At 44.0% G+C, this 280,372-nt stretch overlaps 20 protein-coding genes, 1 long non-coding RNA gene and 1 pseudogene across 35 annotated transcripts in view; 11 read left to right on the top strand and 11 right to left on the bottom strand.

Annotated features, from left to right (window-relative positions):
• Positions 1 to 39,224: 39,224 nt before the first annotated feature.
• On the top strand, positions 39,225 to 50,279 carry aldh1l1 (aldehyde dehydrogenase 1 family, member L1). The gene is made up of 23 exons (XM_076024752.1): positions 39,225 to 39,356; positions 40,439 to 40,582; positions 41,180 to 41,414; positions 41,508 to 41,673; positions 42,170 to 42,271; positions 42,403 to 42,492; positions 42,618 to 42,755; positions 45,896 to 46,021; positions 46,099 to 46,190; positions 46,315 to 46,462; positions 46,559 to 46,678; positions 46,889 to 47,016; positions 47,138 to 47,288; positions 47,381 to 47,451; positions 47,539 to 47,644; positions 48,007 to 48,094; positions 48,186 to 48,279; positions 48,372 to 48,471; positions 48,548 to 48,646; positions 48,869 to 49,034; positions 49,133 to 49,238; positions 49,335 to 49,534; positions 49,750 to 50,279. The coding sequence occupies exons 2-23, from the start codon at positions 40,456 to 40,458 to the stop codon at positions 49,803 to 49,805; spliced, it is 2,709 nt and encodes a 902-aa protein (XP_075880867.1). The 5' UTR covers positions 39,225 to 39,356; positions 40,439 to 40,455; the 3' UTR covers positions 49,806 to 50,279.
• LOC142887071 (uncharacterized) lies at positions 43,617 to 45,361 on the bottom strand. Its single transcript, XM_076024382.1, has 2 exons — positions 44,962 to 45,361; positions 43,617 to 44,443 (listed from the first exon to the last, which is right to left on the bottom strand). The coding sequence occupies exons 1-2, from the start codon at positions 45,158 to 45,160 to the stop codon at positions 43,617 to 43,619; spliced, it is 1,026 nt and encodes a 341-aa protein (XP_075880497.1). The 5' UTR covers positions 45,161 to 45,361.
• Positions 50,280 to 50,633: 354 nt separating the features above from the next.
• Positions 50,634 to 53,509, top strand: fam217bb (family with sequence similarity 217 member Bb). The gene is made up of 4 exons (XM_076024383.1): positions 50,634 to 50,929; positions 51,209 to 51,293; positions 51,600 to 51,667; positions 51,764 to 53,509. Exons 1-4 carry the CDS (start codon positions 50,808 to 50,810, stop codon positions 53,064 to 53,066), a joined length of 1,578 nt encoding a protein of 525 aa, XP_075880498.1. The 5' UTR covers positions 50,634 to 50,807; the 3' UTR covers positions 53,067 to 53,509.
• Positions 53,510 to 54,127: 618 nt separating this feature from the next.
• On the top strand, positions 54,128 to 56,055 carry pdrg1 (p53 and DNA-damage regulated 1). 2 transcript variants are annotated; one of them, XM_076024712.1, is made up of 5 exons: positions 54,128 to 54,262; positions 54,813 to 54,888; positions 55,048 to 55,122; positions 55,277 to 55,357; positions 55,513 to 56,050. In XM_076024712.1, exons 1-5 carry the CDS (start codon positions 54,179 to 54,181, stop codon positions 55,590 to 55,592), a joined length of 396 nt encoding a protein of 131 aa, XP_075880827.1. In that variant the 5' UTR covers positions 54,128 to 54,178; the 3' UTR covers positions 55,593 to 56,050. The 2 variants fall into 2 exon arrangements, with proteins under 2 accessions (XP_075880827.1, XP_075880828.1); XM_076024713.1 differs by lacking the exon at positions 55,048 to 55,122 and having other exon boundaries at positions 55,513 to 56,055.
• A 1,063-nt stretch (positions 56,056 to 57,118) lies between these two features.
• Positions 57,119 to 93,660, top strand: phactr3b (phosphatase and actin regulator 3b). 3 transcript variants are annotated; one of them, XM_076024709.1, is made up of 13 exons: positions 57,119 to 57,388; positions 69,955 to 70,113; positions 70,221 to 70,295; positions 70,445 to 70,604; positions 71,730 to 71,950; positions 72,046 to 72,253; positions 74,393 to 74,583; positions 75,610 to 75,763; positions 89,547 to 89,602; positions 91,070 to 91,131; positions 91,284 to 91,424; positions 91,963 to 92,039; positions 93,040 to 93,660. In XM_076024709.1, exons 1-13 carry the CDS (start codon positions 57,280 to 57,282, stop codon positions 93,053 to 93,055), a joined length of 1,629 nt encoding a protein of 542 aa, XP_075880824.1. In that variant the 5' UTR covers positions 57,119 to 57,279; the 3' UTR covers positions 93,056 to 93,660. The 3 variants fall into 3 exon arrangements, with proteins under 3 accessions (XP_075880824.1, XP_075880825.1, XP_075880826.1); XM_076024710.1 differs by having other exon boundaries at positions 57,121 to 57,388; positions 70,445 to 70,585; positions 71,717 to 71,950; XM_076024711.1 differs by lacking the exon at positions 57,119 to 57,388 and adding an exon at positions 65,980 to 66,216.
• A 3,285-nt stretch (positions 93,661 to 96,945) lies between these two features.
• Positions 96,946 to 99,248, bottom strand: LOC142887226 (protein phosphatase 1 regulatory subunit 3D-like). Its single transcript, XM_076024707.1, has 3 exons — positions 99,131 to 99,248; positions 98,275 to 98,504; positions 96,946 to 98,136 (listed from the first exon to the last, which is right to left on the bottom strand). The coding sequence occupies exons 2-3, from the start codon at positions 98,475 to 98,477 to the stop codon at positions 97,236 to 97,238; spliced, it is 1,104 nt and encodes a 367-aa protein (XP_075880822.1). The 5' UTR covers positions 98,478 to 98,504; positions 99,131 to 99,248; the 3' UTR covers positions 96,946 to 97,235.
• Positions 99,249 to 100,791: 1,543 nt separating this feature from the next.
• On the top strand, positions 100,792 to 110,288 carry LOC142887225 (solute carrier family 41 member 3-like). The gene is made up of 10 exons (XM_076024706.1): positions 100,792 to 101,709; positions 102,356 to 102,463; positions 102,759 to 102,830; positions 103,766 to 103,910; positions 103,998 to 104,144; positions 104,323 to 104,467; positions 104,568 to 104,647; positions 107,875 to 108,009; positions 108,400 to 108,548; positions 108,620 to 110,288. Exons 1-10 carry the CDS (start codon positions 101,515 to 101,517, stop codon positions 108,797 to 108,799), a joined length of 1,356 nt encoding a protein of 451 aa, XP_075880821.1. The 5' UTR covers positions 100,792 to 101,514; the 3' UTR covers positions 108,800 to 110,288.
• A 526-nt stretch (positions 110,289 to 110,814) lies between these two features.
• LOC142887227 (carbohydrate sulfotransferase 11-like) lies at positions 110,815 to 125,311 on the bottom strand. Its single transcript, XM_076024708.1, has 3 exons — positions 124,739 to 125,311; positions 116,929 to 117,008; positions 110,815 to 112,426 (listed from the first exon to the last, which is right to left on the bottom strand). The coding sequence occupies exons 1-3, from the start codon at positions 124,833 to 124,835 to the stop codon at positions 111,578 to 111,580; spliced, it is 1,026 nt and encodes a 341-aa protein (XP_075880823.1). The 5' UTR covers positions 124,836 to 125,311; the 3' UTR covers positions 110,815 to 111,577.
• A 4,532-nt stretch (positions 125,312 to 129,843) lies between these two features.
• Positions 129,844 to 138,749, bottom strand: txnrd3 (thioredoxin reductase 3). 2 transcript variants are annotated; one of them, XM_076024703.1, is made up of 16 exons: positions 138,403 to 138,749; positions 137,760 to 137,820; positions 136,669 to 136,778; positions 135,914 to 136,021; positions 135,676 to 135,748; positions 135,413 to 135,595; positions 135,179 to 135,321; positions 134,687 to 134,802; positions 134,252 to 134,477; positions 134,058 to 134,150; positions 133,508 to 133,584; positions 132,633 to 132,789; positions 131,910 to 132,017; positions 131,609 to 131,704; positions 131,385 to 131,519; positions 129,844 to 130,915 (listed from the first exon to the last, which is right to left on the bottom strand). In XM_076024703.1, exons 1-16 carry the CDS (start codon positions 138,517 to 138,519, stop codon positions 130,853 to 130,855), a joined length of 1,866 nt encoding a protein of 621 aa, XP_075880818.1. In that variant the 5' UTR covers positions 138,520 to 138,749; the 3' UTR covers positions 129,844 to 130,852. The 2 variants fall into 2 exon arrangements, with proteins under 2 accessions (XP_075880818.1, XP_075880819.1); XM_076024704.1 differs by having other exon boundaries at positions 135,476 to 135,595; positions 138,403 to 138,748.
• Positions 138,750 to 141,315: 2,566 nt separating this feature from the next.
• On the top strand, positions 141,316 to 149,721 carry bin2b (bridging integrator 2b). Of its 2 annotated transcripts, none has more exons than XM_076024702.1 (12): positions 141,316 to 141,595; positions 143,088 to 143,168; positions 144,121 to 144,175; positions 144,566 to 144,660; positions 146,427 to 146,522; positions 146,655 to 146,762; positions 146,854 to 146,939; positions 147,522 to 147,597; positions 147,702 to 147,784; positions 147,871 to 148,582; positions 148,979 to 149,071; positions 149,364 to 149,721. In XM_076024702.1, the coding sequence occupies exons 1-12, from the start codon at positions 141,503 to 141,505 to the stop codon at positions 149,472 to 149,474; spliced, it is 1,689 nt and encodes a 562-aa protein (XP_075880817.1). In that variant the 5' UTR covers positions 141,316 to 141,502; the 3' UTR covers positions 149,475 to 149,721. The 2 variants fall into 2 exon arrangements, with proteins under 2 accessions (XP_075880817.1, XP_075880816.1); XM_076024701.1 differs by having other exon boundaries at positions 149,361 to 149,721.
• Positions 149,722 to 150,026: 305 nt separating this feature from the next.
• LOC142887221 (bile acid-CoA:amino acid N-acyltransferase-like) lies at positions 150,027 to 153,722 on the bottom strand. The gene is made up of 11 exons (XM_076024700.1): positions 153,576 to 153,722; positions 153,185 to 153,400; positions 152,815 to 152,914; positions 152,179 to 152,369; positions 151,919 to 152,094; positions 151,676 to 151,792; positions 151,395 to 151,480; positions 151,040 to 151,133; positions 150,622 to 150,702; positions 150,410 to 150,545; positions 150,027 to 150,293 (listed from the first exon to the last, which is right to left on the bottom strand). The coding sequence occupies exons 1-11, from the start codon at positions 153,628 to 153,630 to the stop codon at positions 150,193 to 150,195; spliced, it is 1,353 nt and encodes a 450-aa protein (XP_075880815.1). The 5' UTR covers positions 153,631 to 153,722; the 3' UTR covers positions 150,027 to 150,192.
• A 1,321-nt stretch (positions 153,723 to 155,043) lies between these two features.
• On the top strand, positions 155,044 to 157,914 carry sys1 (SYS1 golgi trafficking protein). The gene is made up of 4 exons (XM_076024698.1): positions 155,044 to 155,197; positions 155,959 to 156,221; positions 156,335 to 156,402; positions 156,801 to 157,914. The coding sequence occupies exons 2-4, from the start codon at positions 156,060 to 156,062 to the stop codon at positions 157,039 to 157,041; spliced, it is 471 nt and encodes a 156-aa protein (XP_075880813.1). The 5' UTR covers positions 155,044 to 155,197; positions 155,959 to 156,059; the 3' UTR covers positions 157,042 to 157,914.
• Positions 157,915 to 159,341: 1,427 nt separating this feature from the next.
• LOC142887220 (neuritin-like) lies at positions 159,342 to 164,093 on the bottom strand. The gene is made up of 3 exons (XM_076024699.1): positions 163,725 to 164,093; positions 162,787 to 162,940; positions 159,342 to 162,193 (listed from the first exon to the last, which is right to left on the bottom strand). The coding sequence occupies exons 1-3, from the start codon at positions 163,774 to 163,776 to the stop codon at positions 161,959 to 161,961; spliced, it is 441 nt and encodes a 146-aa protein (XP_075880814.1). The 5' UTR covers positions 163,777 to 164,093; the 3' UTR covers positions 159,342 to 161,958.
• A 664-nt stretch (positions 164,094 to 164,757) lies between these two features.
• Positions 164,758 to 169,584, bottom strand: LOC142887218 (translocon-associated protein subunit alpha-like). Its single transcript, XM_076024697.1, has 9 exons — positions 169,426 to 169,584; positions 168,285 to 168,403; positions 168,105 to 168,201; positions 167,887 to 168,014; positions 166,757 to 166,891; positions 166,555 to 166,631; positions 165,911 to 165,989; positions 165,642 to 165,735; positions 164,758 to 165,533 (listed from the first exon to the last, which is right to left on the bottom strand). The coding sequence occupies exons 1-9, from the start codon at positions 169,493 to 169,495 to the stop codon at positions 165,469 to 165,471; spliced, it is 864 nt and encodes a 287-aa protein (XP_075880812.1). The 5' UTR covers positions 169,496 to 169,584; the 3' UTR covers positions 164,758 to 165,468.
• A 7,516-nt stretch (positions 169,585 to 177,100) lies between these two features.
• On the bottom strand, positions 177,101 to 178,634 carry LOC142887053 (ammonium transporter Rh type B-A pseudogene; annotated as a pseudogene).
• A 990-nt stretch (positions 178,635 to 179,624) lies between these two features.
• Positions 179,625 to 185,521, top strand: arfgap1 (ADP-ribosylation factor GTPase activating protein 1). Its single transcript, XM_076024696.1, has 14 exons — positions 179,625 to 179,841; positions 180,410 to 180,479; positions 180,630 to 180,739; positions 180,886 to 181,057; positions 181,216 to 181,316; positions 181,396 to 181,482; positions 181,584 to 181,698; positions 181,798 to 181,854; positions 181,932 to 181,964; positions 182,195 to 182,224; positions 182,801 to 182,857; positions 183,826 to 183,885; positions 184,318 to 184,373; positions 184,746 to 185,521. The coding sequence occupies exons 2-14, from the start codon at positions 180,420 to 180,422 to the stop codon at positions 185,086 to 185,088; spliced, it is 1,281 nt and encodes a 426-aa protein (XP_075880811.1). The 5' UTR covers positions 179,625 to 179,841; positions 180,410 to 180,419; the 3' UTR covers positions 185,089 to 185,521.
• Positions 185,522 to 188,426: 2,905 nt separating this feature from the next.
• Positions 188,427 to 208,536, top strand: elmo2 (engulfment and cell motility 2). Of its 6 annotated transcripts, none has more exons than XM_076024691.1 (23): positions 188,427 to 188,566; positions 191,922 to 191,991; positions 192,219 to 192,316; positions 192,571 to 192,611; positions 193,193 to 193,265; positions 193,354 to 193,404; positions 194,490 to 194,659; positions 194,755 to 194,854; positions 194,991 to 195,142; positions 195,718 to 195,796; positions 197,045 to 197,080; positions 197,533 to 197,583; positions 198,510 to 198,632; positions 199,763 to 199,882; positions 199,977 to 200,081; positions 200,169 to 200,277; positions 200,403 to 200,539; positions 202,102 to 202,265; positions 202,412 to 202,524; positions 202,624 to 202,731; positions 202,861 to 202,943; positions 204,715 to 204,792; positions 205,464 to 208,536. In XM_076024691.1, the coding sequence occupies exons 3-23, from the start codon at positions 192,239 to 192,241 to the stop codon at positions 205,662 to 205,664; spliced, it is 2,172 nt and encodes a 723-aa protein (XP_075880806.1). In that variant the 5' UTR covers positions 188,427 to 188,566; positions 191,922 to 191,991; positions 192,219 to 192,238; the 3' UTR covers positions 205,665 to 208,536. The 6 variants fall into 6 exon arrangements, with proteins under 6 accessions (XP_075880806.1, XP_075880805.1, XP_075880804.1 ...); XM_076024692.1 differs by lacking the exon at positions 188,427 to 188,566 and adding an exon at positions 188,661 to 189,151; XM_076024690.1 differs by lacking the exon at positions 191,922 to 191,991 and having other exon boundaries at positions 188,440 to 188,566; positions 194,991 to 195,136.
• On the bottom strand, positions 200,359 to 202,238 carry LOC142887216 (uncharacterized). Its single transcript, XR_012926508.1, has 3 exons — positions 202,099 to 202,238; positions 201,337 to 201,429; positions 200,359 to 200,499 (listed from the first exon to the last, which is right to left on the bottom strand). It is a non-coding gene; the product is annotated as an uncharacterized LOC142887216 (long non-coding RNA).
• A 779-nt stretch (positions 208,537 to 209,315) lies between the features above and the next one.
• LOC142887213 (leucine-rich repeat neuronal protein 2-like) lies at positions 209,316 to 216,655 on the bottom strand. Its single transcript, XM_076024688.1, has 2 exons — positions 216,313 to 216,655; positions 209,316 to 212,328 (listed from the first exon to the last, which is right to left on the bottom strand). Exon 2 carries the CDS (start codon positions 211,989 to 211,991, stop codon positions 209,643 to 209,645), a length of 2,349 nt encoding a protein of 782 aa, XP_075880803.1. The 5' UTR covers positions 211,992 to 212,328; positions 216,313 to 216,655; the 3' UTR covers positions 209,316 to 209,642.
• Positions 216,656 to 240,096: 23,441 nt separating this feature from the next.
• Positions 240,097 to 257,406, top strand: cdk18 (cyclin dependent kinase 18). Its single transcript, XM_076024687.1, has 14 exons — positions 240,097 to 240,216; positions 240,771 to 240,902; positions 241,864 to 241,920; positions 243,220 to 243,334; positions 244,342 to 244,436; positions 244,515 to 244,577; positions 245,814 to 245,937; positions 248,806 to 248,926; positions 251,124 to 251,221; positions 251,574 to 251,679; positions 253,418 to 253,460; positions 253,568 to 253,658; positions 254,768 to 254,845; positions 256,117 to 257,406. The coding sequence occupies exons 1-14, from the start codon at positions 240,211 to 240,213 to the stop codon at positions 256,149 to 256,151; spliced, it is 1,164 nt and encodes a 387-aa protein (XP_075880802.1). The 5' UTR covers positions 240,097 to 240,210; the 3' UTR covers positions 256,152 to 257,406.
• Positions 257,407 to 263,888: 6,482 nt separating this feature from the next.
• Positions 263,889 to 278,223, top strand: LOC142887210 (major facilitator superfamily domain-containing protein 4A-like). 4 transcript variants are annotated; one of them, XM_076024683.1, is made up of 10 exons: positions 263,889 to 264,308; positions 266,651 to 266,849; positions 269,974 to 270,228; positions 271,771 to 271,900; positions 272,169 to 272,249; positions 272,436 to 272,609; positions 274,348 to 274,495; positions 274,855 to 274,925; positions 275,195 to 275,309; positions 277,473 to 278,223. In XM_076024683.1, exons 1-10 carry the CDS (start codon positions 264,076 to 264,078, stop codon positions 277,606 to 277,608), a joined length of 1,542 nt encoding a protein of 513 aa, XP_075880798.1. In that variant the 5' UTR covers positions 263,889 to 264,075; the 3' UTR covers positions 277,609 to 278,223. The 4 variants fall into 4 exon arrangements, with proteins under 4 accessions (XP_075880798.1, XP_075880799.1, XP_075880800.1 ...); XM_076024684.1 differs by having other exon boundaries at positions 263,890 to 264,308; positions 271,771 to 271,891; XM_076024685.1 differs by having other exon boundaries at positions 263,891 to 264,308; positions 272,169 to 272,284.
• A 1,544-nt stretch (positions 278,224 to 279,767) lies between these two features.
• elk4 (ETS transcription factor ELK4) overlaps positions 279,768 to 280,372 on the bottom strand; it is a 16,667-nt gene continuing 16,062 nt past the window's right edge. For both annotated transcript variants that reach the window (XM_076024680.1, XM_076024681.1), the window contains exon 6: positions 279,768 to 280,372. This exon is cut by the window's right edge and continues 2,776 nt beyond it. The gene's annotated coding sequence lies outside the window, so the exon portion shown is untranslated.

Raw genomic sequence — 280,372 nt, 5'->3', positions numbered from 1 at the left:
ATCATTGGCTAGGTGAGACAGAAAGAAAAACTACCCAATCATCCAAGAGGAGTGTTTGGCTTGATTTTCATAGTTCAGTTTTATATGTTCAGATCTATATTTTTATTCTGGATTTGGTGCAGCAGCTTTGTAAAATAAACAGTCCCCAAAGGATAAAGTGTATGAAGAGCATATTCAGACCTGAGTTTCGATCATCCTGTGAATACTTTTGAGGCTTTTTTTTAAAGGTGAAGTTTACACGGGACCTTTAAAACCAAGAGATCACAGCTCCAAGTTATTTTGAAAACACAATGCAATATATTTCAAAACCTCTGTTTTCTTTTTTGGTCTAGGCACATCTGAAAAAAAAAAAAAAAAAAAAAGGGAAGCATGCCATCAGGAAAAGGGAAGCTGTGAATCCAACCACCACTTCAAAGATACACAGGGGAGTGATTGGTGGAACAACACAGCGGGAAGAGCAGCAGCAGAAGAAGAGCTGAGCTTCAAAGGCTGAACAGGTTTGTCCTCTAACGGAGCGCACGTTTCCCAAAGGATACACCTTTTACATTGTGACAGGCATGCAAAGGCTCTGAACGTGGTGGCTCCTCACGTGCACAATTTCACTCTTTTTTCCTCTTTTGAGTTCAACACAAAAGCGGCACAATTTCACACCAATCGCGCTTTTCTCCCCGCACGTGTCCGACGTCACGTCTCATTGTGGATCTGCAGTGAGCTTGTTTCTGCAGGCACAATTACGGCCCGAGCGTGTTCTATGCGTAACGGCCCTGCGAGATTGCCGCTTGTGTTCTCGCTTTGCCACGGGCCCCGACGACGACGGCGGCGGTGCCAATTTTACAACTCAGTGAAGGGGAAACAGCCATCAAGGAAGCATCGTGTGCGAGGTGGCGCCGAAATTCACACCAATTTCGCTTTCTACAGGTTTAGTTAAATATTTCTACTGGCCGGAGTGCAAGATCCTCTCTGCGGCTCTTCTCTGCGGTCCTGCTGCGCTCGCGGCTCGACGCTATGGGGACATGTCACGTCCGGGAGAAAACGCGGCAGCCGTCTTGGTGACAGCTCGCACTACATTTGACGCGATCCTCGATCCAGGTCATTAATTTTACAGCAGCCGCCTCGCAGTCGGGACTGCACATTCCCACACATCTGATGCAGCGTTTCGATCTCCTCTTCTCATGCAGAACACTCAGCTTCGGCTTTGTGCAGCCGCGGAATTCTAATAGCTCGTCCTTCACACAGACACCAAAGGACTGTGTGTGTGTGTGTGTGTGTGTGTGTGTGTGTGTGTGTGTGTGTGTGTGTGTGTTTAAAATGCTCTACTTATACAGTGTTCTCTGAGCTTTATGAATTCTGATTTCCCCTGATTTAAATGTGTCCTGGATCTGCTATCGTGGAATTTTCTGGCAGGACAAACACCCCGTGGAACTGAGCGGGGAAAAATTGAGTTGAGAATGTCGCCAATAACAGTGGATTAAACCGAGCACAACGGTCTTTGTCATATACTTATTCCTTTCGCAGCATTTCATTTTTATTTTTTATTGACCTGCTTCACTTTAAGGCAAGTTTTCCGTTGGCAGGGGCCAGTTTTTGTTGGGAGGTTGAGACTCTGTGGTTCCAGCTCAGCCGCTGGATTGATGTCTTGGCCGGAGGGCGGAAAACAAATAAGCCCATTTTGAAAATTGTTGAATTACTGCCGTACCTTCAGGCCATGAGTGTTTCTCCTAAAGTCCCGTTTCGTTACGATGTTTGGTCTTTCTGGAGGTTTAAGGAAAGTTCACGCCGACTCTGCACACCTTAAAAATGACCTCCCTTCTCTGTCAACCCTTAGAGATGGTTGTATTATTGGGAAAATCCCTGAAGACCAGCCCGTCTAGCACCAGCAGACATGATTCAACACTCAAAATAACTTAAATTCCCATTTCTTCAGCAAACTTTTAAACTTCAGCAAGTTGTCTTCACCACGTCTACATGCTGAAATCCCTGCCAAGTTGAATCCCGTAAATCCTCTGCCGGTCGCTGCCATGTGATTGGCTAATTAGCAATTTGTGTTAACAGGAAATTTGACCTTTAAGTGAAACTAAACCCCCCCCTGAATCGTGCAATTCTGCTGTCTCGTCAAGGGGGAGACGATGGTGGGTTTGTTTCTACGTGTACAAATTTGAGATTTGATTTAGCTTTGCAGGATCTGGAGTCGCCACACTGCGCTGCGTTGCACTGCATTGAATTGCCTTGCGACTCCAAGCAGTTAATGCGGTTCCTATCATGTTGTCTCTGTGTTCCTTCTCTCACTGTGTTTCTGTGAGGACTTGGCAGCTCCATCAGGCAATCATCAGGAAATCCTCCTCTGAGGCCAGAGCAGAGCATCTGTGGGCCATTACCACCACAGACGTGTGTGTGTGTGTGTGTGTGTGTGTGTGTGTGTGTGTGTGTGTGTGTACGTGCGCGCATGCTCACGCGCATGCTCACGCGCATGCTCGCGCACAAGCTTCTCCTGATTACCTGCACTGGCAGGTTTAAAGATAAAGTATCAGCCTTTCTTTCCTCAGCACCATGCATAAAATGCCCTCACCCCCACCCCCCCCCACCCCCCCCCCACCCCTGCGCCCTCCTTCAGATCAGAGGAACATGTTTCACGGACATTAAACTGCCCCTTAATGCACCCTCCGACACAAACATCAAACTGGTGATATCATCGATCCAACAGTCCAGTCAGCATTTTGCAGTATTTCTCGAACTCTGACCCGTGTCTCTGGTTGTGAGTCGTGTAGGCTGCACGATCCTCAGCTAACACCACAGGTCTGGAGAATTTGCTGGATTTTAATTTCTCCTCTCACCCCCCAAAGCAAAAATGTCACTAAGCTGCTCTTCAACAGAAGTCCACAGGTTTTTTTTTCACTCATCAGGTTCTTCAACATCTACTGAGACGTTGAGTAAAATGAAGCGGCACCGAGGGCAGCGAACAGCAGAATTCCTTTCTGCAGTTTTATAGCTTGCTTTTTTCCTCTCTCAACTCTGGGTTCATGAGAAGCTGACAGCAACTCCTAATGGCCAAACATTAAATTGTAAGCAGATGCTCGCAGGATGTGACATCCAACACCGCTTGTGCGTTTGTTGTCCACTGGCTGGTTAAAGAACGTTCTTACACTTCAAAAGACCTGCTGTCAGTGGTGGGCGGAGTCGAAACCGACGCACAGCGCAGTGGCTGTGTGTACGATAAGGCGGCACAATTTCTGATCCTTCAAACAAAGGACCAAACCTTCAGGGCCTCTGATCTCATTTGGAAAAGATTGTAATTCCTTCAGCTCTGGCTTCATCTTGCAGCTGAACACCTGCAAGCATGCAAGAGCTGGAGAGGAGCTCGCATAAATCTGGGGACGGTGCCTGAAAGACACGTCGAACGCTCAAAGAGAGGACCAACATATGAACGCTGCCCAGACCGAACTTCAATCTATTCCACTGCAGCTGCAGCTGCCCAACAAAGGAGGGAGAGCCTGAAGTGCACGGCAGCTCTAGTATCTATATATCTATAAATCTACACTACCTTCTCATGCAATTTTCTTTTATCTTTACAACTTTTTACACTGCAGATAGACACTGAAGACATCAAATATATGAGCCAGATATATGTAATTATGCAGCAAAGAAAAACATGTTAAATAACTCTAAATATGTTTTTTATGAAAAGCTGCTATTTTGAAGAATTTAAATGTAAAACGTGTTTGAGTTGTTTTACACATTTATTGTTTCCTACATCATTCCATGTGTGTTCATATGTAGCTTTGATGCCTTCAGTGAGAAACTGCACTGTCAATAGTCATGAAAATATAGTATAATATAGAATAGTCAGGTATTTGTAGCAATTGTCCTGTGTTGCTGGGAATGTTTTCCAATCACAGCCATCAGAATGCCTTGATGTTCACGCTGCTCGACATTTTCACTGCTGTATGACCCCTGCAACCAAGCCTTGCTGCTGCCTCGCTTCCATCATTCTGACCACAGGATCCAACACACGCTCTGGCTTTCACACCTGTGACAGTTTGTCCTGGACGGCTTTAAGGAGAGTTGATTGGGCGGATCAGATCGTGCACAGCTGCGTATTAGCAGCTGCACTGTCGTGCAGTCAGGCCCGATGTGATTGCAATTGGATCAAAACAAACAACATTGGAGGCCGCAAGTCTTGTCCCTCACTCCCAAAGCCACTTTCCCAAAGCCAGCCTGCTCCCACGCAGACTTGTGGCTTCAAGCCCTCCGTCCATTTACTGAGAAATTTGCTCGGACTCTGGTTCTGCGTCTCGGTTCTCCTCGGAGGCTACCAGTGGAGGCCATATTCTCCAGCTGAAACCACACAGGAAGCAGAGATTTCAACATTAAACCGCTGGAAATAGCAGCCTTATTAGAAGGCTGGGACTGCGGGTCAGCGGGCCTTCTTTCCTTGCATTGTGCGCTGCTGCCAGGCTGTGGATTTTTCTTTCTACTGTTATTATTATTATTGACAGATGCTCCAGTCTCAGAGGTCTGAAAATTCCAAAACGTTATTATTTTTATGATGCTCTGCAGACAGACATTAACATGCACATTTATAGGCATACATTACTTGCAGCTGTTCTGCTGCTGCACATTTTCTGTCTACGACTTGACTCTTTTATGTCATAGGTATATAGGCAGAGCATTTTTATGTAATGCAATTAGAATATATGACATTTACTGAATGCGTGCGTGAGAGAGCCTTGAGAATAATCTACTCTTGAAAGTTATAGCAAATAGTTTTTGCAAATATTGTGGCAGTCCATTATTCCCACTGGCTGTTGCTGTCTTTGCCTCAGAGGAGGAGAATTTTAACCACCCTCTTCACTTGCTTGGTTTGGTGTCGTCTCATCGCTGGTCAGCCAAAGGCAGCAGGGTTAATTACCCTCACAGTGTTGTAATAGTGATACAAAGTAAAGACAGTTTGAGCGTCAGGACCATTGCATAATATTATGGTGGCTGAATTTACCGTGGAGAAGAATTTTGACATGCAGCGTCAGCTGTAAGAGCCCCAGTGAGTGTGTGTGTGTGTGTGTGGGTTGGTGGGGTGGGGGTGGGGGGGGGGGTGGAGGAGTAAGAAAGGGAGTGAGGGTGTGTATGCATGACTAACAGGCTCCTGATATCCCTGCAGAGGTCAGCTTCCTGCAGAATCCATCATGATCTCGAGTTCATTCATTTGACATTAAATTTCACCTTCAGATATTGGTGATTAGAACCAAACAAGAAAATAAAGTTTTTACACGTTTTAAAATAAGGCAGTGAAACTGTTGTACCTCATTAACTAAACTGTTAGTTTCTCACCGCCCCACGTGCACAATATAAAAACTTTCTGCAGTGACCTTGCCCCTCCACTAAACGTGGTGGAGAATAGTAAGTACATGTGGGAAGTCAGCGATTGTTTCTGAAAGCCTTGAAATCTCATCAAGTGTAGGAACACAGTGTCACATTTTTTCAGCATCATGTGCTGTTGCGAGATCATCATGCAAAAAAATTATATTTCTTTTTCTATTGGCAGTTTTTCCTGACTCAAACCAACAAAATATTCCAACTGCTGTGTGTGTGTGTGTGTGTGTGTGTGTGTGTGTGTGTGTGTGTGTGTGTGTGTGTGTGTGCACGCACACTTGTGTGTGATAGTGTGCGAAAGTGGCTCCCAACACATGTTTTTGATGGGGCTAGTGAGCTCTGTGTTCCTAAAAACAGACCAGTTTATCTTTATTACTTTTGAAAGGACACAACTAAATGATGATAAAGATATCCATATGAGGAATGTGCATTATTAGCAATTCGGAATTTTCTCTTATGAGAACATAGTTCATACATGTAAATAAAATCTAAAAATAAATGTAATACATAAAACGGGAAAAGTGCTCCATTTAAATTGCATCTTTGTGAACTATCTTGGTACTGTGAGGTATGAGAATGGGCAGAATGGTTGGCAGGAACCAGGAACTCAAATAACCACTGGTTACAATCAAGCTGTGCAGAGAAGCACCTCTTCTTTCCCTTTCCAACAATATCTCATCCGCCAGGATTGTGCATTGTTGAATGCACAAGTGAAAAGTGGATCACTTCACCGGAGAAAGTGTCAAGTTCCCCTTCCACAGAAAAACAGCTTTGGTTATTCCCCTGATGGCATCTCTTCTTTTTATTATTCCTTTTAAATTTCTTGGGGGAGGATTAGATGAGTCAACGGTGTCAGTAATAAGGAACAAACGAGTCATACTTTTGCTCATGTTTCATTCACTGAAAAAGAGAATCATAGTCCGGGAAGGAAATTAGTATACATCCGAGTTATGTCAGGTTCAGCGCAAACAGTGAAGTGACAGAAGATGACGGTCAGGCAAACCAAACCCTTTTTTCTTCCTTTTTTTTAATGTTAACGTTAAAGTTCAAACAAATCTTTTAATATCTGAATACAAGTGCCAAATGACCCGGAGAAGTTCATCAAGACGCAGAAAAACTTCATGCTCCTTCATTTCCAAGTTTTGTGTTTCTCCTCCTTTTTTTGACGAGCGAGCTTGTAGTTACATATCCGATACCTGTGGGATCGAATCAGCGGCTTCGTCCATGACGCGCAAAAGTTTTTCTTCCCTGCCTGAAGTGAGAATACCTTTCACTTGTTGGACAACTGCGAGCACAAGTACGTCGACCGAACTGAAGTGCTGTTACTTGATCTGTGGAGACATGCAGGGCAGCGGCTTTGTTTTCTTGTCCTCTCTCTTGAACTCTTGAATACTGATGCTTTGGATTCATGCCAGGTGAACTTTTCACTGGCGCTGCAGTTCCTCTCGTATTATAGGTATACAATCTCAACGTTTGTGGAGGTGAGTACAGAACAACCCACCTTGAGCTGCAGCTGGATCTCGCAGCTGTTCCTTGCAAAGCTTGTTCTTTTTAGGCATTAACAATGGCCTCTTTCCTTGATGGATATATTGAATAAATTCTCAAAGATTTTGAAAATATTTTTTTTTGTTCTGTGTGGTTGCAGAAGTTCTCATTACATAGAACCTGAAGATCGTGTTGTTTTTTTTTAATTCTTCCGATTCATTTAAGCCACCTTTGTAAAAACCCACCACTCCATTATGGGCTTTCTGAATCCATCAAATCATTCAAGTGGTTGTATAAACGGCCTGATCCAACAGCGTTTTATCTGTTATCTGATTCTGAGAAATCAATTGAACACATATGCTCAAAGTCTCTTGTATTTGACTGCATGTATACAGTTGGACATGCGCAAGCAAAGTGCTGTAAAATTCCAACGAAGACAAGAAGTAAAACCAGATGGTGTTTCCGTAGGGGGATAAAATGCTCAAGAAAATCCAAAATGAATTTTAGGGTTTGAGAACTGAAATGAGTGAAGCGGATTTGCGACAGGAAGTTTGACTTTTACATCATTTCCTCGGACAGAGATGTGATTGATGCAAACAGAAATGGTTGTTGCAGTTATGTGATTGTTCACAACTGTCTGAAGATCGGCGTTGATGAAAAAACACGGACGTTGCAACATGGATCCTCCACGACGAACCCCATGCCGCTGACCCGCTCATGGCCGTTGACACTAGCCCGGCGGTCAATATTTGCACCTGTTCCAGAAGGTCTCCTCAGGACCCCTGATCTGCCTGTCCATCGATAAACAGGCCAAAAACAAACAGGGTAGGACAGCTGATGACGACAGCAGAGATAATAGCGCCCGGTCAACGAGTCACTGATAAATAAAGTTAGATACATATACATTAAATACCCACTGAACTTTGAAAAATTTGATCAACAAACTTTATTTTAATTTTCTAAAAAAAAAAAAAGATGTGATCACATTTTATTGGATTTGCTGAATTTTGTGGAACAATCAACCACAGTTTAGTTTTGTTTTTTAATCTTTACCATCATGAGCACAAAGCATCTCTTTTTTCATATATATATATATATGTATATAAATATATATATATATAATTGTCCATGTAAACCGAAATTCCTGAATACAAGAAACGGAGTCGCGGGATGAGAATGTTCTGCCAGACTGATTCCATTCTTGCGCTGTGCCTCCTCGGCACATTTCTTTATCTCACCTCCTCCTCAAGCACATGCTCAGTGATGGCCACATTCTGGCTTCCCTGCTGCTCACACCCAGCTGGGCGGGTTCCAGAATCCCTCGCAGTCCTTCCACACAAGGTCGGGATTAATCAGCTCTGTGCAGCCCACACTCCCTGGGCTTTTACTTTGATACGCAGCAATTAGAAAGGACGATAGAGCGGGAAGGAGACCGAGGGGACGGCGTCTCCAAGAGCACTTTTGACACTGGGCCACAACAATATGGAAATATCACAGTATAGTAAAACCTCTATATAAGAAAGAAAGTCGAGGTTGGACAGTTATTAGGGAAAATGGTGAATGGGGAAGAAGTGCAGTGGATGACTGAGCACCAAACAATAAAATGTACACAAACAGTGCTGTAGGTTTAATTATGCACAGCCTGATGCTGATGTCCATGATGTCATTCTCACGCTAGCTGATGAATCAAGGCACCCGGTTTTTAAGGTTGAGGGTTGGATCACCCAATGATTCCATTGACCCAAGGGTGGCACCTCTCTCTTGGGGGAGCGGTCAAAGGCGGAGGACAAATTTCACCTCCTTCTGGATGTGATAATCAGTGGGACTTCAACCTTTGACTTTAACTTAAAGCATAAGTGCATGTTTTCTGAATCGGAATAGAAGTGGATCCTGACTTTGCCGCTTCATGGGCCTCTTGACATCCTGACGTGCTGGCGTTTTGTCGACTCAGGCTGTTTCTGAATGGCAAGTACGTCAGTGCTTGTGCCTGCAGCTCATCTGGTCTGAAGAGAACCTCCTGCGTGTTGCTGACACGCTGTTTGTGACAAAACAGCAGCTTTTTCCAACGAGGCAAAACGGAGAAATCCAAATTTCACACTCATTGACGTGGGCGATGATGCAGAGTTTAACCGCTAATTTGCAATCATTTAGCACGATGCCAAAACATGTGTTGAAGTTTGTCCCATTTGGGTCTGAGTCATGCGTGCTAACACGTGGGATTCTGGATAAATGATACACAGATGCCAGAAGTGCATGACGGCATTTCCATCAGCATCAAATGCGGCGCCTCCGAGAACAAAGTGATGGACCACAGCAATTGGAGGAGATCTGCTCGGTTGAGTTCCACATGTTGCCTGTAGTCAGATTTTGTGTTTTAAACACTCGGTCACAGTCACCAGGCAGAACGTAAACTACACAGAGAGACACAGTCCATGCTGCACACAACCAAATTGCATTTGGACTGAGTCCATTTTTACATACATGTAAGTCAGATGTGCTCCCACACACGCTTTTTGTTGCACTTGTGCTGCGGCACCTTGCTCAAGGGCACCTAGGCTGTGTCTTGAAGGTGGACAGGCACCTCAATGTCCATGCTTGGTGCTTTTTGCCTCAGATGGGACTTGAACTGGCGACCTTCTGGTTCCCAAGCAATCCCCTACCTACTGAGCCACTTGACTTTACAGCCAATAATCTGCCTCCATTTAACCCTCTGATCCTCTGCATTGTCTTCTTTCACCCCATCCCTAAATGTTGGTGGATCTCTTCAGTCTTCCTCTGGACCTTCTGCCTGCAGATTCCAACCCCAGCATCCTTCTGCTGATGAGAAGAAGAAGATAGGATGTGACCATATGGATGGTTTATATAGAGGTGAAACTTGGCAAATTGTTCTAGCTGTATAATTACATAAAAAATGCTCAAGAATGATTTAATTGCAGCAGCTGCTGGTGAGAAGCCTTTGTTTTCTTACTGTCCTCTCCTTCAGAGTAAAGTGCCACATTTGGGCAACAAGTTTCTCCTCCAACCTGCTACACAGGCCCAATTACAGCGACACTTGTGCAAATGTTTTTCCTACATATCCTGCTACATGCAGGCCGCAGCTTCATAAGAAAGTTTTTTTTTTTTTTTAAATGTATCTACCGCCGTTAAATACGGAGGCATAACTGTCATGTTGCATTGAAATTTATCATGCATTACCGTAGGAATGTTTTGCGGCTTGCGGGGACGTCAGTGTGGAATCCAAACCAAATGCAGGAAATAAACAGGAACGTGTCACCTGATAGCTGCGGATGATATGTACCTTTGAGCCAAGACAACAGCTGCTCTGTCCAGGGACGACGTCTAGGACACACGGCAATCAGGAAGCGTGCATGTATGTATAGTAAGTAGGTATATATGGGTACAGCGCAGGCTCTGATGGAGTCCTCGATAAACACATTACATAATATTCCATCAGCAGGCCCTTGTTTCAGCCCCAGCCGTCGTAAATACGCTCCAAAACATGTCAACAGGCGGGCGAGGTGACCACCGGGAGCGGAAAACACTCTGCTTTCCGTCCAGATCCTGTGTTTGCACTGTCAAACAGGTTTGTTAATTTGATCTCAACCGGCCCAGCGAGGTTCTAAAAACACTGCCATTCAGTCATAAATAGTCAATAAGCACGATGAACGCCTCCAAGCGCCGAAGTAGAAGGAAAGTGGATACTGATGAATACTGAGATTTTGATTGGACCTGGACGACTGAGAACCTTCACAGCAATCAGCAGGTTTGAGTTATGTTAAGGCCAGTGGAAAAGCTTCGACTGAACTCTTCTACACCTTCTTCAGCTGTTTGTCACACACCCCAACAGCTCCTACCTGTGAGCGTGTGGCCATCGAAAGGACGTTGTTCTAACTGCATGCTGGTCTATAAATAAGCACCTTGCCTTGACTTGCTCGTACTCTCTTTCACGCACACACACTTACACACACACACACTACCCTATAGTGCTTGCGGTGGCTCCAGCTGTGACTCGCCGTGGACTCAGATTCACTGTTCACAGTTTCACTGCAGTGCGTCCAAGGCTCTCGCCAGCTATCATAGTCGTGTAAGTGGAGAAATCCTCTGAAGAAGAACCATTTCTGTCAGGTGAAGCGATAAAAGCACGAAGTGCAACCTGCCACTGCCCCTCACACTCTGTTTTAATAATGTTTCCTCTAGTGAAGCGTCTCCTGCTCTCCGCAGTGCTTGTTAGCGTGAAACCAAGTTGACTTCGAGCGTGACCTTGCTTTATTTCCCAGAGTGCACCATTTTTCCTCTAACCTATTTACGGTGCCACTCAATTTCCAGAGCTTCCTACACACGGAAGCATTTTCCGCTCCTTAACCTGAACTGGGACTTCAACAAAGGCGTTTTTTGCACACGACAATGTTAACGATTGACGACAACAAGCTGGAGTAAAGAGCTGGTTAAACTTTGGGCTCTGATGATCAAATTTTTATGAAGTTGTCAGTGCTCTGCCTTCCTCCCACACTCCAGAGAGATGTACATCAGGTGCGGGTTTGACCGTCCAGGCTCTTAACTTTGCCTTCACCGCATGGCGGATTGGCTCCACCCACCCACTGCAAACCCGAGGGCAGCAGTTGTTGGCAACAACACGCACTTTGCATGGTGGTGAGATGATCCTTGATCTGCTCTAACAATAGCTCACACCTACAATATCATTCAGACGCAGCCCCTGAGGCCAGCCCATGTAACATTTGACAAAGCATTTGACTGATGTTCCACTACAAGAGGGGAAACTGCTCACCTGCACCTGTGTGACAGTGTTTCTGGCCTGTGTGTATCACAGCAACAGCTGACTGCGACTTTCATTTCTCAAGGTTTTTCCAACTGCTGTATGAGTTGTGTTGTGAGCTCCACTGGTTGAGGTGCAAATGCGTCTGATTAGTCACTCTGACCACAGCAGTTATAGTTTTATGATTCACTTCCTGACATTTGTTGGCAGCGTACTGCGGGTGTGCCGAAACAAAAGCCGCCCCATGACCTCCACAACAAGTAAAAACACCCGTCCACCGATTCCAAATATTGTCAATCTGATAAGACCTTTGTTTTGCTCTGATCTCCCAAGATATGACAAAGTGCACAGAGCCGAGGCAACAACTAGTTCAAAACTGCTCTTGCGAGGCGTCACCGTTGATGGCTGACTCACTAGGGCCCTTTATGCTTCAGGTACAATGCATCTGTTAAGAAGTAAAAGTGGCTCCGAAACTGTACTTGTATTTTTTTGAGTGCAAACCAACAGGCTGCCAAATTCCCAGGGCCAGTGGACCAGGAGCTGCTGGCACGGGGCTTGTTGTGACAGGCTCGCCGTTTGAAGGATGAACAGTGACCCAGTGAGTGGGAGCAAAGCCGGCGTCACACAAAGGACCTTTATTTCCTGGGAAGCCCTCTCTCCTCCCCTGATCGAGGTAGCGGTGTGGTCCACCACGCACCGCGAGCGAGAGCCCCATTCTGTCTTATCATTGCGGCAGAGGCGGCCTTAATGAGTTCTCAGGGGAGGTGTAGTGTTTTTATTAATGTGAAGGCATGTCAGGCTGTAGAGTTATGCTCCATCAGCAGAGGTTGGCCCCCGCCGTGGTGTGGTGGGCACCTTCTTCCCACCTCTGAAGTAAATGGGGCAGAAGGATATCACATGAAGTGAGCTGCGTTCAGGAAAATGTGGGGAAATTAACCTTCCGATGTTGTGGCCCGTTTGAGATAAACTTGTGGATGAACGCCGCCGTAGCAGCAGAAGCCACTGAAACTCGAGGAGCTGCTGTTCGAGAACCGGGAGCTGTCAAGCTAGAAAATCGCGAGGCGAACATCCTCATTTACTGGCAAGCAGCCCAACGCTGCTGAGACGCTTGAGCTGAACTGCTCCCTGGAAGAATAACTGCAGTTGTTTTACAGTTTAAAGGGATCTTTGCTTGTCAGTAGGAGCCACAGAAGACTTATTAAAGCCTATATATATATATACATATATGAATATTAGTCAGCAATGATACCATATACACACATAAATATATATTTTTTTTTTTTCAGACATTACAAGATTAATATAAGTTACCTTTGGCCTCTACAATTGCAATAGGTGCTCAAAGTGGAGGCCATTGGCTTTAAAACATTTATGTGTATGGTGAACTGCTTGGGTAACCTTGGCCTCTTGGCAACACATTGTAGTCGGTTTCCTGTGATACACAACATCCTTCAAAACTTCAAAAGATGTATTGAAGTACTTATTTCTCCCATCCGATTTCTGTGTATTTTTCCCATCACTGCCATACATCCAACAAGTACTACAAATTATTTCTATGTGACGTGCACTCAAAATACCAATTCTCTTTCTCAATTACTCTTACTCTAAATGACTCTATTTCTCTAGATAACTTACCTTAAATCAGCAGATTCCCAACGCAAACATTGGTAGAATTATAGCAATCGCATGTTAAAAGCCAGGTGTCTATGGCTCTAAATTAAAGAGGGGGACTAAATGAATGTCTCCCATCTGCCACAGCTCACACCTCTGGGATGGATGTTGCTGATGCAGCTTTCTCAACGGTGCCTTGTGTGTCAGAGGAACGTGTGAACTGCTGTCAGCTGACGTTTCCAAACCCCCCGATCACACATGGGTTGTTCCCAGCGTCGCCCTGTTTGCCCGTGCCGTTAAGGACACATCTTGTGGAAGGAGCAAGCAAGGTCACCAGGGAGATTATGGCGCACACTGAAAATAGGTAAAGCACCAGAGGATAAAATATATGAGGGTTCCTCATAGATTTTTTTATTGTTGTTAGTTTTGATCTGAGCTCGCAGGGTCATGCCATCACGAGTAGGGAGAGATCACAGCGCCCCCTGTGCTTGCAGTCCCCCTGCTCCTTGTTTACTTGTTAATGAACATGAATCCCCTCCTCTCCAGAACCAGGTTATAGTTCCTTTTGTTTGGGGGGAAAAAAAAAGAAGAAGGGAAGGGGGGGTGGAATCCGTTTCAGTGTTTCGGCTTTAAACAGTGCTGCACCCGGCCAATGTTATGAAAGAGATAATGAGATGTCCTGATAATGGAAACAAAGTACTCACTGGTGGGGACTCTAATTTTGCCTAATTGTCTTGTGTTTTCCTGCATCAGGGCCACGTTGTCATGTGTCCTATTTAATCAGCAAGCTGGCAAAAGACACCGCGCTCAGCCACGGATCGCGGTTCTGTTTCCGATGCTATAATCCGTCTTCGAGGTGTTCGGACGCGGTGGCGAAAGTAAAGTCGTCTTGCAGGTCGCGTCGAGAGAGGAGTGTGGTGTTGGCGGGTGGCGGAGGGGGTGGGCTGTTACACTGGGCAGCCGAGGTCACGCCAACCGCTGCTACTGTGAAAGTCTCCTGCTCTCCACACCCAGTCATGCTTGGTTTGGTCAAAACAGAGCCCCAAATGGAAACCAGACACACACACACACACACACACACACACACACACACACACACACAAAGAAATCTGGGCCATGTTGATGATGGTGGATGGAACTTTGAGAGCACCCTCAGTAGAAGCAGATGAAAATGTTGATGCTTTGTTTTTATCCAGACTATTGACTATTTTGAGTTTAAGGGGTCGTTCGATCTATCTGTCTATTTATCTATCTATCTGTCTGTCTGTCTGTCTGTCTGTCTGTCTGTCTATGGAACTATGATTGTTGAAGATAACTCCACTCATTTTCTGACTCCACTACTCCGATCGATCCAACACTCATTTGCAATGATTCAGACATACGAATCTGAGTGATCCACTTCCAGACAGGAGTATTTGAGGTGAACCGCCTCAGTTTGCCTTGTGCCACATTAGCAACACAAACAATTACTTGTGAATTAATGCACTCTGTGTGCTTGTGTGTGTGCACACGCGCGCACGTGTTATCGCTCTCACACCAGCCCGTAAACACTTTCATCTCCTTCATCGAATGACAAACCAAAGGTTAGCCCTTTTTTTGCGCAGCGCTAGTGTCACACCCCCTGTTAATGTGTTTTACGGAGGGCACAGAGCGCCGTCGAGTATTGCGTTACGCCGTGGCACCGCTGTTTTTAGAGCTCGGGTCCTTGTTAAAATGTGTCTTGGCCCAAGTTGCCTGAGTCGGATCTGTTTGTGGCAGAGGGTAGCCAAGACCCCGGAGGCGCTGCCCGCAGTCACGTTCAATTTGCTCTGGAACAGACGGACAAAGAGCGTCCCAAACTAGAGTCCAGGACCGGAACGGATTACTGGAAAACAAGGCCTGTTCCAAATAGAGAACATTCACACTTTGTTCTGAGCGGGCCTATTTTCTGCATTGATATTCATGAAAAGAATTTACCTGTACACATATACATTTATATGTATGTATATATCACGTATACATCAACATAAAGATGCAGAAGATTCCTGCTTGCATGGTTTTGACCTCAAGCTGTTCACTGTCAAGGAAACACACAAAACAATACTTACTGAGACTTGTAAATTCTGAGCATCACATTGACGCCACCTGCACTGCAGCGCAGATATAAAAGTATTTTTTAAAGACTATTGCCTGCGCTCATACCCACGCACAAATACTATGGGTAGACACTGCTGTAAAGGTTGACCTTCAGGAGTTGGTTATATTATATTTTTCCCTCCATTCTGATTATACATTAACCACTTTTTAATTATTATTTTTTTTGACCAAACAACAGCACTGTATGAGTCAGTGATGCCTGGAATTTCTGTGATATTTGGGAACAATATTCTCATATTTTCAAGCTGATGTGTTTTTTTTGTGCAATTCTGCAAACTTAAACAAAGATTTTTTTTGACACCTGATACAGTTTTCACCTGTCGCAGACCCTTGAGAACCTCACAGGCTGTTTAGAGACATACAGATTGTGTGTGTGTGTGTGTGTGTGTGTGTGTGTGTGTGTGTGTGTGTGTGTGTGTTTATATATAAAAAAAAAAGTGGCAAAAAATGATGTAGAGTTCAAGTTCCTGTCAGCTCATGATCAGAGGGTGAAGATGAGGTCACCTCCTCTTCGAGCTCTCAGCCTGTCAGATGTGTTGCTGTCCTGTTGAGTCTTTGTCTATGTGTGTGCAATGTTCCCGATGTGGCAGCTATGCCAGTCACATGGAAGCGTGTTGGGGTACGTCTGAACACGGCCAAGGTGAAATTCCTGCCCGCACGGGGCTGTGAACCCAGACAGCTGGTCGGCCGGTCACACGCCGTAGAGAAGAAAGCAATGATTTACATTCACAAACAAACACGGTTGCTCATTTACATAACAACAAAGCCGGAGCTGGGGGAGAACTGGGGACACCGTGGAACTCAAGGACAGAATACTTCCCGTACACAGATATGAAAAGTACACGTTTCCCCTTCAGCTTCTTCAACTATGTTTCCTGCAGAATAAAAAGAAAGAACCAGCAGAGTTTTTTGCCTCTCTGTATATTTTTGTCTCTATTTTTCATTCTGGCCTCTCATGGGAGCATTATTTCAGTATTATTGATCTAAAAGAAAAAAACTCATTCACACACAATATATTTAGCCCTCTGTTTACAGCCTGTGACAAAACTGTGGATTTTAGCTGGGTTTTAATTCCCATCCAATGTGACCAAACTTTACAAATGTTGACAGGCGGCTGTATGAAATGCAAGGAGAAGTGTTGGACTTCCTGATCCCGGGGTGCCACCCGGCTTCCCGCCGTGTCCTCTCTCTCTCTCTGCAGGCTGCCAGGGGGGATTTTCTGATCCAAACCGTGGTGAGCTCCTCTGTCCCTACTAGCTGCTTTAAATAGCTTAACTCTCAGTTGGATCGCACAAAGAGGTTCTGCTCCGGACGTCCCTGCTTGTCAAAGCAACCGATCCACGTTAGTGGAACCAGTGTCAACAGCCGAGGGTCCGTCTTACTACAGTGTTCAATTTGTTTCCATCTCTGAAACTGAATTTGAAATTACAAGTGTTTTGTTTCATTGGTTTCCATCACCTAGCTACTGACATGGTTTCATCCTTAGAATCCCTTGATCCTGTGGATCCCATCTCCACGACAGCGCAAAACAGCAATGACATCAGCCTAAAAACAACAACAGAACTACTGGCAGAACACTAAACACTCATCAGGAACAGATCAGCACATGTTAGTTTCCTCCCTTTCCAAAGAAAAAGAAATTCCCCGACCCCGAACAATGCCGTATTGACAGAAATGGCTTTTGGGTGTTGGAGGAGTCACGATGTTAAGCAGAAGCAGCTTTTTTTTGTGTGGGACTTTGTTCTCTTCTCACTTGAAGTGAATTGGTCACATGACCCCGCACGTCACGTCCGATGATGTGTAAATGCGAAAAAAGTGTTTCCATGACACTTTTGCAATATACCTCTATAGTGATACATTTGAAAAACCCCTCATGAAAGCGTCAAAACCTTTTAGCGATATTTGAGAGGCTGTTTTTTGAAGTTTAGGCGTTTCCATCACCAGCTTTTATTGCGATATTTAGGTTTTGCTCAATTCTAGTGGTAATGGAAACGCAGCTACGGAATACTGATCACCTCATCCCCGAAATACAACACAGCCTGAACTTGCTGCTCGCTGCTTCTCCAACACGTTGCTATCTAAATGGTAATGGTAGCTGTACAGGAAGCTGCTTGGTAACATCTCTGGCCGTGTGTCGGTCAGTGATCATTTGACATTACCAGTCTGTGTGTGCGCGAGAGACAGAGAGAGAGAGAGAGAGAGAGAGACAGAGAGAGACAGAGACAGAGAGAGAGACAGGCACTCCACAGCCTGTAGCGAGCGCTTTGATAGAAGAGAACATCAGCTCACAAAATAAAGCGTCATGTTTATTATGCAGAGTGATTCTGTTGAGGAAAAGACGGCGGGACGCTTCTTGTGCTTCTCAAAACACGCTGCACCTGCTACGTTTTTCTTCACGGGAGAGCTCATCTGAACAGCTAAGTCAAGACGGATCTTTTTTTCTCTCTTTTCGGCATATCAGAGGGCCAGTCAGCCAGATGGTGCTAAGTGTTAAGCGTGCACATTTGGCTCTAAATGATCGCCGATCAGATCCTCTCTCCAATAACCTCCATATGAAACAGTTTGCTGTGTTTGTTGTTTCTACTGAACAAGCCGACAGTTTCTCTCATAAATGATTTTCAAGGTTTAATGAGCGCATGACCCACACACACACACACACACACACACACACACACACACACACACACACACACACACACACTGGCAGCGGCAGGGTGACATTGGCAGATCGGTGTATGAAGTCTCTCTGACACACACTAACGCCATGTGTGTCTCCTCATTGTGGGTGACTTTAACATTCCAAGGCCTGAAAATATGTTGCAGCTCGTATAAAAGACCAGAATAGAGCGCGTAGGTAGGCACAATGTCGGTCCCGCTCCAAATGTTTTTGTGCATGAGGCCCGTCACTGTTGTCGTACCATCCACTGTTCACTGACACCCACACTCTCGCTCACACACAGACTCGCACACACAAGGACATTTGGAGAACACAACAACTTCACCGTGTGTGTGTGTGTGTGTGTGTGTGTGTGTATGAGCATGCGCAAGAGACAGACAGACAGACAGAGAGACAAAGTGTGTGTGTGTGTGTGTTTTACATGGGTGTCTCTGTGTGCATATTTATGTGTTTATATGCAGAGGAAGTATGTAATCAGTGTCTTCTTTTCTCCAAGAGGCTCTCTCTTCTCTCTCTCTCTCTCTCTCTCTCTCTCTCTCTCTCTCTCTCTCTCTCTCTCTCTCTCTCTCTCTCGCTCTCACACACACACACACACACACACACACAATTTAAACGTTTAATGGTACCGGTAGGTGCGGTTCTTTCTTTTTTAAGTGAGTGACATTTCTGCTGGGAAAGAGGTTCCCCTTGGCTTTAGAGTGTGCAATAATGGGGCTGTCATTATGTAACAGAATTTGTGTGTATGCATTTGTGTGTGTGTGTGTGTGTGTGTGTGTGTGTGTGTGTGTGTGTGTGTGTGTGTGTGTGTGTGTTTGTGTGTGTATGGTGTAGGGGGATGGGTTGAGTGAGTGGCTCCAGGGGGGAGACAGGGGGGGAGAAACAAGCAGGGGTTTCTTCTCCACAGTGCGTGAAGGAATGTCTATAAATCCACTTCTCATTTCAATTTGAGTGCAGGCCTGTTAACACACTGTAAAAAAGAAAAGAAAAAAGGCCCCGCGCTCTGATGTCTTATCCTCATATTTACGCCCAGGGCTTTGTATTTACATTTCAATGTCTATTAAAACAGGTCCACCCAGTTGAAGCGCTGACTGTGTGGTGAGACATAAAAGCCGCTCTGCGCTTTAAAGCGTGTCGGGGCGACTTCACGCTGTTTCACGCTTGTCCTCGATGAATTTCATTAATGATCTGTCACAACTAAAGTAAAGCCACCTTTTGCCTCCTGTATTTGGATTTGCATTAAAAAAAAATAATAAAAAAAAAGGAACAACTGAATCACACAGATGTTGAACTCTGACATCCTTCGTTTGCACTGCTGTTTCAAAGCATGACTGTTGGATTGTGACATAGACACTGTCGTCAAACTAAAAGCTACACAGAGCGACCGTGTGTTGAAGGTCAAGGCCACTTGTTCATTAAATATAGTGCATATCATGTGCGTCATCAAGCTTCTTCTAAATGTGAAACTGCTTTATTGTAATTATCCATAATGTCCAAGACATAGCCAGATGAGATACAAAACAAGATCCACTTGCAAAATTTATCAGGAATTGTATGCAATCAAATATTAATACAGGCTTTCTTTGAATCGATGCAGTGTTGATATGCAAGTGAATGCAGTATTAATCATCCCCATTGTTTCCTGCACCACTTGCCCCTTCACTTACTTACACACAGTAACAAGAATAATATTCCCGCCGGCGTTCTTTGCCAACAAAGGGAAGGAAAGGACGAGGTTATCACCAGTGAAGACGGTGATAAACTTTCCCGACAAAATGGGGGATTCACACATTTTGCAAGAAAACAAAGGACACTCAAATGTAACCGCAGGAAAGAAACACGCTTAACTTTATATCTTTACACGAGCTTGTTGACCTTTGCAGCGAGTGATATTTTGGTTTTACCACGTCAACATGCAGCGTCAGAACTGGCAGCAGAAGTTCATGTATCATTAAAGCGTAAACAGAACCTGGTGTGTTTCTACTCTCCTCCCTTCCATTTACATACACGCCTGCTCCTCTGCACAATGTCAAGGCCTTTATGAGAAACGTTTAGCCAGATATTTAATAGCGCTGCGTGCGCAACAGGCAACAAGAGCGGCTTTTCAGTTGGTGTAGTTTGTTTGAGCTACACTCATGAACAGATCCATCAGTTGAAGTAGCCGAGTGTCTGAAAGTCAGCGCGGCAACGTGTCATTACACTTGTTGCATTTTAGCTCCTAAAATGGCCTTATTATTTTTCCAAACCAGTTTTTTTTTTTTTTTCAACTGAAACACGGTACCATGCATTTACATGTTGCAAATCCTGCTTTAAAACGTAAATGTGTAACTATATTTCTTAGTGTGGATCACTATAAAAGAAAATAAATAGAATAAAAATCAATCCTAAAATATTTCCGTCATGTGGTTGAAGCAGACAAACTACCATATACTTGTCAGGTGGTGGCAGTATGAGGAGCAAACCTTGGAGAAGAAGTAGAGATTCCAAAGCAGAACCCAAAGTCAGTCAAAGTCACTCTACCAGTGCACAACTTGGCCATTTGGAAGCAGTGTGAAGGTTAGTGAGTTTGATGTTATAATTTTTTTCTATTAGGATGAGATCAATGAGAACTTTTGTCCCCTCAACAGTCAACACGGGTGTGTTGTTGTCGCTAACAGCTGCTCTGATAAACTATGGCACTACTGTAAACGGCTGCCACACAAGTTCAGGAATGACTGCATCACATCAAACACTCAACAAACTGTTTTCCCATCTCTTAAATCCAATCACATGAAACTCAATTTTGGTATTTTCATCACCGTCCAGTGCCACACTCCAAGAGGCAACAAAATCAGGGAGACGGGATCCAAACCTATGGGAATGGTTGCAATTTTCTGTTTCGTATTTTAGTTTATTTTATTATTTGAGGCTATAAAGTGTCCTGCTTGGCAGCTGCGGCCCGATCGTCACACCAAGCAGTTGAATGAAGGAACTTTTGTTGATAGATTTTTGATTCAAATCTTATGCTTCAGACATTGTGTTGCTGGAGATTAATTCAAGATGCAGAAAGTGTTTCATGTGTTTAGCGGTACCAAATGAAGGACTCCAGCTTTGAGCAAAGCAGCGGTTTGGCTTCCTGTGATGTTCTACAGCGAATAAAACTAACTTTTTTTCTCTTTTTTTTATGTTGCCCAGTGCAGAGATTTGTGTGACATGAGGAAGTCTGAGGGAGCTGTGGTGAGAAGACACCGAGGAGCCATCTCCATAACTGCTCTCAGACATGTGATTGGGTTCAGAGTTCAGTAAGTTCAGCGAAACCTCCTGTACAGCCTGTCTAATGTAGCACAGCAACGCTGCACGCACACACACACATATATGCTCCGAGTTCCATTCAAAAGCCCACTTTCAGTAATGACGGTGCAAAACGTGGTCCCTACATGCCAAACATATCAAATGGCAGAAGGCATGATTGATGGCCTGCTGTTAGGAGCTGTCGGCCCCAGTTAGACGCTGACTTTCTTCAGCCAGGAAGGAGCAGAAGGTCCAGAACAGGAGAAAACGTGTGAGAGACAAACAATAGATGTGAAGGCAGAGGCGGCCGTAACGCTCACCAGCTGTGGCCATATGATGAACCTGTTTGTCTCTTTCAGCTTAAAACTAAAGTCGAGCAAGTGGGCTGCAAACACCAGGCTAATTTTGATGTTTTCTGGACAACTCTGTTGTTTTTTTTTTACACAGTTATTGTTATTAGACTGCACTATGGGATAAAATATAGTTTTAAAAAAAATGAAAAAATATTAATATACAGTATGTACCACTGTCCCGTCAGGTCAGTGCAACTTTGATGTGTTCTTGTGTAATGTGTTTTCCCATGGAACTCGGTAGGAGTTCCTCATTACGCTATTCCATTTTCCAGCATGAAAACTGCTAAGATCAGGAATACAGAGTGAAAGGATTTCACAACGGGAGATAAAATGGGACAAATGAATTTTTCTTTTTCACTCTCGTGAATGTGAAAGAACACATAAATATGCCAGGCACAGCAGGGCGTCCAACAGCTACACCTCCTCATTCCAAAACAGAACAACCTGTATTACTGTTTATTCCCCCAGTGAGCTCATGATGACGGACTCTGTGAACCCAGGTGTGTGTGAATGTGTGCGTGCGTGTGTCTTCAGCAGAGAGGATGACACAAAACAAGACCAAAACAATGCAGGATAGTGTTTAACTTGGAAATACAAGCACTCTCCACACCCCTGGACATCCTCAGCGGCCGGCCCCGCTGCAGCAGCGCCAGGGTGTTTGTTTTCACTGGCAAACAGTGCGAGTGCTGCGGCCGCTTTCACTCTTTCTGCAGTGTCGGGCATATCAGATGTGAAGAGGAAGGCCGTGAGATGGCGGCATCGGATATAGTGTGTTATATTATCTGGAGAGCGAAAGTGGTCCCTTTATAGTTTTGACTTCAGATAACCTGAACACAGAGAGAATAAGACTAAATGTCAAGTGTTATGTTGAGTCCCAGAGCTCATGCAGGATGCAGGGATTGAAAATGGGTGAATGGATGGAGGAATGGATTCTTTAGCGTTGGTGTGAAGGGCTGCAATGTTGGCAATTTTTGTTGTTGTTCCCCCCCCCACCCCCCTCCCCTTTGGCTGAAGTCATGTATCTGTATATATCTGTATACCTTTGAGAATGGCTCCTTTACATGTTAAGGTCCTGTTTAGAAAGCGTACATTTATTCATCAAATAAGACAGCTGTGCTATTCTCACGTGGGAATGGTTGCAATTTTCTTTTTCGTAATTTAACGGTGAGTTCTTAAGAATGTAAAAACTTACCATTTCATTAGATAAAACAGAAGCAAAACGTATGTCTCGTAATTTTGCAGGAACTGTGTATAAAGAACAAGCAGAAAGCTCAAACTCAACACACACCTGCACTTCATAAAGTAACTTTAATGGGTGCAAATGAATTCAGCATCAGTGTGACTTGGACTCTTCGGCGCAGCGTCAAACCCCAGCGCTCAGCCGCACTCGGCCTTTCTGCAGGCGTAAACAATGAGCTCCGGGTGCTTCATGACAAAAGCTAACTGTACTTGCGTGTCCTCCGATCTGTAGAAAAACATTCCTCTCATAGCTCCAAGCCCTCAATGACACACAGAAACGCTCCTGTCAGCTTTATTTCTGGGCGGGGAAATAAAAACTCACTTCTCTCACGTCTCACTTTTCACCTTCCTGGTGCATACATTATATAAGAGTCACTCTTTTTAGGGACTGAACCCAAGGGATTTCTGTTTTTTTCATTTGGTGGTATGGGCAATATAATTCATTATTGCTACATTACTAAACAGCTGTGTTTTTCGCCCCCTTATTAAGAACTTACCAACACTGCCCAGTGCTCATAAATACCCCGGACAATCTAATGAGTATTTATTTATCCCTGGCAGGAACCTGCACTCAAATTATGACACTCATGCTCTTTTATGGTCTCTGTGTGCTAAGAAAATTCCTTGGCTTTTCTTTTTACATTTCTGATAGACCTACTTTAACTTTAAGAGCCTGAAAATCTGCGACGATGGTCCGAAAACCGCAGAAACACTGTTGGTTTTGGGCATTGCGTCTTGAGAACAAAGTGCACAAAAAAGTAGGGGGAAGGAAAAGTGATTAAGAACGAGCTTCACTGAAGCGTATTGTGTAATGTGACAGGAGAAGATTTATCATCCTAATACACCCACGATCACTTTGTCATACTAGCCCTGGCCTTTCACATGACAGACTGAGCTCTCCAGTCAAAACACACCACTCTCAAACACATTGCGTAATACTCTGGGCTGAGCGCTGCGGCAAGGAGAATGATTATCTGACATTAACACCAGAAGTTTGGATGCCTGACATGAAAGTCGACTCTATCGCTCGTTTCTCCCAGCCAGTTAGAACCCGAGAGTTTAAAACTCAATCCCTACGTGACCGTAACCCTCAAAACTGGGAGCCTTGATTACCGCTGGCAGAAGTTCCACCAGTGTTTTGGAGTGAAAAAAACAATGAATAAAAGTGTAAGTGGGCCCACGCTGGATTCATCTGCTCAAGTGAACACCGCAGTCGTAGAGAAGGTCGCAGGAGCGCAACAGAAAAACAAGGGCACAGCGTTGTGGCAATAACAAGTTATGTAACACACAGTAAAAAAAAAAAAAAAAAAGAAAGGAAGGAAGAAAAAAAGGTGCAGGCTGAAGGAGGTGGAAGCGGGGTCTGAGGGTGAGGCGGGGGAGGGAGGGGAGTCTGTCTGCTGCCTCGACACGGGAACAAGGTGGTAGGTAGGAGTCGCCAGAGAGGGGCTACTGGTAGTTAAAGGCGGGGTCAAAGGTCGAGCCCACCAACGATCTGCACGGTCATCAGTCACACATTGAGATTTGAGAAGGTGTGAAACTCCAGAGTGCTCTATTCACTCTGGAAGTTCTCTAAGGAACTGCACGGCAGGAACTTTGTTATTGTGAAAGTTACTGATATGAAGAATTTGGGGGGGGGGGGGGGGCAGAGCCTTTGTCTCCCTCCTCTGGCAGTGAGCGCTCCTGCACAGACACGCTGACACGCTTTGTGAGTGAAACTCACACTGCTGTCTCCTCTGTGCCCCGGAAACGGGGAATAATGCTCTCTAAATCCTTTGGATTGTTTGCATGCATCCATCTGAGGAGGAGTTGATAGGAAGCATTTGGAGAAGAGAACGCAGGAGTTCATTTTCCTCTCAAGTGGATGCTAAATTCAGTTGCAAAAGTTGCATCTTAATTTTCTTTAGGTAACAGAGTGTTGTAGCTGTACTGTGTATTGCTTGAGCCGTCTTCTAATTGATTTATCGCCATCTAGTGGCTTGGGGGTGCTTTAAGTGTTTACTGTGTCGACAGGATCAATGTATTTTGTTTAATTATGTACTTGTAGATGTAGAGCGGACTACATCGGCTTGGCCAACAGTTTGTTGATATCTGCAATTTCGCATAGGTCCAATAAACCCTGATTATTAAAGGCTTTGTCTCTTTGTTTTTTGTTTATCTGTGCATCCCAGAGCAGAACGTCTCTCAGTGTCCTGTGTTGATTTTTTTTTTTGTTTTTTGTTTTATTGTCCTTGATGCATTCTTTGGTTTCTCTCTTGTGGCCCTCGCGGCGTCAATTTCAGCCACAGCGGGAAGTTGTTTACAGGAAATACAGAGCTGTTCTAAAAAGATCCCTCTGTGTACTGCAGGCCTCCAGCAAACTGCAGGTGAATAGTTAGAGAATGATACATACAGTGGTGGAGTGAGCAGCGTTTGTTTTTGTCATCATGATTATTGGACTAACTTTGACCCGGAGGAAAAGCATGACTCATGGTCTATGGTTTTTCTCCTTCATATCAGCCAGATGTCTCATTAGGGGGGAAGGCCAAGTGTGCCAATTGTGTTACTGGTTTTTCTTTTACATCTGGAAAGTTGAACCGTGGCAACAACTGCTAGAAGCTTCAGCAAAGGTTGATAAACCAGCCTCTGATGAATTAAATGAGCATTATTGTTTTTGCAGAGACACACTGCAATGCAAACTGAGACAAAGCCAAGAAGCAGGTTCTTTAGATTTGTGGGAGTAGATATTTATCTTTGTAATAAATGTATCTGCATGTTCAGTCACAGTTTTGCTTTCTATTTTTTTTTTTTATATTAATTATATATTAATTATATATATTTTTTTAAATGTATTATTAGTCACAGGAACAAAGTGATTTTCTACTCTTTAATCGTCTGTGTTGCAGAATAGTTTTCTGAATTCATAGAGTTCTTGAATAAATAATGTTTGATTTCTATGGATGAGAAAATGAAATGAAAAAGCTTTTTTATGCCAATTAAAACTGAGCTTTTGTTCACCAAAACATGCGAAGGTAAAGTTTGAAAAAACATGTCAGAACTGGTTGTTTTTCTTCGTGGTGTGTGTTGTTTCACCTATCAGCCTGTTAGTTATTAATGTTTAACTGTCAAACGTCACGGTGGCTCTGCGCCCAATTTCTGTTTTGTGTTTTAGTTGCGGCACTCTTCAACCTGGGGTCAAAGATTGAACCTGGACGGCGACCTGATTCAGTCGTATCGACATCCTGACACAATTACTTTGAACTAAAACCGAATTTGAAGAGCGACGAGTGAAGACTGTGACTGCGGGAGAAATATTCTGTCAACACAGCGTCGTTAAAAGGAAGATCTTTGTTTTTGAAGGTTCTCAGTCGTCCTAGTCACCGTACTCTTGAAAGTTAAGTCAACTAGACTGTTTTTTTTGATAACTTGAAAACGATCAGCTCAAGAACAACACCTCTAGTGGTGATTAAATATGCGGGACTCTATCCATTTCTCTCAGAATTGAAGAAGCCTTTGATTGAGAGGTGAATCGTTAGTTACGAAAGTTACGAAAATCTGTCCAGTTACCTTAACTTCACTTTCAAGTCCACACTAAAAAAACTGCATCCCAATTTCGTTGTGTGCACTGTCATACAATGACAATAAAGGCTACTACTACTATATATGCCAGGTCTGCAAGTGTCACTGTAACGCTACTACAGAAAGACACCAAAAGCAGAGAAGAAGACATAGAGTGTGTGGATAAAACTTTACTAAATCTTTTCCGACCTAAACTAAACCGTCATAGAAACAGAAGGATGCTGCTTGGAGACGTGATCAAAAATTAGAATATTCACGCTCCCGAAATGCTGGTTCTGTGTGTCCTGAACTGAAGTCCAGTGCTGCATCAACTTTTGAATAAACGCAGCACTGTTGGCCCAATAAATTCCGACGTAACTGTATACTCCTCGCCGAGGCTCTGTGCAGCGGCAGTAAATCCTGGAGGTGTAAAGCCTCCGTTTCCCAGGTTGCCGTGTGCTGCGTCTTTAAATGTCCCCGCTGATTAATCAATCTCGGAGAAGAAAGAAAGGGGCTCTTTTCCCCCTCAAGTTCACTCCAGGACTCGGCCCATCATGGTAATGATGTTTGTGTTTTTCTCCGGAGGCCCCGCTCTGACTCCCCGGAGGAAGCCGCAGGTCAAAAGAAGCAGGGAGAGGCGGCAGTAAAAGGGGAGCATGATGACAGTCCCTTGATCGCGCTCGGCTGTAAATGGGAAACAAATTGCACGGACGCCTGGGCCCAGTGGGGAAACGCCACATATCGCCGGAAAAGTGTCGGTTTACTGCCTCGTAAGTGGGGCTGCGGTATGCGACTGATTTAAGGGAGCGATTACATTTGTGTTTGTGTGATGTTGTTCAGCATGTGTGTGAATGTGAATGTGAATGTGCTCGTGCGTGTGGGAAAAAAAAAACGGTTGGAACACAATGTCTCCTCGGCAGCAACACAGAACATGTTTCAAAAGGAAACGGCGAACAGCGGCGGTTTTGTTTTCCCAACAGTGAGGTTTTGCTAAACTACTTATTTGTAAAGCACAATTAAAAGCAGTCCTGTGAGACTTTTTTTTATTTGTTTTCCATTAGACGCCGGCGGGCAGACAGACGAGTTCCAGTTTCGAGAGCGTAAAGTCAAAGTCGGTGGGGTGAAAACAAAGTGTTTCCTCTGCTGCTGCTGCTGCTGCTGCTGCTGCTGCTCTGAGAAGGAACGGCTCCTGATGGAGGGGTAAGAATGTTTTGTGTTGCACCGCGGCGTCTAAATGTGACACTCCTCAAACCTCACGCCGCAAACGACCTTTGCCTATTTCGAAAAAAGCCAGACACAATTTTCATTCTTGCCGAAATTATTTTGTGTAACTTGGCCGCGCGAGTGTAAACATGCAGGTTTTCTGTGCAGATCTTTTCAGCGGAGAGAGGTAGCAGTGGGTTCTCTGGAATGTTTATGTCCGTTCCTGTGCTTTCAGAATGTTTCTTATTCTTTGCAAGGCTTTGTGCTAAACTGTCAGAACCTTTTTTTAAGGTCGCTCAAAACTCGCTGAAAAGGCATTGGCTGCTGTTTTTTCAACTTTCAGTTTTGAGGATCGTCGTCGTCGTCGTCGTCAGGGGGGATGTGAGTTACAGTTATTTTGGTTGGGCAGAAGAAAAAATACTTGCTAACATCTGGAAAATGGCAGCTAAAAATTTTAAAAAATCGAATCAACTTTTTTCCTGCAGCCAAACAGCATCGCGTTCATGGACAGATACCACATAACCACAGCTTTAAATGTTAGCGTGTCGCTTCAACCCCGTGTTTAGTGGAGCAGCATCCATTCCTAATTAATACTTAGATCAATAAAAAAAAAGGAAATTACAAGGCGTCTGGGACAACACGACTGGTTGGAAGTGGACCCAGATCACAGAATTTAGCCGCAAACATTTCTATCAAATCATCATCGTGTGATTGATGAGGTAAAGCAGCCCAGTTCAGAGCAGAAGGAGAAAAAAAAACCAAACTAATTCCTGCTCTCTGTCAATCTGTAAAAGGCTGACTGTAAAATATGACAAAACATGACACACACATACACACACACACACACACACACACACACACACACGCTGAAATTAGTTTGCCAGCGGACTTGGATTCTCTTACATAATGTCTGGACTCTGATGGATTATAATAAGTAACGTATAAAGAGATTTTTATCAATAAGTGGAAACTCCTGCAAACTGACAAAGTGAAAGCTGGAGGAAAAAACCTGACAACAAATAAATTAAACATTGATCCGATCATATTTTGTGAGGAGGTTAGTCATTTAACTCTTGGCAGGGCCGCTGCAGTTTGTCGGTTAACGGAGCAGCAGAGAGCTCAGAAGAACACGCCAGACTTCTGACTCCAGCAAAACTTCTGCTTAGTTTAAATTCCACATTGCTTGCAACTGAAACGATGGCGAGCCGCAGGATTTTCCCTGCTCCAGGCATTTTGTTGGAGGAGTTGCACGATACAATAAAGCTATTCTCCAGATTAATGAAGTGCAACTTTCATCCTGAAACAGCTGCACTGCCGGACAAAGTCCATGCTCTAGAGTTCACGCCAAAGCCTGGAGCAGGAAGATAAATACTGTAGCTCAAATCTCAGTCCAAAGAGCCAAAATGCAGTTTTGATCCAATGTTAAGGTTGACTCCAAAAACGCACTCAGTGAACATCACATATAACCCCAAAGATCTCGGTCAAGCTTTTATACGATATATATATTTATATATACGCATAAACATTTTTCTTACATTTCACTCAAAGTTTTTGTGAGTAATGTGTGTTAGCGCATCCGACACCAGACATTTTAGCAAACGTTTCTTTCTTTTATCTGAGAAACATTGATTCATACACGTTTTTTCTCTTTTTTTCCACTCAGACAATCCTCGGCAGGAACATTTGCCATAAATCTCAGTAACATCTCATGCGCTCCTGGTCTGGGATGGATTGTCAAAGACTCACCCCATATTTCACCGTCTCGACACGCAGTGTTCTGTTTAATACCAACATGAAAACTGCGGGCCGTCTCCTGTCGAGGTAACCCGGTGTCAGAGCCTCGTCACATGAAGCTCAGTGGGCAGTGAGATCCTTCAAAATGTCGACCCGCCGCCACTCGGCCCCCGTCGCGCTCCATTTGGCTTTCTTACCAAAACACGGGATTGACTTCGCTATCTTTATCACAGCTGTGGAAATATGCTGGGTTTCCACCCCCCCCCCCCCCACCCCACCCATTTGACAGTTTGTGTAAAGAGCAGAGACGACGTATATAACAGTCCCATGGTCAACCGACTGAGATGAGCACCAGTTTTCCAAATAATGCGGCGTACGCCTACATATAGACGAGGCTGTGGCATTCTCCGCCGTGTCTCCGTACAGTCAACATATAGATCAAGCTGGTTTTCCCTTTTTTTTTTGCTGTGTACACTGTTTGTTTGAGCCTTGAGCCGCTGATGCTCGACCCAGCAGGGCCGTACCCTCCGTCCCAGACTGGACGCTCTGTCCCAGCAGAGAACCGCTCGCCTGTTCCCTTCCCTCCAGTCTAGAAGCAGCGTTTTTCTGGGGGGGTGCGAAATGCTTCACAAACTGCATCTGTAGCCGGTTTATGTGCTTCCGACGCCGTATGAGAGACAGAGAGCGGCCGGCCGGCCGGCGGTGGTGCGGTGGAACAGGGTCCGTTCTGTTCCAGCACTATGGGAGAGTGTTTCCCCTCCGTTTATGCCTCGCCATGGAAACATTATGTGTGATGTCACGTCAGGAGGTGAAAGGCCTGGTTCTACTGCCTGATTGGCAGGTCTGACACGGGGTTTCTGGACCCGGAGAGACGTGGACAGTAAACAGGCAACTTTGGCAGCTGCGCATTTGCAGTCACTTGATCTTGATGATGCACAAAGTGAAGGATGGAAGGGCAGCATGTGAGGGGCAGCCGCGGCCGAGACTGAGGAGAGTCTGTGCTGCACAACTTCACTGGAGGATCGTGCACACATGAATTGAGAGTGTCTGTTGTTCACCGTAGGAGGCCAGTTAATCAGATCAGCCTCCTTCAAAGCGCTGCAGCCTAGAGGCGACTGCAGACCTGGACTCAGTGGCTGTTATTCGATCATCACTGAATCAGTCGTCAGATCGTCATCGTTGCCACTGAGACATTTAACCTGGAACCCATGATGATTTGTGGCTGTGCTATTTAGAGACTCTGACTTGCACAGTTTTGTCATTTTTGAATTGGTCTTTGACGTTAGTCATAACTTTGTTGACCGGAACATACGGGGAAAAAATGTGCAAAAAGAAATTTTACATAGTAATAGTACAAAAAAATAAATAAATACAACATATCAACACATATCTCTAATCAGAAGCATGTGACTAGTAAAAGTCATATTGTTGCTCAGTCGCTGACGTGCAGCAGTACAGCACAGCAAAGAAACAAACTCTTTGCAGTGTCACAATGTAAAGAGGCTTTTGTAATGTTGCATTATTTATTAAATCATTTATTACCATACATTATTTGAGTTGTTGCGTAAACAAACCCCAGGAGGCCAGTTTGTCAAAGTGGTTGCTGCACGCCAGGCACCATACGACTACAGACTGCTGTCTTCCAGCCAAGTGTGAGGAGAGATTATTTTTTTGTTGCAATTTTCTTTTCGTTCTGTTCCCTGCTTCTTTTTTTTATTTCAGTGAATAACAACAACAACAACAACGAGCTTGGTTTTTGGATCCATTAAAAAGAACACAATAGCTCAGCATAATGGGAACTTGTTGCAATATAACTGGTTTGAGACTCGTATATATCTGTGGAATGTATTTGTATGTTTGTCTGTCAGTGCGTGTGAGTGTGTGTAGCACTCTGGTGGAAACAAGACAACACAACTGGACTAAAAGGGTCCATCCGTGTACAGTCTGCTGCAAAGACAGAGCAGAATTAAGTGCAAGCACATGTGAAATGCATACACGCTGGGGTAACGCACGCACGCACACACACACACACACACACACACACACACACGGGCTTTTACTTATGTAACATTTACATCATCGCGAAGAAGACCTCTGTGAAGTCTCTGTGATCAAGCGAAGGCTTTTTGGATCCTGCTGAACTTCTTCTCCCAGGCCAGAATCAAATTTGGAATTTCATTGTTCTGCACTGCAGAACACTGAGTGATTGCAGGCCTGAGCAAAAACAGCGCGGGCCCCTCGGAGTGTCTCAGCCAGAGGGTCCGAGCAACATCTGAACACTTGCCATCTCAAACAAGAGCGTTTCCAAAAGCCACGGGAACACACGGGTTGTTGTTTTACAACACTGGACGCTTAAAGGCAGCAGATATGCAGCACTAACTTACTGTATACACACAGCTCTGGCGTGTGCATGAGGATATGTTGCCTGGTTAATCTTCTCTGAGATCTACAGATATAATTCCGAGTCACTGATTCCCCTCTGTGACTGGTCACTGTGCGGTGTGACAACCAAAGGAGTGACTGTATATTTTATAAGCAGACATTTGAATTCTCGGCAGGGACGTGGCTGCACACGTTTATCTTTTATTCAAAAATCACACATTCACATTATGCAGTCAGCTATAAAATAAAAGTCTCTCCTGGGCATCTCTGCGCGGCATGAGATTACTTTTCTTAGCACTCTGACTGGATCATATAGTGTTATGGGCACTCCAGAGGCCTCAGCGTTATTGGAAAGATTTCAGCATCTTTGCCGTCTTACAATGAGATTTGAAAGTTTTGGAGCTTTAGAAAAAAAGAGCATCATTGTCATAATTATTAGAAAAAGGAGCAGTGAGAAACTAGCTAAATAGGCCAAAATAACAAGCAAGAAAAATCTGCATAACTTACCAAGTGATGAAAGGAAAAGAAATTAACCCAAAACACAAAAAAAAAAACTGACCACCCGACCCACAACTGGAGGACAAAGGAATTGAAAAAGAACATTGTGTAAACAAGATGTGAACAGGAAACATGGGGGGAACTTTATCAAAGTCACTCTGGAGACATCAGCGATAATGAATCTCCTCTACAAGTGAGCGATGGCTGCACTACGAGTGACTGTCCTCACCTTCAGCTGAGTGGAAGGCCGGCCAGACTGTGAAGGCACCCGGATGAAGGTTGATTACATGGTGAGAGATGAGGGAAGTGGGCTGCCGATAAGTGTTGACGTGGCAGTTTGGCGCGATTTTAGGCCCGAGGAGACTTTGAGACTTTGAGTTAACGGCAACAAAAAAAGGCTATTTAGCGTTAACAGCGAACAGAAATCAGTCATCACTCTCGTTCCGTCAAGCGCCTCACGCACCCACTAGAATTTTTGGCCTCGGCCAGAAGAGAGCTGGATGTGTGTTTTCATTGCCTTTAATGACGCTTCTAACTTAGATCGGCTCTCTCCAACACAGCCTCAAATTCCTCCTCGCATTTTTCAAAATTCTGCCACGGGCCATAAATCACTTGGCCGCCGCCGCCTGTGTGCAGCCGCATTTAAAAGAGATTTACAGGCTTTGTGCCGTACGTGAGACAGCGAGTGACGCGCCGCTCTCTGCTCTGTTGTCTTACATCACCGCTTAAATGGCGAACAGGAATCCGAGGCGCCGGGAGTGGCTTGGCGTGTTCTACCAACCACATGATGCCACATACCTTCACCACATGGCCGCCTGCGCTGCGGTGCCATAAATTGAGCAGCACACTTTCATCCGACCAGCAGAGCCAAATTGACAACAAATGTTGTTGCTCTGCTCGTCCTTTGCCTCCTCCGAGTTTTCCGGCAAAGTGCTTCCAGAATCAAAAAAAGAAAGTATTCAAATTGTTCAGTGTGCTCAACGGGACAGTACGCAATTTTCAACGTTGTTAAATGTTAACTAATAAATTGGTACGTCACGCTCTTGTTATGCTACTTCTGCTGGGTTATACCCGCTACCGCCTAGTTTCACGTGCTCCTGGTTTTCCATTCTGATTGAAATAATTTGTGGAGTTTCCATTTGGTTTCCATTCGATTCTGATTGAGGCGTTTATACGTAGAATTTTAATTTGGTTTGGGCTTGCAACCTGATTCTAATTGGAATATTAGGCTCCATGTAAACGCAGCTCCTGTCTGTTAATGTTGAGCCCTTTTTCTCCTTTTGTTCACAAAACTAACGTACTGGCCGCACGTGCATTTGAGTGCACATAAATCTCCGCCTCCTCCTGCCCATTGTAATAGTTGCAGTTACCTCCTCCATTACTAGTGAGATGCAAGCCCCCCTGTGGCGGTCAAACATCCTGTAACTTTTAAAAACACACGCAAATAGCATGAAATGCGGTACGTGAACGAACTGGATGTGCTAACGTTAGCGAAAATTAGGCTGGATGTAAGCCTAAAGCCGGATGGTCGTCTACTGTTACTAGAACTCTGTTCCCAGGTTGCATGTTTCCAAGGGGACTATGTAAAATATGCAAGTGGTTTTAATTTGTTTTTTATGTTAGCCGACTATGGAGAAATAAAACCAAACACAAAGTCTTTAGGGATTTAGGGATTCTGGATTCAGGGTTATTTCCCTAAATGAGTTTATTTATGTGCATAAATGGCATTACTTAAAAAGTGAGTCTTGTTTAGGCTCATGTAATATCGTCTTTCTTTAATTCTCTCAATGAACCATAACCACAAATAAAGCATGTTCTGTACTTGACCACTCTTCAAACCACATGCTTCATCGTGGGGGACCCATTTTTAGACGTCGGACAGGATTCATGGCACATTGGGTCTCCAATCAACACACGCTAAGAATGTGGTGGAGCCCCGGGTGAGCAGCAGAAAACATCCCCGGCTAAATGTGACGCGTGGAAAGTCAAGTCTCGGTTTCACGACCTCCACCGAGCAAACAAACATCCAGCACACATCACAGCTCCGCTCCTTTCACACAAGTTCCCAGTCCCAAAACTGCGGCACACTGCTGTCCACAGACGGTACAACAGCAGCAGAACCGCGGTGCTCAACTATTTCAGGTTGGGTAAACTCGCAGCTTGCAACCATTCATCACTCGATACGCTGTTTTCTCACCGCACGTCGACGCCGACAGAGGTTGCTCACTGATTTTGCCGAGAATGAAAGAGAATTAAAAGTTAATAGACCTTGTTTGGTTTAGGTACTGGAATGACAAAAATATGCCTGATATGTACTGATTCAACCAGCGATTTAAAAGAATGTTCCACTATGACAAGATAAACGTGTTAAATCGTTTTGTTGCAAGGCAGACGGAAACATGTGCAGGACTTCATCTTGGAGAGATTCTTGTCATTCTTCTCGAGAAGCTCCACTCTGACTCCTTATGGCATCACCAACAATCAGCATCTTGCTTGAGGAAAGAGGCGTGTAGCTACGACTCACTTTCAGTAGAACTGCTTCAAACGTGTAAACACTGAAACAGTTTAAACGCTGCTGTGTAGAGTGCAAATCAGGAATCAAAGGTTCTGGACTGACTTTGGCAAAACTTCAGCTGAACGTCACTGGACACACGTCAGGTGTAGCCTGTCGCACCAGTAAGAAGCCTCCTTGCTTAACTGGTACAGAGGAATCGGATTGACCCCCACCTGAATGCGACGCTCAAAGTCTATGTTTACCTTTTTGATAGATTTCCCCTTTGCCAACATTCGCTATGGTGAATTAAATATACAGAGTATTACCAGTCTAATTTGTTTCTTGGCGCTCGTTTTAAGTTGCTGGGTTACATTAAATTAAAGGTGTGAAAATATTTTATATTTTATATTATAATAATTCTGTGAAAAATGAAAGTGAGTAATTTTATGGCCTCAATAATTGCAAGTATAAAATATCAAGAATATGAATGATTCTTCCTCATTCTTTTCAGTATAACTTTGATGTACCAAAGTAAAAAACTTCCTTAATATCTCTTTGAGCCTCAGCACACTCCATTTCTTATATTTAGCCTTGTGTTGCATCACGTTTCCTGTCTAACGGCTGCCTGCCCCGCAGCAATGTGAAGACGTTCTGCACGCAGGGGCTGCAAACTCCAGCGCACCGTCCTCCTCACATTCAGGGACGGGTGGTTTTCTTTGGCTCAACCCTGCAGCAGTAAGTGAATTTTGTCTGGCACGGCTCTGCTCTGCTCCCTTAAGAGGCAGAGGCCAAGGGAAGATGTTCCTGATTTATCCTGCACTCTTAAATACTTACAGCACACTGTTGCTCCCGGGAGTTTGGCTAACCTTGTACTCGCTGAGCATCTCTGCGCTACAACTTTGGAACCACTGTGGCTTTTCACCGTCGATTGCAATGGAGAAAAGCTTTACCCTCAGTGCAGAGACTTGCATGAACATATATTATGAAGTCACAACCACCTGCTTGGACCCCGACAGTAGTGCTGAGCGATCAATCCAAAAAAAAGGGAAATCTTAAAATTGATTTTCCTCTTGAATGCTTTCGGGCTGTGTGCCAAAAAAAGTTTTGCACTTTATTCTTTCATCGTTGTTCAAGATGATGTAAATGTTGTCACTTTGCTAAACCCAAGGAGGATTTACAGTATCTTTCAGTTGCACTTCATTCCCAAAAGGGAAATTTGTTTGCTATTTTCTTTAAAAAAAAAAAAAAAAAAAAAAGTAAATAAATAAATAAATAAAGATAAAATATTTTAAATAATTTATTCCATTGTCTTTCGTAGTTTTACCAAAAAAATCGAAATAGAAATAGAAAATACGATTTTCAGTTGAAACTTTGGCCTGCCTGTGCAGTACCAGGAGTCAAGCGGCCTCACCATGTTCGCCAGCCACTGGGAATTCAAACTCCTTCCTGTTGCTTCAGCTTGAAGTTGAAGGTGAAAACTCTGGAGAGTCTGCCGAGGTTCTCCGCTGCTGTTTGATTGGTCACCAGACCGACAGAGCCGCTGAGGGAACCGAGTTCTCGCAGCCTTGTTGTCCCAGTAAAAGCCAGGTTTTCAGGAGACTGGGGGGCTGCTCTTTGTCTTCCCCTCGGTTCTCCGCCTGGATGAGGAGGGATTACGTAAGATGTCGGTTGGCCTCAAGCCCTGCCAGCATCCAAGGTTCTTTTTTTTTATTAGCTGGGTCTATTTGTTATTCTAATGCCGTGCGGCACTGCCAACCCTGCCATCCCAACAATCGGTGCCAACAAGGAGCTCCAAGTGGAGAATGCTGGCACATGGACAGCACACACACACATACACACGTTATAGGTGACTTTTACAAGCTGGCAGGACTTCCATCAAGCTGCTGGGCAAAGATGAAAACGACTTAGTTAGGTAGAGTTTCCCCTCCGAGGGCTTGTTGTCACAGACAGATTAGTGACTCAAGTCAAGGGTGCCGCTGAAGTGTCGGCATGTGTGTGTGTGTGTGTGTGTGTGTGTGTGTGTGTGTGTGTGTGTGTGTGTGTGTGTGTGTGTGGTGGTCCGACGGGGTGGGCAGGTGCTTCAGTTTATTCCAGGAAAGCTGATTGAGTACGTGGTGTGCGCGCTGTGTATTTATAGCCAGTGAATCTCCGACGGTATAGAGCCAGAGTTTGGTGTGAAAATACACCCAAGATGCCTGGATACACAACGACCGGCCCCAATGGAGAACTCTCAGCCAATGGGAGCGCGAGAGCACACACACACACACACACGAACACACACACTGAGACAAAGTTAAAATTACAATCTGCATGATGGATATGCGGAGCTCCTGGCCGCAGCAGAGTACAGAACACCTCCTTCTCTCGCTCTGCCAACACCCTGTATACACAACAAACAAATTAAAATAAATGTGCTCAACTATAAACAGGCAGATCTGGCCAAGCAAAATTTGACTGTACGCGTTTAGGATGAGAAACCACCAGTTAGTACAGCAGGATGTTCTAAATATTTGTGGATTTTCTTCAATGTAGCCATATATTTGCTGTGGGGGGGACGACGCTGGTGGTGACATTTAACCCAGTTCCACTACCTAGAAATGTAAAATTAATAGTCTATCCATACTACTGTGTTCCTATAATGTGTTGTGGTGCAAGCTAACCTCTCTCATTTATTTACATAAGTAATGAATACAAATATCCATCCATCCATCCATCTTCTATACCCACTTATTCCTATTCAGGGTCACGGGGGTCTGCTGGAGCCTATCCCAGCTGTCTTAGGGCGAAGGCAGCGAATATTGAATACAAATATTGATTCTTAAATCACCCTGTTTAAGCAGCGCTGGCGCCTCCATAATGCGGCGCATAACAGTATTATTTATAGATAACTGAGTAAACCTTCCAGCCTAATAGGCCTGTGCTGCAGCTATCAGGTATCATTTTTAAAGTTGATTGGATTAACGGTCTTTAATTATTACATATTTGATGTGTCTGGTGGGTGCTGGCCTGCCGCCAAACTTGAAGCAACTGCCATAAACTACTAAATAAATTTCATCTGCTGTTAAGAATTATTAACAGTTTTTTAATACAAAACTCAATAAGCTCCACCCAAATTGTAAGAGTAATGCTGGAAGTATTCTCGATCTCGATTCCGGGGGCTTGTATCAGGATGGCTCTTTATTGTAGAGTGCTGCCCTCTTATGTTTAACTAAAGGAAGCACAAGGGTAAACTCAGAAATTTCCTAATCTCTGCTACTCTGAATCTGGAAGTGTAAATCAGCTCACACTGGCGTGTACCATGAAAGTATTGAAACCAATATTCAAGATACCTTCTGTACTTTTACTATTACTAGCAGTGTTGTTGTATCTGCGCTGTAGGTCAAGTTCTTGTTTGTTTGTTTATTTGTCGGGTTAGGAATCAGATCTTATCCTTTTAATACTTCAATCAATTACTGCAGACAGACAGTTTAAAATAAATACAGGCCAAGTTTCTTGCAACAAGTTTTTGTACTTTGTCCACAATGATGAAAAGTCCAGTCAAGTCTGATTGTCTATTAAGAGAGAAGGGCTGATAGTAAGACACACACACACACACACACATATATATATATATATATATATATATATATATATATATATATATATATATATATATATATATATATATATATATATATATATACATATATATATATATACATATATATATATATATATATATATATATATATATATATATATATATATATATATATATATATATATATATATATATATATATATATATATATATATATATATATACATATATATATGTATACATATACTTATAATGCAACCTCTGAGGTGACACAATACATTGGCTATATGTGAAAAATAAAGAAATTAATGTAAAGTGACACCGAGGTTGAAATTAATATTTCTTCCACTGAAGGCCTGGATGCTGTTTTTCTGTCTTCCGCTCCTCGGACCTTTCTGACTCCTCTTTATGTGAGCAAAAACACCAACACTCTTATCAGCTCTCGCAAATTTTTTTTTTTTTTTTTACTACACAGTGAATGATTACCCGCTGGAAATGTTTTGTGTTTTGCAGCAGATCATAACACTGATTCCTGGAGAGAAGTAATTGTGCATGACTGCTCCACTGGAGTTCAGGATTCAATATCTGAACATGGACTTTAAGCACAGTTATTCATTTATTTTATTGTTAATATTGTCCTTGATTGAGCAGCTTGCTTGAGGAATTGATGGACATTGTCACATCGACAAGGCTGTACACTTAATTCAAATACATCAGACTTCCTGTATCGTGTAATAAAAACAGTCTGTGTATTTCCCACCGACACAGTTCCCTCTGAGAGAACACTTTAAATAATAAGATAAGATTCTAGAAACCCCGTTCACATGCAGTCACCCCTCTTGTGTCCGTTCATTGGCAGCAGAAGCTCCGCCCCCTTACCGCCCGGCCAACCAGTCGTCTCGATTCTGATGTTACGTAATTGGGCGGCGTGCGTGTGTGACTGAGAGGTGGAAATTAAAAGCAACGGTTCCCCGACTGTATCTCTCTTTCCAGACAAGGTGAAGGGCTGCGGGTCTGCAGGCGGGGTAAGAGCTCTGCCAACTATAATAATAAGTCATAGACGTGCTTTTCACTGTCGTTTTGATTGATTTGTTTGTACGGTGCACTTTTGACAGCAGTGCGTTGGTTTGCAGCTGCAGCGGGAGTTTCTCGGTGTTTTGCGCCCGCACGACGCAAAGTTATCAGTAAAGTTACTCTGACGTTTTTAACTAAATCCTCCCGAAAGATCTGCATTTGTTTCCTTCGCTATTAAAGTTTCGACGTGAAATTTGTCCGAAATACGTCACTAAGGTGGACTGTCAGATCCCCTCACCGCTTTCTACTTTTTGATTGGCCGTCACCAAGACCGTAAGATAGCTCGAACGATTTGATTGGCGGAGACGTCACAGAAACCCGCCCCTCGTGCGCCCGGGGTCAAGAAACTGTCACTGTCAAGCAACAAGTTCTGATTCACGCAGAGAACGAGTGGCTGAGTACCGCCTGACATGAAGGGCAACATGTTTTATGACTGGTTTTCAGATAGTATATCAGACGGGTAGTACTGTATATGATATTTTCGTAATTACATGTTAATTATTATTACTGGTATTGTTGTTGTTGTTGTTATTATAATATATAATAGAAAGTGTGGTACAAGTATAATCTACAATAGAGGCATGAACTGCACAAACCACTTCAGACTGGTACACAACAGCACACAAAGTGAATGTTAAGCCATACACCCTATTTACACACTACTGTATGCTAAACTTGCTCTTTGGACCTACGCTTACGTAAATTAGTGACCAATGGCCCGTGAGCCTTTTCACAAGAAACATGCAGGACTTAATCTTTAGAAATACCTAGACGCACACATGCACACAGGAATACATTTGTGTCTGGGTCGATCTTGCCTGAGTGCAAGTTCACAGTCTATCGTCTTCTTTCGCCTAATGAAGGCTCAGCAAATATTTGCAGTTTCAGTTGCGTTATAGTGTCAAGAATTAAATAATCAGAATCAGCCTTATTATGACAGATGCAATTGTATAACCCCTAGAACTTGAACTTGTTGTGCAAAACAAACTGTTTGACCCCTGTTACTGATGCCGGTCTGCTGCTCCCTCTGCAGAACAGTGAGTCGTGAAGATGAAGATTGCAGTGATTGGTCAGAGTCTTTTTGGTCAGGAGGTGTACAAGGAGCTGAGGAAGGATGGCCACACCATCGTCGGAGTCTTCACCATCCCAGACAAGGATGGCAAAGCAGACCCACTGGGTGAGAACCTTATCTGAACCTCTTCTGACCTTTGACTCCCCAATTTTAGTGATTGTTTCCCCCGTGCAACATGTTTCCTGGAATTTGGACTCCTCTTTGATTGATTTGGAACAATCTTTTTTTTTTTTTTTTTTTTTAAACATTGCAAAGTCATCCCTGTTGGATTGAAGCCTGTAGCACCATTACCTGTCAGCTGTTCTCTTTATATCAAAGAATAATCAGTATTAAAACGTGATTCCAATTGCAATTCCAATTTAATTCGTGTTCCAACTGCCATATATCATACAATATATTATGTACTCATTATTCAATGACAGTGGCATGAAAAAGTACAGGACTTACTTCCAGCTTGGTCCCAGATGTTCTGAAATTCAACTGACATGTACAATATTGAGACATGTGAAAAAGACCCACAACTCAGTCATATATTATTATCACTTATTGTTGCTACCCAAAACTCAAGTGAGTCCATTTGTGCACCCTCTATACAGCAAAAATCCCTATTACCATGGAATTACATTTGTGAACATTTTCGAACGGCAAATCATTTTTTTTGGCATTGTGACGTTTTAAAAAAAGCCACTGTGTGTCTTTAAGCCACCGAGGCGGAGAAGGACGGCATTCCCGTCTTCAAGTTCCCCCGCTGGCGCGTCAAGGGCCAGGCCATCCCAGAGGTGGTGGCTCAGTACGCCGCCACGGGCGCCGAACTCAACGTCCTGCCCTTCTGCTCCCAGTTCATCCCCATGGAGGTGATCGACCACCCGAAGCACGGCTCCATCATCTACCACCCCTCCCTGCTGCCTCGCCACAGGGGAGCCTCTGCCATCAACTGGTGGGTGCAGAACACGACGCCAGAGAAATACAAACCCAGAAGAGGCGGATGTCGGTAGTTTTTTTTTTTTTACCTGCTGTCATTGATACGCAGGACCCTGATCCATGGCGACAAAAAGGGCGGGTTCACAGTGTTCTGGGCTGACGACGGGCTGGACACTGGGCCAATCCTGCTGCAGAGGGAATGCGATGTGGAACCCAATGACACTGTCAACACCATCTACAAGAGGTTCCTCTTCCCAGAGGGAGTCAAAGGCACTGTAAGTTTGACTCTATTTGTGTGTTTAGAGATTATGTGGGTTTGGAAATGTAGAAAAAAATGCACTAGCCAATCAGGGTGCAAAAATCTGCATAAGCATACAAGCTCACAAGCAGCAGCAGCAGCAGCAGCAGTGCCTTTGCTCTTGCGTTTCAAAGTTCAACTTCAACCTGCCTTTGTGCTGCTTCCGAGGTTACTACAGGTCACCTGGCAGCCACAGCGGTTTAGTGTTGGTGTTACATAAAGTGCTCATCCCGTTTAATTGTGGAAAATGTCAGATTTATGTGAGATTTATGTTTTTATTGTGTAATCGGAATGGTTGAGCAGGAAGAGTTTGTTTGATGGAGACTAACTAGCTCAGTGCAGTGTGCAAAGTTCACGAGGGAATCATGTCAGTATTTTAAATGCGTTGACGCCTGCTTTCTTTTTTTTCTTTCTTTTTTTTTTTGCACTTATGGACATTCATCGATTCATTCATTGAACTTTGTTGGTTTCAGGTCGACGCTGTGAGACTGATTGCAGAGGGCAAGGCCCCCAGAATCACACAAACAGAGGATGGCGCCACTTATGAGTGCATTCAGAAAAAAGACAATTCAAAGGTAGTGTGCGGATCATCTTCCAAACACAAACACAAGTAGTTTAGATGATCAGAGATTGGGTTAAGACTAGATGCCCAGACACGCCAAAGCTGTTCCATCAGATTCTGATCACAGACTAAACTCGCCCACAGATTGACTGGAACCAGCCTGCAGAAGCGATACACAACTGGATCAGAGGAAATGACAAAGTGCCGGGCGCCTGGGCAGAAGTGGATGGAAAGGTGACAGACTGCTTTGAATCCTGCACTTTAAAACGCACAATCACATTAGAGTCCATATTTATTGAAGAGTTACTCTAGTTGTATAAAAAGCGGTGCCTTGGCCAACATGCAGTTTCGTCCAACAGAAAGCGACCTTCTATGGCTCCAGCATGGTGGACAACGGCGCCGCAGCTAAAGGTCAGCCGCTGGAGATCCCCGGAGCCAGCCGAGCCGGGATCGTCACCAAGAATGGCCTGGTGCTGTTTGGCAACGATGGAAAGACGGTAAATTGAGTGGGGCTGGCAACACTTTTATATGACTTGTCTCCCTCTGTCGGCTCTAAGTGGTACTGCACCTACAAACTCCGCCGTTCTGACGGTTTTCCCTGCGCTGCTGCACGACACACATATGAAGCAATCAGCACAAAATAGGCGCGCTCTTTATTTTCCACACATTTTCACATCCGAATGCAAACTGTCAGTACATAATGTAGATTTTCATATTGATAAGGTTAACAATAAGATGACAGAAATGGGAAAAGAAAACGCTGACATGGAAAACACAGTTATGTATATTCAAACATCGACGTCTGTAACGTAGGCGTCACCTGGAAACCACGTGACTAAACTATATTATCATATATAATGCACTGCACCTCTCATATGCTGATTAGTGACCTCCAACAAATGTGTTGTTTTGTTTTTTTTTAAAACAACCAAAGCAATATTTTCTGCAGTGACATCACTGCAAGTGCACTGAACCCATACGGGGAACACTACAAGCAGCCGCTACGTCACGCTACCCGTGCACCAGTGTAGTGCCACGCCCATCGCGAAGCAGCGCACGTCTCCACCAACGTCACAATCTGAGCAACAATAAAAACCTTTTCACAGTATCAAAGAAATCAAACCACTTCCATCAACCAGTGTTACAAACTAATACTGCCAACTTCTGACTGTTCTACTCACTTAATTGCATGGCTGTTTATGCACCAACTGGGGGATTGAGGGGAGTAGTAAAGTAGCTAAACGCTCAAATCAACACTGCAGTTCAGGGATCTGTCTGCAACCTTTGGTTCACGTCCTGCATTGTTTTTGTATTATTATTATTTTTTTGCATCACCCCAGGATGCTCGTTCTCCGCCTCTAGGTAGGACTTTGCCCCGTGGACGTTTTGACACCGTGAACCTTCCTCATGTGTCGCTTCATCAGCAGCCTCTCAGTGAACAGCTCAGCGCAGTCCTGGCACTTGTAGGGCCTCTCCTCCTTGTGTTTAGCCAACACGTGTTTCCTCAGCGTGGAACCCCGGTTGAAAGACCTGTCGCACATGTGACAGCCGAAGGGCTTCTCGCCCGTGTGGGTCCTTATGTGCTCCGTCATGTGCCCCTTCAGTTTGAAACACTTGCCGCAGAAGTCGCAGCTGTAGGGCCTCTCGCCCGTGTGCACCCGCATGTGGTTCTGTAGGTTGCTCTGGCAGGGGATCTGCTTGCCGCATATGTGACAGTCAAAGTTGCCCCGGTCCTGCGACGACTTGCTCTCGTGCGTCTTCAGGTGCCACGTCAGCACGGTCTTCTTGGTGAAGATCAGGTTGCATATGTGGCACCGGTAGAGGGTGGTCCTCATCATCTCCTCGGCCTGCTGCGGGTCCTCCTCTGGCGTCTGCTCCGGCTCTCGGCCCTCCTCCTCCTCCTCCTCGGCTGCTCTGCAGTCCTCCAGCTGCTGCACCGTTTTGATGAGCTCCTTGGTCAAGGCGTCGCCGTCGTCGTCGCTGTCCTCTGCCGCAGGTTCCTGCTCACCCCCGTTGATCCAAACCTCCTCCCTCTGCTGATCCTGCTCATCCTGCTCGTTCTGCTCGTTCTGCTCGTCTTTTACCTCGGAGGGCCCTTGTTCGGTGTGACAGTTGACTGGGCTCCAGACCTGATCTTGATCTGGAGTCTCTTCCTCAGGTGGAGGTATAGTTGGCTGTTTGGCATCTGGGAAAATAAGAAATCAAAATGCATTTTTCACACATCACAAGGAGCTGATTTCCAGAACTGTATGGAATATATTAATATTTCAAACTAAAGTGCATTTTTTTTTAAATTTTATTTAATTTTATTGGCTGGCTGTCCATACATAGTACAATGCCTTTTTTTTTTCTTTTTTTTTTAACAGTCCCAATTTTAGGAGGCTTATAGTACAAGTTAGAAGATACTTTAAGAGAGAGACGGATTGGATTAAGTTGTATGAAAATAGCATCAAAAAACAATACTTTAGTTCTTATTATGGATTTCTACAAGAAGCATCAAGCAGAGCAGAGACCAATTTCCTGTCGCTCGAAAGCAGAAAAAAAAAATGTTAGCTAACGTGAGAGCCAACAGAACGGAATTCTGCCGGAGCACCTTTCACCGCTTCAGTGACGCCGCGGTAGCATTTTGTGATGCTTGATGGTTAAACGTAATTTAACTCGTGCGACGGAAGCCACGGTGCGATGCTGACCAGCCAAGCGTACCTGCCCTGTGCAACCTAATCTCGGGTTTGTACACCAGGTCGAGCAGCCGCTGGAGCCGCTGGTTCTCTAGCTTGGTTCGGTAGACCTCCTCCTGGTAGTCCGTCACCGCCTTCTCGACGAACCCGAAGATGTCCACGGCCGCTGCAGTCAGTCTCTCCGTCAGAAAGGCGTTGAACGACTCGAGCGTAGCGTTTGCCATCCTGAAAGCCGACCGTCGGCGCTCCGTTCCCCGCACTGTCAGTGAGGTACGCGCGGTGGCATCCGTCTGTCGGCTGCGCTGTGCCACGGTCTGTCAGCGGTCCGTGCCCGATCCGGTCTCCAAATACGTTCTGCACATGCGCGAAAGGGGTCCTTTTGCTGAAAGTGGGATTTCAGAAAATGCGCCTGGATAAATAAGTAAAACAAACTCTTTTTTTGGGGGGGGGGGTCTATATCGGTTATTGCTATTGTAACGTAACCTTTTTTTTTTTTTTTGCTGCACAGTTTTACATGAAGGAAAAAATAGACTTTGGTGTAATATTCTGTGATAAAGTTTTGTTTTCTTTAATGTTTTTTCTGGCTAGTTGGATGATGCATCCATAAATAATCTTATACTTCATATTACTATTTTATATTTACAGTAGCATGTTCATTTTGGAACACATATGTAAAGCACAAAACACAAACAATAATGCAATGACTTTCAATATATTCTACATTTAATCTCAGAAGTCTATATAAGTATTTCTAGAATAATACAATACAATGCATTAGCCTGCAGGGGAACCTCCTATAAAACAATACAGCATTTTTTTCAACACTGTTGAAAAACTTTTTTTCTACCACTAACTCATACCAGCTACATCAACTGAATTAAAAAGTTGGGCAAGTTTATATAATTTTTAATTTCATTTTTAAGCCCCAGGCTGAGCCATTAAACAATCCTGTCCTACAGTTGTTGGTGAAGAATCTCCAGTTTGAAGATGGGAAGATGATTGCTGCTGCACAGTACTTCAGTGCAGGAAGTAGTGCAGCTGTGGAGCTCACAGAGGAGGAAAAAACCTTCGCTGAACAGATGAGGGTAGGTCTCCTTCTGACGGCAGGAAAAAATAAATAGCTAATCAAGTTTCCTCAGCTGAAGACATTGTTTCTCCACAGGCAGTCTGGCAGAGCATTCTGACTAATGTGGCTAAGATTGAAGACTCCACCGACTTCTTTAAATCTGGTGCTGCTTCCATGGATGTTGTCAGGTATTGAGAACATGAAACCATATAATCTGTGAATCTTGCCTTAGCACTTGCCTCCACAACTAATCAGATAATTTCCTTTGACTCCTGTTTCGCTCTGATTTCCTGCCTTTCTTCCTGTCTCTAGGCTTGTGGAGGAGGCCAAGCTCAGGGCCAGTCACTGCCAGCTGCAGAATGAGGATGTCTACATGAACACCACTTTCCAGGATTTCATCCAGATGTGCGTCAGGAAGCTTCGAGGGGAGGACGGTGAAGAAGAACTGGTCGTTGACTATGTGAGCGCCCCCTGCTTTTATTAGATTCACAGAACTTTTTGGTTTTTGGTTTCCAGTTCGGCTTTGTTGTAAACTGTTGTCTTGTGAATTGCTCAGGTGGAGAAGAGCATCAACAACATGACCATTAAGATGCCCCATCAACTGTTCATTGATGGGGAGTTTGTCGACGCCGAGGGTGGGAAGACCTACAAGACCATCAACCCCAACGACGGCACGGTAAGCAACCAGCAGTCAAGCAGCTAAAATAGCTTTTCTTGTGGGTGCTCATTTATTAATTATAAAATTTGATATAAGGTGAGACAGGACTTAATTAAGAGTGAAATACTTTGCCATTAATTTTCTGTCCCCGCTCATCCTGCCCATCTCTCTTGCCTGGTGACTGTGTGGCTGTCTGTTCTGACTGATATGGTTCTGTGCATCCTGCAGGCTATCTGCGATGTGTCTCTGGCCCAAATCAGTGACGTGGACAGGGCAGTGGCTGCTGCTAAGGAGGCCTTCGAGGAGGGAGAATGGGGCAAGATGAATCCCAGAGACAGAGGCAGACTCATTTACAAGTCAGTGTCTTTTCAACTAAGCTGAACTTTGATAGCTCAGCCGCAACTTTTAGCTTGGAAAATAAATGTTCAGGTCATTAACGTAATGACAATAGCGTCTATACTGCTTCACTACCTGCAGGCTGGCCGACCTGATGGAGGAGCACCAGGAGGAGCTAGCCACCATCGAATCCATCGATTCAGGAGCCGTGTACACTCTGGCCCTGAAGACTCACGTGGGCATGTCCATTCAGACCTTCCGCTACTTCGCTGGCTGGTGTGACAAGATTCAGGTAGACACGACCTGGAATCCAGTGTCAGTCATGATGTCAGATAAATATAAATATAAAGAATGTGGGTTGAATATATGAATATCTCTCTGCAGGGCAGCACCATCCCCATCAACCAGGCCAGACCCAATCGTAACCTCACTTTCACTAAGAAGGAACCTATTGGGTGAGAGAGAACTACTATTAGAACTACAATGTGATTAAGTCTAGGGTGAAGAAACGCAGCCTGATTAATCTGTGTATTATTTATTAGTGTTTGTGCCATTGTGATTCCCTGGAACTACCCTCTGATGATGTTGGCCTGGAAGACGGCAGCCTGCCTGACAGCCGGAAACACAGTTGTCCTCAAACCCGCTCAGGTCTTTGAAATTATACAATGTTTTTTTTATGCCAAGATTTGATTACTTCCAATCACGGCCAAGCACCAGAGTAAATCTCCTCTTTAGGTTGCAGCAGATGGAAGTAGTTTTGTTATTGTTTACTCTTAGAGGGAACCTGTGTCTTAGGTGTGAATGAACTAAGAAACTCAGGTTGCACACAGAGTCATTGGAATTTATTGTGTGGTTTTGATAAATGTTAGAAATCTCATCTGGTGTCCTTGTGCCAACTGAACCGGCAGGTCACACAATTTCTACTCTAGTGGTCATAAAAATGTATTTTACGTTGCAATAGACCAACTCTGTGTTCTAGCTGGCTAAAAAGATCTTGTGTGTGTTTCCAGGTGACTCCACTGACGGCACTGAAGTTTGCTGAGTTAGCTGCGAGAGCGGGGCTTCCCAAAGGAGTCATCAACATTCTGCCTGGATCAGGTAGAAATGAGTTCAAGTGACAACTTCCCACAGCGTGAATAATGACTCTATGAGATTTAAAAAATTTTATATCATCATATTCTCCCTCCAGGTGCTCTGGTGGGACAGCGTCTGTCCGACCACCCAGATGTACGTAAACTGGGCTTCACAGGCTCCACTGAAATTGGAAAACACATCATGAAGAGGTGAGACTCCACCTGAAAGGAAGTCCGTTTAAACAAAACACCACGTCGCTGTTTGTCATTTTCATTCAGCGTTTCTCTCCCTGCTTCTGAAGCTGTGCTGTGAGCAACGTGAAGAAGGTTTCTCTGGAGCTTGGTGGAAAGTCTCCCCTCATCATCTTCGCTGACTGCGACATGGACAAGGCCGTGCGCATGGTGAGTTCCCGCCGCTCGGCTCGCCGTGCTCGAGGTGAAGTGGAGGCTAAACCGCCGCGCTGCCTGTGTGTTTCAGGGCATGAGCTCCGTGTTCTTCAACAAAGGAGAGAACTGCATCGCAGCCGGCAGACTGTTTTTGGAGGAGACCGTCCATGACCAGTTTGTGAAGAAAGTGGTACGTCGTTTTGTTTTCCCATCAGCCCAGCTCTTCATTTCATTTAAGCAGAAAAATAATCACAGCAATTATTTTGGAAACTATTGGAGGTGAATTTATATCTCGTGGGGTTGTGGTATTTTAACATCAAGCGATTAAATACAACTAAACAATAATGATAAAGTGAAATCATCAAGAAAATATTATCTCATCCATCTTTCGCCCTGCTGCTTCCTCTCTCAGATTGAAGAGGTGAAGAAAATGAAGATTGGTGATCCACTGGACCGCTCCACAGACCATGGCCCTCAGAACCACAAGGCCCACCTGGACAAACTGGTGGAGTACTGCGAGGCCGGCGTCAAGGAGGGAGCCACTCTGATCTGTGGGGGCAAACAGGTGCAGCGACCAGGTGAGACAACGGGAACAAATTATCTGTGCTGCTGAACTGTGCCTGCATGTCGCAAACACAGAGGTGACTCCCTCTTCCTTACTTTGTTCACCCTCCAGGCTTCTTCTTTGAGCCCACCGTGTTCACCAACGTGCTCGACCACATGTTCATCGCTAAGGAGGAGTCCTTCGGCCCCATCATGATCATTTCCAAGTTCAAGAGCGGGTAATGTGCAGGATGCACTGCTCAAGCAGAAAATTCTCAAAACTTCTCTTTCTCCCTCATGACCTTTTGAACCAATTCCTGCAATTCCTTCCTCAGGGAGGTGGACGATGTCCTGAGGAGGGCCAATGCCACAGAGTACGGCCTGGCGTCTGGCGTTTTCACCCGGGACATCAGCAAGGCTCTGTACGTCAGCGAGAGGCTCAACGCCGGCACCGTGTTCGTCAACACCTACAACAAGACGGACGTGGCTTCGCCGTTCGGAGGTTTCAAACAGTCGGGCTTTGGCAAAGACCTGGGTAAGAGAGCTGGTGCAGCTCTCAGCAGCAACATTGTTCAATCAGACATCCTCAGTCTTTGTCTCACATGCTGCAGGAAAAAAATGAATATTAGTTTGGTCTAATATGTATTTCTAACACAAAAACAAGTACAGTCAACGAAGAGAAAATGTAATTGAGCTGCAAATTTTTTGGTCAGTGTTCAGTTGCACTGACTCTGTGTCCACTCCCAACAGGACAAGAGGCTCTCAATGAATACCTGAAGACAAAGGCAGTGACCATCGAGTACTGAGGCAGCTAGCAGAGGAAGAGACGCTGTGGGTGCTGGAGCCGAGACATCCTGACAAACATAGTTTCTCACTTTAACGCCAAACTGCTGATTGTTCAACTGTAATTGCATTAACGTTCTAATCCATGAGTAACATGTAAAAATACGTCTTTCAGCTCATGTCTGAGCCATGTTGTCGTAGGCACTGCCCCCAAACTATGCAAAAATCAAGCGTGTGTGTTTGCAATCGATTGGAATCACACTGACCAATCATGGGGTTGATTTTATTTGAAATGGCATTCATTTTGTAATGTGGCTTACATTAGGTCAGAAATGTAACTTTTATTCTTTTCAGTGTTCACCCCACTGCTGCTGACCTGTTGTGTGCGTGTCTTTGATTTACTGCCTGCTGGTGTATGGTGAAGCTATTGAGCTGCTGGTATTTTCAGTAAAAAAGCACTGATGGGTTCTGTTATCAGTGAGACTGATGAGACGCAACTTGTCTGGCTATTGAGTTTATTCGCTTGTACTTGCACACAAAGTAAACATTTATGAGTAGACAGACCACTTCAAAGAAGGGATGAGTCAACATCATTCAACGGTCATGTGCAACTTTTGAAAACATGATAGAATTTAGTATTTATCACACTTTATTGAATATTTAAGCTGATTAACAAACAAAAAGTAACATGCAGTTTGTTACAATTTAACACCTCTACACAATAGAAGTTTTTTGAATTTTTAATATTCAATGTCACCAGTTTTAAAGAAACTATTCCAATATTTTGTGCGGCAGAACGTTGCAGCGGTACGGCTCAACACTGCCCTCTGCTGGGCAACATATTTTAGCCAAACCGTCCATCGCATTGGGGAGGTGTTTTTCGCGTATTTTTCTCTGGGCAACAGTGAGCGCGCTCCGACACTCCCCCACCCCCTGTTCACTCGTTATGATCCCACCACCGTGTTTCTCGTGAGCATCCCCCCAACTATTCGCCCAATTTGATTGGTGGCTCCTGCGCGGCGGGGATGGGCACCATCCTGCAGGAGCGGGTGCCACTGCCGCCACAATGCTTGGAAGGACTCTCCATCAGGGGGCGGGAATGGAAGAAGAGGGCGTCGTGGATCAACAGCAGGCCGAGTGCGACCAGGTAAGGTGCTCGGTGCTAAGGTGGACGCGGAGGACGCCTCTGTCGTCTCCGTCCTCGTCTCTTGTCCCCGACATTTATTCATATGTTATTGTATTACATTTATGCTTCTTGTTTAGAGACATCCGAGTGCTAACCGCCTTGTTTCTGCATGTGGATCGTGTATTCTGATTGCGGCAAAATTCGCGTTTAATATTTTATCTCTCTCTCTCTCTCTCTCTCTCTCTCTCTCTCTCTCTCTCTCCCTCTCTCTCTCTCTCTCTCTCTCCCTCTCTCTCTAAGCAATAAGATGGGTAGGCGGCAGTCGCAGCGGAAGCCAGCGCAGCCACAGTGTGCGCTTCCGAGACAAGACAATAAAAATGAGAAGGTAGGACACCGGCGAGATGATTGGTTAAAGGCAGGAAATAAAGTAAGAGTTGCATAAACTGATGAAAAACTAATCATTTTTCTTTTATTAAAAAAAATAAAATAAATACAGATTCTGGTTAATGCCACTTTAATATGTTTAGATTTGATTTTATTTATTTATTTTTAGCAGAAATGATTATGCTAAAAATGTAAGCATGTATTTCACATATTTTTATTTTTACTCCTAATTTTATCATGCAAAACAAATAAGGTGGAAGGTTTACAGAATGTCTGCAGAGTTAACAGCAACTCTCTCTGCTTGCAGAAGCAGCAGCAAAGACGGAAACATAGCCACAGCACTCCCCCGGTGAAACGGAACACTTCCCAACACAGGTCAGGTGCAACACCCTTTCCTCAAATCTCATCTCATTCACAGCCAAACAGGTGACCAAATGATCTTGTTCCCCTTATATTCCCCTTATATTCCAGATCTCATGAAGCTTCAGAGTCCCATAGGAAGTCTCCTGCTAAAGACAGGAAGGAGGCAGAGGTGGATCAGCACTGCCGCCACAGAGAACACAAGCCATCAGGCTCCCAAGGGGGGAGACACACACCGAACTTTCCCTGCTATCGTTCAAGGAATACAAGTCCAGTCCAGCTAAAGGGACTGTCGCTAAAACAAGATTCAGGAGGTCTGAGCATCCACAGAGAAAGCGACACCGACAGCGACTCTGACTCATCAGAGGCTGAGCACTCGGTCCCAACGCGGGTTCCCCCGCAGCTGGAGCTGAGACCTGAAGTCATTGAGGATGAAAACTGCTCTCCTCCAAAGCAGAGAGGACGCAACCACGGTGACTACGCCTTCCCAGACTTCCTTCCTCCTCCCTTTAACTCCTGGAATCTCAGTCAGCTGGCCGCCTTTTACAATGTGGAGGGCCGGAGCTCCCCCCGGCCAAGGCCCGTCGGCCTTCTGGAAAGGTACCTGGACAGACTGCTGCAGCTGGAGTGGCACCAGATCCAGACCTCACAGGAGGAGGGAGGAAAACCCGCCGCGTGGGACGTCACATCCAGTTGCCACAAGCCAGCTGCTGCCACCACATCACGCCTCAGCTCTCCCAAGTGCATCCTGCAGTGCCAGCGTGCCTTTCCCCTCACCTTCCTGTCCTCTCTGGCCAGCCACTCTGCCCTGCTATCTGGCTGCGCGTGCACCCTGTGCCGCCTCCGCTACTCCGCCTGCAGCAGGTCCTGCTGCCGCTCGGCCTACAGCTACAACCATCACTTCAGATTGAGCCCCACGCTGGAGCACAGGGTTACTGTGCCACTGCCCAAAAGAAGCTGCAGCGAAAGCCGGGCGTACTCATCAGACCAGAGGGCTCAGAGGTTCAGCAGCCCAGTGAGGACCAACAACCACCTGAGGAGGATGCAGGCCTCAGGCAACATCCGCAGCCAAGTTCAAGGTGCTAGCACCAAGCTTCAAACCACTGCCAGAGATCCGAGTGTCGGGGCCTGTGGGGAGCAGTCGGGGGAGAAACGGGGTGCAGAGGAGTTCAGGAAGAGGAGCGGCTCAGAGCAGAGGAGAGGTAGAGCAGAAAGACAGCGGGGCGGATCAGAGATAAGAAGAGGAGCTTCTGAGTACAGGAGAGGTGGGGCTGAGGGTAGGAGAGCAGCGCAACTCAAGGAACGGGAGATAAAACCGGACGCTGTCGCTGCAATAATGGACAACTTGCCCGGATCCAAAAATTCCTTCCGCATCAGAACAAACAGAGAAAAACAAGTTGAATTTGTTACGTAACTGCCGCTTAAGTGCTGCAAGTGGAGTGTGTTTATACTGCAGCCTCGCTCAGCACATTCAGTCAAGGATAATGAATGCACACCTTCATACCTCTCTTCACAGTTTTGGCTGGTTGGCTGAAAATATAGCAGGATTGTAGAAAAAAATATTTTTTTCTACTAGACATTCATTATGATGAAAATTACTTTAATTAAGTATGACTTTGGTAAGAAATAGTTGTTGAAAGTAGCTGAATGTGTCAAATTGATCAATTAAGTTATGAATGTTTAGATGCAATATTGGTTGAACATTACTTTATGTTTTTTTTTCCTTAGGAGAAATGAGTTCAACAATATGCTGCCAGCACAATACATTGTGTGTACATTTGTGCGCTGGTTTTTAAAATGTTTTGTTACTGCATGTGTTTCGCAACAACATGACTGTATAATAAAAATTACTGCCATTTTTCAAATACTATTTGTAAGTGTCATTTTTCCAGTCTGTTTAAAAAAATAAAAAATAAATATGCATATGTTAATATATCGATGTATTATGTTCTCATTCTGAATGTTTTTGTATATTTGTGATGAAAATAGTTTTAAGCATAATTTAATAACCTTCATAAAGTGAGGAGGAAGTGATGACGCCTGTGTACTGGCACTGTGTACTGCAGTGGTTCTCAAACTTTCTCTGTCACGCCCCACCTTGGAGGAAGAAAATTTTAGAAGCCCCAAATTTGACGTGGCTGTGTCTTTTGGGATCCGGATGAACCTGCAAGTGGTCCCATGTCTCTAGGACAAAGTTGACTTTTGACCCCATAGACTTGCATGGCATTAGGGTTAGCGATAAGGCTGGAATTAGGGTTAGGGTTAGGGTTACTGCTGGAATTAGGGTTACGGTTTCGGGGTTCTTCATGGGCTAGAAGCCCCAAATTTGACGTGGCTGTGTCTTGAGGGATCCCGATGAACCTACAAGTGGCCCCATGTCTCTAGCACAAAGTTGACTTTTAACCCCATAGACTTGCATGGCATTAGGCCTGGGAGACGCTTCTCGCTACCCTATGTACTACCGGCCCTTTATTTTGTGGAGTCACTGTTTGTGGTCGGACGTATTTTTGTAGGGACACGGCCAACATGGACGACGAATCCAAGCAAGTTCTGGCATATTTGACAGAAATCGAGGAGGCTGCGGAGGATGTTCTCAGCACCAAACAGCAGGTTCTTAATGTATCATTTATGCGTTTCATTACCGCAAAGGTGAAGTTAGAGGCCGTCAGAAAAAGCGACGGAAGTAAACGGGGCACATTAGCCGGGAAGCTAACAGCTTGCAGTTGACTTGCTTGTTTTGGCCGTTTGTTTGTTCGTGTTTGACTCTTGTTAAAGTAAGTTTACAAAAAAAAATGAAGTAATGCTTCGAAAGTTGGCATTGGTTAATGGTCTCTTAAAGCTGTGACTTGTAATATTGCTTTGAAGAGAGACTTCAGATTAACGTTGCGTTGTGTTATCACACTGAATAACAATTAGGACATTTACCATTTATGACACAGAAACTAGTAAAAAGCATGCCATTTCTTTTTTGTCCACCGTAATAATACTTTCTTATTCAAAGTTACTAAGGCGCTGGTCTGTTTTTTTAAGATGAAAAAAATGACGTGCTTATATAATGCAGAAGAACAGACTCTGTTTTGTCAAGAATACTTTTTAAGTTAAGAACACTTCAATTCAAAGGTTCCGTTTTATTCTTAGCATGTTCTTTTTAATATTTTAGATCGTTGACCTGGACACAAAGAGAAACAGAAACAGAGAAGCACTCAACGCCCTAAGGAATCAAATGTCTGATTCAGGTGAGACTCCTCTTGATATACATGGTGTGATCTACAGGTATTCCTACATAGTTATTGGTGAGATAAGTGTAAGATTTCTCATTTGTAAAATGTATGGCTGACATGCAGATTTTTGTTCTTCACAAGCTTAGCCATGCTCTTTATTTCTGTCTTTTACAGAGAAAGTTAAGGTTTGTTTTGGAAACATATTCATCAAATTTCCAAAATCAAAAACAAAAGAGATGATTCAAAAAGGTAACACACACACACACACACACACACACACACACACACACACACACACACACACACACACATGCTTTTTATAATTAGCGACCCATTAATGTATTTCCATTAGACAATCTAGATGCCTTTTACTTGACATCATTAATTTCTAATTCCTCTGTAGACCAAGAGCAGCTGGATAAAGAGATAAACAACCTACGGAAAGAGCTCAAAGACAAAGTCGGTCATCTTAATAATCTGCAAGGTACGTATTTTTTTCTTATCAACATTTTCTGAATTGTTTGGGTCATGGCTCATGTCTCAAGGCCACAGCATGAAACAAAATTAAGAGATTTAATTTTTACTGATGCTCAAGTCATATTACTATGGTTAAATTTCACTCTTCTCCTTTGTTTGCAGGCAAACCTGACCTGAGAGGATACAGCCTTACTCCTCTGTCCTCAGACGAAGTCACTGCAATAAACAGTATTTTGAAATGATGACAACAAATCTGTCAAGTGTTAAATATTTGTTAGGCTATGAGGTTGACAAAAGGGCCGTGTCAAATGTTTACACCTGCTTTTCTGAGTGTGGGCTTCCCAGACATTGATCAAGGACAGTGACACATTTGCACAGAGAGCTGTGGTAAATTAACAATACAGTCATGTGGGAGCTCATGATTGCTAATTTTTTCCTGGTTGTCATCTAATAAGTGATTTCCACATGGGACTCTTGAAGGCAATTTATGTGGCCACTGCTCAGCAGGCCTGGACAGGATGGATGCGTGTTTTACAGATGACCACATGGTGGCAGTACAGTGTAAATTGCAGCATGGGGAGTCAGTTTTCCACAGAAGACACTGATGTGGAGATAGTATGTTCAACACAAACTGTGTTTTGTCCTCATGAACATAAAATAGAACAAGAAATAAAAGCGCTTAATAAATTCAATATTTTCATTCATTCATTCATTCATTCATTCATTCATCTTCTTTACCCGCTTATTCCTTTTCAGGGACACGGGGGTCTGCTGGAGCCTATCCCAGCTGTCTTAGGGCGAAGGCAGGGTGACACCCTGGACAAGTCGCCAGTTCATTGCAGGGCCACATAGAGACAAACAACCATTCACACTCACATGCACACCAACGGACAATTTAGAGTCTTCAATTGACCTCACATGCATGTTTTTGGAGTGTGGGAGGAAGCCGGAGAACCCGGAGAGAACCCATGCAGACACAGAGAGAACATGCAAACTCCACACAGAAAGGTCCCAGGCCCAGGCCCCGGAATGGAACCCACAACCTTCTTGCTGTGAGGCGGCAGCGCTAACCACTGCGCCTTTAATATATTTTGACGTGGCTGTGTCTTTTGGGATCCGGATGAACCTGCAAGTGGTCCAATGTCTCTAGGACATGTTAAATTAAGATGCACAATTGTCGTTAATTAATGTACTTGATAACCTGTAAATATGTAATACATAGCTAAACGCTAAATATCGGTGTACTATATGTTTTTGATAAGGTGTTCATTCTTACGGACGGTTGTGGCTTAAAGTGATGTAGCCAACTTAAATTATTGCTTTCTCTTGCGTTTAGGTTTCAGGGGGAAATATACATAAATATATGTATAAATACACTGTTGTTATACTAATTATTTTTCTCTAGATTGTAAAAAAATAAATAAACATAAATATATATATTTTTTTTTAAAGATCCTGGTGAATCTCACGCTGCCTTAACGGCCGTAGGAGACATTGCATTGTACCGCCAAATCCATATTCTGTGTGCTGCAGCCAAGATGCTGAGTAAAGTATACACACACTGAGGTCAATGGTAGACGCGCAGGGAAGACAGGTTGTTTCTGATTTCCGAACGAAATGGTCGCATATCGGGGAAAACAGCGGTCATATTCTGTTAGGGAGTTTTCCGAGCGGCAAGCGAAGGCGTCATCATGATGCTGCGCGCGTAACGGATTTCCCCGCCGCCGCCACCGCCGCTCCGTATCGGGGAGCAGGAGGTGCAGCTGCAGCCGTCCAGCCATATCAGGTCCGCTCCTCCACTTGATGCTGACCTTGGCTTGACAGCGGTGACGCCCCTCGCTCTTGAAATTGGGCTTCTTTCCCCCCTCTCCCCCCTTTTTTTGGGTCGCCCCACCTCCACCTCCACGCTCCCCCTTTCCTCTCGTTACCATGGCGTCATCGGACGGCCTGGATGAGGACTGCGTTCTTCAGCGGGGGAGATCTCAGAGTGACCCGAGCAGCATCGCCGAGGTGCGCCTGGGCGAAGCGCACCGAGCAGGTAAAGGGGGAAGAGGGTTTGGATCGCTGCACGCATGTTGGATGCCTGTCACCTGATCAACGGTGCGTGTTGGAAGGGGGACGGGGATGGATTCATGGATGGATGGATGAATGGATGGTGGGAGATGTTAGGGGTGCACCAAACCTCGGCTGTGTTTGTAAACGTGCGTCATTTTACTTCTACTTATCGCCCTCTTGAAGCCCCACCGACTGCTGCACTCAGCTGTGGGCCTCCAACACCACACACACATGCACACACAAGCTGCCTCCAATAAAGCCAAACACCATGACATAGACTGTCAGTACATTTTAGGGTCACGTCAACTGGTGTCCGTTTGACCACTGATGCCACATTTCGGCTGCAACATTTCCTGCATTGTGCTCTGCTGGAGCTCTCATCCCTGATGTCCTCAGGCTCCCATGGTTTCTGGTGGCGGTGTTGGTGGTACATCACATCCTGCCGCCCACTCACTCCCCACATTTGTCTGTGGATCCCATCAAAACGTGACTGACATCTGCAAACTGCCATCTCCCCCCCCCCCCCCCACCTCCTTTGTTGTTAATAATTTACAGCCGAAACCATCAGCACCACGGAGATCCAGGGGTCTCGCTGTCGGTATGATGAGGCAGAATGCACGTCCTGCCATTTACACATGGGCCGCGGTGTGTCGAGCCTAAGCTGACGGGGGAGCGTGCTACTTGTGTATTGGGCTGTTTCCATGGCGATCCCAAACGGCAGAAGGCAAACGCTCAGCCCCCCGACTGCGAGCCAACATGATGTTTGTCGGGGCTGGACGGGTGCCCGAGTGTAGCTCTGAAGCTACCAAGCAACAGCCCCAGCAGCGGAATACGCCGTCTCTGAAATAGCCTGTTTTTGGATGAAATGGATTGAAATGAAGCTCATTTGCTCCTCCCCGGCTCCCCCTTGATGTTTTGCCAGCTGTCGTCACCCATGTTCTCTGGATGCAACTGGTTCCACCGACAGAGCGGCAGAGGCAGAGCTTAAAGGCAGTGGCTGGAACTGTACGTCTATGCAAATAAGAGGTGCAGTGATTGAATCATAGATGTGGGGGTTGAGGAATGATACATGAGACAGGATTTTATTTATTCATTATGGATTTTCTGCTTTGTGTCTGCACATATCTTGTACTTACATACCAACCGTAACACGTCCGAAAATGTGGGGCCCGCCGGCCTTTTGCAGAACAACACAGAGGAGGAAAGTTCGGCTCTGAGCGGCCGATGCAGCTGTATCCACGCTGGAAGTGGAATCTTCTCTTCTTGTCTTGTGCGGTTACATAACAGTGTATGAAAGTTAGGGTGCGAACACAAAGGCCTCTCCTGTTCAAACCATTCACTGCCTTCCGGAGCGCTCGCAGCTTCTACGCCGGACCTGCCTCAGGGCCGAGGCTGATTTCATTTCAACGCTGTCTTTTCCTGTGCAGTGCCAGGCGAGCGGGGCTCAGCCGCTGCAGCAAACCCCCCACCACCACCACCCCCAACCCCCAACACTCCATCCCCCTCGGCTTGGCGCTAACCCTTTCGTAGACCTGGCACCCCCCTCTGCAGCTTTGATCCCAACACTTGGAGAACATTCGCCCCCATTAGCTCGGGTGGATGGGGGAATAGAGGGATGGCAACCCAGAGCCGGGCGCAGGCCCAGTGAATCAGCTGGACTCAAACATACCGATGACCCACTCCTTTGATTGGGCTGCTGGGAGAGAAGGAAAAGCAAAAGCGATCACACAGACTGACTCCCTCGCGCCGCTCGTTTGCGTTGCCATAAAAAGCTCAGAGGGAAGCGAAGGCTCTGATTTAACCCGAATACATGCATCCGCATCAATTACTGCACGGCTGCCTGATTGGCAGCGGCGTGCAGGAGGCAGCGAGAGGTAGCCGAGACGGAACAAAAAAGACCCCTGATCACAGTCTCTTCATCCAGATCCTTGTGTGTGTGTGCGTGTTTGTGTGTGTAGTTTTATTTGGAGCTGGTGAAAAGCAGCCACCTTTTTCCGAGCGTGGTTACATCACCATTTGTGTTAGAAATGATGCAGAACATCAAGTGCAGCCAAAACATCTTGTAGCCCAAAGGTGGAACATTTGGCATTTCACACGAAAGATTTTTGGGGTATATTTGAAAGAAAACACAGCATGAATCTTTTCCTGCAAAGGCAACCTTGCACGTTTCATTTCCATTCCCACACATTTCTGCGCAAATCTAAAAAAAACTAAAAACTATTATAAATATTACTAAAGCCAAATGTGTCTTTTCTTTAATTTTTTTTTTTTATCATGCATTCACTACATCTATCAGCCTTTGTGATACATTTGGCATAGCAGTCTGTCTAGGTAGGGCACTGGAATTACTGAGACAACTAGTCAGTGAATTTGCTCACATCTGAGACCAGCGTCTTCTTCTTCTTTTCCTTTGGGCTGTTCCCTCCGGGGGCTTCGCCACAGCCAATCATCTGCCTCCATCTAACCCTCTAATCCTCTGCATCCTCTTCTCTCACACTAACCGACCCCATCTCCTTTTTTTCCCGCTACGTCCATAAGTCTCCACCAGCCTGGCGGTTTCGACCTCAAGCCTCATGTCTACCAATACACTCACTCTCCCTCGTCTGGATGCGTTCAAACCCTCTTAGTCTGGCTTCGCTGGTCTTATCTCCAACACATCTGACATGCGCTGTCCCCTCTGATGTCCTTGTTAACTCATTCCATCTGCCCGCAATGTATTGTGATTCGATTCAGAGAGTACGAAAAAGATCTCAATCTGGATGCATGTTTGTTTTTTGACCTCAGATCAGTGTTGGGCCTCGGCGTCTGCGCTTGTCCTCTCTAATAAACACAAAGTGGAGGACAAGAGGGGAAAACATGCTAAAAGGCATATCTGACACCTGTGCACCAAGCGGAGGTCTGTACAGGGAGGGTGGAGGGGAGCGAGGAGTAGTTGACAGTGAGTCGGTTGTGCGGGCGCGCCACCAGGGGGCTCTGCAGATGGCAGATGGATGGGTGTAGCACAAACGAGGGAACGAGGGTGAGCTGTCACAATGGCCAGGATTCACTGCAGTCACCTGACCTGTCACACAGGCACAGTGATGAATGGTTTGTGCAAGGTCGTGCCGCATACGAAGGAGCAGGTACGGACCCAGAGTGGCTGGAGGATTACGCAGCACATACACAGCGAGCCGGAGGCGTCGAATGTGCATTTGGATTCATATGGCAAATCAGTCCTTCAGACTGCGAGACAGCGGCGAGCGCACGAGGAGTCTTTGAATCCTGTGAACAGTCAATCAGGGAGGGTTAAAACGTCTCCGCACGCAACGGAGCAAACTTTGCCTACCTGACGGCCCTCTCGGGATATTTTTAGAGACAATCCAGCTCCTCAGACTCTTCTCTCTTCTTTTCATGTCTCATTTCACAAGTGGGACGTCCAAGCTGAGGGGTGTAGACTTTCGGGGGGGCGGTTGGGGGGGGTGCAGAGGGAGGGCCTGGGATGAATAATGTGGAGCATTACAAAAGTGCTGTGAGTCTAATCCAGCACTTGAACTGAAAACGACAACGTTGCTGAGCCGGCGATGAGATTGTTCCGTCAGGGAGTTTCACCCCCCGAGTCCTTGTTTGCCTTCCAGTCGGGGCACAGGAGGCACGGTGGCTTATTCAAAAAAAAAAAGAAAAAAGAAAAGCGCCTAGTTTTTTTGTGCCAACTCATCTCTCATGCCATTATGCACTCAGCAGAGATGTCCCTGAGTCCCACTGACTGCAGAGCCTCGGGGAGCAGCGCAGAGTGCGGGACAAAGCATGACATCACCCTCCACCAATGTAATGAGAGGACATAAATGCCACTGTGTAGGGGACTGTCACTCTGCACACACAGGTTCCAGCTGGAATTCAAAAGAACAGTGCGGGCTAAGCAAGCCTTCAAATTTGTCTGCCACAACCCCAGAGGAATTTTTTTTTTTTGCAGAGTAGAGATTTCAAGAAAATGTTATTTTCATGGGTTTTGCTTTTTATGGAGTAAATGATCTGTTCTCAGTTTAGCAAACCTGACTTTCGTACAACACATTTTTTAAGTCTCTTGACTCGTGGAATGTGAGGAAGCAGTAGAGGCAACAGCAAGGCAGACAGGGAAAAAAACAGTTATTTTCTGACACCTCCACACCATCCTTAAGAAAGGTGTGAATCTTCCAGACTTAATGCAGATGAAGTGTACATACTTTGTTGCTGGAGCTTTTGGTTTCGCTCTGATGCAGAGATAATAGAACATGTAATCGAAGTATAATCATTGTAGCAACTAAGGGGATGGGTTGGATGTATAGAAAAGATACAAAGGTGTCACGTTATGCAAATTCAGTCAATAATTTGACGGATTCCTCAGAAACAAGATGCACAGTCCCAGAAAACTCTGAAAAACAACGGTTTGTGAAGTCACATCGGTCTCTGTGACATCACAGCACGTTAGGGACAACATCCCAAGTGAATTTGTGTGTTTCTGTGTCTACAGTTTTAGAGTGATGACTCAGGACAGGGATAAGAAAATGGTTGTATTATTGGACATTTCGGATGCCCCCAGAATTAGAACCAGCTCCACATGCTCCTCAATTAGCATGAGACATCTTGAGATGTGCAGACACAACTGGAAATGTGGAATAATAGCAACCCCCTGTGCACACACCCCGCGCACCCCCCACCTACACACAAACATGCACATGTTGTATCCCCTCCCCCATCATCTAAACATGGATCTCACACAAGCGTACAGTAGGGCATACATTTGAATGGGGACTGTTTTGCTGCATGCTCTGCGTATTAAATAGCGACCTTACTGCTCATTGGCCTTTTTTTGTGTTTCATTTGATTTCTACTATAGCACTACTATAGGACTGTTTTTCCCTAAGGGCTTTGGAATGGGCCTTGTTTGTCTGTATTTTTTTATTTATTTTTTGTCCTTAAGGGCTTTGGTGTGTGCTGGAGCGGCATCGCGCCTGTGCGTGCGCGCCGTGTGTGAGAGGTGCATATGCCATTCAGCGCTCTACCTTAAGGAATACAGCCAGCCACGGCGCTACAGATCTGCCCAGCGACGAGGCTCGGCCTTCCCGAGTGGGTGGGTGGGTTGGCTGGCTGAGTGGGGAGGGGGCTACTTGACTTAAGCTGTCAGCCATTTACACATAATGTATCTTTTATGAACGCTTCGTGTGCTGACCTAATTCCTTTCAGCACCGGGTAAAAAAGCCATACTGTGCACACTCGAGAGCAGAGAGCGCACGCCACCGCTTCCAGCTGATCCTTCTGTCGTCCCTGTCTCACAACGCAACAAGGGACATATGGGGGTGCATTCTAACATGACCACTAGGATGCCTTTGGAGGGCATAGCAGATGATACCCTTCAACCATTTGCCCTAACCCTCCCAAATCTACACTGCATCCCACGGAGGCGTGAGAAGCAGCCCTGCGAGAGCCTTATCGCAGGGAAAAAATAGAAAAAAAAAGATGATGTAGCTCTGCTCTCCCCGGCAGATGTAATTAAAGCGGCCGCTTAATCCCACAGTCGGGAATGGAGGGGCTGATCACTTCGACAGACTTGAGTCTGTCAGTGGTGGGAAAGAAGGAAGCAAGGAGAGGAGGGGCGGAAAATCCAGCTGCTGCAAGAATCTGTCTGCCGAGTTTCAAGGCCCTGAATGTTAAAAAAGTAAAGTTAGAGTGTTTGGTGTTCTCGCGTTAGCCTCATTTAACCTGACGGTGCGGCTGCAGGAAGAAAGGGAGGCAGCGAAGTATCACTCTATTGTCAAAATCCATCCTAATATTCAGAATTATGTTATTTTATCAACTTACTTGTATAGGTCTGTATCTCTCTCTCTCTCTCTCTCTCTCTCTCTCTCTCTCTACATTTTAGCGCTGTACAAATAAAAGTTGATCAATTGATTGATTTTGGACTTACAGGTAGAAATAAGATTTCCCACTCGCTTTATGCAAAACATCTGCTAACCAACTTGAACTGAAGCTTCATGGCGCCTCCAAAATCTCACTTTGCTTCATTTCAAGTGGAGAGTGGCAGAGGAAAGATAAAAACCAACTGCCTCTGTGGCTGCTTTGCACTTTAAAAAAAAAGCCCTGTTGACCGTTTTTCGGTTTATCTATTGGTATTGACTTCGGCCAAGATGACAAAACCTCTGAATCGTCATCCGTTTCCTGCTTGTCCTTGGCACTTGTGCTGCACAGTCCCACCTGAGAGAGGCCCGGCCCAACCTTGAAAGCTCCCCTTCTGTGGAAGCCCACAGACTGTTTGGTCTGCAGCTCACGTACTCTCGCACAGTTGAGGGATTTTTTTTTTGGAGGGGGTGTGTGTCGCTGTGACGCTGCACGGGCTCACAGGCTGTGGCTGGTGCCTGATGAATGATTCAGCAGATTCAAAGCGGGGCAGGGCAGCGCTGGGTGCAGCAGCAACAGCAGCAGCTGAAAATGTTTGTCTGTGAACCACTGCTGTGGAGTATCGTCCCATTTAATTGCCATGCAGGAAATGAAACAGACCTGATACGTGTCAGGGAAGATTTCAGATAGCCGCGACGCAACCAGCTGCACTTGTGCTGATAAAGCTCCAGCCGTTCTTGCCTGCTGCTTTGTCACGTTTAAGATTTCTGTTCCGGCTGTTAATATCTGTCCGTCATTGGCCAGTCGCAGAAGCACGGAGGCTCGGCGAGAATCGCGGAGGAGAGGGACTTTGAAGTTTTCAGTGAAGTTTAAAGCGCTTTGCTGGGAGTAGTTTTGTTTTATTGCTACTCCAGTCTCACTCCTGTCTCCTCGTGTACTGGCACCCCAGTGCAGGACGACTCAAAAGTATGAGGGCGTCGTATTGAATATCTACTTGTGAGAATTTTTGTGCTTCTTAATCGCCGAAACAGAACAGAGTTTGACTTTGTTAAACCTTAGCAGTAAGAACAAATTTTGAATTTCATTCTACATATTTTTTTCCCTGTTATTTCTACATATTGGAACCTAGCAGGTTCAATCATTTGTTTAAGACCTTGTTTTGAATGACTGCTACTGGTTTTGCTGCCATGCTTCCTGTTATTTGGCATTTTATTATTGTTATTATTAGTGTAGATGGATTGCTGTTACTGGAACTGTCAGAGAGCTCCAGTGTCTTGGAATTACAAGTGGAGGCGGGCATGAACAGCCTAATTATAAAATGTGAACTTGGCAATAATAGAACAAGTGTAGGAGTAACGAATAAATGTGTTGTGTCTCAGTTCAGAGTCGTGTCCCAAAATACAGGGCAGGAGGTAGAACCCATTTGTATTGCTGTTAGTCCTGCAGAGATCCACCCTCGCATCAGGGTTTCTTCCAGCCGGCAAACGTGGGGTCACGAGACAATTCTCTTATTAACCGATTGCACTTGATGCGCACGCCATCGAGCCCCCAGTTTGGCAATCTTAATATTGAATGAGCCGCACGCCGACTGAACAGCCTTCACTCTGTTTACTTTCTGTGCTCACAGTTCAGTCGTCCCTGAGGAGAGATTCAGTCATTCAGCTCATCTCCGGTGCAGCTCAGCCCCATCCTGCTGTTAATGTAAGAGCGGCCCTTCAAAAAACAGAATCGATCCGAAACCTCAAAGGTTTTGTTTACAAGAGATGTTGTCTGAATAATTTATAATGGGTCTCCTGTGGGGATGCAGTGTGCACACCTAGCACAAAATTCAGACCTTCTATGATGGCATTTATTTCTTTGAAACATGCTTTAAACATACCGCCCCATGGAGTTCACTGTCGTAAACAGGCAGAGGAAGCTCCAGTGTTCGCCAGTTTGATAAACATAAAAATAAAAACAGTGTATATGTTGCAGATTTGGGGATATAATGGATGCCTGGGGGGGAAGAAACAATAGTTTGCATATTTTATCTTTTTATGATTATTATTTTATTATACAAAAAAAATGCGAAAGGTAACACAGGCAGGTGTCAGAGATTAAAAAGTAATTTATTAAACAATTCACTCATCAATCAGTGAATTGTGTTGAAAAAGTTATAGAGAATACTTCTAAGAATTATGTTTATAGTCTTTATGTAAAAAAAAAAAAAAAAAATGTTTTTAAAATGACAAAAGTTTTCTTTTTTCCCCCCTCAGCTTCAGTTGTAGCAGGACTGTCTCCCTTGTTTTTCCAAATGTAACTGATCTATCAGCTATACATTCAGCAGTCGTCAGTGTCGTCAGGTTCCCCGAGCCACATTTCACACAATCTGACTTCCATTTTTCTTCATTTAAAAATATAAATATTAAAAATGTCTTTTAGGAATTAAAATTGGGACATTTAATAGTTTGTCAGGACTCTTACGCTGGCACAGTTGCCTCCGCTCTGTCCAATCTGAATTAAACTACAGCAATGTACCCTTTATTTACTGTACAGCACATGACATATCACTGTATTTAAAATACATTCGGTGTAGGGTTGTGCTAGGCAGTGTAGTGTAGTGTAGTGTCTTGTTGTGTCGTGTATCGTAGTGTTGTGCTGGGTGCCGCGTGCCACTACTACGCTCGGTTCTTGGCCCTCCTCCTCCCGGTCAGAGGGGCGGGGTCCGCATGGCGCCTCATCACCAGTGTCGGCACGCCGGAGACTGTCACTCCTCACCGCGCTCTCTGGCGTAAAGCAGAACCGGTTTGGAGGGGGGAAAGGGGAAAGGGGAAAAGCAGTGTTCGGTGGTACTTGGATGAGCTGTGTGGCTTTCGGAGAATATTGACTTCCATTTGCCCCCTGAAAGCCCCGGCGTGTTGTCGTCTGTTGTCGCTGGCGCCGCGCTGGAGGAGGAGCGGAGGTGTGTGTGTCCTATGATATGTGAGTATTAGCTCCTCTTTAGCTCTTTAGCTGCGCGTTAATCTGATTTATGGTGCGACATTAACAGCTTCGCTGATGCGACGTGTCTGCGGCTCGCGTACGTGCGGTGTCTGGCGCTCTGACCCAGGGTCACTTCCGCCTTTTAAAATGTCAACATTTCTCACTACCCCATTTCATTTCATTTCATTTCTTTTTTTTTTTTTAAATTGAACGGCTACTTTTCCCGGAGACGAAATTGAACCCGTGGCGTCAGATCAGTGCTGTGTACTGTTTTGGTGTTTGGTGTCCGTAGACTTGAAATATCACTTTGTTAAAGACACTGAGAATTAAAAGAGAAAAGAGAGAGAGAAAAGTGTACATTATGAGTTGATTTTTTTTTTTTTTTTTTTTTTTTTTTTACACATGATATCACGAAACGTAATATTTGGTGTATTTTACTTTCTTTTTTTTCATTTTAAGTTAAGTTTTGTATTAAATGCAAACATTTTATTCACATCTCTGATTTCATGTTTTCACAATAACTTGTGCTGTTCTTCAGAGATCGACAACAACAAAAAATATGTTGAGTTGGGTGGCTCATGCCATGTAATATTCCTGAAAGGAATATCCTTGCTTTTCCCTTGCAATATAAATTTAGATTTTATTGGACAAACCTGCTGGAGCAATATGGTGGATAACAAACTATATGATGTGTGCACAGTGATGATGCTGAGTGTTTTGCATCCTCTTCTGACTCCTTGATGTTTTTTTCTCTCTTGCTTTTGCAGCCTAACAAACTGGTGCAAACCACTTTTTTTTCTTAGCCCTCATTCAGAAAGACGCCTTAATGCTCCCTCCTCTGCATGTGAATGAATAACTAAACCTGAAATAAATATTTCAACGCAACTTCCAAATTAAAAATACAGCGGCGCTCTTGTAGGTCTGCATTATGCATCGCGGTGATGCTCCCGCCACGTGATTGGCTGCTGCTGTCGGCCTCGCCGTGTGGCAACAGCCTTCCCTCGTCCGCCCAGCAACTCCCTGTTCCTCACGCCGTGGTGATTCTCTGCCTCCGAGGGCCTTTTCTGCAGCATCCTGCGTCGTAGCCATGGCAACGGCAGCCTGACCCTGGGTGTGTGTGCGTGTGCGCGTGCCAGTGCGTATTTGTGTGTGTGTGCAGCTGCAGCTATAACACGCTTGACCTGAATTCCTCGCCGCATCCGAGGCATAGCGGGCAGGCGCACATGACTTGGGCGGCTGACCTGCTTCTCGGTCAAGAAGCTTCGGCTTGTCAATACGATGCTGTCACTCTCTCTCACACACACACACACACACACACGCATCAGTCAGCTCACATCTGATTGGCCGTGTGTGATGAGCTGCACCTTAATTTCTCACTACGCTCCCTCCTGTGCATCAGCGCCGAAGGGGGAATATTGGTTTAATTGCGTGTTTGAATGAACACAGATGAAAACGGTTGAATAGACTGTCTTGGTTTTTTTTCTCCAGTGAATATGGCTTCAGCTTCGGCAGTGCAACACTTCTCATGAATATTTTGGAGGTTGAGACTTGGTGGTGGCAGATGAGGGGGAAAAATGGGATATGAAAATGTGTCTTATTTATGACAGACGGGCCACTTTGACCTCTTTGCAAGAAAACGAGAAGCGTGACTGAGCTGTGCTTCCATCACTCAGTCAGACAAACGCTATTGAAAAATGCAAATGTTTGCATATTGTGGACTGTTAATCGCTTGCATGATTGATAATTAAGGTTATGCAGCTGAAAGCTGAGGGAGAAATCCTCCAGATTATCAGAGATTACAATTGATTTATAAACCCTTTAAAAGCCCCTTAGTATATGAATTTTGTTCAGACAATACATGTACATTTCATCCTGGCTTTTACAGTTTTTGCAGGCCAACACAGTTAAAAAAACAAGTGTAAAGGTTCAGTAAACAGCATGCTCAGCCATTTGTTGTTGTTTGATGTTTTGCTGGATGTTCCAATTGTTTTGGAATTGGACAAAAACAAGGGGATCTCAGAGGGTGGAGCCACCGCCTGGTTGCAGGTGTTGGTGCGAACCTAGGTGTGAGATTGCTGGCTTTTATGGCCTTACAAAGGGTAGATTATCATCAACTGCATGCCTTGGCTAAAAAGTGGTGAAACACTAATTTCAGCGTCCAGCAACAGACTGGAGATGCGTATTGTTGTTGTAAAACATTGGTTGAGAAATTTTGCAATTCTTGGAGGGGAAAAAAATCATATGGAGGTCTGTGGTGAAGTTTTTTGTGCTGCACTTGCATGAATTTATCCCTACTGATTGAATTTTTTTTTGCGTGGTATAGAAGTTTTCTCCCATGCGACCTAAGCAGAATGCAAGCGGTTGCGTTTCTGCATTTCCGGAGCTATGGATTAGCAGATGTTGCGGATGAAAAAAGGTTCCAGTGTTCACAGAGCGACCCCTGTTAGGCCTGCAGCTCAGTGGGCTCCCTGAGGGGTCGGCTTGTTGTCGGATGCAGTAGGAGTTCCTATTTCTGTCCTTTCTCCAAGGATCCTTCCACTCTCGCTGTGTCTCGCTTTACTTGGTTCTCTTGATGCTCCTATTTGTGCCTCGATGGGATTGGCTGCAGAATCAGAGCACCAGAAATCAAATGTCAATTTTCAGAATATCCATGAATCTTTAGAAACATTTAAGTAAATCACACGACAGATAATTTTTTTAATTGGCTTTTTTTATATTAGTCTCCAGTGTAGCAAGCTGCAGTGATTAATTGCAAAAAGCTGCAAAAACACTTGTGTTTACCTTCCCGCTGTAGCTGATGCTTTGTTGATTCGCCCACGCGTCTGGAAGGAGACGAAAGCAAGGCGGTCGCAGGGGTCAGAGCAAACACCTGGTTGTGTGTGCGTGTGTTGTCATTAACCTTACAGTGGCCTTTGTGACATCGCACTGACCTTGTTCCCAGAACTGCATGTTGTAGTGCGCCTTCTCTGAAGAGTGGAGAGCAAGCAAAAGAAGTAAACACTGGATTTCCCCCATTTCTGCAGCCTTAACTGACAGGATAGAGACTCGTAGTGTTCAAATTATACAGGAACATTTGCATGTGATAGTCTAATACAAAAAAAAACATTGTACTGCTGGTTGTGATGAAGGCTGATTTTAAAAGTGAGCATTTAAATTGACAGCTACTATGACTTGTTGGACTGTATAAACCAAATTATTTAGTGCAGAGAGATACAAACTTATACTCCAGCAACAAAAAGGCGCCTCAGTTGGTCTGGCTGTTGGTCTTAAAGTGCTGGAAATTGCGGAAAGCTCTAAATATTTTGGTAATGCGCACTATGCGTGTAGCGTCACTGTAATGTCAACATGCTCTGCAGCCTGCAGATGTTTGCGCTGACTTGAGAAGAAAAGACGATTCCAGAGCCCATTTCATTTATTCCCCTGCACATCTTTTTAAAAAGTGCCCTATTGTCCGTGCGTTCATGGCCAGGAAGGTCTGTCTGCCCCGAAACCATGTGAGTCACACACAAACAATGCAATTCTCTGTGTTGGCCCCAGTTTCGAGGCTTGACTCAGTGAAGGCATTTTGCAGCAAGTGACCCACATTTGTTTCCCTGACGTGGGGATGCGGCGCGAAAAACATTCGGCCGTCCCTGCCAGGGGGCGTTGAAGTCCCAGTCACTGATGCTGCTCCGGAAGGATTTAGCTGCTCTAAAAAAAAAAGAAAAAAATGTTGTTTTGTTTTTGTGTGCGTCGTAGATGCGATGGAGCAGCAAAGGGCGCTGCACCCTGGCTGTTTGGTCTCAGGGGTTCGCACTCCTCCCGTCCGGCGCAACAGCAAGCTGGCCAGCCTGGGACGCATCTTCAAGCCCTGGAAGTGGAGGAAAAAGAAGAACGAGAAGCTGAAGCCGCCCGCCAGTGAGTGCCACTCCTGCGTGTTTTTGCGAACGCACCCGGGTCCCGACCGCGGCGCATGTGTCCACTCTGAGTATAGTCCTGTTGATGAACGCTTGTGTGTCTTTCAGCGGGGGAGAAGAAGGCAGCTGCTCGGCAGAAGAGAGATGACCTCATCCGGAGGAGCCCCGGGGAGACGGAGACAGGTGCAAAATGAGACACACACACACAGAATAACACACAATCACACACAAACACACACGCACTCACAATCCTGGCCAATCCCAGCTCATCCCCTTTCGCCCCGCTGTGCGGACTCATCACTGTCCTCTTCACACTTGTGCGCCGCGTGCAGAGTCAGACGTGGCCTGCGGGGGCAACGGAGACGACCCAGACACCCCCAATCAGTCTGACGCCGAGGACCGAGAGGAGGAGCCGGCGCCACCGCTGGCCAGCACCAGCGAGGGCGTGGGCGCCGACCTGGAGGCCTCCACAGGTAGAGTAGCAGCAGCACCGTCCTCTCACACTAGGCAGACACTGACAGAGGGATGAATCCAAGGTGACACGGTGCTGATGGATCATTTTGGGTTTATAGCTTGGAATCATGATGGTTACATGTGGAGCATTTAGTCGACCAAACAAGACAAACTCAGAGTACAATATAATGTATGGTATGTTATATAATGCATATTATTTATGTACTATAACAAATTATTTATTTAGTGGCATATGTGTTGTAATGGTGTATTTATTTATCTAGTTTCCTGATAAACCACTCTGTATCCTTTGCGAAGAGATGATAACTAGCACCATCTAGTGGACAGATATTCCATTTCTTTCATTATCTTGCGCGCAAATGGATAATTTTGTTCTTGCAATATTTAGAATGATTTAATGTTATTAATGACCAGTATGAATCAGTAAAATAACACCACAGAAAAGTTTTGGTATTACTTAATGTTTTTTTTCTGAGATTGTTGAACACCACAAAAAAATGAATAAAACTCAGTAGTTCTGGAGCCAGAATAGTCTTTCAGGAGGTCTTACTATGTTGAAGATGCCTAAAACAAACGCTGGTGATGAAGTGTGGTGATGAAGTGTGGTCACTTCATCACCAGCTTTACCGGTGCATATGATTTTAATGTGTAGGAACGGGATGACTGAACAGATTCAGATATCAGTCAGAGTGAAACTGAACCTCCTCAGGAGTTGAATGTCTGATTTCTCAGCAGCACAAAAAGGATTTCAGCAGGGCAGCTATGAACAAAGCAAGCAGGTGGTTACAATGTGCCACAGTAGATTAAAAAGGAAAGTGATGCAGGTGCCGGAGGGGAGGAGAGACAGAGAGCCCGGCGTTAAGCAGATGGGTCCAAGTGCTCCAGATCTGGAGACGCTGGCGCTCAGCTGGAAGCTCCTCTGGCTCCTCAGAAACAACATGATTAATAACACAGCGAGGCAGCAGGTGCTCTCACAGCTGGGGAAATATTATTTAGCGCAAATAAGGCACACACCCAAAGTCCCACTGAAGTGTTTGCTCAAGCGTTTGCTTAGTGGAGCAGAGTTGATGCCATGTCTCAGATTGGCCACTAGATGGAGCCATACACTTTGACACTTTGCTCGTTTCCAGCACAAGAGGCGAGTGAGGAGCCCAAAGCGGCGGCCGATCATTGTCAGACTGATGAGGGAGAAGACCGAGGGATGATGCCGAGCAAGCCAGCGGATGAGCAGGTGATGAAAAAGGCGGAGCCTGTCGAGAGGAAAGAGGAAGTGAAGGTGGCGCCGCTTCCTCCGAGACGAGCCAGTACCTCCACTCCGTCCAACATGCCGGTCCGACTGCTCAACAGGCTGGGCAGCTTGGACGGTGAGTCGAACCAGGAGAGCCGTCATGTGATGGGTACTTACTGCAGTGTGAAGCTCCGCCTCATGTTGACCACGCCCCCCCTGCCTCCTCCACAGGTGCCCCTGCAGTGCCGGTGAAGAAGTCCCCCGCCACCTTACCCAGGAACTTCACGCTTCCCAAAGAGCCTCACGGCTCCTTGCTGAGAGCCAGGATGTCCACACCAACCGGCTCCCCGCACCTTGGCGCTCTGCACCCACAGCTGCCCCCTAGCTGCATCATAGAGGAACTGCACCGAGCTCTGGCTACCAAACACAGACAGGACAGGTCAGTTAAGGACAGCAGGATCAACATTTTTTTCAATGGTTTTATAGTAACAGAATTATAGTGTTGTCTTGATTATTGTTGTTGTTCAATAGAAAAAACTTTACATGACAGAGTCACTGTATTTATTCTGCTGAATGGTTTATCTGGAAACCTCTAATTGTTTTTTCCACACTGTGCAACATAAAATTCAGGTGTAAAAATGTAAGAAAAATCTATCTTTGATATAATTTGCCTGCTCCGTGTTACACAAAGTATGCAGTAGGACCGAGATCATCTTTTTGTGATGTCACAAAGGGCGCAATTACCCCTCCTAGGTTAGAGACCGCACAATCAGCCTTTTGTGTATTACAGCACATTTTAGAATCTATGCTCTATTCTTTTAATTTTGTCAAGCACTTCGGGGGTTGGATTTCAATAATGAAAAACAGTAATTGAGTCTCGCGTGTCGCGTGACAGACGAACGCTGCTCACACACATTGTGCAGAATAGATGTTTTCCAGCCAGCAGAGTGCGCAAGCCTGTCATTACTCATCCACAACGGTGCAGTCGGCCTTCAAAAAGCATACTTTTTTTTTCTTTCTTTCTTTCTTTGGCTCCTGGTCGCTGCGTGGTAATAAACTCCTGCAGGCCCACACTGGAATTTATCACGCTTATTGGGGCTTATTGGGGCTTATTGTCTCAGGGATGTCGACACCAGCAGATATTTTCTTTATTAACACTGACCTCTTGTGTTCTTGTTTAAAAACCCTCATATCTCAGGCCTTTGCTGTTGCCACGCCACTCCGGGCCTATTGTGTCGTGCGCGTTGACCTACATTTTTCACGGGATTTAATTAAAAATCTTGCGCGAAGAGAAGTCTGTAATCTTGGAGCTGGCGCGGCACGCTCCTGTGTTACTTTTAGACCGTACGACAGCAGCGCCTTCATTCCTACTTTCACCAAAACACGTTAGCCTCTCGATTGTGGGTTTGGGTAAATATAGACAACAGTTTGCAAGGCCGTTTTTTCTCTCTATCTTCCATGGCATTTGCGCTATGATATGTATATAGAGAGATGCTTTGTTTTCTTTTGTTTTTTAAAAGCACCAGTCATGATTACGGACGTGTCTCGTTGACCCTTGTTCTGTTAGTCACGTTGACATTAGACGTTGTCGAGGACATTTCTTGGTAACCGCGGCTTCCTGGTATCGCTGTTGCTGTAATTGAGAAACTGAGCAGATACTGAAAGGTCAGCGGAACGTGGCTGCACCCTTTTACTTTCTTCAAGGACAAAACACATCATTTCTGTGCTGTGCGTGCCAGTCTTGGCCAGTGTCAGCTCTTCCCTCCAGCCCAGTTCTTAGAAAGCTGGTTCAAACCCTATAAATAAAAATCTTTGTATGCCGTCCCAGTGTTGTTCGCTGTAATTAAATCCCCACTTAATCAATCAATCAACTAACGATTAATAAATTCTGACCCTCTAGATTTACATTTTCACATTGGCAGTTTTTTTTTTTCAACAAGTAAAGTGTAGAAAATTTCCCAAATACTCCCAAACTGTCAACAAACAGAAAAAACTGACCTGGAATTAGGGCTGTGCGATTAATCGATTTTAAATTCGAAATCAGATTTTTTTAGTCGTAACAATGTTAAATAGAGGAAAATCTGAAAATCGATTTTCCTCTTTCATGCTTACGGGTTGGTGCCTCTTGGGTACCGTAGTCCTCCTCCCTCACCACTACCTGCTAAATTATTTTTCCGAACTCGCATACAACACGCACTTGTCCCGTTTTTGTAGCATATTTAACAAGATTTCGAGTTTTCAGAGAAAAAAATCGGGATTTTATTTTTGACCAAAATCGCCCAGCACTACCCGGAATGAACTAAATTCAAGCAAATCAAATGGCAAAGCAAAGAAATTTTAAGCAAAGAAATTTTTCTCCATTACATTTTAAGTAGCAACACTGGGAAGCAAGAATAATCCTTGTCCCGTCTCTCCCGTAGAATCAGTCTCCTCATTTCCAGAAATACTGTGTGTGCTGTCACTTCACTGTAACCCCCGACCCTGCAGCTCTGACAGGGCCAAGAACCCTCAGCGGCTGTTTCTGGGATTAACGTCGCGACTGACGGACTCTCTGTGTCTCGCCGTGTCTGACCTCCAGTTTTCAGGCCAAGGAGGGCCGCTCGTCCCTGAAACGCCGGCTGGACGGCCGTCTGTCCCGCGCCTCCAGCACGGAGAAGGATCCCGGCGGCGAGTTGGAGAGCAAGAAGGAGTCGGACGAGAACAAGGAGAACTGGCGCCTGGACGAGTACCTGAGCGACCAGGACAGCTGGAACGAGTCGGTGATCTCTGGTGAGTCCGCTGACTGTAATCTGCGTGAAAGCAGCCTAATCTGGAGTCCACGCCGCGGCGGCGGCGGCTGCGGCTGCAGATCATTTAGCTGCATAATCTCAGCTGATGTTTGTTTTCAGTGACAGCGTGACAGAGAGATTTTCAACCAGCCACAGTGCCGGGACACAGCGGCGGCCGGCGCTGAGTTTCAGCGGCCCGCCAACATCTGCTCCGCTTGGCCTAAATCTCCACCACCATTCAGATGTGGGTCAAGTGTTGCCTGCGGAGAGATTTAACAACAAAAAAAACGCAGACGCTCACGCCGCCAGGTCATGTGCCACGAGGGTCATGTGACGTAAATCTCTACTTCCCCTCGTCTGCTACAGCGAAGGGATGAGTGATGAATTGGCAGAATGATAAACTTGTTTGCGGGAATTTCTTTACTGAGTTTATTTTTTTTGTCAGCTCAGCAACAGCAAAAACAGAATGCACGCGTGAATGAGGCAGCCAAGTGGAAGGATTGGGGGGGGGGTGTATATATATATATATATATATGTATATATATATATATATATATATACATATATAAGAACGAAGCAGAAACAATATGTTCATTCCAGTTTCAACTCAGTTTTAAAGAAAATGAAATGTGAAAGAAAATGCAACACGAGTGTTTATGGATTTTTAGTTTTTTTCTGTCATGAAATATGCATATATTTATATATATTTTTGTTGTTTTTCTTTTTTGCTTTATTTTATAATGTTCTCTGCCAACTCATCCGTGTGAATGTCACACATCAGGCCTTTAATTTATTGTCGCAAGAAATGGGTTAGCGTGACTCATCTGAACTTTGCAGAACACTCAGTTATCCTCATTAAACTGTGCGTGGGATTAAATAACGGAACCATAAATCAAACGGAAATTGACCTTTTTATTATGATTATGCTCTTACTGGTCATTTCACCTGGTCATTTTCTGCAGCTGCTTACGCAGTGACCTCGACGCTGCTCATGTCTGACCCCTCCACCACTGTAACTTCCCCGCAGGGACCCTCCCCCGCAGGATCAGGAAGGAACTGCTGGCCGTGAAGCTCAGGAACCGGCCCAGCAAGCAGGAGCTGGAGGACCGGAACATCTTCCCCGTCCGCAGCGACCAGGAGCGGCAGGAGATCCGGCAGCAGATCGAGATGAAGCTGGCCAAGTGAGTGTGGACTCTGTGTGGACGCACAGCCTTCGCGACAGCAGTCGTCACACCTGCCACAAAACATTTTGTTGTTCAGCGTTGCTCCCTCTGTTGTCTTTTTGAGTGGGTCCTTCTTGTTGAGACACGCGCACAATCAATCAATCACACATGCAATCTTTTTTCTACACATTTTTCTATTCTATAAAAGTTTACTATACATTAGCAGAAGCCTATTTGACCAAAGTCCACAAAAAAAGTGTTGAGCAGATCAGATCTCGATTTATGGCTCAACTTTGTTGCTTAACGTTGCCAAGCCAGCAGGTACAATGGTGGTAAACAGGACAAGATAGCAGAATATTTTAATTATTATGGTGATTATTTTCGTCTCTAACGCTCACATAATCACAGCCTCAGGGATGGAAAAAAAAAGCCGCTCATTGCTGAAAACGCTGTCACAACAACGGCTTTTCTCAGCTTTCCTTGGATAAAACTTTTCTGGGTCATGCGGTCTGATGTTTCGGGGGCTGGAACAGGATTTTCCGAGAGGGCAGAGGAGGAATGAAATAATCGCATTTGTTGTGTTATGTAAAGGGCCACGGGCTGTTATTACAGCCACTTTAATGGGCTTAACAGTCCAACCAGGTTCCTTTTCGGGTTTTTTTGTTTTGTTTAAAGAGTATAAAACAGCGGCGGGTCAGCTTACGCAACCAGCCAGGGTTCACATCCTTCAGCGAGAACATTCGCCAGATGTGAATGTGTCAGGCCCCCCCAAACTTACAGTGAGGCCGTTCTGAAACGACATGACCGCTTGATTTGGCCCTGTTGCGTGTGTTCGCTGCTTTCAGCAGCTCCAGAAGGAGCAGCTCCCCTCGCTGCGTCACAAACAACCTGCTAACGTATAATCAGGCTGTTCCAAGGCGTCATTAAAGTGCGGTGGGTGGCTTCTGAGCTGCTTAGAAAAGGAGGAGGTGGATGTCGCACGGAAGACGAAGGTTTAACAGCAAAATGTGTTGAAAGAGCTGCAGTTAGTTTTTATACTCTCATAATTTTGCTTTTTTTTTTCATTGACTTTTAATAAGGTCATTCAACTTGGGTTGTCTGCCCGGCCCCCTGAAGTGGTATCACAGTGAGAAAAATAATGCTCTGAAAACAAAAAACAACCAACAATCAATTTGTATGTTATTCCTAAACTCTTTTAATATTTCACCATTTATTTTATTTACACACAGGATGAGGTGATTATTACGCATCCTGTTCCTCGAGCTAGAGGTTCTGTGCAAACTCACTCAGCTTGAAGCGATGTCGCGACAGTGGACATGAAGTGAAAAAATCTCCTCAAGACTCCCTCAAGTGCAGCTAGTCAGCCGTAGTGCCCCTGACTCGTATGTCACGGCTGCATTTATGCTTTTTTTTTTTTTTTAATCTCTGCATTTCAATTTTCTTTGCTAAAATACTGGTTGACGAAGGATAGCTGAACACTTGCTGGGTTCATCTATCCATCCATCCACTGTGGATCAATGCTTATCCTGCACACCGGGATGCTGGAGTCCATCACGGCTGTCACCTCAGAGTGCAGGTGGGGAACATCACAGAGACACGGAGAGAGAAAAAGACCCATGCAACAGTCTGGCTGGTGTTCCGTCACTTGATAGGCAAACTTGTGCACCTGCAGAATGATAATAATAATAATAATAATAGTTAGCTGCTTCGCATGTTACATAAAGGTCAGCGTGGGAGTGTCAGGGGCCTCGCGAGAGAGAGTGACCGCCTTCTCGCTCCTGCGGGGTCTGACTTTGTGGGCAACACCACTGCAGGTCAAAGCAGCTAATTGGAGAGGTGAAAACTTTTGACAAAAGAAACAATTTAATTAACGTCCGACCGCACAGGGCGAGCTGTTTGAGAGAGCGGAACTGAAGGAACACAAAGGTCTTTTGTCTTGCGGGGGATGAGTGAGTCCAGGTGACACTCGGATGAGTCTGGTGGCAGTCGTGCTTCTGCCATGTGCAGTTTCTATTCTCTCCCCGCCCTCGTGCCAGGCGTCATCGCAGCTGCGCGTCAATCTGGACGGGCGTGATCCGTCGCGTGTGTCCCGCATCTGATGTGCGCACGTCTCTCCGGCACGCCAGTGCTGTCCGGCAAAACACGCCCGGCACCATGTGAGCTTCTCCATGTGCACAGGTGCAAATTCCGTTGGGGTGTTTGCAGAATAGCGCCGGGCATTAGGCAGCGCCGGCCAGATTACCGCGCATACCAGACGAGCGGCGTCTGCGGAGGGTCGGGGGGGTCGTTAACGCTAAGGCCCAGCAACTCTGCAAACTGCTTACATAAACCTCAGTGCCGGCTGCTCTTGCATAACAAAAGCAGGAAGTGATCAATAGTGCATCACAAGAGGGAACTGCGATAGTGGGATGCCCGGTTATGGATGCGCTCACTGTTTATTAAGGCCAGAGGTCAGTTAGTAGAGTTCACTCAATGTGTTGCATTACCGAGTAGAACATCTTTGGCGAAGATACGACAGTGTCGCCACACTGACACCACGGCACTGACTCGTGTTCTAAAAAGCTGCTCATCACGCTTAGCAACACAACACAACAAACAGGCCCAAAACTGAAGCGTCTGAAGAAGAAGGAAGTGAAAGAAAAAATCATCCACCGACTTAAAATACAACAGTCCGGTCCTTAATCAGGACCTGTAGCCTAGTCTTTAGTATCCATCACCCTACAGTGCTTTATAATGGTCAAAATGATGACAGACAGCACAGTCTTTAAAGATTCAAGTTGAACAAGTAGTGCATAAAACTTTTCACTCTAGCGAAAACACCCTGTACCACCTGGTGGCTTCTTTGGGAAACTGCCAGCAAAGACAAACACTCCAGCAACCCCAAAACTCCACAGACACCCAGAAATACGTGTCCACATGTTTCTAATGGGGGCTTACGGATTATTATGCAGACCAGATGCGCCACCTACGTGGCCACGCCCACACGTTGGGGGATTGGCTTCACTTCAGCTTTGCTCGTGTTGCCACCAAGCCATAATGACAAAAGGCACATTTGTAGGGATCAATCCTGCCACAACTTGAACCATCCAGTAGGGGGCGTCCCGGGTGGAGCAGTGCTAAATCTCGCAATTGTGTTTAATTTGTGTTTTGAAAACAACGTTACATCCTGCACAGTGTACGTACAAACAAAAGTACAAATACAAACAACCACAGTAAGAATAACAATCATAAAAAAAACTGTCATGTCGACATCTCAGGTATCTGCTTATTGCCATTCCTGTGTGAGTCATGATCTCACCCTGTGGCCACCCCAAGGAAACATTTCCGGCTTGGCCACTGGGCCTCAGGATTGTTTTCCACAAACAAACAAACAAACAAACAAAAGAAAGACTTGCCTAGATTTTAGTTTTGCAACTGCTGGTGGGCAACAGGTTTCACCCTGCAGGCCAGACGCTGCACTGGCAGGCCGGCTCCGCCGCGCCGGCCTCCGACTGTGACTGGCAGCCCAGCGGTGAGTGCGGGAGGGGGGGTTGTCGTGCACAGCTGAGGCCGGCCGTCGTCTAGACGAGGGTCCACAGCCACGACGAAAAAGCCCAAGTGGACGAGATCGCTCGCTTGTGTGCGTGTTCCTGCTGAACTGATCTCAAACTGGCTCCTGAGGCCGGGAGGCTGCACAGCTGTGGGAACAGCCAGGGAACAGAGCAGCGCCACGCTGCAGGCGGAGGTGGAGTTCCTCCTGGCGAAACAGAACGTGTCGGGCAGCGTGACGCAGAGGCCACGTGCGGTTCTTGAGCGATGGCGGATGCTCGCGAGCGCCGTACGCAATCACCCGAACAAAAGCGCCTTTGTTGTTGTCGAGGGTGCTTCTTTAGTGGGAAAAGTGATTGGTGGTTGGCCCTCGCGCAGACCTTGTCCACGCACGGGGGCGCTTCGACGCACCGTAGACTTCCAGCTGACTCAGAATGGAGCCAGCAGAAAAAAAGCAATTCAGAAAAATGACTTTTTGCGGATGCAGCATTGAGTTTTGCAGCTTGTCGCTCTTCGTTTAACACCTGTAAACATTTTTCTCTGCACGTCATGCTTGTGTGTTGTATAGTTCAGTCTGCTGTCATCCTAACATGCTAGAAATGAAGCAGCAGGTTCTGTCCTGCAATGATGATGATGATAATAATAATAATAATAGTAATAATAATAATAATAATTATTATTATTATTATTATTATTGTTATTATAATGAGATAAAAACACCATTTTAATTGTCCTTCTCTCATGGAATTCATAAATTGAGAAGTTGTGCAAACAGGTTTACTCTTAAAATAATGCAAAAAATTTTGAAAAATGAACGTATACTTTGTTAAAATTAGATAATTTTTCTCATGCAAAACATGCTTGATAAGTTTAATAAGAGAAAACAGCAGACTAACTTTCTTGATACAAGCATCTTTTTTGACGCAGCAGGAAAGCGGAGATGGAAGTTTCTATCAATAATAACAAAAGACCTGAGACTTTTACGCTCGGCCGCGAACTGTGCTCAACACGGTGTGTTGAACGCAACATGTGAAACACCCTCCTTAATATTTTCCCTCCCTGCGATGGCACTTTTATCCACTCACCGACTTCTCCCCTTGGCATTTTTGGCCATTTTTAATTTGAAATACCAGCGGGGCCACGTCGGTGATGCAACGCATGCGGCGTTATGCATAAGCATGGATCGGTGGCGCTCTGCGGGAGAATGCAGAGCAGTGGGCCGAGATAGTGGGATAGCGGGAGGGAACCCTCCGCTGCTAAATATAGCTCCGCTCGGGACAAAATACTGCAGCCGCAGCCATAATCGATGGAGCACCCACGTCACAGCTCCTCCCTCCTCCCAGCCCCGACCGCCGCTAATAAAGAAATCTCCTCCTCCCTGCACCCCCTCCATCACCACCACCACCACCTTGACTGGCCTGCGATTGAACCGTCAACACGTCCCTGCGGCTGTATTACACAGAGCTGCACACGGTTCCCTGCAGGGATCTACGTTCCTTTTATTTTTTTTACATGCTTCCATGCACTCACCCGTGAACCCCGCGCTGAGGACATGGTTATATAAAAAAACAATGACCCGCACGCACAGACACACGCACACATTCACCAGAGGCCTGACAGTGCTGTCATGCATTTGAAATGTGCACCTGGAATCCCCGCAGAGGTTTCTCTCCTCATCGCAGCAGCTCCTCCAGTTGCTCCTGTGACGCCTCTCAGCCGTCATTTAACGTTCCCCCCGGTTGATCGGGGGGGGGGGTTTAGCGACTGTCTTATGAAAGAATGGAGCCGAGGTTGAAGTAGTTCTTCCTTCACGTTTTGTTGCACACGTGAGACATGTTGGCAGAGCTGCTCTGAATAATAGATGTGAATCATATTCAAAGGCACAAGGTGTCGGTGACTCTTGACTTATAGTGTCACTAATCTGGGAGAGATATGTGTGCCCTTTGTGACATCACATAGGGCTAACTGTCTTTTTGTTGTCTTGTTATGTTGTCAGCTGAGGTATTTCGTAACTGGAAAGTTACGTAATTTTGTTTAACCTTATTAAGGCCCACGTGTTCTGACTCAAACTGATTCTCCAATCAATCAATCAACTTTTATTGATTGAAAAATCTGTATTTTTGATTTTTTTTTGTCAGCCATGAAGTCATAGTTTTTGGTCCTGGACCAAAAAAGCAACAACCTTGTTTTCTTTCTCAATTAAAAGCTTTCAGTTGTGACAAACAGAAATATGTCGGACCATGTGGTAAAATACAAGAAGAATGATAATTTAAGAATGAATTCTGAGCATTCAGGTCTTTCTGTACTAAAATTGATAAAATACATAAAACGCGGATGAAAGACAATGCAGAAACCTTTCAAAATCAAACCAGTATTAGAGAATAAAAAATGCTTCAGTCTGGAACTACATTTAACTACATTTAACCAACAGTAGCGCTCATCTTTTAAACAATAAAAGCATGGGCTTCCTTCGCTCAGAGTGCCCTCAGTGTTTCAGGCGGAGAAAACTCCATTTTCTCGCACCAGCGGTGACGGCGGCGGGCGCCCGATCGGCGCTTTCACACTAGTCGGGGGGGATAATAATTGGATATTTGTGGCACCGGTGCCAATTTCTGCTGACGACGCAGCTCGCCGTGTGAAACAAGGCGGAGCAGCGAAAAAAGCCGCAGCTGCCGTCCAGAAAGGCGGCGCTATAAATAAGGGGAACGCGCGGCAGCTGACAGCAACATTAGCATTTAGACGTCCCGCTGCCGTATTTAGATTTTTGGGAAGCTGTGAGAAATTCCCTCCGCCTCGCAGGAGGACGACTCTCTTGCTGCTCAGCTTCTCCTAAAGAACACCCCCCATCTTCCTCTTCCTCATCTTCCTCCTCCTCCTCCTCCTCCCACCGTGTGTTTCATGTTCGTCCTCTCTTTTTGATTCACTTTCCCTTCAAATCACATTTCACCCCCGAAACACAATAGCCCGTTTCCAAGCAACGCCGTCTGTCAGATGGCGACTGGCTGCTCCTCCTTTCGCAGAGAATATTTTCACTTTCGTAACCGTTTTTGCCCCAGATGAAATATTAATGCAGCCCCTGCCTTCGGGTCTCCCCTCCTGTGTTTTGCTTTTTCTTCTTTCTATCTTTTTTTTTCAATTCCCCGCGGGTGAGGAGAACTCAGCCAGGCAAAGTGCTCGCCTCTCTCAAAAATGTAGTGCGCCGTCTCCCACAGGACAAACATCAGCACGATCGGAGTGTGTGTGTGTGTGTGTGTGTGTGTGTGTGTGTGTGTGTGTGTGTGTGTGTGTGTGTGTGTGTGTGTGTGTGTGTGTGTGTGTGGTCATTCTGAGGCATGAAAGCATAAAAGATGAGTCGTTAGAAAACAAAAAAAAAATTATGACTGCTTAAAATGAAAATCTGCACATCCAAGACTAGACAGGCTGGCCGGGTCTGTCTTCCTTCATTAGACGTTTTGACAGTTTTGCGTGCGTCCGGATTGCAGAAGTGAAATCGTACGCTGACGCATATTTACCACTTTCAACTTCAAACTTTCAAAACGCAAAACTGTGGGAAGAAGCCAGAGAACATGGAGGGAACTCACGCAGACACGGGGAGAACATGCAAAGTCTGAAGTCAGAAATAAAGACCTGAAAATAGACATCAATGATGAAATGCAGGTGATGCGGTTGAGATCAGAGTGAAGACTCAAAGTCTAAAATAGCAGCTGCAGGAGGTGTTTGTGGTCACTGTGCCTTCACACCGTCGTGCGCCGGACCCGCTGTCTATTTTGCGTCTTTATTAGCACAACGGCGGCGCAGCTCGGCATCAGTCCAACGGCGGCACTCAGAGTTGCCAGATACTGTCAGAGCGCCGCGAGCGCCGGACGACAAATCCTGCGCATACATGGCGTGAAGTGAATGGGGTGAAATTGCAGGTTGTCAGCGCCGAGGCCCGTCCCTGTCCCACACGCAGCAATTAACGCGGCGCTCAGCATCTCGCTGGTGGCACCCTCTAATTGAAATGTCAAAAGTTCTCAAAGGCTCGGCACCCACTTGCTGAATACCGTTTTAACTCCCCCTTTTAACCCCGGTGTCCAATTTTAGGGTTAGATCCACCGCCGAATCAAAAGGCTCAACCTGTGTCGGATGCGGCTAATTCCGGCTGCAGGGCCGCCTCCCCTGGCTGCATTCCTCAGCCTGGAAATAGATGCATACAGCCCCGGTGTATAATTCCACCACCACCACCACCACCACTCCCCCCACACCCTCTGCCACACCCCGCCCCGGCCATTGTTTATTTCCAGCTGATTGATTCTGGTAGGAGGGACTCATTATGCAAACAGCTTCGGAAATGGATTTCCGTAAAGGTTACATCAGTTTGGTCCACTAATGGCTGCCCTCTCCGTTTTCCTGACGTGCGAGTTGGAGTTTCCCCCTAAAAGCCGAGGTAAAACGTTTACTGCAGCAGTGGGTCTGAGGTGACCTTTGACACGCGAGCGTCCGAATCCGAGCCGTATATCTTTCCCTCCCTCGAGATTTGTTTTTCCCCGAGTCTGTGGTCTTCCAAGGATCAGAGGAGTGAAACCTGATGCCTGAAGTGATGCTTTTTTTTTTTTGGCAGAAAAGAGGCCATTCAGTCGTTTCCACTGTTGCTAATGTTATTTTCTGGGTTTTGTAAGAAGTGGCTAATTCCAGACAACCCCAGGTCATCTGGTTGGTTGGTTGGTTGGTGGGTCACATAACATCCGCCTCTCTATAGTCCTTTCACTGTGTGACATGGAGAAGAGCCTGGAGGTGCTGCAGACATGATTTTTCATGCATTTATTTTTGCTTTGGTTTAATGGGTGCCCTTTCACACACTGGACCCTCCTGAACGTTGGCGGGTCTGTTGTGACTTATGTAAGTGCGGCCAAGCTGGAGGTGTGACCCTTGCTGTTTGAAGCCCCCCACCCTCCTCCTCCACACTGGGCTCCCAGCAGGCACGTTTCTAGTGGCCGACCCGACCTCCTCGCTCCATCTGTCCAACTGCGCTAAAAGGGCCGAACACTCGTGAGACACAAACAAGCGGCCGGATCAAGAATTGATTCTTCCTCTTTTTTTCCCCGCCCCCCTGTCTTTGAATGCGTCCCCCTTCATCTGTCATCAATAGCGGCCAGTGAACCTTTGAACAGGGGACGGTTTCTGAAGGTGGCTGGAAGGCCTCCAGCATCCATTCATAAGCCTGTTTCTGTCACTGTTTTTTTTATCATTTATATAAGCATATCAAAGCTGCCTCTGTGCCGTGTTTGCTGTATCCGTGTGGCCCGCCAACAGCACGAGACAGGTCAGCACTTTAAAAGGAGCCCCGAATCACAACCGAGTTATATAAACACCCAGCGCCTTCCAGTGTGGCCGCAATTAAAGCGACCTCCTCTAATGACTGCTGGCCACCAACCCAACAACTATCTGCAACTAGCTGCACTGATCCCAACGCTCACTCAGACTCCACATCCGACTGGGGCACTTGAGTCCTCAGGCGGTGCCACAGGGGAGGGAGGGGGACGTGGGGCTTGGAGGGGTGGTAGAAATCAAACACACCTCAGTGGGCAAAAGCCTCGGTGGGCACAGGCCACTGGCGCCTGACTCATCCCCGTTCGCTCTCTTTTATTCATTTATTTATTTATTTATTCCGAGCCACAACATTCCCATCGTCCCCCTTTGCTCTCGCAGGCGGCTCATCGCTTTGACACTTCGACAAAACAGGGCCACTTCTTTGCCCATCCAAAGAAAAAAGGGGCCGTGACTAAAGGAGAAAACCAGGCGAGGTCGCTTCTTCTCGCACCGCGCTCTAATTTTGCTCCTGCAACCGAAATCTTTCCCAGGTTTTTTCTTTTTTTTAACACAGAATACTTCCTGTTTGAGAACAAAAATTGCGTTGATTAACTCCATGAACTGAGGCCATTGAGCTGAAATGTTTTCCACTGCCGACCACACTCCCTACAGGAGCCTTTGTTCCGTTTAGCAGCCTCCCGCTGACACCCTGGCAGGACTTTTTTTTATGCAAGCCCTCGGCGTGCACAGTCACAGGACAAGAGGGCTTATTTTAGATTTGCACGGGAGGTGAAATCGCCCCTGCGGTTTCTCCCAGGGCCTGTGGAGGAACGATTCTGGCCCAGAAAAGGATTTTCCAGAGTCGGTCTCTGCACAGCTGATCTGGGATCAGATGTGAATTAGGTTATCTGGGTTATTAACTCATCCAGCAGCTTGGTAGCACGTTAATTTCATTAATTTATTTAGTTTTGGACTTTTATTTTGGGACACCAATGTCCTCAGACTTTAATTAACTCGTAACAATAGTCCTCTTTCCACCAACATTTCCAGGAACATTTGTTTCAGGAAATGTATTTACCCGAGTCATTCAATTCCTGGTAATTTGTGCGGGTTGCATTTCCAGCTTAAAAATTTGACAACATTTATTGAGTTTAGTACAGCATCAGCCTTGTCATATCACTGCCAACACCAACACTCACAGAAAATGGGCTAAAAATATGTTTCCAGCCTGTCCTTGAACTCCCCTGAAATTGAGAAAAATCCACCTTTTACTTCTTTGCTAAATGCACTTCTAGTAAACTGATGCAAACAATGCCCTTTGTGATGTCACATGGAGCAATGATACCTCACACAGACTAGTAACAACACTCGCAGCCAGGTGTTCATCAGACCACCTGTTGCCCCGTCCAAACGCAGAAGATCCAGACTAGTTTGAGCACAAGGCATTTTTGCATGAGGCTGCAAACAGAGGGCTAAGTGCGCTGTTTGCCAGACTTGCCTCAACATTCATGGCTAATTGATAGGCAAAGCTTCTCCCATGAAATCTGGGAATGAAAAATAACAGATTTGGAAGTAAGTGTAATGCGGAACCTTTAAAGATTCCTTTTCTGCCCCCCCCCTCTCTCTCCGTCGCTCTGTTAAAACTGTAGCAGCATGTTTTAAGAGCTCTTTTCAAAAAAAAAAAAAAAAAAAAAAACACCAAACGATCCCGTTTTATCAACAGGTGAGGCCTCTTCTTGTAAATGCCGAGCCTGTCCAAACGGTTCCAAAAACCAGCGTGGTGCTCATTAACTTTGCCTCAACTCCGTGACGTGGCGAGCTGGAAGCCAGGAAGCGGCAGTTGTGTTCGTCACAAATGAAGTCAGCGATTTCACAATGGATGCATACGTGCAAGATAGACCGCATGGGTCTGCTTGCGTGTCTGCACTGTTAAGATTCCGGTTTACTTAAAGACCATCAGTCATAAAAACATTTCTCTTGGATGAAAGGGAAAAATATCTGTGGAAAAATGCAATTGCAGATTTTGCTTTGGTGGCCAAAAAGAAAGATATTGCCAAGTGTTGCACTCAGGTAATCAAGTGGGACAAATTGTATATAGTTTTTATTGTGAAATTTTTAACCAGTAACTGAAGCAGCAGGGAAATAAAATAGAGGAACTTGACTAAAGCCCAGCAACAGTTGAAATTCTCCACTTTGAAGGATAACACTCTACTAAAATAAGTGAGATTTTCCCTTGCTGAGAGAGAATCCCCGTCACACTTATCGTAAGTGAACCAGGGAAGATTTTCAGGGAACATTCGGTGCTGAGACAATTTGAAAGATGATGCCGGTTAATCCCAGCAGGAACCAAAACGTAAAAAAAAAAATAAGTCTTTTCGCTTCAATAATTTGTGCAATAGAGGGTTTTAAAAAATACACTCTGTTCCCGGTGAATATAATGTCCCTTCCTCGTTCACTTGTCTGCACTTGAGGCTCCTGTGCTGGTCAGAACAACATGTGATCTCATTTGCTGCTCGTACAGTTCCACCCGCCCCGACGCACTCAGTTCCTTCTAGTGGTGTGAATCATAGTCAAGCCCCCTCCGACTGTTGCAAAGATGTCGCAATCCGGTCATCGTCTTCCTTATTCCAGGCAAGAGTTCTCTGTTTAACCGTTTTCTTCTTTCTTCCGGCCACTGCTGCTGTTTAACAGAATGACAAAACATCTGACTCTCAGTGATGCAGTGGAAAAAATACAGGGGAAAAAAATGTTTGAAACATTGGCCACTGCTGTTTGTGTTGTATTTGTGTTTGGGTCATATCTGTTTCTGCTTTGCATTGCAGAGAGTTTGACCTCGAAAACACTTCAATCTTAGAAATCTATATTGGGAAATGAACACAAGTGCCTTTTGTTATTTGTCAATAATCTTTGAACCAGAAGTAAACAGACACAAGAAGCCAAATTTTTAATACGACTGGAAGTCGGTCCTCGATGTTCACTGGGCTATTCGGAGTCTGGCTTTGTGTCATCCAAGGGTGTTTTGGTAACTGCGAGGCAAACATGGTGGCTGTCAGTGTGTGGGAGTCGTTTTAAAGATTCAAAGGCCCACTGCCTGGCGTGTAGAGAGATATTTTGGCGTGACTTTGCGGGAAGAAAAACACCGCTGAACGCAAAGCAGGTTTGTCTTAATATCCCAATGATGAACATTTGCGTGTCCACGTCCACTTAAAAGAGGTCACAGAATGTGGATCCGCTGTGGGAGGTCTTTGGATTTTTGTGATTTTTACGCTGACGTGACACCTTGGAGAAGAAAGACGTGAGATGAAGCGATGGGACACGAGAGAACAGAGATCAACGGGTCAGTCGCGCCGACTTTCCTCCGCTGATGAGAGCCAAGCGCTTGATGCTGAGCGACACAGACACCGTAGCCTTATTCCTGCAGTTCAGCCTGCCAGTGTGAGAGCAGTTTAACGTCCTGATAGCTCTAACTGGGGCATTGCACTCAATGTGCAATGCCGTGCAATGTGCGGTCAGTATATATTTTCAACTTGTTGTTTGAATTAGATGCTACTTTAAGTCTTATACACTGTGTCTTTAGTGTCGCATCTGCGACTGGAACCTCCCCACAAACAGCTACAGAGCAACAAATAAACGCAAACATCCAAAGTGTGTGTTTTTCCTACGCAAACTCCCTCACGCATAAGCCCGTAATTAAGAAGTGGTTGTTAGTGCAGTGGTCGTTATTTAGACGGGCCTTGACACCACACTGCAGCTGCGTGTTTTTTTCTGATTTAGAAAACTCCCTCTCTCCGTTTTCAACGTCGTTTCCATCGTGCAGCGGCGAGGATGCAGCTTTCTCTTCGCTGCAGCAGGTTGATGCTAGTGATGGGCTGTTCACCAACCCAACCGGTTCTGAGAGCCGGCTCATTCAAGTGAACAAAGAGAGCCGGCTCCTGATTGGGACACACACACACACACACACACACACACACACACACACACACACACACACACACACACACACACACACACACACACACATGAACTGAAAATGTTCAGCTGAATGCTGCTTTTGTTTGTTTTGCAGATTTTTGTTTTATCCCATTGTGATGTGTTGTTGTGTTCTTTCATTTGCTCATAGTTGTGTTGTCGGGCTGGGTGTTTGTTTTGATGTTTTATATTCATGTTTACAGTGCTGTGTTCCATGTTGAGCATAGAAATAATGCACATTTAATATTGTCGATATCATGAATATTAGTCATACATTTCAGCACATCATTTGCTCCTAGAAATAATCTAAGCAACAACAAACAAAGAGGCAAGGAGCTGCTTTGGAGGCAGAAGAGCCACTGGCTCTTTTTAGTGAGCTGAGCCAAAAGAACCGCTTCTCTGAAAAGAGCCAGAATTCCCATCGCTAGTCAACGCCTGCGCTGCGCGCACCGGGGATCTCCTCCGAGGCCCCGCCCCTTGCATGAATATTGTAGAGGTGGTTGGCAGGCGGAGCTCCTCGCTGCTCACTGCCCTCAGCATCCTCCGCACCGGCGGGACTCCGCGGAGACTCCGGCCGACGCAGCCTCCTCTCTCTAACGGACTTCTCCAACACTTTATTTTTTTTATTTTTTTATTTTTTTTGCCCCCGGGGGGAAAACATTCCCCGGTTGTTTGTTTGTTTTCTTCCCTCTTCACTAAACTGGCTCGGACGCGTGATACTTAACGCGCAAGCGGACTTTATCCCCGATGTGGAGCTTTCACTGTCCTGCACGAGCCAGCCGTCTGTCGGAGTCGCGGCGGGACGCGGTGTTCGCCTGGTGGATGCGCGGCTCTCGGCGCTGTGCGCGCCTGCTGAGCCTGCCGAGCCTGCCGAGGGGCTGCTAGTATCGGCAGAGAGCCACACAGACTCGGTGCCGGTGGTGGCGGTTGTGGAGGAGGAAGAGCCCAGTACCAGCAGCAGCAGCAGGAGGAAGAAGAAGATGGTCCAGAACGTAATTCTGGTGTTTTTCCGCAGGAGACTGAGCCAGAGGCCGGCAGTGGAGGAGCTGGAGAGCCGCAACATCCTCAAGCGTGAGTAATTCACGCGTTTGCACTAGTTTTATTCCTAACAATGAAAAACTCATGAGCACCATTTTCTTCAAAAACTTTGTTTTTTTTTAATGGTTAGCGGTCACAAGTGGCTACGTTGGAAAGTGTAATTGTTTTAGTGAACTTTATTTCTCTTTAATATTAATATTTTTCTTTTAAAATGACAAAACCTTTAAAAAAAAATATTTGATTTTTTTCTTCTTCAAAATAAGATGTTTTAACTCACTTTGCCGCTCCTGGGTATTGAAATAACCTTAACATTATTCGATCATTGTACAAATAACACAGTCACAGCCGAATCCTGTTTATCTGTTGCTCAAACAGCTCAGTGAAAAAGAGACAGATCAATATTTTTTTAATGTTAAAAATGAAAAGTCATCTCTTTAACAGGTTTAGTCCCTCGTCCAACTGTTTCCCTTGTGTTGCGGCTGATGATTTAAATTTATATTTTATAAAAAGAAACATTAACAAAAATGTAGGCGAATTCATGCAGTAGTCATTTAATCCTTTGTGTGTGGGTACAAAGTCCACACTTTAATCGGCCAATAACCCATTTCCCCACCACATGACCTACAAATGCAATAAAAAAAAAAACAAAAACAACAGGCTGCAACCTTTAGTTTACGTTTGCTTTCACCTCATGCATAAGTCATGACGCGGTCGACTGCCGGCCTCGCCAGTGCTCTGCACCTCGCACTCGTGCCCCTGACGCCTGAATGAGAGCGGCAACATTCAGCCGAGCAGATTCACTCGGGGCTCCTCACAATGTTAAACTGGCACCGAGTTGTCCCCAGGACGACGCGCTTGCAATTATGAAACAGCCGTGTGAGGGAGGAATGAGGTCCCACACACACACACACTCACACACACAGACACACACACTTGGAGACTTGGGCTTTGGTGAGTCTCTGCACCTGTGAGCTCCTCAGAGCAGCTGTCTGTTTCACTTCAGATGACCCCCGGCAGCCCGACCCACTACTGCAACATGTGTTCAGGCCAGGCATGCCACTGTTAAACCAGGCCACTGACCTCCTCGGCTCTCCCTCTCTCTCTCTCACACACACACACACACACACACACACACACACACACACACACACACACACACACACTCTTGCTCAGCTGGAATAGCTGCAGTATGAACTTCTCTCTCCTCTGCTTAAAGGCTCCATATTAAAGAAAAATATTACACACACACACACACACACACACACACACACACACACACACACACACACACACACAATCAAACACAGAGTCTCTGAACCAAATGCAAATAAATGGCATGACTTTAATCAGACTTTATCAACCAGCAGGTCACATCAAGAGGAGCCATAGAAAATAATTAAAATTTGCAGGATCTGCCAGATGGTTGAAATAAAGTTGTTCCTTGTATTCAAATTATTACTGGCTGACTCAAATGACTCTTTTGTGTTGATGTGTCTACAGAAAGAAATGACCAGACGGAGCAGGAGGAGAGGAGAGAAATCAAACAGCGGCTGAACAGAAAGGTACGTGTCCTCGCCCTGTCAGATGTCTCTGTTTCACCACATTTGCATCCATCCAAATCAAAAATCAAACCAAACACTCAAAACTTTGCACAGCTGTGTAGTTAAATGACTTCTTGCTGATGCCTGAACTCTTCTCCGTCCTTGTTTTGCAGCTGAACCAGCGGCCGACGGTAGACGAGCTGCGGGAACGAAAAATCCTCATCCGTTTCAGCGACTATGTGGAAGTGGCCAAAGCTCAGGACTACGACCGGCGGGCCGACAAGCCGTGGACCCGACTGTCAGCAGCCGACAAGGTAGCTCGACGTGTATCACTAAGGCGTCAATCAACTAACTGGGTGTTTTTTTTTGGTTCGTTGTTTTTTTTTTAATTGCCGATGTGAAAGCTGGAAAATATTTGGAGTCCAATTAAAAATCGGACTGGACAAAAACAAAGGCAGAATTATTTTGTCAGCACTGGAAGCAGCCAACAGTGTTCACGTGTTTTTCACTCAGTAGTTTATCGGACCTCGTTTTGTCCTCATTTTGGTGAACCAGGACCTTGAATTAATGTTTCTAATTGGTTGACTCATCCAATGCATGTTCAGCTTCCAGTCTCCGTGCACATTGTATGATTTTAATTAAACCTAACAATCGGAAATTCCTCTGAAAACGCTCCAGACTCACTGGAAATGCTTGCCTATCAACATTCTCACGAGGATTCACTCAGGTCGCAATAATCGCCGGCCGGACGGGAGCGTAGCGTCCTGTTTCTTGCACCTGAGCGGCTCCAGCGACGTGTGAGTGGAGACACCTGAGCTCACGGCCGCTTCTGCTCTTCTGCCCCCCCTGCAGGCGGCGATACGGAAGGAGCTGAACGAGTTCAAGAGCAACGAGATGGAAGTGCATTCGTCCAGCAAGCATCTGACAAGGTGCGTTCGATCGTCTGCGGTTGTCAGGGTCGGGTGGGCGGAGATGTGGTTGGGATCGGGACCTCAGTATATTTTACCATTGCCCCCCCCCCCCCCCCCCCCAAAAAAAAAAAAGTTTGTGACTGACATCAAATCACAAACGCAGCACTTTCTGTTGACTCTCGGTGAAACCTTTCCTGTCCTGCTATCACGTGTGATTTAATGCAGCTACATAAATAAGCCACAAGTTGAGACTAAACTGTCAAATCGCCCCAGTTAGCAAGACGCATGCAGCAGCCAATCACGTCACATCTTGCAGCCGTCGGCTTCACGCTCGCTTGTCCTGTTGTACGTCAATCGCGCCACAAGTTGCTACCAAACAGTGCTAAACACAGTGTGAATGAAGCGTCATCTGTTAAATCTTCCCACTCAGTGAACTAAGAAAATAGACTCACTTTTTTCTGTCTATTTTTTTTTTTTTTTTTTTTTTTAGTATTAAATCGTTAAATGGTTTGAATCAAATCAGTGTTTCCACTCCAAAATATGCCAACATCACATCCTACTGACACTTCATTTTTTTTGGCCTGCGCAACCACCATCCCGATGATGTCTGACTGGGTCAGTGTGACTTTGTGCAAAGGTCCCACATTCATCAATTTCGTATCAATGAGGCCACCCTGCTGGCTCGGCTCCGGCCTCGCAGCGGGATCAAAAAGTTGCCCCCATTTCGCACCGACCCCTCCGCTGTAATTAATGTCGGTGTATTTTTAGCTTACCTTTTGCTTATGTCACAAGCGTGTCGCTAAAAAGGCCTGAATTAGCTGTTCGGGGGGGGCGCGGTTCTTATGCAAGAGCCCATTCTTCACGTCAGGTCAATGGCTTCTTCTGAGAGCACCGGCCAGCGGGGCTAATTATAGAGGTCTTGATTGATGAAACCCCCGGTTTGGTGAATATTTCAGAGCCACACTCACCTCCTCCTCCTCCTCCTCCTCCTCCACCTCCTCCATCTTCCCCTCTGCAGGTTCCACCGGCCTTAGCAAAGGTTTTCTTCTGTGAAGAGTTGCCGATATGTGGTACTGTCAGGGAAGACCTTCCAGCGTCCCGGGCCTGCCTGCCTGCCGGCGGGCGGGTGGGTGGGCAGGTGTCCTGGTCTTTGTGTCGCTCAAACCTTGGAGGCTATGTCTCTGGAAATGGAGCCGCCTGGTGGAACTGGAAGCGAGCTCCACTTCTGCTCAGAGGAACGTGACTCGAACCCCTCACTCCAGGTCACGTGTTTCGCCATAGACAAGCAAGAGACCCTTTTTTTCCGTTGTTGTCTTTGTTTTTTTTTGTAAAGAGACTTTTTGAATGACTTTTTGATGCCACTAGGGGGAGCGGGTGGGGAGGGTGTGGGGGGGGGGGGGGGGTGCAATGGGGGTGGGAGAGTTGGTGGGATTGTGCATGTGACCAAATTGACCAGTCCCACTACAGTTTCAACGGTCGCGCGGCCGCAGCCGCGTGCCTGCCTCACCGATTCAAGTCGAACCGTGTTTCATATCAACAGTGTAAATGGAAACCTCGTCTGTGTGGAGGAGAGAAAATCCCTTTGTAAGCACTATTTATTGTCTGCACAATACAGGTTTTTTTTCTATTTGTAACCAAACTGTCTGCGTGTGTCTTCATCCCTGCCGCCTCACCGGGACACGTGACCAGAGTCAGGGCGCCACGGCGGATAAGTGGGCGTGTAATCCCCTTCAGGTTCCCTCGTCCGTCTCCTCACTTTTCCCGCTTCGCACGCCGCTAATTGAATTTTAATGAAGCGGTCTTTCATTAAGCAGATCACGCCATGGCGAGTTGTAGAGAGGCGGCGACCTGCGTGCTGTCGTCTGATGGGTGAGGGCGTCAGAACATCAGTTATGCCGCATTACACAGCTTAGCCTTCGCCCTATTAGGAAAGTCAGCTTTAAATCCGGCGTGGACACGCTGAGCAGTCCCACTGATGCACCTGTGTCGAATTGAAGAAGTCTATGCTGCCTTAAAGTGACCAGAAACTCCACCTCCCATAATAATACCTTCAAAGTGACAACCACCGGAATTCTAGTGTTTCCACATGAGCATATAGGTTTTGTTTGTTGTTTTGTCCCAACAAGTGGAGTTGAAAAATACCAACAAATAATCCAAAATAATGCGAGATGAAAAAAATTATTACAACCTTTTTTTTTTTTCTTTTTTTTTTGAGGACAGCCATCATGCTGATGTGGCCCTCAGTCAAAATGACCTGTGCACTCACTCGTCCAACATTACACTCTTGTGATAAGTTCTGCCTATATCGTGCAGCAGGTCAATAAATAGAAGCGTCCGACGCGATAACGTCCCTGTTTGCCGTCATAGTTTTCAGCCTCTCTTGCCGGCCTCAACCCAATGTGACTCATGGCCTCGGAAGAGCAGCAGATGGCAGCGCCGTTTTAAAAGGTGCCGCTCCAGCGCCACCCGCTGGTCGTAGTAATGACACAAGCCGCTTCTGGCTGAGAGTAGCTGATCGTGGCTCGGCCTCTCCTCCCGCTGGGGTGGATGGGATATCCTGACTTCCGGGATGCCCCCTCGCCAAGGTGGAGGCCAATTCCATTACGCTAGCGGGACATATGTTTGGTGTTTTCTTAGCCAACCGTAGGCGTGATGACAGGGTAGTAAGTCACGTCATGACCATGGGCCATTTTTGGCTCCTCCATTCCTGAGGAACGGTGAGAGCGTCGCTGCTTTCAACGGCATCACTGAACACACACACACACACACACACACACACACACACACACACACACACACACGTGTACAAGTTGGCCTATTTAGCCAGCAAATTAGCTTTTTATTACAGAAAACATTGCGCTATCTAATCAATAAATATTCATTTGAGGGCACAGCTCAGGAGGCGAAGGAACACTGCCAGCACAGACACTTTCTTTTCTGTGTTCAGCACACTCAGCCTTTAATGGTTTTGTAATGATGCAGCTCATAAACAGCGGGAGCCATAATGATCCATTGCTTTTTTTCTTTTTTTTTTCCCTGAAGTTTCAGTGTCCCCCAAGCTAACGTCACTTTGAGCATCACACAGCATCCTAATATGGTGGCCTCTTATATAACTACCGGCAATAATAGGCACGAGATGACAGTCCTAAATAAAGCCGCCTCAGCGCTGGATGCTGGATGCTGGATGCTGGATGCTGGATGCTGGATGCTGGATGCTGGATGCTGGTTGCTGGTTGCTGGATGCTCCAGCAAGGCTGCGGCTCAGCAGCTCTCACTGTCAGTGAGGAATATTAAGACAAATGAGCCTCAGCACCAGGGGTGGCTGAGAAGACCCAGACAGACCCCAGAACCCTGGGGTGGTGGTGGGGGAGGCTCTGGAGGAGGGGGGGGGGGGGGGGCTCTGGAGGAGATTCAGTCGACATAAAAACAACTGACATCAGTTTTGCCTCTTATACAAACCATACGCTACAAGAATTGTGGTGCAGGTTAGTGGTTTTAAAATTTGTAATGTTTTAAAGCAGCTAAAAAGGCCTGACGGGTGCAAATAGATTTGTAAAGTTGTGTGTTTATTTGAAGGAGATAATGCTAATGTGAGGATGGTGATCATTTTAAGACTCAGTCAGACACTGGCGTTTTGGCGTAGCAAGAAAAACAAAAAAACAACCTATGATATTTAATGTGTGGTGAGATGTTTTGTCATCTAAACTGTATCAATTTTACTTTAACCTGACATTAGGGTGCTCGTTTGCCTTACAGTTATTCGTGGCTTAATGAATTAAACTAAAGTAAACAGAGAACGCCAATGGTTTAATTTTGACCGATGGTGCCATCTGGCGTCCAATGAGTGGAACATCGCGTCGCTTTAAACAACACCAGCTGCAGAAGTGAGTGATGGATGTGCGCAAAGCACATGCGTCACTATCATGTATTAAAAATCAAAAGGCATTATATTCATACGTCATTTGGGTATTACTAAGAATCTGATACCTTCATTTTCCTTGAAGTGCAAACAAATCACAAAATGAAAACACCAGTGGAACTAGCAAACCGATAAAAAAAAAGCAATTTCCTCGGTCTTATCGAGTCATTTTAAAATTGCCTGGCAAATTGCAAGGCAGCTATATTTTTGTTTTTCCCCTCATCAGTGGCTAAAGGCCTGACTTCCTCAGCTGTGATGGAGCTGCGATCATGTTTAAAGCATGCCGTACATTTGCAGCTCGCCAGAATCTGGAATCCGGCTGCTCATATCAGTGGAAACTTTTTTTGGCAAAAGGTCAGAGGTGCAGAGAATCTGAGGGAGCTGCTCAGAGTTCATGGACGTGGGCGCTACCGCCTGTAATCTTGGTCTGGATGCAAAACAAAGCGTCAGGGGGAATGAGGTCAGGCCCTGCTGGTCAGTATTGGCAACAACAGGCGAGTTGTTCAGATGCCAGCAGGGCAGTGAATCATCCTCGCTTGTGTCGGTATCGAGTCACATGATAGTTTGTGACTGTGGGTAAGTGGTTTGTTGAAGTGTGGCGCAGCTAATGCAGTTGGGCCTCCACAATGAAGGGCAGTGATTTAACCCATTTAAAAACACAGTGGGAGTGCAATGATCCCTCCTTTCGTAAGTAAATCGGGTTTAAAGGAGCCTTCGACCATTCTGAATAGTGAACAATATATTGTGTTTATCTGATAAAACTAAAGTTCTAGACAAGCCTCTGAGATGTACCATGAGATCTGGGGACACCGTGGAAATTGATGGCAGGCTCTTTTCCCCCATGTGTTGTGTTGTTGTGTTGTGTTATTTGTTTATAAAAATATTTTATGCAATTTACATGACTATTTATCAGTTCTCATAGGTAGCAAATAAAAACAAATAAGCAGCACAATATGTTGAAAAGCTTTACATATTAATTAAAGATTCATCACTTAATCATAATGGATATGTGCACAATCCATATGCATAACCATATTAAGAATGTTTCACTGCAGTGCAAAACAACCGTATTTGTTGTTTTACCTTATGATTTTGACTGTTATCATTTTTTTTTTATAGAAATAGTGAATGTCACCTTCTTGTTCTCTTATGTGGTCCGGCCAATAAAATAGTATATTTTGAATCGATATATATTTTTAAAGAAAATAATTCCAATTTTGCAAACATAGCCACGCTATTTCCAAAGCTAGTATTGCCCTTCTGCGCAGGTTCCAACAGCTCCCCTGTGTGGCTCCTCAGGTGAAGTGCAGCATGCTGTCCTCGCACTCCTTTGGCACGGACACCTTGTAGCTGTGGCAGGACAGCTTGTAGTTCTGCCCGTTGTTGTTGTCCCAGTGGCTGCATCCTTGCACCTCATAGCAGACGGCGAATTCCAGAGCGGCTCCTGAACGCAGCATGAAGGGCGGCACGGGCAGCCGGAACCTGAAGACATCCGTCTGAGGGGCGTCGCCCTCTGCCGGGCGCCCACTCGACTGCCACGATGCTGCTGATGTTGTCAGAGCCTTCCAGTTGGTGAAGGAGTAGTGCACCGTGACCTGCTTCTCGTAGGCCAAATTCAGTACCTGTATGGTGCCGGTGATGCCCACCTCCGAACACACCACCTGCTCCACGCACACGCACTGAGAGCGCAGACGGCTCATGAAGTCGGCCTGGGCCGCCAGGTTCTCGGGGAAGCAGGGCTTGAAGTAAGGCAGGGACAGCTCCAGCGACTTCCCGAAGGCCTTCTCGGAGCTCATCAGCAGTCTGAACATGACGTGCTCGGGTATCAGCGGGTGCTCTCGAACTTTGAAGACCTTCACCTCCTCCAGCTGGAGGCCCAGCGAGTCCACGAAGCGCACCTGCAGGCTCCTGAGCTCCCGCCTGCTCACCGATTGGGACGGAAGAGACTGAGCCCGTCTCCTCATGCTGGTCTTGGTGGGAGGGTCAGTGGGCGAGCCGAGCTTCGGCTGCGCGTCCTTCACCGTCGGAGGTCTCGGGGCCGGAGGACGGATCTGGACGGCGGCTCTGGGAGGCTGAGGCTTGGGGTCGTAAATGTCCCGAAGACGGATGGTGGTGGGTTTGGCGGTGGGTCCAACACCGGAGCCTCCACGCTGCCATTTCTCACAAAACCCAGCCATGTTTATCAACAACACTGTCCTTCAGAGACCAGACAAGCAGTGCAACTCTCACTCAAACAAGCGGCTTGCCGTGGTATCGGTCACACACTTGCATGAAAAAAAGCAAAAAAACAAAAGTGCGTTGTTGCACGCTCAACATGCTGAGGAGGCCACAAACCTTTTTGTCTGCGGGCTTCGCCGACTGCCGTCCGCTGAGCTGCACTGAGCTGAGCTGAGCTCCTGCATCGACCTCGTCTGCTCACTGCAAGCCCGAGCTGCCAGCCAGGTGACAGAGAAGAGCTCCGCCGGCTGCCAGGGAATGCCAGCAGCGGCATTCCACAGGAAACCAGACACATCAGCAGACATATCGCACGCACCCATCAGCCATGACAGAGCATGATGCAGTTACTGTGAAAAAAAAAAAGAAAGGCAGGTTAATAAACGCTGCTCGTCTGCAAAGTCACCGGAGACAGCAACTGAAAGTCGAAAGGAAACTGCCAATTACTGCCTTTGAGTTTGGCCCCTGACATATAACATGAGACTCGCCAGTGATGTGGGAGGTGAATATATATAGCGCGTAGTGGAGGGCGGTGTCTCCTCTCTAAAGTTGGCTTTTGTTGCTGCTGTAAAGTGATGTGAACCCTGCTGTCACATGACAGAACGTGGACTAAAAAAAGTGTCATTGGAAAAATAGGTGTGTAACATTGTATATCTGAAAATGAAATCAAATATGTATAGAATGAAGTATAAAATGTGTAAAAATTCAACAAAAGTGGTGATTTCTTTGGTCTTGTCTGAGGCATTTCCAAAATGAGACTTACAAATGTTCCTTTTGCAGGCAACGTTTGAAGTGTAAAGTGCTAAATATGAGTGTATGTGCAAAAGTAAATGGGGTTATGACTTTCTACCATGTGTGTGTCTGTGTGACTGTGTGTGTTCAGTGCTGAGGGCAGACTGACTGACACAAAGACAAACAATGTTCCAGAGCTTCTGATTTCAGACAAAGTTCTCAGAGGAGCAGAGATGGAGCTCACCGTTGCCACCTGTCCTGGCCAGACGGAGGAGGAGAAGCTCCACGTTTCCTCCAAGGAGACTTCCAGGCTGATCTTCCTCCAGGTGCTGCCTCCCTACCTGCTGGCTGGGCTCGGTATGGTGGCAGCCGGCATGCTGCTGGACCGTGTGCAGGTGAGGGACGGCCAAATTGCCTGAAGCTGATGTGTGTGTGTGTGTGTGTGTGTGTGTGTGTGTGTGTGTGTGTGTGTGTGTGTGTGTGTGTGTGTGTGCGTGCGCGCGCCACTGATTTGATTGAAGTGATGGTGGAGTGAAGCCTCAGAGAAAAGAACTGAGCTGCTGCTGCTGAGGTTACAGTGACCTGATGGGTTAGTAAGTCAACCTGCACTCTGGAGCTTATTAACCAGCGGCGCTGGGCAGTCCCACACGGAACACAGAAATGATCCCGGAGTTGGACACATCTTGTAGCCCAGGGCTAAATCTTTATTTTTTCCCCCTGGACACCAGTGAGGCAGTCGATAGTCAGAAAATATTATAGTTAATCCTCTGTTTACGGCCTCCAACATTTTATACAGGAATAAGACACTGTGGTCTCAGGGGGAGGAGCCAGTACCTGGCGAGGGTAGTCAAAGAGTGGCCCTATATGACATCACATGATGATGATGATTTCCAAAAGTGCAGCAAGCAAAAGAAGCAAATTATGGTGTCAGCAAAAAAATATATATATTTTGTCAAATGAAACGTTTAAGTGGAAGAGAGAGAGAGAGAGTGTGTGTGTGTGTGTGTGTGTGTGTGTGTGTGTGTGTGTGTGTGTGTGTGTGTGAACTACATCCTTCCAGCTGGCACTACACAGCAACTGTTGCTTCACAAAATCCATTACACGAGGATGTCAGCAGGGGGAGCTGCTGCATCCACTTCAAGGCTTGTTTTCAAGGACATTTTATAGCTGAATCACTGCCTTGCTCTGCGTGCGTGTGAATGTTCGTGCGTGCCTGTGACATTGCCACATCCTGCATACAGACATGGTAATGAGAGAAGGCAAAAGAGGAAAGAGTCGTACAGAAAGGGAAAATATATCAACATTTAGAGACAATCAGGTGTCCAATGAGGCTCCTGTTTTTTTAACGGCCTCTTTTTATATTAATTATTGCTATTCACTGAATAAAAGACACAGACAGGTGATGTAATGCCCTTTAGAAGGGGTGACTGACAGTCTAAGAGGGCTAAACGATTCCTTTCAGAGCAGCAGCAGCAGAAGCCACGTGTTGGCGACAGGTACGCCACCTGCTGCTCTTCAGAGTGCGTCACACTCAGAGAGCCGAGGACGTCCAAGAGCACAGAGGGGAGGAGCTAACAGGGAGGGGGGAGGAGGGGGATTGACGAGGGGGAGGTGCACAACTGCATTGTGCTCTGAAGTGGCGTGAAAAGAAAGCCGGAGGCAGGGGGAAGACTGAAGACAGAGGATACAGTCGGGTCACCTTGTTTGCACATCAGTAGCTGCACCTGCTGCCACACACGCACGCACTCTCACAGACACACACAGAGTCCGTCTCATCCCTCCCTCCTCCACAGTCGAGACTGACAGGTCTGGAACGGCAGGGAAGCCCTGGCGGTGACATAACAGCAGCCAGTCTCACCACCTCGTCAAGACTTGAATCGCAGCAGCAGCAGCAGCAGCCAGCACGGACCTAAGATGAGGAAGGGGCCCCAACGGCACGGCGACGAGGACGGGGAGAAGGAGACGTGGAGGGAGCCGGGCTACCAGCACCACGGGAGGGCCGAGAGGAAGCTGCTCGCCTTCTGGATGTCTCTGTCCCACCGGACCTGGACGCTCTTCAGGCCTCGGGACAGACCGGGCTTCCAGCGCTCAGCATCGGCCGCACGGCTGCTGAAGAGTGAGACGTGATTAGGGGGACGTTCGTGTGTGTGTGTGTGTGTGTGTGTGTGTGTGTGTGTGTGTGTGTGTGGTGTGCATGTCAGTCTGTCAGTAGCAGAGAGTCAGAAGAGGCCTCACAGACCTGCAATCAAGTGGGGTTGTTTTGTGTGAGTGTGTGTGTTTGCCTTGCAAGTGACAGCAGCTTCCTCTACCTGCTCCACCGTTTCCAGCACTCCTTGTTTTTCGCTGCCCTTCTGTGACTGAGTGACAGCTGGGAGAGAAACGAGCCTGTCGAATCGCTCTGTCGCAGCTGCTTCCCCCCGAAATACTTGTTTGCCAAAGGAAAACGTCTTGGGACATCCAAAAGACAGCTTGGAATTCTTCACATCGTCGCTTTAGTTTAGTCTGACTGACTGACAGCAAAGTTCAGGGGCTGGATCTGTTAATTTTTTGGGGTCCAGCTGAGTGGCCGTCCGCCCTCCAGCAGCAGCTCTACTCCGTGCAGGGATGGGTTAACGACAGCGGTCGGCCATGGTGGTGACCCATCTGGCTCTGCGGCTGCGCTTCCAGGGGAAGAAGCTGAGGGGCTTCTCATGCAGCCTGACCCGCTCGGTCCACAGCTTCCTGCCGGAGACCTCGTGGACCATCGCCATCCAGGTGCTGCTGCCGTACCTGGTGTCCGGTCTGGGGATGGTAGCAGCTGGGTTGGTCATGGACGTAGTGCAAGTATGGAAAAATGAGACGTCTGTGGTGTGTTGTTGTCGTCGGTTGCTTAATGGGCAAAGGTCGTAACACTTTCCTTGGAGATAGAAGGATCATTACAAACGTTATGATTCAACTTTGTCAACTAATAGTTGCGAGAAAGGAACTTGTGTAATAGTGTAATATTGTGCTGACCCGCTGCTCACTCATATGTTAGAATAGGGAGAGCCGTTCTGTTGTGAAAAACACAGTGGAGTTTATGCCAGATGATACTTTCACTCCTGTTAGCCAGTGCTAACAGTGTATGCTGAGGAGCAGTATTCTTTAATGAACTTGTGTTAGAACTCACCGGCTAAGAAGTAGACTTTTTCAAGACAAGAAGCAGAAATAAACCTAGAAAATATTTATCTAATCGCTTCCCAGAAACCTATTTTGGGGCTACTCACAGCAGGAAGTAAGAGAACTGTCGCTGCCTCCTAGCAAGTTTGACGTCAGTGTAACGTATCTCTGCTGCCATCCAGTGGGTAGTTTAATGTACTATATACTTTGGGAAGGAAGAAATAAAAGGTGGTTTAACATCTAACATTTCTCTGCCTCTTTCTGGGGTTTATGTTTGACCAGCAGGCCTTATTTAGCAGAGCTATTTGAAGGGCCTTGCGTTGTTTTCCAGCACTGGGACGTGTTCAAGGAGATCTCAGAGGTGTTTATCTTGGTGCCTGCCCTGGTGGGACTGAAGGGGAATCTGGACATGACACTGGCATCCAGACTGTCGACAGCAGTGAGTGGAGTAGCATGCACACGTGCGCACGCGCGCGCAACACGCACACACACGCACACACACGCACACACACACAGAGTGATTTGTTATCTTTGAAATGCAGCATAACCATTTAGTGAGCAGGAACAAGTGTCTTTACTTCTTTTATTTTAGTATTGGAATGGGCCCTAAAATGTGCAAAGACCTCAACCACCTCCGATACTTAACGAAACAAACAACCTCTAACTAACTAGAATGCTGCAGGAAATCCTTTGACTGGAAAGCACCACACCACAAACCTGTTTTCCTTCCACAGGCCAACACGGGACAGATGGACGAGGCCCAGCAGCAGTGGAGGATAGTGTCCAGTAATCTGGCTCTCATTCAGGTGAGACGCTGATCCACCACACACTCACAAAACTGCGAGCCTATAGCCCTTGTCAGACATGTCACTTGGGTTCCATTAACAGAAGGAAAAAGAGAGGCACTAAAGCCTGTTTTTAAGTAGAAGATACGCTGTTGCTTTATTCCAGTTGGAGGCCAGAAGACAGTTGAGAGTATTTTTGACTTGAAGGAAAAACATTTGATTGGGCAATTTTGTGCAGAAGAGGGAGGATGGACAGTTCTTCCCAGTTTTTACTTTTGATGGGTCCCCACTTTGAAAATGTCACTGTCTTACTGGGTATAAAAACTTACCTTATTAAAAAAATATTTCAATCTGTAATTCCGTTCTTGTTTTCTGTGATGACTGCATTTTAACCTCATAATTGTTTTATTCTTGTCAACGGTTTTTAATTCATTTTGATTACTTTGATAGTACTTTGAGATTTATAAATAAAATGTATTATTATTATTATTATTTATATGATGGATTTAGCAAAGGAGGTCGTGGGTTCGATTCCGGGGCCCGGACCTGGGACCTTTCTGTGTGGAGTTCGCATGTTCTCCCCGTGTCTGCGTGGGTTCTCTCCGGGTTCTCCGGCTTCCTCCCACACTCCAAAAACATGCATGTGAGGTCAATTGAACATTCTAAATTGTCCGTAGGTGTGCATGTGAGTGTGAATGGTTGTTTGTCTCTATGTGGCCCTGCGATGAACTGGCGACTTGTCCAGGGTGTCCCCTGCCTTCGCCCTAAGACAGCTGGGATAGGCTCCAGCAGACCCCTGTGACCCTGAGCTCGGGACTAAGCGGGTATGGAAAATGAATGAATGAATGAATGATTTAGCAAAGGTCCTTTCTGGTGACATTGTTTTTTTTTTGTTTTTTTTAACTCTGAAACAAAATAAATACTGAAACAAAATACAATTCTGCCGTCCTCCTCAGGTCCAGGCCACAGTTGTAGGTCTCCTGACTGCCATTGTAGCGGTCGTCCTTGGGGCTCTGACCAAAGGCACCGTAGATGTCACCCAGGCAGCCGTGCTGTGCGCCAGCAGTGTCACCACCGCGTTTATCGCTGCACAGTCTTTAGGTCAGACCTGCATACACACACAATTCTGCAGGGGTAAGGAAAATGGACCTCACCATCTAGCTCATTCTTGGTCCTGTGTTCCATCAGGCATAGTGATGGTGGCTGTCACCATCTGCTCCAGGAAGGTGGGCATCAACCCGGACAACGTGGCCACGCCCATCGCTGCCAGCCTGGGGGACCTCATCACTCTATCCCTGCTGGCCAGGGTCAGCAACTTCCTTTTCTGTTACAAAGGTCAGGGGTCAGACATCATATTGAACCCATTAATAATGTGCATATCGGTCTTGAACGTTGGAGAGTGTTTTGCCACTAGGGGACAGCAAAGACCATCTTAGATTAAGCTGAGCGCTGAACTTACACGTCCAGTCTTGTTCCTTCCTATTCAATAAACAGTTTCTTCACCTCGTTTCAGATTTGTGGTACCTGCCTCCTGCGGTCTGTGGCCTCTTCCTGCTTCTCATCCCAGCCTGGCTTGTCATTGCGCGTCGCTCTATTGCAGTCAGAGAGGTCCTGAAGTCTGGGTGGCATCCCGTCATTTTGGCCATGTCCATCAGCAGGTCAGCCCATCTGTGGACAAGATCTCTACAAGATTTACTTATTGTCAACAATCAGCCCTATTGCCCTGTTTATGCTAAACGCTGTCTGTCTGCTGTCCAGTCTCGGGGGTCTGATTCTGGATAAGACCATGAGCAACCCAAACTATGAGGGGATGGCGGTGTTCACTCCTGTCATCAATGGTGAGTAGACAGGAGGTTCATCAAAACATACATAAATATAATACCATAACCCAACTTGGTTAGTCAGGGTTAGTGTGAGGGCTGGAAATAGGGTTAGCGATAGGGTGGGAGTTACAATTAGTGTTAGGGTTGGAAGTTGGGGTTGGGGTTATGGAATTAGGGTTAGGGTTTCGGGGTTCCTCGTGTGCTAGAGGCCCCAAATTTGACGTGGGAGTGTCTTGGGGGCTCCCGAAGCACCCGCAAGTGTCCCTACGTCTCTAGGACAAAGTTGACCTTTGACCCCATAGACTTGCATGGCATTAGGGTTAGGGTTAAGGCTGAAATTAGGGTTAGGGTTAACTGCTGGAATTAGGGTTAGGGTTTTTTGGGGTTCCTCATGTGCTAGAGGCCCCAAATTTGACGTGGGTGCGTTTTGAGGGATCCCGATGAACCTGCCAGTGGTCCCCTGTCTATGGGACAAAGTTCACCTTTGACCCCATAGACTTGCATGGCATTAGGGTTAGGGTTAAGGCTGAAATTAGGGTTAGGGTTTCTAGGTTCCTCATGTGCTAGAGGCCCCAAATTTGACGTGAGAGTGTCTTGGGGGCTCCCGAAGAACCTGCAAGTGTCCCCATGTCTCTAGGACAAAGTTGACCTTTGACCCCATAGACTTGCATGGCATTAGGGTTGGGGTTTGGCTTTTTTCTCAACACAACATGTTTATATTTTTTTCTCTTTACCCTTTTTTCGTGCTAAATTAGAGCAGTCCTTTATTCCTGTGATTTTTGGTCTTATCTAAGTCTTTACATTTTTGGTAGTCAGTGTTCTTCGCAACCCAGCCATCTTCAGCGCAGACAAAGGAAAAAGTGTGAGGAAATGTTTTTTGATTTTCTACTTTGATTTCTGTTGGGGGCAACTGGAATTTGCAAAGGATTTTGTGCATGACTACTCAGTCATACCTCTTCAGTCTTCCTCTGAGTGCACAGCTCAGGGGGTTAAATCACTGACTGTGATTTTGGACAGCATCGGTTCGATACGTGCTTGAGACAAGTGAGCTTCTTCTTCTCTCTTCTTTTTCCAGAGGGACTTGTAAACTTCTAAACCTTTTAAATTGAACCAGGCAGGAAAGCTCATTGGGTTAAACTGCTGACTGTGGAGCGGGAGACCTAGGTTCACTTCAATTCTAAAGTTTAGCTACGATTTTAAGATTTTATTCCCATGTTTGGCACACTTGCATAGCGCTGTCATCTAATGTCAAGAAGGGTGGATAGTTCAATGAATCAGAGCAGTGGTTTTCAAAGTGATGACCGCCAGGGGGCACTAGAGGGGCTGCACAAAATTGGAGAGAAAATGAAAAAAAAAAAAAAAAAAGCAAATAAATTAATAATTATATATTATTTATTAATATCAGATGTAATCTATTTATTTTCTAATCATTGCAATTAGATATAATCTATAATATGATTGCCTGCCAGGCAAAAACATTGTTCATGGCAAGAAACGTTCTAAAAGTTGATATTTCTTTAGCCATTTTGTAACATTGTCTGTTGGTTTCAAAGGGGTCCATATACTAGTGCTGTTTGGGGGGGCTCATCACGTGTAAAAGTCTGGGAACCCCTGCATTTCAAAGTCATCGATGTGATTCGAGTTGAGCTTTGGGGTTTTTATTCCTCATAATGTTTGACTTAATCTCTAATTATTTAATAAAAAAAAAAGATATGTCCACCTTTTTAAGCCGCACCTCCTTATAAAGTCAGATCTGAATAGGAAGGTTTGTGGAGCGGCAGAGGGAAAGGGACAGTTGTCAGTCCTGCTAGGAACTGCAGTGTGGCCATCCACAGACTGAGGCTGGCTGCAGACAAAGCGCAATGCTAATTAGAGGTTGGATGACAATTGGCTTAACTTAAACCTCGAGCCTGATCAGCATGCCAACTATGTGTTCGGCCGATCTCGTTTGTGCCACTTCCCGGCCACCAGCTCCAGCGCTGCCGCCACAGGAAGTGCATTTGCATTTCTATTCAGCGCCGCTCTGGCGTCCTGCTGACCCCAGAGCAGCCACAGGGATACGAGATCCAGCGAGATTACATGAAATAGTCAGAACGAACACAAAGTATTCAAGCTATTAAAGCTATTAAAGTTTGTCTGCATTTTTACAATGTTACCATTATTATTTTTTCATGGTAAAAGAAAAATAAACGTACACACATACATGTGTGTGTAGAACACAGGGCGGTTAAATATACTGTTGTACGGGTATTCATAGCAGACCAAGGTTATGCAAAACGGTAAGGGGGGTTGGCGTAGCGAAGCAAGGAAGGCCGAAGGTGGGTTTCACCCTAGACAAGACTCCAGTTCATCACTGAGCCGACAAGAAGCCTGAGAACCCAGAGAGAAGACGGAAACTCCACACAGGGTCGGAATCAAACCGACGACCTTCTCGCTGCGAGGCGATGGCACCGACCGCCGCACCGACCGCCGCACCACCGTGGCGCCTCTGCGCATCTCGGGACACATAAATTTCAGCGAGCGCTTCTTTGAAATCTGCCCGACGAGCAGACCACACGCACGATTTTGCCTTTGCTCTGGCGGTAAAACTGGAGTCAGCGCAAAGCTGGCACGTAACTTGGCTTTCGCCACTGTCGTCTGCACGCTACGGCAGAATGATCTTTGCCACTTTTCACCTCTGGCCAGCGTAAGGCTTTGCCCTGCAGGGCCCCCGCTATATGAAATGCTTGTTGTGTTGTGTGTTTACCCTCGCAAAGGGCCTTACTGGAGGTGGCCGCCAGGTTAAATTCTGGGAACAGGTTTTATATTATTAGAGTGACTAAGAAGATTGATTTTCTTTTAATGAAATCAGCCTGAGGCTGAAGTTTTATTAAAAAATGGCCCAGTGTTGGTAATGCTTTTTCCAATCTGTCATAAATGAAAGATCCTGTGGGACGCCGTGATTTGGAGATACTTTACAAATCAATTTTGTAATTTTGTTGAGACAGTTTTCCATGCTTGTTAACTCTCACATTCCTCTGTTAATCCTCTGGCAGCTTCAGGCCTCAGTGTTGAAGATCGTCTCAGTTAGCACTGATGGTGATAAACTTTATTGATGTGGGAATTTACATAAATAGTATAAAGTGCCAGGCAAAATGAAAAAAAAAAAACAATTTAAGAAAACAAAAAACAAATACACATTGTTAACTCTACCACATTTAACGTGCGAAATAATGGTGCAATGATTCTGTGAATTGTTACAGGTGTGGGAGGGAATCTGGTGGCCATCCAAGCCAGCAGAATGTCCACTTATCTCCACTGCTGGAGTGCTCCTGGAACGCTTCCATCCGAAATGAATGGAAACTGTCCCAGACCCTGTGCTACCTCCTGCTCAACAGGTCAGAAAAATTCTGCTTTGCCTGCACAGAAAAACTTCCCTACTCAGCAACAAAAGAAAATCCTCAGATGGTTGACACTTTGAGTTCTGTTACCATCACTAAAATAATTAGCAAAAAAAAATAATCTATCAACGCTTGAATGGTTGATACACAAAATGCAAGTACTTGTGTATGAATAAATACATTTGGCAGAACTGGTAGCACAATGACGAAAAAACAAACAAAAAAAACCAACAGAAACTCCTCAGACATCCTCTCGCCTGCTATACCACCAATAAGAAGAATAGAAGAAACAAACTTCAAATTAACCAAGGAACAGACGCTGAAAACACAGAACCCCTTAAGCGAGAGTGGTTAAGTGTAATTCTTTTTTCTAACCTCTTTCTTCAGACGTCAACTCCAAATCATCCCGAGTCCTTGTCCTCCTGGTGGTCCCGGGTCACCTGCTCTTCCTCTACGCCATCCACCTCTTGCAAGGGGGGCACACTGCCATGACCCCCACCTTCATCACCTGCTACCTGTCTGCGGCTGTGCTCCAGGTCAGATCCATCACGCTCGTCGCCGCTCACCGGCGTCCGAAGTGAATCTCACCCACGGTGTCTGCGTCCAGGTGGTCATCTTGCTCTACACGGCCAGTGTGGTGGTGCAGTGGCTGTGGCGGAGGGGCCTGGACCCGGATAACTTCTCCATCCCCTACCTCACGGCTCTGGGGGACCTGCTGGGGACAGGCCTCCTAGCCCTGAGCTTCAGACTCATTCTGACCGTCAGTTCTACCGGGACTCCAGTCTGACAGCTGTGGTCCAGGCCGCGGTGAACGACCTGCAGTCAGTGCAAAGTGACGGACATGCTGCACCACAAAGCTCATTCATGGGGATGTAACGATAGAACCAAACAGGAGATAAGACTCCTGAAAGCACATAGTCTATTTTTTGTTTTTGTTTTTGTTTGTTTTTTTTTTTTTAATTATCTGATAAATTAAGACGTTAATTGGGATATTCATTTGAGTGCCTCATAAGGCTCCCACAACACAGAATAAAGGGTTAAAACATAAATTGAGGAAACAAGGCATAGCGCAACAAACTTAAAGAAAAATATCCCACAATGAGGTGTTTGTCCTGACTTATGCAGACACATATATAGATAGAATAGATGTCCAGCACAACCGACGGTGTGGTCATAGGTTCTTCACACAGTACAATTACATAAGTGCTTGAAACAATGTTTTCTGTGATAAAAAAAAAAAAAAAACAACAAAAAAACAGCAACATCCTGACAATGATCAGCAAGGGACAAACACCTGCTGATGCGTGCACATGTTAGCTGTCATCATCGTCATTATTATTGTAAGTGCGTAACACTGGACACGGTTAATTAATGCCATACTGGTTGCACGGCGGAAATGACACATAGTAATGTTGCATGCTAGCTAATGTTGCTATCTACGAGCTAGCTAGCTATTGTGCTGCTCCAAATTTAGCTAGCTGGTGCTACGACGGCGCATTTTAATCTGGCATTGATGTTGTGGTGTAAATGTGGTTTACGTGTGATAAAGTCTCCACTACTCCACGGCTGGGAAAGAAGACGTGCACCATGGTGGGGCATAATTTTGAGACAGCATAATCCAAAACGACGTGTCACAGTGCACTGCTAACATAAGTATTATGTATGTTACTTTGTCGACCATTAACCGAAGAGCACAACTCTGCTATAACAGCTGTGCTCTAACATTTTTGAAGTACAACAGTACTTTACTCTACCAGAATCTGATAACGTAGTTTGGTTTACTGTCAGGTATGCAGGGCTAAAAGTGCCCGAAATACATAAACATAAGCACTATTACGTAAATATTTAAATGTGTAATTAATCAAATTATATAAGGAAATCAAACACGACTTCATCTATTGAATATATAATTTTAGCTATTTGAATATATTTATTTTAGTAATATCTAACTACTTAATGGTTCTTGCGGCTGCAGTGCCACAATGAAACACTTCATCCATTCACAGCCTCGGGGCGGAGGTGGCTGCTGTGGGTACCAAGAGGATCACTTCACATTTAACACTCTCGTTTGAACGAAATTCAACCAATTTCAGTTTCTTTCTGCCTTGTGCAGCTGACTGGTTCCACCAGCGAGCAGAACGAGCCGGCTCTTCTCCGTGAGCCGGGCCAAATGATTCCCATCGCTAACTTAAATGTTGACTGTTGGCATGTCTGTGTACCTGTCGTCACCTCCTCCGTGTTAGATACATATCACTTGTATCCAGGCAATAATATTACAGCGATGATTGTACATGTGATGCTGCACTCTTTTAGAGGAATGTTAGAAGTCTTGGTGTTTATTTTGTGTAGAGATGTGCCTTTAAACAAGTGAGCAGCCTTTGGTGGGTTGGTGTTTGTCTTTTGTTTCTTTTTCTACATTGTGTTTTTGCAGCACAGTGCCACTCAATGTTAGACCTGTCTATGTGTGGTAATACATGCACACGGTAACGTCAATACAGATATTTTGTGATGCGGTTATTTACAATGGAACGCTGCGTACGAGGCCTTTGCACGTTCTGGAAGATGCTCGTCTATTGCTGATGTGGAAACACATCCACAGGTCGTGGTGGTCAGCCTGCGCAGACACGCTAATCTTCGCTAGACTTTGTAGGCCTCTCACATTTGTACCTCTGAATTGCCATTCGTGACCGACGGTCCAAAATAAAATCCCGCACACAAAGAGTGGTGACTGATGGAGGGAGGGAGGTCTGCGCTGCAACGGCAGCACCGGAGGTCTGTTCACAACACTTGTCATCAAACTCGTTCACACTTGCTGAAAGGCATTTATTAAGAAAATTGTGACAGAAAACAAAAACGTTTTGGTCGGTCTGACTTTGCAAAGTCAAAAATAACAATAAATTATAACAATTTCATAGTTAGGTATACGAGAAAAAGTCCAATGCCACACACGTACAAACACACACAGACTCATGCACAAACATACACACACACGCACGCGCGCGCGCACGCACGCACGCACGCACGCACGCACGCACGCACGCACGCACACTGAAATGTCACAGTTACAAAAGTTGTCGTTGACTTCAGGCCTGCGTTGAAAGGCACATATGTTTGGAGACATTCGCTGTCTTAACAACACAGTTGACACTCGTGTGACTCTACTGCATCCTGCAGGAACCTGTACAGTACACGCTGTGCAAAATCATACTCACGGAACAGCAGACAACCAAAAAAAAACAAACCGTGAGCTGAACGCTGTTTCACACGTTTGGAATGACAGCGACGACCAGGTGTCTGCTGCTGCTGCTGCTAACAGTGAAGTATAACTGTGTCGTGTCCTTTTAACGCGTGCCCTCATTGGGTCAACTTCTCAAGGCTCACCATGTAGTCGGAAAATAGAAGTCACTTGACGACGTGAGACTCTGCTGAGCATCCGTGTAAGGCTGACGAAGAGAGAGGGAGAGAAACACCTTCAAAAAAAAAAAAAAAGTTTTTATTTTATTTTTCTAACTCTCCGCAAGGGGCCGAGCAATGTCTGCGCGGGTGGTGGCTGGGGAGGGGGGCCTCATCTGAACTTGAGGTAGGCTGGCAGGGAGTAGTTGAAGAGCAGGAAGTCCATCCGGTACAGGTTGTAGAGCTTCTTCTGGTAGAAGGGGCTGATGTTGCGGAAGAACTGCGCCGCCATGTCCCCGGTAGTCCTGGTGCTCTTGGAGGAGGAGGGGAAGCCCACCTGCTGCTCCACGCCGGCCAGCTGCAGCACGTAGCGCGAGTCCTGCTCCAGCGTCTCGTACTTGCCCACCACGTCGTAGTGGATGAGGCACGGGTGGCACAGCGAGTGCACGCGCTCCCAGTGCTCGTTGAAGGGCTCCTCGCGCTGCGTGGCCGGGTCCACCAGGTAGTAGACGAACTCCTCGAAGGAGACGTCGTCGCCCCTCTCCAGGGCCTCCGGCCGCGGGTCCAGCCGGTGGCGCCGCACGATCTTGGTGCCGTAGCGCTTGTGGAAGGCCGTGTTGTAGCTGCGCGTGAACTTGTTGCGGTAGGCCGACACCAGCCGCTCGAAGGGCTCGCGCACGAACACGAACTTCAAGTAGGAGCGCAGGCGCTGGTTGATCTGCGAGGGCGAGTACTCGGAGAGCGTGCGCAGGTTGCCCGGCACGTGGGCCTCGTTGGCCGGGATGGCCAGTGGGTCTCGCTGCTGGGGACCGGCGGCGCCCGTCAGCACCATGAAGACCCTCTTCCAGTTGGTGCAGGCCACCTTGGGCACGTAGCAGTAGAGCAGGCCGTGCTGGTCGTCCACGATGACGTGCTTCAGGTCCTCGGGGATCAGGACGCGGCGTTTGCGGGTGTGCGAGCGGCACGCCTCCTCCAGCACCTCCCGCCGGCCTTGGTGGAGCATCTGCACCGGCGACTCAAGCTGCAGGGGAACACAAACAGATGGGGGGGGTTCCGTGACTGAACCGTTTCCTGCTGTGTTTTGAAATAAGATAAAAGGTCAAAGAAAACCAGTTTGCTTATTTTTGAGAGCCGAGATTTGAGACGTTGTCAGACTGCAGTCTGCACTGCCTTTTGATTCTGAGCTTAGAGTCTTGATACTCAAAGAACATTAGCATAAGTCTCTCTGAAAAACACACTTTACTGGCCATTTGAGTGAAATAGCACCTCAGAATCAGAATCAGAATCAGAATAGCCTTTATTGTCACTGTAGCAGAAGATACAATGAAATTGCGTGGCAACTCCCTTTGTGCAAAACAATATTAAAAATATAAGGCCTAAAGATAAAAAATAAAATACAATATAAGACACTAGTCAGTGCAGTTCAAGGATGTAAATGGCAGAGGGTGTTAATAACGGAATTCCCCGTTCAGGACTTGCAAGATCTGGTGCTAAGAATTTGAAGGGGCAGCAAAACAGCCTGGACACTGGGCTCTCAAACATTTTCCCGGCCTGCCGGGCGCTGCTGTGCGATACATATTGTCGACTTTGGGTTCTTTTGTCTTTTGGCTCAAGAACGTAAATGTCTGAACTGCAGTTGGAAGTTGACAAAGGTCACAGGACGGTGTCGCAGGGCATCACAGTGGCCGACAGGCTCAACTGGGACCTGCAGTCCAACGAAGGTTGAAATGTAGCAAAGCTGAGAGAAGAGCGTGGCGGTCGGGTAAAGGGCAAAACAATGATTTACAGCGGGGCAAATGTCAACAAACAGCTTTGACGTTCATGCTTCACTTGAGTGGAGTTTGTTTGGAAGTCACTTCAGCAAACATCGATTAGATAACCGACAGGTTAACCAATGTTTCCTGCTCTGACATTTGTAACATTCTGCTTTTGAATGTCCGACCAAGAAAAACTCTTCTGAGGTGCAGAGGGGGAACGAGCGGATTGGCCAGAACTACTTGGCCCACTCAGCAGTAGATATCTCAGCAATGCAACTGTACGTAGGCTTAACATAACATCAGCACTCCTGTTCCCTGTGTTCCAGTTACACACATCTGTTAAGAATTCTAAAGAGATATTGCGGCCACATTGTACAATTGAATTATGGTCAGCTCTCCCAAATCCATGAGGGGAGAGGGGAACCAGACTGTATGTCAGAAGAAGAGATTCTGCACCTCCTGAATGTACACAGAGTTCTCTGAGTGTGAGAATCCTCCTCCTCTGGAGGTCTTGATCAACTACCTCAATGGAAAGGAGGGTTTTGGGGGGGGTCAGCCGGTTCAGCGTGGCCTCCTCGTGGCTCAGACGCCTCACTCGCTTCTTTCATGGTCTGGGCTTGGCTGCCCGGCGTCGCGGTCTCAGGTTTGACTGGCTGCCCGACACTCCAGCATGTGTGGCTCTGTGTATTAACTGGCATCATCAAGGATAGACCGGGCCGGCTGAAGACGTTTCACCTTCTCTCCGCATTTGTTCATTGTGTGTCATTTTGTACGCCGCCGTCTCTTCCCCCCCTCCCCTCCCCTCCTCTCCCCTCCTTTCCCCTCCCAGAATGTTATTGGAGCCACGTGTGCGATCGTGTCCTTTCTGGACGACTTCTCTGTCTGGAACATCTCCTTCATGTCACCAGCTCCAGTGTTTCGCCCCACTTTTAAGAGGCGTTGTAGCTAATCAAATCCATTTGTACCGTCAACAACACAGTGCAATCATGTTGGCGGAGATACATTAGGCTGTAGCTATCACGCGCAGAATTAAGAACTAACTAATGCAATTGATTTTCCAAGCAACGTGAAGAGCAGACGTCATATTTGAACAAATCATCCTTTTTTTTTTTTCTTTTTTGACACGATGTCACAAAGTGCAAGACATTTTTATGGACGGCTGTAAACAGAGAGCTAAGTATGCTGTTTCTGTACGTAAAAGACTTGACGTACAGATTAAAGTGTGAAAAGGGATTGGCGTTCGGTGGCAGTTTTTAATCCGGCGGCTCGGTGGCTTCCTTCCCCACAGAGGGAAACCTTTGAGTGGAGAAAGAAAACGTCAACTGCGCTTCTAAATGATGACCGCTGGAGCCGCTTGGATACCTGGCATCCCTGCAAGTGCAAACAGATGTCCCAGATCTGCTTTTACTGACGCCGTGACTCCAGAAACCCATGCGAGTGCACGGATTAATATCTCAAAGTATGAGCATGTGGATCCATTAGGATAAAAGGAAGAAGTCTCTTTAACTCCAAGTCTCCTTTCCAAGAAAAGTTGCCTCATTTCAAGGAACTATTATACGCACTGGTAGACAAATGTTGTTAATTAATAATAATAATAATAATAATAATAATAATATTTATTTATTTATAAAGCGCTCTTACAGGTGCTCAGAGTCGCTTTACAGGTAAAATAACAATAGAACTATTTAGTTTGTTAAATCAGAAATTGGATTTAACAAACATCACACAGTTTGGACATCTTGCAGTTCTGGTCTGTCCTACATCTACAGGTGATGACTCAGCAAGTGGCTGCTCACCTAAAACAGAGCAGCGCTAGCATCCGTCCCACAGCCTGCACAAACTAACAACGAGTTCATGTCATTCATTGCCAATCCACCCACAAATAAAGACAGACTGTATATGAATGATTTTCAAGGTGCCAATTTTCTTTTACTAAACATTCTTTTTTACCATCCAACTTCAAAGTCTGAAGCTACTGACCTCTCCTCTGCAGGATGAGAGTGTTCATTGAATCATCATAAATATCACTGTCCTAATACACAGAGAATGTTCATCTGAAACAACACAGAAATGGCTCCAAACTAAAATTGACCAAAAAAAAAAAAAAAAAAAAAAGTTAAAGAGGGGATCTAAATGGATCACAATGATACGGGATGATCAGCTCTCAGACATTCCGCAGGAGTCAAATTGGATTTATGACGTCCCAGGACTCGTATTCTTCCACAACAACGTCTGCTCTCAGAGAGACAAAGCATTTCCCAAAACAGACATTTTACACAAACAGAAGCTCTTGAGAAGTCTGTCACTAAATGTGGGTCTACAGCAGTGCTGGCAGTTCAAGCTGCAAGTCAATCTGTAGGCTGACATGCCTCCAAGGCATGGATCGGGTCTCGTTCTGAGCCGTCCAGCAAGTGAGCTTTAGCATAGTCAATGCCCAACAGAATGCGAATAGGAGGATAAATTGATAAAATAAATAAATAAAAAAAAAAGGATAAGAGATAAAAGATGAAAGGGATTTGACCTTTTACAGTTCAGAGGATCAGGGAGCAACTTTGTGTTGAAGTGAGGAGCTACAGTAAGGGATTTAGCAATAACTGCCAGAGGTGTTGAAGTTGCATCAGACTTTGGCAGCAACCCAGGCTGCAGTCACTGTGACCTCACTGACAGCTTTTCTGAAAAGACTCGGTGGTGGGCTGCTAGCGGAAAGGCTACTGCGTTCTGACCAACACAACCCGAGGCGCTGGACTGACAGTGTGCAGACGACAAACTAAGGCGGACCAAAGTCTGGCTGGTTTGTTTGTTTTCTGCCACTCAGCTTGGTGTTATCTGAAAGCACAACCGTTCCAACCAAATCAAAAACAGGTTTATCAATGAGGGACAACAAGTACAAACAGGTTGCATGTTACAGGTTGTTATTCCAAACAACGCAGCCTCAGGATCGCAGGATAATAACACAAACTTTGTCATCGCCCCTGCGTCTCCCAAACGTCTCGTCACCGAAGAAGCAGCCTGGCCGGGTTTGTCCACAGACTTTGCCTCAGCCCTGTTTCAAAACACTCCCATCGAGCCACGTTACGCCGGTTTATCCAAATCAAATGCATTAACACACAGTCACTTCAAAAAAAGGAAAACAAGCGGCAGGAAATGGGACACGTTGGACTAAAAAAAAAAAACAGTATTAAGCGGCTGCGGCACAATGCTGCTGCGGTGAGAACAGTGAACACTGGTCCAAGATTCCCAAACAGGTCCCCGCTCACTTCAATCACCCCTTCAGGTTTTTTTGTTTTTGTTTGAGATCTCTGTGTAGTGACATTTTCAGTCTCCTGGCTCTCAGTTCAAGTGACCCCCCCCCCCCCCTCCTCCCCCCACCACCACCTGGCAGAGTGAGAAGGTGTGGGACGGACACATCCAAATATGATCCGCAGGCCTCACTCGGAGCAGGCAGTGTACTTGTACATTTACAAAAAAACAAATACAAACACGCCTCGGCACTGTTAACAGTCATGATGTCAGTGATGCAATTATGTATTTATTTACTCCACAAGGCACCAAATCCAGGTTTTTTCCAAAAATGGAAGTGGAATCCACTCGGTTGCTTTTAGCCTCGTATGACCGGAACATTTGAGTTTTGCGCTCTAGAAACAGGCAAATATTGGGTTGAAAATGTAATTATTCAGGTCCACTAATGTGGATGAGACCTCACGAAGGACTTTGCGTGGCAGACTGTTGGCAGTGGGTGTGGGAGCTGCAGTGAGAGAGCGCTGACCTGATCGCCGTCGTAAAGCGTCTGCAGAGGGCTCCTCCTCGACTTCTGCCCGCTGCTCCGTTCCCCGAGCGTCTCCGAAGCTGTGGGGGAGAAGGAGAAAAGAAAAAAGACCTTGTAAAACGTGACAGGAAACAGATGTGTCGGGTCAAGGCGACGGTCACAGGGGGCATATCCAACGCCTGGAGATGGTCAAGTAACAAGAATAATTTGTCTTGAAGGCTAAAGAAACACTTGAGAGATGTTTCTCTCGCGGGGTTTTGAACGTGCTTCACATTAATGTCAGAACAAAACTCCTCGAGCCATCTATGCACAGATATCACATGTCGCGCAGACGTAATTAGAACAGAGTGGAAAAGCTGCCATACTGTTTTCCCATCATAAACCTGGCCCATGAATGACATACGTTGTGACGACAATCCAAACTGGACCACAGTCTCAGATTTTAAAAGCTGGGGTCGTGTACCACTGTAAAAAAAGAGAAATATTGTAAATCTGATGTGGTGGTGGAGAGGGGTGGGGGGTGGGGGGGAACAATCTGTGCCTTGTAGTTTTCTGGCCCTTGTAAATCCATGTGAAATTCTGAAGCCACATTTTCATGCAGTTATGGCCAAGACACATGTTTTATGAGGTAACAGCGGTGCTGACTGCTGATCAGCAAAATCCACTGGCATCCAAGTGGGCGCTTATGTGGGAAAAGCTCCAGATATCCTGAAGGTGTCTTCTTCCCCAGGATAGGCTTCATGGGGTGACTGAGGATGGGCCACATGTGGAGAGAAATAAAGAAAAGGGACACATCTGGCCCGAGAGTCATTACGATGTCAAAAATAATGGCTCAAAAACACACATTAAGAGTGATTAATGCATCAATTCCGGATGGAAGTGAAGCCACATAAAGTGTGTTATGGTGTCTGTTGATGAGAGTTGCTGCTCGCAGGGTTTCACTTTCATCTCGGCGTCAGATTACACCGCTTCACAAGGTCAGAGTCACGGAACGCCAGGCCGCCGGGCGCACATCTGATCCGTGCAGCGTGACACAACGTGACCACCACAAAGGTTTTACAGACCGCGGAGCCATTTGACAAGCTATTGAAAAAAATCTTCAGTGGGCCAAATTTCCAGGCGTTTGATGCCGTCAAAAAAAGGAAAAGTAAAACCTATTCAAAGTGTGCTCAGAAAGAGTTGTAATTAAGTTGTTCTGTGTGAAGCAGCAGCCTGTTGACTGTCCAGACAGACAGACAGATAGACAGATAAATAGATAGATAGATGTGCTGTAGTAGCATTAGCATGATAGCATTAATCAACATACACAACAACAACAAACAGATTTATTCATTAATCCCCCGCCCCACCCCCCTGGTGCTACTGAAAGGTTGAATCAAAAAGTTTATCTATAGTTTTATATTTATTAGCTCTTGAGATGCTGATGGTGCCAATTCTTTTTACCAAACTTGACAATACAGGGTATATTGTGTTGTGTTTCCTGGGATCGCATCGAGTGTTACACTGTTCTAACATGTCTCTTGGCACCGTCCACATCGAGAACCAGTTGTTACCTAATACTTCCCCCTACACTTTACATATCCTCCCGGGTCACGCATGACAGGAGGATTCTCTAGTCGCTGCTACTAACCTCAGTTACTGAGTCCAGCTTTTAGTGGCACCGTGTTGTACATGGAGACACATGCCGCTGAGAGCCTTAAAACGGGGTGATGATGCAGAGGGCAATTCTTGTATTGATCTATTTTGGTTGACCAAAGGACCATCACATCATGATGATCCAAAACTGCGCGTGTTGACTTCAGCTTCAGTCTTGCTGGCTGCCGTGGAATTCTTGTAGGTGTTAAGTATTTGGCTTGGATTTCTGAGTTGCCTGACATGTACGATCCTCACTGCTGTGAATGTAGACCCACTTGAGGCACTTTGAGATCAGAGTCAGAGATGCTGCTGGAACCTACTAGCAGATTAAGGTTTGGTTCTGTACCTTCAGTTTTTAGATTAACTCAGATTAGACTAGATTCATCTTAACAGGTACAGAGTAACTAAATGCAGTTTTGGTATCTAACCAGAAGTGCAACAAGTGGTAGTGAAAATTCACAGCATTCACTGAGTATATACTACATACACTGTATAAATATATAGATGATGCAGCGTAAGCTAAATACGAGATGGTTGGGCAACGTCAGACTTTCTCTACAGAACGCTGAGTCACTTAACGGCTTTTAAACATGTTCACACTTCTCCTTGGAAACAACCACTGAACCAGAAGCACATTTCCCACACGGCCACTCCCCGAAACCCATCTCTGGAAAGAAGCGCTCATCCCTGGAGGACCCGACGTAACGGAGGATATAACTGGCGGGTGGCGAGCGCTGAGCCAGGATGTTGCGCCGGGCAAGGTTGAACGAGTGCATTGCGCTGCGTCGATCTGATAGCGCGGTGTGACTCAGCAGAGGGGCTTCACGGGGGCCATATTCTGGCACTTAAACTTCACACTGAGCCAGATGAAAATGTAACCGACTGTTAAAGCCGTGCAGCTGCACGACAGATGAAGCGGAAAATGGAACGCTGTGCATTGTGAAGAAGAAAGCAGCCAGATATTTATTATTATTCCGGCTTGAGGGGTATATTAAGCAACAAACTTGAAAAAAAAATGCAACCAATAAACACACACACACACACACACACACACATCCCAGCTATGAACTCCATACCCACAAGCATTTTTGACCCAACACTGTCTCAGCTGTTAGCTCAAATTCCAACGCCGAGGGGATTCACCAACCCCACCTAAGGTATACTCAAAGGAAAAGGAGGGTTCAAGTCCGTCCAGGGCCCAACACTGCAGCATTCCTCCCGGCTCGTATAGAACCCAGGGCAGAGAGGAAATGCATAGCGCAGAAAGGCTGATGTGTGTTCCTCCTGTCCGGCCCATAAACGGGGGCTCTGTGTTTCGGTCCCACGGGGGAGAAATGGGGCTAACCACCCCCCCCCCTCCTCCCCCTCCTCCTCCCTCGCAGCCCCCCTCCCCCTGCCAAAGAGCCGCTTGACTGAGAGACACACTGTCCAAGGGGAAGGACCGATCCTTTTAAAGCCACAGATGTGTGTGGAAAGGGTGTTAGCGCAGAAGCTGAGGCATGTGGGTGGCGTAATGTCTCTCCTGAGCGAGTATCGCAAAGGCGGCGTGTGCAGATGTGACATGCGTCACTTCGCCAAATTGAATGACCGTGACTTCGGTTGGTTTGGTTGGTTGGTTAGTTTGGATGTTTGGTTGGTTGGTTGCTTTGGCTTGGTTGGTTGGTTGGTTGGTTGGTTAGTTTGGATGTTTGGTTGGTTGGTTGCTTTGGCTTGGTTGGTTGGTTGGTTGGTTGGTTAGTTTGGATGTTTGGTTGGTTGGTTGGTTTGACTTGGTTGGTTGGTTGGCTTTGTTTGTTTCTTTGGTGGATTTGGTTGGTTAATTGGTAGGTCTAGTTGGTTGCAGGCTGATAAGACTGGCAGAATATTTGTTCCCAAGATAAAACCTTGACAGCCCTGACAACAACATCACCTGCGTAATTTCTGATAAACTGGTTGGACAGTGGGTGGAATATTCCAATAAACCCCACCTGCACCTGTCCAAACTTGTTTTATAGAATAAGCATGAAGGATGAGCTTTCACCGCTTATCCTGCACTCAGGGTCACCGGGCGGGGCGGAGGGAGGGGTCATTTGGGGTTGGATTCCAGCTGTCAAATGGTGAAGGTGGAGTAGACCCTGAACAAGTTGCTAGTTCATCACCTGGCTGACACAGAGAGACAACTGCCCACAGTCACTCAGAGTCGCCGCTTCAGCTCGTGTACGTGTTTCTGGATGACGGGTGAAAGCTGGAGGAGCAGTGCAGTGAGGAGTGAGGGGGGGGGGGGGGGGGTAAAGGAAGGTCTGCACACAAGACAGCAACGAGTCACGGTCAACTATTATTTCATTTTATTATTTATAAGATCTCTTGTTCTTTTCATATGGTTTTAATAAGTTCCTTAAAGTCTAAAATATAGTTTTTGGCAACCAAATATACGATAGTACAGTAAGATCTATGAGTGGGAACGAGATGCTATCGAGCATCATTTGTTACAACAAAGTACAAAACGACGTCGCGGCCTGCTGGGATCACACAAAGGTTATTTGAGCGGCCATCAATAAGCTTCTACGTTCCAAATGAAATAATAGATTTCGGTGGAGGGGATGTTTTATTGAGCAATAGAAATGAGAGGCGGCACATCTGTTAATCAGATATGAATTATGAGAGTCTTTCTGGCCAGATGCTTGCAATGGCAGGAATGAAAACACACTCTAGAGTAAAGAGAGAAAAAAAAAAAAGAAAGAAAAAATCGGCTCCTGCAGCTCTGTGTTATGAATATGCAGCTGGTTGGAGGTCCGGAGGCTCCCTGACCGGTCATACAAAGACTCTGAAGGTTCGAGGGTTCGACAACAGGAAACGGGAACAAATTTGCAATGTTGTTCAACGATGCCCCGGAGCGCACTTTGCACGGCGCGCTGCAGGTGTTCGTATCAAGCTGGGACACCGAGCGGCTCATCTTTACGGCTAGGATGAGCTTAAGTCAAGCCCGGGCAGCAAAGGTATGAGCCGCTGGAACCTCCCAACGGCGACGAGTAATGACGGCAAACCTCCGGGCACCAAAACCATTTTCTCCGGATCCACCTGTAATTATACAGCAGAGAGCAGCAGCAGCCCCGCATCTGTACCTGCGAATGTAACTGGTGACACATCGGCTCTGGGAGGGTGGGGGGGTGGGGGGGGGGCATTTCCAGGGAGACGGGCGGGCAGGAGAGGAGATCATCCTGGCCGTAAAAAGAACACAACGCGCCACATTCCAGAGCAGACTGCACCGCGCGGCCCTTCTTCCGGGCTCCGTCTTTGTGTGTCTGAGCAAAGTTTATGATGGAAGCAGAGACACCAACACACACACACACACACACACACACACACACACACACACACACACACACACACACACACACACACACACACACACACACACACACACACACACACACACACAGTCGAGACGCCTCCTTTACGAGTCAAGAACATCCCCAACTCCTGGCAAAAGTGCCAAAGATCAGAGACGGTGACGCTTTTCAACCCAATTAGTCTCCGACTGTTTCTTTGGACTTGGACAGGTTGACAGCAACATTGTAGAATTCAATTTTCTGGGAGGTTTTTGTGGCTGAAGGACAACGAATCAACGACGGGAAACTTTAAACGCGGGAGCTTCTGTTTTACTGTGAACGTCGCAGCACAAAGTGCATCGTCCGCCCACTCTGCACCTTTGCAATTTCCCCAAATATGGTTAAACCCTATGAACTCCCAGCGGCAAAGCAATGCATTCGGGCCAACAAGACAATGTTACCCCCCGCCTGCTGCGCAGCATAATGCTTCGTCACGCGGCCGCTCTCGGACAGCTTTATATAGACTGTGAGCAGACAGTATGCCTTTTGTCCCAGATGGAGCGACACAGGAAGGAGACGCCGTTTAACGCTCGAGCAGGAGAAGGCGGAACTGCGCGTCTGGAACCAATGGGAACGGTTTTAAAAGCGACGAGTGCGCTTTAGGCACATCCAGGCTACTCAGCAGCAACGGAGCGGATCTTGAAAATGCAGCACAAACCAAATTCCGATTACTTCGGCAACAAATGACTCAGTGCTGTTGACACAACTGCCTTTAAGGTTGCAGGCCCATGATGGCCATCCCATGTGTCCCACGCTTTGTTGGACATGTCTCAGAAGAATTAATCACGGACATCTGCAAAATGCTCTCAAGTGTAGGGTGGGGCAGAACTGAACACACGCCGCTCGAAAGCTTCACACCGACGGCAACGAGGCTTATCATTAGAACAACTGAAATACAAAAATAAACTGATGATCAAATCCACGATGAGAATCGGTTTCCAACAAAAGTTGATTGTATTTTATTTCTATTCTAATTGTAACTATGGGTTTTAAACACTGTGCAGCTGAACAAAACCCATTGTTTCTCCAGGCAATAGAAGAAGCTGAGGGGCGGGTCAGCCATCTCTCCTCATTCCTATCTCTGATAGCTGGGTGAGAACTTCCCAAGCACGCGTATCAAACACAACCCCCATTCATGGATAGACTCACGACACAGTAAGTGGCAAAATGAAATGTGTCATACCAGTGCATAAAAGTTGCCCACTTGGAAAAAAACACCGAGCTGTGAAACGGGAAAATGTTAGAAGGATATAAGATACTTAAGACTGATTCTAGACATGGTGTAGTGGCTGAAGAATGACTTGAATGATGAGAGAATGAATTTGCCACGTTGCAAGCTTACAGCGAGGTAAACGGTAGCTTGCAAGCCATCACAGTACTTTGTAGCAAAACCACGGTGTGTCTCCTGTGAAACAAGGTACTTACCGACATCACCGACATCACACTGTAATCTGAAGACTCGGCGAGGACGCCATTAAGAATTTAGAGGGCAGGGCTCTCTGAATCCTTCAATCTTGAAACCCTTCAATCCTACAATCAGGATTTTGTGGTTCTCTTTATTGCACTCGATTTCAGGGCCAAACTTGTACTGATTGCCTCAATGTCTTATGTTTTTAGCACGTCATTTTGCATAAAAGAGATTTCGCTCTAAGGAATTGAAGTGCTGTCATGTCCAGACGACTGACTCAACCAACTGCAGGACCTGTACAAAATATGAATCATTTTCTTATCCTGCTGAACAAAGCCCTGTAGACCAGCTCAAAACTGCTGACACAAATCAGATTTATTTAGCTTAAAAACCAAAACAAAATCTTCTTTCCCTCATGTCACACATCCAAAACTAAATAACCCCTTTCTTAAAATAATAACTGAAAAAAAAAGTGGGCCCTTGCTGGCATGTGCTGGGGAGCTTACTTGCTCCACAATATAGCTGGGTATGTGTGAATGAGGCCATTGTATGTGGCAGAATGTGAGACCTAAAAGAGGTGGAAACAGATCTGAGCGCGGGCCAACCCCGCCACCAGCCAGCTGAAACTTCTCCCAGCCTTCCTTCCCCCCGCATCGCCTATTGGAGGAAACAAACTGCTAATCAGGCCAGTAATTAATCTGTTCTCAGGGAGATCCAGACGACTGGGTGGGAGCGGAGCGCACACACCGTCACAAGTCACTGAAAAAAATTTTTTTTTTAAATCATTCAATAGTAAAAGAAAATTACTTAATCTTCTTCAACCACTTCCTTCCTTCCTGCACGCACTCGTGTCCGATTGTGACTTTGTCTGATTGTGCTGACAGCACGCAAAGCGCCTTGGTCTGCACGTATGGACACGTGGAGCTCACGAAGGCACCAAACAAAAAGAAAATGCGACGAGGCCCTGGAACTGCCAGCTTATTGCCACACACAGACACAGACACAGACACAGACACACACACACACACACACACACACACACACACAATATTTTAAAAAAAACCCATCTATTTAAAATAATGAAGATTCTTATGAAATCTGTGCAAAAAAAGAATGTGAATGTATTTGCATTCACACACACACACACACACACACACACACACACACACACACACACACACACTATCACATCTTCATCCTGAGACAAAGCTTGCCGGTACATTTAATTCCCCTATTGCTGAACCGAGGACTGACAATGTGGTTTGAGAGATGTTGGAATTTGATGGAATTGGTTGCACTATTTGACACCCGTGCCTTTATTTGAATAAAGCAGCGTTTGTTTTCCTTTAGATTTCCGAGGAGTATTTTCCCCCCTCTTGGCTGAGGGAACAGCGCTCACCTGGCTTCATGGTGCTGTTGAAGTAAACGATGACCATGATGAAACAGCCCAGGCTCATGGCAAACACCAGCCGGATGACCTTCTGCTTCCTCATCATTGACAGCTCGGGTTCGACCGGAAGAGCCGAGCCGAACTCCTGCCAGGGTCCCTGCGGGTCACAGCGGGTTCCGGTGTCTTCGTTAAAGGGGTGGTGTGGGCTGCTGCTGCTGCTGGTGGTGATGGTGGTGGTCTACTTGATCACCGATACGAGCATCAATGTGGCTCGCTGTGTGTGGCTGCTGCGTCTTGTCTTCCTGTACATCCTTGTGGCTCCCGGTCTGCGGGGGAGTGAGGCGGCGGCGGCGGCGGCGGCGACAGGAGGAGCCCCGCTGCTCGGCTGCCGTCCGACGGTGGCTGGCTGGCTGGCCGCCGGGAGGGAGCGAGCGGGCTGTCGGTCGACGAACGGACACGACTCTGTTTGTGGGGAGGGGAGAAGGCGGTGGGGGGTCGTACACGGTGTTTCGCCGCTTTAACCCTTTTTCCGCCGAGGTGGGCTCATTCTGGCTGCGGCGCCTCATTCAATTGAACCCCAAGCGCACAGTTGCTATCTACGAAAGGTTCCGCTTTCCCCCTTTTAAAATAAAATCCAGCTATTTCTAAAACGGAAACTAATATTTGCCTTATACGGATTTTTTTAAGGACACTGGTCTGAGTTAGTGTTTTGATTATTGGTCAATGTGTCTATGTTTTTTTATCATCAAAAAAGTAGTAGCCTACTGCTTTGATTACTAAAGTGTGTCATTACCAGTGCGTCGTTAGATTTTGTAGAGATTTTGCTGACAGAATGAGTGCATGAATACACCAACACACATAAATTAATGCATGAATACACGACTCTAATTAAACTTTCCAATTTTAATTTTGTATTAAGTGTGTTCAATTGTGGTATTTTAGCGGCAAACCACTCCATGCTTTTATTTTGAAGTCAAGAGTTACTTATCCTCCCGGATTTTGGACAACTTTTATTACACTCTAAAGTGTCGAAATTATGAATTATACGCTCATCTACCACTGGGTTCTTCTGCCAACATCACGGCATCACTTTAAATTAATGTGCCAGAATAATTGCTTAATGTGTCATATTTAATTGGCTATTTCAGTGTGTGCTGTAATATTGCTTCCTTTATTCCCTTTTCCAATGCAGAGGAGAAAGCCGGGATGCATTTAACAACCTCTGTGTGCGTCTAATTGCTGTGAGACAAACCTGGGGAGGCCCAGAGAGAGTTTGCCATACATTTCTTGTGCTTCCATCCATCCCAGGGCCAGGAACTCTGGTTAAAAATAAAGGGGGGGATAGGGCTAAGAGACTTCCTGCAGGGCTGCTTTTGGCCTATGACATTTTCCACATTCCTCGTGTCCACCTTCCCAGGCCTAATGGATCTAATGTCTGACAGGAGTCAGGATGGGTTAGGAGCCACACGACTGATCAAAACCCCCCGGCCTGATGGCGAGACGGCGTGAGGCCTGTCAGTGTTTACTGTCGGAGGGGTCAGCAGGGTTACAACTGGTCAGGTGTCGGCACACATTCTGTTCGCTGGCCAATCAGACAAGGAGTGTGAAGGGACAATCGATATGCGGCCAAACAGTGCAGAGGTTAATGTTGAAAACCTGGGACAGATAAATAGATGACTCCTCTTTTTCTCTTCTGCAAATGAGAAACAGACATAGACGGTTCAAAATGAGTATGGAGCTCAGAGGAAATCCCCCAGACAGATAAATTAAGGGTAAAAAATAAAATAAATAAATAAATAAAAATCTTGGGGCAGTGAGCATTAACATGGCACAAAAATCGCACCTTCACTTTCAGCAATTTTGTCTCCAAATATGAATTGTTTCTCCATTGGCAAATTCATTTAAAGTGTCATCCTTGGCAGGAGAGAGAAGAGTGAATAAAGATAAGCAAAATGTAAGTTTATTGTTTAACTATTATCTTCTGCCGCTGGAAGAAATAACTCCATCAATTATTACGATGATGCGAGCGTTTGTTTATGGAAAGTTTTAAGGAGTCCTCCCTTTGATCTTCAAATAAATCTACTGGAATGATTTGGGATTAAAATACAATGAAATACAATCTAACTTAATATACTTAAAGTAAAATAAAAGATAAAAACAATACATAATGAACATTTTGGCATGTGTGCTGTTAATAAATACATTGGAAAACGCATTAGGTGCGACATGTCTTCTGCACAACCGCCAGACATTATGGAATATGCCGCACATGCTGTTTTTATAAAACTGCTTGGATGGGAACAAACAGTTTTGTTTAGTTTTTTTCACCAGAGGAGGACATACGTTTATGGGGAACACTGTGTACTAATGTGAGCAGGATGAGACAGAGCCTTTTGCAGTTTCAGCATAAGCAGAAACTTTGCAATATAAAGGAGTAGAATCCCCTCTCTACTGTTTGTAAAATAAAAAATAAAAAAAATAAAAAATCTTTTTAATTCTGCGTTTGCATGAGTTATCACATATTTCTTTAGTGACATGTCTTGCGGTTTAAGAGCGCAATGACATGGCAAGTTAAGTAGCGTGAAGTTTATCTTGTGTTATTATTTCATATGCCGTTATGTAGAGATGCACTCTCGGACAAAAGTCAGAATCCACGGGCCTGAATGGGGCAGATAGGTTGGAATGGGCTGCCCCCTGCAGGCCAATGTTGTCACCGTTCAGTTCAATGGAAGTCATACACAGCCATTGAGTTGAACGGTTTGTGCTTCGTGGCTGCTTAACTTTAGATATTCCTGGAATGCTGGGATAAGTTTCGGGTGTTATGCCTATTGGTTTCGTTAATGCACGTAATTGTATATCCTTAAGATTAGACACAGTCAAAGAGTAAAGAGTCTATAAAAAGTCTATAGTTATGTATAGACACTGAATTAATTTTCAACATTTAATGTCAATTAATTCAGTTTAAACGTTAAGTTTAAGTTTATTTAACTGTGCATGCCAGTAGATTTGTGTGGGTTATGGGGGCTTTACAAGTTTACATTGCATTTAAACAGTTTCATTTCAATCTCAAAGACTGACTTTAATTGCATTTAAGTCAATCTGTGAAACTTCCTGGAATCTTAACATCCATAGTTGTCATGCATGTGAAAATGGATTATGTAATTTCATGTTCCATTTACAGGTTGGATGGGCTCCTGGTGATAAGGAGCTTGTCGTGAAAAACTACCAGTCATTGTGAGGTCAAAGGACTGTTGACCCCCCCGCAACCCCCGAGGAGATAAGCGAATCAGGAAAGGTCTCTGGCAGCATTCTTCTGATAACTCTAACTTAACTTACTCTTCACAATTGAAGTCTGTGGCAGACGGTTTATATTGACGACAAACTTCTTTCTCATTTAGATTGACTGCCACCTGGTGTAGTGAATCATTCACAATGCAGTGCAGAGATAAAGTACACAAAGAAGCCCATAGTTTCTCTGCTTCACTTTCAAAATGAGCCGTTGCAAATGTGTCACTTCCTCAAAGGTTAATGCTCAGATTTGGTTGCTCCAAAACAAAAACTGGTAGTTGCAAGATCAATGATGTCTGTAATCCCCGCAAAAAAAGGGAAGTCATCTTCTGACATGAAACTTAATACAACATTGCCAATTATCTGCCTTAAAAAATAAATCTTGAAAATTATTTTACAATTAGGATGCATGGAGTTGTGAGAAGGACACAGTGTGGCTACCTTTGTAACCAGTGCCTGTCAAGACTGGAAGGCTGTAATCGTTTAATAAGGTACCAGGCAGGCAACCTATACCAGGCCACCTGTGAGAACTGGGTCAGTGGCAGCAGTTCCATGGCAATGTATTGTAGAAATTACTTTGAAACTACCAATAAAAAAAAACTATTAGCTAGAATAACATTACACTTCTATAAAGGTCAAAGATGATACCATTTTCATTTTTTCAGATTACCATAGCAGCAGCCTTGCATAGTAGCTAAAAAAAAAAGAAAAAAAGAAAAATAAAAAGACCCTGCATCTCATGAAAAAGAACATTTAGGCCTCTCTTTAGGTTGCAAGATGCTGTTTTAGTTTATGGGTAAAAAGGTGATGCTTTGTCAGACCTTCCACATTTTTGGATGAGAATGAAAACAAGTCAGCCATTCAGTGGTATCAGAAGGTGAAACGAACAAATGAATGGAGGTGTTCTACAAACTTGGGAGAGATGTCAGTATTCAATAACTTTGCGTTTCTGTAAAGGAAAGTCTTTTCTCATATTTGAGATGAGACATATTATTGCTATAACACATTGGTGAAGTGAATCTTGCACAACATGGGACCTTGATAGCTTTTCGATAAAAAGAAAACAGCAAACTGGTTGGAAAACATTCAAACTTCACCCTTACCTGGTTGTATGATTGCAAACCTAATAATCTTTTCAAAATAAGAATAGAACGGCCACCCACGCGCTGCTCCTGCAACAGGGCCCTTCAGCGCTGTCTCTGTTTTCTGCATACTAATGGCATAACAAACACTAGTAATCAGATCCCATTGCTGACAAATCGTCCGCGATTAATCAAAATCAAAGTGAGCGTTGCCACGGCAGCTGTGCAGGTGACAGTACATTCAGATGTGCGACCAACAAAGGCTTCACACCAGTCCAGCTGTAATTGATCCAGGCCGCCTCTTGTGGAGGCTGAATGGTTCCGTACACGGATGCCTATTATTTCCTGGCGGGCCTCTGATGTAGATGATGAAAATGAGCTGCCCACTTTTGATCCACTGTCCGTGTGTGAGAGCAGCACTCAACACGTCTAGACAATCCCTCTTTTAGTTGATGCAGCCGTGCAGCTGTCTGACACACCAGGGTGCCACAGGGCCTCTAGAGCTTAAAATGAACTGAACATTGAAACAGAAATGAAACAAATCCCAGAATTACTTGGCTTTTTGTTGCCACAAGTATTTTCTATAGAAGTATTTTCCTTCCGTGAAAACTTTTGCTCAAATTTCATTTGAACTTTCTGGTTTTGGCATTTGGTGATGTTGCTAAAAATGACAATTCTGTCAAAACTTCACGATATTCAAGACCTCGTCTTGACATGAATTAGACACACACAAAAGACGAAAAGTTGCAGTGAATTCATTCTTTATTAAATCTTGCCAGGCATAATCTACAGTGGTTTGACAGCAACGTACAGGTCATTTATATGGATAACCAACATCACTCTTTGACAGCAGCCAGAATAGCGCCCTCTAGATTATAGAATTAAAACCTCATTTAGACGTATATATATATATGTATATAAAACGCAGAGGCAAACAGCAAGACGCAACATACAAACATTAAATTAATCGAGTATAAAGTTACCATGACAACACATCTGTAGTGCTGCTTTTTTTTTCTGCTCAATTGTGAGGATGTTGCAGCACAATAGGGTTTGACTGGTTCCTGATTCTAGCACACTGTAATGCTTTGGTAGTAATAAACACTCGGTTCTCCGTAAGGCTGGACTATGGTGTCTCCACTAAAGAGGAATGTGTGGAACAAAGGAGTCGAGATGTTTAATCCGCGCAAAAACTGAAGAGTTCAATAAATTCTTTTGAGTGTACCCTGATTGTGAGCCATTTTGAAGCTGCAAATTTCAATATGTATACCATGTGAGAAGAGCTTGAGGTTGGGTGGGAGAGGGGAGGGAGGGGGGGTTGGGATGGTTGGACGAAGGATTCGGGCAGACATCGGGCGCTTCTGTTGAGGGACATCGATCCTAACCCACCTCAGTGTTTCAGGTTACGGGTCAGGACGTCACAAACAGCCCAAACTAGCACATGCTCATTGCAGAGGTGTGCGAGTTGGAGCTCCTCTAGGAAAGACACGCCGGTGACACCCAAGAAGAAAGTGGCAGCAGAGTAACCCCGCTGTTCAGCAGGCTGCCCTCATGTCAAACAAGCTCGGCAACAAGCTGAGAGGCTCAAACGTCCTCATCAGCCACCTCTGTCCCCTGGCTCAGCAGCGGCTTCGTCCCGAGAGAGACGGCTGAGGCTGCTGGAGCTGTGAAGGTCACCACTGAGGACGAGATGGGCCGAGGCGATAGCAGAGTCTAACACGAGAGCAGCCCGCTAAACGAGCAGGGTTTAACCTCAGCAGCCGGCCTGGGTGACGTCTTTGCCGGAGCTCTTGCTCACCTCCAGGGTGGTGAAGATCTGAAAGTGAAATTGAAAGAAGTGATTAGTTCAAACAATGCAGATTTCCCATTTCATCCACACTGAGAGGGGTCCCCAGAGCAAGGGCACCCCATTCAGTGTGGAAGCTCAGTGCTCCTTAGTGATTGAAAATTAAACATAACATTCTGTTTTTCTTAATATAAATGACAACAGCTGGGTAGTCTCTTGCTAAACCTTGCTTTGTGCAGCACATTTCAGGAATAGGAGTGAATTGAAATGCTGAGGTTTTTACAACCATCGTAAAATAACCAATTTGAATAAACATGGGCAGAAAGCCCAGCAGTTGGAACAGAAGCGTTAATATTGAACGCCTTTACTATATTTGAGCACTAATGCAGAACAAGCACATCTGTTTCATTGGAACAGCTAGAAAGTGACCAAAGTGAACAGCGAGCGATGAAGTCACTACTGACAGAAAACCAATTGCAATCCCAGGGAGACGTCTCACCTCAGCACAGGTCGGGTGGATGCCGACTGTGCTGTCCAGCTGCTCTTTGGTCACGCCGCATTTCATGGCCACGCTGAAGCCCTGTGTCACCTCGCCGGCGTTTGGACCGAGATAGTGGAAGCCGATGACTCGGTCCTGCACAAAAGGCAGCGGTTGACTGTCACAAAACGTTCTATGCCTGGAGCTGCCGGTACGAATATAAACGGGAGCAGAAGTTGTCTTACGCTGTCCAGTTTATTGCAGATGACCTTGCCGTAGCATTTGTTGTTGTCTCGGTTGGCCACCGTGTACTCCAGAGGCCAGAACAGGGTGTGGAACACCTGCACGCACACAAACAGATAGGAAAACACATATGAAGTGAGCATTGACAAAACAAAGCAAAGACAACAGTGATTCTACAACCACATCAGGGCTGAGCTGGGTTTGTTTTATATCAAACCCCTGGTTGCAGTGTCGGAGATGAAACTTAGAGGCTGTATTACATCGCAGTGTTATTTTCACACAGTCGGCTGCCGTTTGTGTTACCTCGAGGTTTTCCTGGCCGTAAAGCTCCACAGCTCGGTCTTCTGACAGACCACAGGCTCCGTACTCCAGAGGGGTGAAGACAGTGGTGGGGACATTGATGTAGTCGCACTGTGGGGGGAGAAGGTGGGTCAAAAAACAATACAAAACAAGATTATTAAAAGATTATATCATTCAAATCACTACTCAAAACACATCTTTCTGTTCTGCTTTTAATGTTTAATTACCGTTTTTATGTTACTTATTAACAATGATACTCACCTCCCTGTTTTCTCTTATTTTTGTAAACATACTTGATTTATTTGTTGGTATATTTTTTCTCCAACTGCAAATTTTATTCTGATGTGTTTCAACTTTTTTATTATTATTATTTATTTATTTTAACCTTTTCTTCCATGTAAAGTGTCATAGTGGACTTTGAAAAGCGCTCTATAAATAAACTGTATTATATTATGTGCTTTCTCACACACTACAACACAAAATGCACTAATTCAGCTGCAGCACATGTACGACGTCTACGTACATTCAGTAAACGTCGCGTAGGTTTGGTATGTGCCATTTATTTAATTTAATGTATAAAATTTGTTACACTGTGTGAGGTTTCATCTAAACTTTGGAGTTTTATTATTATTATCATTACTTAAGTTTCCTTAATATGCAGAAAGGCACGTCATCACACAGACAAGCAAAAACAGACATGCAGCCGTCTCTTCAGTGTGGACCTGCCTTGAGTTTGGAGCCTGCGAAGAGGCGCCGCGCCAGCAGTTTGCCTGCCTGAATGGCGACAGGTGTCAGCTCCAGCTTGCCCTCCAGAATGTCTCCGATGGCGTAGATATGCGGAACATTGGTCTGCTCCTCGTCATTTACAGGAATTTTCCCATTCCTGTAAAATGGACAAAGAAACAAACGAGAAAATAAATAAACGCATTCAAAACTCATACACGTTTGATGACAACATTTACATTTTGCTGCTGTTTTCTTCCGTTTCTTCCGAAAATGGCAGAACTGATAATTCATTAACGGTAAGGATGCAACACAAGGCCGAAATGAAAGAAAATAGTTCAAAGGTCAAGTTGGACAGAATACAGAGCCAACAAAATCCTGCTGAAAATCTGCTGCACCCAGCAGTCAGAGCAGTTTGTCAGCTCCGTCTGAAAGCTACTCAGGTCATAAGACTGGGCCATATGACTCATAGTGCTCTCTTAAGCTGGCCCCATGCAGTCTTAATCCCTGTTGGTCTAACAGGCAATTATTCAAACAGTGGTGAGGAAACACTCTGCAGGACAACTTTTCAACAGAACGGAGAGACATTTATTTTCAGGACTTTTCTCTTAATTCTGTAAGTTTAATATTTCTAAAAATAGCTTTAGACCAGATATAATCACAGAGGAGCCATTTCATGTTGCTTATTGCAAGGCATAACCACCCCCCTCCCCCACTACTGTTCCACACCCCTCCTGCAGAGAGCTGTGGGTTGGCTGTAAATGCTGAGTCACCATGACTATAAAGAGTCTTAAAGGCACAGGTCATCCCTGTTAGACAGGAAAGATGACGGGAGAATAAGGAGAAAAAGCCCAACACGTCAGGATGACAAAACTTACTTGGGGTTGACTTTAACCTCCGTGTTCTCAAGGCCAATCTTATCCGTGCACGCGTCTCGGCCCACTGCGATCAACACCTGAATGACACAGACACGTCCCGTCAGGGGTTAAAGGAAGTCATACAGCTGCTTGTGCTTTAGCAGTGATATCTTATCCACACATAAAATATAAGATAACTGACATTGCATTATTGTTTTCTAAGCAATAATGACGTTGGATTAATTTCCACTCTGCAATATAAATGATGCTGGCAGTAAATTGCACAGGATTTCTTTTCCTTGTTTACTGTGAAAGCTGCCTATTAAACAAGCTGGGTTGTGCACTTGCCAGGAGAGTGTTCCTCCTCAGCAACTGGTGCATACAGATAATGACGCCAACAACTTAAGTGGCACGTAACAACCCCAACCACGTAACGCCAAGTATGTCGGGCACAGTTACGCTTGTGAATGCAAAACTAGACATGCTGTGTGACTGCATGTACCACGACACTCAGGTGAATGCTGTGCTATAGAGAGGAGTTCTTGGAGAGGAAGGACTGGTCGGTGCTTACAGTGTTGTACTCTCCCTCGATGATCTCGTCACTTTCTGTGGACTTGGCCGTCACCTTCAGCTTGCCTGGAGTGCCTGCTTCCAGCTCCTCGATCTGACACACGCAAATGCAGACAGGTCAGAAGAGCGTGAGTCCATTGGCATCTGTCTGGGGCTGTTCGATGGCACGGTAGAGCCGACTGTTAATCCACTCACCTTGGTTGGGACAAATTTGCGGATGAACTTGACACCGTGGCCCTCCATGTGCTCTCCAGCCCGGTTCGCCATGTCCTGGTCGAAGCCTCTCAGCAGGATGGATCGCACCATGACGGTCACGTCAAGGCCGAGACCTGCCAGGAAACCACCGCACTCCAGAGCCACGTACGATGCCCCAATCACCAGGGTCTTCCCCGGGCAGTAGGGCAATGAGAAGAGGTCATCGCTGGAGACAAAAAGAAGGTATCGATAATGAAGGTGCCGTGCTCACATGCAATATAAACATAAACGCAGAGGCTCTAAGAGTGTAAATGGGCATTGCGAGGCCATTTATGAGTTGCTGAAGCTGCAGCATCGCAGGCAGAGGCACCTGAAGATCATCTTGCGTGACAATGAGACAGCTGTCACTACCAAACGCTTGAGTGCACGTCTCACCTGGTGATGCAGTACTCTTTGTCTCCAGGGATGCCGAGGTAGCGCGGCCTTTCGCCTGTAGCCAAGACAAACTTTGCCCCCGTGTAAAATGTCTCCTTTCCTCGTTTGGTTGTTGCCTTCAAGGAATGAAAAGCAAATTCTAATATTTGTGATAAACAACATGTGCTGGTCTACTCGAGTGCTATATTGAGCAGAATATTTAGGCAATTTGCAATTTATTCATCCATAAATCAAATAGTATTTGTATAGCCCGAGTTCCGCAAAAACAATTTGTCTAAGGAGCCTCAAGTTTGCTGTCTTACTGACTGATTTGGGTGCAGTGATGGGGACACTGGCACACATAGCAACAAAGGCTCTCAGCTGGTTAACTGTCCCAGCTTGTTTGACATTTTCTATGAGGAAAAGGGAGCGGTGGTTCATCTAAACATGGAAAATGTCATCCATCAAACATCTAAGAGTCCTGAAGTTTCTGCCTTTGGCTGTGATGTTTACCTTGATTTTGTGTGGCTCGACAAACTCTGCGTAGGCATTGGCGTAGTTGACGCTCTTGTCTCTCAGCGCCACCCTGTAGCCCCAGTTCAGTGAGCCGATGTAGTCGTTGATGGCAGACTTCATCGTCTCCCAGTTGTGTTTAACTGTGTGGGGACGGAATAAGTGAAATCGGTGAAACAAAGTGAAATCAGTTGAGTCACAGTCGACCACAGACGAGGCTTGCTTCCAATTTACCAAAGCAAGCCGGTCCGATGTCCCCCCTTCGGGACCTCCTGGGTCGGTTCTGTGAGTGCTCACCTCTCTCATCAACCTCCCAGCCGAACTTGGGGGCATCCTGTAAGGCCGTCCCAAGCAGCGCCGTCTGGTGCATCAGCTTCTTGGGAATGCAGCCCACGTTCACACACGTTCCACCGAGACCTTGTCATCAAATCAGAGCCTCATCAGAACCAGTCAACATTTAAATCACATGTTTTTCATCCATGTATTCTGAGTCTCACCCCAAGTGGTTCCTTTTGGCGTGGGCACAACAAAGTCCAGTACCATCACCTTCTTCCCCAAAGAAGCAGCTTCCTGAGGTGAGCAGATTGATCATTAGTTAAGCAACACAAACAGATCAGTTAAGGGTAGAGGTGAAAAGGAAATTACAGCATCTGTGTTTCAAAACTGACTCCAGACCACAAAATTGCACAACTGGGCAAAATCAAAATGCAACACTGTGAGACATAGTTTTGTTACCTTTGAGCAAGCAAGGCCTCCGGATCCTCCCCCAATTACAATCAGGTCGAAGTCGTACTTTTCATTCTCTCCGCTCAGTAGTTGCTGCAGACTGCCGTCTTTGTGTGCCTGAGAGAAACAACAACACCATTGTCTATTCCTGTCATACCTGCATGACTCCATTATTGCTTGAGTGTCGTCACTGACATTGCAGTGCCCGATGTACAGTAGAATACACACTCAAGGCCATTTCCTAAAACTAAATTTAACTTTATTTAGAAAAAGTCTGACACTTTTAGCATCAACAATTTTATTTTTATTTTGGAAATTGGAAAATGTTCTTGCATCAACTAATTAAATAACTGACTAAATAATCCACAGGCAAAATTCCCACACGACATTGACACATTGTCATTTCTAAATGTGATTCGAACACTTCCTTGAAGGTATGATTCAACCAGGAACACTGATCATGCCTGAACTGATCCATGGTGAGTCAGTTATTTGTAAAGTTTTCAAAAGGGACTTTGCTTTAAACAAGGGTAAATATGAAGACACTCGAACCACACAGTCCAAGTCAAACACAGGAAAAGCACTGAGAGAAAACAAGTCAACTGCAGCCAACACCGAAAAAAAAGGGAATTATGTAATTGCCAAGACCGTGGACTAATTTAGACAGTGCACACAAAGTCTGCCTGACAATATTACAGCTCTTAGGGCAAATAGTGCAGTAACACATGAAACAAAGCAGCTGTTCACACAAAAATAACTCTCACCTGCATTGTTTTATCACAACCACCAATGTGTGTCTTGTTGACAAAGACATTAGGAACGGTCTTCTGCCCGGTCATCTCCAGCAACATGTCCTGGTAGTTGGTTCCATCATCTGGACAGAACAGGTTAACTTTATTTATTTATTTATTTATTTAATTTACATAAGTGTACAGTAATACATTAAAAAACAAAACAAAAAACAAACTACTTTTCATGTGGTAATGCTGTCGCAACAGGTGACTGTAATTTGTGAAAAATGTCCGAGGTGTAACCTTACTTAGCAACCGACACAAAAGAATAATAAAAAATAAATAAATACTATTATCTGCATCTTCTCTACCACTTAAAGTCTTCTAATGTACATGGCTAGGCGCCAGACACCTGTCGCACTGAGTACAAGAGAACGGTTACTGGAAAAGCAGGAGCGGTGAATTATCCTGCAGTTGTTCTATCCGCACAACCCAACACCTTTTTGTAAAATGCCATGATCAACTGCAGGTGTGCAATGGCAGAAAGCTTGACTGTGATAGTGTAAAAAAAAAAAAAAAAAACCTCCTGATACAAATATTTTTTCTTTTTTTAAGCAGATGTCAGTGACAGATTCTAATCACCCTGTCCGGAGATCGTCCCACAGAGAGGCTGGGTTTGTCTAAGAATTGGCGTGTGGCCAGCGTATCTGCGTTGAGTGACTCAGCATGTTTTTGTGTTGCAGCACAGCAAAGCCGAGCGGGGAGAACAAAAAACAAAACAAGGTATATTTAATCAGCGTCCACTTCGCTGGACTGTTCAAGCATGTGCGTTTAACATTTACGACCAGTTTGTATTGTCCCGTTTCGTAAAGCTAAACGTAGTAAGATTTAAGTAGTTGCTGTCATTTGAAACTGAATATTCGCCATCAATGTCGCAATAACACTAACACAAATCTTTCAAATGGTGTAAATGCCAGAGCCAGAGCGGATCTCCTCGTAATCAAAGCTTAGACGGTAGCTTATTTTACACAAAGGGGCTAGCATTCGATCAATTAATACAACATGCATGCAACAACGCTGCATGGCGTTATCCGCCAAGTAAAAATAAAGCAAACGTATCTTACCGATCAGATCCAACTCCAACACATTACACGGCACATTGAGCTCGTTGAACAGATCTTTGACCTATAAAGTAGATATCAAAAATATAGAATCAACACAGAATCAGTGAACTAGCTAGAAATTGCACGAATTAAACGCGTAAATTAGAAACCGCCAGAATGTCGTTTCTGCGTTATTTTGGAATGACTCTGTCTCAACAGTTTGAGTGGTTAGGCAAAGTTCGAAAATCTCGTTCATGTTCTTTAGCAGACCCCCAATTTGCACCTTGTGCAACGGGAGAACCGGGAAAACAAATTGTAATAATCACAACAATAAGTGTCAACGCGTCCACAGCTAACTGATTAGTTTTAGGTTCACTTTAGTCTCGGAATTATGGAACGTCGTAAAGGCAATAAAGTTGTGCCAGACACTAAAACGTCTTATTCATACTGAAAATAAAATCACGATAATTTTCTCTCCCAAGTTGTTCAGTCCCCCCTCATTTGGCTCAAATTAAAATGTTTCATGCAGCTCTGCTGGAGTGGAACCCGCTAGGACAAGGACAAATCAGAAATTAGACCGAGCCCTTTACTTCGCGGAAGTGAATGGAAGTTTCCCACTGGCACATGCCAAGTAACCCGCTTCGTCCCAAAACGAACACCTTACCTGGAGACAATACGGACAGTAGCTTTTACTGAAGACCATCACTTGGTTGGAGTCTATAAGCTCCTGTATCCGAGTTTTGAGTTCTGTCTTCCCGCTGTCATTTTCGATGGGAGGCATTTTCAGGAATTTCCGTCTGCCTGCGCAGGGCAAGCTTTGGTAGACGGTGAATGAAAATTATGGGAAACCTCCCAGAAACTCTCAGTGTCGCCCTTATCTCAACTCTCTACTCACGACTGTACTGTTTCGATGCTGTAGTCACGACGAAATGCGAGACGAACCACCGGTGTGCTCCGTCTGCGGTGGGCGGCTTTATCTAGTGTCGACGTAAGGCGCCAAACGTCTTTAGGTCGTCGCCTGTCGCCCTCCTGTGGCTGTGCGCTCGCTTACGTCACTTATGTCTTCTTCGGTTTTATTTGACAACGATGGACAACCAACTAATAGGAGCACTAGCGCCACTCTCTGGGCAGCGTAGAGGACTGGAGAATAGCAGCAAAAAATTATCTCGAACCATTATCTATACATGCTAAATACCCATAGTTTTGTACCAAATATTAATCCAGACATATAATTCTGGCAGCTTCAGTCTTTTGTTCCAACCTAGCCTCTCAGAAACATTGGCTCTCATGGATTCTCTCCAATTGAAACTCTGCAGAATGCCTCTAAGTTTCTTCCCCTTCTCTTCATAAGCTATAAACTGAATTAGAGACTGACTCTATTTGACCAGAACGCTCACATGAACCGCTGGATGTTTGTCTACGATGCATATTGTTTTGTTTAACCTGAGTGATGACTGAATCCTCCCTTCTGCTATTGTCAACTTTCCTTCCAGCTCCAACCTACTAAGGCTGAAATTAGGGTTTCAGGGTTCCTCATGCACTAGAAGCCCCAAATTTGATGTGGGTGTTCCTTAGAGGCTCCTGATGAAAAAGCAACTGGCCCCATGTCTCTCGGACAAAATTGACTTTTGACCTCATATACTTGTATGGCATTAGGGTTAGGGTTAAGGCTGAAATTAGGGTTTTGGGGTTCCTCATGCGCTAGAAGCCCCACATTTGACGTGGGTGTTCCTTAGAGGCTCCTGATGAAAAAGCAAGTGGCCCCATGTCTCTATGACAAAGTTGACTTTTGACGCTCATTTACTGGTATGGCATTAGGGCCATGCAGGTACCTATCCGTGCGTAAAAAATGCCAAAATTGTTTTTTTTTTTTTTTAAGAGTACATTCTGGATTAGGCTTGACATCCCCTCCTATCAATTCCACTGTACTTTCCTGAATAAAAATCCAGAATCCAAAATCCAAAAGTCCAAAATCCAAACTTCTCTTTATAACATATCACATGCTTTTTCAAAAACAAAAAGGACAGCATTAACAAGTCCTTTATTAATCTGAGCCTTTCCGTTTTCTTATTGCATGCATAGTATAGCAGCCATATGCTCCTTTTGCAAAACAACAACAACAACAACAAACATTACCAGTCTCCCATGTCAAATTAAACTCTGGCACTTGAAATGGCTTTTTTAAAAATTCAAACACACTAAATAGAGTTTTTAAACTATCGCCTGATGGTACCTTCTCTATCAGTATATTTATATATATCATTTATATAATATTACTAATATTTAAGCTGTGAGTGGTTAAGAACATTAGCCATCTCAAACTATTCTTTATGAACCTAAAATTATATATAAAAATGTATACCAATAAAAAAAAAAAGAATTATAACATGAAATAAACTACTGTTGGATGGTCGATACATTTTCAAATTACTGTTCTGCATCAAGGAAAGCAAACTGTTGATCCATTGCCATCTGCCGGCAAAACTGAGCAAACTGCCTACATGTGCATTCACAAAAGCTCACGCTCATGCTCACAGCAATCACTTTAAACGTTCACAAACCCCTTCCATTCCTTAAATGTTAAGATTCCATTATTGCCATTTTATTGTTATATTTAATACCCGATTAAAAATAGTAGACCAATAGTTTATCAATAGTTAATCACGATTCCAACACCTTGTCATTATCATCACGCAAGCCAATTCATACGGAAGTTCTTCGACATACGGATCGTAGTTTTTGATCGTAGTTTTTGGTCTTTTTGCAACTGTGTCCTCTTGTTATTTTTCTGCTTACTGTTGTTCAAGAACGTCTCTGTCGTCATACTGCGACCGTTGACGATTTCGTTTTGTTTCCTTATGATTCTTTCTTGTTGACGTTCGACGGTTTTTTTTGACGTACGTTCGATATGTTTATATATATATATATATATATATATATATATATATATATATATATATATATATATATATATATATATATATATATATATATATATATATTTATCTATATATTAAAATGACATTTTCCATTCTTTTGTCATGTAGGGTAACGTACATAATATTTAACACTCTAACCTGTGAATTTTGTTTTATTAGTATCGCATCGGCAGGTGGCGGTAGCGTCACTCCAAACTTTACCCAAATACTGCCCAGCTGGAAAATTTAAAAATGGATATCATTTCTTGTCACGTGTCTGACTTCGCATATTAAATTAACATGTATTTCCCCCTTCTGTGAAATAGCATCCTACTCCCGTTACTTACGCTTTACAAAACAGTCGATTAACAGCGGCGCAGACGTCACGTCGGACACGTCCTGCTCGGGGGGGGGGGGGGTGAAGTGGTCGCACTTCAAACCAGCAGTTTTGGAGTTCTGTGTTCTTGCAACACGATGAGAGCGTCTCCCGGAAAACTTGTCATTCACCCGTCAACAAGTTGGGACTGGAGCTGAGGAAGATGTGACGACACCCTCAGCTGCTGCCTGAACACCGCCCGCTTGCTACTCCCTGTCAGTGTGTGTGTGTGTGTGTGTGTGTGTGTCTGTGTGTATGTGTGTGTGTGTGTGTGTGTGTGTGTGTGTGTGTGTTTGTGCGCGCATGTGTGCGTGCGTGTGTATTCTGACACTTTCATCGTTGCTCCACCTCCATCGCCTCGAATCGAAGCCAGCAGCCAGGCGGATTGCTTAAGAAACTGAGAAGACAGGCAGGCAGGCAGGCAGAGGTGGGGAGGCTGGTCGTCGGGAGAGATCGAGAGGACGCGGGCCATGGCTGAGAACAAGATCGGGCCGAACCTCCAGGCCGGAGCCGGATTCCTCGCAAAACGTGTCCAGAAGTCTTTGAATCGAGCTCAGGAGAAGGTGAGCCAAGTGAACCGTCACCACAACGTGTCCACTCGATGGCCTATCTGGGTTTAGATCTGGGTTTTGTTTTTGTCATTAGTTTCCGTGGTACAACCTACATTTACAGAGCCCTGCTTCCATGATCACAGCTTTTTGTTTAAGGGAAGGTCTATTTAGCGCTAGTAGTCCCTGGCCAAGACTGTCACAGACATGTGGCTCCACAGAGAACTGCCTTCATACCCATTATAAAAGAATGTTCAAGGATAGATGATGAAATTATAGTTGCTGTGTAGCATCAGCCCACAATGACTTTGTTTCCTGAGAAGTGTTATCACTCTGACCATGAAGCCAGTACTCCTGAGAAATGGGTCAAGCCTGTCCCTCATCGTGCCAGTGTGACACTGGCCCACAGGAAGGTCCAGGAGCTGCCCATGAGAAGAACGACGCGCTGCGAGCCTCCTTTCAGCCTTGTCTAGCTGTATTAATGAAATTCATTGTGTTGGTGATGTTGAAGTGCTGAGTGTCTGTTTGCGGACACCCGCACTCACACTTCCTGTCGGTGCACTTCCTCACTCTTTTGCAGGGCCTCTTTTTTTTTTTGTCTTTCGTTGTGTCTGTGCTTGATTTTTAACTGCTTCACTTAACACGGAACAAGTGCAGAATGTGTTTGTACGTGCCGAAGCATTACCGAAGCGTCGGTTTCCCGACAGCAGACACGGTTGTGATAAAGAGAGCCATTGTTGCAGATTAAAAGTTAAAAAGGTCCTTCATTGTGCCCTTCAAGCAGCTGCAAGCAGTGGAGTGTGAAGGACAGTCTGGCCAAGGTAGAACAAGAAGAAACTCTGGCAAAGTACTGATCAAGATAAGCTTGACATCTTGTAGGACAGAGTCCAATTAAAGTGGGCTCCTTTACTTTGACAGTGTAAATTTTAAAATGGTCCAGAAAGGAAATGTTCAAGTGACTGATACTCGGAGTGAAAAATTTAACCAAAAAGATAATTTGGGTTGTATCCTCATTCTCTAGAATTATGTTGTGACTCACTGTTGGACCAAAGTGAAGCGAGAGTATTTGACAGGAAAATAAAAATGCAATCCTTGGTTGTCTTGTGATACTTACTTATTAATTCATATTTAGATAGCCATATCCAGGACTTTTTCTTGTAGGTCCATGGTTAATGTTCCTAGAAGCTCTAGATCGCAGAGTTCCAGTCAGCTCATATGTGTCTTCACTCCACACCCCAGGATTTTCTCTTGTTTTGCCAAACTACTAATACTCCTCATACAGTGTCAACCCAAGTGACATCACTCGCTGGATGCTCATTATCGAACGTAACGTGGCTTCTTCTGCCAATACGAAATGTTGGATAGCGGCCTGGCCACATCTGCGGCAGTACTCCTTGCTCCCTGTGAACATACTTTGATGTTCAAGGCTGATGGACTTCCCCCTCACCTAGTAATTAATACCTTGTGCATTCTCTGGTGAAACTCTCTGATTTGTGTTTCCCCTCAGGTTCTTCAGAAGCTGGGCAAAGCTGTGGAGACCAAGGACGAGCAGTTTGAGCTTTGTTCTCAAAGTCTCAACAAACAGCAGGTACAGCAACGGAAGATCAGTTGTCCCTCTGTAAATCATTGCATGTAAATGGGAAATTCTTTTGGTCTCGGCTCTGCCTGAAGTTGTAGTTTATTCACATGTCCTTTACCATCTAAGTGGCACGTCAGTCAACAAGGAGTAGTTGTGCTTGGTTTTTCCTGTGGTGCCAACCCACAAGTTCAGGCAATCAGAAATGGCTTGAAAACAGGAAGTGGTTTGGCTTTCATATTTTTCTTATCCCTTCTGTTTTAATACCACTCGCTATGTCCTTACCGGAGGAGCCTCAGCTCAAACTATATCATCATTATCTGACACTCATCGGACGCATTGTTAGTTTCAAGGGTTAGCCGTAGCATTGGTAGCATTTGTCTCTGAGATAATACTCTTTATCCAATTTGTCAGCAAACATTATCTCAAAATTGTTCAAAATAATAGGATGTGTCCTTGCAAAGTGGAACGTGTTCTGCTACTTTTGCCCCACAAGATAAGGAATTACCATTTGTCCTCGCATGCTAGCCAACTTCCACTAGATAGTCAATCAAAAGGCTCACTCCCTCTTCTGCTGTTGCACATTTTCGCCTGTGACCACAACTGCTGCAGCTAGACGACACCGCACACAGGTTCACTTGTAAGGGTTGCCAGGTCGTTTCTGCTTCAGCGCGGCAGTTAACACTGCGTTCACCAAAGAGACCCTGCCGGCGTGCAACAGGAAGGAAACCAGACAAGAAACCCTACTTTGACTTCAGCAGTTCACCATCATCACGTCAGATGTTTTGATTTTTTTGTTAAATTTGTGCCGTCACAGCTGTAGACAAAGTAGCACCACTAAAAGAAGGATGGTTCTTTGAATGTTTTGAGGTTGGAGAGGAAATGATGAGCCTATAATAGCTGTGATCAGCTATGGAGATAGCGTGAGTGAATTTAACTCTTGGTGTTCTGCCTCTGCCACCAGGTCGATGGGAACCGGCTGTTTAAAGACGTCAAAGCCTACCACATGGCAGTCAAAGGTGGGTTTTGGATGCATAAAAAAGTTTTGCAACTTTTTACTCTGATGTTCTGGAGGATGGCCATAATAAGGAAGTGAAATTTCTCTTCTTTCTGCAACCCGTGGAGAAAGTTGCAATTCCGTCTGGCCTGTTGTGTTAGAGAAAACAGCCAACTCAGCATTACATTGTGTGATTAACGTGCAAGAAAAGCGTAGTGTTCTCAGTTTTGTCAGTGTTCCCGGGCAGGAAACCAGTGTTGTTCTGGCCTTCTCTATGTGGCCGTAGCAACCGCGCCACAAGAAGCTAAAAATAATACGGTTACAATAAGCTGTGCTGCTGATTCTTGATGATAAGCTACAAAGTTCCTTATGTATTTCAGGAATCTGCTTGTTCACTTGTTCCTCTCCTCAGCTGTGCACGAGACATCCAAGCGCCTCTCCCAGACCCTGCGAGATGTCTATGAATCAGACTGGAATGGTGTGGGGGACCTTGCTGTCATTACAGAGGTGAGTTCATGACCTCATTCAGTCAGCTTTTCTCCAAACGAAAGCCTGTGCGATTTCAAAAAGTCCAGTAAGTTTGCTCACATCTGGCAGCCAGCACAAACGAAACAGCAACCCTATGACCTCCCAAGGTTTGTTTTTTTTACAACCTCATTTGGTTAAACTCGAGAGGCAGCTTCATTCAGTGTCATCCATCTTAAAAAGAACATGCCTGAGTTGTTTCAAGCAGGTCAGAGTGTAACTTGATCAATTTGTGTCCGTTGGGGAGAAACGGGCAAAACCCTTGAACAGGGTTTGGTTGTGACAAAAACAGGAAGTGAGTAGAAGCTTATAAACAATGGCAGCTACAGCCTGGTCATTTTTATCAGAACTGGTCAATATTTCCTTCTTAAAATACAAGCAGAGAATAGTACTAAAGGATTTGCTGTGGGGACCAAAGGGTGTTACCAGCCTGCTAAAAACCTGTTAAAAATCCGATTGGTCCTGAAGCAAGATCCATTTTGCTTTTTCTTTATTTTTTTTTAATTTTTTTTAATGACTCCCCTATCTCAACATTTTATACATTATTGAATTCCACAGATGGGATATTTAAAACGCTATATCTGGTCAGATTGTTGATCGGTCTTTGTGAGTCTTATATTGGATTTACAAACTTGAATTTAGCTTTAATTAAGGTGTGTGCTAGGTCTGATAGCTATCCAGACCACAACCGGCACCGTTGAAGATCATTAGTGGAGCATCGTGAGACTCACTGGAGGTGTCGCCCTGGGTCAAATATAAACTAGTCTGAAGTCAAAGCCAGGGTTAACCCTAAACTAATCCCATTTTGGTCTCTGCTGAAGTATGGATGTGCTATTAAGACCAGTTTTCTGAAGTTATCTCAATATTTTTCAGGTTTGTTTAAATAGTCATCCACATTACATTCTGTCACCTCAAAATGTCCAGTTTGAAATAGACCTTCTCCCCCATTCCTAATGACAGCCATCAATATCTGTCCTTGCTCTTGTTTTTCAGTGACTCAGTCTGTTTTGGAGGCTTAGTCAGTGCAGTAGTTGCTGTGTGTGGTCTGACCGAGCTCTCTCCCAGTGCGTCAGTGCCAACCTGGCTGTTTACAGTCATACCGTGTTCCCTATGTAACAAGAATCTTTGCTTTTGTCCGGAGATGGCGTTTGGCTTGTTTTCTTTTTTTTTTGTGTGAAGCGGAATAATAAACATCAGCTGCTGTACTGGCTATGGTGTCGCCTTTATGAAGCATTGTGTTTCACGCTGTGACAAACAGATGAGGAATGAATTATGGTGTCATGAGGAGGGTCAGTCAAGGAGTGAACTGATGGCTTCCTTCTGCCTTACTGTTTGTTTCTTTTTTCTAACTTCAGTCAATACTTCAATGGCTCAGTGTGCAGAATTTAACTGCCTCTAGTGGTAAGAAACTATATTACAAAAAGGTGTAATTGTTAATCTCTTTTTCTTTTGTCTCATTAGATTTGTCGTCTTTCTTATTTGGGTGTGTAAAGTTAAAATTCTGAAAGCCTGAGTAGTTCTAACTGCTTAAATTAGATTAGATTGAACTTTATTGATCCCAAATTGGGAAACTACACTGTTGCAGCAGTCAAAAAACAATACAAAAAGTGAAAATAGAAGAATAAAAATAAACTATACAGAAGTTACAGTATAGTTTATTTATCATCAGCAGATAAATCCATAGCAGTTTTTTATTTTTTAAAAAGCCTCTCAAAAGCTTTATTGTCATCGTTTCAACTGTGTCCCAGAGTGAAGACTTGCTGTGGAACGACTATGAAGAGAAGCTAAGTGACCAGGTTGTCCGCACCATGGAAAACTACACCAGTCAGTTCCCGGAGGTCAAGGTAACCTAATGTGTTGTTTTTTTTTTTAACTGTAGAAACGTTTGAAAAAACTGAACTAACTGTTGTTGTCTAACAGGTGATGTAAATCTTTCTTCAGCTAGACTCTCATGTTGACTTTTTTGTATGTATTAGGAAAGAGTAGCAAAGCGCGGCCGAAAGCTAGTCGACTATGATTCAGCCCGACACCACTTGGAAGCACTTCAGGCTGCCAAGAAAAAAGATGAAACCAAAATAGCAAAGGTAACATTGTGGCATTTCTCTCTATCCAAATGTTTGTTGTAACTACGGATGGCTAAATTTGCAGCTACTATTTTCATTTTCACTTTGACAGGCGGAGGAAGAGTTCAACAAAGCCCAGAATGTGTTTGAAGAAATCAATAATGAATTGAGGGAGGAGCTCCCTGTACTCTATCAGAGGTAGAGACCGTCTCTGTGTACTCGCTTTCTCTTTTTATCTCTCTGTCTCTCTGTGCAGTCAGACAAAGTTGTGCTAGATCCTAGAGCTCAAGGTCTCTGTTAGAAAACCTGCAAATCCTCCACACAGTCATGCAGATTACTCTCCGGAAACTGGTTTGCTTTTCTCCGCATCATCATTTACCGTGAATAGTGGCAGACCTTGCTAACAGCGAGTGTGCATGAGGCTTTTCTGGCACCAGAAAAACAGGGATTAACCTCAAAACTCAAAGATTAAGTCTAAACCCAAAGTCACCTGCTTCCTACAGGGCAGGTCACTCAGCCTGCCAGAACGATTGCTATTTATTTTTGTTTTTACTGGAGCCAAAGTGACAATAAGGCCACGTGAATAACACCCTAAATGTTAAAGAAGTGCTTGGTCATTAGTTTGCAATATACCTTCTTACCACCAGATGCAATCGAATCTCACACACTGGGCCTTATAAGTCTGTGCGCATGGGCGAATGTTCAATCTTTATGAATTGATATTAATCCTGAAGTTGTTTTAATGAAGTCAAATAACTGACGGGTTTGTTTGTGTTCTAGCCGGATTGGATGCTACGTGACAGTGTTCCAGAACGTCTCAAACCTGAGAGACGTCTTCTATAAAGAAATGAGCGGTGTAAGATGCACTTGAAAATCAGTTCAAATCACCCGTTAACTTGTTTCATGAGGTATTTGCAGTTTGGGTTTCATTTTGAGCTTGTGCTGCCATTTTCCTTGAAGCTGAATCGTGAACTCTACAACGTAATGAAGCAACTGGAGAATCAGCACTCGGGGAAGGCCTTCATTGTTAAGGGTCTCAACAGGTGAGGTGTTTATGCCACCTCATCGCTATCAACAAAGATAATTTGCGCCAATAATGTGCCGTAATATTTTCACCACCCTCTTTCAGTAACGCATCTGGCAAATCAAAGAAGAGAAAGTCTGTCGTCATCTCCAACCCCATCCCTTGCAACACGGCGTTCCCCACCGACCACGTCTCCCTCCACTCCTCTACTGAAAATGCAAACGACCCCATCTATGCTACACCCGTCAAAACCCAAAGTGTCAGCGAAGAAGCCAGCGTGCCACAAGAGGGCAGCGTTTCATCCAAAGACGTCAACTCGTCAGACTCCGACCTCAGCTCCAGCGGGGCCAACACACCGCAGAGGCAGTCAGTGTTTGACAATGAGAGCAGTGATGGGGGCGCAGAGAGTCAAAGTCCAGAAGAGGCCGAACCCGAACCCGAACCCGAGGCGGAGGTGCAGTTGGAGGCAGAGGCGGAGGCTGAGGGAGAACAGACGACACGCCAGTCAGATGACTCAGGCGTGGGTGCACTGAAGTCTGAGGGTGTAAGCCAGGAGGCGTCCGAGCCGTCTGATTCTGCAGATGGCGAGGCAGCTCAGAGTCCAGAACTGGAGGAGGCCAGCGATCCTCCATCAGAGGAGGCCAAGCCCAAACCCCCGCCCGTCCCCGCCCCTCGAGTCTCCTTCCGCTCCACAGATCAGCGCCCCCTCCTTAGCGCAGCGAAGCCGGAGAAAGAGGAAACGTCAGCCGACGAGGAAGATCATGACTCGGGAGACAACTCCTCCACAATCCACAATCCGCCAGACTTCCTTTACAAGGTGCGCTGTCCTATGAGACTTTTGAAAAGTGAAACTATCTGATGAAGATGTAAGAGTGCTTGCTTATTTTACCTGGGTGGCACTGCCTTTCAAACAGACTGGATAGAGAACTACTAGAAATAAGTCATTTCAAACAAAACTGGCAATTCACACCCTTGAAGCTCAGCAATAATAATAATGATAATGATGATGATAATGATAATAATAATAATAATAATAATAATAATAATGATAATGATAATGATAATAAGCAAGACAAAGGTGTGTTACACATAAATTAACCTTTTCTGATGGTGAGGAGAGAAAATACATTTTCCCAGAGATGTTTTATGACGTGCCAAAGGTGATGCTTGATCTTCAACTTGCCTTACTATATGCTGTATTTTTTTTTACCAGGTGGTGGCAGGAGAGAGCCATGAAGCCGCTGAAGAAGGTCTCTTGTCTTTCAAAGAGGGAGACGTCATCCTTGTGCTCAGTGACCCTCAAGAGGTGAGTGTGTGCTAAAATAAAGCTCTTCACTTGGCAGAAGTGCTGAACTTGAAAATTGAACAACTGTTTGTCCCGTGCATGCTATGTCTTCAATCAACAAACCGGAATAAATTTGATTATGTGCAATCGGGACTTCTTCTGGAATATGGCATAATGTCCAGGATAATTCTGAATATCAGTTGCCTAGGAAACTACAAATCTGAGCAACAGGCGCTTCTAACACTGACGCAGCGTGTGTGATCAGATGTTGGACTTGGTTCTCCATGTGTTTAATTTCTGCGTCTCGCAGCAGGAGGGGCAACTGAAGGGGATCAAGGAGGAGAGCTGGAACAAGTACCAGGATCTAGAAAATCACAGCGGGCTCTTCTCAGAAAAACTCACCCAGCCTTACCAGACAGAGTGAGGCAGCAGTCTGTCCTCACTCTGACACACACGCGCGCCAACAGACAAAGATGCTTGCTCCCATGTTGCAAATGATTTCAATTAAGCAATTTTTAATGATTTTGAATGAATTGTTCAGTAAAACAGTATTTTTTGTATCCTTTTGTAACTGCCAAGTTCTTGCGTAAAACACTGTGAAAACAAAAGTCTTTATATACTGGTCATTTGATCTGTGAGTTCCTAATAAAGTTGTGAATTTAAAAAAGAAAGAGAGTGAGTGTTATTGGGGCTTGATCACAAAATTAGTGTTATACTGCATGTACAGCGATACTATTGTTTATGTAATTTTAAGTCTGAGGAAAATTACCCATAGAGTGTCACACATGCCTAGAGGTCTAGATGTCCTTCAAATGAAGGAGGAGGATGTGCTGAAGGTCCTGGTGGCGGGAACCCATTTGGGAGGCACCAACTTGGACATCCAGATGGAACAGTACGTGTACAAGAGGAAAAGTAATGGTATTTACATCATCAACTTGAAGAAGATTATATCAGCATTCAGGAGAAAGGTCAATTAAAGCTATTATTTTGAACTCTTGGGTGTATGTACTTCTGTTTGTAAAATGTGCAGTTCAAAACTAAAACATACAAATCATAAATAGAAATAAAAAAACCCTCAGTTTTTCAGCGTGTGGAACTCATTCAACTAATGTGCAACACTTCCAACAGTCTGTGTTTTCGACTCATCGTCTCAGATGATGCTCCATAAAATCCAGCATCTTCCTCCAGGAATCCTCCTGGGCGGCAGCATGAGGTGCAAGATGACCTCCCCACAGTGTGACCACTGCAGGAGAAATCATGATTATTATCTCTTTCCATAAAAAAAAATCCCTGTTAAAAAGAAACCGCAGAGGGACAGAAAGTGTGAAATATGACTCAGGCCGGCTGCACGAAGCTCACGTTTTCTGGGTTTTATGCTCCACATGGATGTTCTTCTATGTGGAGAGTACGGTGGCTCGATCAGGTGTCCAGCACCAGGATAAGACAAACGGGTGAACAGATGGGTTTTCCCTGCAGCCCTCAGGCCCTCTTCAATCTGACAAACCAAATACAAAATTGCTTGCTGTTAATTGTACCTTTAGCTGTCAAACACTAGAGGGAAAGCAAACTACCAGGTCTGCGTTCTCCATGCTCGCCGAGCTCAGGTCATCTTCACCCACAATGCACATTAAAGGGCAGTTAAGATTCTCCAGCTGGAAAAAGAATAAACAAAAAAAAGATGTGAATTGAGAGATGCAGTGGTCAGTGCTTTCTGGGTGCTACTCCAGCTTCCTCCCGCTGTCCAAACACATGCACCATAGGCTAAGTTGCAACACTAAATTGGCCATATGTAATGAATGTGAGTGTGGATGGTTGTTTGTCTCTCTATCCAGGCCCTGCGATAAACTGGCGACTTCTCGAGTTTGGAAGCCTGACGGCAGGATAAGGCAGTGATAGAAAGTCTTGAATAAACTCTTGTCGGAACAGAGATATGAGGAAATTAAATCTGCGGAGGAGGGGTGAAAATATTCAGGCCGCCCTTCACGTCACCTTGGCTTTGTTCTCAGGGGGAGAGTTCGATGGCAATGACACATCCCTGAAACTGACGTTGCCCTGGGCGTCGTAACTCCAGTATTTCTCGTCACTGGAAAAAAATGAAAACAAATGAAGCCATCAACCGGATTAGTTGACCATTTCTGGAGATATTGAGAAAATATTTCAGTTACGTATGGGTTAAAAACATGAAGTGAGCTTTTTTTTTTCGTAAAAAGAAAGAAAGAAAGAAAAAATTACTCCCATAAGTCCTTAATTGTTACTGTGTCCTGCACACAATAGCAATGAATTTTCAGCAACAAATGAAGAAGGCCCCAGAAGGGCATTCTTTTACTGTTGAATCTTGGGTTACCTGTTAAAGTCTTCCGTTCTCCCCTCAGCATCTGCGAGCTTGACGGTGGTTCCTAGAGGGCCGTTGATACAAATCAAACAAGCAGGCTGCAGACAGGGATGGAGGCTGTGTTACATCAGTTCAAACCGTGTTCTCTCAGCTGCAATAAAAGTCTTGATTTACAGTTTGTTTGTTTGTTTGTTTTTTAGTTAATTTACATATAAAGTAGTGCACAGGTTTAATGTGTCTCCAAGGGGAGGATATGCATGAATCTGACAGATGGATGGCAGAGACAGACTCACATTAACATCAGGTTGAGTTGCAGTACGGAGAGTCAGGTAGACACCGAAGGAGAGGCCGATGATCCCGACTCGATCAGCATGGACCTGAGGGTGGTCCTGGAGCAGATGGAATGCTGCCTGCACAAAAAAAAACAAAAAAAACCAACAACAACAACAAAAAAGTTTATTTTCAAGAAATAGCTAAACCGACACGTCATACATGTAATGCAGGATGAGAGAATAAAAGCCCAGCCAGGCACCTACCCTAAAATACGAATTCCCAACATTCATGCGTTTCGGGTCACCAGGTAAGTCTTTGTGTCCAATGTAAGCCAGAGCCAAGGTGGCGTAGCCCCTGGATGCAAAGAGGGCGGCGCGGTACTCCATCAGCCCTCCACCCATCCCCCACATGTCCAACATGGCTGGAAAGGGGCCTGGGCCTGCAGGGGAAATCAGTGCAGTGGGTGACGCTTCGAGCTGCCGCCCTGAGACCTGTCAGTGAACGCATCGCACCTCGCTCTCACCAGGCGGCATGAACAGCGTTCCCACGATCCCGTCGTGACGGATCTCTGTTCTCTGTACGCCCGGCGCCGAGTACCAGCGCTCCGTCACCACGGTGCCTAGCTCCGTCTGAGGGGCCTTACCGGGGGAGACGTGGCCCTCCAGCAGGGACACACGTGCAACGTACGGAGTCTCTGTGTTTTTTTTCCTCAGCCTGTGAAGGATGAGTGCAGCTCAGTTCGCCGACCCTTCAATCATTCTCAGAACGTTAACAGAAGTTTGGCTTTAAATCAGTTAAGGTGTGCAAAGTGGGAGTTTCTCATAAACTTTTGTCTGCTGCAGGGAATCTATTAAACATTCAATAGGTTGTTTAGAAGGTTCTGGCCTCCTGTTCTTTCTGAGATCAACAATTATTGTGCGCCTGGACTGATTAAATGTTATTAGAATACAAGATAAATCCACAAACTGACGTTATCTCTTTCTTGGTGCAGAATATTTAAATCTATTCTAATTTTGAAAAAATATATTCTCAAGTTCATGTACATTTACATACATTTTTTTGTTTTCAGATGTCCCTGTCACGGTCAACATTAGTGGTTTCAAAATCAGACAACAAATAATTTCTTTTAGCTCTAGTTTAGCTGCTTATCATCACCTGCCTCAAACCCTCTCTGCCACCAGGTGCTGGCTGCAGTGCCCAGAACAGTCCCATTGGCTCACATCCCAAATAGGATCCACCGACTGAATGATCTCTGGTCACTAGTCAGAGGATAGAAACAAAGAAAGAAAACAAAATAAATCCTAAATTGTGACTTGCCCTTGTTATCCCATTTTTGTTATCCACATTCAATGTTTGTAACAAGGTCATGAGAAAGAGATGATCGACAAAATGTAAACTTCTTATGAATATAAACCTTTATAATGAACCAGTCCCGTGATGGTGCACAACTGCTGCTCCTAATTTTGAACAACACATGTAATTATTAGTAGGTGATATCATCTGAGATAAAAAAAAAAAATACAACTCACAGTTGACTGTCCCATGTGTGTCAGTATTGTAATGTGCAAAAGACTCCCAAAGGTCGTTGTCCTCACAGTGCATTTGTGCATACGCCGTGACGGGACACTGAGGGGGCAGGAAATGCCCCTGAATGCTGATCTGCTCATCGATGAGGGCGCGAATGGGAGCAGCTGTCAGTAGAGGAGTTTTCCTGAAGTTGCTCTTCCACCGAACTCCCACTGTGGCTGAGAAAACACACACCTGTGATCATGACAAGTTACTACAGTAAAAACAAACATAAGAAAAGTGGCTGTGAAGGGTTTCAAGTTTGCGCAAATTCCAGACAGCGTTGCCTGAAACCTCTGCAGTTGCACACCAATAATGCTAGGTGAAAATGAAATGACTTTAGATGATTCTTACCAACAGCTTGACTTAAACTCTTTATTTTCCTGTGCATGGCGATGCACGGGATCATCCTCACTAGTGTGAGCTGCCGAGTTGTGGTCCGACCTAAATGTGCTTGGTCATTAGGACGATTTCCTCTGTTGTGGAGAAGGGCGTAAATGATAGTTTACTCCGTGTTAAGTATTAACCCTTTAACTTATCAAGGGGTGGCCCTGCAGTCTGTGCTGACAGGGTTGCTCTGGCTGAGACTGCCTATCAAGTAGACCTTTGTCCAGCTCATCTAACATGTATACACAGTGTTACGTGTCAAGCAGACAGCGTGCGATTTTGTCTTCCCTTTTTTTTTCTTTGTCTGATTCGAGGTGGGAGGTTTGAGGGAGTAGGTAAGTTGGGGTACCCTATACACTTTGCACGCACGTAGTTGATTTGTTGTTATCCCACTAGGTTTATTGGTTGTGCCACACTTGTACGTTTTTAGAGACCTTTTTTTTAGATAAGCCAGCGAGGCATCTTGTTTATTTGTTTTTCTTTAGAGTTCAGCCAGGCAGGCCTACTTTTGTTATATTGATTTCATTTATTTAGGCACAGTCACCCTGCCCCATCCTCCCCCACCTTGTGTTCATTTATAATAATAAATCCTTTGTTCACTTTCATTGAGACTCGTTTGATTTCCTGATTGTCTCATGTTTGTCCACCAACTGGGTTCACCAGGTGGACGTAACAACAGATTTAAGAAGCTCAGGCATGTCTTATTTATTTATGGTCCTAACCCATCAGGTTACAATGACATCTGTTTTAAACACAGGTTTCAGGTTTGTGACCTAAACTAAACATGCATCAGTATCAGTTACATTCAAATAATAGTTTACAATGAATGAATAACCATCCTTCATAAACCATCCTAAAATGAATAAACATAATTTTAAGACCTAGGGCAGACTTTGACACTTACCGCGTCCCTCCTGCGTCAATCGCAGCAGGTAGGCTCGTTCATACAGGAAGTCAATAGTGTAAAAACACGGTGGATCCGGTTGCTTTTCATCATAATACACAATGTGCTGGATTTTGTATTTATATGTGCTGTACTTTACTGTGAAACCTCAACGTGACGCATCGGCTTCAACGCTGTTCAAATGCATCTATACCTTAAATACCTGCATTTTGTATGATGCCAGCAGTTCGGTTTATTATTATTATTATTATTATTATTATTATTATTATTATTATTATTATTATTATTAGTCTAATAATATTTTGTATTATTTATTATTATTATTATTATTATTATTATTATTATTATTATTATTATTATTATTTTATTTTTTTTTTTATTATTTTTTTTTTTTACAAACATCGATACTTCGAGACACTGTCCCAACAGTGTCTCGAAGTATTGATGTTTTGTTTCATTGTTGTTTTCTTTAAATACTCGCGAAAACTACCTGGGTTGTCGCGCGATCTTGCAATCCTCGCGTGAAAGTCTTATTTCCGGGGCGATGGCGTTGACTTCCGTGTTTGTTAGCAGGCTTTAGCTAGTTCTCTCTCACTTCATGAACCTTAACATTTTCTGGTCTGTTTAGACACCACCGAGATCAACACGAAATATTCATCCTGAAATATTCATACAAGTTGTTCAGGTACGTACTAGTTCTTCCGAAGCTAGCAGCCATGCTAACGTGCTGTAAGTTGTTGGGACACTGCCGTGTTGTTGTAACAACAACGATGACGTTTTGACTGGAAAGATGCATCACGACAAATATTTGTATTAAATAAGCTTTCATACTAAGTCAAAAGTAATGGGCTACCATTATTTTGTCACCTCTGAAACGTGCTATCGTAACTACAAGTAGCTCACGGATAAGTTAGCTTCTGGCTAACAGAGGACATGGTTATACTTAGTTTAAGTTTAATCTCTTTCCTTACTTAAATCACAACTTTGTTTTCGCAAGTTAGGCTACATGTAGTCTTTGCTCTGTTATGTTGTATTTCGATGCTATTTTATTGTTTGTTCCTAGCTGTTTTTCAATTGGTTCAATGGTATGTAAATCAGGATTTTAATTCAAACACATCAATGCGCTCGCTCAGTTATACAGACCTCACCTCTGTTTACTTTATTTTATGTTTTCCCAGCAATTACACTGTTTTCACACTGACTATTATGTTTTCGTGTCCCAAGAGCAACGTATCCATACAGTTGGTTCAAGTTGGAGTTTTCCCAAACAACCAGTGATCAGAGTTGGAAAAGATGCTGTTACCCGCGTGTACTCAAATAATTTGCTTACAAATCTAAAACTCTTAGTGACTTGACATAAATGCGAAGAAAAGCCTTAGATTTATATATATATATTTAAAAAAAAAAAAAAAAAAAAAAACTCTCTTGTTGTTTGTTGTGTTTCAGATTGTGGGATCATATACAGAACATACTTGATGGGCCAGCTGGTTGTAGTCGGGGCCAGCTTTTAACATCCGTCAGGCCTGTATGCGATACATTAATCCGACATGGGAAGTCACTTCCGCAGTTACATCTGGGACCCGGTCCTCATCGTGAGTCAGATCCTGCTCATGCAGTGCATCTACTACAGCTTCTTGGGCCTATGGTTGGCGGGAGTGGACTGTTTGGTTCAAACAAGTCGATCACTGAACCAGATGTTTAGCTATGACGTAAGGAAAATCATCTGTTTACCTTGTTTTATTTTACACACACACACACACACACACACACACACACACACACACCTGAAATTATCCTCTAAATCTTTTTTCTGTCTTACCAGGCTCTTGGCTTTGCTACATTGCAGGGCAGGGTCTCCATGATTGCATTCATCTTGAACTCTCTTACCTCGTAAGAATTTTCTTCTTTTCTTTTACACATCGGTGGATGACAAAAGTAGTAGTAGGAATCCGACTGGAAAGAAGTTTTGCAATTATGAAGTGACTAATTTTTTTTTATTTAGGATGAAACAAAAGTATATGTTTGAGTAAAAAATAATTAAAAAATTTACTTGTACGTGCTGTTTATTTGAAAGTTGAAGTTTGTCTTTATGGCTTTTTATATGACTGTACAGTCATTGGTTACCATTGATTTTTTCCCCCCCCTTGGTTTATTAATTTTATACACAACAAAATCAAGGTAGTTACATTTTGCAGATATTGACCATCTTGCAGATGCATGCGTTTATTTTGTATCTACAGTAATATACACAATACACACAGTACAATACACTTTTGTTTTTCTTGCAGCGCCCTCGGTCTGTGGTTCTTCATCCGCCGTGGGAAGCAGTGTCTCGACTTCACCGTCACTGTGCACCTCTTTCATATGATCATCTGCTGGATCTACAACTCTCATCCTCCAGCTGTGCTCTCCTGGTGGCTTGTCAATATAGCCTGCATTGCTTTGATGGCTGTTATTGGAGAGTACCTGTGCATGCGGACTGAGCTGAGGGCTATCCCAGTCAACAGTGGACCCAAATCTAACCTGTGAATATTTTGCTGACAGTCAGCTCCCGAGGAACTGGTTCAGTTGGACTTTTCTTGCTGCTTGCAAAGGAAGGAGAGGATGAACGTTGATCAACGTAGATGTTTTAATGCCACTGGTTCACTTTTCAAGGAATGCACCAGACACACTCATCTATTTATTCTTAATTGACAGAGAAATGTTGGAATAAGTTAGTTGCATCGTACAAATGGTTTTAGCCATCAAAGAAAAGCATATGTCAGTTTAAACATTTCTCTAAGTCTGTTATTACATTTATTGTTTTCAAGCACATCAGAATGACAGTTTTGTTATTTTGGGGATTTGGCATTTCTGTTGAGTGCACATATTCATGACAAATTAAAAGTTAAGAGAAGATATGAACTGTGTAGAAAGTGTCAACCACAGTGTAATGCAAGTACAGGAGAAGATGTTATGCCTCCATAAAGTGAAACAAATAATACCGTTTTTTCTGCATTAAGTGTGTTTATTTACTTTGGCCTTCCTCGTCAGACATATACAGTATTTTGTAGAGCTGATGTTTCCTTCTCTTTTTTTTGAGTTTGTGTTCTCGAGGCAGAATCTGAGATCAGCTGTTAATCCTGAAGCTGTTCTCTAACAGCAGGTTGTTTTTTCTGAAACAGTGAATGTGGACTAGTCGTCACAGGTACCAAAGCGTGCAGCACTGATGTCTTTTATTTGTTGAAGGTCATCTATTTGCAGTTTTTTTTTTTTAAGAAATTGAACTTTTTTCCCCCTAGTATTAAGGTCCAGCAATACATATGATCCTGTGCAGTGATAGAACGTGTGGAGTGGATCATGCAGTGTTTTCTTAAAAATTCGTGTTTTTTTTCTTTTTTAAATAAAAATGTATTTGTCATATTTTGGTTTCATGTGAAACTGTCCCACTACAACATACAGTAGCTACAGTAAATCTGTCCTCTCCCCCCTCTTTTTGGAGAAATATTTTAGGTGAAGCTGAAGTCTTTAAGAGGAGGTCATCTTGCCAGTGAGATCAGGATATTGTGTCTTGCATGTACATTTCTTGCCTTTGGACGTTTTCTATGAACTTTTCACCTCCTCAGACTTAATGCCTGGCCGATGACTGGCTGCTGGTTTGCTGCCAACTACATATTTTACTTGCAGGGGAGTTCTCTCTCTGCCAGTAAGCAAGCATACATTTTTTTTTACAAAGCTGGGAAAAAAATCTGCTCAAATTCTGGAGCAGTCAGTGTAGTATCAGAAGTTACTCTGGCGAAGACTCTTTCTGAGGTTGTTATCTGCTGAGCCAGTATTACCAGGCTCATAATAACCTTCACGGTGTGTTTTCTTAGACTGGACCCACCTCCACTCAGCACTATTTAAGATTATTACTATTGCCATTTTTCTCTAAATGTATGCTGACAATCTCTTTGTTCACCACTTAATGATCTATTTAATAAATCATTTATTGATTCTACTATAGTTTATATAAATCAATAATCTGACAGCAAAGGACTTAAAGGTGAACTTGAGGGAAGGGGCTATCTGAGGCGTGCCACATGTATGGAACTTTTACTGTCTCAATGCAGTAAATAGAACTTAATTGTGGCTAAGTGTTGAAGACAACATGATGATGCATGCAGCAGACTCTCTGTGGGATGGCTTAAAATCCTCTTTTCCGCTCCTGGATAATTTGTTAGTCGATTTATTTTGGCGGACCCTCTGTGGACGTGGGAGGGGAAAGCAAAGTATAGACCAGCTCATAAAGTGGGTTGTTTTTTTTTTTGGAGAAACGCAATAGCTCTTGATTTTAAGAGGTACCTTAAGGGAGAAGGCATTAGTAGAACACACAGAGGCCCTGAAACGATTCAGTGCAAGGATAACAAAAAAAACAAAAAAACAACACCTTTTCCTTCCATAAACTTTTGCAAATATGCTGCAATGCTAATGCTTTGGCACATCTTGCTGTCACAGCCAATTCATATGGTGTGAAAAACTTGGCCAGGAAGCTGCGGGTGGGGTATAAAGATATAATTGGCTATTAGGCTTAAGACATCAAAAGACAATTTGCGCCTCCCTGGTTTCTCGCCCACCGCTGCCTCGGCTCAAAGTGTCCAGGTGGAGGGAAGCAGATGGGAGCGCTCTAACGAGTGCAAAGATGCCGGTCATGATCCTCATTACCGGCACTTTGCCTCGGGGAGGGCTAAAAACAGACACTCCTGTAGTCAGAGAGTCAAACAACATCAAATAAACGGTGACATTCCTCTGTCTCTTTCTCAGATCTTTGTTCCTTCCCTTGAAGATGCAAACAAACAGACACACACCGCTTTAAACGTGGTGCTTTATTACTATTATTTTTTTTTATTAACAACACATCACTTTTCCATATATTGCTTTATACAGTACTGCAAATAGTCTCTCATCAAACACGTGGATGCTGAGCTTGTTCATACATTCGGCCTCAAAGCTCTCTCCATATTCAGACACCGAGGCTTCTTGCCCGTTTTTGTTGGTGCAAAAAAAATCAATTGCTTGATTCGGAACAGTCATTTTTCATGCTTTCCCACGAAGTAGCATTTAAACAGATACTAAGTGGCCCCACTTTTGAAATGGTCGGAGATATTGCTCATGCTGGCAGGACATCACCGAAGTTTTCTCTGTGCTCTCACCACACAAAATCACGCGCGTCACTCGTGTGAAAACATAAACTTAAATGCCAAACGACTGGGGAACAAACATGCGAGTGAGTGTAAAGGGTGGTGGGTGTGTGACAAATGGATGTGGGAAAGGATACTGATACATTATAGCTCATCTTCATGCACAGATCAATAGCACTGTACACTTGGTCCAAGATTTAAAAAAAAAAATAATAATGAGCAGACTCTTTATAATACTGAAGGACTGCTACGGATAAAAACAATCATGCATTCTTAATTTGATTTTTTTCTTTTAAAAAAGAAGAGAATTTGGAAATAATCAGGAACCACAGATATCCATGTTTTCAAAAGGATCATTGATACCATCAGCGTCAACAAAATAATGACAGGCTTGGAAAACACAAATCCATACTATTGCTTGTTTTTTTTGTTGTTGTTGTACATTGTTAGTGAATCTATTGCAGTAATTGCATGATTACTCGGGAGGAGATCAAATACCCTTCTCATGTGAGAGTGAGGCTGCACTGACACCATTTGTTGTTTATGAGTCAGATGTCCAAGTGATGGAGCTGTGGCAGCCGACAGCACGTGTTTGTGAAGATTTTCGGTGAATTGAGCCGACGTTTGATTAAAGACATGGGATAAAACAGTTGACTACAACAGCACCTTCATCTGTAAAAGTTTGACATCATATTTCCACAGTGCATCAACAGGCTGATACAAAATGTTTGTGTGCAGGGTTTATAAGTATAAGTGAAGTCTGACATTGTATGTACACAGATTCTCACTGGAACTGGATCTTGGTCATCTATGTTAGGTGTCAGTTTATGGCAACTATATGGTATTTACTGTTACTCTAATGTTAATGGTTATTGGAAATGAGGATTTCTGAACGAGGTGAAAGACATGGCTGAACATGAGGCAAACTCATCACATTTTCTTTGAACAGAAACAGATGTGAGGAACGTGTTTGGTGGGAGTCTGTCAGGATGTCAGGGGTTCTGCAGAGGTGAAGACTTATGATTTATATCAGATTTAAGCAGCCGTGCTGTCAAAAATCAAATTGAGCTATGTGTGAGTGTGTGTTGAGGGGCTTGATTGTCACTTACAACTTTTGAATTTCAATTTGCATCTCAAGTTGAGACTGTAGAAAAGGGGACATGAACCTTGGGGACATGGCGTATGAACGCAATGGAACCGAGCTGAGATGGTGACTAAATTGACACCACATTTGAAGTGTTTGGTTCATGACTGAAATATTGCTGTCGTTAGACTAACTCTTGTACAAATATAGCTCATTAGATCATTTTTCACCGTCTGACTGACATACACCTAGTTTTGTTATTGAAATAACAGTCTAGACTCTTGATTGTGCAGAAAAGTCAGCCGATAACTGTTCCATTGTCTGTGTTATTGTATGGAATTATTGTAATGTTGTGCATCAACTGAAATACTTCATAAACAAATCATCCTGAAGCTCAATAGAATTTGCCACTCCTACCCCTCTAGTGGTGTGTAATACTGGCCGTGAATCTCAGCGTCACAACTTTATCAAATAGCAGACAAATTATTTTTTTTAAATTAAAGTTTCTTATAAAACTGTTAATCAACTAGCTGCTGACTATGTAGTACACTCGCACAGGAAGAAATGATGCCTTCAGATAAAAGATCCATAACTTTAATCAGCGTGATGAATCTCTCACTGCACAACATGTGCACATTGGAGTGGACAGAGACACATCGATGCATCGCTGACCTGTGTGCGATATGCTGAAATCCAGCACAGCTACACATTCATGGCCTTGAGCAGATCTAATAATATTTACTGCTGTTGCATTATTGGTATTCAGTGCAGGGGTAGCATATTGGATTTCAGAAGGCTATGCATCTTGGCGGTGTTTGTCTGCACCTGGTGCACTGATTGTGCAGTGATGTGACCCGACTGTGCTCCCATGCCGAGTGAAACTCCGTCAGCGCTTCGAGTGTTTGCTTCAGTTTGCCCCGGAGCGATTAGCTGGCAGAAGAGTGCCTTTTCCCTAAACTATTCTATTGGTTTCAACGCATAAGGAGGGATCAGAAAGGGAGCGTTTGAGAAGATCTCAAACATTAATCATGGCAACAAATATTGTTTGTGCTGCCTGACGACGTCTGTGGCTCGCGTCTTCAATAATCCTTAACTCAAATATCTGAAATCCTTGGCTTTAAGTTTCGGTTAGGCTGACTAAACCCGAGAGTTGATGGGAATTGGTGGAGGGGTGGGCGGGTTGGGGGGAGGGTGGTCTTCTCATTATACAGAACACCAGTTTGGCCACGTCAGGGTCAGCGCGGCAACCAGTGGCAGAGCGAGGGCTGCGAGGGGAGAACTTATCCTGGGCGACGAGCTGGGGCTGCACAGGTCGAACAGGCTCCCTTGGAACTGCATCTGCCGGGAGTCCTGCCGCAGAGTCTCCCAGATGGAGCTGACTTCCTGCTGACAGTCGGCCAGCGCCGTCAGGGCACACGTGTGGAAGGCTTCCCAGTGGCTGTTGATGAGCAAAAAAAAGAGAGCCATCAGATCGACCTTGGAGCCTTGGAGTGGAGCAGACTACACACATCCATCTGCGTGAAAATGATCCAGTGTTTCCACAAAGTCGGCAAACGAGCTTTAATTTCCATGGCAACAGCATCTCGGAGTGAAACAATAGCGCGGGGTGATCGTGCGATAACATTTTCAGCGGAGGTCCAAAAGTTTTCATTTTGGGTCTGTAGCCCAGTGCGGTGGGGTTAAAGGGGGCTGCGTGCTGGAACAAAGGCAAAAAAAGAAAAGACAAGAAGCCCCCGGAATTTCATTACTTCTGCAGCAAAAGTCATAAATTATTTAGAACGACTCTCAGTGAGCGAGGCTCAGTGTCTCAGCACGGTTCATTTCTCTTTTCTCCCACAGAGATTAGGGCATCTGCTCGCCCGCTCTTCAGCATTTCGCCATAAGGTGCGCGCATTGGAAATGCGACCATTCCTGGTAATCCTTTATCTTTTTCAAATTGTGAGGAATTAAAACACACCCACTTTCTAGAAGCATCACATCACACCCCCTTCACCTCCCCCATCAGCCCTTCTGACAGACAGTCATTATCACCTGCACACTGCCGCCACTCCCCTCTCGCTGGTCACGTTCTCCTGGTAGTTGTCCATGCTGTCCCCCAGCTCCAGGACACAGTCGGAGAAGTCTTTGTAGACATTCTCACACCTCACATCCACAGGGTCCCCTGACACCGCCAGGAAGAGGAGTGCTACAAGCCAGACACGAACACAGAGCATCAGCCAAAGTCTTTGTGTTTGACCTTCTGAACAATTTTGCAAACAATTTAAGTGTAAAAGAATTCAATATAGTGTCCACCGATCACTTTCCCTTCAATTCGCATGCAACCTTTTTCTGCAGAAGTCACTACTGTTTTTTTTATTTACGCCCTCTAGTGAAATCCATGTCAAACTTTTCTGTAAATGTTTTCACATCCGGCAAATTCATCCTTCTGAACTTCCTTTTGTCGCAGGTGTCAGTGGGCGACAAGGATAGAAACCTGCAGCCATATATTCCTTCCACATGGGGTGCAGTGCTCCGTCGTGAGCGACCTCCAATTTGCATTTAGAAAAAAGAAAACAAACGTGGCCATTAAAAAAAAAAAAAAAAAAAAGCAGCGTTATTAGCATTAGCAATGCAAAACAAGTGGCACCCGGGCTTCACACGCACATCAAAGTGTCACATCAAAGCAAATCCGGGCTGCTTCAATGTTTGGATGTTGCACTAAGTATAGAGGCGTCCGGCATCCATGGCTGAGGGATACACTCGTAGGGTAGCACCTACTACAAGCTGTCACGGCTCAGCTTCCATCAGCCATCCATGCAGCGCTGATGGAGATGATAAAAGATCGCTGCGGGCTGCACTTAGGCGGCGGCAATCTGATTTAACCTCCCTCCCTCCTGTCATTTATTATTATAGTTACCATTATCAAAGATGCATTGCAGTTTCCTCTCAGCCCCATGCAGTCCGAACCCCGCGGTGTGAGATAATCTTACCCACGCCAACAGCGAGTATCCCTCCGATCTTCGTCGACATGAAAAATCCCATATCATCCCATTTCAAGGCGAGCGGAGGGTGCGGGATGCTGCCGAGCCGTTCGTGGACGGAGCGAGGAGATAAAACACACACAAAAGAAGAAGCGGCGCTGGATCTCGTTGGTGCTGATTAGCTGCCCATTATTAACGCCTCTCTGGGTGTGATCTGCGCCGCGATGGAGACACTTGGTGTGCGATGGGTGTGTGTAAAGCTATGTGTGTGTGTAGAGTCTTTCCCGGCTCCGGCCGACTGCTGACGTTACCTGCACCCCGACGCGCGTTGAGCTCATCTTCCCCTTTCAGCACCGGACAGCGCTCACCTCCCCCAGCAGAGCCGCGCCGGCGCATCCTCTTCCTCCTCCCTCCTCCCTGCAACACAGTCACACTGGCAGGCGGGGGGGGCAATACACCTGCCTGCCGTCAGTCACCTGGCGCATCTCCCCCCCAAAAAGAATTAATACATTAAAAAAAAAAAAAAAAGTTTATTTTGAATGACAGCTTAGTGCGGTTTAATTTACACACCCACCTTTTAGAACAGGGGTGGCCAAACTTTTTGACTGGTGGGCCACAATGGGTTCTAACATGTGACAGGGGGGGCCGGAACAGATGGATGGAGTGTTTTAGTGCCCTACCTCATAGGAGGAAAAATTATATCATGGGATAGTGCAACAAAATCACAAGTTGCAACAAAATGTGTCTTTCGAGCCAAACCGTATTGAACATTTTATTGAACCAACTAAAATAAATGGATGAAATACAGCAATTTTATAACTTACTTACAATTAATATAATTGTTGAAGTTCAACAGGCTGGATTAAAAAGCTTAACAGGCTGCATATGGCCCCCAAACCATGGTTTGCCCACCCGTTTTAGAACGAGGCACCTTATTGACGCCTCTGGCAACTTAAAACAAATACCAGTGTTAATTTATCATGAGGCTATATCCTGGTTGACAACTGTCTTTTACTCAACTAAAACTCATAGAGACAAAAAGTAGCCAGGAAATTTTTATTCACCCATTTATTGCTGCGCAGAGCGACTGAGGACTGGTCATCTAACCCCCAGAACACTGTTTTTGTGGTTGTTTGTAAAGCCACCTGTCAGTATCCCGCTGAGAAACCTTGAAAAGTTTAGTGGTACCTGTTTATTTCGTATTATGCAACCATTAGTCTTGGCAGGGCACTGCAAATAAAATGCAGATAAGGCACAGTAGTGTTTTTTGTGAGGAAGGCAGTCATTTCATTCACAAGAAATAACTAAATAGTGAGAAGTAAAAAAAAAAGACATCAAACTGCACAGAAAAGATAACAAATAAAACAAGTTATCTCAGACAGGTCACTTTTATACTTCACAGCACTGGTGAGACTGCAGATTCTTTCAGACTTTGGGCCACTTTCTAAATAAAAAAAAAGTAATGACTTTTGGCACGCCCACACATATATATTGGATTTTCTTTTTTAAAAAAGGTCCCTTTAATAACCAACTGTTCCTCCATCTTGAAGATGTCTAAAAAGTTGCGCTATGATCATGTGATCACAGCCACAGAGTCCAGGAAACCCTCTGGTTGTCACACCAGCAGGCTGAATGAATACAAATATCCCATTATGTTCTCATTATGACAATGAAGATCCTTGATCTTAAAACACACTTTTCAGGGTGGAAGGTGGATTTCTGAAGTGTTGATGCTCAACAGGATCTGAACATTTTATTGATCTGCTCCAGCCGCCCTGTTGGCTCGTTTCCTTGGAGATGCTCTGGGGGAAGCTTTGTCTGCAAAGAGAAGAAAGCATTGACCCGATATTCATGAGCTCTTGTTTTAAATGGTTATATGGCATCTTAAACAACTGCTATCTCTTTCTGCCACACAAGTTAACATACTCATGACGTTGAGAGTCTCCTGAGGGATCCAGCTGATGTCCACGTCGCTCATCCCACCGGTGCCCTTCTCAATTTTCACTGGCAGTCTCTTCTTCTGCAGAGCAGAGGGTGAGCGAAAACAGTATGTCACATTTCAGTTTGTATCTATGGTTGCTGCAAAGTGTTTTCTACTTCTGATGCCACACCAATATAAAGAAATACAAAAAGACGTTTGAGGCAAAGTTTTAAACCGCGTGAAAATGGAACTGCTGACTTATGACAAATCATACCGTCCGTGACTCCAGAACCTGGTAAATTCCAAACAGCATCAGGACCACCAGTCCACCCAGGAAGATGTACATGAACATCCTGCATGAGAAAGATCAGTGAACGTAAACCACCGAAACAAATACACTTAAAAAAAAAAAAAAAGAAATAAAAACCAACTAGAATCAGTCTGCATCAACAGTTTGATGCCAGCTTTGAATCAAATCTGCTTTGGGCTTCGTGTTCAACATCTGCAGCAGCGCTACCAGACGGCGGAGGGGAAACATTTCTCTAACCTCTCACTTACATGTAGAAGCCCACGCAGCAGAAAAACGAGCTCCTTTGAACCAAAACATCAACACTGGCTTAAATATATCTTAAAGTGTTTCAAGCTCCTAAGGTAAAAACGCGCTTGTTCAGTTTGATCAGTTTGCTGGTGACAGCCACTCTCTTTCTCTCTCTGTGTTACACAAGCAGTCCAATTCCACAGCTTCTCTTTGTGCCAATTTCACACCTCCTTCTACAGGTTCTTACATGTGCTGTGAATGTCTGAGGAAGACTGGTGCAAAAAGAGACGGATGTTGCCTTGTGGAAAAATAAGAATGAGAACAGCGTACTATTTAGAATGCACTTTAAAGGTCTCTGGGAGGTAAAAACAAAACCTCACGTTTCTCCATCAAGTCCCTCCTCTGGCTCGGTGATGGTGACAGTCTGGTTGTAAATAGCAGTCTGGAACGCGCCTCCCTTAAGAAAAACAAATAAAATCAATTCTCAGCAGGGACTTGCTCAGTACCTGTAGGATTTTGTTCATTCTTAAACCTGGTCAAAGCAAGAACCACATATATCTTAAAAAGCCAGTTAATTCCCACCTCAGCACTGATGTAGTTGAGGAGGATAACAAGGCCGAAAGGACGGCCTGCCATGGGCTGAGCCGGCATGAAGGAGTACTCGAAGGAAGCCTGGGCCTGTGGCTTCACCACGGTGTTCAGGGCCAAAGCTGTGAACTGTACAACACAAGCACGGTTAAAAACACAGAGCACCAAATACATTCTTAATCTTCATTTTGCTAAGCAGCAGGATCATTATCCTGGGTTTTTTTCTGTTACACAAAAAAGCAAACCGATATAGAAGACAGAAGTGACATGCAGGTTAGTGACATGACCCTCAGCAGGTACAACCCCATCTGAGACCACCTTGTTTTGTCTAATTCCACACAAAGTTAAAACCACGGAATTTCGCTAGATGGCAGAAAACTGAAGGCTAGTGCTGGTTAGTATTGTGTTAAGCCTCTGTTCCACTAAAATTAGCGGGATGTCACCATGTTTTTGGACTCGGGACGTCGCGGAAGCGATCGGCACTTTAGTCCTTGCTCCATGCACCAAACCCAGCGGGGTGTCACCCCCGCCGGCAAGCTGCACCCCCTCCGCTTTCACCACTGCGTGTCTGCTGACGTCATCGCGCTGAGATCGCGAGTGCTACAGAATTCAAGAGTCCGGCGGTGGCCAGTGTTCTTAGTTGTTGGCCACTTTTGGCCGTAGTGGAACGATGACGTCGTTGCCGCCAGACTTGAAGCGGCGCGCAGCTCCGCGCCGCTTCTCGCCGTGCAGCGATTGTTTCGGCGTCTGGGCCATTTTGTGCGCGAGCAGCGGGCGAAACAGCCAGAGGACAATGAACAATTATCCAGCGCTGATGGAACGTGATCGAAAACCTTTGCATCGGTGCTTGATATACGCCGTGACTGGCGCGATATTATGATTTAGCGCACGTTACGCTCAACGTCCCCCCGTGCGGCAGGTAAAAAAGGTGGTGTTGTCCTGGGTGTCCCGATTCCATCGCAAGCCGATTATCACCCGGGTCGCTTGCCGGGTTGTTTGACCCGTTTTGTCGCGCAACAGCACGGCTCAGTGAGCAGATTCCACCGCCACCAAATGCCGATTAGTTGCGGGACATCACCACGTTTTTTGGCCAGTGGAATTGGGGCTTTACAGATCAAACTCACGTTCTGAATGTAAAACTGGAAGTCTTGAGGGTAACGGAAGGAAGCCTCCAGAGACTGGACAATGAAGTCCTGACTGCCCTTGTTGGTGAACCCAACCAGGAACTTGACAATCTCATTGGTGGGAAACTCTGAAATTGTAACACACACACACCAAAGATAGATTCAGTCTGGTGCATTAAAAAATAAGCTATAAAAGACGCTCCAGGAGCCACACCGACCTTCTCCTGTTGTGAAGATGATGGTTGTGTCGGCATCAGGGTGAGAGGACAACGGTTTCTCTTCGCCTTCGTCAGCCTCTTCGTCGCCGCCACCTTCCTGAGGAGGAACACAGCCAGCAGTTTTAGCCGGACATAACTTGGGCTGGCAAAGTCGCTGGCAAAAACCTAAGATATACAGACCGTGGCTTGCATCTGATCTTCCTCAACCAGCACCTCGTCCTCGTCGTCCTCCTCTTCCTCATCTACTGCCACATCGTGGTCGTCCACAACGTCCTCAGCTGCGTCTGCGGAGACGTGGCCTGTGTGTGGCCAAGGGGAAAGCAACAGAGCGTGTGAGGGATGTCGGTTTGTTTAAGGAAAGGAGGAGTGACAGATTGTAGCGGATGACATGTCGTCAGTAACAATCAGCCTCCAATGAGTCAAAAATCAACACACAAAAATAATTTTCGCTTCAAATAGACTTTTGTGGTTTACTACTTCTCCTTCCACGGTTCTTTTTTTGTATCTGGGGTGTGAAGAACAAACACCTGTTTGAATATGTGTTGACACGGACTTCAGAATAGTGGTGGTTCCCCTCGTGAGAGCTACATGTTATCGCACACACTGTCCCATTTCCCGGATTATCATCCCCAGGTCTCCCCTTTTATTCATAGATCATACATTTGAAATTATTACCACTGTGCTGAAAGAAATCCCCACTAATTTTACGCAACATTCAGCAGAGCAAGACATATAAAAGCAAGCCTCGGTGATGCTTTAGGTGGACTGATCTGGCAACAGCATCCCTGTCGTTTCAGATCTACTGTATATATATTACTGACTGTTGGTAGTTTTAACAGATGGAAATTTGAAGGGATGTGGATCATGAGAATCCCACCAACAAGACCTTATCTATGGTGACGTGTCCCACTAGCCGCTGACTGCTGCTGTTGCATCCAAAGAGAGAAACCACAGCAGAAAACTCGGGAAAGGGGAACTTTAAGCGTCACATTTTGCTGGTCGCGGTTATTTTTTAACAGCTGGACGGCAAGCAGCTGGCAGAAAACGCGGTTTTTCATTCATTTTTGAAATAAATACATTAAAACGACCGGGCCACAACTTTACAGCTAAGTATTCGACTGTACCAAAAAACACTATCGTATGTTTAACAAAGCGACCAAAGCAGACCGCTGGCACGGCGATGCCGTCTGTCGGACTGCCACGTCAATATGTAGACCGTCTAAAAACTTCTTCAAACCGCCGACAGGAAAAAAAAAAAAAAGAAAAGAAAAGGTACAGCGACGACAACGGAGGGACAAACGACGGAAGGAGCGTGACTTACCGATGGACAGCAGGCCACACGGGAAGGCCAGCAGAAAAAGAAGAAGCAGTTTTGAGCCGAAATGGAACATTTTTGCAGAGCTGACGGCTGAAGTTAGTAACACATCAGCGTTCAGGAGGAAAGAGGGGGTAGACGGAGAGCGGAGGGGGCGGGACCAACGGGAGGAAGAGCCGCCCTCAAGGTGGACGTCACCCTGTTTGGAGCGAGTGGAGTGACATAGTGGCCAAAGAGGGTTACTACAGGTCTTTTTTGTTGTCTTTTTTTTTTTTTTTAATTTCTTTTCTTTCTCCCGCCCTATTTTGCAGGCCTAAAGAAATGCAGGCTGCTTGTTAGTGATGGGGAAACCTGAAGCTGAATGCCCTAAAACATAAAGGAAGCCTCATTTTTTTTTTATACTAACACATCTGTATTTTTTTTTAAAAAAATTTTAAAGAGAAACTTTATTTTAGGAAGGAATTAACAGACACAAACTTTATTGTTCTAAAAAAAATAACACGCAAGAGAAATAACATTGGGGCACAAATTACGGTTCATTGCAAACATAAGTAATATATTATACCAATATTTTCCATCCATCCATTTATCAATCCATTTGTCCATCCATCCATCCATCTTCTATACCTGCTTTCTCTTGCACTTAGGGTCGCGGTTAGGTTTGCTGGAGCCTATCCCAGCTGTCACAGGGTGAAGGCGGGGTATACCCTGGACAATTTTTACATTTCAATGCAATTGAAATAATAAAAAATGCATCACATAATGTTTTAACTCAATAAACTTGTAATTCCCACACAGCTGTCCTGGGAATCCGCTCATCCGGGCAAGTCCAGTGGATAACCCTCTAAATAAACCTTGCATGTCACCCACATGCACATGTGTCAGCGTTGGGGATGTGGTACAGTCACAACCGTAGTGGGTTCTTGTCTCTGTCCTGCTCCATACATACTCACAAACGGAAGTCTGTCAACTGAAAGTTAATACTGAATCATCATGGTGAAGCAAACACAACGATAAGGTTCAAAACTCATCAGTTCATTAATCCGCACCGTCACCTCACAGCAAGAAGTTTGCCAGTTCTCCTTCACTTCCACCAACAGTCCAAAAACACACATATAAAGCAGACTACCAATTCTAAACTCTCTCACTCTCTCTCTCTCTCTCTCTCGATCTCTATCTGTGTGTGTGTGTGTGTGTGTGTGTGTGTGTGTGTGTGTGTGTGTGTGTGTGTGTGTGCGTGTGTGAATGTTTGTTTGTCTTTGTCTTTCAGTGTGGCCCTGTGATGAACTTGTCCAAGATGATGTACCCTGCCTTCGCCCTATGACAGCTGAGATAGGCTTCAGCAAACCCCTGCTACTCTGAGTGTAGGAAGGATGAATGGATGGATGCTTGGAGCCTCTCTCAGCTGTCTTATTTTTGTAGTATTGTAGTAAGAGGCTGCAGCTACATGGAGAACATGCAGACTCTACCCAGATGGGCCCTGGATGTGGAAATCAGTGGTGTTACCCTTCAAGGCTGTAAATTTGTCATCAAATTTGGATATGACGGAGTGAATTCATTTTTTTTATTTTTTATTCATTATAATAACCTAGAATCCATGATTTTGCAACTATTTGTCCTAAGGGTATAATTTGTCTCATAACATCTTCATAATGACACTATATACTTGATAAGCATCACAGTAGCACGTCTTTGAAGGTATTCTTAGTTTGAAAAAAGAGCTTGTGGTTTTCTGCAAAAGCACACATCCTGTAACGAGTGAAAAGTCTGGAGGAAAGAAAAGCCAGTGTCAGAGTGTAGTGTCAACACCAACGCTGCAGATCACAGAAAGGAGAGCAACCGTTTAAGAGAAACAGAGCAAAAGAGAGCTTTTCTTTTTGGGTAAAGTTTTATTGGCACAGCGAACCAGATGTCTGGTAGGTTTTATGTCTTCTCCCTCTTCTGAGAATTTACAAGTCAGCCGAACAGTTATTAATAATTTTTTTGTTCGAGCTGATCTCAGAGTTATTGAATGCCTTGTATGGTTATTGAGAGGAAAAAGATTTTGGTTATTTTACAAACAAAATTGCTGCAGAAATATGAAAGCTTTCAATGTGTTTTTACATTACATTTTACATTACCTTTTATTACTCTAGTTCCCTTGTCAAGCTGCTGTAAACGCCAATTTCTACTGGAGATCAAAAAAGTATCTATCAATTTGTCTTTCTTGTGCGCAATATGCCGTCTAGTGTTTGGAACAACCATTTTAGAGAAAACCCTGACTCAATCTACTGATACATTTATAAACATAGATTTTTTTTCCTGCTTTATTTAATTGGAATTTGGAAAAAATTTAACAAAGACTAAAATCATCCTTTTTTTTTTTTAACGTAAGAGCCATAGCATAGCATTGGCAGCAGTCCACTGAGATGAATCTTTTCACACAATCAGTCCCAGACAGTCGGTGACAAACACGAAGGACCACAATCAGAGAGCTGTAAAGTCAACTGAACAGGTTACTTCTCTGTTGCTGCTGTTTTCCCCGTATCAAAGTACAGCGTAAAATGTGATGCACTATGAGATATAAGATGAAAAATATAAACATTTAAAGGAGAGGGTTTTTGTAGAGAGAAAAGCATCACCAGAGCCAACTGTTGAGGCAGCATGTGGGACACGGGTCTTTGAGAATCAAAGAATCAAACTGAAAAAATATGTTTAAACAACTCTTGTGTCATTTGGCCTCTCACCTCAAATTCCAGCTTCATGGCTCACAAGTCCTGAGTTGCCTTCCCATGGGAAGACACAGACACTAAATGTCATTGGCAGGGAAATCATACTTTGATTTTCCACTCCTTTGGACCTGGTGTATTAAAAAGGTTTAAGGTCAAAGGGCAATAATGCTCTGTGTCAGTGTTGGTCTGGACCTTTCGCATGTCGTTTGTGCTATAAATTCCATCAAGCCAGTTTCACTGAGCTTGTAACGTTGCAGAATAGTGCTACTACTTCACTGCGCTGCTGCACCGTGTTTGCAAGCATCTCGGTGAAACCACACACAGCAGAGGATCAGGCTTAAGTGCCACAGAAATAGAAGAAGCAAATGCTCAGGTTGAGGGAAACGCTGCAGCTCTGCCTCAAAGAGTCATTAGACTCTTTGCTGCTTGTTTCTCTGGAGAGGAAACTGTTTGTTGCTTTTGTCTCTTGGTGACCAATGTGGCTCAGTGAGATATATTAGAATGATCTTTTTTCAATCTAGATTTTCCTGACTTTTCGTGACTTTAGAAAGAATATTTCTGAACTGAAGTTGATTGACGAATTGATTGCCATTAAAATTGTCTTTTTCTCTGTTTCCCTATAGAAGAGTTTATAAAGCGATACTGCCTCATTCTCATTCCTATTTTTGGCACTCTGCTGTTGCTGTCACTATCTTTGAATATTGTGTTCTGCGCTTTGAGATGTTGCTCAGGTAATCACATGTATTTTGGAGCTCATGTCTAATTAAATTAATTTTCTGGTTCTGACTCTGGATGTTTTGTCCTCACTTTGACAGGAAAGTCGAAATGTCAAGGAAGGAAAAGACAACGGTGGGTAGACTGGAGACTTAACTGACCCTTCCAACCCCCCCCCCCCACCTCCAAAAAATAAAAATAAAAATAAAGATGTTTTCATTGTGTTCCCTCACAGAACTAAGAATTTGAATTTAATCTTTCCTCATTATCCAGGGCAAGGGAGAGTCAGAGGCAGATGGAAGAAAACCCTATTTATGGAAACCTAGGTTACGTGCAGACGAGTATGCGGTTGCTTTTTGTTTAAATGCAATAATATCTTAAAACCTTTATCTGTTTTTGCTTTCAGACTGACATATTTTTTTACCCCGCACAGGCCAGGTTTTGTTCACTGAAGTTGATCCTCCCCCTTCCAGGAATCAGGCAAGAGTCACGTCTGACTCACAGGTGGGTTAAAAGGACCTGCAGGTCCACATTTACCTCCTTGCGATCTATCAGCAGTCAGCTGCTATTCTCATGTCGTTTGATGGTGCCGCATAATCCTCCCGCCGCCAGGCAAAAATGCAGGACTGCTATGCCAACCTGACCCTGAAGCCCCCTACGACGCAGTCTGGACGCAACTCTCCACAGGTTCAGTACTCAGACGTGGTTCATTTAGAGATGACGTCCGAGCCAGCAAGGGAGAAGAGGGAGAAGGTGGAGGAGGAGGGGAACAGAGAGGAAGCAGACAGCACAGATGTCATGTCCACAGTGTCTGACCTGTACGCCTCCGTTCAAACGCAGCGCACAAAAACCATCGACCCAGCAGAGGAGGGAGAGGCATATGCCAACCACTTGTAAAAAAAAAATAATAATAATAAATTAAAAAAAAAAAAAAAAAAAAAAATTGGTTGATGTCTGACCCTGAAGCACCAGGCGTGCAACTTCTCATGCCACCACAGGATGTCAGTGTGCGGTTTGTTATGGAATCCACAGCCACCATGCGGGGAACATCGTAGTGACTGAATGTAACCTCTCACAGATTGCTGCGTTCGTGAAATTTTGAAGATTGATTTGTGGATAAGTAGATTCATTTTTATTTTATTTTTGTGCTTCTTATCGATACACATATGTCTTTATTCAATGTATTTTATTCATAATTCTTTAATAATCCGTTCAGACATAATTTAAGACATCTAAATATGCATTAAATGGAAATTCCAGCCTATTGCAGTCTAGTTTTTTCTTTTTACATTTTTAATTTAATTTTAAATTCCAAGTATTAGGTTTACAAACTAGCTTGGAAATTAATGATAAATGTTCCATTTTTGCATATTTGTTTTTTTTCCATCCACTGAAAAGTATCCAAAAAGTATATATGTATGTATGACACCTTTAATGTCATCATGCGGTGAGGAAAAAAAACATTTTGCCATCACTGAATGAATGTTAGTTCTTGCATTTCAGACAGAACCCAGAAACTTCCTTTGTGCAGTGCAAAGACGTTAACTCTTTTTCACACGTTAAAAAAAAAGTTGAGGTCCCTGGTCATCTGTTATCTCCTCACATGACATACGCTATTTCAAACACTTTTTTTTTTGTTTGCCACAGTTCTGTTGTTGTGTTTATTTATCAATCTGTCAAACTGAAAATTTAAATCTTATCTCAACACCATTCCTCAGCCTGTAAAATGCCCAACAAGTACGTAGCCTATACGTGACTCAAAAAAATAAAAATAGCTCTCATGCAGAGAAGAGGCCTTGGGGATTATCATGAAGAGACAGCGTCACTCACGTCAGCCATTGTGGTAAGAATTAGAGTTGTGGTAAGGGTAAAAGTCTAGCTGAGACGCACAGAGCACTTAGCTGCGGTCCCGCTGGTCATCCCAGTACAACAGGTATTTCTTTGACGCCAGTGCACAATTGTTTATTAAGCATTTGCACTTTGTCTTATTGCTTGCATAACATTATTTATGATGGCACTGATAAGATGCAATAATAAGGGTTGAAGATAAGCTCTTATATTATTCAACAGTTTTTATCCACACAGTTCTGACACGGAAGTCAAAGGGAAATCTACCAATTGCTAACCTCTATGCCCTTGGTTGGAGTTTCAAATTATTATTATTATTATTTTTTATCAACTGAGCTACCAAATCCAGTAATTGCAGTGCAATGAGAGGGTGGACAGGAAAGCCTTGACCCAACCTTCAGTTTATGATTGTGATATAACACAATTTTTATACCTACAGGTATTTCACAGCTACAGCTACTTTAGTTGGAATGGGAAGTGACAAATCAAACGTAGATGAGTCAATATTAGAAAAGGCTCGAGCTTTTGTCAGCCTTTGAAGAGGTCCACCACACTTTCACTTATCAGAGTGTCCGCAGCAATCATTTATTCGCAGACTATTTGGACTAAGGCCACAGTGGTGTAAAACTATTGATAAGCTGTCAAATCTTTAACCTGACATGCTGCATGCACCTTAAAAAAACCTCGTGTTTTTTTTCTCTGAGGAACCAGATGAACAAATCAAGATCATCAGAGCTCTGATAGTGATAAACCTTTAATCAAAAGCACAATCGAGTTGTGCTCTCACTTATCAGTGCGCATGCACCTTGGAGTCCAAATTTCAGACTAAATAGTTAAAGAGTCGCAATGCTATGACTGAGCTTTTCATGCTGAATCAGAAATACACTGTTTATGTGCAAAATGCTGAAGCAGATGAGGTTTGATGTGCTCAGTCGTTACATTACGCACAGATTCTATTATTAAGAAGGTGAACCAAATAATATATATCATAATCTAAATAAATTATCGGGTTCATATCAGGCCCCTGGGACATATCAGATTTAACTGCATCATTGAATCCTTGTTCCACGATTAGATAAGATATATTGATGATCTATGCTCTTTCTAATTTATGTAACTACTGATATATTAGTGTGCATATATCCTTAAATGGATAAACACAATGTTTTATATTGTCATGTTTGATTTAATATTTTGGTTATTGGCCAATAAACATTTCCTTAAATACTTTAGCATACTTTAATGGTAAATTGCCACATTTCGGTCTATGGAAATATGAACTGCTTGGTGATAGCAAAAGGTAGTTAATAAAACACAAGATGCTGTTAATTTTTTTGGCCTCCCCCAGGGCTGTCTGCTGAGACCCATCTACTTCACTGCTCACATATGACTGCTCCTCAAAACATCCAAGCGGCCACAGAGTAAATTTAGCTGACTGGAGGGTAGCATTACCAACAACGAGTTGGATTACAGAGAGGAAATGGAACTCCTAGTAGGATGGTGTCGGGACAACAACCTCTGCATCAAGAATATCAAGAAGATCTCCTCCAGGAGGTGGCGATTAAGATCGCCCACCTGCGCCTCTACATCCTCAAGCCCAGTCCTGAGAAGCAGGACTAGGGTCCAGTTTTGTGCTGTTACGTGTGCAAATGCAAATTAGTATGACAAGAAAAATGCTTTGACCTTTGAACCTTTGACTTCATCAAAGTGGACCAAAGTTGATGTCTCAGCTGGATGAGGCAACTGATTCACAAATAATATGGTGTTGGATTTTATTTTTTATTTTTTTTACTGCAGTTTTGCTGTATCATGGAATTTGTAGTATGTGCTTCACAGCTCTTAACCCGTTTTAAAGTTTGAGGATCTAGGAAAAATAGTTAGTGATTGTATTGATTGTAGTGAAGTATTTTTTCAGTGATTGGCAAAGTGCTCTAGGCATTTTAACTTCAGAGCCGATATAAAGCAATCAATTAGAAGGCCATCTATTACTGAACGTATGTCATATTTTTTGAAAATAACCAAATACATGTATATATATATATAATTATATTTTATATATATATATACATAAATAAACAAACATATATATTCATTAGTACTCAAACAAAGAAACAACCTGCATCCATTTGTTTTATTATTTATTTAAAACCATTTTCCTTTTTGCACAGTTTGAGAGTGTTTAGCTTAGTTTGAGAGAGTATTTAGATACGTTCATAACAGTTACAATTGCAAGTGGACAACTTTTAATATAGAGCTTTTTGTTATAAATAAAAACAATAACAACAAAAATCATGCTACATAAACCCGAAACAGTGCTAATGAGAATTTGACATGACATGCATGATTACTGTTTCAACACTGAAGAGCTTTCAATGTTTTTTTGTTAGAAATAACATCAAAAAAAAAAAAAAAATCATGCTATAATAACCTGAAATGGCTTTCATAACAACTTGACTTCTACTATTACATGCACTTTACGGTTTAGGCTTTAGGGTTTAACACCTGATTGTTTGTGGACATTTGTATCTTTTCATCCAAGCCACAAGGCTCCTTGACATCTTCTAAACGGTGAAAGTGAGAGGGTATGTCAAAGAAGAGCTCGTCGTCGAAACAGTCTTCGTCAGATGGGGATTCCATGAACGGCAGCTTCATCACCAGGCCAGTAAGAACACCGCCGACTGCAGATGCACCAATGGTGGCAAATATGGCTGCCACTTGGTACAGAGCCTGTTCCTGAGCGGTGCGGCCCAAGCCAGGTTTCAGTCCAGGGATCAGCATCTGAAGCTCGAGCAGCTTTGGGTCACCTTCAGGTGGGGCACGATGCGTGAAGATCTGGTACATGCTGGGCCCGTAGGTTTCCTCCGTGGCAAGGAGAATGGCACAGATCCCTGCTGTGGATGAGATCAGACCGGTGAGTCCATGGAGGTTGTGGATGCCACACTGGTCCTGGATCTTCATGTGTTGCGCCAAAAAGGGGGTCAGGTACCGGTATCCAAAAAAACAGGCCGTACAGCCTAGTATACCCAGACCGTAAGCAGCTGCAGGTGAGATCATCATGTCCACAGAGGCCCCGACAGTTACACCACCTGCCAAAGTCACGTTCTGAATATCTGCCATTGTTAGCTTGCCTCTCTTGTTGAAAACTGCAGACAATGCAAATGCAGTTATGGTGGAAGAGCTGAGACCTATGAAGGTGTGGAGTATAGCCCTGTGCTGGTCATCACCCTTCATGGTCAGAGCAGAGTTGAAAGAAGGCCAGAACACCCAGAGGAACAAGGTCCCCATCACAGAGAGGATATCAGACTGGTAGCTTGTGATCTCTTTAGGATGTCCGTTTTTGAGGTTCGGACGGTATAGCACAAATGTAACCCCCAGACCAAAGTAGCAGGCAAACAGGTGGATAAGAATGGAGCCACCTGCATCATTGATCCTGATGTATTTCAAGACAACCCACTCCGTCACTGCAAAGATAGGGATCTCCAGCAGAGCCATGACCAGGAGCTGCACAGGACCTGTCTTTCCCAGCACGGCTCCAAAAGAGATGAGCACCACAGCACTGGCAAACTCAGCATTCAGCAGGTTGACCACACCCAGGTGTATTTTACCGTCAGAGTAAAACTGGAAGAACCCTTGCATCAAGATCGCCCACTGGATGGTGAATGTGGCAGTCAGGAAGTTGAAGACCATCCCACTGAAGCCATAGAATCGGAGGAAGCCCAACAAGCAGCCAAAGCCGATGAAGATCATCACCTGTACATCAGCAAAGAAGGGGTAGTCCACGTAGACGGCATTGTCCAGGGGGTTGGTCTGGTTGTTCTGCAGCTTGGCGTTGGCATTGTCATCGTAAGTTACGAATAGAGCAAAAAGAGTGAAGATGACGATCTCCAACACCAGCACAAAGGCAGGCAGGCGCACCTTCAAGCTCGTTGAGCGGCTCATTGTCGCTATGTCGTTAGTGTTCTCCCTAACGGCTGAAGCACGACACTTATATACCAGCATTTTTTTTCAGATAAGACCAGCTAATGATATGAAGATAGGGAGTGCAAGTTCAAGCAATAAATCATGATAATCATTATTATCATGATTTATTAGTGCAGTAACATAGGTTAAGGCTCAAAATCTCCTGTCTGCATAGAGTTGCCAACCGTCCCTTAAAATACAGAACTGTCCCGTATTTCGCAATGAAGTGGTGCGTCCCGTTTTGAATGGATATGGGACGGAGTTTGTCCCGTATTTCTGAGTTGTCTAGAACATAATTTTTCACCCCCGATGCAAACTACAGGTATTATCATTGCGTTACCCATTCACAACAACTGCGTACTGGCTGCGTAGCTTGTGCAGAGTCAGGATTGTTTGTTCTTTTCAGCTTTATTTATTTAATTCCTTTGCAAAAGCCATCCATCCTTCTCTTTATTGATTAATGTGTAAAAATATGTTCAATTAAAAGATTTCAACACAATTCTAACATTATTTCTAATGCCTTTTGGTAACAGAGCAGATCAAACTATGTGAACCGTATACTTTTTTTTAAAATCCTATTTTAAGTCATAATTCACCATTACTGGCAAGCCACTGGCCTGTGATGGACTGTGGGAGGTGTCCTTTATTTTTCTGAATGAAAGTTAGCAACAATATGTGTAAATCATCATCATTATTTGTACTCAGGATAATGAACAGAAGCCACATTTCAGTCGAATTGTGTATTTGTATCTGTGTTGTAGCTTATAAAAAGGAGCCATCTCTAGCAAAATTGTCATCATCAATCCCACATTGAGGAAAAGATTTAAACATTCACAAATTTGTCATTTATCTCTCAGCAAGAGGGACAGTAAACTTTGACATTCCGAGACAGTGGGGGAGCGCAGTCAACACGCTGGAGGAGAGAAGAAGAAGAGAAGCAAGTAGGAGGAGGCGAGACGATTCCCGTCATGCATTGCACTGCCAACGTATGCAAACAGGAACATGGCTACCGGTGTAACGCATCAATAGCCCTTTCGCCTCTTTAGTTGTGTCAGCCCTTACAGAGTCTGTGACGACTTAACATCTGTCGTACTTCGGCCGCTGAGGAAGAAAACATTGTGTATTTTGTCGGTGGGGCCGGCAAACCCTCCGAAAAAAGCGACTTCGTTGTCCGTCAGTCAGCAAACAGGTGAGCTAACGGATCTGTCAGTTAGCATCTTAAAGGGTTAGCATTTTCCGACGTCTCCCTACCTTAATTTACTTAGGGGTTTCCTACATATTGGGATCTATTGACATGTCATCTTAGAAATGAGCTATGGTTTTCTTCAAGAAGCAACGAACCTCAAAATAATCTTGGTATTGGAATTATTTAGATTAATTCACACCGAGTCAGATGTTGTAATGTCAATGGGACTCCACGTCAACTGTTGTGTGTTCAAACCATTCAGTGTTGTTTTAAGCTGTTCATTATGGACGCTATATCTCCACTTACCCCTCTTGAGAACAATCCATAGCATTAGTTGCCCGATTTGGGTGTTTAGAGTCCCATAACATTCATCGCTCGACCGTAAATAATTTCTCTTCATTTTTGTTCAATTCTAATCACGCCTATCGCTGATTTTCCTTCATTTACAAACTAGTATAAACATGAGAGCGTTAGATTTGAATATAAGACCATATACATTGTCTTCTTGTTTCTGACAGAGACTGTTTTGATTGCCAACTACAATGCTTGACAATCCTTCCATCTTTTTCAGTTGGGTCAAGATGGCAAGTCCAAGGACGAGAAGAGTTTTGAAAGAAGTGAGAACTGAAGATGAGAATAATGTAAGTACACACATTACCTGAGTAACTATATAAAAAAAGACTGGAATCTCTCCACCCCCCATGTCACCCTCATGTTTTAGTCTTGTTCGTTAGTTTAACAATTGTATCAAATCTAAATTAATCACCTCTTTACCGCCTTTTGTTTTTCAGCTATGTTTTGAGTGTGGGGCCTTTAATCCTCAATGGGTCAGTGTGACTTATGGGATCTGGATTTGTCTTGAGTGCTCTGGTAAACACAGGGGCCTCGGGGTACATCTCAGGTAAGTTCTGTTAACTCTACGCTGTTCATGTTACTTTAATTATTATTTGGACTGCTTAAAATACACGTTGTTCCAAACAACAACCTGAGATTCCTAAGAAGATTCCTTCAAAGCTACAGTGAATTCTCCTCCTGTCCTGTCCTCAGCTTTGTACGCTCAGTCACGATGGACAAGTGGAAAGACATTGAACTTGAGAAAATGAAGGCAGGAGGAAATGGAAAGTTTCGCCTGTTTCTCGAACTCCAGGATGACTACAATCCCAACTGGACATTGCAGGAGAAATACAACAGCAAAGCTGCTGCGCTCTTTAGAGACAAGGTGAAAGATGTAGACATGAGCTAAAATATATTAATATATTATTGTTCATGTATATTCCCAGGAATTGTCTTTTATCAGAAGCAGCAGCAGCTTTTCAAAAATGTATTTTTTAGTTTCTCCTCAGTTCACCGTGTTAGTCCACTCTCTCCGCAATACAGGTAGCCACTTTGGCCGAAGGGAAGGAGTGGTCTGTTGAGACGTCTCCTGCCAGGAACTGGTCATCTCCTCAGCCTAAGCCCAGCCTCTCATCTTCTCATCGGTAAAAGTGGCACAAATGTTGAACACATTTATTGTTAGCCTACAGATCACATTGCATTGAATTATGTCTCCTAACAAAGCCCTGCAGGGCCTGGACAGAGCTCAGCCAAATCTAGCGACAAAGCTTTTGAGGACTGGTTGAGTGATGATGTCAACTCCTATCAGAGGCAAGAACATCATTTTCTTCAAATTTCTTTGATTATACAATACTCAGTTGTTGTTGTCGTTGTTGTTTTTAACCATGACTGTCTTCCCCCTTGGTCCGCAGTGGCGGAGGTTACAGTGGGAATCAGGAGAACCGCTATGTTGGCTTTGGCAACACAGTGACTCCAGAGAAGAAAGAAGATGACTTCATCAACAATGCCATGTCCTCACTTTATTCAGTAGGTCACAAGTTTTAGATTAGTCACGCCTTCCGATGTATGTCTTTTTTTCCCCCTCTCTCCCATGTGACTTTTTTTTTTTTCTTTGACTTTTCTCAGGGTTGGAACAGTTTCGCTGTTGGAGCTACCAAGTTTGCTTCTATTGCAAAAGATAATGTAAGTCTGTTGTTCACATATTACATATTTTGACTGTTTTGATTTTAAATAATTATACATTTTTTTGCTTTACACAGACAACTAAACTTGCAAACCAAGCAACCCTCAAGGTAAGGCCAAAATGGTTGTCTGTTATTAATTACCAGTGCAGATATTATTCTAAACCTTGAATTCCCTTCTTTTCTTCTGAGTGTACTGAAATGACTCGCTTGGTTTTTTTATTTTTCCCCAAATGTATGCCATTTTGCTTTTTGTGAATCTCTTTACATTTGAACATGAGCTCTTAGGCTGGAATAACTTTGTTACTACCTTAATATCTCTTTGCCTCCTCTGGATTTAGTTAAAGGGCTATAAAGCGCCCCCAGAACCGGTAAAGCAGATAATAGGTGCATGAGGATTCTTCTGCATCATGTCTTTTTATTTTAACATTGTCATTATTATCCATTTTCATTGTTTGTGTCAAATTGCTGTCAACAGAAAAAGACCAGTGCTGGTTGAATGTAATTTTAACACACTTTGCTTGGATGTGCAGTGCCTGGATGTGTCTTTCATGGCATCTTTATTTTGAATAACTTCATCGCGGGACAGGGATTACTTTGGATCTGTTCACATTTGTTGTGTTAGGTTCTTCATCCTGCATGACATGTCTGTCGTGTACTGTCAACGGTGCCGTCAAGGTGTAATGGCATCTTTTAAAACACGTTTTGCACCGTTCCTGCATATTGTCAGCGGACTTGAATCGCCGCACAGCAAATGGTAGTGCTCTGACTCTATGCAGGTGACGGTTTGTTTGAGCCATTGCACCGTATCGTGCCTGTCAAGTGTCACTGTGAATGATGATCAGCTCGTGTCTGTTGCAAAGGAACAAGCATCTCAATGTCTTGCTCCACTGTGAATGCCAAACCGTTTCACTCAGGTGAATTCTCCCCTCTGGCTCCCACTCTAGGCCACAGAGTTAGGACAGACAATAAATGAGAATGTTATCAAACCTACCCAGGAAAAGGTAACATTGATGTTTGAAGTTGTAGCGGTGGTGGGATAACTAACAGCTTCAGATGTGAATGTGCTATTTTCTGCGCCGCCTGCCTGTTTCTGTCTGCTCTATGCCAGCTTACTTTAAAAGGCAAATCTTTGAAGGTTGAACCAGGAAAAAAAATAAATAAATGATCTCCTTCATTTTGTGACTCAGCCCTGGGATTTGCAGAAGCACCCGGCTGTTGGGAGTGGGTATGAGTCAGTGTAAACCATTGGCCTTGTTACTTGACAAGATATAAAATAACATTCTTACTGAGTGGAGTTTCAGGTTGTTAAATGATCAAAACAAATGACAATTTCTAGTTCTCACACAGGAGATTCTTCATATTCAAAATCTAATTGTTTGTTTTTTAGTGTCTTTAAATGCATCTAACATTTGAGTAAGGAAAGCTCATACAACACAGAGCTTCTCTACTGACATTACCTTACTGGCTTCCCTGATAAAGCACAGTTAAGGTTTTTGCCTTAAGTCACAGCAACTGTTTTCATTTAAATGCTTCCATAAATAGTGTCTTGGCGGCCCATTGGTTGCCTTTCATTACAATCAATAGTTTGCATCTTTAAATGCAAATGGAATTCCGTTCTAGTTAGGCTAAAACTCCCATTCATTTACCATTGAGTAATAAAAAGGCATTTAAAAGGGAGGCTTGCAGTGAATGATGTGTTTTTGGCTTTTATCGTACAGCTGGCATTGACGATAATAGCATCGCTAGCATCTGCTTATGTAACAACCTCCCGTCTCTTTTTTTGCAAAATGGCTGCATTCCTTGTTTTTCTCTCGTCAGGCTTCAACAAAATGTGATTGTGTCTCACGCTGATGAAAGTTGTCTTCAGTGGAACGCAAAACACTCGCAAATCAAATTGTCCGTTTGGATGAGAATTTTTTATTTGTCTGTGCTATTCTTTGAACTTGTCATAATAATTTGGCTCATTTAGGTGAAAGATGGCAAATTGCTAGATGAAATGGCAGTCAGCATGACTGGGCTGGCAAACAAGGTAGGACTGGCAGAAGTCTGCCGCTCTGTACAGGCGCAAAACCAATTTCCTCTCAGCCAGGTCGAGCACTTGTGGGTGATCTGTGTGTAACTGCACTCAGGATGCTCTGAGTTTACAGCGTTTATGACCGAAAGGAGACTGGTTTTGCTGCGATGATGACTTTTTTATTCAACACTAATGTAATGTTACCTCTTATTTTTCTTGCTGCCATTTTTACTGGGGCGGTGAGTAATACTACAGTGATGTGAGCTTGTTGTAAAAATGTGTACTTTTTTTTTGTTATTACTGCTGGTTTGACTGTGAATTTATGCTAAAGGATAACAATGCGGCGCATCCGTTTAATGTTTAAGCTAAAGTAAAAGCCTGTTTAATAATGTATTTAGGAGTAAATGCACGTAGTTGCTATCAGCTGAAGTGTTGGTTGTTGTTTAGGTCCAGGGAGCTGGAGCAAAGTTGACCAATATCTTCACGGGAAAACCAGAAGATGGGTAATAACAGCAACTTCATTCAACTCAACTCCTTCACATAATAAATGTTTTTTTATACTTAATTATAGATCAGTCGCAATTCTAGTATATAGATAGTATATGGATCTGAAATGAGAATTTTTTTTTTAGTCGTGTGACTCATACTATGTTGTCTCGCTGTAATTTTTGTCAAGAGAGAGACAAAACTTAAAAAACAAAGCTGAAGAATTGAATGCTTTAAAAACAAGCATTTAGTTGGAAGAAGAGTTGAAAAAACTTTGCTTTAAAAATTCCTGGCCAGCATTTTGATTTCTAGCAGGGACTAAAAAAATGGCATTTTTGCTGCTGCCCATCATAACTGTGTCCACATTTGTCTGTTTTGTCACGTCTTAGCTCTGCTGGGGAGAGCTACCAGAACATGGATGCCACTGAGGGGGGGTATCAGGGTAGTTCTAGCGAGCCTGTGTCCAGGGACTTCTGGGAAACCTTTGGCAGTAACAATTCTTTAAAGGCCAAGAAGTCCCCCAGCAGTGACAGCTGGACCATGGCAGATAATTCTGCCAAGAAGAGCTCTGACAGTTGGGACAATTGGGGCTCTGAGGTGGCGTCCAACAATAAGCACAGCACGGAGGAGAGCTGGGAGGCCTGGGACAACAACTGGGAGAATGCCGACGGGAAGACAAAGAAGAGTCCCACGAAACCTACCGAGGAAACCTGGGATAACGCAGACTGGTAGTGAGCGCGCTACAAAACATCTCCTCACCTTCTCCCACTCCTGACTTTTTTCTTTCTGTCTCTTTTCATTTCATCATCTCACTGGTACGTTCACTGATAGAGCTGCATCAGCTCTGCTCTCATCCGTCAAATAGAAATATATTTAATAACCCAAAGGATAAACAAAGCTCTCGGCTCACTTTGATGATGTAGGGAATTAATATTACTAAACTGTACGACTACATTTACTTGCGGTCATTGATTTGTAAATATCCATCATTGCCAGAGGTTAAGATAATCATTGTAAATTAGGACATAATCTTGCCAGACATAGTGCCCCTAGTGATGAACATGATGTGTCATGCTGGTTTGAAAGTCAACGTGTAATAAAAAAGAAAAATTATGCATGACAGACTAAATCTAATATTGTAAATATAAATCTTGTAAATACAGTATGATTGACTAAACACTAAAGATATAATTTTCTTGTTAAATCAATTTTTTGTGGAGATTCTGGACTATTTGCATCTGCGTTTGCGTTCTGAACTGATAGTGAATTGGCTCCTTGCAAACGTATTTTTTTCTTAATCATCAAAATGTGCTTGCAATACTTCAGTATCGTGAAGCAGTCATTACATCAATGGTCGATTGGTAACATGGTTTGTCCAAAACAAATTGTTTATGTTCAAAATGAAAATATGGTTCATTAACTTGTATCTTAATCATTAGTCGTCTATGACCCCGTTGCATTTATGAATTAACATCCAGGAAGTTTATCTGTGAGACTATCAGGATTTCTTTTTCACTGTGGGAACTTCTACTTCACGGTATATAATTCTATATGTGAGACTCTAATAGAGCATCATTCATCTCTTGGGTTTAGGCCTTCAAAAAAATTTTTTTTATCGTCTCTAGTTATGTCTCTTATTTTCTTTTGGTGTCCTGAAAAAAAAATCACCTTGTGTCTAAAGCAAAGTCAATCTGAGGTCATTTCCCCTACAAACCGCTCGTTGCTGCAGTTTGTGGTGAACCAAAGTTGTGAGTCATCAACTGAACAGCAGGCCCATTGGTTAGTTTGTGGTGAGTGCTGTTACCTCAACAAAGGTGTTATGTAATTTGCTGACCTGCTCTTACTCTGGTCTTCGTTCTTTTTTTTTTTTTTTTATATCCAAATGCTGGAGTAGGTTATTTATCCCTTAGCCCATAATTGACCGCAACCTGAAATACAAAAACATGATTCAGCCCGGGCAAACCTCCCTTTTTTGACAAGTAGCAATGTCATCAATGCCAAACCAGTTATCATTCTCTTGATTGTCTTCAAATTCTGGTGAACTGTTCACCAGAACAGTTTTGGCAACCCCCCTCCAAATGGCCTTCAATCTGAGCTTGCGTCTTATACTGTTACTGCGAGTCTCTTCAAGTCTGTTCAGCTACATTTTAACCTGTTCAAACTTGAGATTTAGGTTTGATTTGCCTTACTTTATTTATAATGTATGTGAGATGGTAACAAAGTGAAGACCCCCCCGCCCAACTTCCATTCCCACCACTCTGTTTCCCTTGTTAGGGGATCTGATTGTGAAATGACCAACCATCATGTCATTAGCAGCCACAGAACAGTGCACAATTCAATATGGCTGTAGGACTGGTGTGTGTGTGTGTGTGTTCCAAGGTTTTGCTTGTTGTACTCCCTTTACCCCCATCGGGCCTTTTGTTGTTGTTGTTGTTTTTTTTGTCTTTTACATGTGAAGTGTTCATTCCATGCCCGTCTCCTACCTCTCGAGTTTACTGCCATTTTAAGTACTGTCCAAGTCATTTTGTCTGTACCTCTCAACGTTTTCTTCATGTAAACTTCTGCAGCTTCAGTTTTCTGTGGCTCATAACTTTGTTTTCAAGCCAAGAGAAGAAGATAGCTGAGGTGTGTCCTCTCAATGCTCATGCAATGGTAAAAAATAATTTAAAGAAAAATCCAGAACTGTTGTGTTCTCAAACCTCTGCAGTCGTGCTTGGATTTGCTGTAGTCTCCGCTCTCTCTCTGTTTGCCTGGGTGTCTCTGATGCTGTGAGGTGTACCGTACGTGCTCGTAAATGACCGTTCATAATGACATCCAGTGATTTTACAGTGTTGTCAACCTCATTTCTTTGCGAGCGAAACAAGCGCCGTCATTTGTTACAGTCTCAGAGAGGGAAATATTTGAACAGACTTGTCTGGAGTGGGATTCTGTGTCCTACCAAGACTACTGGTACGCTTGGATCAGCTGCAGAGTGCGTCATCGACTGACTTTCATTTTAATTGAATGATGACTTTGAATCCGCACTTTAATGCTCCAGAGCAGCAGCAGCATCAGCACTCAGGGTCTGTGCCTGTCGAATATTTTAGACCAAGTGTGTCCCTGTTTGTTGACGATGAAAAAAACATAAAAAAAAAAAAGAAAAAAAGAGAGAGAGGCAGAGAGACTATTTTTGATGTCATGCATGACGTGATGTGGAGCTAAAATACAAATGTCGAGCGGATTTTTTTTTCCAGGAAAAAAAAAAAAAATCAGTTTTCTTTGTGAATTTTAGGTACAGTTGTCTGCTCGCTCCTCATGTTCCACCCGCAGCCATCCCAGCTGAGGAACAAACATCATCCTCTCTCTCAAGGCTGTGGATCGTGTACACATGGTTTATGTGCTCAATAAAAATGTATTGTGTTGTGAACGCATTTCCCACTCTTCTCACTGACCGTCTTATGTAGGACCGAAACAATGTGCAAACATGTCAAAGACACTGCTGTGTTGTATGCATTTTGTATTTGGTAGAACATACATATAAGATGCTCGCGTGCTAAGCATGATACATATACATTTGAAATCTTCTACTTTCAATTATAATTAGCGTCCTGCTAAAATTGATGTTTCGATGAACTTTCCGCATTTGTGAAGGGGGAAAAAAACAAGGCCCTTTGTGACATCACAAAAGGCAGATCTAAGCGTGGGAGCACGCACTTTCTGAAAAGTAGAGGGTGGAAACAAAATGTTCTCACTGACAGGCTAGAGACAAGATAGAATTCATTTAATTTAACTACACTATCTCACTCAGCTGGTTTGAATGGGGTAAATTCTGGGGCACTGTTAAAATATTTACTATCAACTTAATATTCCTGAGAAAGTTATTATTATTATTATTATTATTATTATTATTATTATTATTATTATTATTATTATTATTATTATTATTATTATCATAAGAATAATAATAATAATAAAAATAACTTGTTAGTATTAGTTATTAGAATGAGGTCGTCGAGAGCAACAGTTGTAGCAGACTGTCAGCTCCAGATTGTGCCGTGGTGGGAACACATGAGCAGGGTGGTGGGGCTCACTCATTTTCAGACGGTGACATTTTCCAACGTGTCCCGCCTACAAGGCGTGGAATGCTGTCTCCTTTCCAAAACTACTTCACCTACTGTGGAGGACGGACGGAGCGGGACGCCGATAGCATCATCGATGGCCCAGCCACAGGGTGAGTCTAGCAGCGAGCCCTCGAATTAACGTTTCACATTTACAATTGACACCGCAGCCTTTAGCGAAAGAAAGGAAACCTTGCAGTTCACCAGGGTTAAAGTCAACCGGGGAGCATCGGCGACACCGGGGCAGCAGCAGCATCATGACCGACTGCGGTGGAGGAGCCGACGGCAACTGATGGCTTTGGCGGCGTGACATTAGCCGCCTGTAGCGGTTTGGCCGCTGATGTCTTTATTTCGGTGTGTTTTAGCCGTTGGAGCTTCACCTCCGCACAGGTGGTAGCGAGAGTTGGCCGTCGCTTCGCCTCTCCGTCATGTAACGACCACTGCCTGAAGTTGCATTCCAATTTTTGCCACCATGTCGTGGAAAAAAAAAGACAACGCAGATGCCGCCGCCGCCGCCGCATCAGTCTGTGAGCTTCCCTCCGGTTACCACAGTTTCAGCTGAGCCCGATCGACGACCACACGGGCATCAGACCCCCGTGGCCATTCATCAACTTCCGTATCGCCCGTGTTGATGCTGATAAACGGTGATCGCGACCGTCTGTTTGGAAGATCGCTGGTGTCTCGCCATATCAGGCCAGGTAACGGTCCGTCCTCTGTGCGAGTGGGTGACTGTTGTGGCCGGTCGACCGCGCAAGTATTTATTATTTCACTGGTTTTGTTCTTTATTTATTTTTTTATCCACATGTTTTGACAAAGCGAGCGTGAAGGTTGACTGACAAAAAGATTATTTCATCTGTTAAGAAACACACTTCAACTGCGTCGTTAGACCAGAGGGGGCGCCACAACGCACGTTTGCACTAAGCTAGCAGTAGCTTTCCTGAAAGTTGAGCGATTGGCAGCAAACGTGCATTTCTAATCGATTCTTTTACCAGGTCTTGGCCAGTGATAGATTATGTCTCGCAGGTGGCTTCATAAGAACAGTGCGTGGCTTTGTACGTGTCCGTGCTGCGGTAAGAAAGAAAAGAAAAGAAAAGCTTCGTGTTTCGGGGGCGTTGGGGCGAGCAGCGCTGCAGCGTGTGGTGGCTAAACAACCTGCTAACGGTCTACAGCAGCAGTCCAGTCAGTCCAGTGCACACCCAGCAGCGGCATGACTGGGAACACGGTGCTCAGCTGAACTACTGCACTGGCTCAAGTCGGGGACACTTCACCCCTGTCGTGAATATTTGTTTGTCTTTACAGCATGTATCATCCTCAATCTATAAGCCCACTTTTTCAAACTGGGAAAATAGATGGAGAACGACTGGCTTGCTTCAAATTATATGCAAAACATTGTGTACCTGAAAGTGTTGGCATTTATTTTCTCCTCAAAACAAGTGTCTTGAATAATCTTACAGTTAATAGATTTTGCTGCATTGATCAATAACGAATGTAAAAAAATTCCCATATGGTGCATAACTGTATCATAAAAGTGCTGCTAAAATATATAAAAAAAACAAAACAAAACATTTCACTGTATTTGAGAGCTGAGAAAAAAAAGTAGGAAAATCAAGAGTAGAACATTAAAAATGCTTTTATTGAAGAGGAAACTTTGTAAGCAGTACAGCGCCTGTGGTGTGACCACCCCTCTGTAGATAAGGGATTCTCTCATGCAGGTTGTTGGCTGGAATCTGAATTTTCACCCAGCATCTACCGTGACTTTGCATTTATTTATCATTTCAGAGTTAATGAGCCATTCCCAGAGAGCAGCGAACACTTCTTATTCATCTTAACATCTTTCAAGAGAGCATGAGTGAGACATATCAAGGGGATCGACCAAAGTAATATGCTTTTTAATGGGCTCTTGGGCTCCCTCCTCAAAGCCGCCACCAATGTAACCTGACAAGTAGAAGTATTTTTAGAATAAGCCCAAGATTTCAGTTCCTCAGAGAGACAAGGGCATTGCTAGAAATTCACTTTAATGCTGGCGTCTCTTAAAGGAAGGTTTTCTGGCTCTGGTAAGTTTGTCGTGGCTGAGGTTGAAGTGGAACCAAACAGCCCTGATGCTAAGGGATGAAAGATATAGAATACAGTTATAGTTTGGTATTGATCTTTTTTGACACCTTTCTTTGTCGCTCTGTTGTCATTGTACCAACTGTGTCCTTAGTTGAACCTCTTCCTCATCGAAGAATGTCCTCTGTTATCCAGTGTTCACACTTCGGTCAGTGGTCAAAGCTAAAGCTTGTGGATGTCTATTTTCATATATTTTTGAAGGTATCCATACACTTGGGGCTGGAAAACTGACATGTTTTGCATTTAGAGCCTCATTAATTTATTTTGAACTGAGTTTTGCAACCACTTCTTCCTGTTCTTGTGCTTGTCTTCTTCCTTGATTAATTTCAAAGTTAACAGCCTTTATATTCTTCCTTGTATATTTAGTTGCGTTTTTGGTTTATATTTAAGTCTGATGATTTGCTTTTATGCTGTTGTATGGAACTTTCCAGTTTCCAGGTCTTTTATTCTTGGTTGATGTACAATATTTGATTGTGTTATTTGGACTAATCTCCAGGTTATGCCCCCTGTCTGCCTTTAAACTCAGTGGGCCCCGTGTGTGTGTCTGTTTGTGGATGAAATTGTTAAACTTGTTATCGCCACAGGTGTCATCATGTTTGCATCCCGGTTCCATTCTTTCTGTCCCAGCAGGATAGTTGTCTTTTAGCCTCCGGCAAGCTGCCTGTAGGGACAACTTTTATTGCTCACTTAATGTCAAGAGGCAAACTGAGATTAGTGAACTGCTGCTGCATCTCTCGCTCGCTGTGTGCGCTGTGTTGGAGCTGCTGCTGCTGCAGACAACACAAACTATAAACATTATTGTTTCCCCAAACACCTGCAGTGTCTTTTCAAGGGGGGGTACAGCAACAGTTACTTCTCCACAAAAATATTTTTCAAAGTAGACTTCAGATAGGGTAATGTTTCTGCTTCATTTTCTCATGATACGCTCACTCTTAATACACTTCGAAACTAGCCTCACGATCACACCTTCATGGTTACCCAGCCCTTCCTCTTCCTGTTTCTCTCACAATGTTTGCTGAAAAAAGACAATCAGATAATCCTGATATGCTCTCTGCGGCAGAGGCTGAGCCATTTAAGAGTCTAAGAGAGTAGCGCTGTGTATTTCAGGTCAGTCATTTAAAAAAAAAAAAAAAAAAAAAAATGAAAGCATTAAAAATTGCTGGTAGCCTACTTGTCTCCTGCACCATTTTTTTGTCTTGAGTTGTTCAGTGCTGCAGTGATTCGTCACCATGCAGCGGGGACGTAATCTCCAGGAAGAGGCGAAACTCAACAGCAGTTGTTGAAATTAAAGCGCAAAAGGGAAACAAAAAAAAGATGGCACTGCGTTGACATGGCGGCTGTGTGGGTGTGTGTTTACAGAACAGCTGACTCAGTGGATCGTACAGCAGAGCTGTGACAGTGACTGATCCCTTCAACGCTTCTCCATCAGGTGACGCGGGAGCTGCTCTTCACTCACGAGTGGACCACCACGCAGAGGACACATTAATATTACACAGTGCTGCCACTCACACGGGTTCCACAAATCAAATCAGATGAACAGAATACCACCCTAAATATGTAGTCCACGGTTTATTATGTAAATTGTGTTTTTATAAGTAATTTTGTTTAACCAGCATCAAGCCAATGCAATTTTTTCCCCCAACTTGTTTCCCACAGTTGATTTCGGTGCAGCAGTGATGCCCCCTCCAGTTGACATTGTGAAGGTGGCCATTGAATGGCCTGGTGCCAACGCACAGCTCATAGAGATGGACCAGGTCTGTGTTTCCCAAACTAATTAATCACTGTGAAGCTTTTTTTGTATTAAATTTGACATTTGATTCTATTTTGATTTTGTTTTGTGCTTCATTGATGACAAATAAAAAACTAATGTTGATGTCTTCATAACAACGTATTTTATAAAGCACAAGCAGGTTTTGAGAAAGTAGTTTTCTATTTTGTTGTAACAAGCCAATTTTCTCATGCGTAATGTTTTGATTTCCTCAATCAATACCACTGTGTTTTTTTTTAGAAGCGGCCCTTGTCGTCAATTATCCGGGAAGTATGCGATGGGTGAGTGTCATTACTCCCAGGAATCCTTAAATTGGAACGACTGAAGGAAATGTCTTCTACTTTTGCAATCAAAGATGAGCAGAATGTGCTGAAAAAGTCTGTTGAGTGTCTCTAGCATCATCACTCGGTGCTGATGACCTTGACGTCTCAGCCTCTGAATATATGGAGGGGAAAGCAAGGGGGCACCAACTCCAAATTTTAGCTGCTTTTTTATCTGGCGCTGTGGGGTTAATGGTGATGAAAAACTTAATGCGGCCGCTCCACCTCGTCGCTCCACCTGCCCACTGCCTCCTGTTTTTTTTTTTTTTTCCCTTTTTCAAACAGCTCATATTTTGCACTTTGCTGTTCAACACCCACTGAATATTTCTCCTCCGCAGTCTCTCTGTTTCTGCCGCTGGTGTAAACGCCTGTGGGAGCATTTCTGACTTCGAGCTGCGCTCTGTTCTTTACGCCGGAGTAAAATACTGCAGTGAAACGTGCAGGTTTAGAATTTGTCCCTCCGTTTCTTTTGCAGGGATTTATCGGGGAGGGATTTAGGTGTTTATTTGTTTAACTGACACGTGCACTCCGTGTGTTCTCAGCTGGTCTTTGTCGGGCTCGGAGCAGTTTGCTCTGCGTTACGCCGATGGGCCTCAGCTTTACATCACAGAGCAGGTGAGCGCCAGTGTCTTTGTCGTGCACATGACTGAGCCGCTGCTGGGAGTGAAACATGGTGCAACATTCCTCCTTTGTTGTCTTGCAGAGCCGCGGAGAAATCAAGAACGGAACCATCCTCCGTTTAGCTATTTCACCCGTGAGTCCTCTGTGTTTATCCCACCTTTAACGTCTCCTTATTAATCCTGACAGCCGCCCGCTGTTCCCTACTTTCCCCTCTGATTACGTTGTGACTCCAGAGAGCTTTCAGCACATAAACATCTTTACTCCCGTCTCTATTTTTGTGCCCTCGCCAGTACCACAAAGTTTTTGTGCCTCGTGATTTTCTCCGGGAGACGCGCCCGTCTTCGCTCAACAGGAGAGCGCCGCTCTGAAAAGGATAATGGTCGTTGATTTGCCACGGTTGATAACAGCATCTGACGCTCTGAATAATAATGTATGATAATGTATTCCTGCCCGTCTCCGAGAGCGCCAAGAGGGCCTCCAACACTAAAGCAGAAAGTAGTTAGAAATGCAGCATTTAAGAAAAAAAAAGTTTTAGGTTGACCCATTAAAGTTTAATGGGTCATCGTTCTGATTTGACTTTATATAATATTGAACTTTGTGCTTCTCCTCATGCTTTGCACCAAGACTCATCTGTTTGTTATCTGTCTGTTTTACTTTTGAAATATTCTTGTTAGTTGTCAGAAAGAGATCAAAAAATCAAGATCAAAAATCAAGTTAAACATGTGAAAGGCCTGGAAAAGCAAATTGCAAAGATCAGGAGTCTTTTTTTAAATTCAAACTCAGATGAAACAGATTTACATGCTTGATCTTCTGCCCCCAGATTCACTCAGCAAGCACATTTGTTAAAAATACTGCGTGTGATTTTTCTGTAAAAAGATTTACACCAATAACCTCTTTACAATGACAAAGTTAGTTTAAATTTAAAAGAAAATCACTAATAATAAGCATTTGTATTTCCTTTCCAACTTTTGAAGATACAGCCACTTCAGACCTTCAGTAGCCAAGAACAGACATCTGTCCTGAGCTTTGTGATTTGTTACTCTGCTTGTATAGGAATGGTGTGAGATCAAGTCCTTCAGAAAACAGGGATTAGTGTCACTATTGTTCACAATACACTTTCTTACCCTTAGATGTCACTACATCCTCCACACTGGGCCTTTAAGAGTGTCCTGCTTTATCCATTGGGCTTTTTATTGATCTCATTTTCACGGCTGGCAGGGCCGGGCCGCTCGCCAGCTCCTGGAGAGAATCCAGTCCCACGGCATCGACGCTCGGCTGGAAGCTCTGAAGGAGCTTGCCAAGTTGTCCGCAGACCCCACCTTTGCCACGGAGTTCATCAACATGGAGGGCATCGGGACCCTGGCGCGCCTGGTCGAGAGCGGAACCCAGTGAGCACAGATTTAATATGTGTCGCACGCCGATGACTTTTTTGATGGAGAGTTCTGTTGGAGTCCCGGCAAACAAAACCCCTTCTTTCCTTCAGCTTCGGCGAGATGCTGGCCTTCACTCTCACCGCCTTCCTGGAGCTCATGGACCACAGCATTGTCTCCTGGGACTTGATCTCCCTCTCCTTTATCAAACAGGTTATTATTATTACATACATTGTTATCCGACTGTGCATACTGCCTTGTTTTGAATTACTAGGTCTCGCTTCATTTCTCCTACTACATCCTTGTTTCCGGACCGGCTTCATCATAACAACCCCGACCGCTGTTTCAGATCGCTGGCTACGTGAACCAGCCGATGGTGGACGTGTCCATCCTGCAGCGCTCCCTGGCCATCCTGGAGAGCATGGTGCTCAACAGCCACAGCCTCTACCACCGGGTGGCGCAAGAGATCACCGTGGGACAGCTCATCGGGCACCTGCAAGTGTGAGCACACACACACGCACAGAGGCACTCTCACGCACTCTGATACGGTGGGCAGGCGGGCGGGAGGGAAGGCAGACCTGTGCAGTCAGCAGCCTGGGGGCGGAGTCTGCCGCAGTGTGTCAATGGAGCGCGAATGAGATGAAGCCAACAATGAGTTACTGTCTGGGATGTTTTGATTTCCTGGCAGATATGGGACTCTTCCAAAATGTTGTGTGCACAGCAAGCGACGCACACTGAAACCTTCCTCCAGCTGCATCCATTTGTCCACTTGCCCCCTGATTTTGCAAAGCAATAAGCAAAATGGTGGAGGGTTAGTTACCCAGGATGAAAGTTTTAGCAAGGTTTAAATGCCCTGTGTGACATCACAACGGGCTGCTTTATGTAACGTTTTGGAGAACTCTTTCTGAAAAGTGGAGCAGCCAAAAGATGGCTGGACTTCTCTCATTTCTGGATAGTCCATTTACAGACTGATATGATATGATAAAATTATCTAATGGGACCTTTAATTCTGCAATCGGTCCTCATTGAACACAGTGCTTCTAACTGGCTGTTGCGCTGCGTGCCACCTTCTGCAGGTCCAACCAGGAGATCCAAACCTACGCCATCGCCCTCATCAACGCCCTCTTCCTGAAAGCACCAGAGGACCGACGGCAGGTCAGAGTTCAGCTGTGAAGCACTGAATACACTTAGACTGAGGCACAAAGCTACAAGTTTAACTTCACTGCCACTTCATCACCGCATTGAACTCTCAACAAAGCAGCTCGGAAATAATAGACATAATTCTCATAATAATATTTAGTTGTATTGGTTGTTCTGTGAACATTTGCTCACAGAGTTGCTGCAAATGTCTGCAGCAGCATCATGTAAGTCGTTAAAGCTAGGTCAATAAAGTTCTGTCTGCCGGCTGTCACGTTCTATTCATTGTCGGGTGTTCCAGCCAAAAAACACAAAGACGAAAGGAGCGAGCGCTTTGTTGGCTGCCGATCATCACTGTTCCAGCGTCTTAACTAAGTCTGAACTGCCAACATCGAATCAAACTCACGCAAACTCATCCTGCACTAGCCAACTTATCCGTCCAGGCTATTGTCATTTATGTGTCTTCGAATGTCCACATGAAGTTGTTTAGTCAAGTTGTCAGGTAATCATAACAATTTAAAATGCAAAAACCACAAAGTAAAACACTAAATAACAAATATGAAAGAAGTCAATACACAATGAACAATATAGAGATTAAAACTGGCAAGTAATAACGATGCAAATTTAGCTTTACTAGTGAAATCACTAATATTTGTCTTTGTCCGATGAAGTTCAAGAAACCATCATCCTTTACTTCTTCTAATTGCTCCATTTTTCAGAAGGTGCTCTAAAACACAATGTTTTGGAAATCACTCCTCTGTGATGTCACAGAGGGCAGCCCCCGACAGGTGTTTTATTCCACACTCTGAGTGCCCACCTTGTATTTCTCCTATTCTCAACGTGTGGAAGACACAGCAAAGCTTTAACAGCTTGAGCTTCACACTGAAACTTTGCTGAAGGATCTATTCAGCTTACTGGACGATTAATCGTGCACGGCTGCTCAACTGGAGTCGGTGATGGAAAATAAAGACAAGTAAAGTGATTTAATTTAGGACCTTTCAAGAGGACTGTCTGCTCTCTGGGATTTAAAAACTTGCGGCTCAGCGGGATCTTGTCTTCTAAATCAGGTTTAGCAGACACGAGGAGCTCGTCTGTGTGTTGTGACTGCTGCAGGCCCCGATGTGACATTGTGCTGTTTCACGTCTTTGAGTTCGCCGCATGCTGATGTGATCGGTGTGTCTCATTGTCTATGTGTGCACTCTTTGTTTCCATCGCTGCCCCGACCACTTCCCTCCCCACCACCCCCCCCCCCCCTTCAACCTGTAGGAGGAGTGCACTAACCCGCTGGAGCAGCACCTCACCGTGAGTACACATGCCTCGGCATCTCATGACCGTCCCCTCTGCACCCCCCAGAGCACGCCCACCGCTTCACCATCCTCCCCCTCCCTCCTCCTCTCTCCGCTACGGAGAAGCCGCTGCGTAATCCACGCGAATTAGCGTTTAGCCGTTAACCCGCTGCTGCAGTAGCAGCAGCAGACGGACAGACAGACAGACTGTGTTGATGATGGATGGTTGTGAGACCGCGCCGTTGTGTCTTGCAGCAGGTGCGAAGGGCACTGAGCCTGTCGCCGGGGACGCAGCTGAACAGTTCGCCACCGCACTGCAGATGATGAGGCAAAATTCTCATTTGCCAGGGTTGTCACACCGCGCCCCCCTCCGCCTTCCCCCACACATCCAATCCCTTTTTTCGTCAGCAAAGCAGCTTCCATTCTTTCCTTTTGCATTGATGTTTATTATTTTTTAATCCTCCTCAGGAAATGGCAAGCACCTTGGCTCAGAAACACCTGCGATCCATCATCCTCAATGTGAGTAACACTTCTGAGATGGAATAAACAAAAAAATATATGTATACATATATATGTACATATATGTATGCATATATGTATATATATATGTACATATATATATATATATATATATATATATGTATGTATGTATGTATGTATGTATGTATGTATATATATATATATATATATATATATATATATATATATATATATATATATATATACGTACATACATACATACATATATAATAAAATAAATAAACATATATGTGTGTGTGACCTCAGATATACATATATGTATGTATGTATGTATGTATGTATGAATTTCTGCCTTAGCAGCTGTGCATCAGCTTTAACACTTCCCAGTCAGATATGAGGCTTTAATTTAAAATATTCAGCCGGTGTCAATAAATGGAAACTAACTGCTGCCTAAACACCCGCGAAACTTTCTGTTCACAACAAAGTCGTGTTATGGACACTTTCGCCTTCTGGGTTCCTGGTGGGCGTTTAAGTCGCAGAATTTACATAGTCAGAGAGCCACAGATGCGGCGCGAGGTCCATGAAGTGGAACAAAATGCACTGCGAGAACCATTCCTTTTGGCGCCGGCTCATGTGGAAGTGTCTGACTCGAAGGGGTCGCAAATGTCTGTGCTGTCTCGCTGCATGCAGCAGCGCCTCCGTCTGCCACCGTGGCCTGACTCACTCACTTTATTTTAGCATTTTTATTAGTCTTTCTCTGCTGTGGTTAGCAATAACACGCAGTGCAGTCACTTCACAAGGATTAGTTTTAGCATTCACAGAGGCTTTGGTGATTTCCCGGATGCCGCAGCAATCTCGCGTCCCGCCTCGGCAAACAGCTAAATATCTCAGCTTTTTTGTCGGACGGCATGACGGGCCGCCGTGGCCCAGTACACTTTTAGCATATTTTTGATCTCCTTTTCCAGCACGTCATCAGAGGGAATCGACCGATCAAAGCGGAAATGGCACATCAGCTGTACGTGCTTCAAGTGCTGACCTTCAACCTCCTGGAGGAACGGATGATGACCAAAATGGACCCCAATGACCAGGTAGACATGCGAAGTGATCATCGACTCGCTCGTCCCGATGATGACACGCCAACATTAGTCTGAGTTACTGGCTGCGAGCGTGTTTTAACAACTGTGATCTGTTTGCTGTGCTGCGAATCACATGAATTGATGAATGAATTGACCTGGTGCTCACTTGATCTGGTTTCACTCAGGCAAAATGCAAAAAGTGAACGCTGCTAATTAGTCAACTCACGTTGGGTTTTTTTGTAGTTGGTTAAAAGAGAGTTTGTCATGCTGCGCCGAAAGAGACAGCAGCCCATATGGAGCGCCTCGCAGTGATAATAATAACGCGGTTATAATAACAACACCCACAATGCACATCGCTGCAGGCTACGCGAGCTGGTGAACTCCAGCAGTGTGCTGTGTTGGGTGCACTCGGGTAGAATTGAGGTCAGATTTGCTTTCATATCACAAACAGACTGCAGCAGAGCTTGTTTGCAAGGCCACGTTCTTTCTGCAGAGTTCTCACACTTCTCTGGCTGTTCTTTATTCCTGCGCACGCTCGCCTGCTGCACTCACACGAGCTCAAGCGATCCGCGCCGGAGGGGTGTAACTGCACGGGGTCCGTCCGAGCTGGACCAAACGGCTTTGGCCGTTTGGTTAGACATAGCCATAGACATAGACAGACTTTATTGAGACATAATGACGTTATGTTGTTCAAACCTTAACATCAATTTTCCATTAGTTTCTGTTTTTTTTAATAATAATCTGACAGTCAATAAATATTCCTGTTCTGTTGATTAGTTAGTAATCAAAAAGAAGAAGAAGACCTTTATTGATCCCACATTGGAGGATTTAAATATATATTAATATAAAAGAAAGAAATAAGACAATAAATAAAATATTTGTAGGGTATAGGAAAAAGTAAACAAGATGTTTACATTCTTATGGATGGTTGGATTTACAGCTATCTACATGCTGAGATATAAGTCTTTATATTGCAGTAATTTTTTTACCAAAAATGTAAAGCTGTTAAGAGGATGCATCTTATTGAGTGCAGTTGTACAGCCTGATGGCTGCAGGCAGGAATGACCTGCAATAGCGCTCCTTCTTGCACTGATGGTAGAAATGCTACTTGCTGAACTGATAAACACCCTGTGCTGGTTCAGACTCAGAGAGACGTCATTTTTGAGCTGCGTAGAATCGCTTTCGACGGCGAGAACGACCCCACCGGGACGGAGAAGAGGAAGGCCATGTACACCAAGGACTACAAGATGCTGGGCTTCACTGTGAGTCTCCTCACGTTAAAACAAAAGGCAGAAATAAACATTTATATTTTTTTGACGGTGACTTATTGCTCTATATGAACTACTCCGAGTGCAGAATCATGTGAACCCGGCCATGGACTTCACCCAGACCCCTCCAGGGATGCTGGCGCTGGATAACATGCTGTATCTGGCCAAGGTTCACCAGGACACCTACATCAGGGTCAGTTTTGGATTCTCGTGGAAACTCGGCTTCATCTCACAGAGGACGTGGAGTGATTCACACCTCCAATCTTGTCCTTGACACCAGATTGTTCTGGAGAACAGCAGCCGCGAGGACAAGCACGAGTGTCCGTTCGGCCGCTGCGCCATCGAGCTCACCCGAATGCTGTGCGAGATACTGCAGGTCGGAGAACTGCGTGAGTAAAAAAAAAAGAGAGGATTCGAGATGTCTGTGGAGCTGTAAGAGTTGACTTATTTAGCCGCGAGCCTGCATCTCTGGTTTCAGTGTTTACAAGAAAAGCACTTTCTTCCTCTTGTGCAGCTAACGAGGGCTGCAACGACTACCACCCCATGTTCTTCACTCACGACCGCGCATGGGAGGAGTTCTTCTGTGTCTGCATCCAGCTGCTCAACAAAACCTGGAAGGAGATGAGAGCCACAGCTGAAGACTTTAACAAGGTGCTGAATGACACACACACACACACACACACACACACACACACACACTCTGAACAGGCAGACGACAATAGTCTTGAAATGAAAAATGTAATGTCATGTGAAATGGGTTTGCAATTATTTCATTGGTTAAAAAAATAACTCAATTGATGGACATTTTCTGTTAATAAACTTTAAAAGCCTCGAGTTGCCCTTTTTCAAAGAAAAATGCAAAATCAACATCAGTGCTGTTGAGCAAATTTGAGTCTGGCATGACACCCACGTTCTTCTCAGATCTAATCTAACAATAGCATTGACCTTTAAGGGTTTAAACATACCTGCAATGTGAAATACTGACATTCTCAGCCACGTTGCAAAGGTTAAGGAAAAAGTAACTGTGGACAGCAAGGCGGTTTTCACACTGTGGCTCCAGATCCACATCATTTGATAATTGTGACCACAAAACATGGATATAGTTCCTGTGTGGAAGCAGCCACGCCTGGGGGTGCACGAACTGGGTCTACGACCACCGTGTACACGCAGGGAGGTGAGCCGCTCAGCTGATGGTTGAAACCAAAACACGGCGGTAGTTGTTCAAGTTGGAAAAGGGGTCAGAATTATTGCAGCTGCACTGGCTTGTTCTTCTTGTGTGTTGGCAGTTTACAGACCAACTAAAACATCTCCATCTGCTACATTACTAGCTCAAGTATACTGAGTCTGAAAAACCTATACATACTAAACTCTGAAACTAGTCCGGCTAGTCTCGTCATATGGTCATATTAAAGGTCATGTGCTATTTTCCAGAAAATGCTAAATCCTACCGTTCTAGAATTCATCCCCTTGTGATGTCACACAGGGCACTGATAGTTCTCCCCGGCTGGTGACAAAACGCCGCCGCGGTTTCGTCTCCTCCTCTGTGTGGAACAAACAACAAAAGCATCAGTTTTAGCAGGAAGCTGAGACCAAATGTTTTGAGGGAAGCTGCAAACAGAGGGCTAAATGGGCTGTTTTCATCATGAAATGTGAATGGCTGCCTCTCTGGAGTCTGTGATAACAGGACCTTAAAAGTCCTTATAAACTCTCCTGACTGACTCCTCATGATTCCAGTATGTGATTCCTCTAACCAGCTGCCATTCACCCTCACTGGATTTCCCCAGTGCAATTTACATTAATATAACTGCTGTTGCTGTTTTCGCCCAGTCAGCAGCGGAGGAGCCCACTGGAGCAGTCAGCTGAAACGTTTATTAAATACACCGCAGCGATTATACGCCAACTCGTCACCTCGATGCCGTCTTGTTTTCAATCCGAGCTGCGTCTCTCTCCGTCTCCCCCCTCATGATCATCAAGCCGAAATGACTCTCCACTCGCTCAGATGTTTATTGTTACAGAGCAGCGGGCGAGTGTGCAGTTAACGTTTTCAAACGCCTCCAGATGTCTGTCAGCGCAAGTGCGAAGGAAAAGTGAAATACGACAGCTGCGGCGATAGTAAAGCTTCATTTCAGTCCGCCGTGGGATCTCTGAAAGTGCAACGAGCGCCTCTTCTCTGTTGTTGTTGTGCGTCGTGTGTGCGTGCGCGTTCGTACCAGGTGATGCAGGTGGTCCGGGAGCAGATCACCAGAGCTCTGGCCATGAAGCCGTCCTCTTTGGACCAGCTGAAGAACAAACTGCGAGGCCTCAACTACTCGGAGATCCTGCGCCTGCGGCAGTCGGAGCGGATGAGCCAGGACGACTTCCAGTCTCCGCCCATCATGTGAGTGCGCGGCCGCGACTTAACGCGCGCTGTCAACGAGGCGATCCGCCTCGCTCCCGCTGTCTGCCAGCTGGACCTCACCCTGCTCTGTGCAGCGGCAAAACTTCCTCGCCGAACGTGTCTCGTCGTCGTTCTCTCTGCTGCAGCGAGCTGCGGGAGAGAATTCAGCCGGAGATCCTGGAGCTCATCAAGCAACAGCGGCTCAACCGGCTGTGTGAGGGAAGCTGCTTCCGGAAACTGGGCAACCGCCGGCGGCAAGGTTAGCGTCGCCGCGGCTGAGAAACCCGTGTCGATCCCGTTGATCCCGAGCTGAGACTCCCCCCTCCCTCTCCCGTGTCTTCCTCTGCTCCCTCCACAGAGAAGTTTTGGTTCTGCAGACTGTCGCTGAATCACAAAGTGCTGCACTATGGGGACCTGGATGAGTCACCTCAGGGTGAAGTGCCGTTTGAGCTGCTCAGCGACAAGAGTAAGACGCCGTGGAAGTGTCACTGCCCGCCCCCACAGCCCTCCACTCACACCTCGCGACACGCACCCATGACACTCTGCGGACGTGCTAACTCATTTATCCCTAAAGCTGTTTTTCTGTTTCTCCCAGTTCCTGTGTCGGATATCAAGTCTGTGGTGACCGGGAAGGACTGCCCTCACATGAAAGAGAAAAGTGCCCTGAAACAGAACAAGGTAGGAATTCATTGTCAGGAGTGGGCATCAGGTAGTTCATACATCAACTGCAGTCATGTGACTATGATGTGGAAAACATTTCAGTGCATCTTTTTTAAAAAAAGTTTCTTTAAGACTGCATTCGCCTTTGTTCTTTCATGTCTCAAGAAAGACTGATCATTAGTGCTGCTACCACTATCGACCATCTTTCATTAGTTTTTATTAGTAGACTAAATGATTTTGTGTCAATTTTTTGTGTCCATTTCATTATGAATACAACTTGAAGGTGCAAACAAAATGTCACCTGTACCATGACAAATGTGCACAATTATCAATAACTTTATGTAATATTTACAAATAAAAATCACAAAGTGGAATGTTTTTTCCACATTACAAAACAGTGCACTGTTATCCAAGTAAACGGCTGGCTACACCAATACAAAACAAAACAAAATATCAATATGGTGGAGGGTATTTTTGGCAGAGGGATTTCAAACTTGGCAACTGCGTTTTCAATCCATGATGTGATACTTGCGACTTGACAATTACGGCTCGTCTTAAATCAGCACCACCCTTAATCCTGACTCACCTTCCGCATCAAAGCAGTGAAGGCGGGGCAGAGGCGGAGGGGGAGGGTGGACACAATGGGGCACACATTGGTGTGGAGATGAATTACAATGAGCCGTTTGAGACGGCAGGAAAAAATAAAGTTCAACGACGCATTGACGAATGAAAATTCCCGTCGACGAATTTCCACGGCCAATTATGTCGACGACGCAGTTGGCTCATTCCTCGTGTTTGCTCCTCCTCAGAATTACCAATGTTCGAAATAATCGTCGACACAAGTGTGTTCGAGCTCATACCCTGGTAGGAGAGACAACGCTGAGATTTAAAGCACCACCGGCTTAACGCAGCAGGTGATTCATCAGGATTTGAAAGTTGAATCGCTCTGCGGCGTCCTCGGGAGCGACGCTCTTCATCCTTGCGAACTCTCTGCTCTCCGATGGCGTCGTGGGTCCACGGCGTGTTTCCTCACGGTTGGATGGCTCATCGTGGTCGTCGACGGCTGGTCGCCGCGGGCTACGGGAGCTGGCAGGCTGAATTTGTTGTCCACGGGGCTCATTGTCCCTCGCTCTTTGAGGACCAGGTGTCAGGAGAGGGAAGAAGTCGCCTTGGGATCTGTGGAGCCTCGGTTATCCAGACGCGGTCGCCTGCTCGCTGAACTGGCCCCACTGCCGTATGAGGAAGCACGGGGACACTGCATGTTCAATCGTCTTTGTGTCTTCCCTCGGTAATCCTCTTATCCGGCCGGAAAGACCAGCGAAAAGTAGCGTTACAGTTAGTTGGACGGTCCGAGTCTCTGCGGTCAGTCGGTCAGAACTCTGAACTCACCGTAACCACCTGACTGCGCTCGCTGTTGGGTTTAAATAGCACCTGGCTGCAATTGTGCCACTTGAATGTTATTCTCCAACGTGATTTCAAGCATTCTTAATTCTGAGTAGAAGCAAAGAACAAAGGCGAACAGTGCCCCTGAAAAAAACAGACCTTTTTGATACATTCACTTCAGGAGGGTTTTTTTGTTTGACAAATTAAAAATAAATTAAAAATATCTCCTACAGCAGCAGGCACCTTTAAAACATTGTCATCTGCAGAAAGCCTGGCTGTGCACAACCACCAGAGCCTTGATGGTCCTACTCGAAATCGAGTTGGATTGGTGCACGAAGACGCCGTTGTGTTCCCAAGCACGGCGTTGTTTGACAAGGCCACCGTCTCTCCGCTTTGTCTCTCCCAGGAGGTGCTGGAGTTGGCCTTCTCTGTGCTCTACGATCCAGATGAGACGCTCAATTTTGTTGCGCCTAACAAGTACGAGGTAAGCTCTGCCGGGGGGAGAGAGGCTTAGAGCTGCAGTGCGTAAAGTTTTTAATGGGGAAGACGAGTTGAATAAGCGTCGTGAGCACTGCAGGGAGCGTCGCCGTCTGTGTTTCTACTCGGATTGTTGGGTTGAAAAAGCTGCTGCGGGAGCCTCGGCGCTTTCCGGGTTTGTTCACTCGTTTGTGAATCTGTGTGTGTGAGTGTTGTAGTGCTGGAGATTGGTCTTGGTCTCAAGACCAGCCTCGAGACCACTTTTAAAGGGTCTTGGTCTTGTCTCGGAGTTGGGGGCATTTTTACTCTGTCTTGTCTCGGTCTGGATGGACTCAGGATTTTTATTCGAGACCGGCCAAGACTCAGCCAACACTACAATGACAGATAATAACTGAAAATAATCCAGCTGCTGCCGTTTTCAATCAAAGTTGTTTTTTTGAAAATGGTTCAAAATAGTTGGCAAAGCAGCACAATTTTAAAGAAAATTCTGAAAAGATAAAACTGGTAATTTTTTCATTTTGTTGTTATTTTTCTTTGATATATAAAGTCTTGGTCTTGTCTCGATCTCGATACTCTCTAGTCTTGATAATGTCTTGGTCTCAGTTGGTTCCATCTTGACTACAACACTAGTGTGTGTGTGCGTGTGTGCGTACGTGCGTGTGTGTGTGTTCTTTCCAGTACTGCATCTGGACGGATGGGCTGTGCGCGCTGCTGGGCAGGGAGATGGGCAGCGACCTGACGCGCAGCGATCTCGACACCCTAATCAGCATGGAGATGAAGCTCCGCCTCCTCGACCTTGAGAACATCACCATCCCGGAAGCTCCGCCTCCCGTGCCCAAGGAGCCCAGCTCGTACAACTTCACCTACAACTATAGCTGAGGTGTGTGTCTGTGTGTGTGGAGGATGAGTGTTCCCAATAATTTCATGATTCTGGGACAGAAAAAAAAGCTTCTTTAAATTGTTTTTGTTTTTGTTTTCTTTTTTTTTAATTACGTTTCTAATCCACCGAGAGTCTCCACTGGGGGGAATATGTGATGCCGTGCGCTTCATCAGACATCAGAAGTGTGTTTGTACTTTTGTGGGGAGTTCACAGGTCAGGGTCCGTCACAGTGCAGAGCTCCTGGAGCTGATCCAGTTCCAGCGAGCGAATCTCATTTATCGCCACTGTTTCCAGGCAACGTCTCTATTTTCTGTTCCTCAGTCTTTGGCGAGAGTGCAGCTGTAAAACTGTTTATTGAGTCAAGGAACACTGCCTGACGGTGAATGTAGATGACAGGCTGGCCAGATCTAATTAAAATGTACTTGACTATATTTGATCCCGCGCACGCCGTGCATTGGATCACAATCCACCGCTGTTCCGGCCTCACGTGCAGAAGTCCTGCTGAGCCTTAACGTCCCTCCGTGGGTGGGAAGCATCGTTGTCGATAAGAGTGGGGGGGAAAGGCTCTTAGATTGCACCTTCACGTTGTGCGAAGATGATATTCAGCCAGTCAGTGTCTCGTTCAAGGTTGCATCAGGAGTATGGAGAGGGCATGTATGGGTGGATCTGAGCTTGACATTTCAATGCGGTGGCGGCAAACATCTGCAGAGGAGAAGCAGAAGATGATCCGCCTCCGACAACGTCACTAGTGAATGTGCGGCGGTTTAGTCTCTCTGTGAAATGAATAACCTGATCTGTAATAAGACAGATCGAATCTTAATAATGCTTCGCTGCAGTTTCCCTGGAGTTTTAACACGTTTGAGTAGCTTCAATAGCGTTTGTTTCGACTAGCGTTTCCGAAATCCAAGAATGAATTTGGAATCTAGTTTCCTTGGAAAAAAGGAAAATGAATTTTAAAAAAAAAATGAATGCGCAAAGGATTAAAACTTTGTCACGTTTGAACTGCCCTCCTTATGTCACATTAATATTATTTCATGTTTGATGTCGCTGTCTTCATTTATGGTTTCCCTCTGTACCAAAATGATGTCAAATGATCATGACATGATTGCTTCATTCTGATGTGTTGATCACATATGTGAATATTGTCCTGATGTGTGCCAAAATGCAGTAGGTATGAGTTGCTTAGCTGCTGCTTCTCCTCATATTGTAGACATTTTTTTTGTGTTTTTTGACTCCTCAGGAGTAGTCTTGCATAATCAATCACCTGTAAATCTCTGGATCCAGAAAACACTATATTTCGCCCTCTGTTTACAGCCTCCAGCAAAAAAACACCCCTCTTAGCTTCCTGTTAAAATGGATTCTTTACTGTATTTTCCTCAAGCTTGGAAGGATGTAAAGTTACAAGGCAACCATGAAGTGGTCTCAGATGATAGAAGGCGTCACTAAGAAAGCAGCCAATTGTGACGTCACAAGAAGCACGCGTATATTAGCACACTGGTTCTGAAAAGAGAAGGAGCAAAGGAGGTGATGAAGGATATTTGTTGACATACATGGGATCTTCAAAGCTCGACATTCCAACAGTTCTGTAGCCTTGTGTGTTTGAATGCGTCAGCGGTTTGTTTTTATCTCACCGCGCGCCAAGACAAGAGGCCTGTTTTCTTTGTGCAGCCTGATCCTCAGATGAATGGGGCCTGTCGGTCTGATGACATGAACTGCATCAAGAACTACTGCTCATGAAACATGAAGAGATTTTGGGTTTGTTTGTTTCATACTGTCTTACTTGTTTTTGTTTTTTGTTTTTTAAATTCTGTTTTAAAGCAGTACTAATCACTGTTGTGTTTTGTTAATGCAGAATAGAAGTATATTTTTGTAAATGACTGTGTACAATCTTTGGGAGAATGTGTTGTTCACTACTTCACGCTGTTTCGACTTGGTGCCACCAGGGGCAGTTGGTGAAAGAAACCTGCTCATGCTTTTCATTCTTTTAGATTTTTTCAAAGTCTCGCGCACAAACTTCATATCATGTACGAACGAAACCAACCCCAGCACATAATGATGATGTCAGTGTATTTATCTCAGTGCTAAATGGAAAACAGAATAATTGCCAGTGTTGTTAATAATGATAATAATAATAATAATAATAATAATCATGATAATGATTTTTTTTAAATGTACCTGGCACATATTCTTTTTCTTCTCTTTTTAAGTATTATATCTGTTTTATTTTCAACCAGCACCGGAGAGCTTAATGGTTTTCTGTCATTTTTATTTTTTACCTCAAGTGGAATGGTGGAGCAGCTTTTTTTTCTCTCTAAAAAGGACCTGCGCTTGTGGTGCTGTAGACATTCCTGCACGTTTCATATGAACTGGATAGAAACAAATGAACTGACAATGACTGACAGTGTAGGAGGATGTCTGTAAGAAACATTCACAGCTCGCTACTGCAGATGTACTGAATGTAAACATAAAGGGAAAGAAAACTCCGTGGGGCACCTTGAACTGCTTCAAAAGGTTTTTTTTTTTTATCTTCTCATCTGCATTTGAACTCGAAAGCTGCTTGCAGAACCACTGCAGCTAGAATATGTAACACGCCGTGTGATAGATTGTGGATGTCCTCACAGTTTGACTTGAAAACTATTGCATCTGGTACACTTTTTACATGACTTGCTAAATATTTATTTACACTTGCTACTTGTGCTTGTAAAGAATGAAATTGTTGTTAGTTCAGAAATAACAACAGTTTAAAAAAAGAATTGAAATATGGTATACATATAGATCGATGTAATGTTTATACAGTATTGTGTTGCCTTAATGGAGAAAATGTATGTTTTGTGTGAATAAAAAGTCTAACTACTGTTTAAAATTGTGAAATACTTTCTCTTGTTTGCTTTTTTATTACAAAAATAGAAATTGAGGTTTTTAAAGCATATCTACAACTATACCCACTTACTATCATGTTTGGTGAAAGAGAATGTGATTAAATGTAATTTAGAAAAATATTCATGGACATATGTTTGTCCTGTGAATGAAAAAGATGTCTCTTTTTCGTATGTGTGTTTTCCGATAGTCTACAGTACTGTGAGAGAACTGTGAATTTATCCTTTAACCCTCTGCTGAGTTATCATTATTATCCAGCAGGGGACACACTGTCTGCTGTGTTGACCGAATCAGCATCAGGTATTCTGAGCTTTTATCATACCTAATCCTACTGTAGAGCCACGTTAGCTGCATACAAATGAGTTGTGGCTGCTGATGCGTTTTTAGTCTAACAGGACGTTGGAGACAAAGTCCCTTGATTAAACAAAACAGACATAGATTGTTTAAATGAAAGAGATTTTTATTGTATAATAGCTCAAAATAGAATTTCACACAATCACTTTTTAGAGCACTTGTATACTGAAAGAGGATGTTAGGCGGGGGCATCAATGCGTATGCTGTATATGTACCACAATATGGACAACCCAGTGGCGGGTACAGAAAGCTAAGCAAAAAAGGGTGTTTACATCAATGCAGCAGTTGCACTCAGTAGTAATGTTGCGACACAATCTCATCTGTGTGGAGAAAGTCTCATTCAGTCTGTGAAAAATGACAAGTATCCTGAAAATCCCAACCGCTGTCTTGTGTCAGTTCATGTTCCTGAATTGACTCAGTTTTTTCCCCTCTTGTTTCAGTCCAGTTTTACTCCATTGGCAACCCGCGGCACTGCTGAAGTGTGATTGTCCAGTTTTTTTTCCCTCCCTGGTTAGGATGTTGGCATTCTTTACAATACGCCTTAACACATTAACAATGTCAATATATACTTTGCATGGTATATAAAATAAATACAAATCTCTTTCTACAGTACACCGCTGCTCTGAGCTATAACTCAACTCTTCTAGCTGTAATTCACAAAGCCTTATTTTGAAGGATGTGTGTATTTTGTGTGTGTGTGTGACAGAGAGTGTGTTTGTGTGTATTGTGTACAGGCATATATTATCTCAGCAGCAGTCCTGGTATAATAGCAGTTTCTCGGTCTGCTTTGGTGACTGTGTGTTACTCTCCTCTGTTTTTTGATTGGCGACCAGGTCCCCAGGACTTTTGACTTCCTGGAGGTAGTCGGTCAGGTGCTTCTCGGCTCCCTCGCTGGGCTCGTTGTCCCATCCCTGGAAAACCAGCAGGAGCAGTATGAATGCAAGGAGCAGCAGTGTCACTGCTGTGGAGGTCAGCTCCGGTATTAGCTGCAGGCTTGGCTGAGGCTCCGACAGATCCTTTGTCCTGAATGAAACACACTGAGTCTTTTTGCCCTCTCTCGATGTCTTGCTGGCGTGCTTGGCTCCCTCGTTGCTTCCTAAATGGAGACACACGCGATAAAAGATCCCCGCCTGCAGGTGAGTCAGGTTGAAGCTCTGTGTACCTGCCAGGATGCGTGTGGTGTGCGTGGGCGTGTGCACGTTTGAGTATATGACTTGCCAGGACAGACGAGTGGACGGGAGGTTGCGCATACTCTGCCAGGACAGGATAGCATAATACTGTCCGACCTTCTTCACCTCTAACCTGGAGGGTGGATATCTCTTCATGTTTGCTGACATTACTCTCTTTATTTTCTTGCCCTTGCTGCGCACTCCCACTGTAACACTGCGTGTATCTGCTCCCAGGGTATTCTCAGCTATACATGTATACAATCCTGCCTCATTGGGGGTGACCTTATTCATCTCCAGTGTTCCCTCCGGCAGTAGCCGGTAGTGTTTAGAAAGGTTACATAGAGGTGCATCAGGAGCTAGGGTAGAGGCAGATGTCTGGTTGAATCCGTCGGGGGCCTTCAGGGTCTGGCAACGGGCATGATCCGGTAAACCTTTGGTCGCATGGCCATGTACGGGACCCAGTTTGAGCCCGGAGGGAGTCACCCAGTATATTCTTGGCTGTGGATCTGCAAGAGCTCTGCAGTGTAAGACCAGTTTTCCTCCCTCTCGTACCCCAACGTAGGAGGGTAGCGCGCTGGAAGGAATCATCGGAAGGCACGAGGCCGACATCTCCCTAGAGGACACCTCCTTCACACTGCGAGCTCTCAATTCTGGAGGTTCAGAGCATAGCGTGGCCTGGGGTTGGATGAATCGTACCGTCCTCGGTGTCCGCCTTTCTGTTTGCGTTTCTTCAGCGTGAGTGTGAGAGGCCTCTTCTGTTGCCCAATGAAAGAGGCAGTCGCATCGTAATGGGTTGGAGTGTAAGCTCACCTCCTGAAGTCTTGGCAGAGAAAGCATGATGTGCTGATGCAGAGAGCTCAGGGAGTTGGAATTGAGCATCAGACTCTCGAGTCTGTTCAGCTGTAGAAAGGCCTGTGGATGAATGTAGGACAGTCGTGGGTTATTGGTGATTTCAAGCTTGGTAAGCTCTGGAAGATGTTCCAGGGCAGCTCGCTCAATTGACACCAGCTCCTCCATGTTGTTCAGGCCAAGCTCCTTCAAGTGGATCATGTCCTGGAAGTCTCCTGTGTCAATCAGTTTGATCCGGTTCTTGTTGAGGTCCAGGAACTTCAGCCCAGGCACTCTCCCAAGGGCCTGAGTGGGAACCTTGGTCAGCAGATTGTTGTAGAAAGAGAGACTCTCCAGGCTCTCTAAGCCTTCCAGTGCTTTTTCAGCCAAACTTTTCAGACCCATACCACCAAGGACGAGACTGCGAAGGGATTTCAGAGTCAGAAAGCCCCGCTCAGGCAGGGCCTCTACAGGGTTCCCTCCAAGCATAAGAACCTCCAAACGGGGAAGAGCCCTGAACCATCGAGGGTCAATGGTGCTAAGCCTGTTGTTGTTGATATGCAAACGAAGCAAAGAGTCGAGACCAGTGAATGCGCTGGGTGCTATTGTGCGCAAGTTGTTGTGGTTCAGGAAGAGTTCCTGTAAATTTGGCAGTGATGAGAAGGAGGCATCAGGGAGGTGATTCAGATTGTTTTCCTCCAGGTGTAGTGACAGCAGGACAGGCAGGGAGGAACTCTGAGTTATTTTCTTGATGCTGCTGAAGTGATTCTGGGAAAGGTCAAGGTCAGTGAGGTTGGGCAGCCTGCGCAGCACTGAAGAGTCGATCTCTGACAGAAGGTTGCTCTGCAGACGGAGAGTGTGCGTGTCCATAGGTATGGGAAAAGGAAGCTTGGTTAACAGCAGGTCATTGCAGTCCACTGTGGGGGCTTCATGATAGACGGAGTCAGGCGAGAACCATGGCTTAATCTGACACACGCACCGTGACGGGCAGGGGACGTGCCATGGTAGTGCGTGAGGTATGCAGCCCACCCTACCAGGCACGCACAGGGCAACAAACAGACAAAGCAGACACTGTGAAAACACCAGAGCTGACCTCATAATCCTCACAGGTGACTGGAGCCGATTCAGACGAGTTGGGGGGAAGTTTGTTATGAAGACGCGAGACAAATCATCTGGATTGGAGATGACAGCCGAATTGTATCGTCAACGGTCTTCAAGGTATGTGTGCAAAAGGTAGGCCACTAGTGCAGTCAGTGACTGTGTCTTCTATAGCGTTCTATCATGGATTCAGACAGAGATACACTATTGAGGTGAATGTATGGTCCCTTTGTGAGAGTGAAATGCGGTTGAACAGCGGCTGAAGCTCGACGATGACCGTCTCAACTCATATCCTGGCCACAGGTGTTGGACTCATGGCTTGCAGTGTGGCTGCTCACTGTTTAGTCAGAAACACAGGAAAAGATGGGGAAAGATTTTAGTGACGTAGTAAATCCAAAAATGGCCCAATTCCAAATAAGAACTTTAGTGCCGTTAGTTCTACAGTAACCTTGCAAAGACACTACCACTCCTGCCAAGTATGTTGTATATAGAATATTGCCCACCAAGAACAGAAAGGATGATCAGGGGTGCGTTTAGCAGACAATTACTTTGCAAGGGAGAACAAGTTGGACTATAGTGCGAATCTGTGTTATACCAAATGGACCAAGTGTGGTAGAACATTTAGACACAGACTAAAAATGAACGCAAAAGAACCCAAAAATGAACATAAGAAGCCAAAAGAACAATGTTGAGAAAATGCAAGAGCAGAAGAAAATAAGAAAGTGCCCTGCTGTTATTCGAACAGAATCATTCTTGAACCCGATGGAAGAACAGAAGAATGAGTAAATACAGAGGTGATGAAATCATGTAGCACTTAATATTTCATGCCAGTGCTTCTCATTCCGTGCCGGTTAGAACAAAGCTTCTATTCCCCGTGGATCTTTTATATTATCAGCCTTCTGCACTTCGGGGGCAACGCTAACGCACACACTCTATCACACACACAGACACAACGTTAATCTTTTACTACGATGTTTCACTGTTTTGTTTTGTTTTGTTTTTTTTGCTTGAATTTATCTGCGTTAAGTAGGTTTTAGCCACTAGAGGCCAACGTAACAAAATGTAAACAAAAAGTCTACATAACAAGAACACGTGTTGCAGAATTGTTAGCATATTGTTGCTTTCATATACATCCAGTAGACACAGAGCATTTCATTCAGACAGCAGCTGTTTCCAAATTTGGCAAGCGAGAACGCTTGAATATTAGAACAGTCCAGGCTCAAGAACAAAGTCAGAAACATTCTTCCTGATTCTTGTTGAATTTGGGCACAAACACTGTCTTCAGTTTTTCGTGCATTACTGGTTACGGCTTGTCAGTTTTGCTTCCATCTTTTCAATATCACGCTTTGTGTCATGCTGGCAAAGATAAACCAAATTCTGTGGGACACATGAGATTTGTTTTATGTGATATTGGTATTACACACCATGCAAGGCTTACTGCAGAGTTGCCATGGAAACAAATCTCCCGGCCTCACTCAGACTCAATGTTTTGAGGTTTGCTCAGGAATTTGTTTTGGTCCAATCTGTGTATCAAGCTTTAAAGTCACAGAGCTAATAACACGGGGAAAAAAAAGTCAGCTGAAAAAGAATAAATTACTACATTATTTAAATGATGCAAAATGGCATTTCTTCCAGCTTCAAGCCTTCAATAAAACAGCCCCATTTTTGTGATGAAGTTTGGCACTGCTGTAATCAAAGTTGTTGGCGCACAAATTGGTTTTCAACCTTGCCTGCAAACTCATTCCATTTGGACAGCTGGCACGGTAGAACTGCCACTGAGGTCTGCAGTCGACATGGCTAACAGGAGGCGCTGAGCAACTGTGCAAGCTTTAATGTCTGCTCATCCATGAGGTGAAAGTGTGGCAGAGGCACCCGCCAAGCTCTTTCTCACTGCGAGGATGGGCAAACAAATGGACAGATTTCGTCGGGCACAGAGCTGCAGAGGAAAACTGCGATCTTTAAACACCTTGAGGATGAAATTGCGTGAGCAGCACTCGTAGCTCGCACGTATTTGCTCATGTTCGTTGCCCAAACAGTGAAACTTCAGACGCTCTCTTACATCTTGTTCACCATGAGTGACTCATTTCTTTAAATGCCCCCTGCTTAATTAATTAATTAATTAGATTTTCATGCTCCCCTCTTTATTTCCCCCCATCTCATTTTAAGGCGCTGCCATGTGCTGTCCTGTCTTTTAATTTGAACTATTTAGAAAAAAATTGTGTGATCGGTCTGCATGACCCAAAGGCTGCCTCAGCACACACTTCCTGTGCATGGATGAAGAATATTCTTGACCTCAGTACCCCCCTCATAATTTTCACTCAGATTTTATTTGGAAATGCACAGTGGACTCACTGCACACATGTTATTCCCCAGACGTGCAGCAAGAACAGGTCTGAATATTGAAAATATGACCTTATATTAACCTTCGTCCAGACACAGCTGCCCTCCTTCATAAGAAAAGCGGGCAGACAAACAAGCATTCAAAGTGCTTCTTGTTGTTGCAGTCATTGTGACTTGCGTTTATGTCCTATTGCTTGCCGCAAGCTGCTGACAATACGTACAACTTTGAGGTGTATTTGTTTGCTTTGAGCTTGAAACGTGTCATGCTAGCAGTCGGCGAACGCCACAATAGATATTCTGACTTCTAAGCATTTGTCATTTTCAACTCTCATTAAATTCTTTTCAATATAATATTATTTTTGTATTTATCACATTCCTGTCCCTGCTGCCCCTGGCCAAGTTGTTGTTCAGCTGTAGCTCTAGAGTAATAAATTGCATTAGAAATCAGGCTACTTTTTCATTGCATTGAGCCCAGGTCGGCCCAGTCTTTGTGTGAATACAAATGTTTATTATTAGATAATGAAAACACAAAAGTTATTTACTGCAATCGACTTTTTATAAAAAAGAGACATATTTTCAATTCGATTTAATTCCAAAGCAGCCCAGTAAACACTGCAAATGTTTTTTCTTGTTTTGTTTTTTTTTTTTAATTTTGTTTCCCTTTTGGGCAATTAATTTACAACAAAACTAAAGGCTTTCTGCCCGCAGTGTTAAACTTCTTAACAGGCCCCAAATCCCAATAGATATTGTGAAACTTCCAGAATCAATAATTAATTTTGCCCACATATCAGGTTTTTTTTTCTTGTTTGTTTTCAACTAGTGTTCAATCTCAACTTCTGGGGCATATAAATTGATCTGTTTCTTGCACCTACCCAAGCATCCTATATGTTCCCACTTCTCTCAGACTACAGTTCTAATGTGGCAGCCAATAAAAAGAAATCCGGTATATATAATCATTATATAATGGCTCGGTTGCCGTCCTCTTAAGAATTTGACACTGTATAAATATTTAATTTATCTCAGATTTCTCTGCAAGAATGTTTTTTGCACACCTCACATTAACAGAAGAACCTGCATCTTCTGGGGAAAAGACAAAAAAAAAATCCAATTGACTTTTTTAAAATGTAAATTATATGCAACAAACCTCCAGACAAACCCTCCAGTTGGGCAGCTCGCTGTAGAGCTTTCTAACAAGCAATTCGTCTTTAATGTAGACAATTAAGTGTGCGATAACTGATTGGGCTGTTGTCTCTATCTTGTAATTGAAAACTCTCAGGAAGCCAGTGGCTAGAAAAGTTTCCTTCAATAACCCCATCATGGGTGTGAAGCCATAATTAAAACTCTTGGAACAAGTTAAGGTTTTTGTCAAACATAAAAAAAAAAAAAAAAAATACTCAGTATGTTCTCAATTTAATTTTTTCATCTTGTGTTTAGCATTTTTACCCCAAAACATTCAGAAATTGAGCTGTTAAGAAGGAGAGAGAAAACACTAAAATCATATTTTTTTGAATTTTTTTGTTTTGTTTTGTATACAGCTTGTTTGTGCTTTGCAGCAACAGGGTCGAAGACAGGAAGGGTGGATTAGTGAAAGAAGGATGAGACAGAGGTGCTGGTCGCACAATGTCATAACATTAACAGAAATAAATCTTTTCTTTTCTTTTGCACTGCGGCTGTGGGTCTTCCAGCATGCACACACACAGATACATGGAGTTGTGCTGCATTTTTATTTCATTTTTTCTCACCTGTCCTGCTTAAACAGAGCTCTGAGCATCTCCATGTCCGACACGCACGCACGCGCACACACACACACACACACACAGACACACACACACAGACACACACACACACACACACACACACACACACAGCTGCCACCGACGTCTCTGACTCAGGAGATAAGAGTGGCTTTGCACGGGTGACTGTGCGTCACGTTGTCCCGCTCGCCTTGGAAAATTCTGCCAGCACATCCCAGGTCTCTTACCAGGACCGATGCAGCAGCGGCTGCATCTCTCGCTGCCTCCCTCGTCCTCGTCCCCGTCTCCGTCCTCGTCCGCCTCATCAGCCTCTTGCCCTCCCGCGGCGCCTTCACGTGTGGTGATGCTGCTCTCCTGTCGGCTCTGCCTCGGCGTTGTTGCACACTCGTGGCGCTCTTAACATTCCTGAAATATCGCCTCCCCCCACCTCCGAGCTCTCTGTCTGCGCACCGTCACTGGCGCTGAGGAGGAAAATTGGCTCCGGCTGGATCTCCCTCCCCCTCGCTGTCTCACTCTCACCTCCTTTCCTCTCCTCTTCTCTCCACTCCTCTCTCTGCCTTCGTCCCTCCAGCTAAAATGGAGAAGAGGTGTGTTCTGCAGCAGAGCTTCTGTCCCTCTCATCTCTCCCCTCCTCTCTTCCTCCCTCCCTTCCTCTCGGTGCCTCTGTCTCTTCCCCGTGTCACAGGCCGCAAGGAAAATCACTTATTGTGTTGCTGACAGAGGTGCTACTTTTCGGGATGCAAACTTCTCCTTGGCACTGCGCGGCGCCTTGTTTGTTTGGTTTGTTTTTCCTTCTTCTCTCTGCCGGCGCCTTGCAGATTAGAGAGCTGCCTGTTTGCAAGTGTTGGGCAGTGGTTAGCGGTGCTCAAGGGAGGCAGGAGCTTTAATGATAAAGGCCACTGTGTCGTGTGTTTCAGTATTTCTTTACTCATCGGTGGAAGTGGGCACAAAATGAAGTTGGCATGCTAGTTACATGGTTGTGCAGAAACTGGTGCCGGAGTTCATGAAGGAACCATGTCAGACATTAACTTTAACATCATCGTTGTAATCGTTAGAAGAAATCTTTTTTTGCACACACATAAGTGCAGAAGCAGCATTGTTACACATATGGCAGCCTGTGCGGATTCATCTCCTTCTGTCTTCCTCTTTGCAAACTGGAGCTTGTCTTTGTCTGGTATCTGATGCCGCTGTGGCCTCTGCACCCACATGAAACCCCTATGAACAGGTCTGCATGAGGACTATTCATTATTGTCTTTTAATGCTCCATCAACCATCCTGATATGACAGTTTTTCTGATGTGGGAGGTGATATTTGCATCGGCCAGGGCTACCGTTTAAGATAAACGATGTCATATTGATTAGCAATGAGTCCTGGTTCACTGGTCCTCAGAGCCTCAGTGGGGCTCCTCCGTATGTGTCTAACATGTGGGTCATTAAAGCTAAAATGTAAAAACAAACAAGAAGAAAAGTCAACTAAACAACTGCGAAGCTGTGGGTTGGACCTCGGCCATTCCAGCCAATCACAGGGCTCCTTGGTGGCAGTCAATAGGCCGCTGCATGACTTAGCTGGTTAAGGACACTCTTCTTCTAGTTTTCACCGACATTGTGATCTGGTGAATTAAACTGATAAGTTGCACCATCCTGTTTCAGTTCACGTCAATTTTTTGCAGCCTGTAAGAAGAAGTGTTCTTGGGGACAGACAGGCACACCTAGTTTTCTCTGGGCCCACCCACGCTGTGACTCCTGCACAAGCTCCAGTCGTAGAGAGAAGAAAAAAAAACCACAGGAGACCCATGAGTGAAAATAACACAGAATCTGCTCCTGCCAGATAACGAGTTCATGGTGCGTTTTCAAATAACCCCCCCCCCCCCCCAGAATATTCCTGGCAGTCATACTCATTCTTTACTTTTCATATCCTCTCCCCACAGCTCCTGTATGATGCCAGATTGGCAGATGGCAACTGCCGACACTAATATATGTATAGATTTACGCATGAACACCATTTTTTCAGTCTACTGAGTGTGTGCTTTTGCAGACGTACTGCATATTAAGAGCGTCACCATCGCTCTTTTTTCAATATGATTAAATTGCTGTGGCTGTGCTGTATTTTTGTGCGTGTGTGTTGTGCTGTATGTTGAAAATGAAGAGGGTAATGCAGATTGACATTCCTGGATGAGAGGAATATCTCCGGCATGGCGTTTCCTTCTGGCTGCAGCCGCGCAGCGCTAACGCGATAGAATGAATCCCAGTGGGAATGAGGGTGGAAGTGAAAGGAGCTCCGTGCTTTCATGCAAGCGGCGCTGAGCCGTGCGGAGAGCGAAGCGGCAGTCTGTCCAAATATCAACCTGCAGCTACGGCGGCAGCACTAATGAGACCCACCTGAGAGCTGACAAATGTGCATCATGCTCAAGTTGGAGCCCGAAGCTTCAGCGGCGAGCAAGCTGCATGGAGATGTGATGATGATGGGTGAACCGTGTCATGTGACTCAGATGAGTTGTTGTTGTGGTTCCGATGCCAGATTTGAAGGAGCACCATCTGGAGCAGCTCCGCTTTGGCGTGTTGTGCTTTCAGCTCCAGTTTGGATCCATTTCGCTCGGTATTCCAAGTCTTAAAAAACAACTGCAAAAGAAACAAACAAACCTTCAAGGATCAGTGTTTTGTTGTTCCCTCCGCTTTACAGATGTCAAACACGAGATCACGAACGCATGAATTTCTCTCATCCTGTCTCATCCTGTTGTTTCCATGCCTTTTAATTAAATGTCCTGCTCAGACTTCTGGACAGTCAGTCATTCAGTCAAACAAATGTAAGGCCGCAGTTTGGTGCATCGTCAGCAAAAACATGCAACTTTAACAGGCCTCTAAAAAAAACATATTGGAATGTTTTTATTCAGAGTTAAGATATTTCTCTGACTGTACAAAAAAACTCCAAACTGATAATGGTTCTTGCTATTTGTGAGCGTAAATGGCCAAGTGCTGACCATTCCAGAGCAACTTATGCTTAAGCAAATAATGGATCAGTCTGGAATATCCCAGTCAATGTGTTCACATGGAGGGACGGGTGTGCAGGATGACCTCTCCATCCATTCAAAACCTTCCCCACGTGTCACATCTGCCTTTGATTCCTTGCTGAGATCATCCTGCACGTCCCGCATCGCACCGTGCGGATCATTAGAAAGCAATCTCGACTCCCTGTGATGTCCTGCGGAGACGACCATGTCTTATTCATGCAGTCGGAGAATTGCAGACATGAAACGATGGAGCTGTCGCATCACTCAGACGTCATGAGGCTCCTCCGCAGTGTGAAAACAATCCAACGTTTTCTAAAACGTCTCTGCTGCCGCGGTTTGTGCACTCGCGAGCGCGTGCACGCGCCTCCCTCCGGTTCCATGTTGCGTGTCTTTTTGTTGTGTGCGCACTGAGGATAGAGTCCTCAAGAACTGAAAAAAAAGGTTAAACACAAGTGAATGAACAGGAGAGAACGGAGTTGAGTAAAAGTATTATGTTTTCTGTGTGTGTGTGGGTGTGTGTGTGGGTGTGTGTGTGTGTGTGTCAGCCCCAACTCTCTAATGGCTTTCCCCTTCATTTGCTGTATTCGTGTATTCATTTAGGAGCCAACACACACACACACACACACACACACACACACACACACACACACACACACGCCCTGCTGACTGAAAGGCAGAGAGGATAAGTGGTAGCTCAGTGAAAGGAAGAGAGAGAGGAGGTCGCCATAGCAACACTGGGAGGGGGGGGGGAGAGGGGTTGTCGCTTTTATTAGAGAAAGAAAATCAGCTCTGCCTATCTTTTATCTCCCCTTCACCCGTCCAATCCCTCTCCTGTCGCACCTTTCCCTCCCTCCATGTGCAAATTTCGTTTTTCCGCCAGGCTGATGTCGGCTGCCCGGGACCGACAGTGGCAACATTGCACAACTCACGTTAGATGTCAAATAGTTTGTTGATTTTTTTTTTTTTCCCCGCTGTCACTTTCACAAACGTGACTGAAGTGGCAGCATCACCTTCAAAGCTCAAGTGTTGAGGAGGGACCAAAAGACGAGTGTTGCCATCCAGGGTGTCACCCCTGTTGCAGCGGTTGCAACAGTGGTCCCAATCAGCAGCCGCTGTCTTTGAGCCAAGGTCCTGAATCACACGCTGTGTTATAATCAGTGAGCTGGGCACATACAAACAAATTATACATTCACATGTATGGGACAAGTTTAGACAGATGGCTCATTTGTCAATGGAAAAACCAACAGCCTGCCGTGCATAGAAATCCATGCATGTGTGCAAAGCCAGGTGCGAATATGTGCTACAAACTGCATGGCGATAAAAAAAAAAAAAATTAAAAAAGCTGCTGATGTCATTAAGCTGCAAGTGGACGTGTTCAAAGTGAGCTATATGCTAATGCCCGACATCGCTTCACTGTCACAGCATTTGAATTCTGTTCACAGGTGGACTGTTCTCCAGCTGGACAAGCGAACGCTCAAGGACAACCCTCCCACATCACACAGCTGAATGTGTATGTGAGCGTGCACTGTGTGAGCGTGCGCACAGAGAAACTTGTCCCAGAGAGAGAGAGCGAGAGAGGAAGAGAGAGATAGAGAGAGGGAGAAATGATTGAGAATTGCTGCCATGGTGACAAGCGCAGCAGTGTCTAATAGCAGTGGGTTATTGAGAAGCCTGCCTTCTCTGGGAGGGAGGCGGGTGAGGGTGGGTGAGGATGGTAGTGGTGGTGGTGGAGGAGGGGAGGCCAGAGGAACAGAGATACTGAACACCGAGTGCTGCACATCCTTCACATTTTAATAAGCACTTTCTTCTTATCATTCCGCACATACAGTTTCATGGCTGGTAACAAAACAAGAGGAAGGCAAGAAAATGAGGAAGCTCAGCCGCACAATTACTGCAGAGAGTCTCTGGTCAATTGGACAACTTAATCACAGTTACTCTCCTGCTGCTACCCAGGGACTGAAAATAGAAATAAATGCATTATAATTACAGCACTTCACTGGTCACAGATCATCACGTCAATATATCATATTTCAATTAACACTAGTGTGTGTGTGTGTGTGTGTGTGTGTGTGTGTGTGTGTGAGTGTGTGTGTTGCGTGCATGCGTGCGTGCGCTATGCGTGGGAGATGGCAACAGGTCTGTTATTCAGGTATCCTGTGCACGGTTGCCATGGTGAGAGTTTAGTTCCAGCTCAATAAGTTGCTTTTGCTGTTTCATTCTAAAAGGAAATAACTGCCTGTCTGTCTTTCTCTCTTAAAGTATTTTTATTTTATTTTTTCTGTTCCAGCTTTGCGGCCAACATCATCGTTGAGTGTGTTGAATAGCTGAGAACTGCATTGATCCATGAATCTGGATTTTGACTCTATCTGCTGGTGAGATTTGGAAGTGCATTTGACGTCAATCCACATTCTTTACATGACATTTAAATTTAATTTATTATTTTAACATTATATATCTAAATATTATTCACCCATGTGCTCACTGTAATCATTGATTAAATTATTAATAGTAATATTATAATAATTTCAACTATTTAAGACCTTTTATCTTTTGAGCTTCGAATGATCATTACTGCCAGATAACTGAATTGTACTGTAATGTATTAGTAGTTCCCTTATAATTTCAGTTTCTAGTGATATTTTCTTTACTTTAGCCATTTTTCCTGTATGTATGTATATATATATACATATATACATATATATGTATATATATATACTGTATATATATATGACATGCCGGTTTCAAGGTGTTGTTTTTGCCATCTGCAGTGACCTTCAGACCTTTAGATGTTTATTCACTACTTGTGCTGCTTTAACGATTAGAGCAGCACGTGCAGGTGACGACAATTGAGATAAAGTGTTAAAGAAAAGAACAGTGAGGACATTTCTCAAATACAGCTACAAACCATGACCAGCAGACAGAGCATTGCATTAAAATATATCAAGACAAAGTATATTGTGGTCTATAATTTGTCTATATATAAAATGTGTCATTGACTTGCTTCTACTTTAGTATCCTGTTAAAAGAAAAGAGGCAAAGAGCACCAAAAGAATTTTGGTGTAATTCTCAAGGTCGCAAGTTCTTCCAGGTAAATGTCTAATTAGATAAATTTAAAGAAATTGTCTTGTAGTTTAATCCTTCAATACTTTTTAATGAAAAGGAAAGATCACTGTAGTGTGTCTTATCAGCATACTTCAAGTTGCGTCACAGTGAAGCAGGTTTGGAACAGGGTCATTTTCATTGTGAGCTTTTAAAACTAAGGGCCTGAGAATGAAGAGCTTTGTAAGTTAAAACTAGAATCTTAAATTCAATTCTAAATTTGACTGGCAGCCAATGCAAGGAAGCTAAGATTGGAGTAATATGCTGCCTCCTTCTAGTTCCGGTTAACAATCGTGCAGCAGGGTTTTGGATTAACGGTAATGTCCTAAGGAACAAATTTGGGCATCCTGCTAGTACCGAGTTACAGTAATCTAGCCTAGACGTAACAAAAGCATGGATTATTTTTTCCGTGTCTTTTAAGGACAAAAAACTTCGAATTTTGGCAATGTTTCTTAGGTGGAAGAAAGCTGACTTCCCCACATTCTGTACATGAGAATTAAAGGTAAGGTCCTGATCAAAAGTGACTCCAAGGTTCCTCACAGTAGAACTGGGTGTAGGACCAAATAGACCACCTTGTCCATCAAAGGCTCTGTCCCTACTCTCTCGCTATCCAAATATAATGACCTCAGTTTTATCGGTATTAAGCAACAGGAAATTCTGTGTCATCCAAGTTCTGACATCACGAAGACAAGATTCCAATTTAACCAACTGATGAGCCTCATTTGCCTTAAAAGACAAGTACAACTGTGTGTCATCTGCATAAGAATGGAAACTGATGTTATGCTTTCTGATGATGTCACCAAGAGGTGACATGTAGATGTTAAAGAGGAGTGGCCCAAGTACAGATCCTTGCGGGACACCATGACTAACCCTCCTACGTTCTGATGAGTGATTATGAACATGAACAAACTGAAAACGGTCAGACAAGTAAGATCCAAACCAGTCCAAGGTGCGATCCTTGATGCCAATAGTATCTTCTAATTTCCTAAGAAGAATGATGTGGTCGACTGTATCAAATGCTGCACTGTGGTCTAGGAGGACCAGAACAGAGAGAAGACCTCTGTCAGATGCACACAAGAAGAAATGTGAAGAAATAATTCTCAGTCCATTTTTCCTATAGTCTGCACTCTGTGTTCTTTTTTTTTTTTTTTTGTTGACAGAGACATTTTGGGAATTGGGGTGTCATGATAACAACTTGTTAAGTAGTGGTGAGATCACTGGTGGTGAATCAAGATTGCCGGTATTTTTTTTATTATTTGAACAGGTTGCATGTCACTGCCGTCTGCTGAGGATTTTTTTTTTTTTTTACACATTTGCTGCCCTCTAGCGGCTGGAGGGAGCTTTTGAGATATTGGGGTATTTATTTAAAAAAAATAATGCGGGCCGTATGTTTGACATGCCTGATAAACAGTCACGCCGTGGAAAGCTTATTGAGGGGTTTCATGGCGACGACGGCAGCAACAGGAGTTGGTGAGCCAGAAGAAGAAGAAGAAGAAGAAGAAGAAGAAGAAGAAGAAGAAGAAGATCAGCAGCAGAGAAAATTAAACAATTTGCTAGAGGGAAACAAGATCTGCAGGGTTTCAATCAGTTGCAAGTTAATTAAACTGTGAGACATAATGAAGCTCTCAGTGTTCATTTGATACTGTTCCTGTCACAGATTCTTCATCTATACTCGTAATCACAGTCGTTTAAAATGCAGAAACAATATCTCACCAAGTGAGTCAAAATACTGTATGATCCATAAGCACTGAATTATTTGCAAGTTCCCTTATTACTGTTCTAACTATTTTAACAGTTTTTTTGTTTTCTTAAAAGAGAAATGAAGGTTATCTTGAATAATAATTATAACCTTGGTTTGTATGAAAGTAAGGGCCAGTTGACAACCAGCAGCAAAGCCAGCAATGCAATGGCAATGCTCCTTAAAGAAACAGTTCAACATTTTTCCAAATTGGCCTCTTGCCATAATTCCAACAGTCATATGAGCAGGTTCATTCGTTTTAATTGATTGCTGCTCGACGGATAATCTGCTTTCTGATTCTGGCACTGGCCTTTGTAGCTTGTGGGAACAGGGGTCTGTGTCACATCTGTCTGACATCACTTCGTGTTTCTGCACCCACCGCTGGCTAAATTCTATATTGTGTTATATGTTTCTTGTATATTTATGTTATATATATGTTATATATTATATTATTATATTATCTATCTATCTATCTATCTGACTTTGCTTTATGTGTGTGTGTGTGTGTGTGTGTGTGTATATATATATACATATATATATATACATATATGCATACACACATAAAGCAAAGTCAATGAACGAGGGAAAAAGCAGCAGCAGTCAATTCTCACTGGATACATGCACACATGTCAACTAAGAACTCACTTCACACGTTAATGAGAGCATGACTGATGAGCAAACAACCATCTGTTTTACTGTTCATTTGTTTTTGTTATTTTCTTTTGCATGCACAAATTTGTTTTATTTAATTATTTATTATTTTAATTATTTAATTTAATCACCCGCCCTCTAAATAAATCTGCTCTTTCATGTTGCACATGAGCACTTACAGATTACAGACATGTTTTTCACACACACACACACACACACACACCGGTAAGAGCGATGAAGCATGTGCACATATATGTGTGTGTGTGTGTGTGTGTGTGTGTGTGTGTGTGTGTGTGTGTGTGTGTGTGAAACGATCCAGTCACCACCAGAGGCCAGGAGGAGGAGAAGGAGGAGGAGGAGGAGGCCTGTGTCATGCCAGAGTGCTGATTGGCCGTTGCCATGGCGACGGAGGGGGGCCGGATCCAGAGCCGTGCTCGGGGAGGAGTCGTAGGCTGATTATAAAACCTCCATAGCAGCAGCGGCGTCCTTCTCCCTCAGCCTAGTGACACTTTTTTACCTTCTCCTCCTCCTCCTCTCTGCACGTTCACTCCCATTTTTGTGGTCATCAGGTCAGCAGAGGCTGGACTGCGCTGCCCCCAGTGGAAGAAGGAGGGAGGGAGAGAGGGAGAGAGGAAGGACCCACCAGCCACCACCTCTTCACGCAGACCCGACTTGCACCTTGAGGATTCTATCTGTGTGTGTGTGAGTGTGTGTGTGTTTGTGAGAGAGAGAGAGAGAGAGAGGGAGAGAGAGAGAGAGAGAGAGAGAGAGAGAGAGAGAGAGAGAGAGAGAGAGAGAGAGAGAGAGACTTTCGGGAGTGCCAGGGACCCTCAGCAGGAGCCCGAGCATCCACATCGTCCCAGCAGGTGTCTGTGGACGACTGTGACCTTTTGTGAGTAGCCCCATTACAGCAGCACATTGTGCCACTGGGATGGTTCAATCTGACATTTGAATGCAACTTGATTGATTTTGTTTTTCCCGACAATATATGTTGCATGCAGTTTGACGAGGTTGCTCGTACTTCCCCTTTAATTCAACGCAATCACAAAAAAAAAAAAAGCCATTTCTATTGGAACCCCTTCAATGACCCTCTAACCCGCCCACTCATCTCTCTGCTCTCTGATGGTGCTTCATACATTAGTTCCGGCATTTTAAACTGACACAATAGCAGTAACATCAGAGAGAAAACTAAGTCAATGAACACCAGTAATGTCTGTTTATGACAATGTAATGTCTGTGCAACACGTCACTGTTTACCGACTCTAACAGAGCTGTGATTGATGTTAGCGGAACTGTTTTCCCATCACATGTCACTACTGTGTAGATTTGTGATGGGATATTGTGATTATTATGCATTGCCAGACCGAATAGATTTGCTCTTGAAAATGTGAAATGTGAAAGTTACATTTTCAACTAAATATCAGAAAAGTTATCAAAATATATTGTCTTGATGGCTAGCTGTGATCAGCTGGGAGTCTCTTCTCTCGTAACAGCAACGCAGCAGTCACGGTAGAGTTTTAAACAGACATATCTGTGTCTGACAATATGTATTTATGGTCGTGTCACAAGCGTGGTGGAACTGATGAAGAGAGAATCATTGTGAAATTAATGTTCTTAAATTCACGCCTTACATAATGGGACCAGTCGGGCTGAGGCACAGTGAGCACACTGTTCCTCGCAGACCAGCAATTAAAGCTGGTAGGCATTGGCAACTCGTTCTATAAAATAACCATGTTTATTTCTTTATATGTTTTTTGTTTTTTTTAATTTCAAGCAGGTCAATACGATACTCATAGGGCCAGCAGATGAAACGAAACAAAGCATTGACAAGTACAAAAAAAAAAGAAAAAGAAAAACAAATAAAGAAGGCAACAACAGTGACAAAAACAGTAGAATAGATAGAATAGATTTTATTCATTCATTCATTCATCTTCTATACCCGCTTATTCCTATTCAGGGTCACGGGGGTCTGCTGGAGCCTATCCCAGCTGTCTTAGGGCGAAGGCAGGGTGACACCCAGGACAAGTCGCCAGTTCATCGCAGGGCCTAGAATAGATTTTATTGATACCAAACTGAAAAACAATGCTAAGAACCAAGGAACAGACAGCAATATTACCGGACCATCATAATTCATGGTCTCAACAGTTCTTTTATATATACATAAAGTTTTTTTTAAATTCTATTTTGCTTTTTATTCTGATCAGTGGGCCCGGTTTTATGTGTCTCTATTGTCTGCTGCCCTGAACCTGTGTGTGTGTGTGTGTGTGTGTGTGTGTGTGTGTGTGTGTGTGTGTGTGTGTGTGTGTGTGTGTGTGTGTGTGTGTTGACACAGCTGATACTGCATGCAAACACGTTCATCATTGACTACCAGTAGTCACATTAAACCTTTACTTCCCATCCCACGCACCTCTTAATCTCGCGACTGAAGAACAAGATGACCACATTCATATCCGTATCATTCAATATAGATTTTTAATGCTTTAAATTACTGATACCTCACGCAAAACACAGAGTTTTCTCTCACTTCTTCCAAGAAGTTCAAATCCCCTTTTTGGGAGTACGTATTCCAGCTACAGAACTTTCATAATACAGTGGTATTGATGAATACCACTGTGGCACATTGAACTGGAGCCCCTTCCATTGAGTAGTCTTTCATTAATAAAAAAAAAACCTTAACTAAGAAAAAAACAACAACATTAGTAGTGTTAAAAAAAAAATGTATGTGACAATTTCAACTGACTATTGCTTGGTAGAAGAAATAGGTACTTTTACACGTTGTATACTTGCTTTTAAGTATCACTGTGGGCAGAAGTCAAACCAGCACCCCCAAATTTTCACTTAGAGGTTGAGTTTGAGTTTGAGGTTGTGTAATTCCGATACAATGGTAGTGGCATTTGCAAACGTTTTATTATTCTGCAGCAGATCACAGCCACAGTGTAGACCCACACATCATCTCAATCTATTAAAGTAGGTTTCTAACCCATCATCTAGCAATGGAGCTGGCCGACTGACTGAATGACTGACTGACTGACTGATACACAACTGACTAGTGCGATCACATTTAGCTGGTAAAGATCCATCATTTTCATTATCCCTGAATACACACGTCCTATTTAAGGCGACTTTGGGTCATAAACATCAGATGTGTGCGCTCAGTTCCTGCTTCATCGTTTTTATGTACATACGTACAGTATGAAGAGATTACAAGGGAGCTGTACGTTCAGGTAGGCTACTTATGTAATTCTATTTTTAGATGTGCATGCATGTACTTGAATGTGGACATTCATACATCCAGCCTAAAATAATAGATGGAGCTTACTCATAAATTGAAATTGGAGTCAAGTTTGGACAACAAACAAAGAATTGGACCAAGGTTAACTTTTTTTTTGCAATAAACAGATAAGAGAAACTAAGAATAGGGAGTATCCAGCAGCTGCGGTGGCAGGTTGTACTCCCTGAAGCTGATGAAGTGAAAAACAAACACTGCTTGGACTTCCTTCCCTCGGAGAGAGTCTGTGTGCAAAGTCCACTTCCGCTTGCAGGAAGTTGTAGATCCCAGTAAATTTTAGGTTTTCCACAGTCAACATTGTTTGGTTGAGGATGCCTGGTGGTGGGAGTGGGAGTCGGGTGAGGGAGGAGGGGTTGGTTCTCTTGAGGTCCACTGCCATCTCCAGAGTCTTGAGCAGGTTCAGCTCCAGATGGTTCAGACTGCGCAAGTGGAACAGTTATTCCCTTTTGTAAGTGGACTTGCCATCGTTCCTAAATCAGCCCGATGATGATCGAGGTATCATTTGCAAGGACCACAGGGCATACAGATCTCTGACTGTAACCTGCCTCTCATTCTGAGAACCACCATTCAATATGACAAGATTGATAAGCGACACTGTGACAAGAATGACAAACAATTGGCAAAGTTATTGGAGCGGAATCACACCCAGTATGATATGTATTCAAATGGTATGTTGTGCTACACACAGCTACAAACACAGAATATCCCTTTCCAATGTTTTTGCGTGAGTAACATTTAATGCAAAAAAAAGAGTGCGCATTAGGATCCAAAGGTCACTGGGTATTTGTTTCATTTTTTATATTTTTTTTGATTTTTCACTGGCGCTCGGCGGCCTATGTAATCTCTTCTCAGGTGGGCGGACGTTGCATTCACAGCTCAGTAATCCTTCTCATTTAGGATTATACACCTTATTTGAGGCAGCCAAAGCCTAATATAGTAGAACTGTGTTGTTTTCAGCAAATGAGTGTGTTGCACTAACACAATCGTTGTGACAGGCACTGCATGGTGGAGGGAAGCTGCTTGATTAATTGGTTTGGCTGCGTAAAGTCCAGGGTTAGTTCCTGTGGGCGGGAGGGCAGCCTCTGTACTGTGTTCAGTCAGGCATTTTGCTTAATTGAAGGGATGATGACCCCCCCCCCCTCCACCAAAGTAGTTAGTGTTGTTTTGCAGCAGTTTATGCAGCGCAGTGCCAGAGGGCAGGAAGCAAAAAAAAAACAAAAAAAAAAATAAAGGTTACCGACTCATCAGAATAATCAGGCACGCATAATATTAAAAAAAATAATAATCTGACTGACAGAAAAGTTTGCAAGGGGCATGCACTGTTTGTTAGTTAGTTAGTTTATTTAAAAAAATATATATAGTCAGTGTCATCTGATGATTCATTTTGAGGTTTGAAATATATTGCAAGTTATTAAAAGCATTTACAACCTTAGATTAGACCAGTTACATTTTACTATTTCAGAAAATGTGTTTTGGGCCCACCAAACCCCCCTAACTAACACACACACACGCACAGACACACTTCCTTGTTTTCTATTTTTGAAATTGTTTTCCATCTTATTTTCCATCAGCTCCGTCTTCTCATCATCGCCAAGTACACACACGCTTTGACATTCCAGCTGTCTTTTTCATTTTAAGTTTGAGTCATACCTCTCATTATGAATCTCTGCCTCTAAATTCTGACTCACTCTAAATGTCACTATGACATGGACAGTCAGTGACCATGGTTTACTATGTGGTTCAGTCAGGACCAGGGAGGTTGAACTCATGTACTGCATAGCATAGCTGCTCATTTACGTAATTAGCCTGTCTGGTTTTTGGGCTCCATCTGGGACTTTTGATTTCAGATGTCTTTAGAAAACCTGATGCTATTTTTTGTGTGTGTTCTTACAATTCAAGTTATATGTACATACAATGAAGTTGAGTGTGCGTATTCATATTCATACATTTTCATTTTAACATTCTTATTTGGGGTAGCCCCCCACTAACAATGAGAGGCAATCACAAGGGAATGAGCTGGCCGAGACATGTAAAGAGCGTGTACTCATGTACTCGCTCCATCAGTTAGCATGTGAAACCTATAAACAAGTACAGGTACATCAACAATGTTCTGGTGTGCCTGTGGTGGTGTTGCTAATTGTGAAACAGCTAACGCATAGCTGTGACAAATTGGATCGGAGTGACAAATTACTTTTATAATCTCCCTTATCAGTTTCATGACATGTCATTTGCAAACCGTTCTCCTACTATAGGGATCGGATGCACCGGAACGGGTGGAATGACCTGGTTTGATTTCCCTGCAAGTTGGTAAACATGGCAGCTACGCAGTATGTAGCCACATTGGATTTTAAGTGGCTTAGGATGAGATTAGACATTTTTGTGACTCCTAAATGACCGGACCATTGACTTTCATGTGCTACCGATAATACTGTATGTGTTGATGGTAGGCAGTGGGGACAACAATCTGGTTAACAGGTTCCCGCTCAGCTCAGGTTTTTGGAATCCATCGGCGCATTAAAATGCCATTAGCAATAAAGTAATTTACCTGCTCACCACTTCTGGGTCCACTTCTTGAGCAGCTTGCAGTCCTTCGCGCAAAACCGGGAGGGAGGAACAGCCGGCACTGGAGAGCTGGCGCGCACCAGCTCAGCAGCACCATCTTCGGACGGTACCGTCTCAATTTTCGCCCACGTCCTTCATCACAGTCTCTCCCGAGAATACTGACATAAGTACTCTTTCGCCGTGCTTGTGAGCAAGTAATCACACAAGCTGGCTACAGATGTAAGTTAAGTGAATTTACCTCACAAGTCTCGATGGGCAGAGGAGAGTCTAGTACTTCAAGTGAGGGGGTAACTTTTCCACTCGCAATATAATTTCCCATTAGCAGATCTATACCATGAATTGGCAGTCCTAAGCTAATTGCAACAGGGAAACAACCATTAACCAGTTTTGAAGTAATGTGTACATTATGAACGGGTTTCAATACATGACCCATCTCATCACCACATGGTTCAGTATTGTAACCGTAGGTGGACTTTTCGGAGAAAGGTAGGACAGAGGAAAGAATGACAGAGTGGGAGCAAGCGGCATCCCTTAAGATATGCACAGAGCACCGATCATCAGGGCCACCATTTAATGACACTAATCCTTCAAACAATAATGGCCTAAAACAATCATCAACACATTCAGTATCACCATTAACATACCATGTCCCTTCGATCAAACCCACACCTTTTGTCTGGGACAGGTTTTGTTTAGCTTGAGCCTTTTCTTTCCGAATTAAGAGTTACACAATTAGCAATGACATGACTGGGGTTATGGCGGTAAAAACAGTCTCTGTCAGGGCAAGATCATTTAACAGGTGAACTGGGGGTTGGATTCAATATGGTTCGAGGCAAGGAAGGAAAAACGGTTTTATGTGTCAACACATATGCATCTGCTGACAGTGGCTATCTTTTGATCATTTAGATAAACCATCATTCGTTCTGGTGCGCTATTTCAGTCCAGTAACGGAAGCGCTTGTTGGTCTTGTCTCAGTGCAGTTTCACATGTGCACAAACAACGACTTTAATTCATCAGTGCTACGCCATGTTGCTGGCAACTGCCTACTTCTTTTCGATTTTCTCTTTACGTATCATCACAAAAACTCAAACCAACTGTGGTGTCCCTTGAGTCTTTTGGGCAAAATGAAAAAAATAAACCACCTGTTGCCAATGTGAACCTTTTTTGTCTTAATGTTTTGTAATATGTAATGGCCAGTAATAGATGGTTGCCCGCCATTTGTTTGAGCACCACCAAAAAAACAGTAAATTTCTTTTAGATGTGTATTTTCTTTTCATTTAATTTATTTATTGATTAAAGTAGATAAAAGAAAAACAAAACAAAATAATGCATTTTATAAATTGTTGTTGGACAAGTCTGAGCAGACCCACATAGTTGCTGCTAAAACTGTGCTGGCCAGGCACACAATAGTCCAGTTTGATGCTGAACCAACCCTCCCACCCCCCAACACAGTGGTCTCACTGTTCACACTGTGTCCACCATGTGGACAGACTTCAACTGGAAGACAGAGATGTTTACTGTCGCTGTCTGCACGGCACCCAGTGTCACTGCACCTCATGTGTTGCTTCTCTCTGGACTGCTTTCAAAGTATTCTGGACAAAAATCCAAAAGTACATCAGGGTTGATTGGCAGCGGTTGGGAAGTAGCAAAGTACAACTGATAACTCTCACTTTGAGATTGTTATTAGCAGGTTCATAAAGGCAGGATCCAGTTTTGGCCTGACTGCATGATTTTTCACCAAAAACGTACAGCAGTCACAATATTCAAACAATTTTATTCTCAACCGGTGTAAAGGAACCCTTCTGAAAAGAAATAATCAAAACAATTATGTCCTTTGTAATTAGTTAATTGTAATTATTCATATTTTAATTGCATATCATTATTTAATTTGGCGACAGAGGTGGGAAGTAACTAATTACGAACACTTTGTTACTGTACTTAAGTGGATCTTTCAGGTACCAGTATTTTACTTGACTATTTATTTTTGACTCCCTACGTTTGTACACAAACATGTGTACTTACTATTTCTTACTTTGGAAAAAAACGGGTTGTTACTTTAGTGTTTAAAAGTGTTTTTGTAATTTGTTGTTTTATTGTTGTTGCTTGAAGTGGAGCTATTTGAACCTGCTGTTGTGTAGTTAAATATACGAGTGGATGATATTTTAGAGGGAGATCATTTTAGCAGTGGCCGTCAGGGCCTGCCAGGCCTTCTCTGCTGGCCTAACCATACTTAGAAAAAGTAATTTTTCCTGTAAATATGATAATAAAGTTATTCTCCATCGTCTGTGCTTTTCACATCGTGTAACATCCAGTTGCATACTCCATTGCCGCATATTACGGTAGAGTTTTTATCCAATCATGTTTTACCTAGCCTGTGTGTTGCCAGGTGCCATGGAATCTGCCTGAGGCCTTCAGAATCGACATAGCAGGCTCCTGTCTGCTCTAAGGCCCTGTTTGCACTTGGTCACTTGTAACTGTTTTGGGGGATCGTATCACAAGTACGCATCGTGAAGCATCTGTTCGCACATGGCATTAACATGCGTCTCGAGGGTGCCACTTGTGGTCGCATTAGTGCATTTTTAACCACTAGGGGCAGTAAAGCGCAAAACTACGGCTAGTTTCACCTGAAAGCGAATAAGAATCAACTTTCCTGTTTGCGGACTATATCAAGTCACTCGTTTTAATTCTACTGCAGCTCGTGCGTATGGATCCGAACGAGATGTAACGACTGGTGGGACAGAGTGGTGATGACTTTATTTTCGGATCAACAGTGGCTGGCAAATTTTCGGATGCAGCGTCTCATATGTGGGAAACTGCGACCGCTGTTCCACTGAAAAAAATACGCTAATGCGGAATGAAATTTATTAGCATCCTAATAAAAGAGTCTAACAAAAATTATTTGTCTTCGCGTCTTGTTTGTAACTTTATAATGACGACGCGGGGAGGTGGGGCGCCGACCAAGTATGTACACGGGAGAGGTGAGCGGAGTTGGTGGTCGTTAATGTGGACTGAGATCGCATTCTGTTCGCATGTCCGTGAGGAATGCTATGCTATGCTATGCAAAGCGTCGAAACCACCTCCCCGAGGTGGTTTGAGTAATCGGATGACAATACGGATTTGGACTGTTTGCGCTTGGTTACTTCGTGTGATTTTTGCCGATCGGAATACGAAAAACACTTGAAATGACCAAGTGCAGACAGGGCACTTAGTTGCGATAGCCAATCACATCTCGAGTCTGCGATGACAAGGCCTTCTTACTGGCTGTGCGCTGAACGTCGCACATATGCATCCTGTGATTGGATAAGAACCTGAGAACCTTACTGACTGAACTCAACCTGGAGATCCGGTAGCCACCATGGAGAACCCACGATGGGTGAGGGAGCGCATTGTAAGGCAACTGCGCCAACATTTTCAATTGTTTAATAACTTAACAGTTCAATAGTTTGTTTCGTTATCGTCTCGTTGGTCTCTCATATGAATCGGTGACAATGCGCAGTTTACTGGACAAGCTTCGAGAAGGATGCTTTTTTTTTTTTTTTTTATTTCTGTTCACATAAACATTATAACAGCCTTTGAAAGTACTGAACAGCTGGTGCTGTGGAGACATTTACCCCTTCAGCCAGTACAGAAACCTCTGTACTGGCTTATTGTGTTATTTGATAACGACTGGTAATGAATTGGATCATCTGCATAGCTGTTTAACAAACACTGCAATCATCGCTCTGCTCCCTCAGGTGTGTGTATGTGTGAGTGTGTGTGTGTGTGTGTGTTGCATTTGCCATCCATCCATATGAACTACTGGAGCACAACGTAATGTAACCTCAGGCCAAGGGTCACTTTTAGTGCATATGGGCCACGCAAACACACAGCCAACGCAGACGTGTGTGTGTGTGTGTGTGTGTGTGTCTGCGACTCTTTCTTTGCCTTTGTGTCTCTTTTTACAACTAAACTCGGTCAAGGGAAGAACAAAGCCCTTGGAATGAGAAACTTGGAGAAAGCAAACGTCTAAATAAACGTCGCCTGAATTCTGTCTGTTCAAAGCACTGATGCAACGCACATCACTCACCATCTGTTTGGAAGAATGAAAAAAAACCTTAACTAGCTTCATCTTGCAGTGTTGAGCTGAAACAGCATGTTCGCCTTCCTCTCTCACTGCGAGCTGGCCATCGGCCCTCTTCACACTGATCCTTCATGCGATCACAGCTTGTTTTGTCAGCCTGTCGGCCTGTCATTTACAGGAAGCTGCCTTCTGACCTGTCAAGGCTGTGCCCCCCCCCGCCATGTCTATGTCTATCTACTATGTCTATGCACATTTGAATGAACTGAACTGTTTTGCTGATGAATGATTGTGCAGCTGAGAAACTGAATTTATGAAGTGCTTGCTTATCTATCTATCTATCTATCTATCTATCTATCTATCTATCTATCTATCCATCCATCCCTTCTATGGGAACTTCCCATTCGACCGAGTTAGTCCCCGTTAGTCCGACATCCCATTAGTCCGATAAATTTCGCATTGGTCCGACGTCCCATTAGTCGGACATCCCATTAGTCCAACAAAATCGACCACAAGTCGGACCAATAGGATGTCGGACCAATGGGACGTCCCATTAGTTTGAACTGTCATCGCTACTTTCTGACAAGCGCTCATTTCTCGCAACTTCTCTGAGATCTGATGATATGTCTCTCCATTCAGAAACATATCATTGATAATAGAGATGTATGGCTCGAGTGAGCGGCGACGGGCACGACCGGAGGGGCACTGAAAAGCTCGTAGCCGGAGCCTCAAGCCACCTTCGCCCCCGAGCCCTTCCAATCCGACCCGGAGCCGATGGCAACGCACCGCTGCGGAGGAAATGCCGGGAAAGTCCCGTGAAGGGATGCAGCGCCGCCGGGTGGGGGGTCGAATTAATTTTGTTATTCAAAATGATTTTAAACTGTTTATATTACAGATGTACTGACAAAATTTGTGTTTGGTGAATGGTAAGAATGGAGAGTTGGACTAATGCTAACTAGTCCAGTTCGAACTAATGAGAACATCCCATTAGTCCTAAGTCCCATTACTGGAATGGGACGAATGTCGGACTAATGGGATGTCGGACTATTGGGACGTCGAACCAATGCCATGCTCCCTCCCTCTATCTATCTATCTATCTATCTATCCATCCCTAAGCCTGCTGCTTTGATGCCTTGTTAAATGTGTCATATTTACTGATGACCCTGTTTGCTGACCTGTAAAGAATATCTGAGCCCAACTTTAACTACTACACGCACATACACGCACACACGCACACACACACACAAACACACACGGTTCCAGTCAGCTGGCACTATTCTAAATGAGTGCACATGAAGGGAGTTTCATGTTTGTATTTATTAGGTGCAGGAACGGATGACTAGCAGATGAGTTTTTTTGCTGAATGAATCATGACTTCTCAATAGCACGCTAAAAATTGAACAACTACTCAACCAACCGAATAGCCTTCTTCCACTCCTTTTGGTTTGGTCGCTGGCCAGTGGGAAACGTTTCTTCTGAAGAGCTTAAAATGTTATTGTATATGTATTTTTTACATTTTGTGTAATGAAGACCTTGTTATTTATGGTTTCTTTGTTTTTTTTAATTTTGTAAAATGTGTTGCTTCAACTCAACGAAAGTTGGCAGGAAACTATTGGCTGTTTCAGTGTTTCATCTCCCGTGTCTCATTTGAAGTCCCCTTGTGTTTGGTTGCTGGTATCTGCCTTATCCTCAAGCATTTCATGATTTATCGCAAATCTGTCTGCTTAATCAGCTTATAATGTTATAATGTTCCATTAGGCATACATTTTTTTAATTGTTTATATATTTATTTCATTCATTAAGTTCAAATAAAACTATTTAACACAAACATTCCAAACTTTTGAATGAATGAAAGGGAGCAGAAAGAAGAATAATGGTATATACTGTATTATCTGCCCCGCTACCCAAAGAAATAGATTTACAAAGAACTTACATTAAAAAAGAAAACATCCACAACAACACAATAAACCTCATATTTGTAATAATAGCATATCTACTCAACAAGCATGTTTATTACTGCTTTACCTGATAAATGCCTTTGAATTCTGAATGTAGCAAAGGAAGTGAATTCAAACCCAACAGCCAGTCAGCCAATGTTTTAAAAATATATATTTTAACAATTTCTGCACTTTGAAAAAAAAAAAAATGTCTTTATTATTATCACTGGTGACTGTGCAAGGGGATTCATTATGGTTGTACGAGACGCAACATGTTGGGTTTTTTTTAGTTACGAAAAAAACCCATGATGTCTCATTAAAACAGACACCAGCTGAACACCAGTCTGTGTCTGTGTGCTGCTAAAACTGCTCCAACTGCACACAGAGTGGAACCAGTGAGATGAGAATCCCTGGAGATGGAGATGTTCGCAGTTTAACGGGTCAGGCTGACGAGGAGAAGAGCTGGAAGATGAAGAATGAGGCGTGAAAACAGAGCTGCCAGAGCTGACCGTTGAGACGGTCGGTCGTATTGATCTGAATGCTCCCGTTGCGTTCTGCCTCATTACCCACTTAAACAGAAGAAGACAGTGGAGGCCTGTGGTTACACAGAGACACAGCAACAGTGCAGCTTGTAGCAGGTGTCGGGCAGCAGCGCACCGTCTAAAGTTGTGTCACACTATCTGGTTTTTCCTTGTTGTTGTTGGTTTTTGTTTCTATTTGGAAGGATTTTATCTGAATTTTCTCGACTGTTTTTGTGACACATTTTGAAGACACACTTTTTTGTTTTTATTGTGCGTGTCTTTTTGTATCCATGCCAACCTTCTCTCTTGTCTCTCCTTGTGGGTGGGTGTGTGTTGCAGTGGCCGTGCGTCAGCACCATGAACAAGATGAAGAACTTCAAAAGGCGCTTCTCCCTTTCCGTTCCTCGCACTGAGACCATTGAGGAGAACGAATTCACGGAGCAGATAAATCAGCTCAACATCAGGCACACGGGTAAAATATATATGTACATATGTATATGTATACATATATATATATATGTGTGTGTGTGTGTGTGTGTGTGTGTGTGTGTGTGTGCGCGTGTGTGTGTGTACACTTATTTATTGCCACTTATTTTTGCTTGGTTTTGTAAGTTTTCATTCATCATTATTTTGTATTTGACATCCCAAAAACTAAGCCACACACCCACACAGCAATTGCCTGGCTTTTGCAGCACCGCTGAGAAGAAATCATTGAAGTACAATTTCTTGTCTTAGATAGGGTTAAAATAACCACACCACTTGGATGCATTGTGCACATTAGTGCATATTTATTTTCCTTCCTCTTCTTTTTCACCCTTCCAGTATTTTTTAGCACAGTTTTAGCTCTGCACTTGCATATTATTTAGTTAGTTAGTAGTTTATTTTGTTTGTTAATTCGCTTTTGTCAGATACAATTTAACAAATTTAGTTACATTGCTCATATAGTTTGTTACATTATGCGCTTATTTAATTTATCATTGCTCTCAGGTTGTGGGTTCGATCCCCAGTCGGGTCAAACCAAAGACTGTAAAAATGGTAGGCATTGCCTCCCTGCTTGGCACTCAGTATTCGGGGTTGAAATTTGGGGGTTCGATCATTCAATGATTCCCAGGCACGGCACCGCTGCTGCCCACGGCTCTCCATAAGGGGATGATGGGTCAAATGTGAAGAAAATGACCATGAACTCATGCTGAACACCATGCGTTTGCTGCCACTTTGTGCTTTTCACCATCAGCAGCAGCTGCTGTATGAAACAGTGTAAAGCTGTGAAGCGGAAGAAATTTTCCTCATCAAATTATCACAAATGTGTGTAGTGTGTAGTCCTAAAGCTAGTAGTGTATGACTAGCAGTATCACATGACAGTCTTGTTAGATCCCTTTCATTTCTGTATATTGTGCAGCATCATGCCAACGGCTCTATTTTTTATTCCAGTGATTTCTAAAGTGTGTAACTGTGGAAATGTTACATAACAAACTGTAGATGCACACATTTCTCATTACACACACACTGGTTTATCCACTGGCCTTCCATTGCACCCAGGTTGGTGCAATGGAAGAAAATTTGTACTGATTATTTTGTCTTCCACGTGTGGCAAAGTGTTGCAACTCAATTTTGTGAGATGTCAGATTTCTTTATGTCGCCACTGACCACAAACCTGTGCAGATATCAGATTTTCTTTTTACATTTCAATTCGAAGCAATTGGCAAAGGTGCCGAAACGGAAAGGCTCATTAGCGGTTTAGGAGCAGCGGTGAACGGTCGACCTGAACAGGAAGTTTTGAAGCTTAAATCCTGAATTGCGCATAAACACAAACCAGGGCAGAAGAGTTCACCATCTGCCACTCGACACAAGGAACTCATTACAAATATTTGATGGATGGTAACATCAAGAGATGGAGAGTTTTGTATACCTATATAGAGAAATTGCAACCGTGTCAACAGCTGTTTTGGAACTGAATAACAGCAAACTCACCATGTGGAAAACAAACACGGTCTCTTCTTTGTTGAACAGAATGTAAAATACCCATGAATATTAAAGAGTACTTAGGCACTGTGTGTGTGTCTATGTGCGTGTGTGTGTGTGTGTGAGTGAGTGATTTCATCTCTGTGGCCTTTTACTGTCCTTAATTAGCATGTGGAGATCAAAGCAGAGCAGCAGCTCAGAGAAATTGCGAGGAAACAGGTCATCGTTTCATCCCAAGTAGACTGCCAGTGAAGTAAAGACACCAAGGGCCAGATGCACAAAGCGACTGCCCAGCTTTTACACCTGAAAATCTGTGCAAATAGTACCAAAAACAGTGCGGACGTAAACGTGAAAAGTGGAGAAAAATGCACAGGTAGCGGCAGGGCTGTGCCAGACTCATTTGAATATATTTAAATTAGTCATTTTGCACGAAATGACACCCCCTTCTATGCAAATATGCCTTATTTGAAACAGCGCTGGGTCAAAGAGTTTGCGCTCACGTATGCACATAATTTGACAGACGTAAACACCGCCAGCCAAAACCAGGCCCAGTGATTCTGGCTTTAGTGCAACTCTCTCTTCCTCGAAGAGCCGATGGTGATGTGTGTGTATATATAAAAAATATACACACACACCTTATCATATCGAAAATAAATATTTTTATTTATTCATTAATTAATCTATTTATTTATTAAGAACGTCAAACATTGATAAGTTACACATTCACTTTCACTTGAAACCTGCACTTACTCCATCAGATCAGCTACTAAACAACTACAAACTGCATATTTTTAGTTTTCATTTGTTGCTGTAACTGCTGAGACACAAACCAATTTCCGTCAGAGATAGAGAGGTCAAAGGTCAAAAGTCTCCTTTTTAGAAGCGTCCCCATGGAAACAAGGAGGTTTTGTTTTGACCTTGGATATAACAGAACTTTGCCTGCGCGCGTGCGCGCAGACTCACACACACACACTTACGTTGAAGTTGCTGATATGGTGGAAGCTAGCTTCTTTAAAAAGCAGGAAATTGTAAATCGACGGCTGAAGGTTGCATTAATATTGAAAAAGCAGTGGAGGAACACGGCTCGTCCATCGACCATCTCACTGCGCATGTTGTTGGCAACGCTGGCGGAGAACCCGGGAATCCGCTGATTGTTGTTTATCATTTTTCACTGTGACTCCAGACAGGCTGGATCCTCCCTCCCACGATGCCAGTCCACTCAGCCCTGAGCAAACGACTCCGGGGGCTCAGTCTCCGTCTCACCTCCACTACCAGAGCAAAGCACAGCAGAGACGTTTTTCAATGGAGGTGCGAGCAGCGTTCGGATCTCACGTGTTCACTTCTGCGGTTTTCTGAACGAGAGGAAAATGATGGAGGTTCAACATCAGTTAGCGCTGAAAGGAACTCTGATATGGATAAAAGCAATACGACATGCGTGAAGTGTGTTTTTGTTGTTGTTGTTGTTTTCTTTATTCCCACCTTCACCATCTTCAGTTATCAGAGCCACTACGGAAGCTCTCAACAATCCCTCAGCCACAAAACTCTCTTTTAGATAAGCAAAAGTCATTAGTGAATGACTTTTGCTTATCTAAAAGAGAGTTTTGTGGCTGAGGGATTGTTGAAGTCATTAGTGAATGACTTTTCACGCGGCAAATTTATGGCAATGCTAGCGGCGCTCCCACTGGAGTACCAAACAATATTATTTTTATTATTATTATTTTTGACTACATACATGTGAACTGTTTCAGTGTTTCATTCAAGTTGAATTCAGACAGCACGGATAAAAAAAAAAAGAAGCCAATTTTCATCAATGACAAAATTTCATAGTCAGTAATAAAAATGTTTTGGTCCCCCCCCTCCAGGACGTCAGCAAGCGGATGTCTTTGCCCATGGACATCCAACTGCCCCCAGAGTTTATCAAGAAATTGCAGCTGGAAAGTGAAACCTCACCTCACTGCAAACCTCTGAGTCGCATCTCTCGACGGGCGTCACTGGTCAGTCTGTCTTTCTCTCTGGAAGATTTCTATTTGGTAAATGGTAAATGGACTGCACTTATATAGCACTTATCCAGTACCTTCATGGTACCCCAAAGCACCTCTCTTTCACCCATTCACACACACATTCACACACCAATGGGTAGCTGCTGCCATGCAAGGCACTGCCTCGCCCCATTGGGAGCAATTTAGGGTTCAGTGCCCAAGGACGCAACGACAGACTGGGATGGAGCTGGATTTGAACTGCCAACCTTTCGGTCATTGGACAACCCGCTCCACCCCCTGAGCCACAGTCACCCCGCATTTGTCACATGTGAGCTGTGAAGCTGACTTGATTGTGCAACACGAGGAATACAAAAGTAAAAAATTTGATTAAAATGTGGCAAGTTAAATATAAGGCTGTTTGAAGTGTTAAGACAATACAATATAATATAATATATTTAGATACAAACAATGGAATGTAAAATATGAAACAGTACCATAATGATATATAACATTAATAACAACAGTAATAGCAATATAATAACATCAGTAAAATGATAATAATAGTTGTCGTAATAATAATAATAATAATAATAATAATAATAATAATAATAATAATAATAATAATGATAATAATAATAATAATAATATTAATTAGTAGTATTACTGTTTATATAATATATTATTATATAAGTAATAGTGCAGAAACAATATAATATAATTAGTTACATGATTTATGATATATGATATAACATAAGGTGGTATAATATAGTAATTATAAATATAAACAATATCAGACCTTTCCAACCCACAACACAGCAGCACTCAGTCTTTTTTACGCTTGTAGAAAAGGAAAATACACACTGAGCAGCATCTTTCCCCCAACAAAATCTCCCATAAATCACCTTGCTGCCCTCATTAAAAACAACATTGATCACCACAAGATTCATTATTGTTCTTCTGTTTCTCTTGGCTCTAGTCGGACATTGGCTTTGGAAAGCAGGAGACGTACGTCAAGCTGGGCAAGCTGGGCGAGGTAACGTCAATATAAGTGACTCATGCCTTTGAGCTATTTTTTTTATAGACACAGGAAACACAAGCTTGTGTGGTACCCAGTGCGAGCAAACCTACACCTGCTGCGGCCAATAACTTGGGAGCCAGACTGAGTTTTATCAAAGTCAAACAAAGCTGCTCTCTCATATCGAGCGCGGCAATAACCACACGTCTGCTGTCTGCCAGGGTTTTTATTATCAGCCGGCCCTCTGACTGGAGCCTCTCACGGGAGTTCACAGACTGGCAGGTGGCGCTCACACTCTCATCCCCTTCAGGAAAAACAACAACAATCATCATCATCATTTGATTCCTTCCCTGTAATTCACGCCATCTGTACCGACTCTGACCTCATATCATATGACCTACACAGTACATATAGCTGTTGGATTGTCAGATTGAACAGCGCAGCCAGTGTACTTAAAGGGCCAGTGTGTAATATTTGGAGATATTAAATTTAGCGCTCTTTTGCTCACCCTCACTCTCTCGAGTTTGCCAGTGAACTACGGTGGCCTGCACACCCAAATCTGGATACCTCGTGCACCATCCTGTTTGTTGGTTTATTTGAGGACGCCAGCGTTAACCCAAAACGCCAAACGTGCTGTCAGGTAGCTGGATTGTATGGATATTCTTAAATATAAATAAGAACTGTTCCAAGAGTAGGATAAGTAAATTACTTTGATTGTACTGCTAATATACACTTTTACCAATACAAATATGGGCAGTATATTAAGCTTAGTTTACGCTGGACCTTTAAATCTATAACCTAACATTTTTATGTGAGGACAATTGTTGCCTTATGTGGACATCAGGAAATGAACAGCGAGTGAAGCTGTCAGCCACAGTCACGAGGTGCAGCAGCCAGAACAGCTGCAGTGTGTGTGCGGAGAGAGAGAGATGGGGTGGGTGGGTGTGGGGGAGAGTGTTGGGGGGGGGATCATAAAGGTTCAGATTAACCCTGATGGAATATGAAAAAAAAAGAAAGTTTCAAAAGAGACAGCTTTATTCACACAGTGGCTTTGAGATGTTGCAATTCCTCTATGTTTTCAATGTGATGTTACAATTAATAATATTCTAACCAGCAGTAAAAATATCATGATTTTCGTCGATGTGACACATGAAAACCCCTCAAATACGACACAGCTCACCTCAAGGGGTTCATCCTGTGAATAAATTGAAATTAAATAAATAAATCATCACTGTAAAAGAAATGCTGTTATTGCACAGACAGAGGGAACGGTGTGTGTGTGTGTGTGTGTGTGTGTGTGTGTGCATTGTGGCACAGGGAACATACGCCACCGTGTTCAAAGGACGCAGCAAGCTGACGGAGAACCTGGTAGCGCTGAAGGAGATCCGTCTGGAGCACGACGAGGGAGCGCCGTGCACAGCCATTAGAGAGGGTACGTGCACAGCTGTGTCCTGCCGTCTGGTTGCACAACACTTCTATTTTAGGTTCCAACAGCTACAGCAGAGGGGCACCACTGGAGCATGTTCAAGCTGTTGGCGGCTTCAGTGTCGATGTGTGTTACGTTTTCATCCAGTTGCACTCACAAAATATACATTTGCTCATGAAAATGTCTTCTTGAAAAAAAAAATGTAGCAGCATTATCAGAAACTATTTAGAGAATTGATCTATTTTGGACATTTTGCACAATGAAGTTGCCATACTTCTTAACGTATCTATATGCTTATTTTAGTGAATCCTAAATTCAATATTATGTAATATATGTATGTGCTGCATTCACATATACACACATTGTGCGATAAGGGGATCATGTTAGAAACACCTGGAGCACTTATTTTCACACTCAGTGACTCTTCTTGCCAGGAGTCGATGCCTTTGTGTTTTGAGACTTGCTGTTGTGTTTCAGAGCTTTAGGGCCATTGTACAACAGGTATTGAAAAAAAAGAAGAAAAAGAAAGAAACAGGCACGTTTCCAACAATGAATCAGAGCAGTTTGTTTGAACTTGAGATGGTAGCGAAGATGCAATCATCTTTTGAGACAGATCCATGAGCTATTTTAGATCTTGGCATCTAAAATGTAGCAGTTGAGGCAACAATTATGAAATTAGAGAAATTCTTGATTTCTTCCTAGTAATGAACCTTGACAAAATGTCTTGTTTCCAAATTAACAAAGACAAAGTTTTCACTAAATATGATTGCAGGGGGTCCAGCGCAGGATCTGTAGATTTCTGCATATTATCCCAATCAAAATATCATCATAATTTTCTTTTTTCATGATGCCATTTACCCAAACAAGGCTCGGCGTGGTTTGAAGGGCAGAAAGTTGTGCATTGTTTTGCAGAGGATTCAGGAAAACCTTTACCGAGTACTTGTACACACACTTACATCTATCCAGTCTATAATCCTGACACTTTGATGCCTCGGTGCTTCCTGTGTCCTCAGTGTCACTGTTGAAGAATCTGAAACACGCCAACATCGTGACCCTGCACGACATCATCCACACTGAATGCTGCCTCACACTGGTCTTTGAGTATCTTGTGAGTACTTTGACAGAACGCCCAGCAGCGCATTTCAAACACCCCGTGGCCTCTGAACACTGTGGCTTGTCTTGACAGGACAGCGACCTCAAACAGTACCTGGACAACTGCGGAAATTTGATGAGCATGCACAACGTGAAGGTGAGCTACAAGCTAGCATCTCAGAGCGCTGGCACGCTGTCAGGGGAACGTTCTGATTGTTTCTCTTGTGAATCACCAGATGCAGGTCATTAACCCATCAAGAGAAATTGATGCATTTGTTGTGCCCGAAATCTCCCAGTGGTTCCCGCCTCCATATATAGGAAGTTTTATTTAACCAACTATATGGTGCTTCTCATTAGCCAAATTGAAAAATAATTTTCGGCACCATTCTCGGACAGTACTGTAATTGGTAATAGAAAAATTAATAATTAAATATAAATTCATTTTCATGACAACACATATATACATATAATACTAACCATCTTCCCACATTAAATACAAATAATGATCCACTTTTTTACTCATGGGTCAGTGTGAGCGCAATGCATGATAGAATGTATTGCCAGTAAATGACCATCGGATGTACTCGATGCATTGTGGGATACATTGAGTGGACTATATAGTAAATACCAATGTCCACTCAGAATTTGGACAGCACTACAGGTGTAGCCCCTATATAGTGACTTTATAGTGACAGTGGGGGGCGATGTAGGACACAGCCATTGTTCAAAAGTCTAAGGTCCAAACTGCTCCGGTGTCCAAAGACTTTACTCCACATACAGTGTAGTGATGGCACGTCCTATGTCCAATCAGTGATTCGCTAATGTAATCTTTGGGTCCAGTGACTTAATATGAAGATGGACAGAGTCATCACGACGTCTTCCACTGAGGTTGTGAATGCCTGTTCAGATTGTCAGTGCCATCTAGAGCTTTCGGTCGATTTTTAAAAACCTGAAGATTTCATATTGGGTTGTGTGGGAGGGCCACAAGTCCCGCCCACCCGCCGGTAAGAAGACTACCGTCGGCTAGTAAACCTAACAACAACCATAACTTAATGGCCATTTTTACTCACGATTTTGTACCAGTTTGTACCGGTATGACCTTTCCGTGTTGACATCCTGTCAATTTTATTCTTTTGCAACCATCTTTTTATACAGCCAATGAGTGTGACACATTAAGAGAACCTTCGCTTTGATACTAGGCACTGCAATTGACCCATTTGGCTACCTTTTAACGTTTTCTTCGCACCGACACCCAGATGACACTGACTGAAGGCAGAATGAGTAGTCTTGAAAGGGTGGAGGAAAATCCCTTTATTTGCCAGCCAGGTTATCAGAGTCCATCATAGTATTTTTTCTTCAATCTTCAATAAACCGTCTACTTTTTCTCCCTCAGATCTTCATGTTCCAGCTATTACGCGGTCTGTCCTATTGTCACAAAAGGAAGATCCTCCACAGAGACCTGAAGCCTCAGAACCTGCTCATTAATGACAAGGGCGAACTAAAACTGGCTGACTTTGGTAAGAGAAACAGCACACTCACACACGGCATGCAGAGACATCAACTATAATGTGGCATCTTCTGACTCCACCATTATACTGGACTGCCAGTCTGAGATCCCCTGGCTTGATTACTTTTGCACCCTTACTTTCATTATCCTAGCAACTACACCCATCACTCAGACTTGACTCTGTTTTGTTGCAGTACAAAAATAAATTGTAGTAATAATAATAATAATAATAATAATAATAATAATAATACATTTAATTTGTAATGCAAATCTCAAAGTGCTACATAAAAACAACAACAAGGGTAAGATAAAGTGAAATAGTTCATCTATCAGGTAAAAGTCTTCCTGAAAAGGTGGGTTTTAAGGTCTCGTTTAAAAGCATCCACAGTGTGTGGTGCCCTCAGGTAGTCTGGGAGGGCATTCCACAGACTTGGACAAGAAGAGCAGAAAGCCCGATCCCCCATCATGCAGAGCTTGGTCCTGTGGGGTTTTAGGAGGTAGGTGCCTGCAGAGTGGAGGGACCGTGAGGAGGTCTGTGGGCTAAATGGCGAAGTGATTTGAGGATGGGGGTGATGTGGTTGAACTTTCGCAACCTCGTCAGGATCCTGGCTGCGCTGTCTTGAATGTATTGAAGCCTTTTTAGGCTCTGGGCAGGGATCCTGATGAGTACGGAATCACAGGAGTGCCAAAATTAAAAATAAATAAATAAATGTAAAAATAGAAGTACAAGGGTTTATTTTGTCATTGCTTTTTCCCTTTTGGCATTGTAAAACACAAATGGAAAAAACAATGACCAATGACCGAATGGACTGGGTTGTCAATCAAATGCCGTTGGGTGGGGTTTTCTGCATCTGGAAGAGCGAGGCTGGGATGGAGTTTGGCAACGTTCCTGAGGTGGAAAAAGGATGTCTTGCAGAGGTGGTTTATGTGCATCTCAAAGGAGAGGTGGGAGTCCAAGCAGAAGTTTCCTGAACAAAAACTAATTCAAGCAGTTGAAACAAGGTGGAACTCCATATTTTACATATGGGAGAGATTGCTTGAGCAAAAAGAGGCAGTTACCACAGTCCTCTGTCTCCTTGGAAGGAGCTCACTTTGATTAAATGAGGAAGAATGACCATTCTTCTGTCTCTCCATCAATGTGCTGAGACCATTTGAGGAAGGAACCAGAGAGCTTGCCAAACAATACCTGGCAGTGGTTGCAACATCAGTGCCAGCTGAGAGGATTTTTTTTCAAAAGCAGGGTAGTTAGTCACAGACGAAGTGCATTAAAAGCAAAAAATGTTAATATGAAACTGTTCTTGAACAAAAACCTGTAACCAAAACGCTTGTTCTGCATAGACTAAATAAAGGCTTTGGGGGTTGTTAAGTAGTTTACATATTATTTATATTTTCACCGGTTGTTTTTGTTGTTGAGAATTTTTGTATTATAGTTTCACAGGAATACTTGTTTGTTTTAATTTGTTAACTGGTTTGCGTGCACTTTTTATTTAAGATTTTTCTGGGGAAAAAATGATGATTCAATGACGCATCCACCTTATTTATTGAAAAGTATTGGTATCTGTATTGGTTGGCACGTATTTACTTGGTATCGGATCGATACCAAAATATGCAGTATTGCACAAAACTACCAACTAGGATGGCTTTGGTCTTGGAACGGTTTAATTGTAGGAAATTAAGCTTAAGTTGGTCAAAGTGGACGGTGGCAGAGGTGTAGAAGGGGTGGGGTTTGTTTTCAAATACAACTGTGTGTCATCAGCATAGCAATGGAATGAGATTCCATGCCTACTGAAGTCATGGCCGAGGGGAAGCATGTAGAGGGTGAAGAGAGTGGGGCCCGACACCTATCCTTGAGGGACACCGCAGGTAACCCTGTGGGTGTCTGATTTGGCCTGTCCTAGGGAAACAAACTCAGTCCTGTCTGTAAGGTATGATGTGAACCAGGTGAGGGCTGTCTGTGAGGCCAATGGTGGAGTGCAGGCGGTGAAGGAGGATGTTGTGGTCCACCATGTCGAAAGTGGCTGTGAGGTCCAGCAGGATGGGGAGCGATGGGGAGCCGTTGTCTGCTGTCATCAGGAGGTCGCTGGTGACCCGAACCAAAGCTAATTCTGTACTGTTCCAGGGCAGAAACCAGACTGAAACTTTTCAAACAACCTGTTTGTTGAGTTGAGACTGCCTTTTCCAGAACTTTGGATAAGAATGGGAGGTTGGAGATTGGTCTATACTTTGTGAGGATGTCAGGGTCCAATGTAGGTTTTTTTGAGGAGTGGTTTGATGACAGAAGTTTTCAGTTTACATGGAACATGGCTGGCCTGCAGAGAGTGGTTTATGCTAGTGGTGATGAATGGACTAATAGTGCTGAAGTTAGACTTCACCAGAACTGTGGGGATAGGATCCAGGACACAAGTGGACACCTTTGTTTTCCTGAGGATGTCCTCAACCTCCAGTTGAGAGACTGCATTAAAGCAGCAGAGTGGTCGAGCTCTCCTCGGTTGGGTTTCATGAGTAGGGGACGGTGGAGTAGTCGAGCTGGAGAGGAGAGGGCGGATGGTGTCGACTTTCCTCCTGAAATAGGTGATGTACTTTTTACACTTTTCCTCTGTTGCAGTTGAGTATGTGGGAGTTTGCGATTTTAGAAGGAGATGTTTGGTGGAGAAAAGATGCTTGGAGTTTCCAGGTTATTGTTGATCATGCTTGAATAGAATTTTGACCGTGCATCCATCAAAGACTTAGTATAGGCCTTCTGAAGCCCTCTGTAGGCCTCTTTATGTCAGGTCGTACGCATTTGACATGGGGCATTAACAGGATCTGTACTCGTCTGGACACATTTCATACAATCTTCTAGCCCGTTAAACCCATGATTTGTGTGTTTTTCTTCCAGGTCTGGCTCGAGCCAAGTCTGTTCCCACAAAGACCTACTCCAACGAGGTGGTGACTCTGTGGTATCGACCTCCAGATGTTCTGCTCGGCTCTACAGACTATTCCACACCAATCGACATGTGGTACGTCTTCTGAATGTACAAATATTTTAATATCTGGACCTTGAATCATGACCGGCTAGTTTCCATTCTGTTTGTCTCAAAAATTAAAGTCTGAGTTTGACACGCAGTACAATAAAAAGTGCTATAACTTTAAAGAGTGAAGTGGCCGTTGAGTCTGAACCATCCCTTGACCCTCCCCAGAGAGCAAGATTCAGGGGTTGGAGGCATGGTGGGTGGTGTGTTGATGGGGGATGGGGGAGAGGAGGAAGTACAGGGGGGGTGGCAGGGATGGCTGCAAATTAAGCAGTAGGACAGCTTCTGGGCACAAAGGTTGCTCTCCTCCTCTGAGTCCTGCAGCCCAGGCAACGAAGACAACGCCCCAAAGGAAGCCCCTCAAATGAGGAGCACTAGTGCTAATGGACTGAAGTCCAAAAGTAATTCTGTGTGTAAGCACATATTCATCAGCTAGTGTTGCAGCACACGAGATAGTGAAAACCTTCTGTTCATTCAAATATACAACCACGCGATCGGGCAGACACCTCTTAAACTCTTCTAACAATATGGTTTCTCGAGGTGACTTATAGTCTAAAGCTTTGCAAGATGAGTACCACTTATCGAACAGGGTTCCCTTTTCCCTCGCAAATTCCACACCCGTTTGACTTGAATTTTTTCTATGATTACGAAATTTCCATCAGTAAGCCTCGTGTACTAACTCATATGCACAGAGGATGGCCGCTTTCACCTACTCATAATTTAAGCTGTGTTTCGCTGGAACCGCAGCCACGGCATCTTGTGCTTTGCCGTGAATCTTGCACTGCAGTAGCAATGGCCAAACCTCAGCGGGCCACTGCAGCACTGCAGCACATACATTTCTATATTTTAAAACTGTCATCAAAAAATATAAATTGCCTTCACCATTTGGAATCTGACTCCAACAATTGCGCGTGTGTTACTTCCCGTTCCCCTCCCGAGCTGTGGGGCTCGATGACAGTAGAGTGAAGCTGGAACATGCCACCTAGCTGATCCACACAGTGCTTCAGAGTGCGGCCACAGATCATATCGGGTCAAGGTGCTGTGTTAACTTTGGTCCTCTGAAGAGCCCTCACCACCTCCTCAGTGCAGATGTTAATTACAGAACCATCCGTTTTTAGTGAGGCAGTGGTAGTTTCGAGCTGGGTGCTGTTGTCAGTCTCAAATCTTGTGAAAAAGGAGTTGAGGTCATTTGGCAGTTACGCTGGGCTGCTGCCCTCAATCTGGATGTTTTTTTTAAGGGGTGGAGATATTGTTCACAGCTGTCGTATTTTTAAGACCTTGCGACACTGCGCGCAGGTTCTTGAAGTTTTGCCCAACTTTGTCCTGTGCTTTAGCTTAGCAGCTTTTATGGCCCACTTCACCTATCTGTTGATATTTTTTTTCACATTGTCAGAACCACAAAAAATAGTATGTGTCAGAAGCACAATAAATAGTATGTTTTTCATATTGAGAAGGACTTTAAGTTCTTTTGTCACCCATGGTTTGTTATTGGGAAATATGGTGATTGTTTTGGTAGGAATTATGTAATCCACACAAAAAGAAATATATGATGTTGCAGTGTCCGCCTGTTCATGGATGTTACTAGAGGGTGCTATTAGACTGGTCCAGTCAGTGACTTCAAAGCATCCTTGTAGTCTCTCAGTGCGGTCACTTGTCCACTGCTTTCTGACCTTAGTGATCTTCTCTGCTCTCCTCACGACAGGTAGGTAGGCTGGTGCAAGCTGAATGTGATTTCATTTATAGGATCATAGGGATTTCACACAAGAATTCATTAGGGTTGAGTTTTCAATCCATGTCAATCAAACGCAACCTGAACAACAGGAATCCCATCCGGCTGCCAAAATTGTAATTTCACAGCTTGATGGCGAGCAGCCTGAGGACCCTCCTTGCAATAGGAGGTAAAAACACAGTATGTCCTTTGTGGGCTTTTTTTTAAAAATGTCTCTCCGACATCACAGCAGCCCTTTGTGACCTCACCCAGCTTCGAGTCCATCTCATCAGCCCACATGGCGCCTCTCCAACACCAACGTCCTTCACTGTGCCTCCACACACGCCACACTCATGAGCTCATCAGCGCTCGTGTGTGTCTGTGTGTGTCTGTGTGTGTGTGTGTGTGTGTGTGTGTGTGTGTGTGCTAGTAATGACAGCGGGCTGTGTCTTGCTGTCTTGCTTGTGCCATCTGCAGGGGTGTTGGCTGCATCCTGTATGAGATGGCAACAGGTCGTCCGATGTTTCCTGGTGCCACAGTCAAAGAAGAACTTCATTTTATCTTTAGGCTCATCGGTGAGTGATGATGTTGGTGATGGTGATGGTGATGATGGTGATGGTGATAATGATGATGATAAGGATGAGGATGATGATGCTGATTAATAGCTCAATCATTTAGATTGGGCATTAGATTTATCTGAGAAAACTACTGAATAGAACTTTGTCTTTGTTTTAGAAGCTAAATACTGACAGTTTGAAAGGATCTGATTCATTAATTGTAATAAATTGTAAATAGATTGGAATAAAAGTGCAGGGCTGGTTGTTTGTCATATATGGCAGGTTGTACAAAACAAATTCACAATAACAATATATGTTTTTAAAGTGCTGGTATTTGTTTTCCCTTAATTGTTTTGTTTATTTCTCTCAGGCACTCCAACAGAGGAGAGCTGGCCTGGTATCAGCAGTAATGAGGAGTTCAGGTCTTACTTCTTCCCTCAGTACAAACCTCAAGCCCTCATCAACCATGTGCCAAGGTGAGACCTGCACACCTGTGTAGTGCCATTCAGTCAGAGAGAGATATCCGCGATCTCCACCCCTGACCGCCTTTTCAGATTATCTGTTCTGTCCCCTATTGAAAAAAGTTTGGACACCCCTGCTTAATACATACGAAATTACCTGGGTTGTCGCGCGATCTTGCATTTGAATGAGCCGATCGAGCCGCTGCAGACGCCCTGCTCGGAAACGCATACTGTGTGAGAGGACACGCTTCTGGTATGAATTGGTAGTAAAAGGGAAAAAATGCAGATATTTATGTACAAATTTAGGGAGTAAAAGTAAAAAGTTGAATGAAAGATTTCCTCAAGTAAAGTACAGATACCTAAAAAATCTGTTTAAGTACTTCCAAACCTCTGTTACCAACTAAAATATTGTCATGCAATTAAAATACAATTAATTGTGATTAATTTGTTACATAGGCCATAATTAATTATATTATTTTTATTTATCAAGTCCTGCACTCTCTCTCACTCTCTCTCTCTCTCTCAACATATATATATACATATATATATATATATATATATATATATATATATATATATATGTATATATATGTATATATATATATATATATATGTATATATATATATATATATATATATATATATATATATATATATATATATATATATATATATATATATATATATATGTATACATACAGTATATATATATTTTTTTTAAATGTGATTAATTGGAGAATCTTCATAGTTAACTGCGATTAATCGCGATTTGAATTGCATGTGTAAAATTTCGTTATTTTGCATTTCAAGTCAGTTTTAACCCCATAATGTAAAGTGTTTTTAACCAGAAATCGGCCAGAGGGTTGACTACGGGTCAGTAAAAGGGACAAAAAGGCTTTTGTCAGGTTCACACCGGATGCGGATGTGCAGAAAAGTGGTGCGCCCACGAAAATTGCGCGCAAGCTGCAGCCCTCCTGTTCACATGAGACCAGTGCTTCTCAATTATGTTCTGTTATGCCCCCACTAAGAAGAAGAAAATATTTTTGCGCAGCCCCACTCACTGCCCAACTATAAATAGTATAATTTGTCAATATAAATAGTTATACGTAAGTACACTGCTGCATAAAATTGATTCATCATTAACATTAAAGAAGATATAAAAGAAAAAAGAAAGAAATTTAGATCAACTTTCAACAAATAACCTTATTAAAATTGTTCTTTAGTCTGTTACATAAAAGATTTAAAGTGCATCAATTTGCCTGAAATAAAAAAATAGTCCTATTTAAACTACAAACATTTTTGACCGATTGACTCAAGCTGAAAAACAAAATTAAATAAAATCAAAAAACAATGATAAATTCAAATTGATCAGCAGTATTAACTCAGTAGCACCATATATAAAACGCGGCACCTTATATAATACCAACAGTGCTCGCTGGTTTCCTTAACCCTTAGATGCACACCCTTAGATGCTTAGATTTTTCTTCAAAATCTTTAAAATGAAAAGTTGTAATATATTCCTATTCCAGGTATTCCTCATAAAAACATGTTTGTACCATGAGGCCATTTGCATTATTTAATTGTTCAATAATTTCAAGAAATTGCAGTTTTTGTATCACTACCCCACTCTTCCAAACAGTTGGTGGTCTCTTTTAAAAAAAAAAACACACACAAAAAAATCATTACTTTTGTTTGACACAACTCCATAAATGACGAATAATTGTTTTTTTTTTTCTCTCTCTTTCTCTACCAGGTTGGACACAGAAGGGATGGACCTGTTGACGGTTCTGCTGTTGGTATGAAAACAGACGGCAGACACAGTTAAGGGAGAGCGAGTCGGCTGTGAGATTTGAACTGAAGTGAGATCTGAGTGCTGCGTTTGTGGGCTTCTGTCTTTGTTTAGTACGACACCAGGAGCAGAATCTCCTCAGAGGTGGCGCTACAGCACGGCTACTTCCTCAGCCTGGGGGAGAACGTACAGAACCTGGCCGACAGTAAGACACATTCACAGCCGATATTTTGTTACATGTGTTCATGTTAATATGTTAATATTTTTTTATCGTCACTTTTATTGTTATTGCAATAAATGCCAGAAGTTATTGTGATAAAACTTTTAGTCCATATCGCCCATCCCTAGCCGTGAATTTCTAATGTTCATATTCAACACCTGGGTAGGGTGTGTGTGTGTGTCACTGTGGAGTGTAGCCACAACGCTATTTAATGACATTCACCTGTGCGCCTCGGATGGCTTGGTGTGGTGGGGTGAGCGTCGGAGGCCATTGTGATAAAGAATAAAGTAAATAAAAAAGAACCTCGAAGCAAGACTGGGTTTATTTTTGCATGCGCGTCAACAAACACTCCTTCGTTTAGCCCACCACGGCTTATTTATTTATCCATCGCCAGTTAGCCGCAATACGTGCTTTTATTTTGTAAAAGTGTGTTGCTGGCTTCTGCGGAACCACAAAAGAAAAGACTTTGTTCATATGGTAGAACATTAAAAGAAAAGTGCACTATACAGTTCTTTTATTCATTATTGGATTTTGCATATACATTGTGATTAATCGTGCTTCTTTTGGCGTGCATGTTTCCAATCGATCTGATTGCAATCACCTGGTAAGGCGCACCTTGGGGCGACGGTAACGCATGCGCAAAGAAACACGCTTCTGCGCACCTGCCGTCACTTGGGTGGAGAAGCGCAGCTTCTGCCACACCCCCCAGCTGACAGCTGCAACACAGAAGCGCGGCTGCTGCCACGCCCCTAAGCTGACTGCCGCAACACTGCCGGTTGCCGCCACAGTGATTAATCAGGGAAATCATGCGATTAATTGCGATTAAAAAATGTAATTGTTGCCCAGCCCTAATTTATTGTTTTATTTACTGTTCTTCTAGTTTTTATAGACCTATGGATGAAAAGAAGGTACTTTTAAATTGTATTGTACTTAAATGTATAATGACAATAAAGGAACTTAATTCAATTTAGTTCAATTCAAAACAAATTGTGTTTGTCCTTTGGCTCCGATTAGTTGTTGATCTGTAAAAGCTTAGGATTTTGCAGCAGCTCTTTGCTTTGCCCTTCATTCTTTTCCTCTCGACTGTGTTTCAGCTGCGTCAGTGTTTTCCCTCAGAGAGGTGCACCTCCAGAAGGACCCGGGCCACCACAGCTCAGTGTTTCACCCTCTAGGTGAGCTCATACCTCACACAACTGTTGTTTCATAAGTCAAGTATAAAGTATTGAAATCAAGAAGATTTTCGAGACAAGGTCAAAGGTCATGAAAAGCTGGGCATAAGCAAGTTGCTTACTGTGTAAGTAGATCCACGCAAGAGCTGAGACTAGTGTTGTACAGCTTTTTGACGACCCGCGGGTCCCTCAGTTATCAGTAATTTCACTCGTTCCAGCACAACCGCGTCAATTATCACAACCCGACTCAGCCTCCAACTCACTATTATTAAATAGACCAATATGTCTTTAAACACAGCTTTTTATTCCGTCAAAAAGTTGGTAGCAAACAGTCTTAATAGGCTATTGGCACTTCTAAGTACCAAGTGCATGGAACAACAAGGAACACAGTACAATAACGTAACACATTGACAACATTAATCCTATTGTCTCTATTTGGGAAAACTAAATAGAATATAGCAGCCTAAGATAATAGCTGTAGTCCTAAAACTCACTAACGTTTCTCCTTTGTTTGTTGTGGCGCCGCTTGCCCCCTCCATGGCGTCTGCGTCATGGCGCATGCAGGTTACGTCAAATATGCATTTACCTCATGTATCAACATTAGATTGCTGAGACCATTTTCTAATATTAATGAGTATAATTGCATATCCATATACACTGATTTATTTTCAGCCTGTTAAAAACAAATACATTACCATTTCTAAAAAAAATAAACAAATAAATAAATAAATGAAAAAATCCCATTATACACTATTTGACACGGCACAGCCCAACATTGTGAGTGGGTTCAAATTTTGTTCATTTTTAGATTTCCGTAGATTGTCGTAAAAATATTTAATTTGTGTGGTTTTGTGTTTCTTTAATTTGATCAGATTGTGCACATTTAAAAAAATAAAATAAAGCTCCTATCTGCCTCAGACCATCGCAGCAGCTGAGGTCGTGTCTGAAGATATTTTTGCTAATTAGTTGAAGACGAACCGAAGCGCTCGGACAAAGTCTCACGGGGAATCATTAGGCAACTGGAAATAAATAAGCTGTCTTCCCATTCGAAAGATCTTTGTCACACGTTGTTATGCTCCACTAAGCTTAGTACATAATGTAGTCTCCCTTTGCATTTACTTTTGCTAGTTTGTCTGAGGTTTGCTTGATGTGAAGCTAGTTTTTGGGTGTTTATTTTCAGCAATGTAGTCTTTTGTACATCAAATGTGGGAAACTTTTTCATTTTAAAGCAAATTTTAATAAAATGTGATTTATATGAAATTTGTTTCCAACAGGTCGGGGCAAGAACCGAAGACAAAGTATTTTCTAAGAAGTTTTTGTGGACAGTCTGCAGACACACAATACAACACAACGGAACTGCCTTGTCACACCACAGCGCTGAGGCCAACACAGCTCGGTACATTCACACACATGAACCACACCACCACTTTTGAACTCACTGTGTACTTGAAGTCACTTTGCTCGCCTCTTCACAGACGTACCATTGGACGTTTGCACACGTTTGCACGGCTGTCGTCAAGAGCCTCGTAAATAAAGTGTTGTGTTATTTTATTGTGTGCATGTCTTATCAGGCACCAGTTATTATTATATTAGGGCACCCACCAGGGTTGCAGCAGTCTGTAGTAGCTACCATGTTGGCTGACTCTGTATGTTTAAATTCATTTTTTTTTCTTTCAGTTCAACCAACTAGTGGTCGTTAGCTTTTAAGCGGGTCAGACAATTTTTTCCAACCTTAAAAAGTTTTCCAGCCAAAGACGGTTATTAACATTTTTGTTTTTGTTTTTGTTTTGTGGAATTTGTTTTCAATAAATTAATTGAAATCCTTCTCACACTGAGAGGAAAACCACCATCATGGCAGACAGAGGTCCTAAACACATCACACAGCTAGTGAGGTGGCCTAGTTTCTCCTTACGAAATGCTTATATCACCGTCAGGTGTGACTAACGAGGCAGCACTGAGCGTCTTCTGTCTGATGACGGAGGCTGACGGGGAGCCTCCACACGTACAAGCTGTTCTGGCACTCTCAGCAAGAAAACACATCGTCTATTTATAGAAGCTCCACCTGCATCATGTGTATCATTGCAGCAGTGTGTAAAACAGACGTACAGTAGAAAAACCTTGCCTCACATGCTTCCACCCATTTTCAGGGCTCTTTAATTCCATATCCCACTGTTTACGGCTGACCTTTATAGCCGTTTTTTTTCAAAGTTGCCTTTGTAAACTTGTGCATGGTCGTTTTTGTCTCGCTGAGAATCAGTATTATATAGCTCTTGTGTAGCACTGCTATGGCTTATTGTCTATTAATTAACTCGGTACGAGTCGACGTGTTCCTTAATCTCCTTTTTGCACAAGCCACAAGTGTCCTCTGAGGCCTGTACCTTTCCATCATATTTTGAAGCTCCACACTGAAATTTCAACACAAGCCGCAATTAATCTACATACGTACGACCCAGAAGTACGAAAATACCAATGCTACTGACAGCAGCACGCACAAATACACCTTATTTCTTTTGCACTGCTGTGTTGCACTTCCATACAAGGAGGCTGTTGATGACCTCAGATTTATCTGAAGGTACACACTGTACATTCTAGAAAGAGTGTTGAGTATATCTAACTCATAAGGCGTGATGTTCTTCACAGTAACATTGGCAAAATGTTAAGATAAAGATTAAGATAAATGCACTGAACTCACACTTGAATTTGACACCCCTTGGCGTCCAACAGGCCTGATCAGACATTAAAGACCCTTGTGTACATGGTTCACTAGTAAAGGTTGTCTTCCATGCGTGTGGTTGGAATGTGTTACTGTGATCCCTTTGACGTTATGAGTTCACCCAGCAGTCTGACTTACCACACCGAGTCTGACGCCCGGTTCACACTGGACGCAGAAGCGCCGAGCGCTTCAGTTCGGCGCCCATGTTAATCAATGTAGTGGTTCACACCAGACGCGAACGGGCGCGCGGCTTGTGCCATTCATTTCAATGGAAGCAGAAGCGCCGCGAAGTGGAGCGCCGACGAAATTCGCGAGCGAGGCTTGAACTGGTTCACACCAGACGCGAACAGCTCTGCGATGGTCGGCAAGCACTTCTGCTCAGTTGCTGTCTTTTTTTCACTCACACTCGAGGTTTTTTTTTAAATCATTTTCATCATCGTCCATCTTGACTTTAAAAAAAACTCTCTCTGTCTCTTCTCTTTCAGTCCTTACCCATTTATTGTCACACTCAAAACCCAACCCCCCGCCCTGTAGCCAGCCCGCTCCGTTGCTCACTTTCGTAGGTGTGTGTGTGTGTAAATAGAAACACGCACTCGGGTGTCCATCTCAAGACCTCTTTCATAATGATCTCACTGATCAAAACATGAAACACATACGTATTTTGATCAAGTCTTCCTGTGTGTGTGTGTGTGTGTGTGTGCGCGCACGCACGTGTATTTGTTTAATCTCTCTCGCACTCTGATACAATGTACTGACAAATATAACATACAAATATGATCGAATTTGTCATTCGGTTTTTATTTTGAAATTAGTGTATTTTGAAAATTCACCGGATTTTCTAGTTGTTGTTGTTTTTTTTTTTTTTTTTGAGCGACTTCCTGTACTATTGACGAGGATCGCTCGCTTCGCTTCCACGTCCAGTGAACTGACGTAAATGCATGGCACGATCCGCGAGGGGAGCCGCGCGCCTGTTCGCGTCTGGTGTGAACCACTACATTGATTAACATGGGCGCCGAATGTAAGCGCTCGCGTCCGAATCAAACTCACAACCTTCTTGCTGTGAGGCGGCAGCGCTAACCACTGCGCCACCGTGTCGCCCCACAGCGGATTAGAGAAGGCCAAATTAAGTTCCCCTGTCAAAGCTGCTGTGCGTTCTCAATTTCATCCAAAAGCTAAATATGCCTCACTTTTTAGCGAGCAGTGCATCTGCAATATTCCAGGAGGGTTGAGGAACAGCAGCTGGAACTTGGTTCCTGGGTGTTGAAAACTCTCCTCCCAAAGGCATTTTAGTTCTGTTTGCTGGTTCTTAGTTGTTGATGAAATATGAAGACTTAGCTTTTTTGGAGTGGAATTGCCTTTTTGCTGAATTACAAATGTTTCCAATCTTGAGGCTTATGGTGTTTTTTGCCCAAACAAAAATATAAAACCAGTAGAAAAGAAAAAACAAAACAAGGAACGCAAATTATTAACATGAGATTTGTTTGTTTGTTTTGATTTGTTTCTTTATGTATGTATTTATATTTGTTGGGTTTGAAGCCCATTGAACCCCTAAAGCTGAACTGAACTGAACTGAATTGAACTCCTGTGGATGTCAATCAAAGCACCACACTGTACAAAGATGAACGTTAAGTGACGGGACAGATTAGTTCCCACTTAAAGGTTTTCTACCTCTAACAGTTAATGAAGCTGATAAAAGAATTGTACCCAGTTAATTGTTCAGTAGCTAGTGCTGCGCAGGGAAACAGTGAAGACAGCAACACAGACAACATCAGAGCAATTCTGCTGGATTGGATGGCATTTCCACTCCCACACCCGTCTTACTGCTCCATCCCGCCCCCCAAGAGGCAGAAGTATTACTGTGTTAGTTGTGGTAAAAAAAAAAATTTAAAAAAAGAAGACGAAAAAAAAGGAAATTATATATATTAGCGTGTTTTTTCTCTGTAAGTTCCATGCTGTTATAAAACATGTAGAACTGGAACTAATAATAAAATTTATGAAGAAAAAAAAAGTCTAAATGTTTTATAAAGATTTAGATTTGTATGATGTGATATTTTGTGTTATTTGTCTACAGAGAATTTGAATGTAATATGACTGTCAATGGACAAACATTGATCCAATAATTTATTCATTCATGAATAAATAAACTCTTCATATTCTTGGCCATATTAAAATATGTTGTCTTTCATTCATGGATTCCGACAATGGCAATGGAAGGTATAACTCTCTTATCGGTGTGGATGGATAAAGAACTACAAGATGATTTGATGATACCGCATTACTCAATGTTGTACACAATGCTAAATTTTTGGAGAAGAATAGTTAAAATTTGCCATTTAGGTAATCAGATCAAAATGTTCAGGTGGTGCTCTTTTGACTCGGCTTTTAAACCAAACAAGGATGATGGGAGATTCAAGGGATGGATCTCAAAAGGATTAACCACCTACTATACATTTATCAAGAGGGGGGTGTTTCAGAGTTTTGAAGAACTTCACGGGTCTAATGGGTTGGGGAAGGATGACTTCTACAGATATCTGCAGGTTAGATCTTACATTAATCATAATCTACGAGAAACTTGGGAAACAGCTGGACCAGGATTCTAAGAAGTGCTTTTGTCATTGTTGAAATCAGGTTCCTGCAATAAAGTTGTTTCCAAGTTATATAATGATATTCAGTTGTTTAAACCGGATGACACAGACTACATAAGGAATAAGTGGGAAAAATAAGGACAATTAATTATTTCAGTTGAAAGCTGGGAAAAGATTCCCAAATTTCAATGGATGACCTCAAGCTCCAATTCATGGAGGGAATTCTGCTGGAAGAACATTGTTCGTTTTTTTGTAACCCCTGCCCAGAAAAAATATCAAAGCAACAGTGCCACCTGCTGGAGACTATGTAAGACACACAAGGCAAATCATTATCGTATCTTCTGGGGTTGTCCAGTGATTAAACCATTCTGGGAACAACTGTGCATGCACTTAAATAACATTTTCGTTGAGAAAATTCCTTGTAAATGTGAAGTCCTGTACTTACGAGACATTTCATGGGATAACTGGAATTTGTCAGATAAAAAAACTCCTGGTAATGCTTTTGGCGGCAAGCAAAAAAGCTATCACGAGAAAATGGACTGAGGACTGAGGCACCTACAATTGATGAATGGCTTGATATTGTACAGAATATTTACGTTCTAGAGAAGTTGTCATTCTCTCTTTAAGGTCAAAGTGACTCCTTTTTCAGGATATGGACAAAATGGACGGAATATATAAAACATGTAATTTCTGTAAACTGAATATGAAAACTTGGATTAGCAATTATATTTTCATATCCACATTTGATGTGGACTTGGTATTGTACTAAAGAGAACATTTCTGTACACTTGCTTCTCCAAATAAACAAAAAAAGAACACCGTGAGACAAGGAGCCGCGCTGCTAACAGCTGCTGACCACGCTGGGGTTCCTTCCAAAGAGGGCTTGCAGACCGATCGGTACCAGTCGACCCAGTCCAACCATGCCAGCTGTGTGTTACAGAATCATCCTTGTGCAGCGAGAGGCTGATTTCTAAACGTAATCGGAGCTATCGACTGCACAGACATTGCCATAAAGGCGCCATGTTATGTATTTTAGGTTATAGTAGAACCCGTAGTTGGTATGCACCAGGTGCATGATGGTTAACATGGCGAGGTTGTCGACACCGGAAGGGTTTTGGAGTAACCATGTGCTTGAGTTGCCGAATAAATAAAACTGTTCAAGTTACGTCGTGGTCCGAGGATTCATTGTTATATAGAGTAACGAACGGGTGAAGGATATAACAAAAGTGGCGACGAAGACGTCTGGATCGGGGCATGCTGTCCGCTGTAGAGAGAAGATTTATTTATTTTTTTATTCCTCTATTTTTCCTAAGGAGTGCCCGGGGCTAATGCTAACCGCTTTGTGGAGAAGGGTCCAGCTGCAGACTCGGAGGAGGCCGTTTTAGGCAAAGGCTGTTTCAGGCAAGGCTACTTTGCGTCGGATGTGACGTCAGAAGGATTCGGTCCCAAACCGAAGTAAGTCAAACGTGGAGTTTATATGTTTAAAATGCCCTGTAAATGTGAGATAACTTAACTGCAAAATTAACAAAAAGCCTTAAGGAGTTGTCTGTTACGATAACAATAACGACGGTGGTATTCAGTCCGTTAACATCAATGTAAACTTTATGCTAGCTTGAATTCCTGCGAAACGAACCTGTTACTCTCACATTTTCTTGACGGTAAAACATAAACCGCCTGGTCTTGATATGGGGAACGCCATGCCAGATCAGAACCAACGACTGTGGGGTTTTTGCACTCATGGTTAGACGCCTATAGAGAAAGAGAGTGAAAGAGAGAGAAATAAAGTGTTATTGCAAAAGGAGTTTTTGTGTTGTTGTTTTTTTTTAACAATACACTTCTTAAGAAATAGACATGGGTCATTTAATTTATCAAGTTATATATTTTGGCTGAGATGCAAATTTAAGTTTTATTTAATGTATTTATTTTTTAACTTTAGAACAGCTTCATAAAGCCTTATGCAGTATGCTAGTATAAAGTCTTGTGACATTGATTCATTTTTATTAGAATGCTTAGGAAGACAAGTTATTATAATTATTTAGATAGATAGATAGATAGATAGATAGATAGATAGATAGACTTTATTGATCCACTTGGGATGACTCCCTCAGGGAAATTAAGATATTTTATTATGTTATAGACCTTATGACATATTAATTTTGCCATATCTCAAAAATTTTAATATTTTAATAATATCTGGCCAAACATGATTTAATTCTTAGTTTACTTGTTGAACCTGTTACGCCGACTATAGATTGTGTGTGTCGGCGCAGCCAGCTTCGAGGTTAGGAGCAGATCGGTGAACAACCGGCAGTGATTACACATGAGTTAAGAGGGAGCCAGCTGCGAATAAGAGCAAGAAAAAAAGGGAGCAGTGCCGTAACCATGGCTTTGAACAATGACTTTGAAAGAAATGGCTGGAGTTATCGGCTCGATTGGCCCCTTTATCATACAATAGTTTAAATATTCTTTCTTTATAAATTGATCATATACTACATCAACATCGTTTTCATTATATACTGAATTCCAATTATTCATTCATTCATCTTCTATACCCACTTATTCCTATTCAGGGTCACGGGGGTCTGCTGGAGCCTATCCCAGCTGTCTTAGGGCGAAGGCAGGGTTACACCCTGGACAAGTCGCCAGTTCATCGCAGGGCCACATAGAGATAGAAAACCATTCACACTCACATGCACACCTACAGACAATTTAGAGTGTTCAATTGACCTCACATGCATGTTTTTGGAGTGTGGGAGGAAGCCGGAGAACCCGGAGAGAACCCACGCAGACACAGGGAGAACATGCAAACTCCACACAGAAAGGTCCCAGGCCCGGGCCCCGGAATCGAACCCACGACCTTCTTGCTGTGAGGCGGCAGCGCTAACCACTGCGCCACCCCCAAAGAAAGTGCGATCTCGTGTGGCTTTCACATGGCTTATTAAAATTAATTGCAGAAAAAAATAAAATAAAATGATCGACATTCGGTAGTGAGAGACAGTTTTTTTTCTCTACATGTTGACATAGCAGAGCTGTTTTACCGAGGTGAAAAAAATGACTGACTTGTTGGCAAACAGTTTAATGTTTACAGAAGGGCTAACTATTAACAGGCAGGACAATCTAAGACAGCAATGTTTACAGATTAACAGTGTGGCGAATGCTAAATTTTATTGCTTTTTTGACATTGTAGAAATGTTATATCCTGTTTAAACATGATATGATATAGAATAAAGAGTCTTTACAGTAAAAATGACAATAATTTGAATAACTACAAGTTTGATGAATGCAACGCATTTTCTTTTTCTTTTTTTCTTTTTTTGCAACGCATTTTCAAATACTTTTTTTTTTGAACATCTCAGTAAGAGCATTTCTCCCCAGAAGTGTCTAAGTACCGAACAGTTGAGGAGCTTAGTGGAAACTGTCATGGCTCAAACCCAATTAATGACCACGATGGCCACAGAAACAGCTGTCTGTTTGACTCACCAACTTCACGACCGTTATTATGAGTGTCAAGCCTTTGAATAAGTGCCTCAGAAGGGCAGGCGGGGGACCTGCACAGCAGGTTTTTGTTATAATGTACAATTTCCTTGCACTTGTTACATAAAACACATGTCTTGTCTTTTTTGTCTTGATTAATCACGTGTGTGTGTGTGTGTGTGTGTGTGTGTGTGTGTGTGTGTGTGTGTGTGTGTGTGGACACACCATGGCGTCTTGCCAAAGAGCTCATCTGAAAGCCGCATAGACAGACAGGGGGCGGGGCCGACTGTGCCCTTCAGCCAATCAGCAGCACGTCCGTCCATTGAACAAACTTTCCTTTCAACTCGAAAGCGTGTTGAGACGGTGTTAGGTGTTTCACTTGATTCACTGTCAGCACTTGAGAAGCAGTGTGCGTGCGTGCGTTTGCATGTGTGCGTGTGTGTAGCAGGTCCCGTGGCGACATGAAGCTGCTGGACGACCACATCGTGTTGCTGTTGAGGCGCAACTTGCAGCCCACCCTCACCTACTGGGCTGCCTTCTTCAGCTTTGGCCTTTGCATGTCCTTCCTGGGACCCACCATCCTGGACCTGCGCTGCCAGACCCGTTCCTCACTCGACCAGATCACCTGGGTCTTCTTCTCCCAGCAGCTCTTCCTGCTGGTGGGCAGCTGCCTTGGAGGTCTCTTCAAGAAAACGTGAGACAAAATCAATTGTTCTTTTTCCTCTTTTTTTTTCTTCCTTTTTGCGACGTTTCAGTTGTGACGTCAGTTCAAGTAAAGTTAAGTATTTTTATGTAATATGTGCAAAACTGTGCATCTCCCACGATAAAATTAACATTACTTATTGACATGGATATAACATATGATTTTTTTTTATGTTGCACTATATGTTTAGCATGTAATAATATAAACTAATATGCAAATGACTTTATCACAGAATTTGACAGTTGACTTGTCACAAGTCCTGAAGCCCATATAAGGAACACTTTAAAAAATACCATTACTGCTAGGATACAACATTCTGACAACAAGGAACCCTTGACAAGACAAGGAATCTTTTTTTATTTTTTTTAAGTATTTAAATTCACCTCTGCAGTCATGTTTCTCTGACTTGGGGTCAGAAGATCACACATAGAGATAACATGCAGTGTTGTGTCCAAACCAAAAGTGTAGCTCATCTTTCAACAAGCTCTTTAACCACCTGTCTAAGGTGACAGTGAAGTCTGAATTCAAATTATAAAAACATCCTATCATTATTATTATTATTATTATTATTATTATTATTATTATTATTATTATTATTATTATCATTATTATTATTTTAAAATGTAAGCATTTTTTCTATAAGGAAATGTGTATGCTGTGTTGGTAAGTGCATCAATTCATTAATTCATTCACTCATCCATCCACCCATCCATCCATCCATTCATTCTCAATTGCGTCCTCCCCTCCACCCAGTGTGTGTGCAGGGCTCCTAGCTGAGTTCCAGCCCTGCTGTCCTCAGGTGAGGCGAAGGCATGGTTGCACCTGGACTGGTCGCAGGGTTTATCGCAGGGCCACACAAGAATTCAAACAACCGTTGGCACCTACGGCCAAGTTGGGGCTCCCAGTTGATCTCGTATGCATCACTGTCACTGATGAGGTGGTGCGTAGCCAGAGTGCCAGAAGGAAAACCGGGCAGATGCAGAGTAAACAGGAAGAGAGAGGGGAAAGAGAGAGAGAGAGAGGGGCCCTGGGGGCCAGTGGAGCCACAGAGCCACCTGCTTGCTGTGAGGTGACAGTGCTAACATGTGTTAGCTCGTGTTGTGTATATATATGTATATATATATATATGTATATATATATATATATATATATATATATATATATATATATATATATATACATATATATATATATATGTATATATATATATATGTATATATGTATATACATATATATATATATATATATATATATATATATATATATATACATATATATATATATATATATATATATATATATATATATATATATATATATATATATATATATACATACATATATATATATATATATATATATATATATATATATATATATATATATATATATATATACATACATATATATATATATATATATATATATATATATATATATATATATATATATATATATATATATATATATACATACATATATATATATCTCATGTCAAACACAGAACGGCAAATATTTGTAGCCTCACATTGTAAAGGTTAGGTATATAAAATCTGGTCATTTAAAAAAAGCCAGTGGAAACTTTGCAGTCGTTTCTCCACATTCTAGAATAGATTAGAATAAAATAGAATGCTTTTATTTATCCGATATTGGGGAAATTTGCATAATTCTAGCAGTATATACGGTGTAAAGAGAGGAAATTATATTATCAACCATTCATTCATTCATTCATCTTCTATACCCGCTTATTCCTATTCAGGGTCACGGGGGTCTGCTGGAGCCTATCCCAGCTGTCTTAAGGCGAGTAGGGAGACACTGTGGCATAGCAAGAACGTTGTGAGTTCGATCCTGGGCCTGGGACATTTCTGTGTGGAGTTTGCATGTTCTCCCCGTGTCTGCGTGGGTTATTTTTGGGATACGTAGAAAACGTGCTTTTAATATCAGAAAATGAACCAAAGTTTCAACAAAATCTGTGGCCTTTAAGCCCCACAGTAATTAGCTATTTATTGAAATGACTCTTAAAACACTGAAAAAATGTAGAAATAAATGGGTGGGCTGCATTAAGAGCTTAACATTGCGTATGGCCTCCGGACCGTACTTTGCCCACGTCTGCTTTAGACTTTACCTTTACTTCATTAATCCGAGGGCAAAAATCAGTCTGTCCTGTTCATAGAAACACATTCAACAATATTGTTTCATATTGTTTCATTCACAGTTATTGTGGATGACATTTGATTCCAGTGAAACAGTTCAACAGGCCAAACCTGAAGTGAAGTTGATGATTGTTGTGCAGAATGTTGCGTTGTGTAACCCCGGCTCGCTCCCGTCAACAGGCTGTGCTCGTCATTGTCCGCCCTCTTCTCCTCCACCCTTATCATCTCGCTGATGTTTGCCGCCATCCCCCTGTGTGGCAATGTGGTGCTGCTGTCTGTCGCCGTGGCCGTGGTCGGCTGTGCCATGGGGGTGATCGACACCATCGCCAACCTGCAGCTGGTCAACCTCTACCACAGGGACTCTGCTGTCTTCCTGCAGGTCAGACACGATTTGTGCATGCGTGCGTGTGTGTGTGTGTGCAACTTTGAAATTTCACCAGTGCGTGGGTCCTCCTACCCTCCATTAGTATAGGTTTAGGCCCATAACCAAGTATTTACAAAGTAGAATATAACAAACAAAAGCAGGCAAGTTTAAAAGTGACCTATAAAAAAAAACTGTAGATTTTTGAATAAACACTAAATATACAAATAAGGAAAATGGAGGAGAAAATCTAAAAGGTGATTTTTCTCATATCCATTTCTTCGTTGGATGGGGGTGGGAGGGGTGAGTGCGTATGTGTGTGTGTGCAAGCATCCATGGATGTGTGTGCGTAGGCCTTGGAGAGTCGCTTCGTCCAACGCCGCAATCTTGGTGCCTCGCTCTGCAGGATGACATGGCGATAACACAGCAGTTGCTATGGAGACGACCTTGATTGTGCCCCAGACAAAGTCGACAATATGCAGGTGTGCATGAGGAAGGGGGAGGGAGGAAGTTCAGAGCGTCGAACTGCGGTGATCTCCTGGAGGAGTTGTTCCAGCAGCGGCCTTGGCCAATGCAGAGGGGGGCCGAATTGCAGATTGTGATTGTTTGGGTTAGAGTAGCGAGTAGTCACATTCCAATAGAAATCGACTACCCTGAATGTCCATACTGGACTCCAGAATGATCCATATTCCTTTGCAAAGCCGAGAGCTTCTCCAAGAGCCATGAGAGCCATCTCAACCCTGCTCCTCCTTCTCCTCCTCTGCCATGTCTAATTGATGGGGGTCTTGCACTCACTGTCCACTGTCTCGTTTCCAATACCTTGTGAATTGGGAGGGATATGGGCCACCAGAGAGATCTTTGGTGCCTGCTCTGCACATACTGGACAAAGACCTCATCAAGGATTTCCACAGTAGTCAACCAGACCAACCTTTACCTTATCAGGGGTTGGTCGCGTTGGAGGCGATAGCTCAGCCAGCCACGCCACTCTCGAGCTCTGACTGAGCGAGTCACCGGACTGTTTTCTCTCAGAGGTGATTATTCACCAAACTAATTAGGTGTCTTTCCTCAATATACCTTATTTCAATCTGTTTGCACAAGCACTGTCAAAGCTATGGCTTCTCCCTCCCACCTCTCCCCAGTCACCTCTCTCTCGCCACCCATCTTTTCTTGCTCACACTGCCAGATACTTTGTTTTACCTTGTCATCAATTACTGAGTCAGGGATTTGTATAAAGGGTAGCGCTATGTTAGCGCCTGAGGCGAGGCTGAGCCAGCTTGAGGAACGACTTCGCTCCTTCAAGCATAGTCCCGCATCTCGCAGGGTTAGCTTAGCTGGAGCAGAGCGTTCAAGTGCTAGCGTAGCGTCAGGGGTTGCATGTCCCTCTAGCTTCCCTCCCTTTAGCGGCTCCCAAGAAGCCGGGAAAGGAAGTTTCCTTCCTAGGTCCACCCTCATCTCAAAGGATTGAGCTGTCTACATTAGGCTTTTGTTGGTTTTCTTGGAGGGTTGTGGTTGTCAGGCCCAAAGCCAAAGGCCTCAAAACATGTCTGCCAGCCCAAAAAATGTTGCCCCCTGAAGGCTGAGTGGAGCACTGCATTGAAGAGAGATCCCTTACTCCCTGCAGAAAATTACCTGAGTGACAGCACCTGGCTGCAGCTCAACTGCAGCAGAGGAGGACACTGTTGTTGGTCAAACCACAAGAAGCTACTGGTTTACAAAAAATAAAAATTGGAAAGAGGAAAAGACTCGTTCCCGTGCATATTGAAAGCTTACCAGGCCGTTTTCAAGTTGGGCAGAAGCGGAACATACCAAGATTAACTTGACAGTGGTGTTTTCCCTTTTTTGATGACCTCAATGGTTGGGGCTGCCTTTTGGTGGATGTGATGTTTTTTTTCTGTCTTTCCTGCTCCAAGATATAATCTTTTTCCAGGCCCCTTCTGGTCCTAACTAAGCTGGCTTTTCCCATATGCTTCTCCTCCTCCTGGTGTTGGACCTCTGCTTGAATCAGCTCTCTCCTCTGCCTTGGGTCTGCCTTGCCACATTGTTGGAAGTGTGTGTTGTCTTTGCCTGCCCAAGCACACGTGTCCAATGATGTCCTGAAGCTTGAGCACACTCTCCTCTTTTGCCATTGAGGTGTCTGCTGCCCACTTGCGTCCTGATCGTGTTGTGACCCCTGAACCCCTGACCTTTACATCACCGGAATCACAAAACATCATTAGCGCCCTGTACTTTGTACTCTTCCACCACTGTTGACAGGGGTAGGTTGGGTAGACTGTATGTACAGGCCTACTGACATGAAGCTTGGTGGAACGCCAAGACACTTGCGGAAGTGTTTGTTCGCTCTCCTCTCCATTCCTTCCACTGATGTCATCGGAGCCTTGGAGATCATCAGTAGCCATGCAAGTCTTGGTAGGAGACCATGCTGGAAGAGCCAGGCCTTGAAATTCCCTGGTAGACCAGAACCTTCGATCTTCCTCAGCCTCTCATCCATCCTCCTCTTGAACACGGATACTTTGCTTCTTCACCTTCCCATCTTTGCTGACCATGCTTTTTGACTTTCTGGGTTTGAATTTCATTCTTGCTCATTTTGCCACGTCATTCAGAACCTTCAGGACCCACCTTGCTTGTATGTGGGAGAGAGTTGTAATGGTCAGGTCATCCATGAAGCCTCTTTTTTGGGGTTGGCTGCATTATCGCCAGACTGCATTATCGGCCCTGTAAATTCCTTCTTTGCTGCTGTTATTAGCAGATTCATTCCCATAATAAACAGGATGACAAGATGGTGTTGCCTGTTAGGATTCCCTTTTCCAGATCTTGCCATAGGGTGGTGAGAAGGGTGGTCTTAAATCCCAGCTTGAATCCTCTGAAGTAACTGTAGATTATTCCTCTTATGTGGTGGGAGCTGTAGTAGTGTTCCATGGCTGTGTTGATGAGGTTGTGGGGGATTGATCCGTATGTGTTTTCCAAGTCCAGCCAAACAACTGTTATGTTGCCTCTGCCCTCCTTGGCATCCCGGATCAGCTGGTTGAGGATTCTTTAAAGCTTTCACTTACTGTTACTATTAGTAAGTGAAAGTAGTAAAAAAGCTTCTCAGGCACATTGCAGAACAGTTTTACATCATCTCCGTCTTCTTTTCTCGTCACAGGCCTTACACTTCTTCATCGGGGTAGGAGCTCTCATCAGTCCACTGGTGGTAGACCCTTTCTTGGATGAAAACAACTGCACGCTTAGTGCCGGCTGGAGCTCATCATCACCCTCAGATCCAGATTCCGAGTTGTTCGGCAGCAACTCCAGTGACATCACAGCATCACCTGACAACTACCAGTATTCTGACTACATCACCGATGAGCTGCTCATCACCAGGGTGTCGTACGCTTTCTGGATTATGGCTCTCATCAACGTAAGTTAATAGATATGACAAACTTAATGCAAAAATCTTTCTGTGTGTAGTGAACACTGTCTTATTTATAATGCAACAGGGGCCCACGTTAGATGTATGTTATTTTGTCTTCAACAAAGAAGCGACTCTGGTAACACTCTCTGTTAAGATGTATTATATTTTGCATTATGAGTACCTTTATAAGCATTATAAAACATGTCAGAAATGTTCATAACCACGTATGACAACTTATGACAACATTTATAAACGAAGTGGTGGATATAATGTGTTCTAAGCTCATCAGTCATAATGTTTTATACCTTCATGGCAAAGTGACACTGAAGGCCTGGATTGTATACCATGTTATAACTACCATTTATATATATATAAAAAAAATGTTTTTAAAGGATGACTTTGTGGCGCTTAAAGTGTCAGCACTTCTGGAATAATGTCTTTATACGGGCATTATAAAACAAATCATGGTTTTGGGTTTGTTTTTTTGGCATGTGTCACATCAATAAAAATTAAGATGTATTACTGGTGTTACACATTATTAACCGTAACATCCTATTGAAAATATAAAGGAATGACAAAAACATCACAAAGACGAGGTCTGTGTCTTTCTTTTGTTCAGACAAGGGTTCTGTTTGTCCTATCTTTGTCCCAGTCCCGGTTCAATTGCCTCCCTTAATAAGGAGACAGGGCCCGGGCACGATGAACCGGGACGAGGGAGCCTACATGCTCTCTCACATCTGGAGCACCATCCTGGAGAGGTGAACGGACAGCAGGGAGGCGTGACCGTCCTGTTAAATCTGACAGGTTGGTCACGCCTCCATAACGTCAGCTTGTCTGAACAAAAGAAAGACACAAACCTATGGAAAAACTGAAGACATTATGAACACAATGGAAACATCACAAAGACGCTGTATGGAAAGAGTCTATTAAAAATTTCCCAGTTTGGACAGCCCCCCCCCCCCCTATTCTATAGGCCTAAACTGAGACACACACACACACACACGACAAACAAGACACACAGAAAATTGGAGGGAAATGATGGATCTTGACAACATTGTATATAATTATTAGCACCTTTCTTTAATAATTAGTAATTTGTCTGTTATGAAAGATAAATACTACTAATAACATGCACCTTATGAAGACAAAATTAACTTCATTCAGTTATTGACAAAACTGTGTGGCTGTCTTTTTTTTTAAATTCTACTTATGGCCAACAAACCCGCCCTTGTGCTCAGCTATTTGACTTGGAGTCATTTGGTTGTTTGCGCTCCTTCCCAGCCCTGTAAAACTTGACATCATCTCCTACCTGCTGCACACATGAGCAGTTTGATGAAGCATTTTTCTGACTTTTGTCAACCAAAATCCAATACATATAGACAACCTATCAGCACGTCAGTCAGTGACCATTTCAAGCATTAATATAATATAATAATGAATTTGAGTGTTGTGACTTGTAACTTCTGTGTCAGTTGATTGTTTTACGATGTGTGTGTGTGTGTGTGTGTGTGTGTGTGTGTGTGTGTGTGTGTGTGTGTGTTCTGAAAGCTTCCTGTTCCTGCGGCTGTGCTGGCACTGATGTACAACCAGAGACTGCTGCCTTGTTTCAGCCACAGTCCCCGTCTGCTGGACAGCAGCGCACAGAGAGGTCACCCTGTGGACAATCACGGTAACACATGTACTGTTTCTCATTTTGTCACGTGTGTACGTGCATGTTTGTGTGTTTGGGGTTAAGTTTATGCTTTATGGAATATGGGAGGAAAAAAGGGACCCCGTTATAACTGGTTTTAAATAGGCTGTATTCATACAGCGTCTTTGTGATGTAGTCATTTCTTTATGTTTTCAATGGGATTTTACAATTAGTAATATCCATCACCAGTAATACATCTTGTTTGTTTTTTTTGATGTGACACATGAAAAAACAAAACAAATATATCTTTGTCCAGGTGTTGGGAGCCTGTTTGCTTGCTGCAACCCAAACAATCTGCGAGGCCGCCCAGCTACATTCTTCATTCTTCATGCACTGGGTGGGGCCATCCTCTTCATCACTGATGGGATCATTGTGAGAATCAATAAAACTTGCATATATCCACTATTTACTGGTTCACTTTTATTAAAGGTCCAGTGTGTAAGTTTTGGCTTAATTTATGCTTTTTATATTGGTAAAAACTTAACAAACTACCCATAAATCCCCCTCCCCTTCCCCCCAACAGGGCTCTTATGCCGGCTTCGTCTACATCTACGCAGTGTCTCCGCCTGTCCTGATGGCCAACAAGGTGGCTGGTGGTCTGAGCAGTGCATTCTGGGCCTCTGTCACAATGGGGAGACTCATATTTATCTGCGTGTCCATCAGATACACCGCACCCAAGTTGCTCACCTTCAGCCTGGTATGAATGTGTTTTTAAAGAGGCAGTTCTGCACACAGCAACTCGCTTCACGGTCCAAATAAGGCTTGTGTGCATTTCTCACGTGGTTGATCTCCAAATATTTGAGTGAGTTGAGGAGCATGTGACAGGAATGGGGGGGTGAGTATTTTAATTTGACAGGAGGGTTGGCTGTCACTGCAGGGTTCCTCTTATTAGACAAATGTATCCTTGTTATGCCTTGAGTGTTGTGGATATTAAAATATCCTAACAGTTTTATTGTATTTGCAATAAATAACATAATACATTATATATTTTAAATTATTATTATAACTGATGATCTTAATGAAGCCATAGGAATTCACTTGCAACAGACTCAACAGATTAGATAGACTGGCATTTGTTCAATCAATGTTAATCAACTGTTTCAATCCCATAACGATGCATAGAAAATCAATCAATTTCAGATGAAAAGAACAGTCACAATATTTGGAAAACATATTAACTCCGAATCGCTGCAGGCACTTTGATTCACTATAGTCAGAAAAACCTACATTATACAGGTGTAGGGCATAACTTGGTTTACGCAGATGTGTTTGGGTCCTTGTATCAGCTCGCATTGATTTCAAATAAAATAATCTTTTCAGATTCCAATAAGACATCAATTTCATAAAACCAATGAGTATCCTTTGGAAAACATACTTACATGCTTGAAGGTTTAGTGTAAGGCAAACCTAAACATTGTAATATGTGATATTGGCTCTCAACAGCCAGCCGGCTAGCTTTTTGAGCTTCTCAACGGCTTGGCTCAAGCAAGCTAGCCTCTTAACTTCCCATTCCTGAGGCTGATCCTGCGCTATCCCCTAGCTTCCTCGTCTTCGTCTGCCACAGCCGTCACAAATCTTCTCCAGCGCTGCTCCGTCATTGCCATCCCCCCGGCCATGGCGCTACGCTACACAGATCCTCCAGCTCTGTCATCAAACACCTCCTTCCGCGGAACTTATCGCCTCATTAAAGAATCTCAGACTTCTTCTTCGCAGACTACATTCACCAAGGCTCCCAGCGAAACTACTTCTACAACTTCACTACCATAAACAGCATCCGATCACTAGCTTGCCTGAGCCAAGCCGTTTCCGGAAAAGGTGCAAGAAGGCTAAAGAATGGCTAGAAAACAATTGCACAGAAGTGGAGAATCCCAGCCACAACGCTAAGCATATGTACAAGAAGATAAAAGAAAATGTTTCTTGGTACCACAGCACCCCCATCAAAGTACATAAAGGCTGCTGATGGTAGAATCTTGCATTAACAGGAAGACATCTCGGATCACTGGGAGGAATACATCCAAGACCTCTTCAATGAGGATCAGACACAAGAGACATTTGTTACAGATTTCATAGAATCAGGCCCGCCGATCATGAAGTCTGAGATCGAATGGGCACAGCAGAAAATGAAGCCTGGAAAAGCTGCTGGTCCAGATGAAATCCTCTCGGGTACTATGGGACCCGGCTAGTCACTGTCAGAGGTCTGAGTACTGAGAAAAACTCTGACATTTCTGACCCGGACTCAGTTCTTGTGAAAGGAGCAAGATCCGAGCCGTGTTGGGTATAGGAATGTCCAATTCCGACGAGGACCTGAACTCACTTCTTGTGAATGGACTGCTGCGGACTAACTGCTTGAGAATTGACCCGAGAACCAAATTGGGTTGGGTCGGACCTCATGTTGGTTGGTCATTTGAATGTTTTCTCTGTATGTGTCCCTTCAGATGGGGGTCGTTGTGGTGCAGCTCCTGTTGTTGATCTTCTACGAAAGCCCTGCATTTCTGTTCATCGGGACGTGCTTGGTGGGACTGTGTATCAGCAGTGTGTTCCCCTCGCTACTGGCATTTACAGAGGACATCCTGAATTACAAAGGTGATGCACTCTTGCGTTAAGGATAGAGGAGCGCTATGTGTTTAAATAATAAAGAAAGAAAGAACCACCGAAACACAGAACACAGACAGACAGAACTTTTTTTTTATATTACGGTATATATTCATTTAATCAATCTATGATCATATGCTGTCTTCTAATCTTTAAATTTGGATAAGAAAACATGGAAATTGTCATTAAAGCTAAAAATAAAAAATAAAAAAAAATAAACAGTCAACAACGCTAATAAAAACAATGCAAAAGAATGCTAATAGGTGGGTTGGTCTGTTGTTTTGTTTTTGAGGACCTATTTCATTGATTTGGTGATTTAAACCTACTTTAAATTACCTCATTTATTAAAGGTTGTGCTACAACAGTCCTGGTAGCCAGTGCCAGCACAGGAGAGATGGTGCTGCAGCTGCTGGTTGGATATGTGAGAAATCTTGATATTCTCCTTCAGTCTAACTGCCCTGTGATTGGATCAGACAAATGCTGCACCTTGTTTTTTAATGATTTGTCAAAATGTTATAGCTGAAAATAATTTTTATAATCAGCAATTATAAAATATGGCTGCTCAGAGATGAAGTGTTCAACAAGAAGGAATAGTCTTCAAAGGCCATTATTAACTTGTTTTGGTATCACAAGAACTCCCATGTCACAGCTGGTGTGTGTGTGTGCGTGTGTCTGTGTCTTTTCCGACAGTTAATACACAACCATGGGAGTTACACTTTCCTGCTGAGCTGTACTATTTCACTATTCATCGGTTTGTGCTTGTTCCTGCTGTTTCTTTACGTCCAGCACTTTCACAACAACGTTGGTGAGTAATGCAACAAATATACAAATGTGGGGGAATTACAATCCTGAGATGACATAGGACTAACTAAGGCCACGTTCAGACTGCCAGCCAAAATCCAATTTTTAGCCCATCCAGATTGAAACCAAATGGCTCTTTTGTAGTCTGAACAGTCACACATCACATGAAATCTGATTTTTGCACAATGGATTAAAACCACCTTCGGGAGGTAGTTTCAAATCGCGTTTGTACGGATGCGTCTCAGTCTGAACAGCACCCAACACAGCGATTGGTTTTGACTGTCCGTGATGTCACTCTACGCGATGCAAGACCCTATGCGCCAAACCGGAGAGCGCCATTTGAGGTGCGGAGCTGTAACGTAATAGAACAGACAGAAGAGGTAGAAAACACCAGTCCTTGGACAGAGGAGGAAACTCATTGCCTCATCAATCTGTGAGGAGATAGTTCCATTCAAGCGAAGCTTCAGGGCATGTATCGCAACAAGTGCCCCCATCGCAATTATATAACGTCACACACTACACGTGCTGGACGACGCCTCCGCTCCGACGTCGTTGCTACAGCAGCCTGATCAGATCGGTCAATAATGTGGCCCAGTCTGAACAGAGCCAGATCCCATTTGAACACTTGCTAAAAACAGTGATTTGAGAAGGAATCTGATTTTAATCATGTGATTTGAATGATTTGAATAATCAATCTAGCACATTGAATCAATGTTGGGGGGGGGGGGGGTCGACAGGGGTCAGCAGGCATAGGCAGGGGTTTGCAGGATTGTGAAGGGGTCAGTAGGCGTCATGAGGGGTTGGCATGTGTCGGGGTGCGTCAGCTCAGCCCCATCAGCTCTGCTTGTAGCTTTATTATTATTATTTACCTTACGCATCTTTTGCCCTAATTGTGACCCCTTTAACCTCGTTCAATTTCGACAATATTTGGCACGCACAGCTGTAGGTGCTCCATAGTGCCACCTACAGGTAACCTAGAGGTAAGAACATTTTTCACAGCCAGTGCGAACGTAGTAGTCATGGGACCAAAACCCACGTGTACGTGTGATCCCCTGCTACACAAATAACTTGTTTTTGACAGCTAAAAACTAAATTGTTGCACTGTTTGTCATTATTATTATCATCATTATTATTATTATTATTATTATTATTATTGTTGTTATCATCATCATCACTACTATTATTGTTAGCATTATTCTTACTGAAACATAAAGTTTTTGCCCTGGGCAGAACAGTCCACATGCAGAGGAGCATGTGGTTTGTTAAGAGCGATTCTTAATACTTCACAAACGCTTGTTTCCACCAGCTGTGCAGTGCAAATTTCATATTGTAACCCAATAAAGTGTGTTGGCCTTCTCACCTTAGCTGCGCCTTCCTGGTTACGTAATAAATAAAGTAATAAATTATATTTGTATGGAAAGATAATTTTCGTTTCAGCCCTTAGTGTGTTGCTATAAGACGAAACAATCAAATAGGATTCAGATTCAACTTCAAATTGAAAGATTTGCACTGTACCTTCTGTCCACACCAAGGAAATGAACCTGGATGTGAATTCATGGTTAAGAATGTGGCATTCACGGACTGCTTTTTACAAGTGAAAAAAAAACAAAACAAAGCAACCTGTGTAATATTAAGAGATTTTGAGAAGAAGCAGCAACATCATGTGATTACATATTAGATTGCACTACAGTGAACTACGGTGGCCTTTACACCCAAAACTGGATACACTGTCCTCCTTCTTCTTCACTGGTTTGTTTGAGGATGAGCGTTCACCCTAAACATGAAACGCACTGTGAGGCGACTAACTGGGAGCAAGACCCTTGATCTATGGGCACGAAAACCAAATTACTTTTATTGTACTGCAATTATAAACTTTTATTAACGTATGTATGGCCTTTATATTGTTTTTACCAATATAAACATCATAAATCAGACCAAATTCTACACAATCAATCTTTAATTTGCTGAATTAAAGTTCTGATTCAGGCAGCAGTGAAATGCAGCACTTTCGGTGGAGCCCTTCTGCCAAGGACCTACTGAGTTTTGGCTGAACCAAAATGCCCCCTGGGTCCCTTTTCATTGACCTCCACTGACTGTTGGCTATATTCACAGAAAGGCTTAGTCATCTGTTGTGCCATAAACTGTACACACTGTTCTTATTTTTTAGGTTCGTCCAAGAACATCCCTTTGGAAGGGATGGCGACAACAGGCAAGCCCTGATCTGTCCTCGTCTTCGACAAAGGTCAAAAGATGGAAATTCATGCAATGCATTGTCCTGGCAACTTCCTATGTTTCTGACTTGAAGTGGTCTTTTTAGTCAGACGCTCAACAAGCAGCTCTGTACAGAGCAGGACTCTTTGATTATAATATTATTGTAGTTGTTATTTATCTAATGTGAAATAAATAATTACACTGCTGTAGAATGATCTGTATGGAACATTGCCTTCGACTTCTACTGTTTAAATAGGTCACAGGTTAACCACGAGAAGTATTACTGTATGTCCCTCATAAATGAATGCGGACAGTGAATACAACAGCGGCCGAGTGTAGACAAGATAAGAGTACTTTTATTCTTGGTTTCACCACCAGTCACTTCAGTTAGAAACACCTCCAATAAGGTTCTCTCATATTAATATGCCACTTAACACAAGCAGCTTGTAAACATAATTCAAAACAAGATTTGACATATTACGGTAAGTTAAAGGAAAATCATTAAAAGGAAAAAAAAGAAAGCTTGTTGTTTTTGTTTTTTTTTACAAGACATGATGGAATAGAGCTTTAAATGGGCTTTATTGAACTATTTTATAGATTTCAAAGTCACTGTAAAAAGGTAATAATATGCTTCCAAATTGAGTTGGACTCAAAATATGAGTGCAACTAAATAAATAATTGTGTTGCTGTGTCTTGATCAATGTAAACATTTTTGATAGCGTGTAAAAGATTTATCATATAAAATACAAAGAGTATTACTTCATCCTCCCTTTGGGAAAATAATCATTTCATGAAGCAAATGAGTCAGCAACATTCCATCAAGAGGAAACTCTGTAGAAAAGTGAGAGAATCCAATAATGCAGGAACCCCAAAATATTAAGTGCAAATGTTTCATCACAACATCTGCGTGTACAACATCAACACAATATCAAAAATACTTTTACAAACAAAAACAAGGATTTTAGTCTCCATAAGGCTTTGATTCTCAAACACAAGACAATGCCAGCAGAGCATAGCCAACTCCCAATACTCCCAGTACAGAGGAGGGAAACAACAGAGTGTACACATGCACAAAAGGGGACATCAAATCAGAGGAAACCAAAATGGGAACCGTCTAACTCGGCTTATACAAAAATAGAAATTAATCTTTAAAATTCTATTGGTAGGAAAGGGAAAAAATAAAAGATTGTATCAACTTAGAATATTAATGTACTTTGAGTATCACGCACATTTATACGCAGGCTGAAAATGGTTGCAGGTCTAAAACATGGCTGAAGTTCCACTGATCCAGCCAACGCTGCCTTCTGTGTGTGCGCACGTGTTTGTGCACTATTCAAGGGACCACTGTAGAGTACACACACACACACACACACATGTATACACATATGTATATATGTATATGTATATATATATATATGTATATATGTATATGTATATATATATATATATATATAGAGAGAGAGAGAGAGAGAGAGAGAGAGAGAGAGAGAGAGAGAGAGAGAGAGAGAGAGAGAGAGTGTGTGTGTATACATGTATATACATGTGTGTGTGTGTATATATATACACATACATATACATACATATATATATATATACATATATGTATGTATATATATATATATATATTATATCTCAACAAAGATATGACAGAAGAATCTGCCTGCAGCTGTGAGTTTGCCATACTCTCATCTTCATCGTGTCTGGGCGAGAGTGGCTGTGGTAAGGCACCTGATCCTCATGTGATGGACTGCTGGTGGGCAGGGGTGGGGAACACCTTTTAATAATTTGTACAAACTGAATAAGTGCTTCCACCTCTGACAACCATCCCTGACTTGGTAAGGTTCCGTTCTTACATGTTCCATCTCCAGGATCATGTAAACATATGTGCTGTACACTTGGTTTTTGTTTTTTTGTTGTTTTTCATATTCAACAGCATAGAATTGTGAGATATGCCTGCGTGGGAGTATGTGTCTCCAACTTGTTTATGGCTTCAAAGACAGTAGAAAAGTGACGAGTGTAAACACTTCATGGCTGATGGTTGTTAGGACGGGATTTCGGGCAATAAGGTACATCAAGGCTTCAGAGTTTTTTGTTTGTTTTGTAGTCCCTTGCATTGAAGGTCAGTGTAGGTCGCATGGCTAAGGCTCATCATGTTGACTTTAAGTATTATAGCCACTGACATGTCAGGGTCAAGTCAGGGACACCTTTCCTGAACTCAAGTCGTGCTAGTTAACCAAACCTTTTGTTCCTATTAGCTAATGCAGCGCTGATATGTTAGCAACACACTTCACACATCTAAGGGTAAAAATTGCGTTTACTTCTTTTATCCTGATGTAGATTCTAAAGATGGCAAGAGATCTGAGAGAAAGACCAAAGGCAGAAAGGGTGCATAAGATAGATAGACACAATGTCAAAGCATTGGCTGAAGACGCTGGTTAGCTTTGCTTTAGCGGGGTACGGAAAAACTGAGTACAATTCTAAGTCAAAGACTAGAACAACTACAAATACATCATAAGCAAATAAACATCAACGCTGCAAATCCAACATTTGTATGAACCATTTCTTGTGGCCGTTTGAAACACACGGACTGAAGAGTAGATCAGAACGTGAGAGAAGCTGCTGGGTGGTTCGGGGTTTGGAATTTTCAACCTGAGCTTAGGCCAGCTAAGATCCCTCCTTTCCAATGTGTATGAACAGCTGCCAATGACTCTGGCAACACATCTGCCGTTTATATACAGGACTGGTCACAGTTAGGATTTTCAAACAAACAAAACCATGCAGGCAAAAAGTCAAAAATATTCCAACCGGATGAACTGTTACCCAAATATGGCGATAGGTTTCCCTTTGCACAAGAGT

Source organism: Nelusetta ayraudi, unplaced genomic scaffold (genome assembly GCF_046127955.1).
Source record: "Nelusetta ayraudi isolate G7.1 ecotype Tasmania unplaced genomic scaffold, CSIRO-AGI_Nayr_v1 ptg000017l, whole genome shotgun sequence".
NCBI classification, from domain to species: Eukaryota; Metazoa; Chordata; class Actinopteri; order Tetraodontiformes; family Monacanthidae; genus Nelusetta; species Nelusetta ayraudi.
This window is presented reverse-complemented; position numbering and strand designations above follow the sequence as displayed.

What these genes read in the sequence shown, in the direction of transcription:
- LOC142887227 (XM_076024708.1), bottom strand. Translation starts at nt 124,835, where the DNA reads ATGATGAGGAAGCAGAAGGTCATCCGGCTGGTGTTTGCCATGAGCCTG. An exon ending in CAACAGCACCATGAAGCCAG is followed by an intron (nt 117,009 to 124,738) that starts GTGAGCGCTGTT and finishes TCTCCCCCACAG; the next exon opens with CTTCGGAGACGCTCGGGGAA. An exon ending in CGCTTTACGACGGCGATCAG is followed by an intron (nt 112,427 to 116,928) that starts GTCAGCGCTCTC and finishes GTTCCCCTGCAG; the next exon opens with CTTGAGTCGCCGGTGCAGAT.
- sys1 (XM_076024698.1), top strand. Translation starts at nt 156,060, where the DNA reads ATGGGAAGTCACTTCCGCAGTTACATCTGGGACCCGGTCCTCATCGTG. An exon ending in ACCAGATGTTTAGCTATGAC is followed by an intron (nt 156,222 to 156,334) that starts GTAAGGAAAATC and finishes CTGTCTTACCAG; the next exon opens with GCTCTTGGCTTTGCTACATT. An exon ending in ATCTTGAACTCTCTTACCTC is followed by an intron (nt 156,403 to 156,800) that starts GTAAGAATTTTC and finishes TTTTTCTTGCAG; the next exon opens with CGCCCTCGGTCTGTGGTTCT.
- bin2b (XM_076024701.1), top strand. Translation starts at nt 141,503, where the DNA reads ATGGCTGAGAACAAGATCGGGCCGAACCTCCAGGCCGGAGCCGGATTC. An exon ending in CTACCACATGGCAGTCAAAG is followed by an intron (nt 144,176 to 144,565) that starts GTGGGTTTTGGA and finishes TCCTCTCCTCAG; the next exon opens with CTGTGCACGAGACATCCAAG. An exon ending in TCTATAAAGAAATGAGCGGT is followed by an intron (nt 147,598 to 147,701) that starts GTAAGATGCACT and finishes TTTTCCTTGAAG; the next exon opens with CTGAATCGTGAACTCTACAA.
- LOC142887210 (XM_076024683.1), top strand. Translation starts at nt 264,076, where the DNA reads ATGAAGCTGCTGGACGACCACATCGTGTTGCTGTTGAGGCGCAACTTG. An exon ending in GGATTATGGCTCTCATCAAC is followed by an intron (nt 270,229 to 271,770) that starts GTAAGTTAATAG and finishes GTGTTCTGAAAG; the next exon opens with CTTCCTGTTCCTGCGGCTGT. An exon ending in GGACAATCACGGTAACACAT is followed by an intron (nt 271,901 to 272,168) that starts GTACTGTTTCTC and finishes ATCTTTGTCCAG; the next exon opens with GTGTTGGGAGCCTGTTTGCT.
- cdk18 (XM_076024687.1), top strand. An exon ending in GTGCACAGCCATTAGAGAGG is followed by an intron (nt 243,335 to 244,341) that starts GTACGTGCACAG and finishes CTGTGTCCTCAG; the next exon opens with TGTCACTGTTGAAGAATCTG. An exon ending in ACTAAAACTGGCTGACTTTG is followed by an intron (nt 245,938 to 248,805) that starts GTAAGAGAAACA and finishes TTTTTCTTCCAG; the next exon opens with GTCTGGCTCGAGCCAAGTCT.
- LOC142887226 (XM_076024707.1), bottom strand. Translation starts at nt 98,477, where the DNA reads ATGGGTGCGTGCGATATGTCTGCTGATGTGTCTGGTTTCCTGTGGAAT. An exon ending in CGAAGCCCGCAGACAAAAAG is followed by an intron (nt 98,137 to 98,274) that starts GTTTGTGGCCTC and finishes TGGTCTCTGAAG; the next exon opens with GACAGTGTTGTTGATAAACA.
- arfgap1 (XM_076024696.1), top strand. Translation starts at nt 180,420, where the DNA reads ATGGCAAGTCCAAGGACGAGAAGAGTTTTGAAAGAAGTGAGAACTGAA. An exon ending in CTTCTATTGCAAAAGATAAT is followed by an intron (nt 181,855 to 181,931) that starts GTAAGTCTGTTG and finishes TGCTTTACACAG; the next exon opens with ACAACTAAACTTGCAAACCA. An exon ending in ACGGGAAAACCAGAAGATGG is followed by an intron (nt 184,374 to 184,745) that starts GTAATAACAGCA and finishes GTCACGTCTTAG; the next exon opens with CTCTGCTGGGGAGAGCTACC.
- LOC142887220 (XM_076024699.1), bottom strand. Translation starts at nt 163,776, where the DNA reads ATGGGATTTTTCATGTCGACGAAGATCGGAGGGATACTCGCTGTTGGC. An exon ending in GATACTCGCTGTTGGCGTGG is followed by an intron (nt 162,941 to 163,724) that starts GTAAGATTATCT and finishes TCTGGCTTGTAG; the next exon opens with CACTCCTCTTCCTGGCGGTG. An exon ending in GGAGTGGCGGCAGTGTGCAG is followed by an intron (nt 162,194 to 162,786) that starts GTGATAATGACT and finishes GCTCATCAACAG; the next exon opens with CCACTGGGAAGCCTTCCACA.
- phactr3b (XM_076024709.1), top strand. Translation starts at nt 57,280, where the DNA reads ATGGCGTCATCGGACGGCCTGGATGAGGACTGCGTTCTTCAGCGGGGG. An exon ending in GGTAGAGTAGCAGCAGCACC is followed by an intron (nt 70,605 to 71,729) that starts GTCCTCTCACAC and finishes ACAAGAGGCGAG; the next exon opens with TGAGGAGCCCAAAGCGGCGG. An exon ending in AACAGCGGCTGAACAGAAAG is followed by an intron (nt 91,132 to 91,283) that starts GTACGTGTCCTC and finishes CTTGTTTTGCAG; the next exon opens with CTGAACCAGCGGCCGACGGT.
- LOC142887218 (XM_076024697.1), bottom strand. Translation starts at nt 169,495, where the DNA reads ATGTTCCATTTCGGCTCAAAACTGCTTCTTCTTTTTCTGCTGGCCTTC. An exon ending in GTGTGGCCTGCTGTCCATCG is followed by an intron (nt 168,404 to 169,425) that starts GTAAGTCACGCT and finishes GGCCACACACAG; the next exon opens with GCCACGTCTCCGCAGACGCA. An exon ending in TCAACTACATCAGTGCTGAG is followed by an intron (nt 166,632 to 166,756) that starts GTGGGAATTAAC and finishes GTTTTTCTTAAG; the next exon opens with GGAGGCGCGTTCCAGACTGC.
- txnrd3 (XM_076024703.1), bottom strand. Translation starts at nt 138,519, where the DNA reads ATGCCTCCCATCGAAAATGACAGCGGGAAGACAGAACTCAAAACTCGG. An exon ending in AAAGAGTACTGCATCACCAG is followed by an intron (nt 134,478 to 134,686) that starts GTGAGACGTGCA and finishes TTTTGTCTCCAG; the next exon opens with CGATGACCTCTTCTCATTGC. An exon ending in TCGCAGGCTCCAAACTCAAG is followed by an intron (nt 132,018 to 132,632) that starts GCAGGTCCACAC and finishes CTCCCCCCACAG; the next exon opens with TGCGACTACATCAATGTCCC.
- elmo2 (XM_076024689.1), top strand. An exon ending in AGCTTTACATCACAGAGCAG is followed by an intron (nt 193,266 to 193,353) that starts GTGAGCGCCAGT and finishes GTTGTCTTGCAG; the next exon opens with AGCCGCGGAGAAATCAAGAA. An exon ending in CAGCTGAAGACTTTAACAAG is followed by an intron (nt 200,540 to 202,101) that starts GTGCTGAATGAC and finishes CGTTCGTACCAG; the next exon opens with GTGATGCAGGTGGTCCGGGA.
- LOC142887071 (XM_076024382.1), bottom strand. Translation starts at nt 45,160, where the DNA reads ATGGCAAACGCTACGCTCGAGTCGTTCAACGCCTTTCTGACGGAGAGA. An exon ending in GATTAGGTTGCACAGGGCAG is followed by an intron (nt 44,444 to 44,961) that starts GTACGCTTGGCT and finishes TTATTTTCCCAG; the next exon opens with ATGCCAAACAGCCAACTATA.
- pdrg1 (XM_076024712.1), top strand. Translation starts at nt 54,179, where the DNA reads ATGGACGACGAATCCAAGCAAGTTCTGGCATATTTGACAGAAATCGAG. An exon ending in GAATCAAATGTCTGATTCAG is followed by an intron (nt 54,889 to 55,047) that starts GTGAGACTCCTC and finishes TGTCTTTTACAG; the next exon opens with AGAAAGTTAAGGTTTGTTTT. An exon ending in AAAAGAGATGATTCAAAAAG is followed by an intron (nt 55,123 to 55,276) that starts GTAACACACACA and finishes ATTCCTCTGTAG; the next exon opens with ACCAAGAGCAGCTGGATAAA.
- aldh1l1 (XM_076024752.1), top strand. Translation starts at nt 40,456, where the DNA reads ATGAAGATTGCAGTGATTGGTCAGAGTCTTTTTGGTCAGGAGGTGTAC. An exon ending in CAGAGGGAGTCAAAGGCACT is followed by an intron (nt 41,674 to 42,169) that starts GTAAGTTTGACT and finishes TGTTGGTTTCAG; the next exon opens with GTCGACGCTGTGAGACTGAT. An exon ending in AAGAACTGGTCGTTGACTAT is followed by an intron (nt 46,463 to 46,558) that starts GTGAGCGCCCCC and finishes TGAATTGCTCAG; the next exon opens with GTGGAGAAGAGCATCAACAA.
- LOC142887213 (XM_076024688.1), bottom strand. Translation starts at nt 211,991, where the DNA reads ATGAGGTCAGCTCTGGTGTTTTCACAGTGTCTGCTTTGTCTGTTTGTT.
- LOC142887225 (XM_076024706.1), top strand. Translation starts at nt 101,515, where the DNA reads ATGGTGGTGACCCATCTGGCTCTGCGGCTGCGCTTCCAGGGGAAGAAG. An exon ending in TATCGCTGCACAGTCTTTAG is followed by an intron (nt 103,911 to 103,997) that starts GTCAGACCTGCA and finishes GTGTTCCATCAG; the next exon opens with GCATAGTGATGGTGGCTGTC. An exon ending in CTTCCTTTTCTGTTACAAAG is followed by an intron (nt 104,145 to 104,322) that starts GTCAGGGGTCAG and finishes ACCTCGTTTCAG; the next exon opens with ATTTGTGGTACCTGCCTCCT.
- LOC142887221 (XM_076024700.1), bottom strand. Translation starts at nt 153,630, where the DNA reads ATGATCCCGTGCATCGCCATGCACAGGAAAATAAAGAGTTTAAGTCAA. An exon ending in AACGCTGTTCATGCCGCCTG is followed by an intron (nt 152,095 to 152,178) that starts GTGAGAGCGAGG and finishes TTTCCCCTGCAG; the next exon opens with GCCCAGGCCCCTTTCCAGCC. An exon ending in TTGGGAATTCGTATTTTAGG is followed by an intron (nt 151,793 to 151,918) that starts GTAGGTGCCTGG and finishes TTTTTTGTGCAG; the next exon opens with GCAGCATTCCATCTGCTCCA.
- fam217bb (XM_076024383.1), top strand. Translation starts at nt 50,808, where the DNA reads ATGGGCACCATCCTGCAGGAGCGGGTGCCACTGCCGCCACAATGCTTG. An exon ending in AGCAGGCCGAGTGCGACCAG is followed by an intron (nt 50,930 to 51,208) that starts GTAAGGTGCTCG and finishes TCTCTCTCTAAG; the next exon opens with CAATAAGATGGGTAGGCGGC. An exon ending in AAGACAATAAAAATGAGAAG is followed by an intron (nt 51,294 to 51,599) that starts GTAGGACACCGG and finishes CTCTGCTTGCAG; the next exon opens with AAGCAGCAGCAAAGACGGAA.